Below are 288,358 nucleotides of genomic sequence, written 5' to 3' on the forward strand. Positions count from 1 at the left end.
CTCTCTTTCTTTCCTTCTTTTCCACCCCTTTTCTCCCACTCTGTCTCTGTCTCTTTCACTCTCTGTGTCTCTCTTTTTCTCTTCCTCTGTTGCTCTTTCTCTCTTTCTCTCTGTGTCTTTTAACCTCTTTTGCTCTAACTTCTTTTTTTCCTTTTCTCTCTTTTCTCTTTCTCTCTTGATACCCTTCACGCTTTCTTTTCTCTCCTTCTGTCTTTCCATTTCTCTTTGGATTTCTTTCTTCGTCTCCCTTTCTTTTCCCCCTCTCTCACGACTTTTTATCTTTTGTTTCTCATGCTCTCTCCCTCTCTCTTTTTCTTTCTTTGTCCCGCCCTCTCTCCTTGTCCCTCCCTCTTTCTCTTATTTCTTTATCTCTCTTTTTCTTTCTCTTTAATCCACTAGTCCGGCCCACGACAGAATTTTCCAACCTCTTTTTGTCCCCGACTATGTCTGACTTTTCTGGCTTACGACTCGCTTACGACCCCAACCACGTTTTTGCTCTCCTGTCCCGGCTACCGACCCGCTTTTCCGTCCCTGAATCTCTCGCCACGTAAGATCCGTTCGGAGCACAATCCGAGTACCAGAGCGCCCAGCAATCACCGGATCTTGAACGCAACCCTTTCTCTTCCTTCCAATAAAAACCTGTGCGAAACGCAACGCAAGTGGGTTCTGTCTCCGTTCTGGTCTTGACATTATCAAACCGGTAGCCCTTTGCGCCAATCAGTAACGAAAAAAAACGAGTCCTCAGTTTTAAAAAGCCGGTGACCCCTGAATTACAGACTCTCGCCCTTCAACACCATCGAATAATCACTTTTGGATTAGAGTAGTGGAGTTAGAGTGTAAACACGCCGGTTTCAAAAACAAAACATTGCACACTAGTAATTTGCTTACACATTTGCACACTCCCACACTCGTGCACTTGCTAGCGCGTTATTCGCACCATAGTGTCGATGGACTCCAGTCAAATGTGGATGCATTTGATAATGAGTCACAAGCAGAGATGGGTAGTAACAGAGTACATTTACTTGAGTAAGTTTGGGGGAATTTTGGCAGCACGGCGACGCAGTGGTTAGCGCGAGTGCGGCACAGTTCATGTCATGGGAACCTGTCGTGGGTTCAAATCCAGCTCTAGACTTCCTGTGCGGAGTTTGTATGTTCTCCCCGTGCTTGCGTGGGTTTCCTCCGGGCACTCCGGTTTCCTCCCACGTTCCAAAAACATGCATTTCAGGTGAATTGGCAGGTCCAAATTGTCCCTAGGTGTGAATGAGCAAATGAGTTGTCTGTCCCTGTGTGCCCTGCGATTGGCTGGCAACCAGTTCAGGGTGTCCCCTGCCCGGTGATGGCTGGGATGGGCTCCAGCCCCCCCGCGACCCTAATGAGGATAAGCGGTACGGCTAATGAGATGAGATGAGATGAAGTTTGGGGGAATTTTGTACTTCTAGGAGTATTTTTAAATCCTTATACTTTCCCTTTTACTTGAGTAAATCTGTGAAGAAAAAAACCACTTGTACTCCGTTACATTAGGCAACATAGAAGTCGTTACTTCGTTTCTTAATCCAGACGCTGACCTACTCACGAACATTTTAGTTACGAATAAAGATACATACAAGCAGTGTTCCCTCTGCTGCGCGCGTGCGCAATTGCACACTGCTCGCACATTCTCAGCGCACAAGAAAATCTAGCCAGTGCACAAAAATGAGGGCTCAAAATTACTCAAGTCAAAGTTACAGTGCATGAAGGTAAAAATACACGGATTCCCCCGACGTTGTGTCCTTAATGCGGTATTTTGAAGTCAATGTCGAACGAAGTTGAAAAGTAAAGTCAGTAGAGTTTGTCGAGAACTGGCTTCTTCGGCTCGGCTCACTAAAAGGAAACGGCTCTTTCGGGTCCTAAACGGCTCTTCGGGTTGTTTTTCCTTCTTTAATCCCAAAAATTCTGCACAAAATGACTTAAAAGAAGGGGGGAATAGAACAAAAAAGACAAAAATATCAAAATTAAAAAGTAGTGAAAAGCTGAGAAAAAAAAAAAAACAAAAGGAAGAGAAAAAAGAAGGAAAAATTTAGAAAAAAGCCAGAAAAAAAGAAAAGAAAGAAATGTAGGAAAAAAAGGAAATAGAGAACCAAAGGAAAAAGGTAACAGCTCGGAAAAACTAAACACAATGAGATTTTTTTTAAAGGAATTAAAAAAAAAAAAGGAAAAAAAACACGGAAAAAAGAATAAAAAGTTTGTGTTGCATTCAAATCATTTCCAATGATATCAAGTGAACTGCCATTACTGTAGTGCTTCTTTCCGCCGCTAAGTAGTATTTTGTAATATAGTATTACTGTAGAAGTATTTTTGTCACTTTTCTTTAGTATTTTTTGTAATATTACTGAAGTTGTCTTTTTGTATTATTTTAGGAGTTAATGATTCTGTAATAGTATTTTGTAATACAGTATTAGTGTAGTAGTGTTTTTGTAGTTATTCTATACAATTGTTTTTTTTCAGAATGAAAGGAAAATAATATATGAGTTCTCTGTTTAAAAGAAATATATTTGATATTTGGTTTTGTAGTTATTCTGTAGTATTTTTTTGTTGTATTTCTGTAGAAGTATTTTGAAGTGGACACACAAAGTGACAGCGGGGACAACGTTGGCACCCAAAAAGTGAACCACTCTTGGGGGCCCCCTAGTGGTTGGGGGGCCCTAAGCAGCCGCTTAGCTCACTTATGCAGAAATGAGAAACATTTTAGCATCCTTGGTGAACGCAGTGAGTTTTCACGATGCTATGGTGAACCTGATTCTGCTTCTTCTTCTTCTGTTTATTATTATTATTATTATTATTATTATTATTATTATTATTATTATTATTATGCGTTGTAGAAATGTATTCTAGTTACAGATATTGTTCAGTTATTTCAACAGTCACTACTATGGTTTGAACCGAGAGAGGGAGGGTGATTGTTGTTTATACAATACTGCCATCTGTCGGTAAAACAGCGTTACTGATGTCAGAGTCTGATATGGTACGTAGGCACGTTTAATTTGGTACCGAGTAATAAACAAAAACAGTAATCCTTCAAAACTAGTATCATTATTTTTTCCCCTTTTTTTGACAAAGATTGGTAGAGGAAGAAATCTTGTTGAAACGGATTTGATTGTTTTGTTAGGGAAGAAACTAGAAATAATAGTCCTCTCTCTTTTCTGTTCTCTCTTTCCGTCCTATTTTCTGTCTGCCTTTCTTTTTTCACACTTTTATCTCTAGCTGTCTCTCTCTTTCTCTCTATTTCTATATCCCTCTCTCTCTCTTTCTTTTCTCTGTCTTTTTCATGCTCCCATTTTCTTTCTCCCTCTCTCTTTTTTGTACTTATCTATCACAATCTCTGTGTCTCTCTTCTTCTATTCTTTTTTCTCTTTCGCTCTCTCCCTTCACTCTTTCACTCTTTTTTCCTCTCATTTTATTTTTTTTCTTTATTTTTCTCCGTGTCAACCTTTCTTTTCGCTCTCTCTTACTCTTTTCTTCCCGTTTCTCCCTCAAGCCCTTTCTTTCCCTCTAGCACTCTTTTTCCTCTCTCACTTTATTTTTACCTATTTTTCTCTCTCGCAATCTTTCTTTGTTTCTCTCTCTCCTACTCTTTTTCTTTCTGTTTCTCTCTCACTCTCTCTTTCAAGCTGTCTCTTTCTTACTCTGTTCTTTCTTTCACTCTCTTGTTATCTCTCTCTCTCTTGTTCTCTCTCCTCCCTTTTTCTTTCTCTATTTTCTCTCTCTGTCTTACTTTTCCTCTCTCTTTCTCTCTCTCTGCCTTTCTTTCTGTCTCTCTGTCTCTGTTTTACTTTCTTTCTGTCACTCTCTCTCTCCCTGTTTTACTTTCTTTCTGTCTCTCTCCCGCTCTGTTTTACTTTCTTTCTGTCTCTCTCTCTCTGTTTTACTTTCTATCTCTCTCCCTCCCTCCCTCTCTCCCCCCTTCTCTCTCTCCCTCTTACTCTCTCTCTCTTTCTTTCTTTGCTTAATCTATTAGTCCGGCCCTGGTGAGAATTTTTTCTTACCATGTGGCCCCGTGAAAGCTAAAATGAGTTAAACACACCTGATCTAATGGCACTAAACCAGCCCTCAGCAGACCTCCGTATATTGCTCCTACAACAATAAGTATGGATTTAGTTACCTTGACGACCGGGTCCAACAGTGCACCTATTTGAGCACTGCGAATATAAAAGCACGAGATGAAAAAGCAAACAGGATCTTGGTGTATAATGAAAACCAAACTCAATTCATTAACAAGCCAAAATACGGATCATTTGTGATCGTCGTGTTGTCGGGGCCACTCAGGGTGGTGTTGAAGCATAATACAGAATCACAGATAGGTACAGTGAATTTTATTTCAGGTAGGGTTTAACCCACAGGGGATGAGGTAGCATGGCAACAGTATCTTGATCACCAGAGGCTGCAGCCGTGGTCCAAGAGAAAGGCGAGGGGTGGGTGATCCTGTAAACTAGCCAGCGAAGGCAACATTCCAAATGTTGGACAGCCGTACTCGTGGTTTAGGTAAGGAGGCAAGGGTTCTGTACACTTGAAACGAGTAGTGATGGCAAAATGAAGCCCCGTGATACAGCGAAGCCCGCAGGGAAATACTCGGTACACATGTAGGGCCTTCAAGATGATTCATTTCCCCGCCCATGTCATCATGTGCACAGAAAAATGAATAACACGCTTGGTGCATGGAATAAAATGGTGGGGTGTATATCATGCTCTGAATCCAAGAAATACATTGTCATAATTACTGATGTGACTCGGGCTCTGATTGGCTTGTACTTGTACCCACTCCTGTCTGTCCCCTTTTGTCAGTCCATCTGCGAACCTCAGTTAACACTAGGCAAGCCTTTTTTGACCCCGACTCCCACCTGTCCCGTCTTTTGCTCCCGTCTGTCGACCCGTTTTTGATCCTGGCCACGTCTAATCTCCCGTCATGGCTTTCGGCCTCTTTTTGTCCCCGACCACGTCCACTGTCCTTTCCTGGCTTACGACTCGCTTACGACCCCGACCACATTTTTGCTCTCCTGTCCCGGCTACTGACCTGTTTTTCCATCCCCGATACCGCCATCGCTCGCCACGGAGGATCCACTTCCGCGTTCAGCGCGACCTGCTTCCCGCGTCCAGCAATCACCGTATTCGTGGGTGCAACCCTTTCTCTTTCTTTCAATAAAACATGTGAGAAACGCAACGCAAGTGGGTCCTGTCTCCGTTCTGGTCTTGACATATATTTATTTGAAGAGTGTTTTAACATGACTTCTGTGTTACTTTGTTCACGCTTAAGTGAAAATGTGAAATAAGAAAGTAAAAAAAAAACAAAACGCTTATTTTGTTTTAGTTAAAAACATTTTTTTTTTCCAATTTTTTGGGCTCAAGCTGTTTCTTTTACTACAATATCTTTTACTTTTGAAAAAAACTTGTTTCACATGGTACTGATGAAGCATGGGTACATATATATGAGATAGCAACTTTATATACTACATTCAAATCGATCAAATCATTTACTGAATCAGTCATGTGATACAACCGCTTCGCGGGGCTTCACACGTCACCACATACATCTTCAACACGCGCATTGAACGGTTCATGAACCACACGTCTAATTACTCGACACACGCTTCGGGGATTCGACCCGAGAACCATGTCACTACAAAACGAGACTGCGACGCAAATTTTTGGGACGTGACAAAAGAGTGAACGAACTAGCACAGAACCCAGAAAACAGTGTTTAAAGCAAGGGTCTCAACTCAATTGAGTTGGGGGCCGCTGCAGCTAGGGTCTAGGTAAGATTAGGCCAAATAGGGTTTTCTACAAAAACAGCGCCGATTAAAACATCACGCCGTTTCTTAAAGGGACAGTGTTTTAGATCTCTCCACTAGATGTCGCTGTCATGAGTCCAAGGTAGACCATTAACTACAGAGACTGAAAGTGAGCAAAAACAACCCTTTTTATTCCAATTTTTACCCAACCTTTCACAAAGAAAGACAAAAAGAAGGAAACGGTATTTAAAAAGGAATACAAACTCGGAAAGAAGGAATAAGAAAAAGAGCCAAAAAAGGAAAATGGGATCAAAAACAAAAGTGGGGGAAAATAAAGAAAAAAAGGAAAATGGAGAAAACGAAAGAAATGTCATGATTACTGATTTGACTCAGCTCTGCCCGCTCATTTGGCGTCACCCGCCGCGGGTTCCGATTGGCTCCCTGTCACTATTTGAACTCAGCCCTGTCTGTCCCCAGTTGTCAGTCCGTCTGTGAACATCTGTTTATACAAGGCAAGCCTTTTTCGAACCTGACTCACGCCTGTCCCGTTTTTTAGTCCTGTGTTCGTATCCCGCTACGACCTGTTTTGATCCCGACCACGTCCTCTCTCCCATCTCCACTCACGACTCGTTTCCGACCCCGACCACGTCTTGCTCTCCCAGTCCCGGCTACCGACCAGTTTTCTGCCCCTGACACCGCCATCCACTTCCGTGTTCGGATCACAATCCGAGTACGAGAGCGATCTTCTTCCCGCCTCCAGCAAACACCGCAGCCCTTCCTCCTTCCTTCAATAAAACTTGTGGTAAACGTCACGCAAGTGGGTCCTGTTTCCGTTTGGGTCCTGACAAGAAAAAAACAAAAGAAAGAAAAGATTTAAGGAGAATCAAGACAAAAACGTGAGAAATAATGCAATTTTGATCTCTCCTCTCTTTTCATTCTTTTTACCTTTCTTTTTTAAATTTTTCTTTACGTTTTTTAAAGTTTTCCTTTGTTCCTTTTTCTCTTTTCTTTTTTGTCGTTTTTTTAATTTCATTTGTCTTTACTCTTTTTTATCTTTAAAAAAAGATATAATAAGGTAAGTTTTGGTCCCTCTGAGTCAGCTTATTTTGTCTTCTTCTATTGTGCTTTTAGCACTCGTCTTCGTAGGCACGACAGAATACAGTGACATATGGGGAGCAAATAATACACACTGTTCCTTTATCTTTCATATTGAGGCTGGGGCAGTGTTCATTTGACCTGTGAAAAGTGATGGGTCCCGGGGACTCGCATTTTCAAAAATCTATGGGTCCCAACAGAGATCTATAGGTCCCCAAAATTTAGCGTTATCGAGGTTTAAATTGTAAATCGGTGACAAATATGTAATAAAAATCTATATATTCATTCAGTTTTACTCATCAAATTATTAATTCATTTTCTGCATCAAATTATTGTCGGTAATATACCAATTAAAGGGATAACCACAAACCTGTCTTTTTTTATTTTCTCCTTCCTTTTTTTCTTAACTTCTTTATACAATATAATAATTCGTAATATAATGCATCAAAGCAAGTGAGCCGTTTGAGAGCCGGCTCTCTTGAACGATTTGAGCCGAAAAAGCCGGTTTTCTAAAAAGAGACGGACTTTTCACTACACAACTCGAGATCGGCGTGCAGACGAAAACTCGAACCGCGAGACCAAAACAACAATGGCCTGACGAAAAGTTTGGAGTGCGGTAACTCTTTGTTTGAAAAAAAAATGTAATGGGGTAATAATGACAATTTTGTGTCAAAAAAGTTGCTTCCCGGGGACGCACGTTGATTTGAGACGATGCGTCCCCAGCAAAAATGATGCGTCTAGGACGCAGGGACGCGAGCAAACCAGAACACTGCTGGGGCCTCAAACTATCACCCCGCGGGCCATATTATGCGCACCCAATCCAACATCATTAAGAGTGATATTTACTCTGGATATCAAACTTGAGACTAGGAAAAATGCAGCTGCCTGTTGGCTCACAAATAAGTAGACAGGATGAAAAAAGATGAAAAAAATTGATCATGTTAAATCCTGCCGGGATTGAGAAAAAGTTCAACAGCAAATTTGATGATGAATGGTTTTATACTTAGGTTATGGCATTGGTTCTCAATTATTTTTTGTCCCGTCCCCCTCGGAATAAAAAAATCGTCCCGCGTCCCCCAAGAAGTCTGTCTCCCTATCCGGGGTAACTATGTTTCCATGCAATCACTTGAGGGTTTGCTATACTTTCTATCTACACTTCATACTCGAGCAATCTTCCCAGTCCCTGCTGAAGAAACGCAACTCAAGAACGTGATGCTGCCACCACTATGTTTGACAGTGGGGATAATGTTTTCAGGGTGATGTGCAGGGTTACTCTTGCGCCGCTTTGCATTCATCCCAAAAAGTTTAATTTTAGTCTCATCTGACCAGAGCACCTTGTTTTACGTGTTATGTATCTCTCCCATGTGGCTTCTTGCAAAAGCCAAATCTGTCATGATTACTTATTAGTATGACCTGTGCCCGCTCATTTGGCGCCAGCCGCTGCGGGCTACCTGATTAGTTCCCTGTCCCTTCTTAAGCCCAGTCCTTTCACTCTCCGGTTGTCAGTCCGTCAACAAACCTCTGTTGTTACACGGCAAGCATTTTGACCCTGACTCCCGCCTGTCCCGTTTTTGTACCCGTTTTTCCACCTGTCTGTTTCTGATCTCCCCATTTGTTGCCGGCTCCAACCTATTTTTGATTCCAACCATGATTGCTCTCCCGTCCCAGCTTACGACCTGTTTTTGTTCCCGACCACGTTTTTTGTTCACCAGTCCCGGCTATTGACCTGTTTTTCCGTCCTTGACACCGGTCCGGCCATCGACCTGTGGATTTCTTCTTGGCTCCTGGGATCACTAGTAGACCAGCATTTTCAGAGCAAAAGCTCCAGGCAGGAACATAGGGGGATATTAAATCTGAAAGATGTGAAGGAGCAAGTCCATGCATGATTTTGTAGACCATCACATCTTAAGCCAACAGGGAGCCAATGCAGGTTAGCTAAAATCGGGGTCATGTGATCTTAGTAATCTCTCTTAGTTAAAAGCCTTTTGTACCAGCTGAAGGCTCTTGATTTTGGACTTCCGGAGAGTAGAGTTTGGAGACCGGAGAGTAGTGTATTACAGTCACCGAGACGGGAGGTAACAAACGTGTGAATTACTATCTCTCCACATGGGACTGAGACTGTCACGGATGCCATGGTGCCTATTTGGCCCCGCCCGTAGGCGCTAGCTGAAGCTCGTTGACGGATTGGCTCCCTGTCAATATTTAAACTCTGTCCTGTCAGTAGCCGTTTGTTGGTCCATCTGCGAATCTCCGTGTTTTGGCTCTTGTTTTTCTCCCGCCACCATCTGTTTGATTTCGACTCTTTTGTTCCTTCCCGACACCGTCATCGCTCGCCACGGAAGTCCCACTTCCGCAGCTGAGCAACCTACTCCCCGCGACCAACGTTCTCCGGATCGGATCTTTTTTCCCCAATAAAACTGTGAGTAACGTTACGCGAGTGGGTCCTGTTTCCTGTTCTGGTTCTGACCGAGACAGCTTAGGGCGAACTTTAGCAATGTTGCAAAAATGGAAAAAAGATGTTCTAGTTATATTCTTTGACGTGTGTTTGGAAAGACAAATATGCCACCTAAATTTATGACTGAGTCACTCTGGGTGATACTATATTTGTCAATATCCAGAACAGGTTTTGAGAAAAAGTCACTGCATTTACATAGATAGATAGATAGATAGATAGATAGATAGATAGATAGATAGATAGATAGATAGATAGATAGATAGATAGATAGATAGATAGATAGATAGATAGATAGATAGATAGATAGATAGATAGATAGATAGATAGATAGATAGATAGATAGATAGATAGATAGATAGATAGATAGATAGATAGATAGATAGATAGATAGATAGATAGGTAGATACTTTATTCATCCCCGAAGGGTTGGGCTTGCAAACTGAAATTGCCGTCAAGCGGGGTTTAGAAGCCTTTGGTGGATTAAAAACGAACCCGATTTGAAAACTTCTACTTGAAAGGATTGTCACGACCTTTGTGTTTTTACTTCTCCCTTTCACATTACTGCAGATTTTAGGACTCTTAAACAAATTCATCTTTGTTACATGAGATTCTAATATGAACGAATAGAGAAAGGCATTGTGGGAAGTAGTTCAGCCAATAGCATAATTCTATGATACCGTATTGCTAACCAATAGCAGACCTGCATCGTGTATGAAGTCCACCAATAGCACACAGGCATCTTAGAGACGTAGCACCACATACACACAATATTTTTTGAGCACACAACCGTTCTGATGTTAGGTATGCAAAGTAATATTGCTTTATAACGGAGGATTAAAAAAAACCTATTGTGGATTGAAAATTAAACTGATTTTTTTTAAAGGTTTTACCCGCAAAGATTGTCACGACCCTTATGTTTTTACTTCTCCCTTTATCATCAGTGTAAGTTGTGCCACCCATAATAGAACAAATTCAAGTTGGATACACAAGATTCTGGACTCAACAAAGAGAAGGGCATTGTGGGAAGTAGTATAGCCAATAGCATATTTTTATGATTATGTGATGGACCAATAATTAACATTTCAACATAAAAAAACAATCATGTTTTTGCATGAAAATATCAGATCAATACCCAATCTTGGCAACCCACTAAACGTCAGTGAGTGACTTGAAGAATACCTCCCATACTTGCCCCTAATAGCAGCCTTCAAGTAATAATCAGCTGTCACATAGGAACTGACAGCTTAATGCATTGAGCGAGCATGCTGCAACTGTGTGTGGGCGGCGGAAAAAATAGCAAATTTCCTTTATCTTTTGTCTGGATGGGTAATAAGGAAGTGAACCAGAATATAATGGACACCCTCACATGTTCTAAAACGTGAATTCATGTATGATTGGTCTTTTTGTTGTATTATCTGACAAGAAATTTCTATATAATGTGCAGAAAGTGGCTTGAGAAATATCCTAGCTCTTTCCACTGATCCGTGTTCTTTTCAGTGCACCTTTTTTAAAAGGACTGTAATTTAATGCACACACAGTTTAATATCCTTATATTCTTTTTGAAAGTATTTTATGGCATATATATCCTGGAGTTCAACGTTTAATCTCGACGTACTGCAACATTGCGGTTGTTTTTGTATGTATCGACATTTCGTTCCGTGTGCATTGTTACGAAGAATGACAATAAAAGTAAATTCTATTCTATTAAAAAAATTCTACTCTAATCAATGAAAATAGTGGCTATACTATATATACTATTCTGTTCTATTATTTTCTCTTCTCATGTCTTGTCTTGTCTTCTATTCTATTCCATTCTATTCTATTTTCTCCTCTTCTCTTTTCTTCTGTTTTATTTTATTTTATCGTATTTTATTCTATTCTATTCTATTCTGTTTTTTTTCTTCTCTTCTCTTCTCTTGCCTTTTCTTCTATTCTATTTCTCCTCTTCTCTTCTCTTTTATCTTTTTCTATTCTGTTATTGTCTCTTTATCTTCTCTTCTCTTCTTTTCTATTCTGTTATTGTCTCTTCTCTTGTATTCTATTTTATTCTGTTATTGTCTCTTCTCTTCTATTCTGTTAACTTCTCTTCTCTTCTATTCATTTTCTCCTCTTCTCTTCTCTTCTATTTTATTTTCTCCTCTTGTCTTCTCTTCTCTTCTCTTCTCTTCTATTTTATTTTCTCCTCTTCTCTTCTCTTGTCTTCTATATTCTTCTCTTCTATTTTCTCCTCTCCTCTTCACTTCTCATCTATTTCTTCTATTCTATTCTTTTTTCTCCTCTCCTCTTCACTTCTCATCTATTTCTTCTATTCTATTCTTTTTTCTTCTCTTCTCTTCTCTTCTCTTCTCTTCTCTTCTCTTCTCTTCTCTTCTCTTCTCTTCTCTTCTCTTCTCTTCTCTTCTCTTCTCTTCTCTTCTCTTCTCTTCTCTTCTCTTCTCTTCTCTTCTCTTCTCTTCTCTTCTATTCTATATCTCAAACACGGAATAAGATCTTACCTGTACAGTATTTTTATTACATGTCTACAAGCAGTAGAACAACTTAGGGTAAGTTCCCTCATTTATCAAATTAATATTACCGTATAAACCACAACCAGGCGAGAAGGAAATATAATAGTCAGGTTACCAGATGGGTGCGTTTCATTGATTTGAACGCTAGAGGGTGTTGTCGCCTCGTTAAATTGTTTCCTGCAAGGTTTTAAAAGAAACATGAATGTGGGAAAAACATAAAACATGTGGGAACATCATCCATTTTCAGTGTTGGGCACGTTACTTTAAGTACTTAGTTATAGTTACTCACTAATTCTTCCAAAAAAGTTACTAGTTACCAGGGAAATAACATTTTCCGTTACTTTAAAAAAGAGTTGTTGTTTGTGAAAGAATTTGAAATTTTATGAGGAGAATGGTAGTTATGATATAGACCTTGTAATATTTATTGCACCTCACGGCAACAAATTCATCCTACAATTAAAGTGCAAAATAAATACACACAAATACAAACAGTAAACAATATAGTAAAATAACAATCAGCATGAACATAAACATGCACAAAAACGTACAAAAGCAAGCACTAAAACGTACGTAAACATGCACAAAAATGTACGTAAAAATGCACAAGAGCATATGGAAACACGCACAAAAACGTACGTAAACATGCACAAAAATGTACTTAAACGCGCATACAGAAAAAACACGCACAGAAAAGCACACAAAAACGAACGTAACTTGCACAAAAACGGAAGTAAACACACACAAAAACGCACATAAATACAAAACGTACAGAATCACACACAAAAATGCACATAAACATAAAAAACATACGTAAAATTACACAAAAACGTAAGTAAACACGCGCAAAACGTACGTAAACGCATGCACGAAAACGTATGTAAAAACATAGAAAAACATATGTAAACAAGCACAAAAATGTCTGTAAGCACGCACAAAAACATACAAAAAAAAACACGCACAGAAAACGCACCTAAACACACACAAAAACATACGTAAAAAGACACAAAAAAGTAAGTAAACACGCACAAAACATACGTAAACGCATGCACGAAAACCTATGTAAAAACATAGAAAAACATATGTAAACAAGCACAAAAATGTCTGTAAGCACGCACAAAAACATACAAAAAAACCACGCACAGAAAACGCACCTAAACACACACAAAAGCATGCGTAAAAAGACCAAAAAGGTAAGTAAATACGCGCAAAACGTACGTAAATGCATGCACAAAATCGTACGTAAAAACACAGAAAAACTTGCGTAAACAAGCACAAAAAGGTACCTGAATACACACTAAAACATACAATAAACAACGCACTGAAAACGTATGTAAACGCATGCACCAAAACGCATGCACCAAAACGCATGCACCAAATTGCATGCACAAAAACGTACGTAAAAACACAGAAAAACTTGCGTGAACAAGCACAAAGAGGTACCTGAACACGCACTAAAACATACAAAAAACAACGCACTGAAAACGTATGTAAACGCATACACGTAAACGCATGCACAAAAACGTACGTCAAAACACACCAAAACGAACATAAACACGCACAAATATGCACGTAAACGCACCGCTTTTGGCTGTCAATAACCACGAAGAAATCTCGAGTTCATTTACCCTGGAGAATAACAATAATAATAATTGTAAACGAATGTTCTTTGCAACAGGACCTTGTTTCATGTTTATTGCAGGAATTAAGAAAGCAATTAGGTACTTTATGTCATGATTCAAGTCAAGTCAAGTCAAGTCTCGCCTGTGGTCAGTCCATCAGTGAACCTCCGTTTCTACAAGGCAAGCGCTTTGACTCTGACTCCCGTCGGTCCCGCTTTTTGCACCCGTTTTCCACCCGTCCGTTCCTGATTTACCCGTTAGTCTCCAGCTCCGACCTGTTTTTGATCCTGACCACGTTTTTCTCTCTGTCCCGGCTTACGAACCATTTTTGACCCCGACCGCGTTTTGCTCTCCGGTCCTGGCTATCGACCTGTTTTTCCGTTCTTGACACCACGATCTCCCGCTCCGGAAGATCCACACGTTCCGATTCTGTGAGCGCCTTGCTTCCCGCGTCCAGCGAGCACCGGATCTCGGCCGCTGCCTTTCCTCTAAATATCAATAAACTTGTGATTAGTAGCCTAGATGGTAGTGTGCCCGCTTTGAGACTGGGAGGTCGCTGGTTCGCGCCTCGGCCGAGTCATACCTAATTGGTAAAATGGCAGCGCCCTCTGTTGGCTGCGGCTGCATCGGCTCGCTACAACGGGTCAGGTGTATCGACATTTCGTTCTGTGTACATTGTTACAAAGAATGACAATACAAAGGATATTATTATTATTATTATTATTAACGTTACGCATCTGGGTCCTACTTCCGTTCTGGTCGTGACAAGAAAGGGCTTTCTTCTTGCCACTCTCCCGTAACAGGCAGATTTAGGCAGAGTATGACAAGTAGTCATCTTATCTCCAGATTGTCGCACCTCAGATGTGTATGCCCGCAGGTCTTCCAATGCGATTTTTGGTCTCCTGCAGTGTTCCCTCTAAGCTGCGCGCGTGCGCAATTGCGCACTGCTCGCACATTCTCTGCACACAAGAAAATCTAGCCGGCTCACAAAAATCAGGGCTCAAAATTACTAATTAAGAAGCGACTTAAGTCAAAGTTACAGTGCATGAAGGTAAAAATACAAGGGTTCCCCCTGACGTTGTGTCCTAGATGCGGTATTTTGAAGTTGAGTCAGAGTAGAACGAAGTTGAGCAAAGTTAGTAGAGTTGGTCGAGAACCGGCTTCTTCGGCTCGGCTCACTAAAAGGAACCGGCTCTTTCGGGTCCGAAACGGCTCTTCAGGTTGTTTTTGTTTCTGTAAATCCCAACATGACCAAATATTATGTAAAACTATGCACAGAATGACTTAAAAGAAGGGGGGAATAGAACAAAAAAGAAAAAAATACCAAAATGAAAAAGTAGTGAAAAGCTGAGGAAAAAAAGAAACAAAAGGAAGAGAAAAAAAGAAGGAAAAGAAAAGAAAGAAATGTAGGAAAAAAAGTAAACAGAGAACAAAAAGAAAAAAAGTAACACAATGACATTTTTTTTAAAGGAATTTTAAAAAAAAGTAGAAAAAAATACGGAAAAAATAAGAAAAAGTTTGTGTTGCATTCAAAACATTTCCAATTATATCAAGTGAATCTTGTTACCAACATTGTACAGTTCTGTATCTTGCAACCGACTAAATAAACCCCCAAAAATGTTAATATTATGCGACAAAATATATCAGGAAATAAAAAGAAATGGATATCTTGTGAAAGAATTGTAAGAACAAACGACGTTTGTAGGCCGTACAACCTTTGCAATAGTACATTAGTCAATTCGTTCAAAAGAGAAAAACTCGGCAAAATGTAACTTGATGTCAAGTTTTGGACATGTTTGATAATGAATTATCTTGCCACACTTGGGATTATGGTTGCTCACTGTTGTTTCAAGCGTTGCTCACCGACTTTGTGTGAACGCTCAGACCCGTAAGGAAAATTACAGGGAACATTGGTCTCCTGGTTGCTTCTCAATTGAGTTTTCTCCTTGTTTGGACAGAAAGTTTAGCGGGCCGGACAGTTGCTTTGGTTTTAGGACGTCGCTAATTCCGTTCTGTCTGGTCGTGACACTTCAGTTCACATTAGTTCGTTAACTAGCTTCCATGTTGTAGCTTCAGGTCTGAATTGAGCAATTCATCAAACTGATTCATAATCAGTCGAAACAAGTTACTTGCGGTTAAGCAAATTGCATTTGAATAGTGCAGTGTTCTCGTTTGCCCGAGTCCCCGCGTCCTAGACGCATCATTTTTGCTGGGAACGCATTGGGTCAAATCAACGTGAGTATTTATCTCATTATCTCATTAGCTGCACAGCTTCTCCTCAGTAGGGTCGCGGGGGTGCTGGAGCCCATCCCAGCAATCATCGGGCAGTGGGCAGGGGACACCCTGAACTGGTTGACACACAGGGACAGACAACTCGCTCGCCCACTCACACCTAGGGACAATTTGGACCGTCCAATTCACCTGAAATGCATGTCTTTGGAATGTGGGAGGAAACCGGTGTGCCTTGAAGAAAACCACGCAAGCACGGGGAGAACATACAAACTCCACACAGGAAGTCCGGTAGCTGGATTTGAACCCACACAGGAGGTTCCCAAGACCTTAGAACCCGTGAGTAGTTATATATATATCTCATCTCATCTCATCTTATTAGCTACACCGCTTATCCTCAGTAGGGTCGCGGGGGTGCTGGAGCCCATCCGCGCAATCATCGGACAGTGGGCAGGGGACACCCTGAACTGGTTGCCAGCCAATCGCAGGGCACAGGGGACAGACAACTCGCTCGCTCATTCACACCTAGGGGCAATTTGGACCGTCCAATTAACCTGAAACGCATGTCTTTGGAATGTGGGACGAAACCGGAGTGCCCGGAAGAAAACCACGCAAGCACGGGGAGAACATACAAACTCCGCACAGGAAGTCCGGTAGCTGGATTTGAACCCACACAGGAGGTTCCCAAGACCTTAGAACTGTGCCTGCACACGCGCAAACCACTGTGCTGCCCGAGAGTATTTATATATATATATTTATTATTTATATTTTTTATTTAAGCAATTGACGAATATATCTAACTCTTAAATTTGTGGTAAATATGTGTCGTGGCATTTTTGGGGTGGGGAGGTGACGTTTGGAGGGGGTCTCGCCCAGGGAGTAAATTAGTGTCGAACCGCCACTGTTTTCGACTCCCGACCCCTCCTACCTCGAAATGCCAACCGCCCTCCCCCCTTTTACGTCTCCTCGAATGAATTCTTGATCCCGGTAGAGTGCAAGCATCCCGGCAGACGTCCACTCCGAGCTACCGGGCCACGGCACTCGCGTCCAGACGATCGCGTGAACGCGCACGCAGATAGACGCACGCGTGCACGAAGACGCGGACGGAGGAGGAGGAAGGGAGGAAGACGTGCTGAATATAATGTGACAGGATGTGCTTTCCCTGAGCTGGCGGAACATCCGAGCGGGGACTTGGAGAGTCTTTACACCGATTTTGGGGGGGGACTAACCGCGGCCGAGGAGGAGAGCTTGGAACCGATACCGTTTTTCATACGGCCAAGTCGTCCACGCGTGGGATGCTCATCTCCGCGTGACGTTTACGCGCTCTCTACTTTGATCCACGGCAGGAGGTAAGTTCGCTTGGATGCTTTTTCGGCAACATGTGATCGCTTCAATATTTTCTTCTTGACGTGGAATTTTCGGGGATGTTTTTTTTGCGTAGTTTGCTGCTGACACGCATTCACAAGTTTGGCGCTTGTTCACGGCAACGTCACGTGGTTTCGAACCTACTGACATTTGGGCACGTATCTAAAAATAGAATCATAATCCATAAATCAAAACCTAAATTCTTCAATTCCATGATCTTCTTTTTATATATTTCTATTAATCAAAGTTATTCGATATTGGATGATCTGAAGCTTATTTGCAGTGTTTGGCAAGTAATCAGCTGTAGTTACTCACTACTTGTTCCAAAAAGTAACTGAGTTAGTAACTGAATTACTCTAAAATAATAGTAACTAGTTAAGAGGGTAAGTAACTATTTCCGTGACTGTAAAAAGAAGTTGTATGTCAAAGAATTTCCGAGCAAATACAAAACACAGTGGTGTGAAGCTAAATATGAATAACATGATGACTCACAACACGTGGTAAGCTTTCTCTCCTGGCTTTGATCTCTTTGATCTCCGTTAAAACTAAAATGCGACAGAAACAAAATGAAAAGAAATCCAAACAGCTTCCCAACATCATTTTTGCCGTTCCATGTGTTCTGTTACTCCCCGAGCCTGCACAAAATTTAGTAAGTTTATTCACATTTAGTTTCTTTTGTCTTTTATTAGCATATTTCGTATTGGTGTAATCCAAAAGTAATTGAAAGTAATCCAGTTGAAGCAACCCTACCCAACCCTGCAGGATGGGAATCCCGACTATATTTAAAAAGCATTTTTGTGTGTGTCTCAACTCACAAAAAAAGCGGCACTTTCGGGTCCCAAACGGCTCTTCAAGTTGTTTGGGTTGCTTTTTCCCCTGTATTACCAATTACTATTTAACGTTATGCACAGAAGACTTAAAAAGGAAGAAAATAAGGAAAAACACATAAAACATAAAAATGGAAAGAAAAGAAACAAAGGGAAAAATACTATAACAAAAAAAAAGAGAGATAAAGGAAGAAAAAAATATGTAACTGTCATGATTACTGATGTGAAGCACCTGTGCCCACTCTGATTGGCTCCCTGTCACTATTTAAACCCACGTCAGTCCGTCTGCGAACCTCAGTTTACTCTAGGCAAGCTTTTTCGACCCTTACTCCCACTTCCTTTTGCACCCGTCTGTTTCCCGGCTTCGACCCGTTTTTTTGATCCTGACTACGTCTACTCTCCTCTCCTGGCTTCTGACCCGTTTCTGATCCCGACCACGTTTTCTGCTCTACTGCCCCGGCTACTGACCCGTTTTTTCCCGTTCCCGACACCGCCCGCCGCGTTCAGAGCGACCTGCTTCCCGCGTGCAGCGATCACTGGATCGTGGGTGCAACCCTTTCCTTTTCTCTAATAAAACTGAGAGAAACGTAAGTGGGTCCTGTATCCGTTCTGGTCCTGACAGTAACTTATAAAAACACAATTAACATTGCAAAACAAAGCTAATTGTAGGCGTAGACAATCCATGTCTCGCTGCGTGTTCAATTCCTGGAATTTAGACCGACTATTCGGACCCAGAAAAAATAAGGCTGGAGAAAACAGTTCAGTTGAGGATATTTATTACAGAATTACAAACTCAAGGAAACGGAATGATCTCCGGACCAATTGACAGGAGAGCATTCCCCCACCGAAATGCAAAGACAAATGGTTGACCACAGTTTTCATAGGAAAGGGTTTAGATTTGCAAAATGGAACATCAAACAATAACAGACTCTTCTGGAAACTCACTTTACAAGGCCAAAAGAAGAACTCCATGTATAAGACATTAGAACTGCACATGGCTGAATCTTCAATGCTGTATGATAAGGCTAAGACTATCGCAGGGAAATTACAATGATATCAAATAATACATTCTTATGAATAATTCATTGAAATATGTGCATGAATATGATGTGCATTTATAACAACTAAATGAAATATGTGATTATCAAAGTAATAATGTTATGATTATTGTCAAGAACCGGAAAAGGATCAGGACCCAAACGCGTGGCGTTTTCACCCAAGCCTTTTATTTTATGGGAAATGGGGAGTCATGCACGTTATGCAACAGTCTGGCGTGAAATGAAAGGAAGCCAGAAGCTGACGAGATCGATATCAATTGCCCGAGTTGATATCAGACAGATGGGGTCGATACCGGACAGTATGGACAGACAGTATTGATAGTGAAACAGGATAACGAAAGTAAAGGACAAACTAGATGGGAAGAAAACTGGAGATAATAATAAAAAGGACAAAAATACACGGGAACGAAACTGGAAACCAATATTAAACAGGACAAAAATAAACGGGAACAATACCGGACAGGGAATACCAACAGGAAACCGGACTGAGTCAAAACCCACGTCTGGGGTCGATACCGGACAGGATGGGACAGACAGGATTGATAAAGAAACAGGATATTGAAAATAAACAGGACAAACTAGATGGAACGAAAATTGGAGGGAATAATAAACAGGACAAAAATAGACGGGAACAAAACTGGAAACTGAATAGGACAAAAATAAACGGGAACAACGTTTATTTTTGTCCTGTTGGTATTTAGGGAATACCAACTAAAAAACAGGACCGAGTCAAAACCCACGTCTTGCGGGGCAGAGGTTCGCTGACAAACTGACAAAGGAAAAATGAGAGCACAGAACTTAAATAGACAGAAAGCCAATCTGTGAATGAACCGCAGCTGGCGCCACACAGGCGGGGCCAATTGGGGGCCATGGCAACCGTGACATGCGAGGGAGAAAGCAAAATGTGTTACAACTCTACCCGGTCTCCCTTACACCAATTTCAAAAAATTCCGAGTGAACATTTAAGTCCTATTGTGTCAAATCTGACCACTGGAGGGCACTGCTGTCTAATGCGTACAAAAAACAATGCTAAATGATAACAGCGTAGCAGCAAGATGGCAAAAACATGGTAGCAACCAATAGATAGGGATTCCACTGTGTAAAAAATAAACATTTTTCGACATAAATAGATAGATAGATGGATAGATGGATAGATAGATGTCTAGATGTCTAGATTGATAAATGTCTAGATGTCTAAATAGATAGATCTCTAGATAAATAGATAGATGGATAGAGGTCTAGGTATATGTCTAGATCGATAGATATCTAGAAGTCCAGATATATGTATAGATAGATAGATGGATAGATAGATGTCTAGATAGATGGATAGATGTCTAGATAGATGGATAGATAGATGTCTAGATAGATGTCTAGATAGATGTCTAGATAGACAGATGTCTAGATAGATGTCTAGATAGATAGATGTCTAGATGTCTAAATAGATAGATATATGTCTAGATGTCTGAATAGATAGATCTTTAGATAAATAGATAGATGGATAGAAGCCCAGGTATATGTCTAGACAGATAGATATCTAGATGTCTACATATATGTATAGATAGATGGATAGATAGATGTCTAGATAGATGGATTTCTAGATGTCTAGATAGATAGATGTCTGAATAGATAGATCTCTAGATAAATAGATAGATGGATAGATGTCTAGGTATATGTCTAGATAGATAGATATCTAGATGTCTAGATATATGTATAGATAGATAGATGGATAGATAGATGTCTAGATAGATGGATAGATGTCTAGATAGATGGATAGATGTCTAGATAGATGTCTAGATAGTTGTCTAGATAGATGTCTAGATAGATGTCTAGATAGATAGATGTCTAGATAGATGTCTAGATAGATAGATGTCTAGATAGATGTCTAGATAGATAGATATATGTCTAGATAGATAGATTTCTAGATGTCTAAATAGATATATGTCTAGATGTCTGAATAGATAGATCTCTAGATAAATAGATAGATGGATAGATGTCTAGGTATATGTCTAGATAGATAGATATCTAGATGTCTAGATATATGTATAGATAGATAGATGGATAGATAGATGTCTAGATAGATGGATAGATGTCTAGATAGATGGATAGATGTCTAGATAGATGTCTAGATAGTTGTCTAGATAGATGTCTAGATAGATGTATAGATAGATAGATGTCTAGATAGATGTCTAGATAGATAGATGTCTAGATAGATGTCTGGTTAGATGTCTAGATAGATGTCTAGATAGATGTCTAGATAGATGTCTAGATAGATGTCTAGATGGATAGATACTTTATTCATCTCTCTAGGATTTTTTTAAAATAAATATTAACATTGATATGATAGTCTAGTGGGTCAGGGCATAAAGCACTTGGGATCAGGGGGTCACAGGTTAGACTCCTGGCTCCTCCGTGTTATATGTTGACGTGTCCTTGGCATGGCTGATGCTGCTATCGGTGTGTGAGTGTGTGCGTCAATGGGTAAGTGTGAAGCACATTGTAAAGCGCTCTGGGAGTTCTTAAGTGTCTTGAAAAGTGCTATATCAATGCAGACTATTTTTGGATTCTAAACCCTAGTTCCTAACCCTTGGTCTAATCCAATTTTGGAACTCTTATTTGAAACCCAAACCCTAGCTCCTAACCTTAGCCTAACACCTAACCTAAGAAACATGGCAGGAACCAAACCCTGTACGTATTTGAAAGTAACAAGCCCAACACTGGTCCCCAACAGTGTCCTCAGGCATCACGTTGCTCACCCCTGTTCTACGTGACGTCGGCGTAAATGTGAAAAACAAACTCGGGGATGTCCGTGAGAAGGAAATAAGTCGGCATGAGAGGAAAAGGCGTGTACGTGTTTGTGTCTCCCGGAGTTTTTGTGCGAGAGTGAGAGTTCAGATAATGAGTTCCAGCCGGTGGAGCTAACGTTACGCCGTTTTAGCAGACACACAGTTAGCATGTACACCAACTCGCACGACAGTTGAGAATGTGGAAGTCAGTCACAGGATAGAGGTCAAAGTTAAGCTAATGGTAGCGCTAACGCTAAAGTTTTGCTTTCCTTTCTGTTATTGTTTAGCGCTCCAGATGTTTTGCGTTCCCGATAGCGCGTGACATCGCGCTAGCGCTCTTCGACCCGGGTCGGAGGCTTAAGTCTGCAAGTGCATTCGGTTTCTTCTTCGGAGTTTCGACGATTACGTCATTTTCGAGAAGTGCTCTCAGCGGGGCCTCTTCAAGAATCTCTTTTTATTTATTTTTTACGCTTGAATGACTTTAGAGAAGGTTTAAAAGGGGATGTGTTCACAGTAAACACAGGTATTTATTTCCTCCCCTAGGAAATACTTAGGTTAGGGTTTCCGCACTAGAGTGACGTATTGGCTGCCTGTCAGTATTTCAACTCTGTCCCTTCAGTCCGCTTTTGTCGGTCCGTCTGAGAATCTCCGTTTTACACGGCAAGCCATTTTTCGCCTGTCCTGTGTTTTTGCTCCCGTTTTTCTCCCGCTACAATGTATTTGATCTCGACCATGTCTGCTCTTCCGTCCCGAATTACGACCTGTTTTGATCTCGACCACGTCTGTTCTCCCGTCCCGAATAACGACCCGTTTTCTGTTATCGACCACGTTTTTGCTCTTCTATCCTGGCAACTGACCCGTTTTTACCGTTCCCGACACCGCCATCGCTCGTCACGGAAGTCCCACTTTAGCGTTAGTTAGGGTTAGGGTTTCCGCACTAGAGTTAGGGTCTCTTATCTGAGATAGAACATTAAAACCTCAGTTTGACAGATGTTCCTATCGGTAGGGTTTTGAAAACCTAGTTTTTAAACATTTTTAACATGAGAGCTTTGAAGAAGAGGTAGTTTTAAAAAAATAGGGTTTGAAGAGGGGTGGCATTTAAGGTTTTACACACAGGTCAGGTTTTGAAGAAGGGGTTCGGGTTATGAAGTCAGTTTTCAAGCCTGTTTTTTTGTCATGAACCAGAACAGGATCAGGACCCAAACGCGTGACGTTCTCACACAAGCTTTTTATTTTACGGAAAATGGGGAGTCATGCACGTTAGGCAGCAATCTGGCGTGGAATGATAGGAAGCCAGAGACCGACGAGATCGATTCCAATTGCCCGAGTTGATATTGGACAGATGGGGTCGATACCGGACAGGACGGAACAGACAGGATAGATAATGAATCAGGATATCGAAAAGAAACAGGACAAACTAGACGGGAACCAAACTGGAGAAAATAATAAACAGGGCAAAAATAGACGGAAACTAAACTGAACACCCATATTAAACAGGCCAAAATAAACGAGAACAATACTGTACAGGAAATACCAACAGGGACAGACTGGACCGAGTCGAAACCAACGTCTTGCGGGGCAGAAGTTCATTGACGGACTGACAAAGAAAGAGAGAGCGCACTGAGCTTATAAATACGGAAAGCCAATATGTTAATGAGCCGCAGCTGGTGCCACACGGGCGGGGCCAATTGGGCGCCATGGCAACCGTCACAGTTTTAGCAATTTTACGACTTTAAATTCATTTAAAATGTGTTTCAAAGTCAGTTTACAACTAGAGTTGAGGTGGCAATTTTGGTTTTCATGATCGAATTTAAAGTTTGGGGTTGAAAAATAAGTATTTTGAGGGACAGTATATTATTTGACCACCAGATGTCACCGTTTTGTGTAATGCAACCGAAAATAAGTTCAGACGCTGCCCTACTTACAAACAAGAAGATGCATTTGTTCGTAAGTTGCTTCCGAGAGATAATTTGTATGTCTAAGGTTTATATAAATATGTTTAAGGCTTTTATAAGTAACCTGTATTGTTTTTTAAAAAAAATCATGAAATAGTATGCTCTGTTAAGATAAATTAAGTTAAGTTTAACTTACTTTTAGAAGATGAGCTTCAAGAGTTAGGCGACTTCCTCCTTCGTGGTAAAAAGTGGCTGAAAAAATAGCGATCCAACTATTTTCTCAACCGCATCAATCTTTCTTATTCCACTTTTCACCTCTTGATATTTCTTCTTCGGGATGGATGCTGGGTGAGCTTTCACAGTGCCACCACATGCTGGTAGCAGTGGAAAGAAGCACTAGAGTAATGTCCTGTACTCTGAAAAAGGTCCACACAATACAGAATCCAACTTACAGCAATGTCCGGATATTATTCAACTTCCCCAAAAAAATATTCGTATCTACCGGTTCATGTTACTCGAATGTTTGTAAGTAGTGGAGCGTCTGTACTGTCATGATTACCGATTTGAATCCCCTGTGCCCGCTCATTCGGTGCCAGCTGCTGCGGGCTATCTGATTGGCTTCCTGTCCCCATTTAAACCCAGTCCTATCAATCCCCTGTTATCAGTCCGTCTGCGAACCTCTGTTGATACAAGGCAAGCCTTTTTTGACCCTGACTCCCGCCCGTCCCGTTTTTGCTCCCGTTTGTCTCCGGCTACGACCCGTTTTTATCCTGACCATGTCTGTTCTCCTGTCCCGACTTACGACCCGTTTTTGACCCCGACCCTGTTTTGCTCCCCTGTCCCAGCTATGGACTTGTTTTTCTGTCCCTGACACCGCCATTGCCCATTACGGAAGACCCACTTCCAATTGCGAGAGAGACTTGCTTTCCGCGTCCTTAATGCGGTATTTTGAAGTCGAGTCGAAGTAGTACGAAGTTGAGTAAAGTTAGTAGAGTATGTCGAGAACCGGCTTCTTCGGCTCGGCTCACTAAAAAGGAACCGGCTCTTTCGGGTCCCAAACGGCTCTTCAGGTTGTTTTTGCTTCTTTAATCCCAACATGACCAAAATATTATATAAAATTATGCACAAAATGACTTAAAAAAAGGGGGGAATAGAACAAAAATGAGAAAAATACCAAAATAAAAAAGTAGTGAAAAGCTGAGAACAAAAGAAACAAAAGGAAGAGAAAAAAGAAGGAAAGATTTTGAAAAAAGCCAGAAAAAAAGTAAGAAAGAAATGTAGGAAAAAAGTTAATAGAGAACAAAAAGAAAAAAGTGACAGCTCGGAAAAAATAAACATAATGAGATTTTTTCAAGCCTGGGTCATGGTTTCAATTGAAGTTTTTTTTTCAGCCATGATTGGCACATCAATTTTCCCTTTTCTCTCTTTGATCCAACACTCTTGGAACGGACGGACCCAAAACTCCCACAGCAATTCCTACATTTACAACAACAACTCATGCATAACTAAGTCACAAGCTAAGCACATGTTTTCCAATCACACCTACGGCTCAGCAGCGCCCCCTGGGGAAGTGCCCCCCCCCCCCCCTCCTTAGAAAACCTCATTAACGCTGAGTTTGTCACGGGTACGAGTGTATGTTGGCACGTCCCTCGACACGTCGGGGACGTCCCCTGATTGTCTGTCTCCGCTGTGTGTCACTGTCGCTTTAACAACTTGATGTATGAGCGTTTGCGTCTCCCGCGTGAGCTGTTCAAAGTCATCAAGGTAAATTGAGTTGCTGACTCAAATGGTTTCCTTTCACAAAGAGACCGACGGGTTCGGGAGATTTCAAAGGCGCAGCAACGCAAACGCGAAGCCACCGAAATTTAGAGCAGCTTTGTCCAAGATACGGACTGCGGGTCAAACCTGGCCCGTTGAATGATTGAATCTGGCCCGCCATCAATTTCTGAGTATGTGAGAAAACGAGTCGATGGGTCAGGGGTCTCCAACCTTTTTCAAGCTGTGAGTTACTTTTTGAAAAGGGGACCCAGTTTGATATGATTTTCTAATGTAGCAACCTAGCTAGGTAGCTTGCAAAATTGCTAAGAAAGTAGCTTGATAGTTAGCTAGAAAGGCAAACAGGTAAAAAAACTAAAAGGGAGATAGCTAGCTAGCTAGAATAATTAAAACTAATCCAAATAGCCGGATGGAGCTTTAAATACGAAGATAGATCGTTAGCTAAAAAGAAGCACAAAACGTAGCTTGATATTTAGCAAAAAAGGTTAAATGTTAGCTAGATAACATGAAAAGAAATGTAAAAAGCTAGTTGGATAGCGTGCAAAATAGCTAAAGAAGTAGCTTGGTAGTTAGCTAGAAAGATACACTGGTAAAAAAAAAACTAAAAGGGAGCTTGATAGCTAGCTAAACTAATTGAAATGCATCTAAATAGCCAGATAGAGCTCTAAATACAAAGATAGATCGTTAGCTAAAAATAAGCCCAAAATGTAGCTTGATATTCAGTAAAAAAGGTAAAATGTTAGCTAGATAGCATGCAAAAAATGTAAAAAGCTAGTTGGATAGTGTGCAAAATCACTAAAGAAATAGCTTGATAGTTCGCTATAAAGATACACAGGTAAAAAAAACTAAAAGGGAGCTAGATAGCTAGCTAAAATAATCGAATTAATCTAAATAGCCTGACAGAGCTCTAAATACGAAGCTAGATTGCTAGCTAAAAACAAGCCCAATATTTTGCTTGATATTTATCAAAAATGGTAGAATGTTACCTAGATAGCATGCAAAGAAATGTGAAAAAGCTAGTTGGATAGCGTGCAAAATAGCTAAAGAAGTAGCTTGATAGTTAGCTAGAAAGGTACACAGGTAAAAAAACTAAAAGGGAGATAGATAGCTAGCTAAAATAATTGAAATTCATCTAAATAGCCAGATAGAGCTCTAAATACAAAGCTAGATCGCTAGCTAAAAACAAGCCCCAAAATTCGCTTGATATTCAGCAGAAAAGGTAAAATGTTAGCTAGATAGCATGCAAAAAATGTAAAAAGCTAGTTGGATAGTGTGCAAAATCACTAAAGAAATAGCTTGATAGTTCCCTATAAAGATACACAGGTAAAAAAAACTAAAAGGGAGCTAGATAGCTAGCTAAAATAATCAAATTAATCTGAATAGCCTGATAGAGCTCTAAATACGAAGCTAGATTGCTAGCTAAAAACAAGCCCAATATTTTGCTTGATATTCCTCAAAAATGGTATAATGTTAGCTAGATAGCATGCAAAGAAATGTAAAAAAGCTAGTTGGATAGTGCGCAAAATAGCTAAAGAAATAACCTGATAGTTAGCTAGAAAGATACACAGGTAAAAACAAACAAAAGGGAGCTAGATAGCTAGCTAAAATAATTGAAATTAATCTAAATAGCCAGATAGAGCTCTAAATACCAAGCTAGATTGCTAGCTAAAAACAAGCCCCAAATTTCGCTTGATATTCAGCAAAAAAGGTAAAATGTTAGCTAGATAGCATGCAAAGAAATTTAAAAAGCTGGTTGGATAGTGTGAAAAATAGCTAAAGAAGTAGCTTGATGGTTAGCTGGAAAGATAAACAGGTAAAAGCACAGCACTTTTTCAAGACAGTAATATGTATTTGAAACCCTATCCAAGTTATCAAACCTAAATGTACAATCTTTTCTCGATTTAAACTTGCCAAACTGTTTTGATATGAAACCCCAAATTCTATTTTGAAATTGTAATATCAAACTCAAATTCTCTAATGTTTTACCTACAATCAAGCAAGATTTCTGTTGGTCAAACAAGTCTAACATCTTCTAATAAAGTCTAATGAGGCTTCTTCACTTGTAAGCTGTATTAATTGTTAGCTAATTTGACTCATTTTTGGTATAAAAGACCCCTGTCCACAAACCAAGTCAGTCACATTCCAAACTCCACTATGGCCAAGACCAAAGAGCTGTTGATCCAGATCCAGACGAGGATTGAGGGAATGTGTTATGGTCAGGTGAAACACTGGTTCTCGTGTTTGGAGGAGAAGAACGCATACTCACTGTGAAACATGGGGGTGGAAACATCATGTGTTGGGCGGTTTTTCTGCAAAGGGACTGTATTGTGTAGAGGAAAGAATGAATGAGGCTATGTATCGAGAGATTTTAAGTGAAATAGTCCTTCCATCAGCAAGGGCAATGAAAGTGAAACGTGGCTGGGTCTTTGACAATGATCCCATTGATCCCAAACACACAGCCAGGACAACAAAGGAATGGCTGCGTAAGAAGTATTTCAAAGTCCTGGAGTGGCCTAGTGAGTTTCCAGATCTCAACCCCGTAAAAAAATCTGTGGTGGGTGCCCAACGACAGCCCCAAAACATCACTGCTCTAGAGGAGATTAGCATGGAGGAATGGGCCAAAATACCAGCAAAAAGCTTGTGAACATTTGCAGAGAACGTTTGGCTTCTGTTGTTGCCAAAAACTGGTACATAATGAAGTATTGAGAGGAACTTTTGGTATTGATTAAATACTTTTTTTCCACTATGATTTGCAAATACAATATTTAAATATCAAACAATGTGATTTTTGTTTTTTTTTCCCCACATTGTGTCTCTCTGTCATGATTACCGATGTGATGCACCTGTGCCCGCTTCTTTGGGGCCAACTGCCTGATTGGCTCCCTGTCACTATTTAAACCCACGTCTATCTGTCACCTGTTGTCAGTCCGTCTGCGAACCTCGGTTACTCTAGGTAAGCTCTTTTTGACCCTGAGTCCCACCTGTTTTTCTCCCATCCATTCTCCGGCTTCGACCCGTTTTTTTGATCCCGACCACGTTTTTTGCTCCCCTGTCTTGGCTACTGACCCATTTTTTCCGTTCCCGACACCGAGCAACCTGCTTCCCGCGTCCAGCGATCACCAGATCTTGGGTGCAACCCTTTCATTTCTTCTAATAAAACTGAGAGAAACGTAACGCAAGTGGGTCCTGTCTCCGTTCTGGTCTTGACACTCTCTTGGCTGAGGTTTACCCATGATGACAATTACAGGCAATTACAAGTAGGAAAACTTGCACAAATGGTGCCTGACTAAATACTTATTTGCCCTACTGTACTAAGCAGTCTTTTTGCTGCTGTTGCAAAAAGCTTGACCCCCCCTTCTGCCATCCCCCATGCTTTTGCTACATTGTGTAGTCGTTAATATCATGCAAGAATCACTGACTTGTCTCGTAATGATCTCGTAGGAAAATTGCAGCGCTTATTGATCCCATAATGCGCGCATGTCAATAAACGCCTAAGGGCCTAACAACTTCAGCTCCAGGATGGTTGATATTTTTTCATGAATGGTCGTAGCAATCTTGTGTGATTGGACCATCTTTGAGTTCCCAGAACCGGGGTCAATAAAAACATCAATAAACTGTCAATAATGTTATACGATACCACGTATGGTAAGATAGACCGGATGCCTTGAAGTTTTATGAATTAGACTACTTGCGATATAATTCATAATGGCGTCATGTATTGATTTTCGATACAATGAAAATTGTTGTTTCACAATGTAATCCCATAAAATTCTGTCAGATTAGAAAATAACTAGCTTTAATAAGATATAATGAATAGGACCAGGTAGGCTTGCAAATGGAGAAAATCAGTATTGATGTCCATTAGAAAAACTGGAATTGATTTGAAAAAAATCTTTGAATATGAAAATATGTGCCATACTGAATTGTCACAACCAGCATACAGGGTAAACCCAATCGCATAACGTTTTCTCACAATTTTATTGAAAGAATGAGGAAGGGCAGCGCCCGCGATCCGATGCTCACTGGACACAGGAAGCAAGTCGCCCTTGTACTCGGATTGTGATCCGAACACGGAAGTGGATCTTCCGTAGTAAACGATGGCGGTGTCAGGGACCGAAAAACTGGTCGGTAGCCGGTAGACTGGGAGAGCAGACGTAGTCAGGATCAAAAACGGGTTGAAGACGGGGACAGACGGGGGCATAAAACAGGACAGGTGGGAGTCAGGGACGAAAAAGGCTTGCCTAGTGTTCACTGAGGTTCGCAGACAGACTGACAACAGGGGATAGACAGGACTGAGTTCATATAGTGACAGGAAGCCAATCAGAACCCGCGGTAGTTGGCGCCAAATGAGCGGGCACAGGTGATTCACATCGGTAATCATAACATGAAAAGACTTACCGAGATTCTTCTGGTTCCCCTCCTATTTAAACACGTCTTTCTCATTCTCTCCTGGTCAGTCCATCAGGGAACCTCCGCACATGCAAGGCAAGCACTTTTTGACTCTGACTCCCGGCTGTACCGTCCTTACCTGTATTCCGCTCGTCTGTCCCTCGCTTCCCGATCATCTCCGGTTACCTGACTTGATTCGGTCCTCCAACTCCGCTCCGATCTTTCGTCCCCGGCTGCCGGACTTGTTTCCATCCTCCGACCACGCTCCGATCTCCCGTTCCGTCTGCCCGACTTGTTTCCATCCTCCGACCACGCTCCGATCTCCCATCTCGGCTGCCCGACCTGTTTCCATCCTCCGACCACGCTCCAAACTCCTGTCCCGGTTGCCTGACGTGTTTCCATCCTCCGACCACGCTCTGATCTCCCGTGCCGGCTGCCTGACTTGTTTCCACCCTCCGACCATGCTCCGATCTCCCGTCCCGTCTGCCCGACTTGTTTCCACCCTCCGACCACGCTCCGATCTTGTCTGTCTGTCCCTGGCTTCCCGATCGTCTCCGGTTACCCAACTTGTTTCCGTCCTCTGACCCCGCTCCAATCTCCCGTCCTGGCTGCCCGATTTCTTTCTGTCCTCCGACCACGCTCCGATCTCCCGTCCCGTCTGCCCGACTTGTTTCCGTCCTCCGACCACGCTCCGATTTCCCATCTCGGCTGCCCAACTTGTTTCCATCCTCCGACCACGCTCCGATCTCCTGTCCCGGCTACCCGACTTCTTTCCATCCTCCGACCACGCTCCGATCTTGTCTGCTCTGATCTCCCGTGCCGGTTGCCTGACGTGTTTCCATCCTCCGACCACGCTCTGATCTCCCGTGCCGGCTGCCTGACTTGTTTCCACCCTCCGACCATGCTCCGATCTCCCGTCCCGTCTGCCCGACTTGTTTCCACCCTCCGACCACGCTCCGATCTTGTCTGTCTGTCCCTGGCTTCCCGATCGTCTCCGGTTACCCAACTTGTGTCCGTCCTTCGACCCCGCTCCGATCTCCCGTCCCAGCTGCCTGACTTGTTTCCGTCCTCCGACCACGCTCCGATTTCCCATCTCGGCTGCCCAACTTGTTTCCATCCTCCGACCACGCTCCGATCTCCTGTCCCGGCTGCCCGACTTCTTTCCATCCTCCGACCACGCTCCGATCTTGTCCGTCTGTCCCTGGCTTCCCGATCGTCTCCGGTTACCCAACTTGTGTCCGTCCTTCGACCCCGCTCCGATCTCCCGTCCCAGCTGCCTGACTTGTTTCCATCCTCCGACCACGCTCCGATCTCCTGTCCCGGCTGCCCGACTTCTTTCCATCCTCCGACCACGCACCGATCCTGTCCGTCTGTCCCTGGCTTCCCGGTCGTCTCCGGTTACCCAACTTGTGTCCGTCCTTCGACCCCGCTCCGATCTCCCGTCCCAGCTGCCTGACTTGTTTCCGTCCTCCGACCACGCTCCGATCTCCCGTCCCGGCTGCCCGACTTGTTTCCATCCTCCAACCACGCTCCGATCTTGTCCGCCTGTCCCTGGCTTTCCGATCGTCTCCGGTTACCCAACTTGTTTCCATCCTCCGACCACGCTCGGATCCCCCGTCCCAGCTGCTCGACTTGTTTCCTTCCACCGACCACGCTCCGATCTCGAGGGCTTCCTGCTTCTCCTGCCCAGCGAGCAATAGATCGCTGTCGTTTGTTTTCCCACGCCTGACTTCCCCGATTCCTCAATAAAGCTTGGTGTGAAACGTTATGCGTTTGGGTCTACTGTCTGTTCTGGTTCTGACAGTAACATGTAGTTGTCTGAATGTTTATATATATATTCATGCATGAAAAAAACGGGATAGTTTTCCAGGATCAGCCCCTCGTCTAAACTTTATAACCCCAGGCGGCCTCTGCCCACCCCCCGGTTTAGACGGATGGCATTACTGCAAAGGCAAGAATGAGATGCCACGTGTTTGTTTTTTTTCTTTGTTTTCGCCTGAAAAAAAATTCCGTCCTGGGCGGATTACGGGCCGAAATTCAAACCTGTGGGAGTCCTCAAGAGAGTCGGAAAGAGAAAATGACAATGAAAGAAGGGAAGAGGCTGAGAGAGATTGCTGCCTATTATTCTCCCGAGGAGACGGGAGTCGGCGAGGGGCCGGTTCCCATGGCGATAGCTGCCTTCATCCGTCTGTGTAGGTAGCATTCTAGTGGTTGTGCGATTGGACGGCACTGGAATGGTGTCCGGTTTTGGCCGGGGTCCGCTTTCTTCCGCTTGCCCGCATCCTGAAATTGCCGGCATGTTGGCTGGCATTGATATTGTCGGGGAACATCGTCTTCATCCTCTTCTGCATCATCATTCCATCATAGCGTCTGGGGGCTGTTTTTTTCAAATATTTTACAAAAAAATGGTATTTCCTGGTCCATAAATCACTTTGAAATACAGAAAAATGAATAAATAGGTCCGAAAAAAGCATTCATAAGTCACATTTTTGACTGTTTATGTAACGTTCCAAGACTGGGCTATTGAAGAAACCTATGCTATATATCAGGGGCCGGGAACCTATGGCTCACGAGCCAAATATGGCTCCTTTCATGAGTACATATGGCTCGGAAATAAACTAGAGCTTGTGCAATAACTCAAATAAATTTAAGCATACATGTACTACGCAGGCGCTCCCCAACTTACGAAAAATCCGTACGATGGTTCGTAAGTTGAATTTTTGGAGTTTGTATGTTCTCCCCGTGCTTTCGTGGGTTTCCTCCGGGCACTCCGGTTTCCTCCCACATTCCAAAAACATGCATTTCAGGTGAATTGGCCGGTCCAAATTGTCCCTAGGTGTGACTGAGCGAGTGAGTTGTCTGTCACCGTGTGCCCTGCAATTGGCTGGCAACCAGTTCAGGGTGTCCCCTGCCCACTGCCCGATGATTGCTGGGATGGGCTCCAGCATCCCCGCGACCCTACTGAGGATAAGCGGTGCAGCTGATGAGATGAGATGAGAAGTAACTGATCGTTACGAAACTGAGTTCACACTTCCTGCCTCCCGGTCCGGCTATAAAGATAAATAAAGTGAAGTTCAACATACTTTTGGAAGATGAGCTCCAAAAGTTAGGCAACTTCCTCCTCCGTGGTAAAAAGTGGCCCAGAAAAGCGATCCAACCATTTTCTCAACCTCATCAAGCTTTCTAGAATCAAATATCTCTATCTCTCTCTCTGTGTCTCTCTCTGTTGCTCTCTGACGCTCTCTGTCCCTCTCTGTCGCTCTCTCTCTATTGGTAAGTCAGCATGTCCGCTCTAAAGAAAGTCGGCGAAAAAAAAAATAGGTGCGAGACTATTTTGTGGATTTTGGCTTTTCCCGGGCGGTTCTGGTCCCCAATAACCGCAAAAAGGGAGAGATCTCGCTACGGCTTAAACCTAAAACCCCGTAGCACACATGAACCGAACCCTCCGAGATAATGATTCCATGTCGTAAGTTTTTTCAGGCTGTGGCGATATGAATCACCAACTCACTCAAATCTGTCTTGCGTTTGGTTAGCCAAAAGACTTCCTGTTTACCCGTTTGACTCTGATGCGCTCCGACATTCACAAATTAATCTAAGGCGTCCTGTCCCCCGGCTCCTTTTCTTCGCTGTTCTTCATTTCACGCTCCCCGGTCCCGCGTTAACTCGTCCTCTCCCTTGATTGGCTTTCACCTTTCCTCCGTTCTCGCCGTTCACCTCATTAACGTCTGCTCATTTCCGCTTTTTGGCCGGCTACCAACCGCCAACTGTGCGCGCTTCCTGTGGTCCCAAAACCCCCAATACTCCCCCCAGCGCACAATGCCCTAGCCCCCGCACTTCCCGTGTTGGCGTTTCATTGTGTCAGGGTGAAACCATGTGATGCTCCTGAAATAGACCTGTCCTCGATTTGGAAGAACAAGGCCTCACATCCGCTATGATCCATTTAAAAAAATGGAATGAAATGATCTGCATTTATATATCGCTTTTCAAGTCAAGACTTCCCAAAGCGCTTTACAGTGTGCTTCACATTTCCCAATAGCGGTCGTGCAGCCATGTAAGGCGCTAACCTGCTTATTGGGGGCATGAGGGGTTCAGTGTCTTACCCAAGGACACTTCGACATGTAACACGGAGGAGCCGGGATTCGAACTGCGATCTCTTGATCCCAAGACGAGCGCTCTACCTCCTGAGCCACTGCCGCCCCATTCTTCTGAAAAAGGAAAAAGAACAAGAATACATTATGGTAAAACTTGAAATTGATTGATTGATTGATTATTGCTCCAGCGAAGGTCGGGGGGTCCCGTCCCTGTGCGTTGAGCCGACCAGATGAACCAGGTTTTTCCAATGCTGGCGGTCTTGTGCCAGCTGTTCTGCATCCTCTACAGCAACTCCGTGTTGTTGGAGGTCGCCCGCAACGACGTCGAGCCATCGAGTGCACGGTTTCCCTCGTGGTCGTCTCCAGCCTGCTGCCTTTGGGTCAAACTGGAGAATGGCTCGTGTCGGATGGTCTGGTGGTAGACGAAGGACATGGCCAAACCAGCGGGTGCGGCGTTGTGCGATAAAGGAAGATGCTCAGGGCTGGCACGTGCGGGCTCTGAGCTCTTTATTGGAGACTCGCTGGGGCCACCTGATGTTCTCGACGGTTCTGAGAGCCCTGCTATCAAAACCGTCGATTCTTGTGGCCAGGGTGTCGTTCAGGGGCCATGTTTCTGAGCCATAAAGCAGGATAGAGAGTACGGCGAGGTTGTAAATGCGGAGCTTCGTCTTGCGTGCGATGGTCTGGTGCCGCCAGAGTGGTTTCCAGAGAGACTGCAGAGCAGATGCTGCCAGGGCTCTTCTGCGGAGAATCTCTGGTTTTAGGTCCCCCATTGTGTGTCACCATGGACCCCAAAACTTGAAAACAGGTTAAAAATCTGGTATAATCCTATATTACAGTCAAGTCATGATTATTTCTATCGACCTTTGTTTTTCAATAGTATACATTGCCTACCTACCTATGTGCCTATGTGAATTTCCCTACGGGGATGAATAAAGTATCTATCTATCTATCTATCTATCTATCTATCTATCTATCTATCTATCTATCTATCTATCTATCTATCTATCTATCTATCTATCTATCTATCTATCTATCTATCTATCTATCTATCTATCTATCTATCTATTTAGATTAATTGTAATTATTTTACCTATCTATTGAGCTCCCTTTTAGTGTTTTACCTGTTTACCTTTCTAGCTAACTATCAAGCTACTTTTTTTAGTTATTTCGCAAGCCATCTAACGAGCTTTTTACATTGATTTGCATGCTATTCAGCTAACATTTTACCGTTTTTGCTAAATATCAAGCTACATTTGGGGCTTGTTTTTAGCTAGCAATCTAGCTTTGTATTTAGAGCTCTATCTGGCTATTTATCTATCCACCGTACAAATTATAATGATGGGATTTTTTCCCCTAACTGCAGGGCTTTTATTCACAAAAACTGGGAAAAGGAGTGATTTTCTTGTTTGGCATTGGTAATGTTACAATTGGTTTCTTTTAACTGTTGCGTTAATGCAGCATTACATCCGAACCAACTCACCGCAAACATCACAAATAAACAAACTCAAGCGGGAGCTATGAAAAAAAGACGAGCGCTCTAACTCCTGAGCCACTGCCGCCCATATCCACCTTTCAACTTTGAAAATTTAAATAGGCAATGAAACACCTAGATTTAACTGGCAAAACATTTACAGGATTGAAGTTCTATTAATCATTAGTGTAAAAGTCAAACTGGTGGAAGGGCCAAACTTAAAATGAAGCTACAAGCTAGGGACAGACTGATTGAATGTTGAAAAATGTTAAAGTGGCGCATATAGTCTGGTGAACTTAGTGAATAGCTAACAAATATATTCCGACATTCAAGTAACTACAATAAAATGATGTGCAAGGTGAAGAATCGTACAGTAAAAACAAATACACAATTCCTGGTCTATGATAGAATACAGTAATGAGTAGATCATCTCAGCATCTTCTTGGAGGCCAGATATGGGACTTGGGCTTTAGCATTTATTAATCTATTCGTCTTCCCAGTGTAGCAGAGATTTGGAACAAACCTAAAATTCTAGACATCCTGTGTGAAGACATCCAGCAGGGGTCTACAACGTGGCGCCCCCTATGGAAACTTAAGGTGTCCGTGGACCTGTTCTGACAGTAGCTCACCAGGGCTGTGTCATTTTCTTGTAAAATCATTATTTTATTGGTTGACTGAGTCTAACACTGTTTTAATCATTAACCGAGTCAGAAACAAAGACAAAAACTGGAACTGGAAAATATAGGGAGTAATGTAACAAAGAAACCAGAAACAAACAAACCTGACCTGGAAGTGAAAATTATAACCAAGAGGGCAATGGCAGACGAACTGAAAAATGACAATGACTCAATGAACGTGTGCAGATCAAAATGTCTGGTGCAGAAGGTAGCAGTAGCTCAGGAGGTAGAGTGGTCATCTTGGGACCTAAGAGGTCGCAAGCTCAATTCCTGGCTCCCCCGAGGTAAATGTGGAAGTGTCACTGGGCAAGACACTGAACCCAATGCCCTATAAGTGTCATGATTACCGATGTGAATCACCTGTGCCTGCTCCTTTGGCGCCAACTCCCTCGGACTCTGATTGGCTCCCTGTTGCTATTTTTACCTACTCCTATCTGTCCCCTCTTGTCAGTCCGTCTGCGAACTTCAGTTAACACTAGGCAAGCCTTTCCAACCCTGACTCCCACCAATTTTTGCTCCTGTCTGTCCCCCGGTTTCGACCTGTTTTTTTGATACTGACCACTTCTACTCTCCCGTCCCGGCTTTCGACCTCTTTTGTCCCCGACCACGTCTACTCTCCTTTCCTGGCTTACGACTCGCTTACGACCCCTACCACGTTCTTGCTCGCCTGTCCCGGCTACTGACCCATTTTTCCGTTCACGACATCGCCATCGCCCGCCGCGGAAGATCCACTTCCGCGTTCAGAGCGACCTGCTTCCCGTGTCCAGCAATCCACGGATCGTGGGCTTAACCCTTTCTCTTTCTTCCTATAAAACTTATGAGAAACACAACGCAAGTGGGTCCTATCTCCGTTCCGTTCCTGACAATAAGCAAGTAGACGCCTTGCATGGATGACAATGCTATCGGTGTGTGAGTGTGTGTGCGAACGGGTAAAGTGTGAAGTACATTGTAAAGCTTCGTAGGTCCTCTGTGACTGGAAAAGCTTTATAAATGCAGTCCATTTACCATTCTCCCTCTTTCTCCTTCACGCTTGTTTGCATTTTATTCGCTGTCTAGCAGAAACATGGAGGAGCAAGGGCGTGAAAAATCAACCATATTTACTCCCCGGTTATTTATTTATTCAAAGAAGGCTTATCCAGCTTGTACTCCCTCATATTTGAATGTTGAATTCTCTCCACGTTTAACGCTTTGTAAATTTCTACCTTTCAACGGTACCGGCAGTCACAGAGATTATGACAAAGGATTTGGCTATAGCGAGTTGTGGAGCATCCGCAACTGTTAATATTGTTTTAATGCACTTTCTTTATTCATAGGTTTTTCCCTCATGTCTTTGAACCTAGCATTAAAATTAATGAGCCGCTCTGCCTTTACACGTTTAACAATACTAACACGATGAAAGGGAAAACTATTACAAATAGGGTGCGTTGTTCTAATATTAAAACTTTGCAGTGCAACAATCCATTGTAGGCTTTTTTTTATTTATATAATAAAACAGTGTTTTTGCTGGGGACGCATAGTGTCAAATCAACGTGCGTCCCCGGGACGCAACGTTTTTGACACCAAATTGTCATTATTACTCGATTACTTTTTTTTTTTTAACAAAGATTTACCGCACTCTAAACTTTTCGTCAGGCAGATCCGCCATTGTTGTTTTGGTCTCGCGCCGATCTCGGCAAACGAGATCTCGTTGCTTCGAGATGACGTCATTGTTGTGGCAGTTGTCGAGTGAAAGAGAATTATACCACCGAAAAAACAGTTGGTATTAGGTGCAAATCAACAAAAAATTGGTAATTTCTTCAGTGTCGGTAATAAGTCGAAACAAAACACAGAAAGTGGTAACAACGGCAATAATTCCGGCACGAAAAAACGGCGGAGAAATTCTTGAGAAGACCGCGAAGGCAAGGAAAACACGTGTTTTGAAGCGAACGATTCGACTAAAGACAATAAACAAAAGAATACTCCTAGCAAGAAAAGGACTTTTCTGCCAAAATGGACTAAAGTATATTCCTGGTGATGCTATAAGGAGGATAATGGATTGGACCTTGAAAAGGCATTACAACTATGGCGGGACAGCAAACCACAAAGAATATATGAACTGAAAAATTTGAAGTGATCACTGCTCTGTATTACCAATTACCTGTGATGATTAAAACGGAATGAATATATGGATTTATATTATGTATTCATCGCCGATTTACAATTTCAACCGCGATAACACTAAATTTTGGGGAGCCATAGATCTCTGTTGGGACCCATAGATTTTTGAGCATGCCAGTCCCTGGGACCCATCACTTTTCACAGGTAAAATGAACACAGATAAAAGCAAAGTTATTAAACAGTCCGAACTAAAGAATGCACAATATTGAAATAAAGCTTATTGTTGTTTTTACAGGAAAGCTCATTAATCTGCCGGCTCATCTTTCGCTCCATCGGTTCTGTTGTTTTTATTCCTCCCCCGTCTAATTCCGAGAGACTTCCACCCACCCTGAAGCCTAGCGGTGAAAAAACAAATGTTTAGTCTGTGAAGTGGTTGATTTTGCAAGAGAATGAAAGGGGAAAGTCTTGAAAATTGGAGTAAAGGTACAGTCAGTGTGTAAAAGCCATTTCTGTAGGTCAGGAGTGTCCATCTCAAATGAACAAAGGGCCATTTCAGAAATTGGGAAAAAAGCCGAGTGCCGGATTGATGGAATGGTAATAACTTTTCAAATGCCGCGTATAGTGCAGTGTATTTCAACCAGTGTGCCGGTGCACACTACCGAGAGAAAATACCTAGTTTTTTCATTTGTGTCAGAACCAGGACAGACAGTAGACCCAAAAACGGTTTCAGACAAAGCTTTATTGAGGAATCGGGGAAGTCAGGCGCGTGGGCCAAACAACAGCGATTCGGTGTTCGCTGGGCAGGAGAAGCAAGAAGCCCTCGAGATCAGAGCGTGGTCAGAGGACGGAAACAAGTCGGGCAGCCGGGACGGGAGATTGGAGCGTGGTCGGAGGACGGAAACAAGCCGGGCAGCCGGGACGGGAGATCGGAGTGTGGTCGGAGGATGGAATCAAGTCACGTAACAGGAGACGATCTGAAAGCCAGGGACGGACGAGCAGGAAACAGGACAGGACGGAACTGCCGGGAGCCAGAGTCCAAAAGTGCTTGCCTTGCATGTGCGGAGGTTCGCTGATGGACTGACAAGGGGTGAATGAGAGTGATATGTTTAAATAGGTGGGGAACCAATCAGGAAATAAGCAGCACCTCCTGTATCGACCTTTGTTTTTCAATAGTATACATTATCATTCAGCCTACATTTGTTGCCTACCTATGTGCTTATGTGAATTTCCCTACGGGGATGAATAAAGTATCTATCTATCTATCTATCTATCTATCTATCTATCTATCTATCTATCTATCTATCTATCTATCTATCTATCTATCTATCTATCTATCTATCTATCTATCTATCTATCTATCTATCTATCTATCTATCTATCTATCTATCTGTCTATCTATCTATCTATCTATCTATCTATCTATCTATCTATCTATCTATCTATCTATCTAGACATCTATCTATCTATCTATCTATCTATCTATCTATCTATCTATCTATCTATCTATCCAGACATCTATCTATCTATCTATCTATCTATCTATCTATCTATCTATCTATCTATCTATCTATCTATCTATCTATCTATCTATCTATCTATCTATCTATCTATCTATCTATCTATCTATCTATCTATCTATCTATCTATCTATCTATCTATCTATCTATCTATCTATCTATCCAGACATATATCTAGACATCTATCTATCTATCTATCCAGACATCTATCTATCTATCTATCTATCTATCTATCTATCTATCTATCTATCTATCTATCTATCTATCTATCTATCTATCTATCTATCTATCTATCTATCTATCTATCTATCTATCTATCTATCTATCTATCTATCTATCTATCTATCTATCTATCTATCTATCTATCCAGACATCTATCTAGACATCTATCTAGACATCTATCTATCTATCTAGACATCTATCTAGACCTCTATCTATCTATCTATCTATCTATCTATCTATCTATCTATCTATCTATCTATCTATCTATCTATCTATCTATCTATCTATCTATCTATCTATCTATCTATCTACCGTACAAATTATAATGATGGGATTTGTTTCCCTAACCGCAAGGCTTTTATTCACAAACACTTGGAAAAGGAATGCTTTTCTTGTTTGGCATTGATCATGTAACAATTGGTTTCTTTTAACAGTTGAGTTTATGCAGCTTTACATCTGAACCAACTCACTGCAAATATCACAAATAAACAAACTCAAGTGGGAGCTATGAAAAATGTGCTTGCCTCAATTGTCATAATGCTTTAATAAACAAAATGAAAAAAGGAAAACAAAAGAAGAGTTTTAGAAGTGAACCGTCAATGACAATGGATCAAACTACTTGGCTGGGCCGAGTGAAGCTGAGAAACCTCTTGTCACGATCAGAACGGAATCAGGACCCAGATGCGTAATGTTAACCAAGAGGAAGGCCAGCGCCCTCGATCCGGTGCTCGTTGGACGCGGGAAGCAAGCCGCTCACAGAATCGGATCGTGTTCCGAATGCGGAAATGGATCTTCCGAAGCGGGAGATGGTGGTGCAGAAGACGGAAAAAACAGATCGATAGCTGGGACAGGAGAGCAAAAACGTGGTCGGGATAAAAAAACAGGTCGTAGCTGGAGACAAACGGGGAAATCAGGAACGGACGGGTGGAAAAACGGGTGCAAAAAGCGGGAGCGACAGGAGTCAGAGTCAAAAGAGCATGCCTTGTAGAAACAGAGGTTCGCTGACGGACTGACAACTGGCGAGTGAAAGGACTGAACTTAAAAAAGGACGAGCGGGCACAGGTGATACTAATCGGTCATCATGACACCTCTGCATAATATTGTCTTTAACATGAAACCAGACCGAACATCAGCTCTTTTACACCTTTACTACCCTCTAGCGCACATGTGTCAAACAGGCGACCCGCGGGTCAGATCAGGCCCGCTAAGGGATTGAATCCGGCCCGCGAGACAACACTCAGAGAAGCGCAAGAGAAAAACAAGCTGCAGGTTGAAATATGTCAACTTGATGTTGCCAAAGAAAGGTGCCTCGAACAATGACACTGTACTTGTATTTCTTTCTCTCTCTCCCCACTCTCTATCTCTGTCACTTTCACTCTCTGTGTCTTTCTTTTTCTCTTCCTTTGTTACTCTTTGTCTCTTTCTCTCTCTGTGTCTTTTTGACTTCTTTTGCTCTAACTTCCTTTTTTCCTTTTCTCTCTTTTCTCTTTCTCTCTTCCTACCCTTCGCGCTTTCTTTTCTCTTTGCTCTCCTTCTGTCTTTCTATTTCTCTTTGGATTTTTTTCTTCCGCTCCCTTTCTTTTCCCCCTCTCGCACGACTTTTTATCACTTTTTGTTTCTCACGCTCTCTCCCTCTCTCTCCTTTTCTTTCTTTGTCCCGCCCTCTCTCCTTTTCCCTCCCTCTTTCTCTTATTTCTTTATCTCTATTTTTCTTTCTCTTTAATCTACTAGTCCGGCCCCCGGCAGAATGTTTGTTCTATGGTGTGGCCCCCGAGTTAAAATGAGTTTGACACCCCTGCTCTAGCGGCAGGGAGGAGCATTTAGTCTGTATTCAATAAAAATGAGGTCGAGATTTGTTTTTGTTTTTCGGACATACTCATAAATTTACACTAGGAGAGATTCAGTCACCCAACAGGCCGGATTTGGCCCGCAGGTCGTATGTTCGACACGCCTGACCTAAACAATTTCGTGTATGTCCACACACAAGATCAGACTGGCAACAAAAGATAACAAAATGGAAAAAAATAACTAAATTCAGCAGAAAGCAGTCGAAGTGGAAAATCAAACTTTTGTTGAAGCCTGGAATTTTAAAATGTGTCTGTCGGTCCAACAGTGTTGCTGGTAAAGTGACGCCATGGGCTGCGGAATGCGAAAAATGAAAACCGCGTCGGGGGAGAAGGCACCGGGCAAGATTTTCTCAACTCTGAAGAGACCTCAGGTGGAGACCAAGGTGGGCGTGGCCTACACGTACCGATACCTGGACTTCCTCATCGGGAAGGACGGTAAGACTTGGCGAATTTATTCAAAGGTGGTGCATGTCATTTCAAAATTTCCTACTTGCTGACGCCATCTTCAGGCTGAAATTATCCTTTTGTTATGCATGAAAGTTCGTGAAATTCTCAGATGCTTTTGCTTTTTTTTTTATCTTGTTGGGGTGTCGGTTGCCGTTTGGATTGTATTTGAAACAATCCTTTTCTTACTTTCACCATTTTCATCCTGGAATAGAAGATACACTGTGATACTACCAGAACAAGGCATGCCAAATTCCGTTTGGCTCGGGGGGCCGCATCCAGACTTTCTTTTCTTTCTTTTTCTGAAACAATCCTTTTCTTACTTTCACCATTTTCATCGTGGAATAGAAGATAAGCCCGACCAAGCGCATGAAATCACTCTCCTCCCCCCCCATTCCCCCGCCCTCTTTCATCCAGCGTGATGCGCTCTGTGGCTGGGACACTGATGATAAAAGTATGATAAAAGCAGAAAAGGCACGTTGGAGAAAGAAAATGAGGGCTCTTTGAACTCAGACGGGCATTTTCTAGGAGAATGATCGTACAGTGAAAAAACAACGATTTCTGCTGTATGAAACAATTAAGTATTAAAAATTTCTAAGGAGCATTAAAAAACCCTTTTCACGGGCCACATCCAGCCCACGGGCCTTGACTTTGACATGAGTGCTTAAGGTCATTTAATTACCACAACTCTTTTATTTATTTATTTCATTTTTATTTTGGTTTTATCATTCATTTATTCTTGTATTTACAGTTTATTTATGTATTAATTGACTCCATTTATTTGTGTTTTCGTCACGTGACTCCATTTTCAAATTAATTTCTGGCACGGTTACAGGTACACTGTGATACTACCAGAACAAGGCATGCCAAATTTCGTTTGGCTCAGGGGGCCGGATTCAGACTTTCTTTTCTTTCTTTTCTGAAACAATCCTTTTCTTACTTTCACCATTTTCATCCTGGAATAGAAGACAAGCGCGACCAAGCGCATGAAATCACTCTCCTCCCCCCATCCCCCTGCCCTCTTTCCTCCAGCATTGTGCGCTCTGTGCCTGTGATACAGATGATAAAAGTAAGGTAAAAGCAGATCGGCGCAGTGGGGAAAAAATATGAAGGCTCTTTGAACTCAGTCGGGCATTGTTAACACATACTTAATGGAGGAGAATATTTTATTTAAATCTTTTTAAGGACACATCAAAATATGTATTTTTTGTCTTTATATTAAGAAATCTTACCGTAAATTCCGGACTATGAGAGGCTACTTTTTGTTACATTTAACACTGCGGCTTTAAATATGGTGCGGCTGATTCTTTTTTGTTTGTTTGTGGAGGTAACGAGGAAAACGGGGAACTGCTATTTCCATGACGCATGCGTTCTAAACACAGAATACCGTATTTTCCGCACTATAGGGCGCACCGGGTTATAGGGCGCACCCCGAAAAAATAGTTTTTGGTCCTATATCTTCCATACATAAGGCGCACCGGATTATAAGGCACTACAATGGGAACGTGGACAAAACAGTCAGATAGTTCAGTCAAACTTATTACCCCCTTAACATTCCCAAAGCTTGCAAAGAAGTAAATACGTGTCGAGAACACGTGCGGATGCGGTGTCCGTATGATGTCACTCAAATGCACCGTACCAAATATCATTCGAAAGGTTAAAGTCTTGGGATTCAAGAAATGCCAACCATTCCTTAGTTTCAATTTTCTTTTTCGCTCGCAACTTTACTGTGCATATGACAATAAACACTTGGAATTGAGTTTAATTTAAAAACAGACACTCCATTCCATCCATTATCTGCACCGCTTATCACAGAAACATCGAGTTCAGTCTGAAACAAGATACAGAGAAAATATATAGCCGGAGTAGCTCACCGAAGTCGTTGTGTTCAATAATAATGTGCAACCATGGTCCTCTTATATCCGTGAGTGTAGTAAATCCAGGAGAATAAAATATTTACAAATACAGAATAGTAAAAAAATGCTTTCTCTATGCCGTCAACCCAAAATTCTATTCACATTCATCTTTTTCGGCCAATTGCAGGCTTTGTTTTGCCGCTTAAGCCTATGCGAGCCTGTAAATGATAACAAGGATCCGCCCCTTGACCTCCGAATAACTTTAGCCAATAGTGATCGATTCAAATGATGATTGACACATTGGTCAGCCAATGAAACGCCGGTAAATAAATCCCAGCATACACCGCGGACTAATTGGCGTTCGGGCGAAAATCTAGTCGGCGGCTGCAACTTAATATTGATCCATAAAAAAGGCGCACTGTGTTATAAGGCGCATGGTCAGCTTTTGAAAAAAAAAAAAGGCTTTTAGGTGCGCCTTATAGTGCGGAAAATACAGTACTTTCAAAATGTCTGGAAACCTTTAAAAATTTATTTGTGTGATACAGCTGCAAATAAGTATTTGAACACCTGTGAATCATCTATATTTCTGACCCTGAAAGACCTGTTCGTGTGTGCATATAGAATGGGTGCCACCAGGCTTACTTGCCCAAGACACACCACAGAAATTATCTATATCTATATATATACAGTGGAACCTCGGTTTTCGAACGCCTCTCAGTTTGGGCAAATCGGTGTTCGACTAAAAATATCGAGAAATTCTTGCTTCGCTGTTCGGTCAAAAAATCGGAGTTCGAACGCCGGTACGCTAGGGTGCGATGCTGAGCGGCGTACGAGTGTTTTAGCCCCTAATTATGCCTCCGAAGAAGGTCGGTGCAAGCAGGACAGGTGAAAAAAGACAAGTTGTTAGTACAACTATTGCCTTTAAGAAAGACATAATAGCTAAATCTGAAAGAGGTGTACGAATTTCCGATCTTGCTAGCGAATACAGCATGGCTAAATCTACTATCAGTACGATAGTAAAGAATAAGGAGGCTGTGAAATCGAGTGATGCGGCTAAGGAAGTTAGCGCTATAAGCAAGCAACTGCCGCAAGTTTTGGAAGAGCTTGAAAAACATTTGATGGTTTTTCTTTCCCCACCGTCCACCACAAAGGTAAGAAATCCTATTCATAATCCTTTTCTTATTTTTACACGTTCGTGTTAGCGTAATCTTTCGTACGGAAGATTACGATAACGGGAACGTACGATTAGCCTGGGTTAGCTTTGTTTACGTAAAACATTCAGGGTGTTGGAACGGAGCTAGCTTTCCAATGAAGCGCTAGCCACTTTTTATAGAGACCCGGGTGCTAAATGACGTGTAAATGTTAGCGTAATCTTTCGTACGGAAGATTACGCTAACGCGAACGTACGATTAGCCTGGGTTAGCTTCATGTTTACGTTCATGGTAAACATTCAGGGTGTTGGAACGGATTAAAACGATTTTACATTACTTTTAATGGGAAAAACGATTTCGGTGATGGAACAAATCGGTTTTCGAACAGGGTTCTGGAACGGATTATGGTCGAGAACCGAGTATCAGTCATTCTACTCATAATGATTGCCGTGACAATTTCAGGGGAAAAAACTGAAGGCTAAACTGATTGTTCCGCTCTGCGATTGCAACTTTCCAGTCACATTGTCTCAGTGACGCTTTCACACAAAAACTCCTTAGCGAGTCTGCCGGTTTTGTCACAAGCGTTTAGCGCCTAAATTCATCTGCATGCGGCTTTTGGGGCGATAAAACAAATGAGACTTGATGTCTTTTAATTAGTTTTGCGCCGCTGCTCTCTAAGCACTTTCTCTTTCCGGTGACAACACATCGGAGCTGGTTACCCGTCCTTGCTGGGAATTTTACCCGTTTGAAGATAGTTGATTGATGCAACGGTTTATTATTTCGGATTATTTCAAACAGATTTAAAGTTGGATCTCTGAGTTTTGACCATTATTATTTCCGTAGTTTTCCGGACTATAAGTCACACCAGCTTAAAAGAATGTCAGGACCAGAACGGAGACAGGACCCACTTGCGTTACATGTCTCTCAGTTTTATTAGAAGAAAGGGTTGCACCCACGATCCGGTGATCGCTGGACGCGGGAAGCAGGTCGCTGTGAACGCGGAAGTGGGACTTCCGTGGCGAGCAATGGCGGTGTCGGGAACGGAAAAAAAACAGTCAGTAGCCACGAGACAAAAAACGTGGTCGAGATCAAAAAACAAGTCGAAGCCGGGTAACAGACTGGAGCAGAAACAGGTGGGAGTCAGGGTCGAAAAGAGCTTGCCTAGAGTAAACCGAGGTTCGCAGACGGACTGACAACAGGTGATAGATAGACGTGGGTATAAATAGTGACAGGGAGCCAATCAGAGACCGAGGCAGTTGGCGCCAGGTGCATCACATTGGTAATCATGACAAAGAATGCATAGTTAAGAAGGAAAAAACACTCGCACTCGGAGTATAAGTCGCATTTTGGGAGGAAATGTATTAGATAACTAGCAGCTTCACTCCAAATCAATAAAACCAAACGCATTTTGTCACTTCTTTGTCACTATTAGATAAATGAAATGAAATGATCTGCATTTATATAGCGCTTTTCAAGTCAAGACTTCCCAAAGCGCTTTACAGTGTGCTTCACATTTCCCAATAGCGGCCGTGTAGCCATGTAAGGCGCTAACCTGCTTATTGGGGCTATTAGGGATTCAGTGTCTTACCCAAGGACACTTCGACATGTAACAGGGAGTAGCCGGGATTCGAACTGCGATGTTTTGATCCCAAGACGACACTCTACCTCCTGAACCACTGCCGCCCAGTAGATGAAAACAACTCTTCCAAGAAGATTAGCCGCTTTGCTTCCTCTTTCCGAACTGTCGACCCATTGGCCGCCCTCTTGTGGTTTAGTGTGAAAATAACATGTGAAGTGATATACAGTACCGGTCATAAAAGTGTTAAACCCAATGAGAGAATAATGTGGTAATGATTTCACTCATAAGTCTCATTTGAGTCGCACCCACGGCCAAACTATGAAAAATAAATGCGACTTATAGTCTGGAAAATGCGACAGTTCCTTAAGTTCCATGGTCTAATTCTTCTCTGTTGTCTTCGTCTTCTTATCATCATTATCATTGTCCTCTTTAGTATTATTACAATGCCTATTCAGCTTTTTTTAAACCCTTAACATATCTCAAAGAAACTTATACAATTAGTCAGTGATTGTATCAAGTGTATGTGAAGGGTTCAGATGGAGATCCGAAGTTTTAAATACTCGGAGTTAACCACGACCATTTCAGGCAAACTTGAAGTCTTTCTCCATGTGGCAATCTGCCCAAATGATCTCCATTCAGAGCAGAGACTCTGGAGAGATGACCTACGTTAAATTGCCAAGGCTCTTTTCCGGCCTATACGGTGTAATTGTGTGGAAACGGCTAAATCGTTACAAGAACTCTTAAAAGGTAAAATTAGCCCCCTGACGCTAGTTTCACTGATCAATACCAGCAATTCTCAAGAATATCATGAACAATAATCACGTCTGCTGTGACCATATCCAAACGTGAACTCGGAATCAGCTAAACATCATTGGTTAATAATTTCGATGAGTCTCTGAAAGTTTCTCTTAACTTAGCTGTTTTGTTCATTGATAAATAGATCGATAGATCAATATAGTTTGATAGATGGGTAGATAGGTAGGAAGGTAGGGAGGGTTAAGGTCTGATAGGTCGGTAGGGTTTTAGGTTGGGTAGGTAGGGAGGTATAGTTTAAGTTGGGTAGGGAGGTAGGTCTGGTTAGGTTGGTAAATTCAAGTTTAGGTAACTAGGTAAAGTTAGGTAGGTAAGGTTAGGGTTAGGTAGGAACGTAGGTAGAGAGGGTTAGGTAAGTAAGAACCGAAAGCGCTCCGGTACACATAGTAAAGCGTCTGCATTTATCGGCTAAAAACAGGTTTTGTTTTCTTAAATAGATCGACATAGTTCGATAGATGGGTAGATAGGTAGGAAGGAAGGTAGGGAGGGTAAGTGTTGGATAGGTCGGTAGGGTGTAGGTTGGGTAGGTAGGGAGGTAAGGTTTAAGTTGGGTAGGGAGGTAGGTAAGGTTAGGGTTAGGTAGGGACGTAGGTAGAGAGGGTTAGGTAAGTAAGAACCGAAAGCGCTCCGGTACACATAGTGAAGCGTCTGCATTTATCGGCTATACACAGGTTTTGTTTTCTTAAAAAGATCGGTAGATCGATATAGTTCAATTGATGGGTAGATTACTGGCTGCTCCTCACCTATCATAAAGGATATATACCTTTAAAAACATAATAAACGGTTAAAAGGTTTTATTTAATGTTAAAGTACGCTCTAGTTTAACTACGTGTTTTTTTAAATTGCTGATCTTTTTTACATTTTGTTATATGAATATTATTAGGACAATATTACCGTGCTGAGTGTATGCAGATGCAGAGTGAGGCACACAATTCTCTTGACTTGTGCTAGAGGGCGATAATGAGACTAGGGATTCTTATTTGGTGCAGATAGAAAGAAATAGATAGACGATAGAAATAGTGATACTATTAGCAAGCCGAGTTACAATAAGACATTGGTTCTTAAATAGTGGTACGGACCCCACTGGGGGGCACTAGGCTCTATCAAGGGGGGTGCAATCTCATCTGATTTCTGAAAGAAAGAAATTAATCTGGCACTTAAAATCATTACAACCAAATCACACTAATTGAGTGTTTAATTAACTGAAAAGTGCCGAAAGGGGTATATATATATATATATATATATATATATATATATATATATATATATATATATATATATATATATATATATATATATATATATATATATATATATATATATATATATATATATATATATATATATATAAAACCACTGCGCCACTGTGCTGCCTGTCTTGTCCTTCATTTTAATCATAAAAAATAAGAACTGAAAGCGCTCCGGTACACATAGTAAAGTCTGCATTTATCGGCTATAAACAGGTTTTGTTTTCTTCTTTGTGGGCGGGATAATGGGCCGGCTGAATCTGCAGGGACATATGGAGAGGAAGAACGAAGCGCTGACCTTGCATGCTTCTGCTGAGCGAAGACAAACTCGCTCGATTGTTTCCACTGTGGAAGTTTTGCGTCTGCTGACTGAGAAGGAAAAAAAAAACAAAAAAACTGGAAAAATAAAACCCCAGCATGACGCCACCCACTTGGGAAGTGAGGTGAAGGCCGAGTTCACTTCCTTGTTTATTCCTCTGGGTGGGGGCTTTTTTGGGTTCAATTTAGACACTGCTCTTCTGCTGCTGCTGCAGACTGATTGCATTTCAGTGCAGTCAATGGCGAGGTATTGATCTCAGCGAGAGTCCAATCACAACCAATGAAGCTTTGCTTTGATGCCGCTTGAAAGGAAGAGACCCAGCATGCTGGGGAAACACAAGCAGATGCTGTTCGTCTTAAAGGGGTTACATTTACAAAAGGCATTGAAAAAAAAAAACTATTCAAAGTTTGAAAAACTAGAGTGGCTGTGCGCCATTACAGTATCACCCGCGTTGCTAATTCAGCGAAAACATAATTGCAAAGTCAGCTTTTTGGGGAGTTTTCACATCTGGGGTAACCTACTCTGGGGTAAATACGTATTCAGATACAGACGCTCCCCTACTTATGAACATTCGACTTACGAAAAACGGCAGATATGAACTTATTTTTTCGGGATGTCGAAAAATATCCGGACATTCCTGTAAGTTAGATTTTGTATTGTGTTCACCTTTTACTGTAATGCTTTTTTCCGCCGCTTCCGGCGCGTGGTGGCGCTGTTTGAGCTCACCCAAAATCCACCCCGAAGAAGAAATCCGCTTCCTCTTCCTAGTTCATGAGTGAACATTCTATCCTGTATCTCCAGCACGCTAAGAACTCAATATGGGTGGTGTAAAGTGTAAAGAAGAGGCGAGCAAGTAGAATAAGAAAGCTTGATGCGGTTGAGAAAATGGTTGGATTGCTTTTTTCTCATCCACTCTTTACCACAAAGGAGGACCTTTTGAAGCCCATCTTCCAAAAGTAAGTTAAACTAAATTTTATTTGATATGATATGATAAAGTCTCCTCCTCCAACATGACTGAATTGTTTGCAATAAAATGGTCAGATGAGAAACAGGCTTTGGCCGTGACACATCTCCTCATATTAGCAAAATCATTGTGTCCTCTCTCTTATTGTGTGTTTTGCTCAGATAAGGTAATAGACCTAACAGGTATAAAAGACATCCGTCTAAAACCTCACTTGGTCATACTCCAAACTTTACCATGGACCAAAGACACCAGTGACAAAATTGTAGACCAGCAACAGACTGGGAAGACTGAATCTGCAATAGGTAAAACTCTTGGTGTAAAAAATCAGCTGTTGGAGCAATTATTAGAAATTGGAAGACATACAAGCCAATCTCCCTTGATCTGGGGCTCCATGCAAGACCTCACCCTGTGGCATCAAAACAATAACAAGAACGGCAAGCAAAAATCCCAGAACCAAGTAGGGGGACCTAGTGAATGACCTACAGAGACCTAGGACCACAGTAACAAAGGCTACTATAAGTAACACGATAAGCCGCCAGGGACTCAAATCCTGAACTGCCAGACGTGTTCCCCCTGCTGAAGCCAGCAAATGTTCTAGCCCGGTTTGCTATAGAGCATTAGGATGACCCAAAAGAGGGATGGGGGATTGTGTTATGGTCAGATTAAACCAAAACATAACTTTTTGGTGGAAACACAGGTTCTCATAAATGGATGGGAAAGAATACTGAATTGTATATGAAGAACACTATATCCACTGTGAGGCTTAGGGGTGGCAACATCATGCTTTGTGGCTGTTTTTTTTTCAGCAAATGGACCATGACGACTGATTTGTGTGAAGGAAAGAATGAATGGGACCATGTATCGAGAGAATTTTGAGGGAGAACCTCCTTTTATTAGCAAGGGCATTAAAAATCAAATGAGGCTGGGTCTTTAAGCACGGCAATGATTCCAAACACACAACCAGGGCAGCGAAGGAGAAGCTCCGTAAAAAGCAAACAAGGTCCTGGAGTGGCCTAGCCTTTCTCCAGATCTCAAACAAATAGAAAATCTGTGGAGGGAGTTAAATGTCAGTGTTGCTCAATAACAGCCTCCAAACCATCACTGCTGTAGAGGAGAGATGCATGAAGTAATGAGCCAAAATACCAGCAACAGTAATGGCGGATAAACTAATGAGGTAGATTACCCCGTTACTGAATGGCATAATGGCGTTATTTATAATGCAGTCATTCCCTACAGTGGTACTAATGTATCAATAAATTCACATATAAGTCTCACCTGAGTATAAGTCACACCCCCGACCAAAACTATGAAAAAACCTGCAACCTATACAGTGTTCATTTTACCTCTGAAAAGTGATGGGTCCGGGGACTCGCATGCTCAAAAATCTATGGGTCCCAACAGAGATCTATGGGTTCCTAAAATTTAGTGTGCTCCATGCCTTTACAAACTGTCGTATTTTCCCTTACAAAATACAAAAAAAATCTTTTTTTTTTTCATTTATGTAGTTTAACATGTTATATTGTACATGTGTTTCCTTATATCATATATATTGTTAATGAACATTTTGTTGTGAGGCACTGAGTTGCTCGACATGATTGAGGTTTATTATAAAAAAAGTTCAAAAATGAAGTCGCTTGGGCGTTCACTGTAGAAGGAAAAAATACATACAAATATAATTAAGTAGAATAATATATTTTCTTATTCAAATTATTCATTTTCTGCATTAAATTATTGTTGGTAATATACTGATTAAAAGGGATCACCACAAACCTGTCTTTTTTCATTTTCTCCTTTTATACCTTCTTTTTTCTTAACTTCTTTATACAACATCATCATTTGTAATATAATGCATCAAAGCAAGTGAGCCGTTTGAGAGACGGCTCTTTAATGAGTTGAGCCGAAAAAGCCGGTTCTCTAAAAAGAGACGGACTTTCACTACACAACTCGAAATTCGAGATCGTCGTGCAGACGAAAACTCGAACCGCGAGACCAAAACAACAATGGCGGATCTGCCTGACGAAAAGTTTGGAGTGCGGTAAATCTTTGTTAAAAAATGATAATGACAATTTCGTGTCAAAAAAGTTGCGTCCCGGGGACGCACGTTGATTTGACACGACGCGTCCCCAGCTTCAAAACACGTGTTTACCCTGCCTTAGCGGTCTTCTGAAGAATTTCTCCGCCGTTTTTTTTCGTGCCGGAATTATTGCCGTTGTTACCACTTTCTGTATTATGTTTCGACTTATTACAGACACTGAAGAAATTACCAATTTTTTTGTTGATTTTTACCTAATACTAACTGCTTTTTCGGACCTTCCCTCGACAACAAGCACCACAACAATGACGTAATCTCGAAGCAACGAGATCTCGTTTGCCGAGATCGGCGTGCAGACGAAAACTCGAACCGCGAGACCAAAACAACAATGGCGGATCTGCCTGACGAAAAGTTTGGAGTGCGGTAAATCTTTGTTAAAAAATGATAATGACAATTTCGTGTCAAAAAAGTTGCGTCCCGGGGACGCACGTTGATTTGACACGATGCGTCCCCAGCAAAAATAATGCGTCTAGGACGCAGGGACGCGGGCAAACCAGAACACTGCCTATAGTTTAGAAAATACGGTATATTCAAAGTCGCACACAGTACCCGAACCCATTCACCGGAAAAATGTTGAAAGCGTTTTTCGCGGGACAACAGGGCCGCAATAAGGCGGCCAATCCCCGACTCAATGTCACGCTGGCCTTCAGCGAGATGGATTCAATTCCGGCTCTCCAGCCGCTGAGCCGCGGGGATAAATCCCGGCTCCCCCACCGTCCCGCCGCTAATCTCCCTCCGGAAAGACACTCTGGCGAGACGCTTTCCCGCTGACCTCTCCCGCGGCGGCGACTCGGCTCTGAAAGCCTCCCGTGCAAAAAAATGGCAGGAAGTGAAAGGAGGGAGAATTTTTTCCCGCATCCCTCACCTGATGGCGTGATGACTGCTCATGTCAATCGAGAGGGGACGGGGGGGCTTCGAGGTAGCTTTTTTCATTTCGAAAGGTGATTGGAAACGTGTTTGATGGATCCTTTCCTGGCATTTGGAGGACAGGAGTTTGTGATATGGGTTTGTGAGGTGATACCGAAGGTACAAAGAGTTTAAGTTCATGTAACATCGACTTGGCTTTGACACTTAAGCCTGAAACTGGATATTTTTGCTGTGTTGCTTCTATGACTATGAGGGTGTGTCATAACTATAACAATTTGAAGTGAAAAATTACTGAGTTTGTTTACATCGGTGGGGCAGGGTGTCAAGAACCAGAACAGGATCAGGACCCAAACGCGTTCAATGCAATTGGCCTGCACCTCTTGACTTGATACTTCATACTGTACTATGATTGGACACCTGCTCTGCGTTGCCTCTGCATCTCGCTTATGTAATGCCGCCGAAACTTGCATCTCTTTCTTTCGCTCTTAAGTCGGCAAGGCTTTTAGTGCCCCCCCTAAAAACATAGACAAATTTAAAATACCTACTGGGTTCAATTTGATGTCTCTTTCCATGTCAGTCGGTAAGTCCCTTTAATGAAGAACCGCCCTTTAAAAAACAAAAACGTCATGGGTTGTCCTTGGAAATGCAAATGATTTGGTCGGATTGCTCCAAGAATCCAAATATTGTCATGATTACTGGTGTGTCTCAGCTGTGCCCGCTCTTTTGGCGCCAACTGCCGCGGGTTCTGATTGGCTCCCTGTCACTATTTGTACCCAGTCCTGTCAGTCCCCTGCTGTCAGTCCATCTGCGAACCTCAGAGTATTCTAGGCAAGCTTTTTTCGACCCTGCCTACCACCTGTCCTGTTTTTTGCTCCCGTCTGTCTCCTGCTACAACCCGTTTTGATCCCGACCACGTCTGCTCTCCTGCCCCGTCTTACGACCCGTTTTTGATCCCGACCACGTCTGCTCTCCCGTCCCGGCTTACGACCCGTTTCTTATCCCGACCAGTTTTTCCGTCCCTGACACTGCCATCGCTCGCTGAAGATCTACTTCCGTGTTCGGATCACAAGCCGAGTACAAGAGTGACTCGCCTCCCGCGTCCAGTGAACACCAGATCGTGAGCACAGCCCTTCCGCTCTCTTTCAATAAAACTTGTGGTAAACGTCACGCAAGTAGGTCCTGTTTCCGTTCTGGTCCTGACAAATATTCTATTTCCTTTTGGGTTACTGCCTGGGTGTAAACGTAGTCATTGTTTGAATGATAAAGATGCACGTTTATTGGAGGGAACTAAAACTAATTTTTACACTCGGAAACTTATCCTGATGCATATTTAATTAAATTATTTGTAGTGATTTATTTTAGAGGGGTAATGACACAAATATCACATCCACTACACAGCATCATCTCCAAAGAGCAGCTTCAGCGACAGACTGCTGTCACAGTCTTGTTCCACGGACAGACTGAGGAGATCATTTCTTCCTCATGCCATGAGGCTCTTTAACTCCACCCGGGGGAGTAAAAGCCCACATTAAACCCCACCCCCACATTTTTTACCCTATTTTTATTACAGTGTGTATTTTATGTAGCACTATTTAAATACTCTATATCAACACATTATATTGAGTATTTCTGCATTCTATTTCTTTTATTTTATTGTTATTTTATTTTCAACACAAGGATACTGCTGGAAGTGTAAATTTCCCTACGGGAATGAATAAAGTATCTATCTCTCTATATTTGTGTTAGTCAAATGGAAATCTTAATCTAACTGAATAAATTCAAACCATATTCTACCTCTTCCCAATCAAAATCATTTTACGTCATACATTTTGGAAACTAAATCAAAATCTTTTGCTGCTGTGATTATAAATTCTTCATATGCAGGTATTAAATCAATAAAGCATAAAAATAATACCAAAGCAATAACTGGATTTGAAATGAAACTGGTTAGAATGAAAATTCAAAAGACATATCCCTGACACAAACACACACACAATTGCATTTTGGGTAAACCAGATTTGTAGGATTTCCAGAGGCAGCGGCGGTCATATCAACATCAACAGCGCTCTCTCTCATCCCTGCGGCGTCTTGGTCCCAATATCAGACGCTTGTTTTTGTGCTGCTGCGGAATAAAAGCAGATGACAAGCTTTATTACTTACAGCTCTCCTCTAATTTACACTGGCTTTCATCAGCCAATGCTTATTTTCCTACATTTGGAATCACTTTCGTGGCCTGTCCGGGCATAACTCTCGTTTTCTCCCAAACTAGCTTTTTCACTTACATGTATTGGCTGTGAACTGTGATTCCAGGATGGCAACAGAACAAAAAAAAATTATACTGAAGTCATGTTCATTTGGGGGCCCCCTGATCACAGAGAGTCTCAAAAGGGTGCACAGACCACAGATTATTGCAAACCACAGACTACTATGACACCCTCTCCTGATCTAAAACCTACATGAGAGCAAAGAAAAACTCAAAAACCTCAAGTCAAGTCAAGTCATGTTTATTTGTGACGCCCTTGATCGCGAGGAGTCTCAAAGGGCTGCACAGACCACAGATTATTGCAAACCACAGACTATTATGACACCATCCCCTGATCTAAAACCTACATGAGGGCAAGGAAAAACTCAAAAACCTCAAGTTAAGTCAAGTCATGTTTATTTGTATAGCCCGTAATCACAAAGAGTCTCGAAGGGCTGCACAGACCACAGATTATTGCAAACCACGGACTATTATGACACCATCCACTGATCTCAAACCTACATGAGGGCAGGGAAAAACTCAAAAACCTCAAGTCAAGTCAAGTCATGCTTATTTGTATAGCCCGTAATCACAAAAAGTCTCAAAGGGCTGCACAGAACACATATTATTGCAAACCACGGACTATTATGACACCATCCACTGATCTCAAACCTACATAAAGGCAAGGAAAAACTCAAAAACCTCAAGTCAAGTCAAGACATGTTTATTTGTGACACCCTTGATCACCAAAAGTCTCAAAGAGCTGCAAAGACCACAGATTATTGCAAACCACGGACTATTATGACACCATCCACTGATCTCAAACCTACATAAAGACAAGGAAAAACTCAAAAACCTCAAGTCAAGTCAAGACATGTTTATTTGTGACACCCTTGATCACCAAAAGTCTCAAAGGGCTGCACAGACCACAGATTATTGCAAACCACGGACTACTATGACACCCTCTCCTGATCTAAAACCTACATGAGGGCAAGGGAAAACTCAAAAACCTCAAGTCAAGTCAAGTCATGTTAATTTGTATAGCCCCTAATCACAAAGAGTCTCAAAGGGCTCCACAGACCACAGATAATTGTAAACCACAGACTATTAAGACACAATCCTATGATCTGAAACCTACATGAGGGCAATTGAAAACTCAAAAACCTCAAGTCAAGTCAAGTCATGTTTATTTGTATAGCCCGTGATCACAAAGAGTCTCAAAGGGCTGCACAGACCACAGATTATTGCAAACCACGGACTACTATGACACCCTCTCCTGATCTAAAACCTACATGAGGGCAAGGGAAAACTCAAAAACCTCAAGTCAAGTCAAGTCATGTTAATTTGTATAGCCCGTAATCACAAAGAGTCTCGAAGGGCTGCACAGACCACAGATTATTGCAAACCACAGACTATTATGACACCATCCCCCGATCTAAAACCTACAGGAGGGCAAGGATAAACTCAAAAACCTCAAGTCAAGTCATGTTTATTTGTGACGCCCTTGATCGCGAGGAGTCTCAAAGGGTCTGCACAGACCACGGATTATTGCAAACTATAGACTATTTTGACACCATCCCCTGATCTAAAACCTACATGAGAGCAAGGAAAAACTCAAAAACCTCAAGTCAAGTTAAGTCAAGTCATGTTTATTTGTATAGCCCGTAATCACAAAGAATCTCAAATGGCTGCACAGACCACAGATAATTGTAAACCACAGACTATTAAGACACAATCCTATGATCTGAAACCTACATGAGGGCAATTGAAAACTCAAAAACCTCAAGTCAAGTCAAATCATGTTAATTTGTATAGCCCGTAATCACAAAGAGTCTCAAAGGGCTGCACAGACCACAGATTATTGCAAACTATAGACTATTTTGACACCATCCCCTGATCTAAAACCTACATGAGAGCAAGGAAAAACTCAAAAACCTCAAGTCAAGTCAAATCATGTTAATTTGTATAGCCCGTAATCACAAAGAGTCTCAAAGGGCTGCACAGACCACAGATAATTGTAAACCACAGACTATTAAGACACAATCCTATGATCTGAAACCTACATGAGGGCAATTGAAAACTCAAAAACCTCAAGTCAAGTCAAGTCATGTTTATTTGTATAGCCCGTGGTCACAAAGAGTCTCAAAGGGCTGCACAGACCACAGATTATTGCAAACCACGGACTACTATGACACCCTCCCCTGATCTAAAACCTACATGAGGGCAAGGAAAAACTCAAAAACCTCAAGTCAAGTCAAGTCATGTTTATTTGTGACGCCCTTGATCACGAAGAGTCTCAAAGAGCTGCACAGACCACAGATAATTGTAAACCACAGACTATTATGACACCATCCCCTGATGTAAAACCTACACGAGGGCAAGGAAAAACTCAAAAACCTCAAGTCAAGTCAAGTCATGTTTATTTGTGACGCCCTTGATCACGAAGAGTCTCAAAGAGCTGCACAGACCACAGATAATTGTAAACCACAGACTATTATGACACCATCCCCTGATGTAAAACCTACACGAGGGCAAGGAAAAACTCAAAAACCTCAAGTCAAGTCAAGTCATGTTTATTTGTATAGCCCGTAATCACAAAGAGTCTCGAAGGGCTGCACAGACCACAGATTATTGCAAACCACAGACTATTATGACACCATTCCCTGATCATGAAGGCAAGGAAAAATACAAAAACTTCGACATTAGGAAAATGAAGAAATCTTGAGAAGGGACCGCACATGAGGTAATCCCACTGAGGTTGCAGATCAAATCTCAGAGGGCAGAGCATTCCACAACATCAGGGCCTGAATGGAGAAAGCTCTCGAACCTGCAGTTTTCTTCTTGGCTCTTGGGATCAGTCGTAGAAAAAGCGCCAGGGAGCCACATGGCTGAATGTACCTCCAGGACAGGGCCGTTTGTACACAATTGGGCACCTGGAGAATCGTGGTTTGACAAAATGGATATGGAGTGTCTCGGCTACATGTTTATTTTAAAGCTCTCAAGATTGCACAAGCGAAGAAATATGAAAGTTACACTGCTTCCACAGATTAATGTACTGTATATGTTTTCTTGCTTTTTTTAAAATTCGGTGGCCATCTTAAAGCAGTTTTAGAGTGTCGGCTTCCATACAAGTGTATACGGTAATTTGTGCCTAGTTAGTAGTAACACGCTACTTTTTGATGTCAGTAATGTGGAGAAGGTGGTTAGATGCTTATTAATTTAAGTAACTAGTATATGTAACCTATTGTTAATGTTTGGTAACACCCAGTAGTGCAGTAGTTAGCACATTTGTCTAGCACACGGGTGTCCAACAGGCGGCCCGTGGGCCAGATCAGGCCCGCTAAGGGATCGAATCCGGCCCGCGAGACAACACTCAGAGAAGCGCAAGAGAAAAACAAGCTGCAGGTTGAAATATGTCAATTTGATGTTGCCAAAGAAAGGTGCCTCAAACAAAGACACTGTACTTGTATTTCTTTTCTCTCTCTCTCTCTCTCTTCCTCTTTTCCACACCTTTTCTCCCACTCTCTGTCTCTTTATTCTCTGTGTCTCTCTTTTTCTCTTCTTTTGTTTCTCTTTGTCTCTTTCTCTCTCTGTGTCTTTTTAACTTCTTTTGCTCTAACTTCCCTTTTTCCCTTTCTCTCTTTTTTCTTTCTCTCTTCCTACCCTTCGCATTTTCTTTTCTCTTTTCTCTCCTTCTGTCCTTCTATTTCTCTTTGGATTTCTTTCTTCCACTCCCTTTCTTTTCCCCCTCTCTCACGACTTTTTATCTTTTTTTTCTCACGCTCTCTCTCTCTCTCTCTCTCTATCGATCTTTTCCACCCCTTTTCTCCCACTCTCTATCTCTGTCTCTTTCACTCTCTGTGTCTTTCTTTTTCTCTTCCTTTGTTACTCTTTGTCTCTTTCTCTCTCTGTGTCTTTTTAACTTCTTTTACTCTAACTTCCCTTTATCCTTTCTCTCTTTTTTCTTCCTCTCTTCCTACCCGTTGTGCTTTCTTCTCTCTTTTCTCTTCTTCTGTCTTTCTATTTCTCTGTGGATTTCTTTCTTCCGCTCCCTTTCTTTTCCCCCCCTCTCACGACTTTTTATCTTTTGTTTCTCACGCTCTCTCCCTCTCTCTCTTTTTCTTTCTTTGTCCCGCCCTCTCTCCTTTTCCCTCCCTCTTTCTCTTATTTCTTTATCTCTCTTTTTCTTTCTCTTTAATCTACTCGTCCGGCCTCTGACAGAATGTTTGTTCTATCGTGTGGCCCCCGAGTTAAAATGAGTTTGACACCCCTGGTCTAGCATGAGAAAGGTCCCCGGTGGTGGAAACATATGTTGGCCTGGGGAGGGATGGGTGCCACCAGGCTGTACTTGCCCAAGACACACTACAGCAATCGTGCCCCTATTACCGGTTTAGTTAAGGGATCCAAACTAACTTTCCCAACATTTTTTGTCAATACCCAAAACGCTTCCGCCATTTTCTCGCCAGAAGCTGCCAATCAAATTCTCGGAGCCAAACGGTTGACTAGGGGAAAATCCTCATCGCCAGACGCTTATCTCATAAAGCATCTTTAATTATGTCATGAAGGGTTGTGAGCGGCTACCTGGGATTATTCACGTCTTTAATCAAGCCTGGAAAAAGAAAAAGTTGGAGAAGAGGAACAAGGTCGACGCGGGCGCGCGGGGGAAGCGAAATGTGCTGATGCAGTGAACTCTTTCAGCCACCGGGGCGGCGCCGGCTGGCGGACTTTCAGAGCAGGCATACGTGCGCTCCCTCGAGGAAGACTATACCTACACACAAACACACTCATTGATAGAAAGAGCTCAGTGAAGAAGCAAACAGATCACAGGCAATGTTCCCGGTAATTTTCCACGGGTCTGAGCGTTCACACAGTCGGTGAGCAACGCTTGAAACAACAGTGAGCAACCATAATCCCAAGTGTGGCAAGATAATTAATCATCAAGCATGACCAAAACTTGACATCAAGTTACATTTTGCTGAGTTTCCGGCAATGCAAAATTATTTTTCTCTTTTGAATGAATTGACTAGTGTACTATTGCAAAGGTTGTACAATTCTTTCACAAGATATCCATTTCTTTTTATTTCCTGATATATTTTGTCGCATATTAACATTTTTGGGGGCTTATTGAGTCAGTTGTAAGATACAGAACTGCACTTAATCACATTTTTTAGTGGAAGTACAATGTTGGCAACAAGATTCACTTGATATCATTGGAAATGATTTGAATGCAACACAAACTTCTTCTTTTTCCGTGTTTTTTTGAATTCCTTTAAAAAAATCTCATTGTGTTTATTTTTTCCGAGCTGTTACATTTTTCTTTTTGTTCTCTATTTACTTTTTTCCTACATTTCTTTCTTTTCTTTTTTTTCTGGCTTTTTCTAATTTTTTCTTTCTTTTTTTCTCTTCCTTGTTTCTTTTTTTTCTCAGCTTTTCACTACTTTTTCATTTTGGTATTTTTTTCTTTTTTGTTCTATTACCCCATTCCTTTAGGTCATTCTGTGCATAATTTTACATAATATTTGGTCATGTTGGCATTAAAGAAGCAAAAACAACCTGAAGAGTCGTTTAGGACCCGAAAGAGCCGGTTCCTTTTCGTGAGCCGAGCCGAAGAAGCCGGTTCTCGACAAACTCTACTGACTTTACTCAACTTCGTTCGACTTCGACTCGACTTCAAAATACCGCATTTAGGACACAACGTCGGGGGAACCCGTGTATTTTTACCCTCATGCACTATAACTTTGACTTAAGTGGCTTCTTAATTAGTAATTTTGAGCCCTCATTTTTGTGCGCTGGCTAGTTTTTCTTGTGCGTTGAGAATGTGCGAGCAGTGCGCAATTGCCCTCTACAATAACCTGTAGCCCAGGACTGGGCAAAGTTTTTGAGTTGCTGGCCGCATTGGGTTGAACAAATGTGTATAGGGACCAGGCTGAAGAGAAAAAGGCTGATTGATGTATTTGATTTTTTTATATATTTCGGTCAAGTTCATAGATCGCCAGGTCTTAGGGGTACGACTGAGGACGAGACTCTGGACCCCTATCTCCACTGTTGACGGTTCTTGGCCTGCGTTTTGGGTCTTGCCGAAGGCTGTCTTTTGGCTGTGCCTGGGAGAATTATCTTGGTCAGTCCTGATGATCTTATGACTGTCACGACCAGAAAGAACAGTGGACCCAAATGCATAACGTTTCACACAATACTTTATTAAGGGATCGGGGGGATCAGAGGGAGAGGAAACAACAGCGATCTGGTGCTCGGTGGGCAGGTGGAACAGGAAGCCCTCACAGCCGGTGACAGGTTGCGAGGAGGACAGCCGGAGCCGGAGAGCAGAGCGTGATCATGGATCGGAGCAAGTCGGCTAGCCGGGACAGGAGAACGAAGCGTGGTCGTGGATCGGAACAAGTCGGGTAGCTGGGAGAGGAGATTGAAGCGTGGTCGGGGATCGGAAGCATGTCAGGGAACCGGAGACGATCGGGAAGCCAGGGGCAGGGGACCGATAGCAGGAATCAGGGTAAGGAAACAGGCAGGAAGACGAGGTGGGCAGGAAGGATGCAGGAACAGGTGGGAATCAAACTGGGAGCCAGAATCAAAAGTGCTTGCCTTGCATGTGTTGAGGTTCGCTGACAGACTGACCAAGAGTGACCAGAAAGGAAGCGCTTAAATAGGGAGAGGGATAATTAGGAAACGAGTGGCTGCTGGGATTGAAGGAGTGAGCGCAGGTGAGGGCAATTAGCGGGCAACTGACAGGATCGTGACAATGACATGACATTTTCACTAGGGCCTCACGATTTTTGGAAAAACATTCTATTTGCGATTTTTCAGAGGGACGCTTGACCAGGTCATGCCTCTTTGGGCGTGGTCTCAGATATCTGAGACCAGCAGGATCTGATGACGGTGTTTGAAATAGCTAAACTTGTTGAAAGCCAAAGAAGTGAGAAATTTGCGTAATGTTATGTACTTGAGAATGCCCCTACAATTGACTTAATTACGTACGGGGAGAGTATTATTTTATCAATATATAGCGTTGGATGTTTTAATTACATTCAAAACTTTGTTATCAGATTTCATTATGGTACATAGAGAATTGGTACGTTCGGGAACTGTCCAAAAGGGGACGCCGTCGTTACAAAGCAAGTCATTTGAAGTAAAAAATGTGGGAGTCAATTTTGTGCTTGGCTTATTTGCTCTACACCTGTGATACATTTTGGGAAGTTGCTGCCACTTTGAGGGAGTTTTTTTAATATTGCCGCAAAGCTGGTTTCCAATTCTTCCCAAAAACGTTTGAATCTTCTCGGTTGCGGGGTCATGTTAATTTAAATAGATCGTGTAAAATAGAATAGAATAGAATAGAATATACCTTTATTGTCATTGTTACAAAATGGGTTAACACATTGTGACAACGAAATTGGGCATGACACTCCAGTTTTACACATTCACAGTGAGGTATGAGCCAAGAAGATAAAGGAACAGTGAGGATAAGGTTATAAAACAAGGGGGATAAGGCTATAGTTATAATTTATATGGTATTTACACAAGAAATGTCGGCATGTGGGATGTTACATACAGTATTGTCGTGATACCGTTGTTATCGTAAGGGTTGTGCAATATTGCATTTGGTGCAAAGTCAGCATAGTGCAAAAAAATAGTCAGCATATGCATTGGTGCAAACATAGGCATCATAGTGCAGAAAAAAGGAAATGGTCAGACATTGTGCAAGGTGAGCAGTAAACGTAGTGCAGTCGACATGTGCAAGAAGATAGACATGAGTACCATTATATTCGTATGAGGTAGTGTTGGCACAAGTTTTCAGTTTTTTTTTTGTGCGGTGTCTGTTTTGAGCAGTGAACAAACATAGTGCAGACAGCATGTACGTGAGTACCATTTTACATTCGTGTGAGGTAGTTTTTTGCAAAAGTTTTCAGTTTTTTTGTGCTGTGTCTGTTTAGGGTGGTAATGGCTGTGGGGAAGAAACTGGGCCGGCGCCCCGATGGTAATAAGCGTTAGTGTGTTTGCTTTGTGAGTACTGTTGGTCTTTGGCGACATCAGGTGGACGTATTTAAAACTACAGGTCATTGTTTTAGGTGATATGGCTAATTCTTCTCTTAGCATTGTCTCACGGGCTAGATTAAATGTATCGGCGGGCCAGCGGGCTGTAGTTTGCCCAACCTTGCTTTGAAACCACAAACATGAACGCACACTGCCCTCTTCTATCCTCTTCATGTCAAGTCAAGTCAAGTCAAATTTATTTATGTAGCCCTTAATCACAAGAATGTCTCTAAGGACTGCACAGGATTACAATGACACAATGACCTGATCTTGAACCAACATGCGGGCAAGTAACAACTCAAAAACCTCAGCGTGAGGAAAAAGAGAAACCTTGAGAAGGGACCTCACAAGTGGTATCCCCCTTTCAGGATGACCAGGGTGAATTACATTTAGCACTAGGCAATTCCCGCGGCAATTGTAAGAGTTGTGATTGATCTGGAAGATGATCCCGGTATGTATATATAGCCCCGGTTGTTAGCATTAGGAGTTAGCATAAAGTTTCTAGCTCAGAGAGATGTTTCTGTCATTTTTTACTTGGTTCTGTGGGGGGACTCTGCCCCCCCCCCCCCCCCACCCCCCCCGGTACTGGCAAGTTCATTTGAGATGGGCCCACAACCGTTAGCAACAAGGATATGCCTTGTGGAGGTCTAAAAAACACATTCATGGTAAAACCATAGTAATAACACTGTTATTACACATTAAAAACTTTTAAAATATACATGTTTAAATAGAATGGGCAGTTCGATTTGAATTGGCCCATCCGGAATGCATTGAGCCCATTCAATTTGCTGAGTCGTTAGCATGTTAGCATTAGAATAATTTTTCAGCATGAAGAAGTGAGCATCTAGCCATTAGCATCACTTTTAAGCATGCATCCGTTAGCATAACTCATCAACATGAGGCCATTAGCGTAATTTGTAAATATGAAGTCGTTAAAATATTGCCTTTACCAAAAATTTTTTAGCATGAAGAAGTTAGCATTTAGCCGTTAGCATCACTTTTTAGAACGTACCTGTTAGCATAACTCATTAACATGACTCCATTAGCATAATTTGTAAATATGAAGTCGTTAAAATATAGCCGTTACCAAAATTTTTTACTATGAAGAAGTTAGCATTGCCGACAGTGTTACAGCTAGCTTGCGCAAATACTAGGGCTGGCTGTGCCAGCCCAACTAATCACCAACAGTGTTTACAGCTAGCTTGCGCTAATGTTTGGGCTGGCTAATGGTAATGTGGGTCGGGCCCCCTCAAGCCACCCTGGACAGTCCCTGCTTACTATGACTACACTCTGGAAAGGCCCTCGTTTCCATGACTACCCATAGAAATGAATGGGCCCATGTATTTTGGATAGGAGAATCTCAAAACCCATTATTCCGGATTGGGACTTTTTTGGGTCTCCGGGGCCCTGTGCTTACAGCACTTGGCAATGTAGTTGTGCCTTGCTGAAGCAATCACAACTAATTACAGTACACAAACATAGTAAACACTAGGTAACATGTTGACGCCCCAAGCCTGTAAACTAGTCTAGAAAGTCTATGACGGCCACGACGCAGCTTCCCATCTCTGCCAGCTAGTCCATGCAGACGTTCACATGCATCAGGTCAAACGCTGGTCCGCTGACTCATCTCCAATCGTCCTTCTCCTTCGTATCACCACCAGGCAGGCGGTCGGAAAAAGACAGGACAATACAGAATATGAGGTGGGCATCAATCATAAGCTTTGGAATAGAAGTGTGTCTTAAGATAGATAGATAGCTAGATACTTTATTCATCCCCGTAGGGAAATTCACACTTCCAGCAGTCTACCCCGTTGTTTATTAACAGATGAACATGATGCCCTAGGGGTGCTTGTAGCGGAGTGGATGACGTCACACGCCAGTCCAAAAGTTCGACATCCCTGCGGCAGATGGAAAACTTTTTTTTGTGAAAATCCAGGGATACACCACCTCGTGTTAGCAAGTCCGCCTCCTCTCCGATTCCCCCCGGCTTTCGTGTCTCTGTTTAGCGGCGTTGAAGCCGGATTGCTCCGGGTAGCTCCGGGTGGCTACACGTTAGCCACGTTTCTGCAAAACACAGCAACCGAGCTCCCTGTGCGCTTCGATGTTTTCCACCAGCACTCGATGATCTTATTTGGTCGTGAGTTCGCATTTACCATGATTACGGATGGTACCGAAGACTTATAACGCCGCTAACCGCTTCGCTAGCTCAGGCTCTTCTTCCACGATAGGCCCCTTCATCACGCCGGCACGAGAATTCTTCAGGGCAAGGAGTTGATTCCTTGAATACACGCATTTTTGTGTGCTAAAACCCATGTCCATAGGATAGAAGTAATCCATAGTGTAGTTGTCAAAACGGGAAGAAAAAACACCGAAGATAGGAGCAGACAATAAAACAATAGGGCAGCTGCTGGAAAAGGCAGCCTCGATTTCAAAACTTCCATTGAGGTTGCAGATCTTATCTCCGGAGGCAGGGCATTCATCCATCTTTTCCGACCCTTCTTGTCATACCGACGCACTAATGGAGACTAATCAAGTGCCAGGGGGAGCACAATGGCCGCTTCATCTGAAATTTTCCCGGACCAACCGCGTCCCCTCCCTCCACGTCATGTTTAAAGTGATTTATGGCCACCTCTAACGACGCGGACACGTACTGACCACTTTATTTGGTGGACCTGCCCGAGTTAACTGTATTATAATGTAGTTAGAGAAAATTGTTTTGGTATCGAACAAAAGCTTTTTGTAACGAGAGTTTAATCATGTCGAAATTAGCGCATAAATCGTATCGAGACTGATGGTACATTTAGTGGAATTAAAGTGAATTGCGTTATATCGTAATTGCGGGAAATGACATTGGGATCAATGTTCCCTGTCATTTTCCTTACGGGTCTGAGCGTTCACACAAAGTCGGTGAGCAACGCTTGAAACAACAGTGGGCAACCATAATCCCAAGTGTGGCAAGATAATTCATTATCAAACATGTCCAACACTTGACATCAAGTTACATTTTGCTGAGTTTCCGGCGATGCAAAATGATTTTTCTCTTTTGAATGAATTGACTCATGTACTATTGGAAAGCTTGTACGGCCTACAAACGTCGTTTGTTCTTACAATTCTTTCACAAGATATCCATTTCTTTTTATTTCCTGATATATTTTGTCGCATAATATTAACATTTTTGGGGGCTTATTGAGTCGGTTGTAAGATACAGAACTGTACTTAGTCACGTTTTTTAGTGGAAGTACAATGTTGGCAACAAGATTCACCTGATAGAATTGGAAATGATTTGAATGCAACACAAACTTTTTCTTCTTTTTTCCGTGTTTTTTCTACTTTTTTCAAAATTCCTTTAAAAAAAAGTCTCATTGTGTTTATTTTTTCCAGGCTGTTACTTTTTCTTTTTGGTCTCCATTTACTTTTTTCCTACGTTTCTTTCTTTTCTTTTTTTCTGGCTTTTTTTCTAAATTTTTCCTTCTTTTTTTCTTTTCCTTTTGTTTATTTTTTTCCCAGCTTTTCACTACTTTTTCATTTTGGTATATTTTTTCTTTTTTGTTCTATTCCCCCCTTCTTTTAAGTCATTCTGTGCATAGTTTTACATAATAGTTGGTCATTTTGGGATTAAAGAAGCAAAAACAACCTGAAGAGCCGTTTAGGACCCGAAAGAGCCGGTTCCTTTTAGTGAGCCGAGCCGAAGAAGCCGGTTCTCGACAAACTCTACTAACTTTACTCCACTTCGTTCTACTTCGACTCGACTTCAAAATACCGCATTTAGGACACAACGTCAGGGGAACTCGTGTATTTTTACTTTCATGCACTGTAACTTTGACTTGAGTCGCTTCTTAATTAGTAATTTTGAGCCCTGATTTTTGTTCGCTGGCTAGATTTTCTTGTGCGCTGAGAATGTTTGAGCAGGCACAGCTTAGGGGGAACACTGATTGGGATCGAAGTGAAATGTATTTTTTTTTTTTTTAATCAGAGTGAGTTGCACTCGAAAAGAAGAAATATTCTGGTACGTCATTGTGAAAAAGAAAAGAATAACCCGCATTCATTGTTATAATTGGATCAAGTTTTATAATAATAATAAAATTGGACTGAATTGAAAACGGTATTTTCCCATATCATATAAAAACTCTGGCAAGTTCTCCAGGGTTTATTTATCTAATTATCCATTATCTGCACCGCTTATCCTCAGAAGGGTCACGGGGGTACTGGAGCCCGTCTTTGGGCAGTTGCAAGGCAAGTCAGACAACTCACTCGCTCATTCACACTTAGGGACAATCTGGACCGACCATGCAGGCACAGGGAGAACATGCAAACTCCACAGGGGAGGCTGCAGTGGCTGGACTTGAACCCTAAACTTTCCTACTGTGGGGCTGTGTGCTAACCACCCAGTCGTCGCCGTGCCGTCACCACCCCAGACACCCCCCAAGACTGTCCAACAACTGGGGTCTCACAAAATTCTATGGGAAACACGAAAATAGTAATAAGAGCAATTGTCCTCAAAATTTTCTGTTCCACAGGTCGATTTAATTTCTAGCAATATAATAACGATAACAATAATAATATTAATAAGCCTATTTCTAATGTGTAATCACTAGTTGCACGATGATAAGATACAATGTAATGCCTTTTCTTAGGTCATCTACATTCCTATTACAGGTAGTCTTTTGGATGTAATTCATTGCTCTCACTGCAGCAGTCCAGGTCCGATTTCTTGTGAATCCAATGCTGGGCAAATGTGGTCAACGGTATTTGTCGACTGACCAATCGTTGTTCAAAAGCTGAATAGGCGAGCCTTTAGGCGAGAAAGTGGAATAAGAAAGCTTGATGCGGTTGAGAAAATGGTTGGATCGCTTTTTTTTTTGTCCACTTTCTACCACGGAGGAGGACCTCTTGAAGCCCATCTTTCAAAAGTAGGTTAAACTGTAATTTATTTATCTTTGTAGAGCATATTATTTTATTAAGTGTTTAATTTTTAGTACAAAACAATACAGGTTACATATACAAGTCTTAAACATACTTAAATAAACCTTAAACCGTCACAGATGCCATGGCGCCCAATTGGCGCCAGCTGCGGCTCGTCGACAGATTGGCTTCCCTTCTATTTAAGCTCAGTACTCTCACTCACCTTTTGTCAGTCCGTCAACGAAACTTTGCACCCGCAAGACGTGGGTTTTGACTCTGTCCGGTATCCCATTTATGTATCCTGTCCGGTATTGATCCCGTCTGTTTCGTCCTGTTTTGATTTCGGTCTCCGGTCTCTAGTGTCTGGTATCGTGCCCGTCATTCTCGTCCTGTCTGATCTCCTGTCTCCTATATCTGTTATCAATCCTTTCAATCTCGTTCTGTCCGCTATCGACATCATCTGTCCGGTATCGGCTCGTGTAACTGGAATCGATCTCGTTGGTTTCTTGCTTTCTGTTGTTCCGTGCTAGACTTCTTCTTTCGCCCGGTGATCGCCAAATCACTGGAGTTTTGTGTTAACGTGCATGACTGCCCCATTTCCCGTAAAATAAAAATCTTTTGTGAGAAACGTCACGCATTTGGGTTCTCTTCCTATTCCGGTTCTTGACATAAACATACAAAATATAGCACTGAAGCAACTTACAAACGAATTCAACTTAAGAATGATCGTTTGTAAGTAGGGCAGCGTCTGTATACAGTATTAACGAAAAGATACAGTGTAGGCAATTTTTTTTTCTTATTTGGAGCACATTCCTTCCACCTAGCTGTAAATTAAAATAAACATAATATAACTGGAGGAAATCACGATTGAAGGCATTGTAACATTATTAGAGCACGCTATTCGGAAAGAATCGAGTTTATTTGATTGTTGTCACGGTTGCCATGGCGCCCAATTGGCCGCGCCCGTGTGTCACGGTTGCCATGGTGCTCAATTGGCCCCACCCGTGTATCATGGTTGCCATGGTGCCCCACAAGACGTGGGTTCTGACTCAGTCCTGTTTTCCTGTGATATCTCCAGTCCAGTATTGTTCCCGTTTATTGTTGTCCTGTTTAATTTCGGGTTCCAGTTAAGTTTCCGTCTGTTTTTGTCCTTTCTATTATTTTCTCCAGTTTTCCTTCCTGTCTAGGTTCTCCTGTTAATTTTCGATATTCTGATCCGTTATCTATCCTGTCTGTCACTTCCTGTCCGGTATCGACCCCATCTGTCCGATATCAACTCGGGCAATTGGAATCGGTCTCGTCGGTCTCTGGTTTCCGGTCTTTCCACGCCAGACCGGCTACCTAACGTGCATGACTCCACATTTCCCGTGAAATAAAGGCTTGTGTGAGAACGTCACGCGATTGGGTCCTTTTTCTGTTCTGGTTCTGAAAATTGTGTTTGGAAGGAATCAATGATTGCAACAAATGATCTCGTATATATATTGTAAATTGAGTAAACATGTTGCTATTCTAACCGGGGTCAATTTATTGTAATTGAAGGGAAATTATATCATGTTTTCTACGTTTACCCTATCATAACCGAAGGTAATCAGGTAGTTAACCTTATGGCTTTGCAATCGCAGTAACATTCTATATGTAATTGAGAATTCTCGGCTGGTAATTGTCGAAAATCATACCACTTTGGAAATTACCTAAAAATAGAGCTAGATCAATAAGTTACATCGGGAGGTGTCATATTAGCATAACTGGAGTCGGTTTCGTGCGTTGCAACTCAATTATTGGCAGTCTATCGTGATCACGTCCTCTCTATAAACTACTAATTATAGCAATAATGGGACAATCAGGCCTGACTAATCAAGCAAAGATCCTAAATGAAAGCAAGAGCGCATGACCTTGAAGAGCAGGTTGTCACGAGCTCCCTCGTACATAATGGATGGAAGTTGCATTTCATGACGGCGACTTGAAAGTAAGACTGATGTAATTGGCCAGATGTTTGCATATGGCCGCCGCATGCTAATTCACCGCTTGCCGATGGAAACTGCGGAGCGCCTTGGATTTCCGTTACGTTTACACAGGAGACTTTTGCTTCGAGCGTTCAGTTCGTAAACATTTTTCAGAAGTTTGAATTAAAAAATATATATATTATGTCACGGTTGCCATGGCGCCCAATTGGCCAGCTGCAGCTCATTCACAGATTCATCTCATCTCATCTCATCAGCTGCACCGCTTATCCTCAGTAGGGTCGCGGGGGTGCTGGAGCCCATCCCAGCAATCATCGGGCAGTGGGCAGGGGACACCCTGAACTGGTTGCCAGCCAATCGCAGGGCACACGGGGACAGACAACTCATTCGCTCATTCACACCTATGGACAATTTGGACCGGCCAATTCACCTGAAATGCATGTTTTGGGAATGTGGGAGGAAACCGGAGTGCCCGGAGGAAACCCACGCAAGCACGGGGAGAACATACAAACTCCGCACAGGAAGTCTGGAGCTGGATTTGAACCCACGCAGGAGGTTCCCATGACTTGAACTGTGCCGCACATGCGCTAACCACTGTGCCGCCGTGCTGCCCAACATTCACAGATTGGCTTTCTATCTATTTAAGCTCAGTGCTCTCATTCTTCCTTTGTCAGCCCGTCAACAACCTCTGCCCTGGTCTTGTTTCCTGTTGGTATTCCCTGTCCAGTATTGTTCCCGTTTATTTGTGTCCTGTTTAATATCGGTTTCCAGTTTTGTTCCAGTCTATTTTTGTCCTGTTTATCATTCCCTCCAGTTTTCGATTCCGTCTAGTTTGTCCTGTTTATTTTCGATATCCTGTTTCATTATCAATCCTGTCTGTCCCTTCCTGTCCGGTATCGACCCCATCTGCCCGATATCTACTCGGGCAATTGGTATCGACCTCGTCGGCCTCTGGCTTCCTATCATTTCACGCCAGACTGCGGCCTAACGTGCATGACTCCCCGTTTCCCGTAAAATAAAAGGCTTGAGTGTGAAACGTCACACGTTTGGGTCCTGAGCCTGTTCTGGTTCCTGACATAATAATATTAATTATTAAGTTTTCCAGCATGACATTTTTAGGTTATTTGTTGAGTCCTTCAACTCTTAGTCAAAGTCTACTTTAAATTAGTATAGAGACCAGAGACGTGCAATTATTGAATTATATATTTAAGAATATATCAAATGGTTACTTTTGGTCAGTATTAAAGTTCTTTCTCCTTTAACTACACAATTCTTGGATTTCCTTTATCAAAGATTCTCGATTTTCATATTTCATCTTAAACAATATGAATACAATTATTACATAACCGGCGGCATGGCGGATAAGTGGTTAGCAAGTATGCGGCACAGTTCTAAGGTCATGGGATTAAATCCAGCTAGCAAGCCTCTCCATGTGGAGTTTGCATATTCTCCCTGTGCCTGCAGGGGTTTCCTTTACTGCTGCACTGTTTAGGCACAGAAGGGCAGAGAATTTTTCTTTCCCTTCCAGACACTGGCACTTCTTACAAATCCGCCTGTAATGCGCTAAAAACTTTCTTTGTACCGAAGATGAATGTCGTGGCTGAGCGTAGCACGTTCCGTCGGCGTGCTCAGAGACCGGGCGAGACCACTGCTCAGTTTATTGCCGCATTGAGGGAATTAATTACTAACTGTGACTTTGGCACGATTGCTGATGATATGATTAGGGATCAATTCATTGAGAAGATCAGAGAACGCTTGCTGTTGGAAACGGACTTAAAACTTGACAAAGCGATCACTATTGCTACACAGATCGAATCCGCTATGACAGAAGCTAATGCTATTGCTCCTGTGCACGTGCCCGACGTCCCTGTGAAGCTCGTGCAACAAAGAGATAAAAGGAATCGGAGCAGCACGCATACACTTATTGAATCATGAATATTTTGTTTGTTTGTTTGTTTGTACATGATTCAAATTGAATCTTTTCTTCCGGCGCCGTCACGAATGGCAGCCACTCCAGCAGCTCCCGTGTTATTTTCGATTGTTCTCGATTGTTCTCAGCTCAGGGATGCTGCTGGAAATGTGAATTTCCCTTCGGGGATGAACAAAGTATCTATCTATCTATCTATCTATCTATCTTTGGGTATTCCAGTTTCCTTCCACATTCCCAAAAACATGCATGTCGGTCCAAATTGTCCCTAGGTATGAATGAGTTGCCTGTCCCTGTGGCCCTGCAACTGGCTGGCAACCTGCCCACTGCCCGAAGATAGCTTGGAATGGGCTCCAGGACCCCCACGACCCTACTGAGGATAAGCAGTGCAGATAACGGATGCATATTACGTAACCTATTACTGTGCTGAGCGTCTGTAGATGCACAGTGAGGCACACTGTTCTCTTGCCTCATTGTAGAGGGCGGCAGTGAGACTAAGAATTCTGATTTGGCGCAAAACTCTGTCCCAAACAATTGTAATGGAATACATTTAACTGTGTTACGTAATTTGGATACCCAAAAATAGACATTGTATTTTGTTACTGTTATAGAGATATCAATTACAGGCAGATTTAGATAAAATAAAGATTCTTTTGCAGGATTAATTTTGATCTAGAACTATATTTACATCCAAATAATGTGGCGATGGACGAAGTGTGTATGTCATTTCAATCATTGACACGAGAGACACAGAAAAATATAATTTACACACGGGGTACGCGAGCCAGCCCATTGAATTTAATTTTCAATGTATTTTCCTCAAAATACCTGCCCCCAAGTGGCAACGGGAGGCTACTGCTTTTCCCATTGGGAATGAATGGGCCATCGCGACATGGATTTTCGCTGTACTGCAGCTACCTTTGGAAATACATTGTGCCCATTGAAATCAATGGGCGCTCCGTTCACTTCAATGTGTGCACAGATTTCACAGGTTGCATGTTTGTTGCACTGTGTTGCAGGTAAAAGCACCGTTTTGGTCTGTATTTTACTTCTCCTTCATGAATCACTCATTCTGTTGAATTGGCGTGAGCCTGCAGTTTCCTGAGGCTGCTTGGTATTGATGCGCTAGTGATGCGTTTAAAGACATTAAGTCAAGTCAAGTCAAGTTTATTTTTAATCACAAAGAGTCTCAAAGAGCTGCAAAGATCAAAGACTTTTGCAAACTAGAGACTATTATGACACCATCCCCTTATATTGTCAACATAAAATATAGGTTATTCATATGCTATAGAATAGAAGTGTGTTTTAAGCTTAGATTTAAACAGTTCCACTGAGGTTGCAGATAGAATCTCAGAGGGAAGGGCATTCCACAGCACCGGGGCCCGGATGGAGAACGCTCTCCAACCTGCAGATTTCTTCTTGGCTCTTGGGATCACTAGTAGACCAGCGTTTTCAGAGCGACAGCTCCAGACCGGAACATAGGGCGAAATTAAATCTGAAGGATTTTGTATACTACCAACAGAACCTTAAAATCATATCTTAAGCTAACAGGGAGCCAATGCAGGTTAGCTAAAAATCGGGGTCATGTGATCAAAACTTTCCTGTCTTAGTTAAAAGCCTCACTGCAGCATTTTGTACCAGCTGAAGGCTCTTGATGTTGGACTTCGGGAGACCGGAGAGTAGTGCATTACAGTAATCAGGACGGGAAGTAACAAACGCGTGAATTATAATGTCCGCATCTGACTGAGACAGCATAGGGCGATGTTTAGCAATGTTGCGAAGATGGAAGAAAGCTTTTCCATCGGAAGATATAGTTGAGTGTCATCTGCGTAGCAATGAAAACTGATATTATACTCGCAAATAAATTTACCTAATGGAAGCATGTAAATGCTGAAAAGAAGGGGTCCAAGTACTGAACCCTGCGGAACACCACAGGTAAATGTGATCGGTTTGATCTTCTTTAAGTATTTTGCAGGTTAGCTGTTTTCAAAATCCACCATTTGATCACCGTATTGTTATGCTGTTGGAATGTTTTGTGAGGTTTTCTTCTTCCGAGGGGGCAGAAAATGATTTAGAAGTACTGGTGTAGGCGATGTTCCTATTCAAATGTACTGTTTCACAATCCCTGGCCTTGCAGTCAGTCTTATTCACTAGGCTTTTTATTGTTTTTGCCGTCTCCCGTCAGATTTGGTATAAAAGGCGACGTACCGAAGGCAAGCGGTAACGCCAGTGCCGCGTATTCTCCCGCCGTTCTCTTATTCGGTGACGGGTCGGCTGATTGAGACGCTTTTGCATGCTCACCGCTCTTTGATTGCGGCCATTTGTCGGCGTGATGAATTTGCCGACGTGCAAGCGAGACCGGGACGGAAAAAGCAATCACAGTTCACCTTGCAGCGGCTTGCCGCGTGGACGGATTTTCGCAGTTTGACGCCGTAATGTTCCGACACGCTGAGCCCGGTCCCGCTCGCCCGGATGACTTGTACGACACGGCTCGCTTTATATTGCTGCCGTGTTTTCTTTCAGCATCTGCATTACGCGCTCTCGGTCTGGCCAAGCGCTCTTCAAACTGTTGTCTCAAAAACTAAACCGAGCTTGAAACCTATATTACGGCTTGAGAATGCAATTTAAAAACTCATTTTTCTTTAAACCACAAATTGAAATCGTAATCTTAGGTTTAAATTCTGGAATGAAACGATAAGCCATCCTGGAAAACTTGTTCGTCGCTCCAATTCTTTTGTTTTTGACATCCTGGAGTTCAGGCCCTCATTTGAAACCTAGGAAAAAATGTTATAGTACAGACGCTTCAGTGATAGATTTTGTATGTTTAAGGTTTGTATAAGTAACCTATATTGTTTTGTACTATAAAATAAACATTTCATCAAATAATATACTCTATAAAGATATATAAAGTTGAGTTTAACTTACTTTTAGAAGATGGGCTTCAAGTGGTCCTCCTTCGTGGTAAAAAAAGTGGCCAAAAAAGCGATCCGACCATGTTCTCAACCGCATCAAGCTTTCTTATTCCACTTTCATTTCAAAAGAAACAGCTTGCCTCTTCTCTACACTTTCAGCTAACCATATTGAATGGATGCACGAGATATTAAATAAAAATGTCAAAGTTCCTGGCGCGCAGGAGATACAGCATAGTATGTCTACACACGAACTAGGAAGAGGAAGCGTATTTCTCCTTCACTGTGGATGCTGGGTGACCTCTTACAGCGCCACGTGGCAGAAAGCACTACAGTAATGTCTTGTACATTGCAAATAGTATTTTTGCAGTATTTCTGTAATATTTTTGTTCCACTACTGTAATAGAATTTTTGTAGTATTTCTTTAAGGATTTTGTAGTATTGGTGTGGGATTTTTGTAGCACTACAGTAGTTGTATTTCTGCAGTATTTTGGGAGTGCGCGCTGGAGATACAGTATGTTTACACATAAACTGGGAAGAAGAAGACGGATTTCTTCTTCGGGGTGGATGCCGGGTGACCTCTCACAGCGCCACACGCCGGTAGTGGCAGAAAGAAGCACTACAGTACTGTCCTGTACTTGGAAAAAGGTGCACAATACCAAATCTAACTTACAAGAATGTCCGGATATTTCTCGACAGCTCGAAAAAAAATGTTCGTATCTACCGTTTTTCGTAAATCGAATGGTCCCAAGTAGGTTCCCAGACTGATCTCTGATGGGTACATTTTGAAATGGTTCTCATATTTTGAATCCCAAGAGTTTGTAGTTACCAATGAAATGTGGCAGGACACATTTCAGTATCTGGTGACATCGTACAGACACGTGTTTATCGAAAGTCCAGTGGGCCGCCGGCAGAGTTTCAGTACATTAAGGGGTTAAGGTTCCTAGTATTAAAACTCTTTCTGTGTACCATCTTTCTCTGCGGCATATAGTCAGGTGTGGCTTATGTATGTACAAAATAGTTTTTTCCTGTAAAAATGTACTGGGTGCGGGTGTCACAATTGCCATGGCGCCCAATTAGCCCCGTCTGTGTGGCGCCAGCTGCAGCTCATTGACAGATTGGCTTTTCTTCTATTTAAGCTCAGTGCTCTCACTCTTCCTTTGTCAGTCCGTCAACGAACCTCTGCCACGCAAGACGTGGGTTTTGACTCTGTCCTGTTTCCTGTTGGTATTTCCTGTCTAGTATTATTCCCGTTTATTTTGTCTTGTTTAATATCGGTTTCCAGTTTCGTTCCCGTCTAGTTTGTCCTGTTTAATTTCGATATCCTTTTTTGATATCAATCCTGTCTGTCCCGTCCTGTCCGGTATCGACCCCATCTGTCCGATATCTGCTCGGGCAATAGGTATCGATCTCGTTGGCCTATCATTCCACGCCAGACTGTTGCCTAACTGCATGACTCCCCATTTCCCGCAAAATAAAAGGCTTATGTGAGAGACGTCACGCATTTGGGTCCTGATCTTTGTGATTAAGGGCTATACAAATCAACATGACTTAGATTAACTTGACTTGATCCTGTTGCGGTTCATGACAGCAGGCTACTCTCCTTGCCTCATAGTCTGATTTTTATGGTAATTATAAAACTTTGTGTCTTCTTAAAAACAAGAAATTTTGTAATTTTGTAAGAAGCTTTGGATTGTGTTAATAAACAATTACTTCAACTGTCCCCAAATAAATCCCATCCATTGTCAGGACCAGAACGGAGACAGGAACCACTTGCGTGCTTTTCTCTCAGTTTTATTTGGAAGAAGGGAAAGGATAGTACACACGATCCGTAGATCGTTGGTTGCGGGGAACAGGTTGCTCGGACGCGGAAGTGGTACTTCCGTGGCGAGCGATAGCAGTATCGAGTGCGGACAAAAACAGTACAGTAGCCGGGACGGGGGAGCAAAAATCGTGGTGGCGTTCAGAAAAGGGGTCGGAGCCGGGAAACAGACAAGAATCAGAACAGGAGAGAGTCAGGGTCGAAAGGCTTACCTAGCGTAAGCTGAGGTTCGCAGACGGACTGACAACGGGTGACAGGAAGACGGGGGTATAAAACTTGACCAGGAGCCAATCAGTGTCTGTGGCAGTGCCTCGCATCAGTAATCATGACATCCATACTCACTTAGGTGAGTCAATTTAACAATACTCTATGAAGTTCTCCCACTATCGTTTAAAAAACCTGTCAAAGGAACTTAACAATGAAGTGTAATAAATCAGGACCGGGACCAGATGGATCTGCATGCAGTAAGACAATGAACCAATCCATCACAAAGACACCAACCTCTCAAATTCCTCTCATCTGAGTCGCTTTTGTTTGCGTTGATGCCTCAGAGGCGAGTGTCAGGTTTTCACCAGGAAAGACCACCTGTCGCTCAACGGGGGAGGTTCAGGACCGTCTATAATTGGACCTAATTACTTCTCATGATGCCCGGTGATGGATTGGCCACGTTTCCCGATTAGCATACGCTCGATCTCGCCTTTCGTTCCCGAGACGACGCCTCGTTAACTCGATCGTTTCACGAAAAATAACTGAATAAAAAATACCGCTATGATGATGTAACCCCCGATAAAAAACAATTTTGAAAGAAATAAAAAAAGGGATAATATTAAAATGAAACATTAAAATGTGATAGGAAACACATAGTAGTAGATATTTATAAATGATTTTAATAAGCAAACAATGATGTTGTTCCCTGTTTCAACTAAGTTTTGGAATACAGTGGAACCTCGGTTCTCGACCATAATCCGTTCCAGAACCCTGTTCGAAAACCGATTTGGTCAAACACCGAAATCGTTTTTGCCATTAAAAGTAAAGTAAATCGTTTTAATCCGTTCCAGCACCCTGAATGTTTACCAAGAACGTAGACATGAAGCTAACCCAGGCTAATCGTACGTTCGCGTTAGCGTAAACTTTCGTACGAAAGATTACGCTAACATGAACGTGTAAAAATAAGAAAAGGATAAAGAAAAGAATTATGAAAAGGATTTCTTACCTTTGTGGTGGACGGTGGGGAGAGAAAAATCCTCAAAAGTTTTTCAAGCTCTTCCAAAACTTGCGGCAGTTGCTTGCTTATAGCGCTAACTTCCTTAGCCGCATCACTCGATTTCACAGCCTCCTTATTCCTTACTATTGTACTGATAGTAGATTTAGCCATGCTGTATTCACTAGCAAGATCGGAAATTCGTACACCTCTTTCATATTTAGCTATTATGTCTTTCTTGAAGGCAATAGTTGGACGAACAACTTGTCTTTTTTCACCTGTCCTGCTTGCACCGACCTTCTTCGGAAGCATAGTTAGGGGCTAAAACACCCGTACGCCGCTCAGCATCGCACCCTAGCGTACCAGCGTTCGAACTCCGATTTTTTTGACCGAACAGCGAAGCAAGAATTTCTCGAAATTTTTGGTCGAACACCGATTTGTCCGAACTGAGAGGCGTTCGAAAACCGAGGTTCCACTGTATATCAAAGACATCAAAGACAACATCTTATGTCATTACTCACTGCGAGGAAACGGAGTAGGTAGGTAGGTAGATATAGATTTAGATGGATATAGATAGAGATAGATAAATAAATAGATACTTCATTCATCCCCAAAGGGAAATTCACACTTCCAGCAGTATCCTTGTGTTTAAAAATAAAATAATAAAAATAAAAGATATAGAATACAAAAATACCCAATATAACATATAATATAGAGCAAGGGTGTTAAACAGGCGGCCCGCGGGCCAAATCGGACCCGCTAAGGGATTGAATCCGGCCCGCGAGACAACACTCAGAGAAGCGCAAGAGAAAAACAAGCTGCAGGTTGAAATATGTCAACTTGATGTTGCCAAAGCCAGGTGCCTCCAACAAAGACACTGTACTTGTATTTCTCTCTCTCTCTCTCTCTCTCTCTCTCTCTCTCTCTCTCTCTCTCTCTCTCTCTCTCTCTCTCTCTCTCTCTCTCTCTCTCTCTCTCTCTCTCTCTCTCTCTCTCTCTCTCTCTCTCTCTCTCTCTCTCTCTCTCTCTCTTTTCCACCTCTTTTCTCCCACTCTCTGTCTCTTTCACTCTCTGTCTCTCTTTTTCTCTTCTATTGTTGCTCTTTGTTTCTTTCTCTCTCTGTGTCTTTTTAACTTCTTTTGCTCTAAATTCCTTTTTTCCTTTTCTCTCTTTTCTCTTCCTCTCTTCCTATCCTTCGTGCTTTCTTTTCTCTTTTCTCTCCTTCTGTCTTTCTATTTCTCATTGGATTTCTTTCTTCCTCTCCCTTTCTTTCCCCCTCTCTCACAACTTCTCTTTTTATCTCTTTTGTTCCTCACGCTCTCTCCCTCTCTCTCTTTCTTTGTCCCGCCCTCCCTCCTTTTCCCTCCCTCTTTCTCCTATTTCTTTATCTCTCTTTTTCTTTCTCTTTAATCTACTAGTCCGGCCACCGACAGAATGTTTGTTCTATCGTGCGGCCCCCGAGTTAAAATGAGTTTGACACCCCTGATATAGAGTATTTAAATAGTGCTACGGAAAATACACACTGTAATAAAAATAGGGTAATATTCAAATGTGGGTTTGGGGTTTTAATGTGGGCTTTTACTCCCCCGGGTGGAGTTAAAGAGCCTCATGGCATGAGGAAGAAATGATCTCCTCAGTTTGTCAATATTCACCAGGCTTTAGTTTATTGATTTTGCTTGTCTGTTTTTTGGTGAGGTGGTGAGGGGTTCTTGTTTAAAATCGGATGTATTGGACTCTAAGGTATTCATTTATTCACTTGACAAGTCAAAAAGGGCCACGAGCAGTGTTCCCTCTAAGCTGCGCGCGTGCGCAATTGCGCACTGCTCGCACATTCTCAGCGCACGAGAAAATCCAGCCAGCGCACAAAAATCAGGGCTGAAAATTACTAATTAAGAAGCGTCTTGAGTCAAAGTTATAGTGCATGAAGGTAAAAATACAAAGGTTCCCCTGACACTGTTGTTGAAGTCAATGTCGAACGAAGTTGAAAAGTAAAGTCAGTAGAGTTTTTCGAGAACCGGCTTCTTCGGCTCGGCTCACTAAAAGCAACCGGCTCTTTCTGGTCCTAAACGGCTCTTTGGGTTGTTTTTGCTTCTTTATTCCCAACATGACCAAATATTATGTAAAATTATGCACAAAATGACTTAAAGGAAGGGGGGAATTGAACAAAAAAGAAAAAAATACCAAAATGAAAAAGTAACAAAAGGAAGAGAAAAAAGAAGGAAGAATTTAGAAAAAATCAAGGAAAAAAGAAAAGAAAGAAATGTAGGAAAAAAGTAAATAGAGAACAAAAAAAAGTAACAGCTCGGAAAAAAATAAACACAATGAGATTTTTTTTTCAAAAGAATTAAAAAAAAAGTAGAAAAAAAACAAAAAAAAGAAGAAAAAGTTTGTGTTGCATTCAAAACATTTCCAATTATATATTATAATCATTTTGCCTTGCCGGAAACTCAGCAAAATGTAACTTGATGTCAAGTTTTGGACATGTTTGATAATCAATTATCTTGCCACACTTGGGATTATGGTGGCTCACTGTTGTTTCAAGCGTTGCTCACCGACTCTGTGTGAAGGCTCAGACCCGTGGAAAATTACAGGGAACATTGGCCACGAGTACAGTGTGTTCCCAGACTGGAGAACTTAAGGTGGAAGATTCGTCGGTAGCAGCACTCCCAAATGTACGATTAAGACACTTTGTTATCCGAGCGAGAGACAATTGGATTGTGTTAAATAGCTCGCTAGATGGATAACAGTGAGGGTTGACTACAGACCCGAGGCAGTAATACACTCGATCCAACACGCTGACTTCAAGCTTCTGCAAACGGCTCACTGGAGGCTTGGTTCCGTTCCGCAATTTGCAAGCCCAGAAAAGTAGCATGGAAGCTGTTGTGGAAAATAGACTTGCATTTGTAGAATAGAGTTGCATACATTTAGAAAGAAATGTAGAAAGACTTGCTTACAGTGTGACAGAATGTTGACATCATTTCGGGAAGGTCCTTGGGACCTTCAAGGACTCTCTGAGCAAACTGAGGCGAAGAACATGTCCTATTAAGGGTACGACAGCATCTTCCTTGTTGTTACTGAGGACTAGGGCCGCCTTTTGGGTTGTACTCAAACTGAAGCTATAAAAGCGTTGTTATGTCTGGAGTTCTCTGAGTTCTTTGGGATGACAAAATAAAGAGCTCCCCCTCATGGCAAGCCTCGGTGTACTTTATTAAAGCACGTAAGAAGACTTAAAAGATATCGAACCTGCATTTTCTCCTACAAAGCTTCGGCCTTCTTCAAAGAGACTTCAGTTGCTACTCATTGAGGAAAACGATTGAATGACATCACCTTTTGGGAAAAGGTTTTTGGGAAACGTTCCCCCCATGCAGAAGATGACCAAGACCTAAAAACAGCTTGAACCATTGCCGGGGGGTCTATTTTCCTGGGAGTACCGTAAATTCCGGACTATAGAGCGCACCTGATTATGAGCCGCACCCACCACCTTTTAGGTGATTTGCCACCTTTGTACTTACACAAGCCGCACCTATGTATAAGTCGCGTGCGCCCGTATTAACACTTGTGACACAATCACAAGCTTAACCCAGACCAGGGGGGATTTTGTAAGGGTTATTTTTCTATATTCGTTATCAATTATCCATTATCGGTCAATTTATAATTCACTACAAAGCCACGGGCCGAGACATTTGTTCTCAGCCAATAGGCCGAGTCAAGGTCCTAGCCATTGGATGCAACGGGAATTGAGCCCGGATTGCAGTGTGTCGGGGGGAGAGATTTTTAAGGGTTATTGTTCTATCTTCGTTATTCATTATCCATTATCCGTTATCGGTCAGTTCATACAAAGCCTAGGAGCCGGGACAGCCAATAGGCCAAGCTAAGGTCCTAGCCCTGTCCTGAATGTTGACAAAACTAAAGAGATCATTGTCGACTTTAGGAAAAACCAGCCCAACCATGCCCCACTTTGCATCAACAACAAGGCTGTGGAGGTTGTCAGCAGTATCAAGTTCCTAGGGGTGCACATTACAAACAAACTCACCTGGTCCGTGAACACTGCATCACTGGTTAAGAGGGCACAGCAGCGTCTGTACTTCCTGCGGAGGATGAGGAGAGCCCACCTGCCCCCACCCTCCCTCATCACATTCTACAGGGGCACCATAGAGAGTATCCTGACCAGCTGTATCTCTGTGTGGTGTGGAGGCTGCAGCGCTACGACTGGGGTAGTGTGAGGAGGGTAACGAGGACAGCAGAGAAAGTAATCGGGACTACACTTCCCTCCATTCAGGACATTGGCCAGAAGCGCTGCCTATCCCATGCTAAGAACATTACCGGGGACCCCTCTCACCCCCATCATGGACTGTTCACTCTGCTAGCCTCTGGGAAGAGGTTCTGCAGTGTGCGGTGCAGGACCACCAGGCTCCGCAATAGTCTAGTCCCCCTGGCCATTAGACTGTTAAATGGTCAATCTAACATATAGTTAACTTAAATCTAAACGGCTGCTAAATCTGACTTTTTGCACTACTGGCAGTTTTTTTATAGCTTGCCACTCATTGCACATTGCTCTCTGCACTATGGTAATTACAGCGTTATTGTTACAGTGTTAATGTTACTGTGTACCTGACTTGTTAACCTGACTGCCCATTTTGCACATCTGGTTAGCTACTCTTCTTGCACTATCGGCCCTATGGTAAAATACTATACGTAGCCAATTACAATACAACTTTATTTATATCTGTACATTCAAGGAAACTGTGGGGGTCAGATGCATCGACATTTCGTTCTGTATACACGTGTACTAGAATGACAATAAAGTAGATCTGAATCTGAATCTGAATCTGAATCTAAAGCCTTGCTGCGATCACAGTAACATGCAGACACATCTGGAATCTCACATTGCAGTGTGTCGAGTCCAGGCTGTAAGTAAGTAACTACATAGATAGTACACAATTCCAAAACCACAATGATACCTGTAATTAAAGTATGATGCAGACTTGTAAAGTCCGGGTCCCGTTGAAAGTAATCCAAGGAAACAAAATGTATATTTCCAAAGTTAAGGGTGGGAAAAATATATATCCACTATTGTCCGCTGCGACAACAGACAGATCTACCGGTAACTCAGCTTTACCCCAATTCCCATCAGCCCGCGTTTGCTCCGCCCCTTCTTTTTGATTCGTTCGTAGAACACATAACAGAATAAATCTCTAAAATAAATACATTACAAAAATTCCATAAATTGGCCGCTTCACTGAATAAGCCGCAGGGCTGAACATTTGGGAAAAAAGTAGCGGCTTATAGTCTGGAATTTACGGTACATATGTGCCGCCGAATAAGAGCAATGGTTCGATTCCTGGAACCTCCAAGTGAAATGTCGGAGTGTCCTTGGGCAAGAAACAGACACTGCCCTACTGACAAACGAGATCCAGACAATGGTTCGTAAATTAAATTTGTTCATAAGTTGCTTCAGTGCTATATTTTGTATGTTTAAGGTTTATATAACTATATTTAAGGCTTGTATAAGAAACATGTATTGTTTTGTACTAAAAAAACAAATATTTCATAAAATAATATGCTCTATTCGTCAAGAACCGGAACAGGATCAGGACCCAAACGTGTGACGTTCTCACACAAGCCTTTTAGTTTACGGGAAATGGGGAGTCAAGCACGTTAGGCAATAGTCTGGCGTGGAAAGACAGGAAGCCAAAGACCGACGAGTTTGATTCCAATTGCCCGAGTAGATATCGGACGGATGGGGTCGATAACGGACAGGACGGGACAGACAGGATTGAAAACAGGATATCTAAATAAACAGGGAAAACGAGACGGGAACAAAATCTGGAGATAATAAACAGGACAAAAATAGACGGGAACAAAACAGGAAACCGATATTTAACAGGACAAAATCAACGGGAACAATACCGGACAGGAAATACCAACAGGAAAAGGACCCTAACCCTAACCCTAACCCTAACCCACATCTTGCTGGGGAGAGGTTCGTTGACAGACTGACAAAGGAAAAAATGAGGGCACTAAGCTTAAAAAGACGTAAAGCCAATCTGTCAATGAGCCGCGGGTGGCGCCAATTAGGCGCCATGGAAACCGTGACACTATAAAGATAACTAAAGTTACGTTTAACTTACTTTTGAAAGATGAGCCTCAAGAGTCAGGCGACTTCCTCTTCCGTGGTAGAAAGTGGCTGAAAAAAAGCGATGCAGCCATTTTCTCAACCGCATCAAGCTTTCTTATTCCACTTTCATTTCAAATAAATTGGCTTGCCTTTTCCTATATTTTACACCGACCATCATGAATGGATGCACGAGATATCAAACATTATAAATGTCAAAGTTCTTAGCGTGCTAGAGATACAGTGCAGTGTGTTTACACACAAATTAACAACACAGCACCCTGAGGCCATCCTGTTAATCTGTTAATAAACAACAAAAGGATACTGCTGGACAGGGTTGGGTAGGGTTACTTTAACTTGATTACTTTCAATTACTTTTGGGTTACTCCAATACCAAATATGCTAATAAAAGACAAAAGAAACTAAATAGGAATCAAATTATGACTCACAACAGGTGGTAAGCTTTCTCTCCTGGCTTTGATCTCTTTGAACTCCGGCAAAACGAACATCAAATGCGACAGAAACAAAATGAAAATGAATCCAAACAGCTTGCCAACATCATTTTTGCCTTTCCGTGTATTCCGTTACTCCCCAAGCCTGCACAAAATGGAGTCATTTTATTCATATTTAGTTTCTTTTGTCTTTTATTAGCATATTTGGTATTGGAGTAATCCAAAAGTAATTGAAAGTAATCAAGTTAAAGTAACCCTATCCAACCCTGCCCGGAGCTATCCGGAGTTTGTTAGGGACAAGGACACAAAAGCCTGCGGGAAGCGGAAAGGAGGTGAACTCGCTATCTACGTGAACACGAGGTGGTGTAACCCTGAGCACAAAGATTTCCATTTGCTGCAGGGACGTCGAACTTTTGGCCTAGCGTGTGACGTCATCCACTCCGCTGTTGCTAACTACAACACAGCACCCCGAGGCCATCCTGTTAATCTGTTAATAAACAACAAAAGGATACTGCTGGAAGTGTGATTTTCCCTACGGGGATGAATAACGTATCTATCTATCTATGAGTAGTGTAATTTCAAAAACGTGAATTATGACAATGCATGCTTAAAATCCCAGAAGAGACGAGGATAAATCAAGTCTGCAAAAAGCACATAAAGCTCTTTTTTTTTTCGCCCGGTCAACAATTTGCAGTGTCCTTGAGGTACTTAGCTTAGCCGCATCCCGGCCAGAGACGCGATGCTAAATAAGAACAGAGGTTCTCGGGGTAAACAAGGCATCTAAATGCTAATCAGGCCAGGTTTTTTTTTTGAACGGGCACTGTCGAAGACACCTCGAGGCAGCCAGGAGACGGCTAAGACGTCCTCCGGGCTGAATGTCAGCTAATTTCCTCTTTGCTCGAGAACTCAAACGTCATCTTTTGAAGGCACCTAAGTGCCGAGGCGGACTGAACTACCTATAATTTGTTCGGCAAAAAGCTTTTTAAAGAGAAACATGTTCGGGGATTAAAGTGGACCCGCATCACAGGAAGCCAGCGCGTTTTCTTTCGTCTTTTTCGCGGTAAGACGGTTGCCAAGAGACGACGGGAGAGGAGTAAACGGGTTCGACACGGACTTTTTTTTCTTTGTGTGTTGTTCCGAGCCGGCTGCGTTGTATAGTAGCTACGCGGAAGTAGCTAGTTGTCAAGAGGGCCGGCGTGATTCTAAGATCAGGTTTTCTGCTTAAAAGGCAGGGCTTTGCTGCCATCAGCATACGGGTAGCCGGGACAGGAGAGCAGAGCTTGGATCGGGGATCGATACGGAAACGGAATCAGGATACGGGTAGCCGGGACAGGAGAACGGAGCTTGGATCGGGGATCGATACAGGAAACACAATCAGGATAAGGGTAGCCGGGACAGGAGAGCAGAGCTTGGATCGGGGATCGATACGGAAACGGAATCAGGATACGGGTAGCCGGGACAGGAGAACGGAGCTTGGATCGGGGATCGATACGGAAACGGAATCAGGATACGGGTAGCCGGGGCAGGAGAACGGAGCTTGGATCGGGGATCGATACAGGAAACACAATCAGGATAAGGGTAGCCGGGACAGGAGAGCAGAGCTTGGATCGGGGATCGATACGGAAACGGAATCAGGATACGGGTAGCCGGGACAGGAGAACGGTGCTTGGATCGGGGATCGATACGGAAACGGAATCAGGATACGGGTAGCCGGGACAGGAGAACGGAGCTTGGATCGGGGATCGATACAGGAAACACAATCAGGATAAGGGTAGCCGGGACAGGAGAGCAGAGCTTGGATCGGGGATCGATACGGAAACGGAATCAGGATACGGGTAGCCGGGACAGGAGAACGGAGCTTGGATCGGGGATCGATACGGAAACGGAATCAGGATACGGGTAGCCGGGGCAGGAGAACGGAGCTTGGATCGGGGATCGATACAGGAAACACAATCAGGATAAGGGTAGCCGGGACAGGAGAGCAGAGCTTGGATCGGGGATCGATACGGAAACGGAATCAGGATACGGGTAGCCGGGACAGGAGAACGGTGCTTGGATCGGGGATCGATACGGAAACGGAATCAGGATACGGGTAGCCGGGACAGGAGAACGGAGCTTGGATCGGGGATCGATACAGGAAACGCAATCAGGATAAGGGTAGCCGGGACAGGAGAACGGAGCTTGGATCGGGGATCGATACAGGAAACACAATCAGGATAAGGGTAGCCGGGACAGGAGAGCAGAGCTTGGATCGGGGATCGATACGGAAACGGAATCAGGATACGGGTAGCCGGGACAGGAGAACGGAGCTTGGATCGGGGATCGATACAGGAAACACAATCAGGATAAGGGTAGCCGGGACAGGAGAACGGAGCTTGGATCGGGGATCGATACAGGAAACGCAATCAGGATACGGGTAGCCGGGACAGGGGAACGGAGCTTGGATCGGGGATCGATACAGGAAACAGGTCGGCATCAAAACGGGAGCCAGAGTCAAATGTGCTTGCCTTGCATGTTCGGGGATTAAAGTGGACCCGCATCACAGGAAGCCAGCGCGTTTCTTTCGTCTTTTTCGCGGTAAGACGGTTGCCAAGAGACGACGGGAGAGGAGTAAACGGGTTCGACACGGACTTTTTTTTCTTTGTGTGTCGTTCCGAGCCGGCTGCGTTGTAGAGTAGCTACGCGGAACTAGCTAGTTGTCAAGAGGGCCGGCGTGATTCTAAGATCGGGTTTTCTGCTTAAAAGGCAGGGCTTTGCTGCCATCAGCATACGGGTAGCCGGGACAGGAGAGCAGAGCTTGGATCGGGGATCGATACGGAAACGGAATCAGGATACGGGTAGCCGGGACAGGAGAACGGAGCTTGGATCGGGGATCGATACAGGAAACACAATCAGGATAAGGGTAGCCGGGACAGGAGAGCAGAGCTTGGATCGGGGATCGATACGGAAACGGAATCAGGATACGGGTAGCCGGGACAGGAGAACGGAGCTTGGATCGGGGATCGATACGGAAACGGAATCAGGATACGGGTAGCCGGGGCAGGAGAACGGAGCTTGGATCGGGGATCGATACAGGAAACACAATCAGGATAAGGGTAGCCGGGACAGGAGAGCAGAGCTTGGATCGGGGATCGATACGGAAACGGAATCAGGATACGGGTAGCCGGGACAGGAGAACGGTGCTTGGATCGGGGATCGATACGGAAACGGAATCAGGATACGGGTAGCCGGGACAGGAGAACGGAGCTTGGATCGGGGATCGATACAGGAAACACAATCAGGATAAGGGTAGCCGGGACAGGAGAGCAGAGCTTGGATCGGGGATCGATACGGAAACGGAATCAGGATACGGGTAGCCGGGACAGGAGAACGGAGCTTGGATCGGGGATCGATACGGAAACGGAATCAGGATACGGGTAGCCGGGGCAGGAGAACGGAGCTTGGATCGGGGATCGATACAGGAAACACAATCAGGATAAGGGTAGCCGGGACAGGAGAGCAGAGCTTGGATCGGGGATCGATACGGAAACGGAATCAGGATACGGGTAGCCGGGACAGGAGAACGGTGCTTGGATCGGGGATCGATACGGAAACGGAATCAGGATACGGGTAGCCGGGACAGGAGAACGGAGCTTGGATCGGGGATCGATACAGGAAACGCAATCAGGATAAGGGTAGCCGGGACAGGAGAACGGAGCTTGGATCGGGGATCGATACAGGAAACACAATCAGGATAAGGGTAGCCGGGACAGGAGAGCAGAGCTTGGATCGGGGATCGATACGGAAACGGAATCAGGATACGGGTAGCCGGGACAGGAGAACGGAGCTTGGATCGGGGATCGATACAGGAAACACAATCAGGATAAGGGTAGCCGGGACAGGAGAACGGAGCTTGGATCGGGGATCGATACAGGAAACGCAATCAGGATACGGGTAGCCGGGACAGGGGAACGGAGCTTGGATCGGGGATCGATACAGGAAACAGGTCGGCATCAAAACGGGAGCCAGAGTCAAATGTGCTTGCCTTGCATGTTCGGGGATTAAAGTGGACCCGCATCACAGGAAGCCAGCGCGTTTCTTTCGTCTTTTTCGCGGTAAGACGGTTGCCAAGAGACGACGGGAGAGGAGTAAACGGGTTCGACACGGACTTTTTTTTCTTTGTGTGTCGTTCCGAGCCGGCTGCGTTGTAGAGTAGCTACGCGGAACTAGCTAGTTGTCAAGAGGGCCGGCGTGATTCTAAGATCGGGTTTTCTGCTTAAAAGGCAGGGCTTTGCTGCCATCAGCATACGGGTAGCCGGGACAGGAGAGCAGAGCTTGGATCGGGGATCGATACGGAAACGGAATCAGGATACGGGTAGCCGGGACAGGAGAACGGAGCTTGGATCGGGGATCGATACAGGAAACACAATCAGGATAAGGGTAGCCGGGACAGGAGAGCAGAGCTTGGATCGGGGATCGATACGGAAACGGAATCAGGATACGGGTAGCCGGGACAGGAGAACGGAGCTTGGATCGGGGATCGATACGGAAACGGAATCAGGATACGGGTAGCCGGGGCAGGAGAACGGAGCTTGGATCGGGGATCGATACAGGAAACACAATCAGGATAAGGGTAGCCGGGACAGGAGAGCAGAGCTTGGATCGGGGATCGATACGGAAACGGAATCAGGATACGGGTAGCCGGGACAGGAGAACGGTGCTTGGATCGGGGATCGATACGGAAACGGAATCAGGATACGGGTAGCCGGGACAGGAGAACGGAGCTTGGATCGGGGATCGATACAGGAAACACAATCAGGATAAGGGTAGCCGGGACAGGAGAACGGAGCTTGGATCGGGGATCGATACAGGAAACACAATCAGGATAAGGGTAGCCGGGACAGGAGAGCAGAGCTTGGATCGGGGATCGATACGGAAACGGAATCAGGATACGGGTAGCCGGGACAGGAGAACGGAGCTTGGATCGGGGATCGATACAGGAAACACAATCAGGATAAGGGTAGCCGGGACAGGAGAACGGAGCTTGGATCGGGGATCGATACAGGAAACGCAATCAGGATACGGGTAGCCGGGACAGGGGAACGGAGCTTGGATCGGGGATCGATACAGGAAACAGGTCGGCATCAAAACGGGAGCCAGAGTCAAATGTGCTTGCCTTGCATGTTCGGGGATTAAAGTGGACCCGCATCACAGGAAGCCAGCGCGTTTCTTTCGTCTTTTTCGCGGTAAGACGGTTGCCAAGAGACGACGGGAGAGGAGTAAACGGGTTCGACACGGACTTTTTTTTCTTTGTGTGTCGTTCCGAGCCGACTGCGTTGTATAGTAGCTACGCGGAACTAGCTAGTTGTCAAGAGGGCCGGCGTGATTCAAAGATCGGGTTTTCTGCTTAAAAGGCAGGGCTTTGCTGCCATTAGAATAATTTGCTCGCCGAAACGCGACAATTACGCTCTCAGGGTGCCGAGGCGACGCCGTGGGTTGTCCATTAGGTGAACTGGATGCTGGGTAATTACCTCGTCATCCTTAAAGACAGCGACGAGGCACCATCTTTTTTGTATAGTACAAAAATTAGCATTCAGGAAATGTTATTAGGAAAGCATCAGGAGTTTTTAGGGGTCCTCACTGATCATTCTGTCGTGCTCTCTAAGGTTAAACCATGTTTTTTCTCCGAACGCTTTGTACAAAAACTGACGGAAACACAACCAAAAGCAACCGCTAAAAGTCTGTGTTGCAATATGGCACTCCTTTCAGCTTTTAATCAAGATTCAGATTCAGATATACTTTCTTGTCATTCTTTTACACGTGTGTACAGAACGAAATGTCGATACATCTGACCCGCACAGTTTCCTTGAATGTACAGATATAAATAAATTGAGTTTGAGTATTTAAGTACTAATAATATACTAAATTATAGCTATGTATAGTATTATACAGTAGTGCAAAGAGTGCAAGAGGAGCAGCTAACCAGATGTGCAAAATGGGCAGTCAGGTAAACAAGTCACTATACAATAACAATAACACTGGAGTACGATAGTGCAGAGGAGAACAGATGTGCAAAGGAGTGGCTAGGTATAAGAGAACTACCAGTAGTGCAAAAAATCAAGACACTGAACCGCTAATTGTCATGATTACTGATTGGAATAACCTGTGCCCGCTCATTTGGCGCCAACCGCTGCGGGTTCTGATTGGCTCCCTGTCCCAATTTAAACCCTGTTACTCCCCTGTTGTCAGTCCATCTGCAAACCTCTGTTTGTACAAGGCAAGCCTTTTTTGACCCTGACTCCCGCCTGTCCCGTTTTTGCTCCCGTCTGTTTTTGATCCCGACCACGTCTGCTTCCCCGTCCCGGCTTACGACCCATTATTGATCCCGACTATGTGTACTCTCCCGTCCTGGCCTACGACTCGTTTCCAACCCCGACCACGTTCTTGCTCCCTCTGTCCGGGCTACCGACCTGTTTTTCTGTCCCTGACACCGCCATCGCTCGCTACAGAAGATCCACTTCCGTATTCGGATCACAATCCGAGTGCGAGAGTGACTTGCTTCCCGCGTCTAGCGAGCACCGGATCGCGGGCGTTGCCCTTTCTCTCTCTACCTCAATAAACTTGTGAGAAACGTTACGCGATTGGGTCTACCCTTTGTTCTGGACGTGACACTAATGTTGTAATTGTTTTCTGTTTCTGTTTTTTTTTGGGGGACATTTTGTTGGTAGTTTAGTGCCCACTTGTTTGTCACTTTGTTCCTTGCATTTCCATTTCCAGTTTCCGTCTTTGTTTCAGGTTTAAATATTGTCAGTGTTGATTTTGTTTGAATATATATATATATATATATATATATATATGTGTTTTGTGACCCCCTTGTTTGTTACTTTGTTTTTTGCTTTGCTATTAAATACTGTCCCTATTTTGAGCACCACTGCTTCGGTTCCTGCTTCCCTCTTTTGGGTCCACCCGCAAAACCTAAAAGTATTCAGCAATTTTAGAATAGAATACAATCGTATTATCTTTATTGTCATTGATATCAACGTTTTGAATATATTGTATGCAACGAGATTAGATTTGACACTCCAGGGTACTCTAATTTTAAACCATATATAGCAGGGTGTCACGACCGGAACAGGCAGGGGACCCAAATACGTAACATTTCCCACAATGCTTTATTATGGAATGGGGAAGTCAAGGCAAGGGGAAAAAGACACTAATCTGGTGCTCGCTGGGCAGGAGGAGCGGGAAGCCCTCGCGAACGAAGCGTGGTCAGACAAGTTGGGCAGCCGGGACGAGCGGGAAGCCAGGGATCGATACAGGAAACAGAATCAGCATACGGGTAGCCGTGACAGGAGAACGGAGCTTGGATCGGGGATCGATACGGAAACAGAATCAGGATACGGGTAGCTGGGACAAGGGAACAGAGCTTGGATCGGGGATCGATACAGAAACAGAATCAGGATACGGGTAGCCGGGACAGGAGAGCAGAGCTTGGATCGGGGATCGATATAGGAAACAGAATCAGGATAAGGGTAGCTGGGACAGGGGAGCAGAGCTTGGATCGGGGATCGATACAGGAAACAGAATCAGGATAAGGGTAGCCGGGAGAGGGGAACAGAGCTTGGATCGGGAATCGATACAGGAAACAAAATCAGGATACAGGTAGCCGGGACAGGAGAGCAGAGCTTGGATCGGGGATCGATACAGGAAACAGAATCAGGATACGGGTAGCTGGGACAGGGGAGCAGAGCTTGGATCGGGGATCGATACAGGAAACACAATCAGGATACGGGTAGCCGGGACAGGAGAACGGAGCTTGGATCGGGGATCGATACAGGAAACACAATCAGGATAAGGGTAGCCAGGAGAGGGGAACAGAGCTTGGACCGGGGACTGATACAGGAAACAGGTCGGCATCAAAACGGGAGCCAGAGTCAAAAGTGCTTGCCTTGCATGTGCTGAGGTTCGCAGATGGACTAAGAAAGACGTGTTTAAATAGGAAGGGAACTAATTAGGAAACGAATGGCAGTGGGGCTAAACAAGTGAGCGCAGGTCAGAGCAAACAAAATATAATAATAATTATAATAATAATAATTGGGCCAACTCTAAATTTCAGAGCGTTTTTATGAAGTGATTTAAAAGATCCGGCTCCTTTCTGAAGAGCGGGATAACGTTTTACACCGAAAAACAACAGTGACCGGAGAATGAAGGTGCTGCATCCGAGTCATATCAGGAAGCCTGCTACTGCTAACCATGGAAACCAGTACTATCAGTTTCATGTGGGTGAGCAAACCCTTTCCCCCCAAAACTGACCTCGAGAGAAATGGTATAAAGCATTTAGATCACAGGTGTCAAAAAGGCGGCCCGTGGGCCGGATCAGGCTCGCTCAGGGATTGAATCCGGCCCGCGAGACAACACTCAGAGAAGCGCAAGAGACAAACAAGCTGCAGGTTGAAATATGTCGACTTGATGTTGCCAAAGAAAGGTGCCTCGAACAAAGACACTGTACTTGTATTTATTTTTCTCTCTCTCTCTCTCTCTCTCTCTCTCTCTCTCTCTCTCTCTCTCTCTCTCTCTCTCTCTCTCTCTCTCTCTCTCTCTCTCTCTCTCTCTCTCTCTCTCTCTCTCTTTAACTTCTTTTGCTCTAGCTTCTTTTTTTCCTTTTTCTCTCTTTCTCTCTTCCTACCCTTCGCGCTTTCTTTTCCATTCCCCCTCTTTCACAACTTTTTCTCTTTTGTTTCTCACGCTCTCTCCCTCTCTCTCTCTTTTTTTTTCTTTGTCCCTCCCTCTTTCTCTTATTTCTATATCTCTCTTTTTCTCTCTCTTTAATTTACTAGTCTGGCGCTACAATGGGAATGTGGGCAAAACAGTCAGATGGTTCAGTCCAACTGATTACCCCCTTAACATTCCCAAAGCTTGAAAAGAAGCAAATACGTGTCGTAGACACGTGCGGATGCGGTGTCCGTACGATGTCACTCAAATGCATCGTTCCATCATTCGGAAGGTTAAAGTCTTGGGATTCAAGAAATGCCAACCATTCCTTAGTTTCTATTTTCTTTTTCGTTCGCAACTTTACTGTACATATGACAATAAACACTTGGAATTGAGTTTAATTTAAAAATAGACACTCCATTCCATCCATTATCTGCACCGCTTATCACAGAAACATTGAGTTCAGTCTGAAACAAGATACAGGGATTATATATATAGCCGGAGTAGCTCACCGAAGTCGTTGTGTTCATAATAATGTGCGGCCGTGGTCCTCTTATATCCATGGGTGTAGTAAATCCAGGAGAATAAAATATTTACAAATGCAGAATGATAAAACATGTTTGCTCTATGCCGTAGGCAACCAAACATGCTATTCAAATTCATCTTTTTCGGCCAATTGCAGGCTTTGTTTTGCCGTTTAAGCCTATGGCAGCCTGTAAATGATAAAAAGGATCCGCCCCTTGACCTCCGAATAACTTTAGCCAATAGTGATCGATTCAAATGATGATTGACACATTGGTTAGCCAATGAAACGCCGGTAAATAAATCCCAGCATACACTGCAGACTACTTGGCGTTCGGGGGAAAATCGAGTCGGCGGCTGCAAGTTAGTTGGAAAACTTTGCGAATTAATATTGATCCATAAATAAGGCGCACTGTATTATAAGGCGCATGGTCAGCTTTTGAAAAAAATAAAGGCTTTTAGGTGTGCCTTATAGTGCGGAAAACACGGTAGTTGGAAATTATTTGAATGTAACACAAACTTTTTCTTCTTTTTTCCGTTCTTTTTTTTTTCTACTTTTTTTTAGATTCCTTTAAAAAAAATCTCGTTGTGTTAATGTTTTTCCAACTGTTACTTTTTTCTTTTTGTTCTTTATTTACATTTTTCCTTTGTTTCTTTCTTTTCTTTTTCTTTTTTCTCTTCCTTTTGTTTTTTTTTTATTCGGCTTTTTTACTACTTTTTCATTTTGTTCTATTCCCCCCTTCCTTTAAGTCATTTTGTGCATAATTTGGCATAATATTTGGTCATGTTGGGATTAAAGAAGCAAAAACAACCCGAAGAGCCGTTTAGGACCCAAAAGAGCCGGTTCCTTTTAGTGAGCCGAGCCGAAGAAGCCGGTTCTCGACAAACTCTACTAACTTTACTCAACTTCGTTCTCCTTCGACTCGACTTCAAAATACCGCATTTAGGACACAACGTAAGGGGAACCCGTGTATTTTGACCTTCATGCACTGTAACTTTGACTTGAGTCGCTTCTTAATTGGTAATTTCGAGCCCTGATTTTTGTGCGCTGGCTAGATTTTCTCGTGCGCTGAGAATGTGCGAGCAAAAGTTTGAGTTTTTGAAAGGTATCTCATATCCGGGGTAAATATCTCAGGGCTTGTGCAGCACAGTTCATGTTCATGGGAACCTGTCGTGGGTTCAAATCCAGCTCCAGACTTACTGTGCGGAGTTTGTATGTTCTCCCCGTGTTTGCGTGGGTTTCCTCCGGGCACTCCGGTTTCCTCCCACATTCCAAAAACATGCATTTCAGGTGAATTGGCCGGTCCAAATTGTCCCTAAGTGTGAATGAGCGAATGAGTTGTCTGTCCCTGTGTGCCCTGCGATTGGCTGGCAACCAGTTCAGGGTGTCCCCTGCCCACTGCCCGGAGATGGCTGGGATGGGCTCCAGACCCCCCGCGACCCTAATGAGGATAAGCGGTACGGCTGATGAGATGAGATGAGATATCTCAGGGCATTTCAGGATATACAGTCCGTCCAACCACTGCTTTGCTCCTTCAGGACCTGGACGACTTGCTGTGATTGATGGAACCAAGAAATTCGCTTTTTATTCGGAAAATCCTGAGGGGGAATGTTCAGTGACACTTAGCGACCTTAAGCTAGAGCACACTTGGACTTTAAAGGTGAACTTGAAATGCTTTGGTCTTCATGCTTGAAAACCCTCCATTGTTGCTGAACATGTTCTCCAAGGAATAATGGCTTTTTTTTTCTTCAAGAAATATCTGAAAGCATCACAGCAAGTTCCCCCAAAACAATAGAACATTCCGATGTATGTTGTTTGTTTGGACTACGAATTTTTTTGGAACCGCCCACATAATCTAAGCCACAGGTGTCAAAGAGGCGGCCTGCGGGCCAGATCAGGCCCGCTAAGGGATTGAATCCGGCCCGCGAGATATCACTCAGAGAAGCGCAAGAGAAAAACAAGCTGCAGGTGGAAATATGTCAACTTGATGTCGCCAAAGACAGCTGCCTCTCACAAAGACACTGTACTTGCATTTCTTTCTCTCTCTCTCTCTCTCTCTCTCTCTCTCTCTCTTTTCCACTCCTTTTCTCCTACTCCTTCTCTGTCTCTTTCACTCTCTGTGTCTCTCTTTTTCTCTTCCTTTGTTGCTCTTTGTCTCTTTCGCTTTCTGTGTCTTTTAACCTCTTTAGCTCTAACTTCCTTTTTTCCTTTTCTCTTTCTCTCTTCATACCCTTTGCACTTTCTTTTCTCTTTTCTCTCCTTCTGTCTTTCTATTTCTCTTTGGATTTCTTTCTTCCTCTCCCTTTCTTTCCCCCCTCTCATGACTTTTTATCTTTTGTTTCTCACACTCTCTCCCTCTCTCTCTTTTCCTTTCTTTGTCCCGCCCTCTCTCATTTTACCTCCCTCTTTCTCTTATTTCTTATTCTCTCTTTTTCTTTCTCTTTAATCTACTTGTCCACCCCCCGACAGAATGTTTGTTCTATCGTGTGGCCCCCGAGTTAAAATGAGGTTGACACCCCTGATCTAAGCCAACCTTTTTCAAGCGCTGCTACTTATTAGTGAAGGGGGCATGCAGTTTCTAAAATAACAAATTATCTTGATTGACTTACTAAGTAGAAAAAAGAAAAAAAAGGAAAAAAAAAAGACAGAAAGCAAGAGAGAGAAAAAAGGGATGGAAAGAGAGATAGAGAAAAGGAAGAGAAAATAAGAGAAAAACAGAGAGAGAGAGCGATAATACGGTGAAAAAGAGAAAGAGAAAAAAAGAATGTGAGAAAGAGAGAGAAAAAGAAAACAAAGGAAAAAGAGAAAAAAGAGAATGAGCAAAAGAGATGGATAGAGAGAGAGAAAGAATGGGGTGAAAAGAGAAAAAAGAAAGGAAAAGGAAAGAGACAAAAAGGAGAGAAAGAGCAAAATAGTGAAAGCGACATTGAGAGAAAGAGAGAGACATAGAAAATTAGAGAATGAAAGAAAGAGAAAGAGAAAAAAGCAAAAGGAGAAAGAAAGACAAAAAGGAGAGAAAGAGTAAAATAGTAAAAGAGACATAGAAAGAAAGAGAGATATAGAAAATTATAGGAAGAAAGAAAGAGAAAGAATAAAATAGAGGAAGAAAGAAAGCAAGCGATAGAGAAAGAAAAAGGAGAAATAGGAAATAGGGTTGATTCTAAAAATCCTTTTACGAGAAAATCACAAAGACCCAGCCATGGTCGGGTCTTTTTCGAGCAGGTCAGCTGTCCTTAGGGGGCACTCGGGTTTTTCCTTGCCCTCATTTGGGTTTTAGATCGGGATGGTGTCATAATAGTTTGTAGTTTGCAATAATCTGTGGTCTCTGCAGCCCTTTGAGACTCCTTGTGATTAAGGGCCAAACAAATAAACTTGACTTGAGGTTTTTGAGTTTTTCCTTGCCCTCATGCAGGTTTTAGATCAGGGGATGGTGTCATAATAGTCTGTGGTCTCTGCAGCCCTTTGAGACTCCTTGTGATTAAGGGCGTCACAAATAAACAAGACTCGACTAGATATTCCGAGGGTACGATACGGTTCTTTACGGTGTCAGGCCGGACTTTGAAGATGAGTGGCGTATAGTCTACCGTGTGACAAAGCATCATGGGAAGTGTTTTGACTTCCACTTGACATTCCTCTTGTGCCGAACTTGAAATGTCAGAGCTTGAGTGACTGCAGCGACTGCCTGTCTGTCTGCCTGCTTCGCTGCTTCTTAGGCGAAGGGAGACAAATGGGACGCGTCACCCGGAAAGACCTCGCCGAGAGTCTCACAGAGACTAAGAAGGAATATCAGAATGTAGTTAGTTCTAGTTACTCACTACTTCTTCCAAAAAGTAACTGAGTGAGTAACTGAATTACTCTATAGCAAAATTAATGAGTTACTAGGAAAAGTAATGTAGGGATTTTTCTACCTTTTCTAATTTTAATTGTGCCTCACGGTCAATGTTCCCTGTCATTTTCCTTACGGGTCTGAGCGTTCACACAAAGTCAGTGAGCAACGCTTGAAACAAACAGTGAGCAACCATAATCCCAAGTGTGGCAAGATAATTCATTATCAAACATGTCCAAAACTTGACATCAAGGTACATTTTGCTGAGTTTCCGGCAAATCAAAAATTATTTTTCTCTCTTTTCTTTTTTTTCTGGCTTTTTTCTAATTTTTTTCTTTTTTTTTCTCTTCCTTTTGTTTCTTTTTCTCTCAGCTTTTCACGACTTTTTCATTTTGGTATTTTTTTTCTTTTTTGTTCTATTCCCCCCTTCCTTTAAGTCATTTTGTGCATCATTTTACTTAATATTTGGTCATGTTGGGATTAAAGAAGCAAAAACAACCCGAAGAGCCGTTTAGGACCCGAAAGAGCCGGTTCCTTTTAGTGAGCCGAGCCGAAGAAGCCGGTTCTCGACAAACTCTACTAACTTTACTCAACTTCGTTCTACTTCGACTCGACTTCAAAATACCACATTAAGGACACAACGTTAGGGGAACCCGTGTATTTTTTTTGTGGAAGTACAATGTTGGCAACACGATTCACTTGATATCATTGGAAATTATTTGAATGCAACACAAAACTTTTTATTCTTTTTCCGGTGGTTTTTTCTACTTTTTTTTTTTGATTCCTTTAAAAAAATCTCATTGTGTTTATTTTTTCCAGAGCTGTTACTTTTTTCTTTTTGTTCTCTATTTACTTTTTTCCTACATTTCTTTCTTTTCTTTTTTTCTTGATTTTTTTCTAAATTTTTCCATCTTTTTTCTCTTCCTTTTGTTTCTTTTTCTCTCAGCTTTTCACGACTTTTTCATTTTGGTATTTTTTTCTTTTTTGTTCTATTCCCCCTTTCTTTAAGTCATTTTGTGCATCATTTTACTTAATATTTGGTCATGTTGGGATTAAAGAAGCAAAAACAACCCGAAGAGCCGTTTAGGACCCGAAAAAGCCGGTTCCTTTTAGTGAGCCGAGCCGAAGAAGCCGGTTCCCGACAAACTCTACTAACTTTACTCAACCTCGTTCTACTTCGACTCGACTTCTAAATACCACATTAAGGACACAACGTTAGGGGAACCCGTGTATTTTTTTTTGTGGAAGTACAATGTTGGCAACACGATTCACTTGATATCATTGGAAATTATTTGAATGCAACACAAAACTTTTTATTCTTTTTTCGGTGTTTTTTTTCTACTTTTTTTTTCAAATTCCTTTAAAAAAATCTCATTGTGTTTATTTTTTCCGAGCTGTTACTTTTTTCTTTTTGTTCTCAATTTACTTTTTTCCTACATTTCTTTCTTTTCTTTTTTTCTGGCTTTTTTTCTAAATTTTTCCATCTTTTTTCTCTTCCTTTTCTTTTTCTCTCAGCTTTTCACTACTTTTTCAATTTTTTATTTTTTGTTCCATTCTCCCCTTCCTTTAAGTCATTTTGTGCATACTTTTACTTAATATTTGGTCAGGTTGGGATTAAAGAAGCAAAAACAACCTGAATAGCCGTTTAGGACCCGAAAGAGCCGAGCCGGAGAAGCCGGTTCCCGACATACTCTACTAACTTTACTCAACTTTGTTCGACTTCAAAATACCGCATTTATGACACAATCTCAGGGGAACCCGTGTATTTTGACCTTCATGCACTGTAACTTTGACTTAAGTCGCTTCTTAATTAGTAATTTTAAGCCCTCATTTTTGTGCGCTGGCTAGATTTTCTTGTGCGCCGAGAATGTGCAAGCAGTGCGCGATTGTGCACGTGCGCAACTTCGAGGGAACACTGCTCACAAATCTTTTCTTTTTCTCTCTGAAGGATGCTAAAATGTCCTACAATGATAAAATTTCAAATTATGACTCTCTGAAACTTAACTTTGAAAGCCAGATAAGTTTTCCCAAACGGCTAATCAAAGTCTTCCAGACCCAAAGTTTTGAATCCTCCACAGGCTTCATAACCCTAGCGGGTTCCTTAAGAGCGGTAGTTGAGAGGGTCCACGGGTGGTCTTCTGAGTGGCGGAGAAACAAGCTGTGAGTCTCCTGCAGTGAGTAAAGGAGCAAAGATGTGGGCGAAGGAAGGGGCGATACTTAAGGCGATCTAAGGGGACCGGAGGGCGAGGGCGGCGTCCGCGTTTTGGGGGCTAATGAAGGCAAAGATGGCCACCCGCGGGGGTCTCTGCGGGTTTGAACTCATTGGACGCCTAACAACAAGACAGCGACATCATGGGGAGAAAAGTCGAGAGTGAAAGGCCAATTACGGCCGTGATTAGATGCGGGGTGCACGCAATCTATCATTTAGGTTTATGGTGCTTATGTAAGGATTATGATTAAGATGGCTAAATATTGAATTCATTTGTTTTTTGTAACCTAGGGTTGCCATCAATGTTCACTCTTATTTTCCACGGGTCTGAACATTCGCTCAGGAGGTAGAGCGCTCGTCTTGGGATCAAGGGATCCCAGTTCGAATCCCGGCTCGTCCGTGTTACATGTCGAAGTGTCCTTGGGTAAGACACTGAACCCCTAATACCCCCAATAAGCAGGTTAGCGCCTTACATGGCTGCAGGGCCGCTATTGGGAAATGTGGAGCACATTGTAAAGCGCTTTGGGAAGTCATTGACTTGAAAAGTGCTATAGAAATGCAGATCATTTCATTTTCATTTCACACAAAGTCGGTGAGCAACGCTTGAAACAACAGTGAGCAACGGCAATCCCAAGTGTGGCAACTAAATCATTAGCAAACATGTCCAAAAATTGACATCAAGTTACATTTTGCTGAGTTTCCGGCAACGCAAAAAAAAATCACTTTTGAATGAATTGACTAATGTATTATTGCAAAGGTTTTACGGCCTACAAACGACATTTGTTTTTACAACAATTCTTTCACAAGATTTTCATTTTTTTCTGATGTCTTTTGACGCAAAAAACTAACATTTTTGGGGGCTTATATAGTCGGTTGCAGGATACAGAACTGTATTTAATCACATTTTTGAGTGGAAGTACAATGTTGGCAACAAGATTCAATTGATATAATTGGAAGTTAGTTGAATGCAACACAAACGTTTTATTCTTTTTTCCGTGTTTTTTTTTCTACTTTTTTAAAATTCCTTTAAAAAAATCTCATTGTGTTTATTTTTTCCGAGCTGTTACTTTTTTCTTTTTGTTCTCTATTTACTTTTTTCCCTTTGTTTCTTTCTTTTCCTTTTTTCTGGATTTTTTTCCCAATTTTTTCTCTTCCTTTTGTTTCTTTTTTCTCAGCTTTTCACTACTTTTTCATTCTGGTATTTTTTTCTTTTTGTTCTATTTCCCCCCTTCCTTTAAGTCATTTTGAGCACGATTTTACATAATATTTGGTCGTGTAGGGATTAAAGAAGCAAAAACAACCTGAAGAGTCGTTTAGGACCCGAAAGAGCCGGTTCCTTTCAGTGAGCCGAGCCGAAGAAGCCGGTTCTCGACAAACTCTACTAACTTTACTCAACTTCCTTCGACTTCGACTCGACTTCAAAATACCGCATTTAGGACACAACGTCGGGGGAACCCGTTTATTTTTACCTTCATGCACTGTAACTTAGTTGCTTCTTAATTAGTAATTTCGAGCCGTTTGGGACCCAAAGAGCCGGTACTTTTTAGTGAGCCGAGCCGAAGAAGCCGGTTCTCGAAAAACTCTACTGACTTTACTTTTCAACTTCGTTCGACATTGACATTGACTTCAACAACCTGTGTATTTTGACCTTCATGCACTGTAACTTTGACATAATTCGCTTCTTAATTAGCAATTTCGAGCCCTGATTTTTGTGCGCTGGCTAGATTTTCTTGTGCGCTGAGAATGTGGGAGCAGTGCATGATTGTGCACGCGCGCAGCTTAGAGGGAACATTGGTTGCCACTAATTTCACAATATAAGTGGAAAAACAACAGCGACCAGATGATGAAGGTCCAGTACCTGAATCAGTTTAGGAGGCTTTTCCTGCTACTGGTAACCATGGAAATATATTTCATGTGGGGGAGCAAACCCCTACCCCTAAGACGGCCTGCAGAGGCCGAATTTGCCCAGGAAACACCACAGGAAGTGGTTCCCCTATGACCCTAACACCGCTTTAGAGAGCACACTTATCTGCAACCTGAGTGGAAATGTTTACATTTAAGCTTAAAACACACTTCTACTCTAAAACATATGAATAACCTATACTTTTTATGGACAATATCTCTGTATTATTTGTAATTGCAACATCCTTTGCCTGGTAATCCTGAAAGGGGGATACCACATGGTAGTTGTGTAGTGAAAGAAGTCCGTCTCTTTTTAGAGAACCGGCTTTTTCGGCTCAACTCATTAAAGAAAGTCGGCTCTCAAACGACTCACTTGCGGTCCCTTCTCAAGGTTTCTTCATTTTCCTCATGTTGAGGTTTTTGAGTTTTTCCTTGCCCTCATGTTGTTTTCAGATCAGGGGATGGTGTCATAATAGTCTGAAATAAAAGACTGAAATAATAGTCTGTGCAATAACCTGTGCAGCCCTTTGAGACTCTTTGTGATTAAGGGCCATACAAATAAAAATGACTTGACTTAGGAAACCAAATATTGTGATGTATTTCTTAAAACCACACTTCAGCACCCAAACTCACACTGTCAGTTAAGTTACACAACATCCTTGTGTGGTTCGGAAATCCTACTTTTAAATCCTATACCAGAATATCAAACTTAAATAACATGATTTGAATAAGTCACTATTTTTAAATTTTAACACAGATTGGAAGCCCTAATTTTGGAAGCTGAATAAGTGTCAAGAACCGGAACAGGATCAGGACCCAATCGCGTGACGTTCTCACCCAAGCTTTTAATTTTACGGGAAATGGGGAGTCATGCACGTTAGGCAGCAGTCTGGCGTGGAAAGACAAGAAGCCAGAGACCGACAAGATCGATTCCAATTGCCCGAGCAGATATCGGACCGATGGGGTTGATACCGGACAGGACAGGACAGACAGGATTGATAATGAAACAGGATATTGAAATAAACAGGACAAACTAGACGGGAACGAAAAACTGGAGAGAATAATGAACAGGACAAAAATAGAAGGGAACGAAACAGGACACCAATATTCAACAGTACAAAATAAACGGGAACAATACTGGACAGGAAATACCAACAGGAAACAGGACAAAGTCAGAACCCACGTCTTGCGGGGCAGAGGTTCGTTGACAGACTGACAAAGGAAAAATAAGGGGCACTGAGCTTAAAAAGACAGAAAGCCAATCCGTCAATGATCCGCAGCTGGCGCCACACGGGCGGGGCCAGTTGTGCGCCATGGCAACCGTGACAATAAGTCTAAATTGGTTTTACCTGTCTGAAGCCCAAAATCTGAACACCAAACCATGTTTTGGAATCTTCAAACTGTTTTAAAACTTGAAAACATTTACAGTGAATTTGAAGTTTTCACAAGTTTTTACAAAACTATTGCCTTTCTATGAATGTATTATCTCATTTAAAACCCGAATTGAAAATATGCATTTACCATGACTTGAAAATCAATCTGGTTTTAGAAAATATATTTTGAAATCTTAATCATCAGTCTAAAATACTCATGAAACAACACTTAATTGGATTTTAAAACCTCTCCTGAAATCCTATGCCAGACTTTTAAACATATCTAAAAGCCACACCTGTGTATTAAATGACCCATTATTTGGAAATTTTACTACAGATTGGAAGCCCTAATTAGAAACTGCAATTTGAGTAAGAAAGAATTTGTTCTGAATTGGTTTAGCATTTCTTTATCGAGTCTGACATAAAAAATCTGAAATCCAAATTGAATTTTTGGAATCCTAAAACTTACTTTAAAACAATCACAGTGGATTTGAATTTTTCACTTGAATATTTAACCTTAATAGGGATCTAATATCTGCGTTGAAACCCAAATTTGGTCCCACCTGTGTTGATAACAAACAAGGCAGACGTGCAGTAGACTTGAATCTTTCACTTGAATCTATAACCTTCAAAGGAACCTAATATACAAGTTGAAACCTTAATTGAAAATACACCATAATCCTTGGTTTAAAATTCTGGTGGTGAAAGTTTACATTGAAACCTTAATCCCCTGTCTAAAATACTGATCTGAATACTTTACCGGATTAGAAAACCCAAGAAACAACCTTAGACACTTAGTCAAACACAGTCTAAAAACCAAACTTCAATTTAAAGCCCTATTATAGTTAAAAACCCTAACCTTTGTTAAAAAGCCAATCCTTGTCTTGAAACCCAAATTGTGTCCCACGTGTGCCTTAAACAAGACAGACATGCAGTAGAGTTGAATCTTTCACTTGAATCTATAACCTTCAAAGGAACCTAATATACAAGTTTAAACCTTAATCGAAAACGCACCTTATCCTTAAAATTCTGGTGTTGAAAGTTTACATTGAAACCTTAATCCCCTGTCTAAAATACTAATCTGAATACTTTACCAGATTAGAAAACCCAAGAAATAACCTTAGACACCTACTCAAACACAGTCTAAAAACCAAACTACAATTTAAAGCCCAATTATAGTTAAAATCCCTAACCTTTGTTAAAAACCCAATTTCCGTCTTGAAACCCAAATTGTGTCCCACGTGCAGGGTTGGGTAGGGTTACTTTAACTTGATTACTTTCAATTACTTTTGGATGACTCCAATACCAAATCTGCTAATAAAAGACAAAAGAAACTAAATATGAATAAAATGATGACTCACAACACGTGGTAAGCTTTCTCTCCTGGCTTTGATCTCTTTGATCTCCGGCAAAACTAACATTCATGCAATGTTTGCGTTGCGTCGTCTGCTACAAGCCACGTGAACTCTTTCCACGATGCTTTTAATGTATGTTTACGTTTTGTAGCGTCATAGATTTTGTTAACTTCTTTTGAATATTTTTTCTGGGGCTGAGGTTTTGGCTTGATTCCTAAGCACTTCTCCATTTTTCTTGTGTCCTCTCTGCGTCTGATCAGGGTTGGGTAGGGTTACTTTAACTGGATTACTTTCAATGACTTTTGGATTACTCCAATACTAAATATGCTAATAAAAGACAAAAGAAACTAAATATGTATAAAACTATGACTCACAACACGTGGTAAGCTTTCTCTCCTGGCTTTGATCTCCGGCAAAACGAACATAAAATGCGACAGAAACTAAATGAAAATAAATCCAAACAGCTTGCCAACATCATTTTTGCCGTTCCATGTGTTCCGTTACTCCCCAAGCCAAGTAATCCAAAAGTAATTGAAAGTAATCAAGTTAAAGTAACCCTAACCAACCCTACCCACGTGTTTCCAAAACAAACAAGGCAGACGTGCAGACGGTCCTTATCATTGATAGCAACGGTGCGGCTAATGGATGCCGGCCCAATTCTCCCCGCTCATGCAAATTTCCCCCCCGGAGGTGACGTGCCCGTGAATATTAATTTCATATTCACGCGTCTATTTTTAAAGCTGCTGAGTGAGGGCGTCAAAGACGATTTGATCGCACCTTGATTGTGTGACGCTCTTGTTTTTGAGGATGAAGCGTGCTTCTTTGTGTTACGTTGCTAGTTATAATGCTTTCATTTCTCCCCAGAGTTTGATAGAACGATAAAGATACTAACCGACCAAAGCTTTACATTTTTTCTTTTTAAATATTTCCCTTTATTTTTTTTTGTTGACTTTTTTCCCTTCAGATAGTTTCAATATTTTTTATAGCACGTCAAGTCAAGTCAAGTCAATTTATATAGCCCTTAATCACAAAAATGTCTCAGAGGACTGCACAGGATTACAACGACACAATGACCTGATCTTAAAGCAACACGCGGGCAAGGAAAAACTCAAAACCTCAGCGTGAGGAAAAAGAGAAACCTTGAGAAGGGACCTCACAAGTGGTAATCCCCCCTTTACATTTAGCATTACACACGTCCGTTGGTTTTAGTGTCAGGACCAGGACAAAGACAGGACCCACTCGCGTAACGTTTCTTACAGTTTTATTGGGAAGAAGGGAAAGGATTGCACACACGATCCGGTGATCAATGGTCGCGGGGAGTGGGTCGCTCTGAACGCGGAAGGGGGACTTCCGTGGCAAAAGATGGCAGTGTCGGGAACGGAAAAAAAGGGCCAGTAGCCGGGATAGAAGAGCAAAAAACGTGATCGGGATCGGAAACAAGTCGAAAGCCAGGAGAGGAGAGTAGAAGTGGTCGAGATCAAAAAACGGATCGTTATTCGGGGCGGGAGAACAGATGAGGTCGACATCAAAACATGTCGTATTTCGGGATGGGCGACCAGACGAGGTCTGGATCAAAACAGATCGTAATAGGAGACAAACAGGAGCACAAAACAGGACAGGCGAAAAATGGCCTGCCGTGTAAAACGAGATTCGCAGACGGACCGACAAAAGGGGACAGACAGGACCGAGTTTAAATACTGACAGGCAGCCTAACTGTCAACAAGCTGCAGCTGGCGCCACATGGGCGGGGCCTATTGGGCGCCATGGCAACCGGAACATTTAGTTTGACTATACTTTGTTTTGTGTAGGCATTTGTTAGTTTTGCTATTATTCTTTTTATTTTTCAGTTCATTTTTATTCTTTGAAAATAAAGTAATTTTGTTCTTGTTTTTCGTCACCACACTTTTGATCCGTCATTGTGTTTGATCTGTTGCCAACAGAATGGCAATACTAAGTAATACTGACTTGGAAAGAGGTAGTAGGGTTTTAAAGCAATCATTTCTATGTATCCATCTACCCTGGTCATATCGCTCGAGAATGTGACCGACAGCAAGACAAACATTTACACAAAAATAAAGAAAAGAAAAAAGGAAAAAGTAGCAAAAAACACAAACAATTTGACCATGGCCAACTCAAATGCCCAAACACCTCAGCACACAAGTTCATGCTTTGGTCCCTCCAGAAGAAACGGGACACAAGAAAGCGGCCATGTCACTCGGGTCAGGGTGACACAACACACTCTTTTGTTCAACAGCAGGGCCCGACAGCTTTCACTGGTTTACCCCTGCCGTATCATAGAACATGTCCAAACATCCCACTATCCTTTCACAACACCTCTCTACTCATTCCTATCACCAACAAGAGCCCTAGTTTCCACTAGATTTAGACCTCTTTCCTGCAGTGCACTCATCACACCATCCATCCACGTCAATGGCGGCCTTCCTCTTGGGCTCCTTCCATTGACTTTCTGCTCTGTAGATCCTCTTCAACATTGGCTCCTCATCCATCCTCTCCATGTGTCCAAACCAACCGAGTACTCTCTTATCCACACACTTGCTCAGTTCCACGATTAAATAAATGTGTTATTTCCATCAGCCTGGTTCATTGATTCCATTTTCTTGGGATTAGTAATTCATATCAGAACTCAAAGAGCTCCAGTAATAACGTTTTTTTTTTTTTTTTTTTAATCAGTGTAGGGAATTCTAGCATCCTTCAGAGAAAAAAAAGACAAGCAACACCTAGAGGCAAATTCGTTTACTGGTTGCAGTAAAGAATAATTTGCTTCAATTCTAACGAGTTTTGAAATTAAAGCTGGAAAAATCCCTACAGCGTCATGAGTCTTACCATTTCAAACTGAGGTTTAATGAAAAGTTAGGGCTTTAATTGACAGCGTTTGGGATATGACTTTGGCTTGTGGCTTCAAGTGTAGCTTTAAAGTTTTTCTTAAGGAAGACCAGATTTAATTAAGAGAGATTAGAAGTTTTAAAGACCTTCAGTGATACGCGAAGCTACCTGATAAGATTCCTGATCAATAAAAGTCTAATTCAGGACAAGAGTGACAAAATCGATGCGATGCTTGCTCTGACACGATAGAACAATCCGGGAGACTTAATTAAAGCCGAGCGTTCGCGACCCTTGATTGAGTGGAATCCATCCCCAGGGGCCAGAAAAGAAATTAGGATTTCCCCCCCCTGCTAATAGAGCTTCACATATTGTTTTTTAATCCATTCTTTTTAAGGATTACTGTTTAAAATTAGAGTTTGGAATCTGGTTGGAGACCCTAGTTGAGGTTTTTAAAGATTGCGGTTTTAAATTAAGGTGTTAAACAAGGCGGACATTTAAATTCAAAGTATTAATCGTTTCTCTGGCTTTTAAACAAGAGTTTATGGTTTTCGAATTAAGGAAAGTGTTAAGTACCGTATTTTCCGCACTATAAGGCGCACCTAAAAGCCTTTATTTTTTTCAAAAGCTGACCATGCGCCTTATAATACAGTGCGCCTTATATATGGATCAATATTAAGTCGCAAAGTCTTCCGACTAGATTTTCCCCCGATGGCGAAGTCGTCCGCGGTGTATGCTGGGATTTATATACCGGCGTTTCATTGGCTAACCAATGTGTCAATCATCATTTGAATCAGTCACTATTGGCTAAAGTTATTCGGAGGTAAAGGGGGCGGATCCTTTTTATCATTTACAGGCTCGCATAGGCTAAAGGGGCGAAACAAAGCCTGCGATTGGCCGAAAAAGATGAATGTGAATCACACGTTGGGTTGCACTACGGCATAGAGAAAACATTTTTTACTATTCTGTATTTGTAAAAAATTGACTCTCCTGGATTTACTACACTCGCGGTTGTAAGAAGACCATGGTTACGTATCACTATTGAACGTGATGGCTGCAAGAGAACTTAGGTGAGCTATGCGGATTTATATTTTCCCGATATCTCGTTTTAGAACGATCTCGATGTTTCTGTGATGAGTGTATTTTTAACTCAATTCAATTCAAAGTGTTTATTGTCATATGCACAGTAAAGAACCCCGTTTCCCTGCACAATAAAATTCTTACTTTGCTGTCCACACAGTTGCCAGCAAAAAATAAAACGGAAACTAAGAAATGTTTGTTTGGTGACATCGTACAGACACTGTTTCTGTACATGTCTGAGACACATATTTGCTTCTTTGCAAGCTTTCGGAAGCTTTAAGGGGGTAATAAGTTGGACTGAACTATCTGACTGTTTTGTCCACATTCCCATTGTAGCGCCTTATAATCCGGTGCGCCTTATGTATGGAAAATATAGGACCAAAAACTATTTTTTGGGGGTGCGCCCTATAACCCGGTGCGCCTTATAGTGCGGAAAATACGATATTTAAAAAAAAGTCAAACCTGGGTTCCATTTTTCAAATGATGCTATAAATACTGTTGGGCTTATACAAATAACAGGGTACATCCTTTTCATGGCCAAATTCAAGTACTTTCAAAACCAATTTTTAAATTCCTCTAGTACAACTTCGCCTGTTCATCTGTTATCTATGGAGCTTCCAATGACAATGCCATACAAAGTAATGCCAGCTGCCGTAGGTCGTGAGGAAAGAAAAAAATGCAACAGCGTAACGAAGCCATCAGAGCAAGTGTGTCGGCATCATTTTTAAGCAGACTTGAGTTTTTTGAATCTTTTTCTCTATTTGTTGAGTTGTCTATTAGGTGGAAACAATTTCAAGCATTTACAAAGCACTTTTAAAACCTTGAAAACAACCATAAATTTCAAGCATTTTCAAGGATTTCAAGCACCAAGTAATGACTTCAATTTTCGCCCTACTTGACATAAGTCAGCCGGGAAATTATTTTTAATGAATTGTTTCGCAACAGGGCGGCACGGCGGGTGAGTGGTTAGCGCGTCCGTGGTACAGTTCTGAGGACAAGGGATCAAATCCTCCTGTGGGGAGTTTGCATGTTCTCCCCGTGTTTGCGTGGGTTTCCTTCGAGCGCTCCGTTTTCCTCCCACATTCCAAAAACATGCATGTCAGGTTAACTGACCAGTTCAAATAGTCCCTGGGTGTGAATGTGTGGTATTTGACCACCAGATGCAACAGAAAACGAGTGCTACAAAGGAAAAATATAAACTATGGGGACTCAAACTGACCAAACCAACTTTTTTTTTCTGCCCAGCAGAGGTTTTTGGTTTTGGGGGGTACACTTAGCAGCAAGATTGCAATCATGTCAGTTCCATTTAGATGAGCCTCATCTTATGTCAGATATATACACATTTCCAGGCCTTAATGCATACTTGAATGACAGTTTATGTATTTTACAGTCTATTATTCAAATCAATATTCCTTTTTCTTTTTTATGATCAAAGGATTTTCTTTACCAGTAGGAGGCGCTAAATAAGACACAATGTCCTTTTAAGTCACTCATAGTTAGCCCATTTAAAATAAAATGCAAATTTGACCATTATAATGATTATCAATGGCAGTTGATGAATACATGTAATTAATTAACTATTGAAATTAACTAGTGGCAGCTTGGCGGCGCAGTGGTTAGCGCGTGTGCGGCACAGTTCTGAGGTCATGGGATCGAATCCTCCTGTGCGGAGTTTGCATGTTCTCCCCGTGCCTACGTGGGTTTCCTCCGGGCACGCCGGTTACTTCCCACTTTCCGAAGTCATGCATGTCAGGTTGATTGGCCGGTCCAAATTGTCCCTAGGTGTGAATGAGCGAGTGATTGGTTGTTAGTCTCTGTGTGCCCTGCGATTGGCTGGCAACCAGTTCAGGGTGTCCCCTGCCCACTGCCTGGAGGTAGCTGGGATGGGCTCCAGCACACCCGTGACCCTACTGAGGATAAGTGGTGCAGATAATGGATGGATGTTTAGCACCAAAGCACATAGCGCAGCCTGCTGGCAACCCAGCATTTCACACAGCAATCTACTATTACACTCAACAACTTGATACCGTTTTGGCATAAGCCATTGTAACGTATTTCGATTCAGTTCCGATTTAATTCACGACGGTCGGTCTGAACTGTAACTAGTAAGTAGGATGTAACTAGTAAACTGATCTTAGCTTTCAAACCAGATCAATAATTTCAAAGTTTGACTTCAAATTAGGCAGCACGGCGGCACAGTGGTTAGCGCATGTGCAGCACAGTTCAAGTCATGGGAACCTCCTGCGTGGGTTCAAATCCAGCTCCAGACTTCCTGTGCGGAGTTTGTATGTTCTCCCCGTGCTTGCGTGGGTTTCCTCCCACATTCCAAAAAAAACATGCATTTTAGGTGAATTGGCCGGTCCAATTTGTCCCTAGGTGTGAATGAGCGAGTGAGTTGTCTGTCCCCATGTGCCCTGCGATTGGCTGGCAACCAGTTCAGGGTGTCCCCTGCCCACTGCCCGATGATTGCTGGGATGGGCCCCAGCACCCCCGCGACCCTGCTGAGGATAAGCGGTGCAGCTAATGAGATGAGACTTCAAATTAGCCTCTGGGTTTGTTTATGAAATAGGGTTTACATCTTGTTCTGGTTTCAGACCTCTGTTAGAATTGTAAATTGGAGTTGAGTTTCTGGTTTCGATTAGGAGTTACAACCGCTGGCTGCGCCGATTTTCAGTAGGTTATGGCTTTGGGGCGGCATTAGCTCAAGGGGGTGGGATCAAGAGATCGCAGGTTCGATTCCCGGCTCCTCCGTGTTATATGTCAAAGTGTCCTTGGGCAAGACACTGAATCCCTAATGCCCCCAATCAGCAGGTAGGCACCTTGCATGGCTGACTCACAATTGGTGTGTGAGTGTGTGGGTGTGTGTGTGTGAATGGCTAAGTGTGAAGCACATTGTAAAGCGCTTTGGGAGGTCTTCATTGAAAAGCGGTATAGAAAAGAATAACCTATACTTTTCGTGGACAATATCTCTGTATTATTTGTAATTGCAACATCCTTTGCCTGGTATCCTGAAAGGGGGATACCACATGGTAGTTGTATAGTGAAAGGAAGTCGGTCTCTTTTTAGAGAAGCGGCTTTTTCGGCTCAACTCATTAAAGAAAGTCTGCTCTCAAACGACTCACTTGCGGTCCCTTCTCAAGGTTTCTTCATTTTCCTCATGTTGAGGTTTTTGAGTTTTTCCTTGCCCTCATGTTGTTTCCAGATCAGGGGATGGTGTCATAATAGTCTGAAATAATAGTCTGTGCAATAACCTGTTTAGCCCTTTGAGACTCTTTGTGATTAAGGGCGTCACAGATAAAAATGACTTGACTCTACTTGACTTGACGACCATTTACTATTTACTTCCCATCCATCCCTATTGCACCACGTGTTTCGAAAATTGGAGTAGGGAAGAATTTTGAGCTCCCGATCGCCTCAGGGTGTTCAGAGCGGAAGTGTGTTTGCATACGTACAGTTGCCGATTGGCACGGTAGCAGACCACCGAGACTCCCGTGTGCCTCTGCCGCCAGACACACGCAGCAGATGTTCTTTTTATGCATTTGCATAATATTTATTTCTGAACTCTGGCAGCATGAATATTCACGCTGCATGTATTGTTCATTGTTTTCACAATGTTTTTATCATCAACATGGTTACGGGGTGTTTGTTTCTTCCCGACGCAGTCGTGACCAAAGTTTCAATATTGCTTTGTAGCTAGCTAGCTAGCGTCATGAAACAGAACGGGACTGTCTTGAAACGGGTCGGGAGGCAGGAAGTTGGAACTCATTTGCGTAGACGATCCGTCACTTTAATTGAGAAAGAAAAGTTGTCCAACACACAAACGGACCAAAAACAAAACAGACTATGCATTTAACGGGATTAAACAGAACTTGCCGGATTCTCTCAGAATGTTACACCGAAGTGCAACAAGGTCCAACACGCACAACAAGAATAAACAGGTATCAAACAGGCATGAACGGGTTTTCAACAAGGGTAAACAACGATCTGCCAAAGGGCAGTTCCAAAAGGCAAGTTTAAGCACCTATAGGAGTAATCAGGAAATGCAGGTCAGCCGGTGTCAAGGGGCGGGGCCAGGTGGGCGCCATGACAACCGTGCAGGACATGACAGCTAGCTAGCAATGGTAGTACCTAATGCATATCTTTTTTATGTTTCTGTTCCAAGGTGCTATATGTATTGTGGGTAGATATAAGACACGAGTTTTCTCTGAAAGGCCTGACTGAAACCACATCAAACCGATTTGATAGTTTCGTTATTTTGGTCACGCAACACTGCCACCAAAATAAATCGGTGAATTATTAAAAAAGATAATTGGTAAATGTTACTAAATCTTTTTAATTCCAACAAATATAATTCTTATTAATACTTTAACATTTTCATGACTTTTGAAAATTAGAATAAAGACATTCCAATGCCAATTAAGGCCTTATGTTCAGAATAACGAATTCAATGCCTTTTAAGAATTTTCAAGGATCCACGGTAATCTAAAAATGTTTTTTTCTTTAAAAATGTACTGGGGGCGGCTTATAATCAGGTGCACTCTATAGTCTGGAAATTACATTAATAGTCTAGATCAGGGGTGGGCAAACTAGACTCTAGATCTAGATAGATGGATAGATATTTGGAGTGAAGAGTATTAACGGAGTACATTTACTCCGTTACATTTACCTGAGTATGTTTTGGGAAATGTACTTCTAGGACTATTTTTGAATCCCAATACTTTTACTTTTACTCGAGTAAATTACTGAAGAAAAACCGTTATTTTACTCAACTACATTAAATGAAATGAAATGATCTGCATTTATATAGCGCTTTTCAAGTCAATGACTTCCCAAAGCGCTTTACAGTGTGCTTCACATTTCCCAATAGCGGCCTTGGTATTAGGGGTTCAGTGTCTTACCCAAGGACACTTCGACATGTAACACGGACGAGCCGGGATTCGAACTGGGATCCCTTGAGCCCAAGACGAGCGCTCTACCTCCTGAGCTACTGCCGCCCCACTTAGTACTTTTTTATTTTCACTCAAGTAATGATTTGGATGACTACTTTTACTTCTACTTGAGTAATATTATTTTGAAGTAACAGTACTTTTACTTGAGTAACATTCTTGGCTACTCTACCCACTTCTGGATATTTGCATATTCAGAGTGGCAGTTGTACAGTACATTGTGTTCATGGATGCTGTAGATAGGACTTCTGGGTGGTAATAGCTCTTGTGAGAAAGCTGTTCCTCATTTTGTGAGTCTTGTTGAGATGATAATTAAAAAACAATTGACTTGAGAACGTTTACGGCGTCTCATACCTGTCAACCTGTACGTTTTTGCCGTGCAAAGTACGTTTATTATGCATATTAAGACGTGTACGATGTACAAGAAAATCTGTATGGAAATTTGCAAATTTGCCAATTACAGTGGAACCTCGGTTCTCGACCATAATCCGTTCCAGAACCCTGTTCGAAAACCGATTTGTTCCATCACCGAAATCATTTTTCCCATTCAAAATAATGTAAATCGTTTTAATCCGTTCCAACACCCTGAATGTTTACCTTGAATGTTTAACGTAAACATAAAGCTAACCCAGGCTAATCGTACGTTCGCGTTATCGTAATCTTCCGTACGAAAGATTACGCTAACATGAAGGTATAAAAATAAAAAAATCAGGTCGTTTACTAGTCATTTAGCACCCGGGTCTCCACAACAAGTGGTGAGCGGTTCATTGGAAAGGGGGCTGCGTTCCAACACCCTGAAAGTTGGGCTCCGTTCCAACACCCTGAATGTGTACCTTGAATGTTCAACGTAAACATAAAGCTAACCCAGGCTAATCTTCCGTACGAAAGATTACGCTAACATGAACGTGTAAAAATTTAAAAAAAGGATAAAGAAAAGAATTATGAATAGGATTTCTTACCTTTGTGGTGGTCAGCAGAAGGCGCAGGTGGACAGTTGGGTATTCCCTAGCAAGATCAGACACTCGCACACCTCCTTCATATTTTGCTATTAATTCTTTCTTAAATGCAATAGTCGTACGCACTACTTTTCTTTTTTCACCTGTAGCAACTTTGCTGCTTGCACTCACTTTCTTCGGAGGCAAAATTAGGGGCTAAAACACCCGTACTCCGCTCAGCATCGCACCCTAGCGTACGCACTCACGCATTACCGGCATTCGAACTCCAATTTTTTGACCGAACAGCGAAGCAAGAATTTTTCGAAATTTTTGGTCGGACTCCGATTTGTTCGAACTGAGAGGCGTTCGAAAACCGAGGTTCCACTGTATAGGTACCATCCCGTATACACTATCACGAAACGGCAAATCAGTCGAGTCAAACGAGTTCGCCGCGGTAGCCTCTATCTCGATATCGTTTTTTTCATTATAAACGAAGCGAGCGGTTTGATGCTACTGTGCGCATGCGTCTGCCGCCTGGGGATTTCCCATCATGCATCATTCCTTGGTAGTTGTGTAGTGAAAGGAAGTCAGTCTCTTTTTAGAGAACCGGCTTTTTCGGCTCAACTCATTCAAGAGAGCCGGCTCTCAAACGGCTCACTTGCTTTGCTGCATTATATTACGAATGATTATGTTTTATGAAGAAGTTAAGAAAAAAAGGAAGTATAAAAGGAGAAAATGAAAAAAAAGACAGGTTTGTGGTTATCCCTTTAATGGGTTATTACCAACAATAGGAATTCATAATTTGAATAAGAAAATGTATAATTCTATTTAATTATATTTTCATGTATTTTTTTCCTTCTATAGTGAACGTCCAAGCGACTTCATTTTTGAACTTTTTTTTAAGAATAAACATCATTCATGTCGAGCAACTCAGGATCTCACAACAAAATGTTAATTAACAATATATATGATATAAGGAAACATGTTTACACAGGGTTGGGTCGGGTTACTTTAACTGGATTACTTTCAATGACTTTTGGATGACTCCAATACCAAATATGCTAATAAAAGACAAAAGAAACTAAATATGAATAAAATGACTACATTTTGTGCAGGCTTAGGGAGTAACGGAATACATGGAACGGCAAAAATGATGTTGGCAAGCTGTTTGGATTGATTTTCATTTTGTTTCTGTCGCATTTTATGTTCGTTTTGCTGGAGATTAAAGAGATCAAAGCCAGGAGAGAAAGCTTACCACGTGTTGAGAGTCATCATTTTATTCATATTTAGTTTATTTTGTCTTAAGACTGCCAACAAAGCATATCAAAGAGCTTTCTTTTCACTTTACATAGAATACATTTTAGAATATCACAATACATTTTTACATCTTTACATTTTAACAAGATACTTTTAACAAGAGATCGTATAGTGGATTTTTAACATTTACAATGAATTCAACATATTTTTCTTTAGTCTGAATTTTAACCAACATCATCCTTTTTAATGTATATGAGAAACTAGAAATAAAAACAATAATGAGTGTCAAAACGGGTACAATTTACCTGCAAATGGATGAGTCACAACATTAGCTTTTCTGCTGGCTTTGATCTCTTTGATCTCTACAAGGGGAATTAATATTTAGTAAAACAGAAACAAAACAAAAATAAACCTAAACAGCTTGACAATATCGATCACATTACTGTGCATGTTGAGAGATTTGTCAGCTGGGGTTATAATGTTTAAAATTAACTTCTTTTGTGGAGCACAGTTGTGTGGTTCCGGTGTTTGCCCTACTATACGACGCTGACAGGATTTGACATAGTTCACAACATCACGTTCCATGCCATTCCAGAAGAATCGTTGCCTCACCAGAGACAAAGTACGGTTCTGGCCTTGGTGACCTGCTGAGTCATGTAAACCGTGGAGGACTTTCTGTTTCAATGAGTCAGGCACCCCAAACTGGAAGATTTTCTTGGCCATGTGAGGATCTTTCCTTATTTTGTAGAGCATGCCATCCTGTATGGTGAGTCTGCTCCAATGCTTCAGTAGGTTTATCACATTTGGCGACTCGACAGCTCTCTCACGCCTGGTAGGTCTCTTGTGTCTATGCACAAGGCTTCACAGATTATTACGCTATATTATTATATAAATATTAGCATATTTGGTATTGGAGTATTCCAAAAGTCATTGGAAGTAATCAAGTTAGAGTAACCCTACCCAACCCTGCATGTACAATATGACATGTTAAACAACATAAATAAACACGTTTGAAAAAAAAAATATGGTGTAAGATTAGTAAGATTATTTTGTATTTTGTATGGGAAAATACGTCAGTTTGTAAGGGCATGGAGCCCTGGAGCGCGACAGGTATGGAGTCTGAGTTAGGATTTCAGTTTTTGGGCAGTGTTCCCTCTAACCTGCGCGCGGCTCGCACATTCTCAGCGCACAAGAAAATCTAGCCAGCGCACAAAAATCAGGGCTCGAAATTACTAATTAAGAAGCGACTCAAGTCAAAGTTACAGCGCATGAAGGTCAAAATACACGGGTTCCCCTGACGTTGTGTCCTGAATGCGGTATTTTGAAGTCGAGTCGAAGTACAGTAGAACGAAGTTGAGTAAAGTTAGTAGAGTTTGTCGGGGAACCGGCTTCTTCGGCTCGGCTCACTAAAAGGAACCGCTCTATTGGGTCCTAAACGGCTCTTCGGGTTGTTTTGTTTTCTTTAATCCCAACATGACCAAAAATTATGTAAAATTATGCACAAAATGATTTAAAGGGAGGGGGGAATAGAAAAAATGAAAAAGTAGAAAAAAAAAAACACGGAAAAAAGAAGAAAAAGTTTGTGTTACATTCAAATAATTTTCCATTATATCAAGTGAATCGTGTTGTCGACATTGTACTTCCACTAAAAAATGTGATTAAGTACAGTTGTGTATCTTACAACCTACTAAATAAGCCCCCAAAAATGTTAATATTGTGCGACAAAATATATCAGGAAATAAAAAGAAATAGAAATCTTGTGGAAGAATTGTAAGAACAAACGACGTTTGTAGGCCGTACAACCTTTGCAATAGTACATGAGTCAATTCGTTCAAAAGAGAAAAATAATTTTGCATTGCCGGAAACTCGGCAAAATGTAACTTGATGTCAAGTTTTGGACATGTTTGATCATTAATTATCTTGCCACACTTGGGATTACGGTTGCTCACTGTTGTTTCAAGCGCTGCTCACCGACTGTGTGTGAACGCTCAGATCCGCGGAAAATTACAGGGAACATTGGTTATGAAAACTAATGGACGACAATGACCCAGTTATTGCAGTTCTCACTGTGCATTTCCTTAGACCACAGGTGTCAAACAGGCGGCCCGCGGGCCAGGTCAGGCCCGCTAAGGGATTGAATCCGGCCCGCGAGACAACACTCAGAGAAGCGCAAGAGAGAAACAAGCTGCAGGTTGAAACATGTCAACTTGATGTTGCCAAAGAAAGGTGCCTCGAACAAAGACACTGTACTTGCATTTATTTCTCTCTCACTCTCTCTCAATCTCTTTCTTTCTTTCTTTTTCTCTCTCTGTGTCTTTTTAACTTCTTTTGCTCTAACTTCCTTTTTTCCTTTTCTCTTTCTCTTCCTACCCTTAGCGCTTTCTTTTCTCTTTTCTCTCCTTTTGTCTTTCTATTTCTCTTTGGATTTCTTTCTTCCTCTCCCTTTCTTTCCCCCCCCTCTCACGACTTTTTATCTCTTTTTGTTTCTCACGCTCTCTCCCTCTCTTTCTTTTTCTTTCTTTGTCACACCCTCTCTTCTTTTCCCTTCCTCTTTCTCTTATCTCTTTTCCTTTCTCTTTAATCTACTAGTCCGGCCCCCGACAGAATGTTTGTTCTATCGTGTGGCCCCCGAGTTAAAATGAGTTTGACACCCCTGCCTTAGACTATTGATTCATAGACAAAGCGATGGTGTCATGGTTGTCAACTTTTGGACATGTTTGATCATTAATTATCTTGCCACACTTGGGATTATGGTTGCTCACTGTTGTTTCAAGCGCTGCTCACCGACTGTGTGTGAACGCTCAGACCCGTGGAAAATTACAGGGAACATTGGTCATGAAAACTAATGAACGACAATGACCCAGTTATTGCAGTTCTCACTGTGCATTTCCTTAGACTATTGATTCATAGACAAAGCGATGGTGTCATGGTTGTCAAGTTTTGGACATGTTTGATCATTAATTATCTTGCCACACTTGGGATTATGGTTGCTCACTGTTGTTTCAAGCGCTGCTCACCGACTGTGTGTGAACGCTCAGACCCGTGGAAAATTACAGGGAACATTGGTCATGAAAACTAATGAACGACAATGACCCAGTTATTGCAGTTCTCACTGTGCATTTCCTTAGACTATTGATTCATAGACAAAGCGATGGTGTCATGGTTGTCAAGTTTTGGACATGTTTGATCATTAATTATCTTGCCACACTTGGGATTATGGTTGCTCACTGTTGTTTCAAGCGCTGCTCACCGACTGTGTGTGAACGCTCAGACCCGTGGAAAATTACAGGGAACATTGGTCATGAAAACTAATGAACGACATGACCCAGTTATTGCAGTTCTCACTGTGCATTTCCTTAGACTATTGATTCATAGACAAAGCGATGGTGTCATGGTTGTCAAGTTTTGGACATGTTTGATCATTAATTATCTTGCCACACTTGGGATTGCTGTTGCTCACTGTTGTTTCAAGTGCTGCTCACCGACTGTGTGTGAACGCTCAGACCCGTGGAAAATTAGAGGGAACATTGGTTTCGGGTTACGTTTGAGAGCGAAACCCAGGACAGAAAAAGCAGCAGTTATGACAACAAACAGCCTACAGCAAAGGTCAATATACACAACAATGTCACAACGGGTAATATCAGTGCAGACAAACACGGCGGGTGGCGTCACGCCACCCCTAGGTCCAATTTCCCCCTCAGATTGTTTGCTGCCATCTTTGATTAGGAGCCCTCACTCCATCAGTCCTTGGGAGTCCAGACCCCGGGGCTGGCGACGGAGTCCTCTTGCTGCATCCATATAAACAACCCCCCCCCCCAGCCTCGCTGTGTTTAATGCTCCTGTCTGACTCTGCGCTAACACAATTTCACGGAAAACCAATTTGTTTCCTGTCAGACGGAAAAGCCTCTATTTTTGCTGTTTTGCCATCAGGTTTGGGTAGGGTTACTTTAACTGGATTACTTTCAATGTCTTTTGGATTACTCCAATACCAAATATGCTAATAAAAAGACAAAATAAATTAACAAACAAGGGAGACGTGCGGGGGTTTTTTAAGGGTTATTGTTCTATCTTCGTTATTCATTATCCATTATCCGTTATCGGTCAGTTCATTAAACGCTACAAAGCCTAGGAGCCGGGACACTTACTCTCAGCCAAAAGGCTAAGCTAAGGTCCTAGCCCTAAAGCCTTGCTGCGATCATTGCGAATGCACCGTTCCCGGAGGTACTGCAATACCAGGCCGATGCGTGGAGTGGACAGAGCAAGCTCTTATTCCATCTCCGGAATGCAAAAATCAAAAGGCCAAGATGGCCAAGCTAAGGACTTAGCATCAGGCCAAGCTAAGGACATAGCATCAGGCCAAGCTAAGGACATAGCATCAAAGCCAAAGGCCAAGCTAAGGACTTAGCATCAAAGCCTTGCTGCCAAGCTAAGGACCTAGCATCAAAGCCTTGCTACAGGCCAAGCTAAGGACCTTCTCAGATGGCCAAGCTAGCATCAAAGCATCAAGGTCAAGCTAAGGACCTAGCACCAAAGTAGACTTGAATCTTTCACTTGAATCTATAACCTTCAAAGGAACCTAATACACAAGTTGAAACCTTAATTGAAAATACACCGGTTTAAAATTCTGGTGTTGAAAGATTACATTGAAACCTTAATCCCCAGTCTAAAATACTGATCTGAATACTTTACCGGATTAGAAAACCCAAGAAACAACCTTAGACACCTAGTCAAACACAGTCTAAAAACCAAACTACAATTTAAAGCCCTATTATAGTTAAAAACCCTAACCTTTGTAAAAAACCCAATCCCTGTCTTGAAACCCAAATTTGGTCCCACGCGTATCTATAACAAACAAGGGAGACGTGCAGTAGACTTGAATCTTTCACTTGAATCTATAACCTTCAAAGGAACCTAATATACAAGTTGAAACCTTAATTGAAAATACACCGGTTTAAAATTCTGGTGTTGAAAGTTTACATTGAAACCTTAATCCCCTGTCTAAAATACTGATCTGAATACTTTACCGGATTAGAAAACCCAAGAAACAACCTTAGACACCTAGTCAAACACAGTCTAAAAACCAAACTACAATTTAAAGCCCTATTATAGTTAAAAACCCTAACCTTTGGTAAAAAAACCCAATCCCTGCCTTGAAACCCAAATTTGGTCCCACGCGTGTCTATAACAAACAAGGGAGACGTGCAGTAGACTAGAATTTTTCACTTGAATCTATAATCTTCAAAGGAATCTATTATACAAGTTGAAACCTTAATTGAAAATATACCCTTGGTTTAAAATTCTGGTGTTGAAAGTTTACATTGAAACCTTAACCCAAACCCTACTTTGAGTCCCGCGATTTTGATTGAACATAAACACACAGTTCAAAAACCACAGCCGGCAAAATGAACGGAAAATGATACCGGTACTTAACATTTGATGCAGACCTGCAGAATCCAGGTCCCGATAAAAGTAATCCAAAGAAAAAAAGTGTATATTTCCAAAGGTAAGGGTGGGAAAAATATATATCCATTATTGTCTGCCGTGTCCACAAACACTCACCTTTACCGGTCCCCACTTCCCGTCATCCCCCGCGTCTGTTACGCCCCTTCTTTTTAATTGGTCAGTGCAAGACTTATCAGAATAAGGGTCCAAAATAAATACAAATAAATACCTTACAAAAATATACAGTTGCAAATACATATTATACCCCAATTGCCATCAGCCCGCGTTTGCTCCGCCCCTTCTTTTTGATTCGTCCGTAGAACACATAACAGAGCGCACCTGATTATAAGCCGCACCCACCACATTTCAGTAGGAAAACCGATTTTGTACATACACAAACAGCACCTGCATGCACCCACACTGAAAAAATGCAACACAAACACAAAATCAACCCATACCCGACACAGTCCAAAAACACAGCCGGCAAAATACTGGTACTTAAAGTTTGATGCGGACCTGCAGAGTCCGGGTGCCCGTTGAAAGTAATCCAAGGAAAAAAGTGTATATTTCCAAAGGTAAGGGTAGGAAAAATATATAACCACTATTGTCGGCCGCGTCCAAAAACAAGTCTCACCTTTACTCCATTTCCCGTCAGCCCGCGTTTGCCCCGCCCCTTCTTTCTCATTTGCTTACATTACAAAAATATATAGTTGCAAATACATATTATACACGGTTACACATATTTACAAAGAAAGACGGTACACCGAGAGAGTTTTCAAAGCTTTAATAATAATATTATAACTTTCATCCCAAACCGTGCCTGTGAAGGGTAGCAAAACGCTACTAGCAACACGCTCGCAACACAGTAAACAGCTCTGTTAAGAAATCATATCGTACTTGTTCAAACCACGGTACACCGTCCTCATCTTCCTCCTTATAACAACGTCATCAATGTCGTCTTCCCCAGTAGAAGAAAGAGACTTTGTCCTATAGACCACGCTCCCTTATTCAAAAACACGCTAGCAACACGCTTGCAAAGATAGATAGATAGATAGATAGATACTTTATTCATCCCCGTAGGGAAATTCACACTTCCAGCAGTCTACCCCGTTGTTTATTAACAGATGAACATGATGCCCGTGGGGTGCTTGTAGCGAAGTGGATGACGTCAGGCCAGTCCAAAAATTCGACATCCCTGCGGCAGATGGAAATTTTTTCTTTGTGAAAATCCAGGGATACACCACCTCGTGTTAGCAAGTCCGCCTCCTCTCCGATTCCCCCCCGGCTTTTGTGTATAGCGGCGTTGAAACCGGATAGCTCCGGGTAGCTCCGGGTGGCTACACGTTAGCGTCCGGAATGCTAAACGTGAGCCCCGTTTCCGCAAAACACAGCAACTGCGCTCCCTGTGCGCTTCGACGTTTTCCACCAGCACTCGATGATCTTATTTGGTCGTGAGTTCGCATTTACCATGATTACGGATGGTACCGAAGACTTATAACGCCGCTAACCGCTTCGCTAGCTCAGGCTCTTCTTCCACGATAGGCCCCTTCATCACGCCGGCACGAGAATTCTTCAGGGCAAGGAGTTGATTACTTGAATACACGCATTTTTGTGTGCTAAAACCCATGTCCATAGGATAGAAGTAATCCATAGTGTAGTTGTCAAAACGAGAAGAAAAAACACCGAAGATAGGAGCAGACAATAAAAGAATAGGGCAGCTGCTGGAAAAGGCAGCCGCTCGTGGCAGCGCCGCTTTGATCTTTCAAAATAAAATTTACGTGCAGTATCTCTGTTTCCTTCTTTATCGGACTGCTCGATTGCTTTTAGCTTGAAAGCTGCGTCATGTGCCTTTCTTTTTGCAATTGGCATGATGAGGGTATGTGGTTGCAGTCTTCCTCGGCGCATATATTCCGCCGGTCTAAATCTTACCTTTTGCACTGAAAAATGACATAAATTGGCCGCAGGGTTGAAAGTTTGGGGGAAAAGTGGCGGTTTATAGTACGGAATTTATGGTAATTCATTTTTTTAAAGTAACGTGCCCAACACTGATGATGAGAACAGCAAGAATAACATTCAGGATGATTAAGTCTTGGTTGTCATGGTTGCCTCCTTTTCATCTATTGCGGTTTGATGTCGAACTAGAAAATTTCACACTAGAGGTGTTACAAGTAACACCTGGCACGGTGTCAATTTGGTATACTGTATCATGGTTCCTACAGCTTAAGGCATAGGTTTCCAACAAGCAGCCCTCGGGCCGGATCAGGCCCGCCAAGGGTTTTAATCCGGCCCGCAAGACAACACAGAGAGTTTGGAATATGTCCACTAGATGTCCAGGGACCACTCGCAAAGCAAATGTAGTATTTCTTTCTTTTTTCTCTCTTTTTATATTTTCTTTTTCTCTCAATTTCTCTTTACTCTCTCTCTTTCTTGCTCTCTTTCCTTTCCCTCTCTTTTTCTCCCTTTTGCTCTCTCTATCTTTCTCTACTTATCTTCCTTTTTTTCTCTCTTTTTCTCTCTCTAACTTTTTCTGTCTTTTTTCTCTTACTTTCTCCCCTTGTCTCTTTCTTTCCCTTTTTTATATCTCGTTTTCTTTTCACTGCCGTTTTCTTTCAAATTTGGAATATGTCCCCTTGATGTCCAGGGACCACTCGCAAAGCAAATGTAGTATTTCTTTCTTTCTCTCTTTTTTTGTATTTTCTTTTACTCTCTATTTTTCTTTACTGTCGTCCTCACTCTCTTTTTCTTTCACTGTCTTTCTTGCTCTTTTCCTTTTCACTGCCTCTCTCTTTCTCTGTCCAATCCTCTCACTTTCTTGCTCTCTTTCCTTTCCCTCTGTTATTCTCCCCTTTGCTCTCTATCTTTCTCTACTTCTCTCTTCCTTTTTTCTTTTTTTCTCTCTTACTTTATCCCCTGTCTCTTTCTTTCCCTTTTTTATATCTCCTTTTCTCATTTTTCTCTTTCTCACTCCCTTTATTTATCTCTCTCTTTCTCATGCTCCCTCTTGTTCTCTCTCTATCTCTCTCCGTCTTTCTTTGATCTTTCTCTTTCTCACTTTCTTTTTTTCAGTTTTCTATGACAGTTCAACAAAAGTGGCAAGAATTTTAATTTAAATAGCTTTAAGTTTTGTATATCAGAGAAAAGGGGGTGGGATTTAATCAGTTTTCCTTGTCCCACTCCCTTTCAGGCCTTCTGTTATGATTTAGGTTATATTTACATGTGTACACAAAATATTTAACTTTCTGAAATGAAGTTAATTACCGTAAATTCCGGACTATAAGCGACTACTTTTTTCCCTAACTTTCAACCCTGCGGCTTATACAGTGATGCGGCCAATTTATTTAATTTTTCTAACGGCCGCCAGCGGCGCTCGAGGGTTGCTACCATTAACTGCCCTGTCAAAGCTATAATATTATTATTAAAGCTTTGAAAACTCTCTCGGTGTACCGTCTTTCTTTGTAAATATGTGCATGTATAATATGTATTTGCAACTGTATATTTTTGTAATGTATTTATTTGTATTTATTTTAGACACTTATTCTGATATGTTTTGCACGGGTGAATGAAAAAGGAGGGGCGGAACAAACGCGGGGTCCCGAGTTTAAGTGGGGACCGCTAAAGGTGAGGGACAGACAAGGAAAGAAGAGGGGGTAAAAAGTGGGCTAAAGAAAAAGGAGTTGCGTGAGTAAATGTGTTCATCTGATATATTTTTCCCACCCTTACCTTTGGAAATATACACTTTTTTTCCTTGGATTACTTTCAACGGGACCCGGACTCTGCAGGTCTGCATCAAATCTTAAGCACCGGTATCATTTTCCGTTCATTTTGCCGTCTGTGATTTTTGGACTGTGGACTTTAACGAAGGACATTTAGTTTCAATCGCGGGACTTGAAGTCGGGTTTGGGTTAATTTTGTGTTTGTGTTACACGTTTAAATGTGGGCGCATGCGGCTTATATACAGGTGCGGCTTGTGTATGTACAAAATCGGTTTTCCTCTTAAAATGTGGTGGGTGCGGCTCGTAATCAGGTGCGCTCTATAGTCCGGAATTTACAGTAATCAAAATCTATAATAACTGGAGGGGATCATGTTGTCAATCTGATGGTATCAAAACATTTTTTAGATCAGTGGTTTGTCAACTGGTCTGACCTGAGGACACCCAACAAGGACAGACAAGGAAAGAAGAGGGGGGTAAAAAGTTGGTTAAAGAAAAAGGAGTTGCGTGAGTAAATGTGTTCATCTGATATATTTTTCCCACCCTTCCCATTGGAAATATACACTTTTTTCCTTGGATTACTTTCAACGGGACCCGGACTCTGCAGGTCTGCATCAAATCTTAAGCACCGGTATCATTTTCCGTTCATTTCGCCGTCTGTGATTTTTGGACTGTGGACTTTAACGAAGGACATTTAGTTTCAATCGCGGGACTTGAAGTCGGGTTTGGGTTAATTTTGTCTTTGTGGGCGCATGCGGCTTATATACAGGTGCGGCTTGTGTATGTACAAAATTGGTTTTCCTCTTAAAATGTGGTGGCTGCGGCTTATAATCAGGTGCGCTCTATAGTCTGGAATTTATGGTATTGCCTTTTGCCCTGTGTATATTAAGAGCCGTCATTCGTACATCGAGTCCGCATCTTGGCTGACACCGACACTGCAAAAATTGCTCTCCCGCTTCGCACCTATGACGGACGATGATGAAATATGGCGACTGTGTGTTTTCCAAAGACGAGATTAATAGCGACTCCCAGAGTGATTAGCGCCCACTCGGGAAAAGAAGCGTCCCGCGGCTATGTTTTCACGGCTAATTGAAAGCGCCGCGTATTTACTCTTCCCTGCTTTTTCGCTTCCTGCTCTGATCCTCGCCGCGCCGCCATGGCTCCCCGTCCACCAGGGGTTCTTCTCGCACCGAAGGCAAGAAAACCAAATTAGGGATCACGGAAGGATTAATGCGCCGGCGGTGCGGGAAGATGGAAACGGAGGAGGGGGAGTCGGTTTCAGTCATTTTCCACGGCGGCCTATTTCTTTGTGTTAATTCCTTCACGCCTGTTAGCTTCTGAAGCGACAGCATTGTGGTGCAGTAGGACACTCTGATTGAGAAATTGGGGGTCGGGAGGAGGGGGGGTGGATTATTTATAGACAGGCGCTGGCTTACGTCCCCCGAGGACATCGTTTTTCTTCTTCTTATGTTACTTCGGTCGGAGATTTGCTTCCTGAGAGGACGTGCGGGGATGGAAGCTTGTCTCTTGCCTGCTGGAGACAATTATCCTTTTTTAGAAGTTTGGAGGTTGTTCGTTGTCATTAAATGAAACCTCAAAAGTCACTTTTTTATCAATTTAAAGAGTTTTAGAATACAGACGCTGCCTTACTTACGAACGAGTTAGGTTCCGGACGATCGTTCATACTTTGAATTTGTAAATTGCTTTAGTGCTATAATTTGTATGATTAAGGTTTATATGAGTGTAACCGCAGTGTACCTGTCCCACCAAAGATCCACATTTACGCTGGACTGGATGATGAGGTTTTTATTACAGTTGCTGCAGATGAAATGAGTCACAACATTAGCTTCTCTGCTGGCTTTGATCTATTTGATCTCGTTGGCAGCTCGCTCTGTAGACTGCCCAAAGCATATCAAAGAGCTTTCTTTTCGATTTACAAAAAATACATTTTAGAATATCACAATATATTTTACATCCATTTTAACAAGAGATCGTATAGTGTTTTTTTAACGTTTACAATGCATTCAACATATTTTTCTTTAGTCTGAATTTTAACCAAAATCATCCTTTTTATATATATGAGAAAATATAAATAAGAACAATAATGAGTATAAAAACGGATACAATTTACCTGCAGATGAAATGAGTCACAACATTAGCTTCTCTGCTGGCTTTGATCTCTATAAGGGGAATTAACATTTTTGCACAACAGAAACAAAATGAAAATAAATACAAACAGCTTGACAACATCAATCACAATACTGTGCATGTTGAGAGATTTGTCAGCTGTGGTTATAATGTTTAAAATTAACTTTTTTTGTGGAGCACCAAAAGATGTGTCTTACCGTTGGCAGCTCGCTCTGTAGACTGCCAACAAAACCCCGCCTTCCGGTCACATGTCAAAAGCCAAAACAAACCCTACCCCATACCAGCAGGTGGCACTGTTGGATTCATCATTCCAGGACACTTACCAAAAACTATACACATATTTCAGCAGGAATTTCAATAAAACAAAAGTTATTATTACACTCGTTACACAAGTATGTCTAAGACTTGTATGAGTAACCTGTATTGTTTTGTACTAGAAAAATAAATTATTTAAAATAAAATATTTCATCGAATAATATGCTCTACAAAGATAAATAAAGTTAAGTTTAACTTACTTTAGGAAGATGAACTTCAAACGGGCCTCCACCTTGGAAAAGAGTGGCCGAAAAAAAAACAATCCAACCATTTTCTCAACCGCATCAAGCTTTCTTATTCCACTTTAGTTTCAAATGAAACGGCTCGCCTCTTCTCGATACTTTACACCAACCATATTGAATAGATGCAGGAGATATTTAACAATAAAAATGTCAACGTTCTTACCGCGCTAGAAATACAGTATAGTATGTTTACGCATGAACAATGAACGGGAATTCGGATTTCTTCTTCAGGGTGGATGCTGGGTAAGCTCTCACAGCGCCACACGCCGGTAGCGGCGGAAAGAAGCACTACAGTACTGTCCTCTACTCAGAAAATGGTGCACACAATACAAAATCTAATTCACAGCAATGTCTGGACATTTTTCCACGCCCCGAAAAAGTCTTTGTATCTACCAGTTTTCCGTAAGTCGAATGGTCGGTAGCGTCTGTACACAAAATGACACTAGATTTAGAATCCAGTTTCAGTATTGTCACACACATGGAGCTACCTAGCATTGCAAAGCGAGATGACGTGAAAGATTGTACTAAATCATCTAATTTTGAGAATTTGGACAGCAGGAATAAAATATGAGTATGATCTCGATATCCTACCCTGTGTATGGTTCTGATTGCACATTTTTGGGGTATAAAAAGGGTCTGTAGTGAACTTCTGTAATTATTGCCCCAGACTTCTGCACAATATGTTTAGTATGGCAGAACTAGAGAACAATATAGTAACTACAATGCATTATAGTTTAAAATGAATTTGGCTTTATTAAGTTAGTGTATACATTAATTTATTATTGGATTGTGATGTTTATATTACTATATTTTTAGTGTACCGTAAATTCCGGACTATAGGCCGCTACTTTTTTCCCAAATGTTCAGCCCTGCGGCTTATTCAGCGAAGCGGCCAATCGATGTCATTTTTCTAACGGCCGCCAGCCGCGCTCGAGTACAAAAGGTAAGATTTAGAGCGCTGGAATATATGCGTGGAGGAAGACTGCAACTTCTTGGCTTGACTAGCGGCAAGAAATCTTTCACGAAAACTGGCTGCATGCAAAAGGCAACTTTTTCGCAAGTCTGCGAGTGGATCCTGACAGCGTGGGGCAGCATAAAAAAAACCACCATCACCAACGGGTTCCGAAAAGCTGGTCTGCTGCGTGACGGGGAGGAGGACACAGAATCAGGAGTGGATGGGAGCGTGGGACGACGTCTATATGACTCTGTTTCTTTCCGACACTGAGGAAGACGACTTTGATGGCTTCAGTTGTAGAGGACGGTTTACCGTGATTTTTACAAGTACGGAATGTTTTTTAACAGACCCGTTTACTTGTGAGCGTGTTGCTAGCGTGTTGCTACCTGTCACAGGCACCGTTTGGGATGAAAGTTATATTATCATTATTAAAGCTTTGAAAACTCTCTCGGTGTACCGTCTTTTTTTGTAAATATGTGTAACCATGTATAAGATGTATCTGCAACTGTGTATTTTTGTAATGTATTTATTTGTATTCATATTGAACACTTATTCTGATATGTTTTGGACGGGCGAATTAAAAAGAAAGGGTGTATCAAACGCGGGCTGACGGGAAGTGGGGACCGGTAAAGGTGAGTGTTTGTGGACACGGTGGACAATAGTGGATATATATTTTTCCCACCCTTACCTTTGGAAATATACACTTTTTTCTTTGGATTATTTTCAACGGGACCTGGACTCTGCTGGTCTGCATCAAACCTCAAGTACCGCTATCATTTTACGTTCATTTAGCCGGCTGTGATTTTTGGACTGTGTACATTAATGAAGGATATTCAGTTACAATCGCGAGACTTAAAGTCGGGTCCGGGTTGATTTTGTGTTACCATTTTTCAATGTGGGCGCCATGTGGCTTATATACAGGTGCGGCTTGTGTAGGTACATAATCTGCTTTCCTCTTGAAATGTGGTGTGTTCGGCTTATAATCAGGTGCGCTCTATAGTCCGGAATTTACGGTAATTTTAGTTACGTGATCCGTACACGCTAAGTTGATTTTGACCTTCAACTTTCCGATGATACGCATGTGACTCCATGCAAAAGTCATTTCCAACCCAATTAAGAGGACTTGGCTTTCTTAAGCTGGTGCAGCAGATAAGCTGTCATGGTGCAGTGGTCGAAAATCACTGCCGGTAAATGCTACCCGCATTAGCTATGGCACAGGTGTCAAACAGGCGGCCCGCGGGCCAGATCAGGCCCGCTAAGGGATTGAATCCGGCCCGCGGGACAACACTCAGAGAAGCACAAGAGAAAAACAAGCTGCAGGTTGAAATATGTCAACTTGATGTTGCCAAAGCCAGGTACCTCTCACAAAGACACTGTACTTGTATTTATTTCTCTCTATCTCTCTCTTTCTTTCTCTCTTTTTTCTTTTTTGTTTCTGTCTTTCTTTGTTTCTGTCGTTCTTTCTTTCCTTCTTGCTTTCTTTCTTTCTTTGTTTCTGTCTTTCTATCTTTCTTTGTTTCTGTCTTTCTTTCTTTCCTTCTTTCTATATGTCTTTCTTTCCTTCTTTCTTTCTCTTTCTTTCTTTCTTTTTTCTCTTTTCCACCCCTTTTCTCCCACTCTGTCTCTGTCTCTTTCACTTTTTGTGTCTCTCTTTATCTCTTCCTTTGTTGCCATTTGTCTCTTTCTGTGTCTTTTAACCTCTTTTGCTCTAACGTCCTTTTTTCCTTTTCTCTCTTTTCTTTTTCTCTCTTCCTACTCTTCGCGCTTTCTTTTCTCTCCTTCTATTTTTCTAGTTCTCTTTGGATTTCTTTCTTCCTCTCCCTTTCTTTTCCCCCTCTCTCATGACTTTTTATCTTTTGTTTCTCACGCTCTCTCCTTCTCTCTTTTTCTTTCTTTGTCCCGCCCTCTCTCCTTTTCCCTCCCTCTTTCTCTTATTTCTTTATCTCTTTTTCTTTCTCTTTAATCTACTCGTCCGGCCCCCGACAGAATGTTTGTTCTATCGTGCGGCCCCCGAGTTCAAATGAGTGACGCCCTTGAGCTATGGCCTCTCTACGCCTTTAATTTGACACGAGGCGTTAGCTTAACCGCGCAAAGAGTTCTGAATTTGGGCTCTAGAGTCCTATCTCTGAGAAGGAGCAGCTATCATGTTTTCATCCGACGTCATTAACGGATCGCGGCTCGTTAGCCGCCGCTAACGCTAGCGCCCTCGGACCGCCGAGCGCACGTGCGGCGTCAGCAATCAGCGCTGATTGGATTTTGATCTCCTCCGATTAGGTCTGGAGCGCCGAGGCTAATTTAGCAAAACCAACCTGAAGTGAATTCTTAATCACTTTGCGATCTGAATTGCAAATCGGGCGGATCTTTTATTTGTCCTATTTGAGTAGGACGCTTTTAATTACAGTTAACTGCTGCTCCAGCTGCAGATCCGTGCTCAAGAATGTCAGCCAAAGACATTTAAGCATTTCGGCAGTCCTTCAGTAATGGGAATGCTTTTTATTTCAATGTCGTGAACAGTGTTCCCTCTAAGCAATTGCGCACTGCTCGCACATTCTCTGCGCACAAGAAAATCTAGCCAGTGCACAAAAATCAGGGCTCGAAATTACTAATTAAGAAGCGACTCAAGTTAAAGTTACAGTGCATGAAGGTAAAAATACACGAGTTCCCCTGACGTTGTGTCCTTAATGCGGTATTTTGAAGTCGAGTCGAAGGAAGTTGAGTAAAGTTAGTAGAGTTTGTCGGGGAACCGGCTTCTCCGGCTCGGTTCACTAAAAGGAACCGGCTCTTTCGGGTCCTAAACGGCTCTTCGGGTTGTTTTTGCTTCTTTAATCCCAACATGACCAAATATTATGTAAAATGATGCACAAAATGACTTAAAAGAAGGGGGGAATAGAACAAAAAAGAAAAAAAATATGAAAAAGTAGTGAAAAGCTGAGAAAAAAAGAAACAAAAGTGAAAAAAGAAGGAAAAATTTAGAAAAAAGACAGAAAAAAAGAAAAGAAAGAAATGTAGGAAAAAAGTAAATAGAGAACAAAAAGAAAAAAGTAACAGCTCGGAAAAAATATTTTTTTTTTTTAAAGGAATTTCAAAAAAGGTAGGAAAAAAACTACGGAAAAAAACGGCTTCTTCGGCTCGGCTCACTAAAAGGAACCGGCTCTATTGGGTCCTAAACGGCTCTTTGGGTTGTTTTTGCTTCTTTAATCCCAACATGACCAAATGTTATGTAAAACTATGCACAAAATGACTTAAAGGAAGGGGGGAATAGAAAAAATGAAAAAGTAGAAAAAGTTTGTGTTGTATTCAAATAATTTCCAATGATATCAAGTGAATCTTGTTGCCAACATTGTACTTCCACTCAAAAATGTGATTAAGTACAATTCTGTATCTTACAACCGACTAAATAAGCCCCCAAAAATGTTAATATTATGCGACAAAATATATCAGGAAAAAAAAAGAAATGGATATCTTGTGAAAGAATTGTAAGAACAAACGACGTTTGTAGGCCGTACAACCTTTGCAATAGTACATGAGTCAATTCATTCAAAAGAGAAAAATAATTTTGCATTGCCGGAAACTCAGCAAAATGTAACGTGATGTCAAGTTTTGGACATGTTTGATAATGACTTAGTTGCCATACTTGGGATTGCTGTTGCTCACTGTTGTTTCAAGCGCTGCTCACCGACTTTGTGCGAACGCTCAGACCCGCGGAAAATTACAAAGAACATTGGTTATGAATACCAATGAACGACAATGACCCAGTTATTGCAGTTCTCACTGTGCATTTCCTTAGACTATTGATTCATAGACAAAGCGATGGTGTCATGGTTGGCTCTGACTGATTCCCTGTTTTTGTTTTAAAGGAGGGACTTCCACGCTGCGTTTATCGTCGGTTAGAGAGCTCCCGGAACAGCTGCAAGATCTTTACCAGCAGGGCTTCCTGCTGGCCGCCATCCACCCTTTCATACACCCTTGTGGCCCGGAGTCCGACACCCCGCAACATCAACTCTACCGCGCCATCCTGGTCCAGATCAATGATGGGTAAGGGCTCAGTGCAGTCTAGACGAGTCATGAATGTATATTAACTACAGTAGAACCCTCATGTACGAGCATCTCTAAGCACGAGAATTTCAATATACAGCGGAACCTCGGTTCTGGACCATAATCCGTTCCAGAACCCTGTTCGAAAACCGATTTGTTCGATCACCGAAATCATTTTTCCCATTAAGAATAATGTAAATCGTTTTAATCCGTTCCAACACCCTGAATGTTTACCTTGAATGTTTAACGTAAATATAAAGCTAACCCAGGCTAATCGTACGTTCGCGTTATCGTAATCTTCCGTACGAAAGATTACGCTAACATGAACGTGTAAAAATGAAAAAAATCAGGTCGTTTACAAGTCATTTAGCACCCGGGTCTCCACAACAAGTGGTGAGCGGTTCATTGGAAAGGGGGCTCCGTTCCAACACCCTCAATGTTGGGCTCCGTTCCAACACCCTGAATGTTTAACGTAAACTTAAAGCTAACCCAGGCTAATCGTACGTTCGCGTTAACGTAATCTTATGAATAGGATTTTTTACCTTTGTGGTGGTCAGCAGAAGGCGCTCGCACACCTCCTTCATATTTGGCTATTATTTCTTTCTTAAATGCAATAGTTGTACGCACTACTTTTCTTTTTTCACCTATAGCAACTTTGCTGCTTGTACTGACTTTCTTCGGAGGCATAATAAGGGGCTAAAACACCCGTACGCCGCTCAGCATCGCACCCTAGCGTACGCACTCACGCATTACCTGCGTTCGAACTCCGAATTTTTGACCGAACAGCGAAGCGTGAATTTCCCGAAATGTTTGGTCGGACTCCGATTTGTACGAACTGAGAGGCGTTCGAAAACCGAGGTTCCACTGTACGAGTTTTTGTCAGAACGAGCACAAATGGTAACCCAATCGCGCAACGTTTACTCATAAATTTATTGAAGTGTAGAGGAAAGTCAGCGCCAGCGATCCGGTGCTCGCTGGACACAGGAAGCAAGCTGCTCACAGGATCGGAACGTGTTCCGAATGCGGAAACGTAGACGGAAAACAGGCCGATAGCCGGGACAGGAGAGCAAAACGTGGTCGGAGTCAAAAAACAGGTCGTAGCCGGAGACAAACGGGGAAATCAGGAACGGACGGGTGGAAAACAGGTAAAAAAACGGGACAGACAAGAGTCAGAGTCAAAAATGCTTGCCTTGTGAAAACAGAAATTCGCTGACGGACTGACAACCGGCGAGTGAAAGGACTAAGCTTAAGTAGGACGGGGAACCAATCAGGAAACCAGCAGCGGCTGGCGCCAAACGAGCTGGCACAGGTGAAATTAATCAGTCATCATGACAGTTTTATCTGTAACAAAAATCTTGCTCGCTATATGAAGGAAAATCAGAGTCATGAGCAGTTCCGGGGGCTACCACTAGGGACAGCTTGAGACTGCTCTCCGATCACGACGAACGGGTCGGTAGCCGGAACTGGGAGAGCAAGGCCTGATCGAGGTCGGAAGCGAGTGGTAAGCCAGAACAGGAGAGTAGACGTAGTTGGGGGATAAAAAAAAGGTCATAAGCCGGGACGGGAGAACAGACGTGGTCAGGGACAAAACAGGTCGTAGCCGGAGACAGACGGGAGCAAAATCGGGACAGATGGGAGTCAGGGTCAAAAAAGACTTGCCTAGTGTTTACTGAGGTTCGCAGACGGACTGACAACAGGGGATTGACAGGAGTGGGTTCAAATAGTGACAGTGAATAGTGAAGGGGGATGTGACTTCTTCAATGGTCTTGCTTTCACAGATATGATGGACTTTTTGACCTGTTGAAATGAATCAGGGGGTGCCCGACTGAATAACTTTAGCCGGATCGATTTTGTAAAGCTTTAAATAAATCTTTTCATCAGGAAAAAGGATAACAGAGAAATCTTTAAGTTCCCATTCGGGAGTTGAAGAGCGGAATCATATTAAAGATTAATTACAACTCATGCATAAAACATTTTTGAGAGTTGTGAGATCTGTCACTCGAAAAGCTAATTGAAGTATTTTGTTATGTATTATTGATTCCGATTAAGTAAACCTTTGATGCATTTTGTAAACAAAATGGCTGATGAAAATATAATTTGCCATTAGTGGCTCCGAGGGATAATTGTGACTTACAACCTTGAATATAATCAATATGTAAGAAAAAAGGTGACCTTTATACTCAAGTGCTAAATAAACATGTAGCCAATTAAATGACATTAAAATAATTGTATTAATACAATAGTGTCAGGACCAGAACGGAAACAGGACCCAATTGCGTAACGTTTTTCACAAGTTTTATTGAAGGAAAAGAAAGGGTTGCCCCCACGATCCGGTGATTGCTGGACGCGGGAAGCAGGTCGCGCTCTGAACGCGGAAGTTGGTCTTCCACGGCGAGCGCTGGCGGTGTCGGGAATGGAAAAACGGGTCTGTGTCTGGGACAGGAGAGCAAAAATGTGGTCGGGGTCGGAAGCGAGTCGTAAGCCAGAAAAAGAGAGTAGACGCAGTCGGGATCAAAAACAGGTCGAAGCCGGGGGACAGACCGGATCAAAAAACAGGTGGGAGTCAGGGACGTAAAAGGCTTGCCTAGTGTTAACTGAGGTTCGCAGACGGACTGACAAAAGGAGACAGGTAGGAGTGGGTTTGAATAGGGAAAGGGAGCCAATCTGAGTCCGAGGCATTTGGCGCCAACGGAGCGGGCACAGGTGATTCACATCGGTAAACTTGACAAATAGTCACCAAAAATAAAATAATTTTCCCTCGAAAGTCACATTTAAAAAAAAAACATTTACAATTTAACCAACGTTGTTTTTCCTAGAATAAATTATGAATATTTAATTCTAATTTATTTATATTTTTTTCTGAGACAAATAATCAATCAACTGCTTATACAAACACTGCCTTGTTTTTCTAAATGGAGGAAAATATACAAATTTAACATTACTTTACGTACATATGATCTCACATTGATAAAAAGATCAAGGTAGTAATATTAAAATTAAAATTACCATCTTATTGTGGAACACAGCGGCAGAATGGGTTTGAATCCATATACTGCAGCCTCCTTGGGCTGAGTTTGCATGTTCTCCCAGTGCCTGCCTAGGTTTTCCCCGGGCACTCCGGTTTCCTCTTGTCATGATTACTGATGTGACTCACTTGTGCCTGCTCATTTGGCCCCAACCGCCGCGGGTTCTGATTGGCTCCCAGTCACTATTTGAACCCAGTCCTGTCAGTCCCCTGTTGTCAGTCCATCTGCGAACCTCAGTGTATACTAGGCAAGCCTTTTCAACCCTGACTCCCATCGATCTCGTTTTTTCTCCCGTCTGTCTCCGGCTACAACCCGTTATGATCCTGACCACGTCTACTCCCACGTCCCGGCATACGACTTATTTTTGTCCCAGACTACGTCTACTCTCCCGTTCTGGCTTACGGCTCATTTTTTACCCCGATCACGCCTTGCTCTCCCAGTCCCGGCTGCCGACCAGTTTTTCCCGTCCCTGACAACGCCATCGTTTGCTATGGAGTACAAGAGCGACTTGCTTCCCGTGTCCAGCGAACACCGGGTCGTAGGCGTAGCCCTTCCTCTTTCCTTCAATAAAACTTGGTGGTAAACGCTACGCAATTGGGTTCTGTTTACATTCTGGTCCTGACATGCGCCTTATAATCCTTTGCACTTATAGTGCTGAAATACAGTAATCCCTCGATTTTCGCAGTTAATGGGGACCAAGACTACCCGCGAAAACTGAAAATCCGCAAAGTAGCGGCGCCCCTTTAAAAATGCTTAAAAAAACGTATACAGGTATACAGTATACCCCCCTGTATACAGTACACCATATAGAATACGGGTAGAGAGAGAGAGAGAGATTGAAATGTATTCGTTATAACAATTAAAAAAAAACTGTAAAATATGTTGTATGTACACGGAATAGGACTGCGGCGAAACCACTACGAACCATTCAGTATGATTGTATTAACCACTCTCAACCACATGCAGCCATCGTAGCTTATTTCGCTTGTTAACACTACCGGTTACATATTGACAATAAAAACATTGAAAATGTGATATTTGATGAGTGTTTGTGAAGCGTTTTGGGAAACAACAGTTAAAAAAATGGTCTGTGTTCATTTGAATGAAAGTGAAAGAGCTACCTTCTGACAATAACAACATACTTTAGCTAGCGGCATCGAACGGCTTTTACAACAAATACACGAAACCACACACAACTAGCCGTGTTTAGGTAGCACAAACAACCGCTCGCTTTTGGTATAATAAAGTCAAACTTGAGATGAAATGTGACAGAAGAGTTCCTCCTTGATAAACTGAGCGCCACATAAGAAGGGGGTGAGGTGGGAGGAGTTGAAGGATGGGGGGTGAGCGAAGCGGCAATGACTAAAGGCCCGGTCACACAGCCTTTCACGGGCGTATCGAGGCTGAATCACGGCCAGAAGTTTCTGCCCGTGAAGCAGACGCGGTGGAAAATGTGCAAAATTGGCTAAACCCGCTGTTTACCCGTGGTATGCCCGCGAAACAGACGCTGGCGACTCTTCCGCGTCCTTATCGCGGGTAACCGCGGCTGCATCGCGTTTACACGCGGTACACACGCTAATGCACGTGATAACACCGCGATACAGGCGCAGAACAAACGTGCTATGACCGTGCTCCACCCACGATTACCCGCTAAAATTTCGCGTCCTACCCGCGTGTAACCACGTCTTGGCCGCGGCCGTAGCACGTTCGTACCGCTTCTTTACCTGGTGTGTACCACGAGTGCCGCCCGCGGTTACCCGTGGTCTAAAGTTTTGAGCAGTGCAACACTTTTTCGTGCGACCAACCTCGTGTGAATTTCTTACCGCGTGTAAAGCACGGCTGTATCTCGTCTGTATCGCGATCTTAAAGCGTCCAACAGCGTCTGCTTATACGGGCAGAAATTTCTGGCCGTGATTCAGCCTCGATACGCCCGTTAAAGGCTGTGTGACCGGGCCTTAAGCATTGTGTCAGGGCCTCCCCCTCCCCTTCACAATAAGAGTGTCCACACCGTGTCCTCAGTTGACATAAGCTCGCGCTCAATGGCGTCAAGTCAATAAATGCTTTTATTGAGAAGGTAAGGTGTCACGAGGCGTGGTGGGGTCGAAGGAGTGATCGGACCAGAACGGGGGCAGGAGGCAGGAAGGGAGAACTCAATTGCGTGACGATCCATAAGTTTTATTTAACAAAATAAAAGTTGTCCAAAAGTCAGGGACAAGACAAACAAAAACATTCTTACAATCAGAACAGAACGGTACAGAGTTCCTCCGGCACGAACTCAATAGGACAAGGCATAACAGACGGAAAATGTTTAAACCTAAAAACAGGACAAGGCATAACAGACCTGGGATTGTGTAATGAGCCAGCGCCCGCCAAACCCAAAATCCAGCCTTAAATAGCAGACCAGCAATCAGCTGATCTGCTTCAGCTTGAGTTCGGGGGCGTGGCATACTGGTCGTCATGGCGACCGTGACAGTAAGGTATATTTTTTAGACCCGCGAAGCTCTGAACCCGCAAAAGTGGAATCGCGAACTAGCGAGCTTCCACTGTATGCTAATGACACATCCCAAATACTGAAAATGCGGCACAGAGATTCAGTTTTGTTTGTAGCAAATAGAAGCAGTTTAGACATCAGTTTGCAACCCAGACCAGGAAGAAGTACCTCTCACTCGAATAGGGAAACCGGTTACAGTTGGGCAGGCAATGGCCGACAGGGCGTCTTCATCATTACCGGCTGATTGTGGGAGAACTCGTAGAAGTAGAGTGGGGGTAACGACGGGGTTGGGGGGTTCTAATGAGGTCCCCACGAAAGAGCAATCGAGGTGCGCGACCGGCATGAAATGACACGCTAACAGGTGAAAATGTGAAGAAATGTTCTGTGGCACGCTGTGTTGTCATAGCAATGGATGGAGGCCATGCATGAACGGGTGGAAGGAAGGAAGGAAGGAGAGGGAGTGTGCGAGGAGAGAGAAAAAAAAAAGAAAAACTCCAGAAAAGCACCGAAGGGAGTCGACTCCTCCGTCGGGAGTCTTTTTATAGCCTGTTGCACGAGAGAAAGACTTTTATGTCGTGCGCTAGTAAAAGTCCACTTATCCTACAGGAAGTGATGTCACAAAGCGAACGGGGCTCGAGTTGAACTTCCATAAATGGCATGCCGTCTTTAGATATTCCAAAACGAATACGGTTCTTGCTCGGGATTTCGTTTGAAGCTCTAAAATAGGGGTGTCAAACTCATTTTAACTCGGGGGCCACACGGTAGAACAAACATTCTGTCGGGGGCCAGACTAGAAGATTAAAGAGAAAGAAAAAGAGAGATAAAGAAATAAGAGAAAGAGGGAGGGAAAAGGAGAGAGGGCGGGACAAAGAAAGAAAAAAAGAGAGGGAGAGAGCGTGAGAAACAAAAGAGGGAAAAAGTCATGAGAGGGGGGGGGGAATAAAGGGAGAGGAGAAATCCAGAGAGAAATAGAAAGACAGAGGAGAGAAATGAGAAAAGAAAGCGCAAAGGTTAGGAAGAGAGAAAGAGAAAAAAGGAAAAAAGGAAGTCAGAGCAAAAGAAGTTAAAAAAGACACACAGAGAGAAAGAGACAAAGAGCAACAAAGGAAGAGAAAAAGAGAGACACAGAGAGTGAAAGAGACAGCGACAAAGAGTGGGAGAAAAGGGGTGGAAAAGAGAGAGAGAGAGAAAAATAAATACAAGTACAGTGTCTTTGTTCGAGGCACCTGGCTTTGGCAACATCAAGTTGACATATTTCAACCTGCAGCTCGATTTTCTCTTGCGCTTCTCTAAGTGTTGTCTCGCGGGCCAGATTCAATCCCTTAGAGGGCCTGATCTGGCCCGCGGGCCGCCTGTTTTACACCTGTGCTCTAAAACAACAAACACTGTGGGTGCCAGGCAGCCATTAAAGACCTCAATCCTCCCCGCCACGCCTTCCCGCAATCCCCTTCTTCTCCACTCCCCAAATTTCCCTCGACTCCCTTGCCTCCGACTCCACCAGCTACTTTCCTCAAATGTAATCCCTCTCTCAACTTTAATTTATAGCTCCCTTTTAACCACCAATTCCTACGGCACTGGCTTAGCTTCCGAGACCCCCGCCCTGAACTCCGAATGGATGATTTATTCTGAACTGAACCCCCCAAAAATGCATGTTATTGGGATGAAGAAAAGAAACCAGAGGAACCCAGAGAAAGCACAGGGGTCAGCAACCCAGAATGTTGAAAGTGCCACACTGGAAAAAAAAAAGAAAAAAAAAGAAAATGCCTGAAGCTGCAAAAACATAAAAGCCTTCTATGAACCTTATAATCAATGCAAGACATCCTGTATGCATCTATATTAGCTATACTTGTCATGATTACCGTATTTTCCGCACTATAGGGCGCACCTAAAAGCCTTTATTTTTTTCAAAAGCTGACCATGCGCCTTATAATACAGTGCGCCTTATATCTCATCTCATCTCATCAGCTGCACCGCTTATCCTCAGTAGGGTCGCGGGGGTGCTGGAGCCCATCCCAGCAATCTTCGGGCAGTGGGCAGGGGACACCCTGAACTGGTTGCCAGCCAATCGCAGGGCACACAGGGACAGACAACTCACTCGCTCGCTCACACCTAGGGACAATTTGGACCGGCCAATACACCTGAAATGCATGTTTTTGGAATGTGGGAGGAAACCGGAGTGCCCGGATGAAACCCACGCAAGCACAGGGAGAACATACAAACTCCGCACAGGAAGTCTGGAGCTGGATTTGAACCCACGCAGGAGGTTCCCATGACTTGAACTGTGCCGCACATGCGCTAACCACTGCGCTGCCGTGCTGCCCCCTGCGCCTTATATGTGGATCCATATTAAGTCGCAAAGTCTTGCAACTAAGGCAAGCAGCCGCCGACTAGATTCTCCCCCGAAGGCGAAGTCGTCCGCGGCGTATGCTGGGATTTATATACCGGCGTTTCATTTCCTAACCAATGTGTCAATCATCATTTGAATCAGTCACTATTGGCTAAAGTTATTCGGAGGTAAAGGGGGCGGATCCTTTTTATCATTTACAGGCTCGCATAGGCTAAAGGGGCGAAACAAAGCCTGCGATTGGCCGAAAAAGATGAACGTGAATCACACGTTGGGTTGCACTACGGCATAGAGAAAGCATTTTTTACTATTCTGTATTTGTAAATATTTGACTCTCCTGGTTTTACTACACTCACGGTTGTAAGAAGACCATGGTTACGTATCATTATTGAACGTGATGGCTGCAAGAGAACTTAGGTGAGCCAAGCGGCTTTATACTTTCCCGGTATCTTGTTTTAGAACGATCTTGATGTTTCTGTGACGAGTCTATTTTTAAACTCAATTCAATTCAAAGTGTTTATTGTCACATGCACAGTAAAGAACCCCGTTTCCCTGCACAATAAAATTCTTACTTTGCTGTCCACACAGTTACCAGCAAAAAAGAAAATACAAACTAAGGAATGGTTGGCATTTCTTGAATCCCAAGACTTTAACCTTCCGAATGATATTTGGAACGATGCATTTGAGTGATTGGTGACATCGTACAGACACTGTTTCCGAAGGCTAGGACCTTGACTCAGCCTCTTGGCTGGGAGCAAATGTCTCGGCCTATTGGCTTTGTAATGTATTAAGATTTGACGAATAATGGACAATTGATAGAATATAAAACAATTGATCTCTACAAAATCACAATCGTGGAGCTCACACCCTGATCTAGGTTAAACTTGCGATTGTAAGAACAAAAGTGGAAAATCACTTAAGAAGTGGTGGGTGCAGCTTATAATCAGGTGCGCCCTATAGTCTGGAATTTACGGTACATACTGATGGCAGATGGAAAACAGCGATGTCATATACATGCAATGAATTTTATGAGTAGATTTCTAATAAACCTTATTTTAAAGTGTTGTTCTTTTATATATTCTAATGATCATTCCTTAATACTTTGCACCAATGTTTTTTGTGATTCGTAGCGAAACCTTTTTGTCAGCGTACGTTTCCCGATGTTTTACTGTCCCCGGGTTTCACAAACCAGACGCGGCGGTTTGTCAATCCCCGATGTCGGATACACTGTCGGATGCGGGCTCGACCTTTTCCCGTCCAAATCAAATTACGCCGCATTAGCGCTCTCGATGCCGAGATTGTCTCTAAGGAACCATTTTCAGGAACGACAAAATGGACTTATTTCTTCCTCATCCGGTGGCGTGTTCATGCTAAAAGCTTTTCATTTCATCATCCTTTGCTTCTTTTGCCCGGTAACGCGAGAGTCGATTTTAAAAAGCTCCATAATGTTCAGGGCCGCTCCTGTGTGTAAACTATAGCTCGTATCGCTCCCTCGATGGTCGCAAACAAAGAGCGACGGTGTAAAAATAGATGAAGTGGAATGAAAGGAAGATAAATTCAGTCTTTCTAGTCATTTATAGCAAAAAGTAAAAAATAAATGGGATTAGACAAATTCGGCAATTGAAACTATCCAACAAGTGAAAACATCCAAGCCACTAATATTTTTCCCTATTATGCATTTCTTTCTAATTCATAACAGTTCCCAAGGCTTTTCATGAATACCGGCAATTCCGGACTATAAGCCGCTACTTTTTTCCCAAACTTTCAACCCTGCGGCTTATTCAGTGATGCGGCCAATTTATGTCATTTTTATAACGGCCGCCAGCGGCGCTCGAGTACAAAAGGTAAGATTTAGACCGGTGGAATATATGCGCCGAGGAAGACAGCAACTTCTTAGCTTGTGCACAAATTCAATTAGCGTAGACATATCTTCATCATGCAAATTGCAAAAAGAAAGGCGACTTTCAAGCTAAACGCAAACGATCAGTCCGATATAGAAGGAAACAGAGCTACTGCACGTAAACTTTATTTAGCTAGCGTGACGCTAGCGTATTTTTGATAATAGGGAGAGCGTGGGACAACGTCCATATGACAAAGTCTCTTTCCTATACTGAAGGACAACAACTTCGATGACTTCAGTTATAAGGTGGAAGATGAGGACGGTTTACCGTGATTACTACAAGCAGGGTTTCTTTTTTAACATAGCTATTTACTGTGTTGCGAGCGTGTTGCTAGTAGCGTTTTGCTACCCTTCGCAGGCACAGTTTGGGATGAAAGTTATAATATTATTATTAAAGCTTTGAAAACTCTCTCTGTGTACCATCTTTCTTTGTAAATATGTGTAACCATGTATAATATGTATTTGCAACTGTATATTTTTGTCATGTATTTATTTTGGACATTTATTTTGATAAGTCTTGCACTGACCAATTAAAAAGAAGGGGTGTAACAGACGCGGGGGACTATGGGAAGTAAAGACCAGTAAAGGTGAGTGTTTGTGGACACGGCAGACAAAGGTGGATATATATTTTCCCATCCGTACCTTTGGAAATATACACTCTTTTAACCTTGAATTACTTTCAACAGGTACCCGGACTTTGCAGGTTCGCATTAAATGATAACCATCATTATCATTTTCCGTCTAGGGTGGTAGCAGAGGGACTCAAACAATGACGACAAGTGACGACAAGTGACGACATGTGACGTCATGTGACGACATATAGCGATCATGATGGGACCCTGACTTAGACTCTTCGCTGAAAACAAACTTATTCTGATATGTTTTTAACGAGCAAATGAGAAAGAAGGGGCAGGGCAAACGCGGGCTGACGGGAAGTGGAGTAAAGGTGAGACGTGTTTGTGGACGCGGCCGATAATAGTGGATATATATTTTTCCCACCCTTACCTTTGGAAGTATACACTTTTTTCCTTGGATAACTTTCAACGGGCACTTGGACTCTGCAGGTCTGCATTAAATCTTAAGTACCGGTAACATTTTCCGTTCATTTTGCCGGCTGTGTTTTTTGGGCTGTATCGGGTATGGGTCAATTTCGTGTTTGTGTTGCGTATTTTCGTTGTGGGCGCATGCGGCTAATATACAGGTGCGGCTTGTGTATGTACAAAATCGGTTTTCCGCCCGAAATGTGGTGGGTGCGGCTTATAATCAGGTGCGCTCTATAGTCCGTAATTTACGGTATCTCTTTGACTGACAGAATGCTGATAAAAATACACAAAGGATGAACAATAAAGTGCCACTTGTGATCCATTACAAAGCATACATTTGTTTACAAAATGATTCACTATTTTATCCATTGTTAGTATGGTTCAATTCATCGAGACACGATTCACTGTACTAACTCAATGATTCACTTAGATTTCAGTAAGATTCGTCTCAATTTAAGATTCATTTGAAGACTCCCTGCATTGATGATACACTCCATTACAATACAGACGCTGCCCTACTTATGAACAATATAGGTTCCGGACAATCGTTCTTAAGTTGAATTTGTTCGTAAGTTGCTCCAGTGCTGTAGTTTGTATGTTTAGGGCTTTTAGAAGTAGCCTGTATTGTTTTGTACTAAAAAATAAACATTGAATAAAACTATATACTCCATAAAGATAAATACGGTTAAGTTAAACTTACTTTTGGAAGATGGGCTTCAAGAGGACCTCCTTTGTGGCAGAGAAAGGCCAAAAATAAGTGATCCAACCGTTTCTCAACCGTATCAAGCTTTCTTATTCCACTTTTATTTTAAAAGAAACGGCTCGCCTCTTCTTTACACTTTACACCAACCATATTAAATGGATGCACGAGATATTAAACGATAAAAACGAGAAACTACTTAGCGCGCTGGAGATACAGTACTATATGTTAATACGCAAACTAGGACTGGAAGAGGAAGCCGGATTTCTTCTTTGGGGTGGATGCTGGTTAGGGTTAGGGTCTCACCACACGCCGGGAGCGGCGGAAATAAGCACTACAGTAAGTTTTGCCGGGGATCAAAGCCAGGAGAGAAAGCTTACCACGTGTTGTGAGTCATCAATTTATTCCTATTTAGTTTCTTTTGTCTTTTATTAGCATATTTGGTATTGGAGTAATCCAAAAGTAATTGAAAGTAATCAAGTTAAAGTAACCCTCCCCAACCCTGATCGGATGACACACAAACACACACTAAATCAGGCACGCAGTAAGGAAAAGGCCGTCCGGGGCTTCTTGTCAACAGGATGAGCAGTGTGGAGATAGAATTGGCGCTATTCTCCTCCTGAGGGCCGACGCAGGAGCAAATCGGAGGTGGAAACGTCTTCTTATAAATAGAAAGCAGCCTGGTGCATGAGGGGAGGTGTGTGTGTGTTATGTGTTGAGAGATCTGCATGGAAACTCCTGACTTTCTTCCTCCTGCCTTTCATCTCCGACAGTCTTTAAGTTTGCGCGATTGTTCTCGTCGCCCCCCCGCAGGTTAACAATCCCCGCGGCAAGTGTTTACATGCTTGCCACGCACAACAACACGTTGGCAACTCTTTTGGGGAGCGAGTGAAATCTCGGTTGGAACTTCTTATCAGCTAATGTTGCGCTTTGCCTACAGGGTGGACAGGAGACAGACGGCGAGCTCGCCGTGCAGGTTACAGTTGGAGCAGTGCGTGCCCTCGGAACAGGTGCCAACCCCGGAGCTCATCCAGGGATACGTGAAGAAGGTAAACATTTATAAAAGAATCCATAACAAGAACTGCCCGCGAAAAGTGAGAATCCGCAAAGTAACGTCGCACCTGCATTAAACTAACATCGAGATGAGGTCTTACCGACTGAAAGTACACGACTGTAACAAAATAACGATTATTACAGGACAGTATTGTAATGCTTCTTTCTGCCGCTACTGGCGTGTGGCGCTGTGAGTGCTCACCCAGCATCCACCCCGAAGAAGAAATCTGGCTTCTACTTTCTAGATCATATGTAATGTAAACACACTGCACTGAATCCTAGTTCGTGTGTAAACATACCTTATACTGTAACTCCAGCGCGAACTTTGACGTTTTTATTGTTTAGTATCTCGTGCATCCGTTCAATATGGATGGTGTAAAGTGTAAAGAAGAGGCAAGCCGTTTCTTGTGAAACAAAAATGGAATAAGAAAGCTTGATGCGGTTGAGAAAATGGTCGGATCGCTTTTTTTCGGCCACTTTTTACCAGGGTGGAGGAAAACGCCTAACTCTTGAGACCCATCTTCCAAAAGTAGATTAAACTCAACTTTATTTAACTTTGTGAAGCATATTATTTGATGAATGGTTTATTTTTTAGTACAAAACTATATAGGTTACTTATACAAGCCTTAAACATACTTATATAAACCTTAAACATATAAAATATAGCACTGAAGCAAGGGCAGCGTCTACAGGAAAGAATATATGATATATAGATTTAATTTTTTAGAAGAGTGTGCAGCTCAAGTGATAGATTTGGGATTTCATTAAAAATGCTGCTAATTGCGCAATATCGGGAATATGACTACTTGAAGTCGTTATGTCCTATCTTTGGTTCAAACTGCGCTATCCGATACTTTTGAGAAGTCCAATTTTCTTTCTTGATTTGGGCCACGGCTCGTAAATCGGGCGGGATGGTGGGTGTCCTCAGGTCAGACCAGTTGACAAACCACTGATCTAAAAAATGTTTTGATACCATCAGATTGGCAACATGATCCCCTCCAGTTATTATAGATTTTGATTACCATAAATTCCGGACTATAGAGCGTACCTGATTTTAAGCCGCACCCACCACAATTCAAGAGGAAAACTGATTTTGTACATACACAAGCCGCACCTGTATATAAGCCGCATACGCCCACATTTAGGTAACACAAACACTAAATGAACCCAAACCCGACTTCAAGTCCCGCACTGGAAACTAAATGTCCTTCATTAAAGTCCACATTCCAAAAATCACAGCCGACAAAATGAACGGAAAATGATACCTTAAGGTTTGATGCAGACCTGCAGAGTCCGGGTCCCGTTGAAAGTAATCCAAGGAAAAAAGCTTATATTTCCAAAGGTAAGGGTGGGAAAAATATATCAGATGAACACATTTACTCACGCAACTCCTTTTTCTTCACCAACTTTTTGCCCCCTCTTCTATCGTCTGTCCCTCACCTTTAGCGGTCCCGACTTAAACCCGGCACCCCGCGTTTGTTCCGCCCCTCATTTTTCGTTTACCCGTGCAAAACATATCAGAATAAGTGTCTAAAATAAATACAAATAAATACATTACAAAAATATACAGTTGCAAATACATATTATACATGGGTTACACATATTTACAAAGAAAGACGGTACACCGAGAGAGTTTTCAAAGCTTTAATAATAATAATATAGCTTTGACAGGGCAGTTAATGGTAGCAACACTCGAGCGCCGCTGGCGGCCGTTAGAAAAATGACATAAATTGGCCGCATCACTGAATAAGCCGCAGGGTTGAAAGTTAGGGGAAAAAGTAGCGGTTTATAGTCCGGAATTTACGGTAGTTTAAAATATAGTCAGATTAAGGCAATTTATGATTCGATTTAGAAATAGTACAACTCCCTGTATCAACAATGGTAAATAATTAAAGTGGTTTTCATCCATGTGTTAACTACGTGTACTATAATACCGTAAATTCCGGACTATAAGCCGCTACTTTTTTCCCAAATGTTCAGCCCTGCGGCTTATTCAGTGAAGCGGCTTATTTAAGTAATTTTTCTAACGAGTGCCGACCACCAGCGTCTCTCGAGTACAAAAGGTCAAATTTAGACCGGTGGAATTGTGCGCCGAGGTGAACTGCATCCTCTCGGGCAATGATGGAATTGTCCGTGTGACAGGGGATAGAGATTTGATTCAAATGTGAGGGAGACACCCTTGAAGACGTCAATAATGAGGAGAAAAACGAGGACGGCTTCCCGTGAATTTCATAAATGCGGCAAAGTCTCTTTTAACAGCTATGCTTGAAGTCCTGCGAGCGTGTTATCAGTAGCGTGGTGGTACCTTTCACAGGCACATTTTGGGATGAAAGTTATATTATTATTATTAAAGCTTTGAAAACTCTCTCGGTGTACCGTCTTTCTTTGTAAATATGTGTAACCATGTATGATATGTATTTGCAACTGCATATTTTTGTCATGTATTTATTTGTATTTATTTTGGACATTTATTTTGATAAGTCTTGCACTGACCGATTAAAAATAAGGGGCGTAACAGACGCGGGGGACTATGGGAAGTAAAGACCAGTAAAGGTGAGTGTTTGTGGACACGGCAGACAAAGGTGGATAGATATTTTCCCACCCTTACCTTTGGAAATATACACTCTTTTAACCTTGGATTACTTTCAACGGGTACCCGGACTTTGCAGGTCCGCATTAAATGATAACCACCGGTATCATTTTCCGTATAGGGTGGTAGCAGCGGGACTCAAACAGTGACGGCAAGTGACGACATGTAACGTCATGTGACGTCATGTGACGACATGAGACAACATGTGACGACATGTAGCGATCATGACGGGACCCTGACTTAGACTCTTCGCTGAAAACAATTGTTCTAGCCCAGAGGCTTGGAGGTGTATCATGTCATGTCTAATAATGAATAATTGACAGCGAAACAATAAATCTATACTTGTTCTCCCCATTAAATTTCCTCAATTTTAAAGGACTTCGTAGTTACTGAGGGTGCATGCGGCTAATATACCGGTGCGGCTTGTATATGTAATAAATCGGTTTTCCTTCCGAAATATGGGGGGTGCGGCTTATAATCAGGTGCGCCTTATAGTCCGGAATTTATGGTAGTTATGATAGTATAAAGCAGGGGTGTCAAACTCATTTTAACTCGGGGGCCACACGGTAGAACAAACATTCTGTCGGGGGCCGGACTAGTAGATTAAAGAGAAAGAAAAAGAGAGATAAAGAAATAAGAGAAAGAGGGAGGGAAATAGAGAGAGGGCGGGATAAAGAAAGAAAAAGAGAGAAAGGGAGCGAGCGTGAGAAACAAAAGATGAAAACTCGTGAGAGAGGGGGAAAAGAAAGCCAAAGAGAAATAGAAAGACAGCAGGAGGGAAAAGAGAAAAGAAAGCGCGAAGGGTTTGAAGAGAGAAAAAGAAAAGAGAGAAATGGAAAAAAGGAAGAGAAAGAGACACAGAGGGAAAGAGACAGAGAAGGAGAAAACGAGAGAGAGAGAGACAGAGAAGGAGAAAACGAGAGAGAGAGAGAGAGAGAGAGAGAGAGAGACAGAGAAGGAGAAAACGAGAGACAGAGAGAGTGACAGAGAGACAGAGAGAGAGACAGAGAGACAGACAGAGAGACACAGAGAGACAGAGAGAGAGAGAGAGAGAAATACAAGTACACTGTCTTTGTCAGAGGCACCTGGCTTTGACTTGTTTTTCTCTTGCGCTTCTCTGAGTGTTGTCTCGCGGGCCGGATTCAATCCCTTAGCGGGCCTGATTTGGCCCGCGGGCCGCCTGTTTGACACCTGTGGTATAAAGCAAGGGTAGGGAACCTATGGCTCGGGAGCCATATATGGCTCTTTTCATGAGTACATATGGCTCCGAAATAAAATGTAACTATTGCAGATCTCTCTGTGGCGTTCCAAAGTCAAGTGATTTCATCCCGATTTCGGTCCATATAAAGCCGAAGCAACTTAATGCAGAAGTTCGATAAGAAACCATTTCAAATGATGAATAAAAACGCTGACTTTGATTGGGTGAGCAGTACAGGTGGGCGGATCCCTGCACACAGCGCAAGGCACTTCCTTCTCTCACTCTCTCTCGCTCAGTGCAGTCTACACCCAAAGTTAATATGACAATATGCTTATCGTTTGCAGTCATTGGTGACATTTTTACAAAAGAACTTTGCATGCACATTGTTTTGAAACCGTTATTAAGGACAAATTTCATGAAAAGAAATTGCCTCCACACTCTTAACTGAAGGTGGAAGACAAATTGTAAATGGCATATTTACCGTATTTTCCACACTATAAGGCGCACCGGGTTATAGGGCGCACCCCCAAAAAATAGTTTTTGGTCCTATATTTTCCATACATAAGGCGCACCGGATTACAAGGCGCTACAATGGGAACGTCGACAAAACAGTCAGATAGTTCAGTCAAACTTATTACCCCCTTAACATTCCGAAACCTTGCAAAGAAGCGAATACGTGTCGTAGACACGTGCAGATGCGGTGTCCGTACGATGTCACCAAACAAACACTTCTTAGTTTCCATTTTATTTTTTGCTGGCAACTGTGTGGACGGCAAAGTAAAAATTTTATTCTGCAGGGAAACATGGTTCTTTACTGTGCATATGACAATAAACACTTTGAATTGAATTTAGTTTAAAAATAGACTCATCACAGAAACATCAAGATCGTTCTAAAACAAGATACCAGGAAAATATAAATCCGCATAGCTCACCTAAGTTCTCTTGCAGCCATCACGTTCAATAATGATACGTAACCATGGTCTTCTTACAGCCGTGAGTGTAGTAAATCCAGGAGAGTCAAATATTTACAAATACAGAATAGTAAAACATGTTTTCTCTATGCCGTAGTGCAACCCAACGTGTGATTCACATTCATCTTTTTCGGCCAATCGCAGGCTTTGTTTCGCCCCTTTAGCCTATGCGAGCCTGTAAATGATAAAAAGGATCCTCCCCCTTTACCTCCAAACAACTTTAGCCGATAGTGACTGATTCAAATGATGATTGACACATTGGTTAGGAAATGAAACGCCGGTATATAAATCCCAGCATACACTGCGGACGACTTCGCCTTTGGGGGAAAATCGAGTCGGCGGCTGCTTGGCTTAGATGCAAGACTTTGCGACTTAATATTATCCATATATAAGGCGCGCTGTATTATAAGGCGCATGGTCAGCTTTTGAAAAAAATAAAGGCTTTTGGGTGCGCCTTATAGTGCGGAAAATACGGTACATTGATTTGGGAGACGGGATTTGGCATTATTATCACTCATACATTTGATGAAATCATCAAATGGCACACAGTGAAATCAAATGTGCTGAAGAATTAGCTTTTGTCTAGAGAGTGTGTTTGGCAGTTTTTTCAATTTAGTCTGAAAATAGAGCACGGCGGCGCAGTGGTTAGCGTGTGTGCGGCACAGTTCTGAGGTCGTGGGAACCTCCTGCGTGGGTTCAAATCCAGCTACCGGCCTTACTGTGCGGAGTTTGTATGTTCTCCCCGTGCTTGCGTGGGTTTCCTCCGGGCACTCCGGTTTCCTCCCACATTCCAAAAAAAACATGCATTTCAGGTGAATTGGCTGGTCCAAATTGTCCCTAGGTGTGAATGAGCGAGCGAGTTGTCTGTCCCCGTGTGCCCTGCGATTGGCTGGCAACCAGTTCGGGGTGTCCCCTGCCCACTGCCCGGAGATGGCGGGGATGGGCTCCAGCACCCCCGCGACCCTAATGAGGATAAGCGGTACAGCTAATGGATGGATGGATGAAAATAGATGATGGGGCTCTCTCAATTTCTTTTTAAAACATTTTTTGCTTTTATGGCTCTTTGGGTCAAAAAGGTTCCTGACCCCTGGTATAAAGGGATAAGGAAAATAAATTGGATCGCTAGATGGATGGTTTGAATTCAATATCAATCATTTCATAATTCACATTTAATCTGCCAGACACAAACATCCAAATTTTCATCTCCTCTGTGTAGCCTAGATGGTAAGGCGCCCGCTTTGAGACTGGGAGGTTCGGGTTCGCGCCCCGGCCGAGTCATTCCTAAGACTTAAAAAGTGGTCGGCGGCGCCCTCTCTTGGCTGCGGCTGCATCGGGTCAGATGCAATCGACATTTCGTTCTGTGTACATTGTTACACAGAATGACAATACAAGGAAATTATTATTATTATATTATTATTGTATATTCTATGCATGAAACCACTGCCATGATGTTCCCCCCCTAGAGCCCTCTTTACCCTTCCATTAGCCATGCCTTTTCCGTCCTTTGGACCTCATTACCACGGCTTATCATTTTCATCTGCTAAACCGAGCGGGAATGCCAGAATTCAATTCCAAGTGAGGACAACAGGGACGATTTCTTCCTTCTCTATCATTATTTCGGCTTTCTCTCAATTTCTGCCATCATCCTCCAGCTGCCATCTTGACCTTCGGATGCCTTGTCTCTAATACTTTCACCCGGAGAAAATGGGAAGAATTCAAAAATGTTGTTCATTGGGCGGCAGTGGCTCAGGAGGTAGAGCGCTCGTCTTGGGATCAAGAGATGGCAGTTCGAATCCCGGCTCCTCCGTGTTACATGTCGAAGTGTCCTTGGGTAAGACACTGAACCCCTGATACCCCCAATAAGCAGGTTAGCGCCTTACATGGCTGCACGGCCACTATTGTTTTTTGGGCGGCAGTGGCTCAGGAGGTAGAGCGCTCGTCTTGGGATCAATAGATCGCAGTTCGAATCCCGGCTCCTCCGTGTTACATGTCGAAGTGTCCTTGGGTAAGACACTGAACCCCTAATACCCCCAATAAGCAAGTTAGCGCCTTACATGGCTGCACGGCCAGTATTGTTTTTTGGGCGGCAGTGGCTCAGGAGGTAGAGCGCTCGTCTTGGGATCAATAGATCGCAGTTCGAATCCCGGCTCCTCCGTGTTACATGTCGAAGTGTCCTTGGGTAAGACACTGAACCCCTAATACCCCCAATAAGCAGGTTAGCGCCTTACATGGCTGCACGGCCACTATTATTTTTTGGGCGGCAGTGGCTCAGGAGGTAGAGCGCTCGTCTTAGGATCAAGAGATGGCAGTTCGAATCCCGGCTCCTCCGTGTTACATGTCGAAGTGTCCTTGGGTAAGACACTGAACCCCTAATACCCCCAATCAGCAGGTTAGCGCCTTACATGGCTGCACGGCCACTATTGTTTTTTGGGCGGCAGTGGCTCAGGAGGTAGAGCGCTCGTCTTGGGATCAAGAGATCGCAGTTCGAATCCCAGCTCCTCCGTGTTACATGTCGAAGTGTCCTTGGGTAAGACACTGAACCCCTAATACCCCCAATAAGCAGGTTAGCGCCTTACATGGCTGCACGGCCACTATTATTTTTTGGGCGGCAGTGGCTCAGGAGGTAGAGCGCTCGTCTTGGGATCAAGAGATGGCAGTTCGAATCCCGGCTCCTCCGTGTTACATGTCGAAGTGTCCTTGGGTAAGACACTGAACCCCTGATACCCCCAATAAGCAGGTTAGCGCCTTACACGGCTGCACGGCCACTATTGTTTTTTGGGCGGCAGTGGCTCAGGAGGTAGAGCGCTCGTCTTGGGATCAAGAGATGGCAGTTCGAATCCCGGCTCCTCCGTGATACATGTCGAAGTGTCCTTGGGTAAGACACTGAACCCCTAATACCCCCAATCAGCAGGTTAGCGCCTTACATGGCTGCACGTCCACTATTGTTTTTTGGGCGGCAGTGGCTCAGGAGGTAGAGCGCTCGTCTTGGGATCAATAGATCGCAGTTCGAATCCCGGCTCCTCCGTGTTACATGTCGAAGTGTCCTTGGGTAAGACACTGAACCCCTAATACCCCCAATCAGCAGGTTAGCGCCTTACATGGCTGCACGGCCACTATTATTTTTTGGGCGGCAGTGGCTCAGGAGGTAGAGCGCTCGTCTTGGGATCAAGAGATGGCAGTTCGAATCCCGGCTCCTCCGTGTTACATGTCGAAGTGTCCTTGGGTAAGACACTGAACCCCTGATACCCCCAATAAGCAGGTTAGCGCCTTACACGGCTGCACGGCCACTATTGTTTTTTGGGCGGCAGTGGCTCAGGAGGTAGAGCGCTCGTCTTGGGATCAAGAGATGGCAGTTCGAATCCCGGCTCCTCCGTGATACATGTCGAAGTGTCCTTGGGTAAGACACTGAACCCCTAATACCCCCAATCAGCAGGTTAGCGCCTTACATGGCTGCACGTCCACTATTGTTTTTTGGGCGGCAGTGGCTCAGGAGGTAGAGCGCTCGTCTTGGGATCAAGAGATCGCAGTTCGAATTCCGGCTCCTCCGTGTTACAAGTCGAAGTGTCCTTGGGTAAGACACTGAACCCCTAATACCCCCAATCAGCAGGTTAGCGCCTTACATGGCTGCACGGCCAGTATTGTTTTTTGGGCGGCAGTGGCTCAGGAGGTAGAGCGCTCGTCTTGGGATCAATAGATCGCAGTTCGAATCCCAGCTCCTCCGTGTTACAAGTCGAAGTGTCCTTGGGTAAGACACTGAACCCCCAATAAGGAGGTTAGGGCCTTACATGGCTGCACGGCCGCTATTGGGAAATGCGAAGCACACTGTTAAGCGCTTTGGGAAGTCTTGACTTGAAAATCGCTATATAAATGCAGATCATTTCATTTCACCCCACCGGCAAGATGCTGCCGTAATCGTCTGGGCTAACGAAGGGGAAATCAGGCGGCACAAAAAGCTTTGACCCAAAAGGCGTCTGGCTCACCTCGTTGCTACCTCATCGATGTTTACGCCGCAGGAAGCGGTTGTGCCCCAGGCCTCGTCTGACGGGTGCATCTGTTTCGCAGACAGAAATATCTCAGCTGCGTCATGAATATATCACCGTGACACCCGGAGCAATCAGTCCCGATCCCAGGAGTTCTTCGCGGAGGACTTTTTGTGTCACGAGGCAACGGATCACACGCCACGCGCAAAAAGTTACGGTCGAAGACTGTCGGGGGCAATTTCCCGAGGAACTTTTGACTCTTTCACAACAAGTCAACTTCGTTTGACTCGCTTTCAACTTTTGAATGCACGTCGAATTGATGAAACCTGGGCTTGATCAATGGGAACGGGTGAGTGCTGGATCAAACAGCTGATGTTATGCAACAGTTTGCTGTTTTGACGATGGCGTGCGTCATTTGAAGTGTCCTCCAAAAGTTGAAAGTTGAATACAGTAATCCCTCGGTTTGCGCGGTTAATGGGGACCAAGACCACCCGCGAAAACTGAAAATCTGCGAAGTAGCGGCCCCCCCTTTAAAAATGCTTAAAAAACGTATAAATTGCATTTCTATAGCGCTTTTCAAGTCAATGACTTCCCAAAGCGCTTTACAATGTGCTCCACATTTCCCAATAGCGGCCTTGCAGCCATGTAAGGCGCTAACCTGCTCATTGGGGGTATTAGGCGTTCAGTGTCTTACCCAAGGACACTTCGACATGTAACACGGACAAGATGAGATTCGAACTGGGATCCCTTGATCCCAAGACAAGCGCTCTACCTCCTGAGCTACTGCCGCCTTCCCAAAGCGCTTTTCAATGTGTTCCACATTTCCAAATAGCGGCCTTGCAGCCATGTAAGGCGCTAACCTGCATATTGGGGGTATTAAGGGTTCAGTGTCTTACCCAAGGACACTTCGACATGTAACACGGACGAGCTGGGATTCGAACTGGGATCCCTTGATCCCAAGACGAGCGCTCTACCTCCTGAGCTACTGCCGCCTTCCCAAAGCGCTTTACAATGTGCTCCACATTTCCCAATAGCGGCCTTGCAGCCATGTAAGGCGCTAACCAGCTTATTGGGGGTATTAGGGGTTCAGTGTCTTACCCAAGGACACTTCGACATGTAACACGGACGAGCTGGGATTCGAACTGGGATCCCTTGATCCCAAGACGAGCGCTCTACCTCCTGAGCTACTGCCGCCTTCCCAAAGCGCTTTACAATGTGCTCCACATTTCCCAATAGCGGCCTTGCAGCCATGTAAGGCGCTAACCAGCTTATTGGGGGTATTAGGGGTTCAGTGTCTTACCCAAGGACACTTCGACATGTAACACGGACAAGCTGGGATCCCTTGATCCCAAGACGAGCGCTCTACCTCCTGAGCTACTGCCGCCTTCCCAAAGCGCTTTACAATGTGTTCCACATTTCCAAATAGCGGCCTTGCAGCCATGTAAGGCGCTAACCTGCATATTGGGGGTATTAATGGTTCAGTGTCTTACCCAAGGACACTTCGACATGTAACACGGACGAGCCGGGATGTATATATATATATATCTCACACAAATAATAGTTAAAAAAGCATGCGTTATGATTTATGTATTTTTCTTTTTAGTTTATCTCTCTCACAGTGGACATGCACCTACGATGAAAATTTGTGATTTCAAAGTGGGAGAAATAGCAAAATAACAGGGTGTTCAAATACTTCACAGTATATGAGTTAAAAGGGCTCAAAGTGGGGATTTTAGATCAGGTTGGATTTTCTTATCTGAGATTTGGGTCTTTTCCTGTATTTCTTGTAATTTCAAAATCCATTGATGCCTTCTCTCCTTATTTTAAAGTATTTTTACTTTCAAACGATGAACTTGTCAATGATGTCAAGTCTAGGGCAAACTATTTAAAATCTAAATTCTCAGCGAGTAGCTCAAGATGTACAGCGAGGGGGAAAAAAAACAAGCTGACAAGAGAAATGCTGTACACGCTTTTTGTTTATGGATTACTTGAAGCCCAGCGCACGCTCCAATGTTTATGTACTGCTTTTGTTCGTGCAGTATACAGGTATACAGTATACCCCCCCTGTATACAGTACACCATATAGAATACGGGTGGAGAGAGAGAGAGAGGGAAATTCATGTTATAACATAAAACAAAAACAAAAACTGTAAAATATGTTGTATGCAAATCCATGAAATAGCGTAAATGGAAAAGTAATCCTCATTATTGCGAGGGATTACCGTACTCTAAGTCAAACTGATGGAAGGCCCAAGTGTCATGATTACTGATGTGACTCAGCTGTGCCCGCTCATTTGGCGCCAACCGCCGCGGGTTCTGATTGGCTCCCTGTCACTATTTGAACCCAGTCCTGTCAATCCCCTGTTGTAAGTCCGTCTGCGAATCTCCGTGTATACAAGGCAAGCCGTCTTTCGATCCTGACTCCTGCCTGACCCGTTCTTGCTCCCGTTTGTCTCCGGCTACGACCTGTTTTGATACCGACCCTTTTCTGTCCCTGACCACGTTTTTGCTCTCCTGACCCGGCAATTGACCTGTTTTTCCGTCCCTGACACCGCCATTTCCCGCTACGGAAGATCCACTTCCGTATTCGGATCATGATCCGATTGCGAGAGCGACTTGCTTCCTAAACTATCGAGCACCAGATCGTGGGCGCTGCCCTTCCTCCATGTCAATAAACTTGTGAGAAAAGTTACGCGATTGGGTCTACCCTTTGTTCTGGATGTATAACATTATCTTACTTTTAGCAACTCTCTTCAAAGACATTAGGAAGCATGAAAGGGGGAAGGAGAGTGATTTTTATGTTTGTTAGTGAAGCATGAAAGTCAGAAAAGGCCTGTTTCAAATACAGACCAAACACCAACCCAAACCCCATAGAGATGAACAAAGAAGAGTTCATTTGAGCATGTCGAAGAAATGCACGTACATCATTTTAAACCAGGAGATGGCAGCAGAGTGTTTCAACTTCCGGGCAGAACATTTAAAATACCAATTCCTCACTAAAACAGATACCGTAAATTCTGAACTGATAAGTCGCACCCACCACATTTCGGGGGGGAAAACCGATTTTGTACATACACAAGCTGCACCTGTATATTAGCCGCATGCACCCACGTTGAAAAACGCAATACAAACACGAAATTAACCCATACAGTCCAAAAAACACAAAAATGTACGGAAAATGATACCGGTACTTATAATTTAATGCAGACCTGCAGAGTCCTGGTCCCCGTTGAAAGTAATCCAAGGAAAAAAGTGTATATTTCCAAAGGTAAGGGTGGGAAAAATATACATCCACTATTGTCGGCCGCATCCACAAACACGTCTCACCTTTACTCCACTTCCGTCAGCCCGCGTTTGCCCCGCCCCTTCTTTCTCATTTGCTCGTCCAAAACATATCAGAATAAGTTTCTAAAATAAATACATTACAAAAATAAACAGTTGCAAATAAATATTATACATGGTTACACATATTTACAAAGAAAGAGAGTTTTCAAAGCTTTAATAATAATATTATAACTTTCATCCCAGACCGTGCCTGTGAAGGGTAGCAAAACGCTACTACCAACACGCTCGCAACACAGTGAACAGCTCTGTTAAAAAAACATACTGTGCTTGTAGTAAGCACGGTAATCCGTACACACCTTCCTCCTTATAACTGACGTCATCAAAGTCGGTTAAAAAAGAAAAAAGTAGCGGCTTATAGTCCGGAATTTACGGTACATTTTTAATGAAAATACTTTTGCTCCGAAAACCCATTTTTATCAGTACAATCTGGGGATTCTTAATGGCGAGTTTGTTTTTGCAGCCCTGTTTGCAGTCTAAAATCATATATCAAGTGAAGCTCATTTGAATAACTTTTTTTTAAAAAAGTACTTTGACGTGGTTAGCACATTCGCCTAACACGCGTTGGCCGCCCCATTTTTCACAACTTGAAACACAATAAGACGACTCATCGCAAAAAAAAACATTGGTGCAAAGTTTTAAGGATTGATAATCAGAATATATAGCAGAACAACACTTTAAAATTAAGTTTATTATAAATCTACTTATAACATTCATTGCATGTAAATTATATCCCTGTTTTCCGTCTGCCATCAGTATGTACCTTTATTTTCTCATCTTCTACAAGCCACGTGAACTCCTCTTTCCACGTTGCTTTTAATGTACGTTTACGTTTTGTAGCGTCATCAATTTGTTAGCTTCTTTTGAATAATTCTTCTGGGGCTGAGGTTTTGCCTCGATTCCTAACCACCTATCCATTTTTCTTGTCTTCTCTGTTTGTCTACTTTGGAAAATGATATGCAAATGCACGACCTTATAACGCTCTGGAGAGTCCGGAAGCACGCAGTTATACGATGCAGGCTTCTGATTGGCTGCCGAGTATGAAAATTGTCTAACGAACCGAAATTCCAAAATGTCCAAACCGAAAGAAGATTTTCGAAATCGGAATAAAGCAACGTTTGATTTGAAAAAATATATAAAAACAAAAACAAAAGATGTTTTTTTTTCTATCTTAAAAAAGTTGCCGCCTATCCGGGCGGAGACGTTTTGTAAGTCGTACGCTCGACGTAAAAGATGCACGCCACAGGCGTCAGGGCAGTTGTTATTTCAGACACTGCTGAGCTAATACTACTTTTTGTCCCAAGTAAAAATGATCTATCCATCTACCTTGGTCATATCCCTCAAGAGGGGTGACCGACAGCAAGACAAACACATACAATAACAGAAAAAATAAAAAGGGAAAAAATAGCAAAAACACACACAAACATTTTTGGACCATGGCCAACCCAAATGCCCGAACGGCCAAACAAGTTAGGCACCTCGGCACCCAAGTCGGTCATGCTTTCGTCCCTCCAGATAAAACGGGACACAAGAAAGCGGCCATGTCACTTGGGTGAGGGTGACACATCAGACTCTTTTGTTCAACAGCAGGGCCCGACAGTTTTCACTGGTTTACCCCTGCCGCATCATACAGGTCCCCTGCCCATCCCTTAGAACGCGTCCACACATCCCACTATCCTTTTACAACACTTCTCCACTCATTCCTATCACCTGTCAATCCCCTGTTGTAAGTCCGTCTGCGAATCTCCGTGTATACAAGGCAAGCCGTCTTTCGATCCTGACTCCCGCCTGACCCGTTTATGCTCCAGTTTCTCTCCGGCTACGACCTGTTTTGATACCGACCACGTCTGCTCTCCCGTCCTGGCTTACGACCCGTTTCTCTCCCTGACCACCTGTTTTTCCTTCCCTGACACCGCCATCGGTCCACAGAGCTCTAGCTTCCACACAAACAAATACCAATAAAAATTCACATAAGTAGTCCAACACAAATATAATCAACAGAAATAACCTTGGGTAGAAAGCTTAATTAACAAACTCACTCGCCACAATCTCATGGTCACATTCGGTGAACGCATTTCCTGCTGAACCTGCCGACACTATCATCCGAGAGTGAGCATTATTATTTCTCAGATGTTTTGCTAGCAGATCTCATTAGAAAGCCAACGTCATACCGTGGTTGTGCATCGTATAAGATTATTCTAATTAACGTGTGTGTTCTACGCGGTCAAACGAGGCCTTGAACCGCACGATGCTAATGACGATAGTGTTGCTGAAAATGAATTCATCCAAATGCGCCATTCATTCTCCACACCCCTCACCCAAGACCCCCCGAGCCTTCCTCCCATCACCTCGTCCATCTCCCAGGCAGCCCGCGTTAGCCTTAAATCAGGGGTGTCAAACTCATTTTACCTCTGGGGCCACAAGATAGAACAAACATTCTCTCGGGGGCCGGACTAGTGTACTAGAGGGAAAGAAAAATAGAGAAAGAAATAAGACAAAGCAAAGGAGAGAAAAAGAGAGAGGGTGGGACAATAAAAAAGACAAAGGGAGAAAGAGAGAGAGAGAGAGAGAGAGAGAGAAGAGAGAAAGAAGAGCGAGGGAGAGAGAATTTGAGAAACAAAAAAGATATAAAGACAAATATTGAGAGAGGGGGAAAGAAAGAGAGAGAAAGAATAATATAGAGAGAGACAAAGAGGGAAGGAGAGAAAAGAGAAGGAGAGAAATAGAGATTGGGAGAAGGAGAGAAGGGGAAAGCAGGAGAGAGCAAAAGAGAGAAAAGGAAAAATGGAAGAGAGACCAAAAGAAGGTAAAAAGACGCAGATGAGAAAGAGGCAAAGAGAAACAAAGAAAGAGAAAGAGACAGAGAGTGAAAGAGAGAGAGATACATAAAGAGAGAGAGAGAGAGAGAGATAAAGATAGAGAGAGATAAAGATACAGAGAAATAAAGAGAGAGATAAAGATAGCGAGAGATAAAGAGAGAGAGAGAGATAAAGAGAGAGAGAGATAAAGAGAGAGAGAGAGATAGAGAGATAAAGAAAGAGAGAGATAAAGAAAGAAATACAAGTACACCGTCTTTGTGAGAGGCACCTGGCTTTAGCAACATCAAGTGGACGTATTTAGACCTGCAGCTCGTTTTTCTCTTGCGCTTCTCTGAGCGTTGTCTCGCGGGCCGGATTCAATCCCTTAGCGGGCCTGATCTGGCCCCCGGGCCGCATGTTCGACACCCCTGCCTTAAATGAAAAACAACCTTTTTATCTGCGTGATTCCATTTGGACGCATGGCAAGGAGCAGTGTGGCGTGGCAGTCGTCGCCTCGCATGAAGCAATAGGCCCGGGAAACCATTTGACTGTTTTCCAATTTAATTTCATAGTGAATAACCTGCAATTTGATTTTTATTCTCTTCCATCACGGAGATGAGGACGGGGGAGAGGACGGCTGTCGTATTTTTGAGGGAAAGCGAGCGCCGGGGCGCGTTTGTGTGTTTGTTATATTTTCATGCTGAGAACGATGCCCATTATCATTCTTTGACGGCAAACGGCTCAATTTGTCTCCGCAGCACAATCGACATGACATGGCATGCGATGGTAAGGCGTGTGTTTGAGAGCGTTAGGGGACTGGATTTTGTCTTCCTGTAAAAATATTTTACAAAATAGATTCTGTAAAAAATATCAATTCTATTTTACTTTATTTATATGTATTATAATACACAATTACAGGGGTTTGTCGTTTGTGGTGTCCTTAAAAAGTTGAAAATTAAATAATTTCTCAATTAACAGTGTTCAAAACTCAAGACAAAACGTTACCGGACACCAGGACAGACAACTCTGAAAAGTTGCCTGCCCAGCCATAAATTGCCTGCCCCATTTTTCACGACTTGAAACACAATAAGACGACTCATCGCAAAAAAACTATTGTTGCAAAGTATTAAGGATTGATAATAAGAATATATAACAGAACAACACTTTAAAATTAAGTTTATTATAAATCTACTTATAACATTTATTGCATGGATATGACATCACTGTTTTCCATCTGCCATCATTATGTACCTGTAATTACTCATCTTCATTAATGCAATGTTTGCGTTGCGTCGTCTGCTACAAGCAACGTGAACTCCTCTTTCCGTAATGCCTTTATGTATGTTTACGTTTTGTAGCGTCATACATTTTGTTAGCTTCTTTTGAATCTTTCTTCTGGGGCTGAGGGTTTGGCTTAATTCTTAACCACCACTTATCCATTTTTCTTGTGTTCTCTGTGCATCTACTTTGGAAAGTGATATGCAAATGGACGACCTTATAACGCTCGGGAAAGTCCGGAAGCATGGAGTTATTCAATGCAGGCTTCTGATTGGCTGCAAAGTATGCAAATTGCCAAACAAACCGAAATTCCGAAATTCCTAAACCGAACGAAGATTTTCGAAATTGGAATAAAGCAAACGGTTGATTTAAAAAAAAATCTTTTGGGTTTTTTTTTCTTGAAAAACTTGTCGGCCACCCGAGTGGAGACGTTTTCTAAATTGTACGGCCGACTTCAAAGATGCACGTCCTTGGCGTCCGGGTAGTCGTTATTTCAGACACTGCTATTAAGTATGTGTTAACAATGCCAAACTGGGCGGCACGGCGGATGGGTGGTTAGCGCACAGCCTCACGATGCAGAGGTCCAGCTACCTCCCTGTGTGGAGTTTGCATATTCTCCCCGTGCCTGCACCCCGGTTTCCTCACACATTCCAAACACAAGCTTGTCAGGTTAATTGGCCAGTCCAAATTGTCCCTGGGTGTGGATGAGCAGGTGAATGGTTGTCTGTCTCATGACACTAATTAAGAAAAGGACTGTTTCAAATACAGTCCAAATACCAACCCAAACCCCCAAAAAGATGAAAAAAGAAGAATTAATTTGAGCGAGTACGCGGCAGACAGTTTTGGTTTGAACAATTTGATTGACACTTTTAACAGCATTTAAACACATTCACAATTTCATTATATCATATTCTAACGATACAGTTAACTTGACATAGGCTGCAATGATGATTTTAGCTAGAATACGGTATTAGTAAGGAGAACATTTTTAAAGTTCCGTATTTTCTGCACTATAAGGCGCACCTAAAAGTCTTAATTTTCTTCAAAAGCTGACCATGCGCCTTATAATACAGAGCGCCTTATATATGTATCAATATTAAGTCGCAAAGTCTTGCAACTAAGGCAAGCAGCCGCCGACTAGATTTTCCCCCGAAGGCGAAGTAGTCCGCGGTGTATGCTGGGATTTATATACCGGCGTTTCATTGGCTAACCAATGTGTCAGTCATCATTTGAATCGATCACTATTGGCTAAAGTTATTCGGAGGTAAAGGGGGCGGATCCTTTTTATAATTTACAGGCTCGCATAGGCTAAAGGGGCAAAACAAACCCTGCGATTGGCCGAAAAAGATGTGTCAATCATCAGTTGAATCGATCACTATTGGCTAAAGTTATTCGGAGGTAAAGGGGGCGGATCCTTTTTTATCAATTACAGGCTTGCATAGGCTAAAGGGACAAAACAAAGCCTGCAATTGGCCGAAAAAGATGAATGTGAAAAACATGTTGGGTAGAACTACGGCATAGAGTAAACAGTATTTTACTATTCTGTACTGTATTTGTAAATATTTTACTCTCCTGGATTTACTACACTCACGGATATAAGAGGACCATGGTTGCACATTATTATTGAATACAACGACTTCGGTGAGCTACTCCGGCTATATATTTTCCCAGTATCTTGTTTCAGAGTGATATCGATGTTTCTGTGATAGGTCTTTTTTTAAATTAAACTCAATTCCAAGAGTTTATTGTCATATGCACTGTAAAGTTGCGAGCAAAAAAGAAAATATAAACTATGGAATGGTTGGCATTTCTTGAATCCCAAGACTTTAACCTTCCGAATGATATTTGGAACGATGCATTTCAGTGACATCGTACGGACACCGCATCCGCTTGTGTCTACGACACGTATTTGCTTCTTTGCAAGCTTTCGGATAATAAGTTGGACTGAACTGAACTATCTGTTTTGTCGACGTTCCCATTGTAGCGCCTTATAATCCGGTGCGCCTTATGTATGGAAGATATAGGACCAAAAACTATTTTTAGGGGTGCGCCCTATAACCCGGTGCGCCCTATAGTTCAGAAAATACGGTAACAGACACCAGCTTTAAGTAGAAGTCACTTCAAAATGTTCAGATATGATATTATTTGAAGATTTAAAGTATTAAATCTTCAAATAATATCATATCTTACCATTACTGTTTTCTATAACTACCAACAACAACAAGGTAAGTAAGTAAAGCTATGCTTATTTTTTGTATCATATTTCTTTAAAGAGCATTGTGGGAAAAATGTGTGACCAGTCGTTGCATGAGCGATAATAGCCACATTAGCCACTTCTGCTTTTGATGAATAGTAATAATTACTCACTAAAAACGGGTTCATGCTGATTACACATTTAACTGACACCACTAATTCGGGCGTCTTCTTTCAACAGCAGATCCAGGACGCGGCTGAGCAGGGTGTGACGTTTGTGGGCTTCGTTCAGGAACCCTACGGGGCACCCTGCACCTTGATCCGAGAACCAGAAACCCCCTCGCTGTCCCTGCACTCCAGTCCCAGCTCTGTTCTCGGCTCTCTCGGCAGCCGCAGCCTATCGGACCCCTCGAGTCCCACCTACCAGAGACCTCCGGGAAAGGAGACGGACGCGTGCGAAAACTCTGGGAATCGCTTGGTGGGTTCGGGGGTAGCGTCGGTTGCCTCATTGCCGATTTCAGAGGAGCTGACAGAGGAGTCCCCATGCCGGAACAACAACAAGGACAGCGCTCCAGAGAGAAAGCAGAGGAGCAGATACCAGCATAGAACCTATGGTGAGTGGTAACCATGGCTACTGTCTTTCAATAACATTCCCTCTGCAAAAGAAATCAATAGTTGGAATTTGGAGGCAGTTTCAGTTTTCACAAACCGGGATTTCAGGCTAGGGCTTTTCACAGAGACACCAGCAAGGGAAGATACTTACCAGGACCAGATAATTGGTTATCATTATGAACCAGAGGCATTCTTATCACACGTTAATGGGTCTAAATCTTCTCACACTGGTCCCGGTTTTCGTATGTTTAAGTTGAAATGAGGCAGGACGCCAACAATAACCGTCTGTGTTGTTTGGGTTGCCTGCAAGTCTCTCAGACCCCCCCCTTCACTAATTGGTCCGTGGAGGGGCGACAAAGGTCATCATTCCATTCTACCCGCAGCTTGTCGAGCCCCAAAGACAAGGCGGACATTTTTATCCTGGCCTACAAATGCAAACAATTACGATAAGGATGTCACACAAAGCGTTAACGAGCTGTAATTAAGACAGCAAAAGGTCAATATGTCCAATCGGGGAAAAAAACTTGACTGCTAGGTTTAAATGCTGTTTGTTTGTGGATGATTCCAGTCACTCTGGTAATCGAGGTGCCAGTCTTCGGCTGCCTTTCCAGCAGCTCCCCTGTTATCTCTCACTTTTTGTGATTTTTTGTTTTATTGTCTGCTTCTATCTTCGGTGTTTTTCTTCCCGTTTTGACAACTACACTATGGATTACTTCTATCCTATGGACATGGGTTTTAGCGCACAAAAATGCGTTAATTCAAGGAATCAACTCCTTGCCCTGAAGAATTCTCGTGCCGGCGTGATGAAGGGGCCTATCGTGGAGGAAGAACCGGAGCTAGCTAAGTGGCTAGCGGCGTTATAAGTCTTCGGTACCATCCGCAGTCATGGTAAATGCGAACTCACTACCAAATGAGATCAACGAGTGCTGGTGGAAAACATCGAAGCGCACAGGGAGCGCAGTTGCTGTGTTTTGCGGAAACGTGGCTCACGTTTAGCATTCCAGACGCTAACGTGTAGCCACCCGGAGCTACCCGGAGCAATCCGGCTTCAGCCTCGCTATACAGAGACACGAAAGCCTACGGGAATCGGAGGAGACGGACTCGCTAACACGAGGTGGTGTATCCCTGGACACAAAAAAAAAGATTTCCATCTGCCGCAGGGATGTCGAACTTTTGGACTGGCGTGTGACGTCATCCACTCCGCTACAAGCACCCCTAGGGCATCATGTTAATCTGTTAATAAACAACGGGGTAGACTGCCGGAAGTGTGAATTTCCCTACGGGGATGAATAAAGTATCTATCTATCTATCTATCTACAATACTTTTTTTTTTTTAATGGTTAAAAATCCTGAGCCAATTTCCTTATTTTAACATGTTTGACCTTTTGCATGGTCCTATACTAGACCCCTCGGATACAGCCTGCCTATCTGCTATTGACCAACATCATATCATAATACTTGTCTGCTATTGGCTTGCACCATGGCATTGTTAAAATGCCATTATGCAATTTGCTGAACTACCTCCTACAATGCTTTCCTCTTTGCGAGTAGCTGATAAAACATTGTAGTTTTGGTACTGTCATAACGGTGACCGTCTTTCATATGGGTCGAGTCAAGTCATGTTTATGAGTATACCCCTTAATCACAAAGAGTCTCAAAGGGCTGCACAGACCACATATTATTGCAAACCACAGACTATCCCCTGATCTAAAACCTACATGAGGGCAAATAATATACAGATACACAGATATTCTCAAGATAACATATAGGTTATTCATATGCTATAGAATAGAAGTGTGTTTCAAGCTTAGATTTAAACATTTCAACTGAAGTTGCAGATCCAATCGGGGCCCGAATGGAGAATGCTCTCGAACCTGCGTATTTCTTCTTGGCTCTTGGGATCACGAGTAGACCAGCATTTTCAAAGCAAAGGCACCGGATCGGAACATAGGGGGAAATTAAATCTTAAAGATATGAGGCCATGCATGATTTTGTATACTACCAACAGAACCTTGAAATCACATCTTAAGCCAATGCAGGTTAGCTAAAATCAGGGTAATGTGATCAAACTTTCTTGTCTTCGTTAAAAACCTCGCTACCAACTGAAGGCTCTTCATGGACTGACTTTAAATATCCATTCAGTACTTCTCTTTTAATAAACGTCAGTTCGGTCTTAAATTGGCACAGACTGTCAGCCTTCAACTTTTCTTGACTTGTCTTTAGGCTGTGGACATATGAGGGGCAGTATGGTTTTCCGCTGTTACCTCAATATTACACAATCAAATTCTGCCTGGGGATGTAATCCCGTTTCTCAGAAAGAGAAAAAAAAAAAGAAACACAAGCCCAATTAGCACGACGGCGCCTGTGAAATCCTCCGCAACTGTTTCATTAGGTTCCTTGCAGGACACACATGAATTACGCCTACCGTCTATCCAGAAATGCCAAGTATGAGTTTGAACAGATGGAGACGCCTACTACTTTTCCACCCCTATGTAGAACCAATCATGTATACTGCGTTCCTGACGTGTATGTAACATGGGATAACAGTGCCTCCGTCTGGCCCTAGCCTCGAGATCTTCTTGTTTCCGTCGTCCTTGGTTCATCCAGGCACACGGTAGCCCAGACGGTGTGTGAAAGGGAGGCCCGTGCCAAGCTCCCGTGTTCCTATGTTCTCACTCTCAAACACCCCGAGGTTCCTCAGTTTGGCGCCGCTAATCCCGAGCGTGACTGCCAGCGTTGGCACACTAAAAGATACGTGACTAGGAAAGCTCGAATGGCCGAGATCGAACTGTCCCAGAAGAGCTCTTTCCAAGATAGCCAAATGTCATTAATAGGTTGGAGCGTACAGTCCTTTGCTTTGTGTCCAATTGTGTCTGCCAAGAACTTGTTTCTGTGTTTCATGAGGAATGGACTACAGCAGAGGTCAGGAACCTATATCGCATGAGACAAATACGGCTCTTTTTATGAGTACCGTATTTTCCGCACTATAAGGCGCACCTAAAAGTCTAATTTTTTTTCAAAAGCTGACCATGCGCCTTATAATACAGTGCACCTTATGTATGGATCAATATTAAGTCGCAAAGTCTTGCAACTAACTTGCAGCCGCCGACTCGATTTTCCCCCGAACGCCAAGTAGTCCGCGGTGTATGCTGGGATTTATTTACCGGCGTTCATTGGCTAACCAATGTGTCAATCATCATTTGAATCGATCACTATTGGCGAAAGTTATTCGGAGGTAAAGGAGCGGATCCTTTTTATCATTTACAGGCTCGCATAGGCTAAAGGCGCAAAACAAAGCCTGCGATTGGCCGAAAAAGATGTGTCAATCATCAGTTGAATCGATCACTATTGGCTAAAGTTAATCGGAGGTAAAGGGGGCGGATCCTTTTTATCATTTACAGGCTGGCATAGGCTAAAGGGGCAAAACAAAGCCAGCAATTGGCCGAAAAAGATGAATGTGAATAGCAAGTTGGGTTGACGGCATAGAGAAAACAGTATTTTACTATTCTGTACTGTATTTGTAAATATTTTACCCTCCTAGATTTACTACACTCATTGATTGCACATTATTATTGAACACAACGACTTCGGTGAGCTACTCCGGCTACATATTTTCCCTGTATCTTGTTTCAGACTGAACTCGATGTTTCTGTGATAGGCGGTGCAGATAATGGATGGAATGGAGTGTCTATTTTTAAATTAAACTCAATTCCAAGTGTTTATTGTCATATGCACAGTAAAGTTGCGAGCGAAAAAGAAAATAGAAACTAAGGAATGTTTGGCATTTCTTGAATCCCAAGACTTCCGAATGATGGAACGATGCATTTGAGTGACATCGTACGGACACCGCATCCGCACGTGTTATCGACACGTATTTGCGTCTTTGCAAGCTTTGGGAATGTTAAGGGGGTAATAAGTTGGACTGAACTATCTGACTGTTTTGTCCACGTTCCCATTGTAGCGCCTTATAATCCGGTGCGTCTTATGTATGTCAAAAATAGGACCAAAAACTATTTTTTCGGGGTGCGCCCTATAACCTGCTGCGCCTTATAGTGCGGAAAATACGGTAAGTGGAAAAAAACAAGAGTGGATGAGAGCATGCAGCATGGATAGGAAAATCCAAAGGGTGGAGGAATAGAACAGAATGGAATGGAGCAAAAAAAGTCCAGCAAATTAGATGTAAATGTATTAGAGGCTGGTCGGGGAAGAGTGAGTCAACACAAGAGTAGAGGATTTAAATGTAGGAAAAAAGTAAATAGAGAACAAAAAGAAAAAAGTAACAGTTCGGAAAAAATAAACACGATGAGATTTTTTTTTAAAGCAATTAAAAAAAAAAAGTAGAAAAAAAAACACGAAAAAAAGAATAAAAAGTTTGTGTTGCATTCAAATAATTTCCAATTACTGTATATCAAGTGAATCTTGTTGCCAACATTGTACTTCCCCTAAAAAATGTGATTAAGTACAGTTCTGTATCTTACAACCGACTAAATAAGCCCCCAAAAATGTTAATATTGTGCGACAAAATATATCAGGAAAAAAGAAATGGATATCTTATAATAATAATAATAATAATTTCCTTGTATTGTCATTCTGTGTAACAATGTACACAGAACGAAATGTCGCTTGCACCTGACCCGTTGTAGCGAGCCGATGCAGCCGCAGCCAACAGAGGGCGCCGCCGACCACTTTTTAAGTCTTAGGAATGACTCGGCCGGGGCGCGAACCACCGACCTCCCAGTCTCAAAGCGGGCGCCTTACCATCTAGGCTACAAAAGAATTGCAAGAACAAACGACGTTTGTAGGCCGTACAAGCTTTCCAATAGTACATGAGTCGATTTGTTCAAAAGAGAAAAATAATTTTGCATCGCCGGAAACTCAGCAAAATGTAACTTGAAGTCAAGTTTTGGACATGTTTGATCATTAATTATCTTGCCACACTTGGGATTATGGTTGCTCACTGTTGTTTCAAGCGTTGCTCACCGACTTTGTGTGAACGCTCAGACCCGTGGAAAATTACAAGGAACATTGGCTTCGAGCACTCGTCACCAGACCTGTTTGCGTGGGGATCGTTTGTGGAGAACGGCCCGGTTCCCAATGTTGTGCTCAGAGTCTCATGAGGATTGCGGAGTGATAGGATGAAATGTCAACATTTAGGGGGCGAAGTTTGGCGTCCGGCAGCCGCGTCCGTCACACCAGCCTGACAGGGAGTGCTCATGAATGATTCATTTTGCCGGCGCGCTGACACCGGAACCGAGTTCTGACTCCCACATCCAAGTGTGTACGTGTGTGTTAAGTGTTTTTCTTTAGTGTTTGTTGTACATCATCTTATTTTGTTAAAAAATATTTCTGTCAACACATATTTTTTACCAGCCGAATACTAGACCAAAGTACAGCCCAATAAAAAAAAAGAAAACGTTAATATGTCAGGACCAGAACGGAGACAGGACCCATTTGCGTTATGTTTCTCTCAGTTTCATTGGAGGACAGGAAAGGGTTGCTCCCACGATCCAGTGATCGCTGGGCGCGGGAAGCAGGTCGCTCTGATAATGGGACTTTTGTGGCGAGCGATGGCGGAACGGAAAAACGGGTCAGTAGCCGGGACAGAGGAGCAAAAATGTGGTCAGGGTCAGAAACGAGTCATAAGCCAGGAGGCGGCAGTAGCTCAGGAGGTAGAGCGCTCGTCTTGGGATCAAGGGATCCCAGTTTGAATCCCGGCTCGTCCGTGTTACATGTCGAAGTGTCCTTGGGTAAGACACTGAACCCCTAATACCCCCAATAAGCAGGTTAGCGTCTTACATGGCTGCAATACAAGGCCGCTATTGGGAAATGTGAAGCACACTGTAAAGCGCTTTGGGAAGTCATTGAATTGAAAAGCGCTATAGAAATGCAGATCATCATTTCATTTCATAGGAGAGGAGAGTAGACGTGCTCAGGATCAAAGACGGGTCAAAGCCGGGGAACAGACGGGAGCAAAAAACAGGTGGGAGTCAGGGTCGAAAAAGGCTTGCCTAGTGTAAACTGAGGTTCCCTGACGGACTGACAACAGGTGACAGAAAGGAGTGGGTTTGAATAGGAACAGGGAGCCAATCAGAGTACGAAAGGAGCAGGCACAGGTGCATCACATCGATAATCATGACATAATAAACAATGACTAGAACCTGTGTGCATTATCAACTAATAAAGACAAAATTAAATTGGAGCTCATTAAATAAGGACTGAACTAAAATATCTGCAGTTTCAATTTGCAAATAAAGATAAAAACTTCTTAATTATTTTAATGCGTTCTTCTTTCTTTGAGGTATTCAATGCTTTTCTGGCATACGGTGCCGCGTCGCGGTATCCTGGGAGCACGGCAGCGGACAGGAAAAACTCACATAAAATAATCAACATAGCCCAAAAGATCATTGGCTGCATTGCAGGCTTGCCGTCAACATTAAAAGGGACTATTCTCACCCCGGCCACCACCTCTCTGACCTGTTGCCCTCTGGTAGGCGCTAAAAGTCCCCTAAAAAAGGACATACAGGCTCAGGTTTCTTCCACCCGAAACAAGCGCGTAAAACTGTAAGAATATATAATTGAATCTAATATATAATCTCGTTGCAAACAATGTTTCACCACGTTGATATAAATGACAAAGACAATTCAAACTATTCAAAATAGGATATAGGATTACTGTATTTTCCAAACTACAAGTCTCCCTGGTGTTTAAGTCGCTCAAGCCAATAATTAAGCATCATTAAAAAGGAAAAACATGTATAAATTGCACTCTGAGTGTAAGTCATAATTTGAGGAAATTGATTTATTTCCTTTTATGAAATGAAATGATCTGCATTTATATAGCGCTTTTCAAGTCAAGACTTCCCAAAGCGCTTTACAGTGTGCTTCACATTTCCCAATAGCGGCCTTGCAGCCATGTAAGGCGCTAACTTGCTTATTGGGAGCATTAGGGGTTCAGTGTCTTACCCAAGGACACGTCAACATGTAACACGGAGGAGCCGGGATTCGAACTGCGATCTCTTGATCCCAAAACGAGCGCTCTACCTCCTGAGCCACTTTTATGTAAAATCCAACACCAAAAACATACATGTCATCTTATGAGGCAATTTAAAATTAAAATAAAACAGAGAAATACGTATATGCTCTACTTACAAACGTGATAAGTTACGGACAATCGTTCGTAAGGTGAATTTGTTCGTAAGTTGCTCTAGTGCTATATTTTGTATGTTTAAGGTTTATATATGTATGTTTAAGGCTTGTATTGGTAACATGTATTCGTTTGGACTAAAAAAAAAAATCATAAAATGATATGCTCTATAAAGATTTATAGTGAAGTTTAACTTACGTTTAGAAGATGAGCTTCGAGAGTAAGGCGCCTTCCTCCTCTGTGGTAGAAAGTGGCCAAAAAAAGCAATCCAACCATTCTCTCAACCGCATCAAGCTTTCCTATTCCATGTTCATTTCAAATGAAATGGCTCGCCTCTCCTTTACACTTTACACCAACCGTATTGAATGGAAGCACGGGATATTAAACAATAAAAATGTCAAATTTCATAGCGCGCTGGAGATACAGTATAGAATGTTTACACACGAACTAGGAAGAGGCAGTGGATTTCTTCTTCGGGGTAGATACTGGGTGAGCTCTCACAGCGCCACCACACGGTGGTAGTGGCAGAAAAAAGCACTACAGCACTCTCTTATACTCGGGAAAAGGTTCACAATACTAACTTACAGCAATGCCCGGATATTTTTCGACACCCCGAAAAAAATGATGGTATCTATCATTTTTCGGAACTTGAATGTTCATAAGTAGCGAAGCGTCATAATGTGTTAAAACTTTCAAAGATAAGTCTTACCAGAGTATAAGTTTCACCCCCAACCAAAGTATGAAGAAAGATAAGATTTATAATCAAGAAAATATGATATTTGCTGACAAATTATCCATAAGTGTGAAATGATTGTCCTGACCAAAACAAAACTAAAATGTGTTATTTAACTTACCGTAAATTCCGGACTAGAAGCCGCTACTTTTTTCCCAAACGTTCAACCCTGCGGCTTATTCAGTCATGCAGCCAATTTATGTAATTTTTCTAACAGCCGCCATCGGCGCTCGAGTGCAAAAGGTAAGATTTAGACCGGTGGAATATATGAACCGAGGAAGACTGCAACTTCTTAGCTTGTGCACAATTTAAATTAGCGTAGGCATATCCCCACCATGTAAATTGCAATAAGAAAGGCACATGACGCAGCTTTCAAGCTCAAAGCAATCTAGCAGTCCGATAAAGAAAGAAACAGAGCTGCTGCACGTAAACTTTACTTTGCGAGTGTGCTGCTAGCGTGTTTTCGAATAAGGGAGCGTGGGACGACGTCTATATGACAAAATCTCTTTCCCATACTGGGGAAGACGACTTTGATAACGTCAGTTACAAGGAGGAAGATAAGGACGGTTTACCATGATTTCTACAAGTGCCGTATATTTTTTTAACTGACCCGTTTACTGTGTTGCGAGCGTGTTCCTAGTAGCGTTTTGCTACCCTTCACAGGCACGGTTTGAAAGTGATGAAAGCTTTTAAAACTCTCTCGGTGTACCGTCTTTCTTTGTAAATATGTGTAACCATGTATAATATGTATTTGCAACTGTATATTTTTGTAATGTATTTATTTTAAAAACGTATTCTGATATGTTTTCCACGGGCGAATTGAAAAGAAGGGGCGAAAACAACGGGGGCTAATGCAGGGATCAGAATGGAGATTTTCATTTTCAGCTGAAATAGCCAGCGTCCAGGAATAAACCAGGGCGGAGCAACCTTTGCAATAGTACATGAGTCAATTCGTTCAAAAGAGAAAAATCATTTTGCATTGCCGGAAACTCAGCAAAATGTAACTTGAAGTCAAGTTTTGGACATGTTTGATAATTAATTATCTTGCCACACTTGGTATTATGGTTGCTCACTGTTGTTTCAAGTGTTGCTCACCGACTTTGTGTGAACGCTCAGACCCGTGGAAAATTACAGGGAACATTGGTGACGAGCGCTCGAAGCCAGACCTGTTTTGAATTTGAATTTGTTTGCTACGCAAGAGAAAAAGTGAAAAAGTCGGAATGCCTTTGGGGTTCAAAAACAGCGGAAATCCGCGGATCCGCGGAAAATTCTGAACCCTGCTAATGGGAAGTGGAGTAAAGGTGAGACGTGTTCGTGGACGCAGCGGACAATAGTGGATATATATTTTTCCCACCCTTACCTTTGGAAATATACATTTTTTTTCCTTGGATTATTTTCAACGGGACCCGGACTCTGCAGGTCTGCATCGAACCTTAAGTACCAGTATCATTTTCCATTCATTTTGCCGGCCGTGGTTTTTGGACTGTGTACTTTATATTCAGTTACAATCGTGAGACTCAAAGTCGGGTTTGGGTTGATTTTGTGATTGTGTTATATGTCTTAATGTGGGCGCATTGCGGCTTATGTACAGGTGCGGCTTGTGTAAGTACAAAATCGGTTATCCTCTTAAAATGTGGTGGGTGCGGCTTATAATCAGCTGCGCTCTATAGTCTGGAATTTACGGTAACATAGAAGGAATAAGTTTGGGAAGACTGGACAACGTTTTGACGCAATAATGTGATAAAAACTGAAGTGTAGCTGATAAAATTTTTCTTTTAACTTTGTCACAGCAAATGTTTCAATTGTGCTTTTTTCTGACAAGTGTGCTTTAAGATTGTGTCCATTTTGCAGGGCCAGTCGACAGTTGTCTCCCGTCTAGTCGACCGGGTCAGGTGCACTCGCTAACCGCGTCCTTCATCTCTTCGGCGCTCAGCTTTCCCTGCTGTTGTCTTTTTTTCTCCCCTTTCTTTGAGCGACGAGCAGAAATATTTCCAGAAATACGTGACAAAAAAGCCTCGCTTGGCTCGTCTTTGATACCGGGACGCGTGCGTTCTTTTCTCTTCTCCCTCCCGAGGCCGTCTGCATTATGTATACGCTTGCTCTTGATGTAAACAGCGAGCTAGCGGCAGAGCCTTTAATGCATTATTCACTCAGTCTGGCCGCAAATTAACTTACAGTGCAAACGCTCCCTCTTCACTTGGTGCATTCCTGAAAAAAAAAATAAAAAAACAATGGCAGGAAATTCCGAGCAGCTTTCAATTCGCTGCACGTTTAGGTCAGATGAGGGGAAGTGACAAAGTGGAGGAATCGGATTTTTGCTGATCAGCGTATATTGCTCCAGTGGAGTCTATGCTAGTCATACCAAACCGACGGAGCAAAGAGTCACTTGCCATACAATATGACTTTGTTTTAACTTGTGGAACTTAATAGTCCTAAAATGATCCTGAAAGCTCAATCCACTACATTCTATTCTGTAAAGTCTCATTAGCTGCACCACTTATCCTCAGTAGGGTCACGGGGGTGCTGGAGCCCATCCCAGCAATCATCGGGCAGTGGGCAGGGGACACCCTGAACTGGTTGCCAGCCAATCGCAGGGCACACAGGGACAGACAACTCGCTCGCCCTAAAATTATCCTGAAAGCTCAATCCACTACATTATATTCTGTAAAGTCTCATTAGCTGCACCGCTTATCCTCAGTAGGGTCACGGGCGTGCTGGAGCCCATCCCAGCAATCATCGGGCAGTGGGCAGGGGACACCCTGAACTGGTTGCCAGCCAATCGCAGGGCACACAGGGACAGACAACTCGCTCGCCCTAAAATTATCCTGAAAGCTCAATCCACTACATTATATTCTGTAAAGTCTCATTAGCTGCACCGCTTATCCTCAGTAGGGTCACGGGGGTGCTGGAGCCCATCCCAGCCATCTCCGGGCAGTGGGCAGGGGACACCCTGAACTGGTTACCAGCCAATCGCAGGGCACACAGAGACAGACAACTCGCTCGCCCATTCACACCTAGGGACAATTTGGACCGGCCAATCCACCTGAAATGCATGTTTCTGGAATGTGGGAGGAAACCGGAGTGCCCGGAGGAAACCCACGCAAGCACGGGAAGAACATACAAACTCCGCACAGGAAGTCCGATAGCTGGATTTGAACCCACACAGGAGGTTCCCAAGACCTTAGAACTGTGCCTGCACAAGCGCTAACCACTGCGCCGCTGTGCTGCCCTTATTCTGTAAAGTAACATAGCAAATTATGCAAGCACTAATCCTCCAGGGCAGTGTTTTTCAACCAGTGTGCCAGGGCACACTAGTGTGTCGTAAAACCTTGTCTCTTGTGCCACAGGAAATTGCCCAATTTTATTATTTTATTAGTATTTAAATAATGCATTAGATTACCCTATTAATGAAAAACTAACGGCGTTATGCAGGGTTGGGTAGGGTTACTTTACCTTGATTACTTTCAATTACTTTTGGATTACTCCAATACCAAATATGCTAATAAAAGACAAAAGAAACTAAAAAAGAATAAAATGATGACTCACAACACGTGGTAAGCTTTCTCTCCTGGCTTTGATCTCTTTGATCTCCGGCAAAACGAACATAAAATGCGACAGAAACAAAATGAAAATCAATCCAAACAGCTTGCCAACATCATTTTTGCCGTTCCATGTATTCCGTTACTCCCCAAGCCTGCACAAAATTGAGTCATTTTATTCATATTTAGTTTCTTTTGTCTTTTATTAGCATATTTGGTATTGGAGTAATCCAAAAGTAATTGAAAGTAATCAAGTTAAAGTAACCATACCCAACCCTGCCGTTGTGTCCCAACACTGCTTAGTGAGCAGGAGACGACTTCCCCTTTCAAGCCAATAGAATATACTGCACAACCTTCTGAAAACAAGGGAAATGGTGCAATCAATCCCACTCTAGAGCACTCAAAACTGGTCCGCTTGGATGCACACCAGCAAAAATTTCCCAATACATTTTGAAATATGCACCAATATGGCGCAACACTAAAGTAAAAATCAGAGGACACAGTTTACTGGTATTAGTGGTTCAGAAAGGATACCAGGATGTTGAGTGAGTTATTTGAAAATGGACATATTGTTTTGGATGACTTAAAGAAAAAATCCACCTGGATGGTTGCAGTCGTGTTTGGTAATATTTGTAAATTAGTCACTGCCTGGTGACTATACCCTTCTCTGGTCAACATCAAAATAAAATTGAACTTTATTTCCATTTACCTGTTTGGGATGGGAAACACTAATCTCTGGGCTACCTGGGAGCTTCCAGTGTCTCGAAATTGTCTTAGAGCAAGTCATGAGTCCAGTCTTTAGTATTTTGAAAGAATATACAGTAATCCCTCGGTTATCACGGTTAATGGGGACCAAAACCACCCGCGAAAAGTGAAAATCCGCGAAATAGCGACGCCCCTTCAAAAAAAAAAAAAATATATATATATATATATATATATATATATACCACAGCCATATCCCGCTAGTGGTAGGTGGCTAGAGTCATTTCTGACTCTTTTTGGGAGATTGATTCAGAGGAGGGGATTCCCAGCCCCCTCGCTCAACCCAACTGAGATGTTGGGAGTCATTAAGTGACCAGACCCCCCAATTCCAACCCCTAATGCTGAACGCCAAGCAGGAAGGCAACGGGTACCAATGTTTAAGTCTTAGGTATGACTCGGGCGAGGCTTGAACCACAACCTCCCAGTCTCGGGGCGGGCGCCATACCCCCAAGGCCACAGAGCTTCAAAAATGCTTAATTTTTTTTTTTAGCATTTTATTTCATTATTATTATTTTTTAGACCTGCGAAGCTCTGAACCCGTGAACCTGGAACCACGAAATAGCGACGCCCCTTCAAAAATGCTTTAAAAAAAAAAAAAAAAAATATCTTTTTATTTATTTATAATTATTTTATTTTATTATTATTATTTTTTTAGACCCGCGAAGCTCTAAACCCGCGAACGTGGAACCGCCAAGTAGCGAGGTCCCACTGTATGTCCAAGAGGTGCACCACAGTTATGTCTCAAAGAAGACACAGTCTCACTGATTTTGGGAGAGTACATTTAAACTATTTTCCCATGCAGTCAACATTTTCCCATTTGGGAGCAATTTAGGGACATTCCCACAAAGCATGTATCGGCATACCCCTCTCATTGCTACACTTCCCACATAAGTCAGCCTTGAGTAGTCCCATTTTTGTCACGACCAGCACACAGGGTAGACCCAATCGCCTAACGTTTTCTCACAATTTTATTGAGATATAGGAAGAGGAAGGGCAGCGCCCGCGATCCGGTGCTCACTGGACGCGGGAAGCAAGTCGTTCTCGCATTCGGATTGTGATCCGAAAACGGAAGCGGATCTTCCGTAGCGGGCGATAGCGGTGTCAGGGAGGGAAAAACAGGTCGATAGCCGGGACAGGAGAGCAAAAACGTGGTCGGGTTCAGAAACGAGTCGTAAGCCGGGACGGGAGAGCACAAGTCGTCGTGATCAAAAACGGATCGTAAGACGGGACGGGAGAGCAGAGGTGGTCGGGATCAAAACAGGTCATAGCCGGAGACAAATGGGGAGATCCGGGATGGGCAGGTGGAAAACGGGTGCAAAAACAGGACAGGCGGGAGTCGGGGTCAAAAAGGCTTGCCTTGTATCAACAGAGGTTCACAGACGGACTGACAAACGGAGAGTGACAGGACAGGGTTTAAATAGGGAAAGGCAGCCTATCAGCGGGCGTAGGTGATTCCAATCGGTAATCATGCCAATTTTGAAAGGTTTTGAAGGATAGATGGACGATTGTAAATTTAAAAGAAAAGAAAAGGAGGACTATAGCTGTTACCACTCCAAAAATCAGCCTGCTAATCGATTGGATGACATTAGCATTAATAGTGGTGATTTTTTAATGCATATTGCACAAACCCTGCGATACCAAACTGTATGTAACATCCTATATGCCGACATTTCTTGGGTAAATTTTGTGTAAATTACAACTATAACCTTATCCTCCTTGTTCTATAACCTTATCTTCTCTGTTCCTTTATCTTCTTGGATTTTTTACCTCACTGTGAGAGTGTGAAACTGGAGTGTCATGCCCAATTTCGTTGTCACAATATGTTAACCCATTTTGTAACAATGACAATAAAGGTATATTCTATTCTATTCTATTTTTTTCATCTTATCGTGTTTGACCAGGCAGCACGGCGGCGCAGTGGTTAGCGCTTGTGCGGCACAGTTCATGTCATGGGAGCCTGTCGTGGGTTCAAATCCAGCTCCAGACTTCTTGTGCGGAGTTTGTATGATCTCCCCGTGCTTGCGTGGGTTTCCTCCGGGCACTCCAGTTTCCTCCCACGTTCCAAAAACATGCATTTCAGGTGAATTGGCCGGTCCAAATTGTCCCTAGGTGTGAATGAGCGAATGAGTTGTCTGTCCCTGTGTGCCCTGCGATTGGCTGGCAACCAGTTCAGGGTGTCCCCTGCCCACTGCCCGGAGATGGCTGGGATGGGCTCCAGTCCCCCCGCGACCCTAATGAGGATAAGCGGTGTAGCTGATGAGATGAGATGAGAGATGTTTGACTATTAATATGATAAGGACATCTCCTACTTTTGTCCCCACAGGAGCTGAACTTCTGGCTCTGTACAACCACCCGGTGGTGCGTGAGGGAGGCACGGCCAAGTACTACACGGTCAAGGTGCCCCTGAAGGTGCAAGTCGGGGTAAATAGCGGCGGCGACGATGTGCGAGAGGTGCAGGCCAACTGGCTGGATCACATGACGCAGCACTTTAACAACGGAGCCTCCCTTGTGGACGGACATTTCCACTTGGGAAATGCTGACGGTAATTATTAAGCAGTCGGAATTTAACAGGCTGTCTCGCCAGTGTGTGGGGCAGGTTGTCTACGTGTTGTTTGGATTTCTCCCACTGGCATTTAAACTATTTCCTCTTTGGTGGGTTTTGGGGGGGCGGCAAGAAAGCGGGAGTTAACATTTGGAATCACAGATGGTGGAGATAACAGAGTGAGTGTGTTGGCAAAATAGCCAGTACATTAAAAAGTAGCGATTAGTCCCTTAAAGCAGGAATTTTTCAGGGTACTTGGTTCCACCTTACAGGGTTGGCATCAGTGTTCCCTCTAAGCTGCGCGTGTGCGCAATTGCGCACTGCTCGCACATTCTCAGCGCACAAGAAAATCGAGCCAGCGCACAAAAATGAGGGCTCAAAATGACTAATTAAGAAGCGACTTAAGTCAAAGTTACAGTGCATGACGGTAAAAATACACGGGATCCCCTGACATTGTGTCCTAAATGCGGTGATTTGAAGTCGAGTCGAAGTTGAACGAAGTGGAGTAAAGTTTAGTAGAGTTTGTCGGGAACCGGCTTCTTCGGCTCGGCTCACTAAAAGGAACCGACTCTTTCGGGTCCTAAACGGCTCGTCAGGTTGTTTTTGCTTCTTTAATCCCAACATGACCAAATATTATGTAAAATTATGCACAAAAAGACTTAAAGGAATGGGGGAATAGAACAAAAAAGAAAAAAATACCAAAATGAAAAAGAAGTGAAAAGCTGAGAAAAAAAAGAAACAAAAGGAAGAGAAAAAAAGAAGGAAAAATTTAGAAAAAAAACCAGAAAAAAAGAAAAGAAAGAAATGTAGGTAAAAAGTAAATAGAGAACAAAAAGAAAAAAGTAACAGCTCGGAAAAAAATAAACACAATGAGATTTTTTTTAAAGGAATTTAAAAAAAGTAGAAAAAAAACACGGAAAAAAGAATAAAACGTTTGTGTTGCATTCAAATAATTTCCCATTATATCAAGTGAATCTTGTTGCCAACATTGTACTTCCACTAAAAAATGTGATTAAGTACAGTTCTGTATCTTACAACCGACGAAATAAGCCCCCAAAAATGTTAGTATTATGCGACAAAAGATACCAGGAAAAAAAAAGAAATGGAAATCTAGTGAAAGAATTGTTGTAAAAACAAACGAGGTTTGTAGGCCGTACAACCTTTGCAATAGTACACTAGTCAATTCATTCAAAAGAGAAAAATCATTTTGCATTGCCGGAAACTCAGCAAAATGTAACTCAATGTCAAGTGTTGGACATGTTTGATAATGACTGAGTTGCCACACTTGGGATTGCCGTTGCTCACTGTTGTTTCAAGCGTTGCTCACCGACTTTGTGTGAACGCTCAGACCCCTGCAAAATTACAGGGAACATTGGTTGGCATTGCATTGAGTTTGTGCATGAATGGCACATGATGGAATAGTCCAACCGATTTAAGGTCAATCACCACAAAAAGCATCACGCATAGTTATAAGAGTGCACAAATGAATGAAAAAACAAACTACAATGAATTTGAATATTAAAAAAAAGTTCTAGGTATTCTGTTGCACACTCGTTTAGAGTAGGAGGCGCTTAAACACTTGAGGAAAAATTAGGGACCTTAGTGGTATTTTGTAGTCAACAACTACTCTAGATATGAACAAACTAAAATAATACTAATGCTTGTGAGAAGAGAATTGAAACAAAACAATCAGGTTACAAAGTACCTGAACGGGAAAATATTGCCTCCAGTTAAAAACACGTTTCAGGGTGAAAAGTCATTAACACAATACAGCATGCACTGCAATTCACATTTTCCAGATTTCTACTTGGCAAATCATGCTCTTCGCGTCCCCTTTCCCGGCATGCCCTTCGTGTCCCCTTCCCGGTCTGGAAACAGTCTACTGTATGGTACCGCTACAAAAAGCTTTCATTCACAATGGACCCCCCTACAAAATACATGCAGAAAAGTGGACAAGGAGAAAAGAAAAGAAAGACTTATTCTGGCCATGGAAACAAAACAAGAGATAATTGGGATGAAATCACACACCGTTGTGCAGGAGGAGTTCAGAAATGACATAACTTCATCAGCCCAAATTAAAGACATTTTGGCAAAATTATTCAAAGGAATTTGTGGAAAGGAATCACCGGGAAAAGGTGTTTATAAGTCGGGCTATCGCCTATTAACTGCTCCGATGTGGCAAAAGCAGACGTCATTGAATCAGTTTTTTTTATGAAACATGAGGCAAAAATCACTGATGAGGACCAGTAAAAAAGAGGCCAGTTAAAAGGTAAATTGATTTATTATTATTATTATTATTATTATTTTACATTAGGTGCCTCTCTTATTGTTTATTGTGCTGTAATCTAATTTTCTTCGGTGTTTTTTTCATGTTCTGATGCTCTTTTATGATTTAAAAAAAAACAAAAACAAAAAAACATACTTTTGCGGGACTTGGAACGGATTAGCACATTTATATCCAAAAGGTGTCTCTACTTACAAATGTTTCCGGTTACAAAGCTACCCCTAGAACGAATTAAATTTATAAGTACAGTGGAACCTCGCCAGTTCGCGGTTCCACTTTCGCAGGTTTAGAGCTTCGCGAGTCTAAAAAATATTCAAAAATTAAAAATATCAAAAAATATTAAAAAATGAATAATAAAAAAAAATATTAAATTAAAATTAGAAATTACATTATTTTGCAAAATTTGAAGACAAAATATTAATTACAATTAGTATTTGCATCATTTTACAAAATTTTAAAACACACAAAGAAATGCACGTTCAGTAATAATGAAAAATATTAAAATCAAATGAGAAATTACATTATTTTACAAAATTTGAAGACAACATATTCAATTAGAATTAGTAATTGCATCATTTTACAACATTTTAAAACACAAATATTTTTTTTTGTCATAACATGAATTTCCCTCTCTCTCTCTCTACCCGTATTCTATATGGTGTACTGTATACAGGGGGCGGGTATACTGTATACCTGTATACGTTTTTTTAAGCATTTTTGAAGGGGCGCCGCTACTTCGCGGATTTTCAGGGTCTCGGTCCCCGTTAACCGCGATAACCGAGACTTCACTGTAGATGTATCACTGTACTAGAATTATTTTATTTAGCATATTATTAGTACTTCAATACTCTAACTCAGTACAACATTTATTTATATCCGTACATTCAAGAAAACTGTGCGGGTCAGATGTATCGACATTTCGTTCTGTACACACGTGTACAAGAATGACAAAAAAGTAGATCTGAATCTGAAATATGAAAATAGAAAGTAAGTTCTCCAAATAAATTAGTAATACTTCCATTTACAGACCCAAAAGCCAAACAAAAGTTAAAATGCACTGAAAATGAAACACAATTTAAGAACTTTTGAGGAATGATAACCAAACAACAACAAAACCTCTTCAACTTCAGGAATAAAGCATGCCAGTTTGTGTATTCATATTTAAGTCGCATCTGTTTTCGCTTATACGACAAAAATTTTATATCAAAAATTTGAGTGTCCAATGTTGAATTGATGATGAATTGCTTTGGTGTTGCTGTTCTGGCTGGCAAGATTCAAGATTGCATTTATTCTCATTAACATAAAAAGACAACGACATTTTATTTGCCTCTTTGTACAACAGAGTGTAAAATATTATTATCTTTCATCCATGTTTGATCATTAGTATTCATTGATTAAAAAAAGATAGACTTTATAACCTAAATGAGTAAAATGATTTACACCCACTTCCGAAATCGAGGAGTTTGATGGTGAACCATGAAGTCATGGTATTAGTACAGGTACAAGCAGATGTAGGTAGTAACAGAGTACATTTACTTCGTTACATTTTCTTGAGTATGTTTTGGGATTCTAGGAGTGTTTTTAAATCCCTATACTTTTACTTTTTATACATTTGTGAAGAAAAAAACAGTACTTTTACTCCGCTAAATTAGGCAACGTAGAAGTCGTTATTTCGTTACTTAATAAATCCCCTCCACTGTCGGGACCAGAACGGAAACAGGACCCAATTGCATAGCGTTTACAACCAGTTTTATTGAAGGAAAGAGGAAGGGCTGCGCCCACGATCTGGTGTTCGCTGGACGCGGGAAGCAAGTCGCTCTCGTACTCGGAATGTGATCCGAACACGGAAGTGGATCTTCCGTAGCGAGCGATGGCGGTGTCAGGGACGGAAAAACTGGTCGGTCGCCGGGACTGGGGGAGCAAGGCGTGGTCGGGGTCGGAAACGAGTCGTAAGCCAGAACAGGAGAGTAGATGCAGTCGGGGACAAAAAGAGGTCGTAAGCCAGGACGGGAGAGTAGAAGTGGTCAGGATCAAAACAGATCGTAGCCGGAGACAGACAGGAGCAATCACGGGACAGGTGGGAGTCAGGGTCGAAAAAGGCTTGCCTAGCAAACACTGAGGTTCGCAGACGGACTTAAAACAGGGCATTGACAGGACTGAGTTCAAATAGTGAAAGGGAGCCAATCAGAACCCGCGGCGGTTGGCACCAAATGAACAGGCACAGAGGAGTCACATCAGTAATCATGACATCCACATAAGTATGCATCTGTCTGTCTCTGCTAAGGCGCATATATTATGACGCAGAACTTGGCAGGCTTTAACCTTTTTAACCAATCAAACGTAACCGCCTCGTCACTTGACCATCTTCAACTTTACCGGGAGGGAAAGTTGTTTACGGATGAAACAGATCAAAAATGTTGCATTTTATTTTATTGTTTAAAAAAGCACTGGAATTGACATTGATTACCGTATTTTCCGCACTATAAGGCGCACCTAAAAGCCTTTATTTTTATCAAAAGCTGACCATGCGCCTTAGATTTTCCCCCGAAGGCGGAGTAGTCCGCGGTGTATGCTGGGATTTCTATACCGGCGTTTCATTTCCTAACCAATGTGTCAATCATCATTTGAATCAGTCACTATTGGCTAAAGTTATTTGGAGGTAAAGGGGCGGATCCTTTTGATCATTTACAGGCTCGCATAGGCTAAAGGGGCGAAACAAAGCCTGCAATTGGCCGAATGGTATTCTGTATTTGTAAATATTTTACTCTCCTGGATTTACTACAATCACGGTAGTAAGAAGACCATGGTTACGTATCATTATTGAACGTGAAGGCTGCAAGAGAACTTAGGTGAGCTATGCGGCTTTATATTTTCCCGGTATCTTGTTTTAGAGCGATTTTGATGTTTCTGTGATGAGTCTATTTTTAAACTAAATTCAGTTCAAAGTGTTTTTTGTCATATGCACAGTAAAGAACCCCGTTTCCCTGCACAATAAAATTCTTACTTTGCTGTCCACACAGTTGCCAGCAAAAATAAAATGGAAACTAAGAAATGTTTGGCATTTTTTGAATCCAAAGACTTTAACCTTCCGAATGATATTTGGAACGATGCATTTGAGTGATTGGTGACATCGTACAGACACTGTTTCCATACATGTCTGAGACACGTATTTGCCTCTTTGCAAGCTTTTGGAATGTTAAGGGGGTATAAGTTTGACTGAACTATCTGACTGTTTTGTCCACGTTCCCATTGTAGCGCCTTATAATCCGGTGCGCCTTATGTATGGAAAATATAGGACCAAAAACTCTTTTTTGGGGGTGCGCCCTATAACCCGGTGCGCCTTATAGTGCGGAAAATACGGTACTTTAATCTACTTTTAAATTAAATGTATTTTTTGTTGATTGGGTAGACTTTGACCATTGGATGATCTGATCAAAATCAAAATCAAGAAATACGACGTCGCTACAGTACTTGAGTCATTTTTTCACTTTTACTCAAGTAAGTATTTGGATGACGACTTTTACTTCGACTTGAGTAATATTATTTTGAAGTAACATTCCTTTGACTACTCTACCCACCTCTGGGAACAAGTTAGCATACTCTTAGCAAACAAACATCGGTGTCATGTTCCCTTGATGTGACCTTTTCCAGCAAATGTTCAGGCACCTCCTAGCACCCATCTGATCCGCTTTGTTCCATAGACACATCATTGTGAGTGCACCGCATCTCCCTGTGCTCCTTGTACACGTGTGTTGTCATGGTGATGTGGCATCATGAGGGGAGAGCATTAAGGCCATTGTTTGCATACACATGTACGCGTCGTGCCTAGTGCGCGTGCGAGTATGTGTGTATTTGTTCCGTGTGCCAGTGTTTAAAAGTGTTTGTGATTGTGTACCTTGTGTGTGGGTTGGCGTGTATATTGTATGTTGCCTGCTGCTTGCAGGTATTGAAAACATTGGATTTACAGACAGCATTTAGCATTTACACGTACACGCACGGACGCCAACAGCCTCCCCAGAGCCGAATTTCTTCAGCGAGGGACAGATATGTGTGCAACGGGACGGTTTCTTTTGTCAGCCGAATAGCTTAATCTCTCTCCGGAGCCGCTGTGAGGATTTTCAGCCTATTACTTTCCTTCCTTTTTTATGTCACACACACGCCTGAGCCCCTATTCAACATGCAACACACCCGGCCCACCGCACGTTCTAAATTTGGGAAAAGACGACAAACACGTTGCCACTGAAGTCGGCCTACTTGATTTTCTTTTAAGTAAATTGCGTTTTTTGATATGTTTAAAACACACTTCTACTCTATAGCATATGAATAATCTATGTTTTATGTTGATATGTATATTATTTGCCCTCATGTAGGTTTTAGATCAGGGGATGGTGTCATAATAGTCTGTGATAATAGTTTGCAATAGTCTTTGATCTGTGCAGCCCTTTGAGACTAAGAGATTAAATAAACATGACTTGACTTAAATTAATCATAGAAAACATTTGCATATCCTCAAAAGCCTTTTCAAAATAATAAATGGATTTAAATTTAATAAAACGTATTAGAATAACATTCAGGCAGCACGGCGGCGCAGTGGTTAGCGCATGTGCGGCACAGTTCATGTCATGGGAACCTCCTGCGTGGGTTCATATCCAGCTCCAGACTTCCTGTGCGGAGTTTGTATGTTCTCCCCGTGCTTGCGTGGGTTTCCTCCGGGCACTCCGGTTTCCTCCCACATTCCAAAAACATGCATTTCAGGTGAATTGGCCGGTCCAAATTGTCCCTAGGTGTGACTGAGCGAGCGAGTTGTCTGTCCCCGTGTGCCCTGCGATTGGCTGGCAACTAGTTCAGGGTGTCCCCTGCCCACTGCCCGATGATTGCTGGGATGGGCTCCAGCACCCCCGCGACCCTACTGAGGATAAGCGGTACAGCTGATGAGATGAGATGAGATGTTTTTGATGTTTAACTCAATCAATAATAGAAAACATTTGCATCTCCTCAAAAGCGTTTTGAAAATAATAAATGGATTCAAATTTAATAAAACGGATTAGATTAACATTCATTTAGACATTTATTCATCTTAAGTTACTTAATTATTAAAATGAACGTATCAAATTAAGACTTAGTGAAAACATTAACATTAAATACACTTTTCCAATTGAATTAAAATATATTACATTTTGAATCTTTTTAATACATTTTTTTGCATAGTTTCACTTACAAATTGGACGAATTTTAAAGCCGGTGTTTATAATAAACATATGTTTTTGGCACAAATTCAAGGGACATTGTGTAGTTTTTTGATCTCTAGATGTCAGGACCGGAATGGAGACAGGACCCACTCGCATAACGTTTCTCACAAGTTTTATTGGGAAGAAGGGAAAGGATGGTACACACGATCCGGAGATCACTTGTCGCGGGGAGCAGGTTGCTCAGACGCGGAAGAGGTATTTTTGTGGCGAGCGATGGCAGTGTCAAGAGCGAAAAAAAAAACAGTTCAGTAGCCGGGACAGAAGAGCAAAAATTGTGGTCGAGATCAGTAAATGGGTCGAAGTGGGGAAACAGACGGGAGCCAGAACAGGAGAGAGTCAAAAAGCTTGCCTAGCGTAAGCTGATGTTCGCAGACGGACTGACAAAATGTGACAGAAAGACGGGGGTTTAAATAGTGACAGGGGGCCAATCAGAGTCTGAGGCAGTTGGCGCCAAAGGATCAGTAATCATGACACTAGATGCAATAGAAAACGAGTGCTACCATGGAAGAATAAAAACTACGGGGACTCAAAGTAACCAAACCAACTATTTTTTATTCTTTATTTTTTGCCCAGCAAAGGTTTTTGGTTTTGGGGGCTACACTTAGCAGCAAGATCACAGATGATCATGTCAGTTCATGTTAGGTGAGCCTCATGTTATGTAAGATAATTACAAATTTCCTGACCTATTAATATTTAAAAAATATATACTTGAATGACAGTTTATGTATTTTTCAGTCTATAATTCAAATCAATATTCCTATATTTAATGATCAAAGTATTTTTTTACTAGTAGGAAGCGCTAAAAAATAGACACTGTCATTTTAAGTCACTCATAGTGTCACGATTACTGATGTGAATCAGCTGTGCCCGCTCTTTTGGCGCCAACTGCCTCGGACTCTGATAGGCTCTCTGTCCCTATCTATACCCACTCCTGTCACTTGTCGTCAGTCCGTCTGCGAACCTCAGATTACTCTAGGCAAGCCTTTTTCGACCCTGACTCCCACCTGTTTTTTCTACCGTCTGTTCCCCGGCTTCGACCCGTTTTTTGATCCTGACCTCGTCCACTCTCCTCTCCTGGCTTTCGACTCGTTTCTGATCCCGACCACGTTTTTGATCTCCTGTCCCGGCTACTGACCTTTTTTTTCCCGTTCCCGACACCGCCATCGCTCGCCACGAAAGTCCCGCTTCCGCATTCAGAGCGACCTGCTTCCCGCAACCAGCGGTCACTGGATCGTGGGTGCGATCCTTTCCTTTCTTCTAATAAACCTGAGAGAAACGGAATGTAAGTGGGTCCTGTCTCCGTTCTGGACACATAGTCAGCCCGGTTAAAATAAAATGCAAATGTGACCATTATAATGATTATCAATGGCAGTTAATTAGTTAATGTAATTAACTAACTATTGAAATTATCTAGTGGCAACACGTGGAGCAGTGGTTAGCGCGTGTGCGGCACAGTTCGGAGGTCATGAGATCGAACCTTCCTGTGTGGAGTTTGCATGTTCTCCCCGTGCTTGCGTGGGTTTTCTCCGGGGACTCCGGTTCCCTCCCACATTCCAAAAACATGCATGTCAGGTTTATTGGCCGGTCCAAATTGTCCCTAGGTATGAATGAGCGAGTGAGTTGTCTGTCTCTATGAACTGGCAACCAGTTCAGGGTGTCCCCTGCCCACTGCCTGGAGATAGCTGGGATGGGCTCCAGCACCCCCGCGACCCTACTGAGGATAAGCGGTGCAGATAATGGATGGATGAAATTAACTATAGATGAACTAAATATGATAAAAAATTCACCATAGATATTTAAATCAAATTATCATTCAGTTCATGTTCTTACTCATGTTTTCAAAAGTTAAACGTTGACCACCAGACAAAGACAATTTACAGGTGACGTTTAGTGCTGCTGGGTTCTTGCAGTTTCTTGGTTCCTGATAGCCCAAGTCTCTCCCTTCTGCATACTTAGTTGATGTCCAAAAGCGGACGTGTTTAGTCCTGGCAAGCGAGGTAAAATAAAAAAAAAATAAAAAATATGCCAACATTATCTTAGCAACAAGGCAAGCAGCACTGAGTTAATCTCTCTGTCACACATCTTAAGCTGTGTGGGACTAACAAAGGATTTGCCGTCATCCACAAACATTACTGTCTCACATTTTATTATCATCTACGATACAAAATTGTCATTATGCCAATGTGTTAATTTCTGTTTACTTTCTTTGGATTGCTTGAGCTCATGATCGCTCAAATCTTCAATGACAACTAACTCAAGGTTGGCGTTCATTGTAAACCTCATGTTTTCTTCTTGGTCGGTCTCCATGTGGTGTTGTTATTGTTATACAGTGGAACCTCGGTTCTCGACCATTATCCGTTCCATTTCTTTGTACGAAAACCAATTTGTACGATCACCGAAGCCGTTTTTTCCCATTAAAAGTAATGAAAATTGTTTTAATAGGATCGAAATCCTTGAAGGCTTACCATGAACGTAAACATGAAGCTAACCCAGGCTAATCGTAGGTTCGCCTTAGCGTAATCTTTCGTATAGCATAGTGCTGGTTAGCTCTAGCGTTACAGGTTCACTAATCACCTGTGACCTGGCCTGCACATGAACGTGTAAAAATAAAAAAATCAGGTCGTTTACACGTCATTTAGCACCCGGGTCTCCACAACAAGTGGTGAGCGGTTAAAGGATAAAGAAAAGAATTATGAATAGGATTTCTTACCGGTCGGCAGAAGCCATGCTGTATTCCCGAAAGAAGGGAAACTCGCACACCTTCTTCATATTTTGCTATTATTTCTTTTTTAAATGCAATAGTTGTACGCACTACTCTTCTTTTTTCACCTGTAGCAACTGCTGCTTGCACCAACCTTCTTCCGAGGCATAATTAGGGGTTAAAACACTCCCTTCACCACTTTTGAAAAACGAAAACAGAAAAGGAGTGCGCGTTGCCGTGACAACAGTTCTTCACGAGGGGTGGGGGCAATCTACACCCGTACGCCGCTCAGCATCGCCCCTAGCGTACCGGCGTTCGAACTCCGATTTTTTTGAACGAAAAGCGAAGCAAGAATTTCTCGAAATTTTTGGTCGAGAACCGATTTGTTCGAACTGAGAGGCGTTCGAAAACCGAGGTTCCACTGTATAATTAATGTGTTTGTGAGTGTGGAGGAATCTACAATACGATTAGATACTGTAACTCAAGAATTCACTCGTTTTTAATCCACTCCCCAAATAATTGCTTCTAAGGTGTTTCTCCAAAACTAAACTCAACCGTAGCAATGTCTATAGAGTCGTTTTGATCCAACTCCTGTCTTTGATGTTGTCTGAAAAAACTCGCTTTAAGCAAAAATCCCCAAAACGTTTATTTATTTTCACCATTGTCAGCATTTCACCATTCTGCCATTCACTGCCGTGTGGAATCTGCCCAGCAACTGGGTTACCAGCCAAACCAGCAGCTGAACACAAATTCACCACATCCGTCCAGTCCACTGCTTTAAATATGAATGAGCTGTCAGTGCCGGTCCTGGCAATCTTTTTGAAATAGGCAGGCATGACCTGGTCACACGCCGTCTCCGAGCCTTAAATTTGCACGGGCTAATGAGCGCAAAATGATGTATATTTCATGTTTCACTTCAAACTGTCATTAATTGATGATTAACCACTCATAATGCATCGCTCTGACATCAAACGTCAGCATTCAGGCAGCGGTGCGGCTTTCCTTCCTTAAATTCGTGTCACTCAGAGGGCACAACGATATTAAAACACTTTTTCACTATGTCAGGAACAGTTTATTGTGAAACGGAACCCCACGCTTCAATAAATCCGCTACAATAACAGCCGAATCATTGACACACACTGCTCACTCGATATAGAGTTTCTAGCAATATCGTGCAGACCCTTCTATCTACCGAGAGAGCTAACTGTGGTCATTGTGCTTGCTGTTTACGTTCCACCGGATGCTAACGTTAGCATAGCGCTAAATCTCCTGCCCGCTGCTATCAATAAACAGCAGCTTGCACACCCCACCGGAGCTTTTATCGTCGCCGGCGACTTTAATCGGGCATGTTTATGGACTGTACTTCCCAAATCCATTCAATACGTGGACTGAGAAATTAGGGAAAAAAACACTGGACCGTGTGTACGGTAAGATCAAACATCTAGTCGGATCCGCCCATCTCTGTCTGTCCCTCACCCCCTTATTCACCCCCCTCCGGAGGAAAACAAAGCCTATACAACAAGGACAGTACAAACATCTTCTTTGTTCCTTTATATCTTTGTTTTCCTTATATCTTCACTGGAAAATGTGGAACTGGAGTGCCACGTCCGATTTCGTTGTCACAATATATCCCATGTTGTAACAATGACAATAAAGGTATATTCTATTCTCTTCTATTCTATTCTATATATATCTGATTTTCATCCGAGCAAGTCTGCTAGTTTCGTGCTAGCATACAGGTAGCATTTGCTAACGTTAGCTCACAAACAGAACTTAGGTCTTCGGCAAGGGAATGTACAATATAAGCACTTCTATAATCAGAGAAAAATACATAGCAAATTGTATTTTTCAGCAGATTCCCCTTTTTTGTAACTAAATATCTGCTCAATATGTCCCCATCCCTTTTGTCAGAGCACCAATTCCCAGCGGTAAGGTATATGAAGGACACGCTTCAGTTTGTTGATTGGTTGACACACAATGGTCACTTTCAAAACGGGTAGAGGACCTTAAAAAAAGAAAATCTAGAGGCTTGAATGATATTTTAACGGTGGGGGAGGAAGGGGTTGTCTTGGAGGTCTGGAGTGAACAATGTCTGCATTAGAGCTAGCCAGCAGATGTCTGAGACGTCTTCAATTGAGAGTGCTCCGGCTCTAATTGGGTTTTTTGGAGGAAGGGGGGCATCCATATGAATTCTCTTTCACTGTCTGTCTGCTTTTCTGTCCTCCTTCCTGTCGCTTCAGCCACTGGCACCTTGTGCAACCCCCCCCCCCGAACACTATTATTGAGGTCTGGTAATGAAATGTGGAGTGTCTTGTGTTGCGTCTGGGCTCGGGCAAACTGTATTAGCGTGGAAATGGCAGGGCTGTAATGAGAAAGCACTCAGGGCCAGCCCGGATGACCGTGTGTGTATTATGAAGGAATAACAAGAGATGGAGGGGGTGTGGGTAGGGTTCAACGGGAGAGATCTATGGGGGTCACAAAGGCTACTCTGTCTGGGATGTGATGGAGAGGAAATATATCAGCGTTTGAGCATGATTGAGCTCTTGTGACTCAGTCACACTTTACGTCCAAGTCGGTAAAGTGAAGTCCTAAAATGTATCGCTGATCCGAGGTCGCTCTCTGTCATGTTCCTGTGATTTACTCGGGTGAGATTTGCGATTTATAAAAGCTCAGATGGCCTAAAAACTCCACTCATTAACCATGTCTCTGTTCTTGCATTACTGCAAACTGATTTCTACTATTAAACTGTCAGAGTACTGAAGAATCAGAAAGTAAAACTTTCACACTTGTACTTATAAATCTTTCTTTAACAATAGATAGATAGATAGATACTTTATTCATCCCCGCAGGAAAATTCACATTTCCAATAGCATCCCTGCGCCAATGTGACGTGCTAATACCCACTGTAGCGTGTTATATAGAGTATCTAGATCAGGGGTGTCAAACTCATTTGAACTCGGGGGCCACACGATAGAACAAACATTCTCTCGGGGGCCGGACTAATGAGGATGGAAGAATGAAATGGAGAGATGGACGGAAAGAAAGAAAAAAGAATAAAGGAAGAATGAAAATGAAAGATGGGGGAAAGAAAGAATGAAATAACAAAATAAAGAAAAAAGGAAGAATGAAAAGGAAAGATGGAGAAAAAGAAAGAAAGAAAGAAAGAAAAAATGAATGAAAAGGAACGATGGAGAGAAAGAAATAAAGAAAGAAAGACTAGTAGATTGAGGAGAAAGAAAAAATAAGAGAAAGAGGGAGAGAAAAAGAGAAAGGCTGGGACAAGAAAGAGAGAAAGAAAGAGAGATAAAAGAGAGCAAGAGAGAGAGAATGTGAGAAACAAAAGAGATAAAAAGAGAAATAGTGAGAGAGGGGGAAAGAAAGAGAAAAAAAGAAATCCAAACAGAAATAAAGAGAGAGAAAGAGAGAAGGAGAGAAAGAGAGGGGGACACAAGAAAGAGGGAGAAAATACAAAGAAAAGGTAAAAAGGAAGAGAGAGCAAAAGAAGGTAAAAAGTCACAGATGGAGAAAGAGACAAAGAGGAACAAAGAAAGAAAAAGAGAGACGGAGCGAGTGAAAGAGAGAGGGATAGAAAGTGAGAGAAAAATGGAGGAAGAGACAGAGAGTGGGAGAGAGAGAGAGAGAAAGAAAGAAAGAAATACTAGTACAGTACTTGTGAGGGGCGCCTGCCTTTGGCAAAATCACGTGGCCATATTTCTAACTGCAGCTCGCTTTTCTCTTGCGCTTCCTTCAGCGTTGTCTCGCGGGCCGGATTCAATCCCTTAGCGGGCCTAATCCGGCTCGCGGGCCGCCTGTTTGACACCTGTGATCTAGATAGTGCTACACAGAATACATATTGCAATAAAATTCGGTAATATGCAATGTAGAGGGTGTGGTTTACTGTGGGCCTTTACTCTGCCGGGTGGAGTTAAGGAGCCTCATGGCATGAGGAAGAAAAGATCTCTTCAGTCTGTCCGTGGTACAAGACAGTGACAGCAGTCTGTCGCTGAAGCTGCTCTTCTGTCTGGAGATAATGCTGTGTAGTGGATGTGATGAATTGTCCATGATTGACCGCAGCTTTTTCAGTGCCCGTCTCTCAGCTACTGTTGTCAGGCTGTCCAGCTCTGTGCCCACAACAGAGCTCGCTTTCCTCGCCAGTTTATTGAGACGAGAGGCATCCTTCTTCATGACGCTGCCTCCCCAACACGATGCCGCATAGAAGAGGGCGCTTGCCACAACTGTCTCATAGAATTTTTTCAGGAGCTTTCTGCAGATGTTGAAGGAGGCCAGCCTTCTGAGGAAGTAAAGTCTGCTTTGACCTTTCCTACATATAAGCTTCTGTGTTGGCAGTCCAGTCCAGTTTTTTGTCCAGCTGCACACCCAGGTATTTGTAGGTCTGGACAAGTTCTACACATTCTCCTTTGATGGTTACAGGAACCGGGTGAGTTCTAGTTCTCCTAAAGTCCACCACCATCTCCCTGGTCTTGGTGGTGTTCAGGTGCAGGTGGTTAGCGTCGTTCTATTGGACAAAGTCCAGAATCAATTTCCTGTACTCCTCCTCCTGCCCACTTCTGATACATCCCACGATCGCAGTGTCATCAGCAAAGTTTTGCAGGTAGCAGGACTCAGAGTTGTACTGAAAGTCCGATGTATACAGAGTGAATAGGAGCGGAGAGAGCACGGTCCCCTGCGGAGATCCTGTGCTGCTAACCACAGTGTCCGCAATATTAGATGTTCAAAATGTCCTTCTTTTTCGATGCAGATTTGCTGCCCAAGATGGTGGAAAGTGTCTTCGTGTTCCAGGAAGCCAGCGAAGGTGAGGCCAACACCACCTACGATGCCATTGTGGTGGAGCAGTGGACCGTCATTGATGTAAGTGAACTTTTAGCATTCTTTTTTTTAGGTTTTTACCAACATGGGTTGATGCATACTTTCTCGAGAAAGATTTGTGCATTTTCATGATAAATGTGTATCTGTGAGGGCATTTCTCAAATGAGATTCCTGATTAGTTAGAACAATATTGAGGCATAGTACAGCCAAATGTGAAACTAAACTCTATTTCCAAGGGGATAAAAAAAAAGACTGACTAAGAACACTTGATGAAATTAAAATCCAACAGTTTCTTTTGAAAACCCTGATTAAAAAAAAAATGTTTTAAGATTGTTTTTTTTATATACATCACCTGTGCCCGCTCCTTTGGCGCCAACTGCCTCGGACTCTGATTGGCTCTCTGTCCATTATTAAACCCACTCTTATCTGTCCCCTGTTGTCAGTCCGTCTGCGAACCTCAGTTTACACTAAGCAAGCCTCTTTTTTCGACTCTGACTCCAACCCGTTTTTTGCTCCTGTCTTTCCCCTGGCTTCGACCCATTTTTGATCCTGATCACGTCTACCCTCCCGTCCCGGCTTTCGACCTCTTTTGTCCCCGACCCCGTCTACTGTCCTTTACTGGCTTACGACTCTCTTGCGACTCCGACCACGTTTTTGCTCTCCTGTCCCGGCTACTGACCCGTTTTTCCATTCCCGACACTGCCGTCACACGCCACGGAAGTCCCACTTCCGCGTTCAGAGCGACCTGCTTCCCGCGCCCAGCGATCACCGGGCTTTCTTTTCCTTTCTTCCAATAAAACTGAGAGAAACGCACTGCAAGTGGGTCCTGTCTCCGTTCTGGTCCTGACAGAATAAAACATTAAAGCACGGAATACATTTTCCGGACATTGACTGTGTGTGTGTATGCATGTGTGTCAGTCACAGTAAACAAGCTCTTATCAGCTTCTGATAAGATCTTCCACCAGCAAAGGTTTGGTGTTAAAATGGATTTCTGTCCGTTGTGTTTAAAAGGTGTGTGCTTGCTTGCTTGTCCATGTGTTCGCTATATACTGTACGTGTGTGAGAGTGTGTATACACTGATGCTATCTAGCTAATGGAATTTAGACTTTTCTAAGTGTAAAAGGACGTTTCCTTTTCCCACCAAGTGGAGTTTGGATTGTCCTTTGCAGAACAAATGGATACAAAAAGGACGCTCAGGTAAAAGTTCAGACAATCACAAGACAGGTCTAAAAGATTCATTCGTTCATTGTCTTCACCCACAAAAATTGTGCAGTGAATATCACCTCTTTAGTTGGATTGTCATTTTTACAGCTCATCTATTTGGACACAATTCATTAATATATGTAAATACTATAATAACACAACCCATTGTTAGTGTCTGAAACTCATGGCAAAAAGTTACCGGGCACCAGGGCAGACAATTCTGAAAAGTTGCCTCCCCAGCCATAAAGTTGCCTGCCCCATTTTTCACAACTTGAAAGACAACTAATCACAAAAAAACCCACTGTTGCAAAGTATTGAGGATTGATAATCAGAATATATAACAGAACAACACTTTAAAATGAAAAAAATATTATAAATATATTTATAACATTCATTGCATGTTTTCCATCTGCCATCAGTATGTACCTGTATTTACTCATCTTCATTCATGCAATGTTTGCGTTGCGTCGTCTACTACAAGCCACGTGAACTCCTCTTTTCACGATGCTTTGAATGTACGTTTACGTTTTGTAGCGTCATCAATTTTGTTAGCTTCTTTTGAATCTTTCTTCTAGGGCTGAGGTGTTGGCTTGATTCCTAACCACTTTTCCGTTTTTCTTGTGTTCTCTGTGCGTCAACTTTGGAAAACGATGGGCAAATGCACGACCTAATAACGCTGCGGAAAGTCCGCAAGCACGATGCAGGCTTCTGATTGGCTGCCGAGTATGCAAATTGCCAAACGAATCGAAATTCTGAAATTTCCAACCCGAACGAAGATTTCAAAATCGGAATAAAGCAAACGTTTGATTTATCGAAAGCTTTTTTTTTTTTTCCTTGAAAAAGTTGTCGGACACCCGGGCGGAGACGTTTTGTAAGTTGTGTGCTCGACGTAAAAGATCCGGGCAGGCGTTATTTCAGACACTGACACTGTACTGAATGTAGTTAAAATCTGAGGCTACGAGCAGTGTTCCCTTTAAGCTGCGCACGTACGCAATCGCGCACTGCCAGCACATTCTCAGCGCACAAGAAAATCTATCCAGCGCAATGTTCCATCTAAGCTGCGTGTGTGAATTTTTAGAGTTTTTCGAGAAGCGGCTTCTTCGGCTCGGCTCACTAAAAGGAACCGGCTCTTTCGGGTCCTAAACGACTCTTCAGGTTGTTTTTGCTTCTTTCAACCCTATATGACCAAATATTATGTAAAGTGATGCACAAATGACTTAAAGGAAGGGGGAATAGAACAAAAAAGAAAAATAATACCAAAACTAGAAAGTAGTGAAAAGCTGAGAAAAAAAGAAACTAAAGGAAAAGAAAAAAGAAGGAAAAATTCAGAAAAAAGCCAGAAAAAAAGAAAAGAAATAAACAAAGGAAAAAAAGGAAACAGAAAACAAAAAGAAAAAAGTAACAGCTAGGATTAAAATAAACACAAGGGGATTTTTTTAAAAAGGATTAAAAAAATAGAAAAAAACGGGGAAAAAGAAGAAAAAGTTTGTGTTGCACTCAAATAATTTCCAATTATACCAAGTCAATCGTGTTGCCAACACAAAATGTGATTTAATACAGTTGTGTATTGTGAAACCGACTCAATAAGCCCCCAAAAATGTTAGTGTTATGCGACAAAAAATACCAGGTAAAAAAAAAAAAGGAAATCTTGTGAAAGAATTGTTGTAAAAACAAATGACGTTTGTAGGCCGTACAGCCTTTGCAATAGTACATTAGTCAATTTATTCAAAAGTGAAAAAATATTTTGCATTGCCGGAATTTCAGCAAAATGTAAAGTGATGTCAAGTTTTGGACATGTTTGATAATGACTTAGTTGCCACACTTGGGATTGCCGTTGCTCACTGTTGTTTCAAGCGTTGCTCACCGACTTTGTGGGAACGCTCAGACCCGTAAGGAAAATTACAGGGAACATTGGCTAAGAGGGATATCTCCAGGGCATTTGACATTCAATGAAGATGACTGCTAAAGACATCAATCTGCCATTTTACATCCAAATAGGCTCACAGTTAATAAGTCCATTAGTCATTCACAATTGATGTTTATAATAAAGCTGTTCTAAAAAAAAAGGGGGGGGGGGGACGATTCAATGAAAACAATTAAGACCCTATACATTCATTGACCAATAGTCTACCACAGGGGTCGGGAACCTTTTGGACTCAAAGAGCCATAAAAGCAAAAAATATTAATTTTATTTTGGGAAAGAGTCACACCATATATTATGAGACAAATTGACTAAATTGCTAAACCGGCGCCCCAGACAAAAGCTTAGTCTTCAGCACATTTATTTTTGATGATTTGATCAAAATTATGAAAAGAGAATAATGCCAGAGCCCCTGTCCCAAATTCAACAAACAGACCACTTTAAACTTGTCTCTTTCTTGCAATTACTCAAGATCGGTTAAACTCCTTTTGACCCTTTTTTTCATACATATTGGTTTCAAAACCAGATGCAAGCATTTATTTTGTAAAAACGTCACAACATATCGAGAATAGGGAGCCTTATGTGCTTACCTTTGGCGAGAGATGGGAGGGAATGCTTGTACTTTTTGCATAGCTCCACCAATCCCTCCCACTCACCCAATCAAATGACTAAGTTCTCTTCCGGTGTTTTGGCGTATTTACAGTTCTGTGGATTCATCATGAAGTATCTGAACACTGAACACAGATTGAATAGTGAACTTTTAAATAGAGGATTCTTTAGCGTTGTACAGCCAAAACGAGTTTTTTTTTCCCCCCTTTTTTGTGTGACACCTTCACTGTAAATTGTAGTGAAAAATGTGCCCTATATATACTGCGAAGTGTTACTCTTGCAATTAGCTTTGTTTGGCTTTACGTGTACCTGAATAGGATTGACAACTCCGGTTTTGAACAAGATGAAGACATTTTGCATGCAATCAAATTGGTCTCTGAGCCACAGATACTCATAGAAAGAGCCATAGGTTCCCGACCCCTGGTCTACCAGCTGGAAACAAAACAATTCCTAAGCAAACCTCATTGGGTTAATCCCCATATTATGAGCATTTAACAAGCTAAATCCATAGATTTAGCTTTACACGAGATCTTTAGTGGTTGCTGGTGTGCTTTTTTCCTTCTTATCGAACCAGCAGGACCTGACAGGCCCTGCACGACCGCTCACACTGAGCGCTGGTGCAAATTAGACCCGCTTCTATCTGGGTCGACGCTTTGCTCACCTCGGCCAGGGAGAACTGAGACATCACACACTGCGAGGCATGTGTGACATGCAAGATGGTGACGCGTTTGTGTTCTATCTGCGAGCAATGGAAAAAATACGCTAGAGTATGGAATGGATTTTATGGTGGCTCTCAAAATTTGACTCACATTATAGTCTCTCTAATACTTGAGGTGTAACGTTTTTGTGGTTTGTAAATGTTTTTACTACAGCGTGTTTGGCTCTGTATACTGTACTCGCGAATGGTGAAGTACTTAGCTTGAGCTTCTGGAACAAAATATTAGGTATTCTGGTTCTACACTGTCTAGGAATGTCCTGGCTTTAACATTACAGATGAATAGATGATTGTGCCATTACAGGCAAAATGGCCCCAGCGTTGCCAGGCGATTGGATTCAGCTGCTTGGAGTGGTCGGTGGTCATTAGGGGCTGTACGCAATTTGGCTGCCATAGGGTGTTGTAGACCCCCATGAAAGCAGACCACATGAAAACAGATGTTTATCAAAGTTGTTGGTATTTATTGGTGGTGCCTTGACACAAAATCTAGCAAAACACACGCGAGGCCTTAAGCATACGAAAATCCCTTCAGCCTTTTTGGAACCTTTAAGTCACATTCAAACACACACACACAAATCAAGATCTTTATTGTAGTTTAGCCCGGTTCTTACAGCTGAAGGCTAGTAAAATTGAAAAATTAAAAAAAATTGTTTTAATGCCTTTTTAAATAAAAGACCAAAACAAACCTGACAGGCGGAACACGACCGCTAACACTGAGCGCTGGTGCAAAAAGAGAATGAGTGAGAGGGGCAAAGAAACAGAGAGAGAGAGAGAGAGAGAGAGAGAGAGAGAGAGAGAGAGAGAGAGAGAGAGAGAGAGAGAGAGAGAGAGAGAGAGAGAAATAGAAAGAGAGGAGAGAAAAGAGAATGAGAAAAAGAGAGAAGGGGAGAAAGAAAGAATGAGAAAGCAAGAGAGAGAAAAAGAGAAGAGAGAAAAGGAAAAAAGGAAGAGAGCAGAAAGGTAAAAATACAGAGAAAGAGACAAAAAGGAACAAAGAAAGAGAAAAGGAGAGAGTGTAAAAGAGAGTGATAGAAAAGGAACAAAGAAAAAGGGAGAAAGAGAGATAGGAAATACAAATACAGCGTTTATGAGAGGCACCTGGCTTTTGCAACATCAAGTGGACATATTTTAAACTGCAGCTTGTTTTTCTCTTGCGCTTCCCTCAGCGTTGTCTTGCGGCAGGATTCAATCCCTTAGCGGGCCTGATACGAATCTGTTTTATAAAACAAATTATTGTTTGGTAAAATACACACACACACATTACATATATATAATTTTTGGGGAGGCTGGGTGGTTAGCGCAAAGTCTGACAGTGCGGGGGTCAAGGGATTTATTCCAGCCAAGGCGGCCTCTCCGTGCGGAGTTTGCATGTTCTCCCGTGCTTGCGTGGGCATCTTCCTGGCATTCTGGTTTCCGTCCACATTTCAAATACACGCATGTCAAGTTAATTGACCGGTCCAAATTGTCCCAAGCTCTGAATAAGCAAGCGAGTGAGTGTTCTGTCTCAGTGTCCCCTACGGCTGGCTGGCAACCAGTTCAGAGTGTCCCCTGCCCACTGCCCGAAGATGCCTGGGATGGTCTCCAACACCCCAGCGATAATGGATGGATGATTTTTATTTCCCACTGTACCAAAAACATACTGTCTCCACAACACTTTGACATTTTCCCAATTAATTTTTATTCAAATAATGCTGCAGATTTTCCACAAGGATGTTTTTGTTGATGGGGGCGGCAGTAGCTCAGGAGGTAGAGCGCTCGTCTTGGGATCAAGGGATCCGAGTTCGAATCCCGGCTCGTCCGTGTTACATGTCAAAGTGTCCTTGGGTAAGACACTGAACCCCTAATACCCCCAATATGCAGGTTAGCGCCTTACATGGCTGCAAGGCCGCTATTGGGACTTGTGGAGCACATTGTAAAGCACTTTGGGAAGGCGGCAGAAGCTCAGGAGGTAGAGCGCTCGTCTTGGGATCAAGGGATCCCAGTTCGAATCCCAGCTCCTCCGTGTTACATGTCAAAGTGTCCCTGGGTAAGACACTGAACCCCTAATACCCCCAATAAGCAGGTTAGCGCCTTACATGGCTGCAAGGCCGCTATTGGGAAATGTGGAGCACATTGTAAAGCACTTTGGGAAGGCGGCAGTAGCTCAGGAGGTAGAGCGCTCGTCTTGGGATCAAGGGATCCCAGTTTGAATCCCGGCTCCTCCGTGTTACATGTCAAAGTGTCCTTGGGTAGAACACTGAACCGCTAATACCCCCAATAAGCAGGTTAGCGCCTTACATGGCTGCAAGGCCGCTATTGGGAAATGTGGAGCACATTGTAAAGCGCTTTGGGAAGTCATAGACTTGAAAAGCGCTATATAAATGCACATCATTTCATTCATTTCATTTCATTGATCTTGAAAAAATTCTCCGCAGATGTGTCATCTTTTAACCCAACGCAATTCGACCCGCGCCGCATAAAAAAAAATGAATTAGCAGAGGGTGAATGCAAAAACAAGCTGAACTTTGACGCGGCTCACGACCACGAGGACTTTTTACGATTTGAGGCGAGGGGTTTAACGCCATTTGACATTCGAATGCAGGATGCGCGCAGTTGTTTACTTGCCGAACACTGCTGCTTATCACTTTCTCTTGCCTGACATTTTTATGTTTATTTTTTCCGCTTTCCCCCTTCAGGCTGCGTTTGCCTCGCAAGTCACTGAATGAGTTGGAATTGCGTTTAAATGCTTGTGAGGTTTGACATTTATGATGTGTTCCTGTTTGTGGGCCTCATTACCTTCTTCCATTTATTTGTCTTATCAAAGTGCATTAATTCAGACTTCATTTCCTCACTTTCCCGTTTGAGGCTACGCGTTTATTTTATGACGCATCGGTACGAGCATCTCAACGTTAGCAATTTACGTGACAAATGTCAGCGTTTGATTTTTATTTCACACGCACTTGCTCGCTCCGAATTTGTTTTCAAATCCTAAAGTCCGAAGAGCTGACGAGAAAGGTTTTGCCTAAAAGCAATCGGGGAAGCAAACAGCACACATTTGATTTTAGGTTACTTAATGCACTTTTGCCAGCTAAGAACTCATATCAAAGGTGATGTATAATCAAAATTTTGAAATCAATCTTTGTTCTCGTTTGCCCGCGTCCCTGCGTCCTAAACGCATCATTTTTGCTGGGGACGCATAGTCTCAAATCAACGTGCGTCCCCGGGACGCAACTTTTTTCACAAAAAATTGTCATTATTACCCGATTACATTTTTTTAAACAAAGATTTACCGCACCCCAAACTTTTAGTCAGGCAGATCCAGCAGATGTTGTTTTGGTCTCGCGGTTCGAGTTTTCGTCTGCACGCCGATCTCGAGTTGTGTGGTGAAAAGTCCGTCTCTTTTTAGAGAACCGGCTTTTTTGGCTCAAATCGTTCAAGAGAGCCGGCTCTCAAACGGCTCACTTGCTTTGATGCATTATATTACGAATTATTATTTTGTATAAAGAAGTTAAGAAAGAAAGGAAGTATAAAAGGAGAAAATGAAAAAAAAAAGACAGGTTTGTGGTTATCCCTTTAATCCGTATATTACCAACAATAACTTGATGCAGAAAATGAATTACTAATTTGATGATTAAAACTGAATGAATATATAGATTTGTATTATATATTTGTCACCGATTTACAATTTCAACCTCGATAACACTAAATTTTGGGGACCCATAGATCTCTGTTGGAACCCATGGATTTTTGAGCATGCGAGTCCCCGGGACTCATCACTTTTCAGAGGTAAAATGAACACTGAATCGATACACAGATTTTTGAATAGCATGTTCACTGCATCACTGGTTAAGAGGGCACAGCAGCGCCTGTAGTTCCTGCGGAGGATGAGGAGAGCCCGCCTGCCCCCACCCTCCCTCATCACATTCTACAGGGGCACCATAGAGAGTATCCTGACCAGCTGTATCTCTGTGTGGTGTGGAGGCTGCAGCGCTACAGACTGGGGTAGTGTGAGGAGGGTGACGAGGACAGCAGAGAAAATCATCGGGACTTCTCTTCCCTCCATTCAGGACATTGGCCAGAAGCGCTGCCTATCCCAAGCTAAGCACATTATCAGGGACCCCTCTCACCCCATCATGGACTGTTCACTCTGCTAGCCTCTGGGAAGAGGTACTGCAGTGTGCGGTGCAGGACCACCAGGTTCCACAATAGTCTTGTCCCCCTGGCCATTAGACTGTTAAATGGTCACTCAAACACATAGTAAATCTAAACTGCTGCTAATCTGTACATCTGTGGGTTCTGTTTGACTTTTTGCACTACTGGCAGTTCTTTATAGCTAGCCACTCCTTGCACATCTGTTTCTCTGCACTATTGTACTTACAGCGTTATTGTTACAGTGTTATTGTTCTGTTTACCTGACTGGTTTACCTGACTGCCCATTTTGCACATCTGGTTGGCTACTCCTCTTGCACTATTTGCGCTACTGTAAAATACAATACATAGCCATAATTATTTAGTATATTATTAGCACTCAATACAACATTTTATTTATATCTGTACATTCAAACAAACTGTGCGGGTCAGACGTATCGACATTTCGTTCTGTATACACGTGTACTAGAATGACAATAAAGTAGATCTGAATCTGAATCTGAATCTGATATCTAAAGCTTAAGTATTTTGGCTGTATGCAAAAATGATTCTGTGTGCAGGACATTCAATCATCACATGACCTCTACTAAGTTGCACTAACAAGTCTTAAATCGTATAAAATATCACATCTTCCAAAACATTTTTTTTTTTTCGATAACAACCGTAGACATCAGGATACCCTCACCTTGCAATGTTTTCATTTTACAATGTGAAATAGGATCTCTTCCGGCTCCTCTAAACGACATTTTCCTCACCGTACAACATTGACAAGAAATTTTTAAGTGTGTCTTATCATCAACTTGATGTGCTGTGATTCATCACAACCAAGGATTTTACTACCGTGCTTGATTTTTTTCTGCCCGCCATTGTTACAACTCCAACATGACACAAAAGCACTCAATGAAAAGCGCTTTTCAAGTCAGGACTTCCCAAAGCGCTTTACAGTGTGCTTCACTTTTCCCAATAGCGGCCGTGCAGCCATGTAAGGCGCTAACCTGCTTATTTGGGGACATTAGGGGTTCAGTGTCTTACCCAAGGACACTTTGACATGTAACACGGAGGAGCCAGGAATCGAACCTGCGATCTCTTGATCCCAAGACGAGCTCTCTACCTCTTAATCCACTGCCGCCCTCAACAGAAGCACCTAGTCGGATAATTGTTTGAAAGACTAGCTGTTCTCCAGAAAGGCACAGTAGATGGTTGATTGTACTAATCTGTGTGTGTCTCTTCCAAACAGGGTTTGCAGGTGAAGGCTGATTATGTTCCCTTGCTGCAGTCCTTGGCCACATACGGCTGGAGGCTCACCTGTGTGTTACCAACACCTGTCATCAAGACCAATAGGTAATTGCCTATTTGGCAGCAGACACACCATCTGCGATTTTTGGACATTTATTACCCGGAGCTAATTTCATTAAGAAACAACAAATTCGGCAGCTGTGTCCGACAGAGGAATTCTCTCAACAAGGAGGGGCTTGTACAACGTTCGACGGAACTTTTATTTTATGTGTACTGAGCATAGATGTGACAATCAGGGTTGGGTAGGGTTACTTTAACTGGATTACTTTCAATGACTTTTGGATTACTCCAATACCAAATATGCTTATAAAAGACAAAAGAAACTAAATATGAATAAAATGGTGACTCACAACACGTGGTTAGCTTTCTCTCCTGGCTTAATTCTCTTTGATCTCCTGCAAAACTAACACAAAACTAGCACATATTCTACTGGTCTTAATCTTACCTTTTATACTCCAACGCCGCTGGTGGCCGTTAGAAAAATTACATAAATTGGCCGCTTCACTGAATAAGCCGCGGGGCTGAACATTTGGGAAAAAAGTAGCGGCTTATAGTCCAGAATTTACGGTACCTGTATTTACTCTTTTCATTCATGCAATGTTTGCGTTGCGTCGTCTGCTACAAGCCACATGAACTCTTTCCACGATGCTTTTAATGTATGTTTACGTTTTGTAGCGTCATAGATTTTGTTAACTTCTTTTGAATATTTCTTCTGGGGCTGAGGTTTTGGCTTGATTCCTAGGATTCCACTTATCCATTTTTCTTGTGTCTTCTGTGCGTCTGATCAGGGTTGGGTAGGGTTACTTTAACTTGATTACTTTCAATTACTTTTGGATTTCTCCAATACCAAATATGCTAATAAAAGACCAAAAAACTAAATATGAATAAAATGATGACTCACAACACGTGGTAAGCTTTCTCTCCTGGCTTTGATCTCTTTGATCTCCGGCAAAACGAACATCAAATGCGACAGAAACAAAATGAAAAGAAATCCAAACAGCTTGCCAACATCAATTTTGCCGTTCCATGTATTCCGTTACTCCCCAAGCCTGCACAAAATGTAGTCATTTTAATCATATTTAGTTTCCATTGTCTTTTATTAGCATATTTGGTATTGGAGTCATCCAAAAGTAATTGAAAGTAATCCAGTTAAAGTAACCCTACGCAACCCTGGTGACAATAGAAAGCTCTTAATATGTCATCTCCTTTGATGCTTGTGGATGTACTGGTTTTTCTCTCCACCATCTTTTGGCCTACATTCTATGAAGTGGGACAGAGACAACATGCACACCTTGTCTTGAGTTGCGGTTCAAAGAAACTTCCTGCTCTAAGACGTTGACCTAAATCTGCTTCTCAGCAACTTCTGAAGCAGAGCAGCTGCCCCCCGTCACAAGAAAATCTCTTCGCAGAAACACTTTTTATGCCTAAACCCACGTTCATGCGTCGCCCGTGGCAGTGACCGCGACAACATCCGTTTTTGGTTAGGACGAGAGGCGGGGTGATTCGTCTTAAACCGGCTACACTTGAATGAAAAGCTTTTCTTTATATTCTGCTTCTCAAAAAAGCTATAAAACTGTACTTGTGTATTTATTGCTTTGTGGAAAGCCCGTTGAGATGGAGCGTGTCACTTTAAAAGGGGGCCTTCCATTTCATGCAATATAGCATAGAATAACTAGTAACTTTAATGTCACGATTTTTTTAGATGCAATCAAACAATAAATCTACAGCATTTTTTTTAAAATCACAAACCGTTTTTTTTTTTTTTAGATTTAGTGACTATTTCCACCTCATCCATCTACGATCTGCACCACTTATCCTCAGTAGGGTTTGGGGAGCCCATCCCAGCTGTCTTCGGGCAGTGGGCAGGGGACACCCTGAACTGGTTGCCAGCCAGTCGCAGGGCACACAGAAAACTCACTTGCTCATTCACACCTAGGGACAATTTGGTCTGGCCAATTAACCTGACATGCATGTTTTTGGAATGTGGAAGGAAACCGGAGTGCCCGGAGGAAACCAACGCATGGACAGGGAGAACATGCAAACTCCACACAGGAAGGCTGGTAGCTGGACTAGAACCCATGACCTCAGAACTGTGCCCAGGACCTGCTGACCACTCAGTCGCCATGCTGCTCTATTTCCAACAGTTGAATACTTTTAACTTCCCTGACACAACCCTGGTTTGCATTTAGCTTAAAGATTACTGCAGAGTAACAGACAAGTGTGCTAGACATTTATATAAATAATTGCTTCCGTATCGATGGGCTTGTACAGGAAGGTGGTTAGTTTTGACTAATTTTTCTTTAAAATCCAAATGAGAAATAGGATTGTGACATACAAATTCTACCAGTAGAAATTGGTTTGGTTAAAAAAATAAAAAAAAATACCGATGCCAGATTAATGATGAGCGGAAACCCCAGTGATAGGCAAAAATCGGCAAAATTGAACCCTCCATCCCCCGCCAACACCGTTTTTAATTTGGGGTCAATGGCTCGGGGTGCACGGGCGCCATCCATTTTAGGCAGAAAAACAGAAAAAAGAGGTACCACACATGACACAAATTTGCTCACTCTCACCAATAGTTGATTGGGGATGATGGATCGCAGCCATAACAGTTCATTTTAAGCCCGCAACAATGGCAGGCTACAGCAGCCCAAACCAACAAAAGGCTATTGGCTACCAGGGATCAAGGATTGCGGCCACAACAGTGCATTTGATTTAAGGTGGGCACAAACAGCACACTTCCCAATAAAAGTGCCTTCTGCCGCTCCCCACTCTCAGCAATAGTTGACTTGGGATAATGGATCGCAGCCAAAACAGTTCACTTTAGGTGCGCCACAATGTCAGGCTTCAGCGGCCCAACCAGATAAAAAGCAATTGGCTACCAGGGATCAAGGATTGCGGCCACAACAGTGCATTTGATTTAAGGTGGGCACAAACAGCACACTTCCCAATAAAAGTGCCTTCTGCCGCTCCCCACTCTCAGCAATAGTTGACTTGGGATAATGGATCGCAGCCAAAACAGTTCACTTTAGGTGCGCCACAATGTCAGGCTTCAGCGGCCCAACCAGATAAAAAGCAATTGGCTACCAGGGATCAAGGATTGCGGCCACAACAGTGCATTTGATTTAAGGTGGGCACAAACAGCACACTTCCCAATAAAAGTGCCTGGGGATAATGGATCACGGCCGCACAAGTGCATTTGATTTTAAGTGGAAATACAAGGATACCCTCTGCCAGTCCCCGCTCGCAGCGATATGCAATCAGGGATAATGTATGGCATGAGTGCAGTTCACTTCTTGGTGGAGAAAACTGCAAAAAAGCCAGGCCTAAAAAAATTGCTCGTCGGGATATGTGATAGGGGATAATTGATCACGGAATATTTCGTACAAAACACCAAGTAGCGAGGAGTTACAGAATATTAATGCATAACCACAAATAGATGGCATTACATGTCGATTTTAAATATACCGGTAACTACTATGTACAAGAGTCTATGGGAGAATGGGCTTGATTTCAAAATGTCCTTGAATATTATCAAATTCCAAAATCATTTTCAGGAAAAGCAGCACAGCGGCGCAGTGGTTAGTGCATGTGCGGCACAGTTCATGTCTTGGGAAGCTCCTGCGTGGGTTCAAATCCAGCTCCAGACTTCCTGTGCGGAGTTTGTATGTTCTCCTTGTGCTTGCGTGGGTTTCTTCCCACATTCCAAAAACATGCATTTCAGGCGAATTGGCCGGTCCTAATTGTCCCTAGGTGTGAATGAGCGAGTGAGTTGTCTGTCCCCGTGTGCCCTGCGATTGGCTGGCAACCAGTTCAGAGTGTCCCCTGCCCACTGTCCGATGATTGCTGGGATGGGCTCCAGCACCCCCGCGACCCTACTGAGGATAAGCGGTGTAGCTAATAAGATGAGATGAGATTTTCAGGAAAATATTTAGTAGCATAAAGGATAATACCACAACTGAAATAATTCACGATCAGCCTGCTTACAGCAAGCAACTTGAACTCAATTTGTCATAAATGCTACCATTCAATCGGTCCACATTTCTATTGACAAAAAGATGTGAGGCCTGCCACTAATGGAAAGAAGTATTGCATGTTTTCATCACCGCACTGGCCATTATTCTTCCCTCTTTCACAACTAATTCATGATCTCACATAGCAAACCCTCCGCCCCGCCTCGTCCCTCCGTCTTGCCCCCTTCTCACGCAAAGTGCCTCCACGCCACAACAGGGCTAATTAATCAAGCCGGCCTAGATAGAGTACAACAAGCAGCTTATTTCTCACAGAGCCTGCAAACGGTTTGATGATACATTTCACTCTGATACTCATTAGGCTTGTTTGTGCGGCGCTTCCCGCTCACTTGTTGAAGGAACATGCCTGCAAACGAGTTGTTTTGTTGTTTTCCTCTGAAATGAATGCTAGCGGACGCTCGGCTGGCGTCTGCGCGCAACATTAACTCTGGTGATCGTCTTGCCTTGGCTACATTCAATTAGTGTAGCAGATGATTACATTTTGCCGCCATTAAGTCATTTCTCATTGTTGCGAGAAAAAAAAACAAACGAAGCATAAAAGACCAAACACACAAATGTCTTCTTCGATTGATGAGCACACCGGCGGAAAAAAAACTCATTAACAACAAGAAAGATCAAGTACACTGTCAGAAATACTGTCAGTTAATACCAATGAGTGTTTTTGAATTGATAAATAATACCATTGATTGAGATTTTGGTAATCACTAATGAGCAGTTACGCGTGCCAAACCTGGTATTGTCAATGTTCATTGCATTGGACTAAAAAACACATTGTCAGGACCAGAACGGAGACAGGATCCACTTGTGTTGGGTTTCTCACAAGTTTTATTGGAAGAAAGCGAAAGGGTTGTGCCCACGATCCGGTGATTGCTGGACGCGGGAAGCAGGTCGCTCTGAATGCGGAAGTGGATCTTCCGTGGCGAGCGATGGCGGTGTCGGGAATGGAAAAACGGGTCAGTAACCGGGACAGGAGAGCAAAAACGTAGTCGGGGTCAGAAACCAGTCGTAAGCCAGGAAAGGAGAGTGGACGTGGTTGGGGACAAAAGAGGTTGAAAACCGGGACGGGAGAGAAGACGTGGTTAGGATCAAAAACGGGTCGAAGCCGGGGGACAGACCGGAGCAAAAACAGGTGGGAGTCAGGGTCGAAGAAGGCTTGCCTAGTGTTGAAATGAAATGAAATGATCTGCATTTATATAGCGCTTTTCAAGTCAAGACTTCCCATAGCGCTTTACATTGTGCTTCACATTTCCCAATAGCGGACGTGCAGCAACGTGAGGCGCTAACCTGCTTATTGGGTGTATTAGGGGTTCAGTGTCTTACCCAAGGACACTTTGACATGTAACACGGAGGAGCCAGGATTCGAACTGCGATCTCTTGATCCCAAGATGAGCGCTCTACCTCCTGAGCCACGGTGTTAACTGAGGTTCGCAGACAGACTGACCAAAGGGGACTGATAGGAGTGGGTATGAATAGGGAAAGGGAGCCAATCAGAGTTGGCGCCAAAGGAGCAGGCACAGGTGATTCACATCGGTAATCATAACACATATTCTGGCCAACATCAACTTAATTTTGAGATCAGTTTTCTTCAAAGAATACAGTTCTTTAAATGTTTATTTTCATTTCCCAGCATCCCGAGCAATAATTTATAGTTTAAGTGTATTACAGTTAGTGATTTGGAAACATTTGGCGCATTTTTCTCAAAACTAGAGATTTCAACAATTTATAAGACTCAGAATTTTTGACATGAATCCATGTTTTATTGTTTTAAAGAGATGGAATACAAGAACATTTGTTGCATTTGTCCACACGTTTTGCCAGAACCAGTCACATTTGATAGGGAGTTAAAAATCAAATCTTAATGACCGGAAAGAAACAAGTCTCGTTTCACTTTGCAACCGTGTGTGGTATTCCTTGAAAATTAACCAGCTTTATAACATCTTCAATTTGGAAAAAGATAAGTTATGATGTGCCACGCTTAAGTACAGATTAGAAAATGCTCAAGGACAAATCCTAACAGTGTCGATATCCACTCTCTGTTTTCAGTGCAGTGTCTGAAATCTGCTTTTTTGGAGAGCCTTTATCCATGTTGCCTTAGTAGGCTACCACTTTCAGGCCCATTTGCGAGCAGTTGTAAAGTCTTACTAGTGGCACAAAGGCTTGTCATTTCCGCAACAAGCCGGACTGAGGTTTCTGCTGGGAAATTGCGCTCGCCTTTTTTGCCTTTGATGCCAGAGGAAGTCATTCAGAAACTCTGACAGCCCAGAAATATAGCTCACAGAGACACCACAAGAAAGCTGCTATTGGAAAAAAGACGTTTTCAGGAATTTATATAACAACGCTTGCATCGCTAATGTTGTGAAATAGAAGATTTGTATTGGGGCTTTTAATGTTGCAGAGCCGTCATCGAGCAGCCATAGCTCTTATTTGAGTCACAATGCGGGTGGCTCCGTTTTAGCCTGAAACATCAGGATAGAACATGAAAGCTCTAAAAGAGAAGCAAACAAGGCTGTCACCATCAGCCTGTAGCAGACAATTTATCAAAAAAACAAAGCAGAGCAGACGGCTTGTTAATTAGCGGAGCATCAATAAAGAATGAAGAGGTGCAGGATCATAGACGCGTGCCGACCCAAAACCTGACACAGCCCGTGTGGAGGCAATAGCTCTTGTTAAGTGGGAAAAAAATACGCTCAAAGACAAACTACAAAGTGAGTCTCCAGCGTGAAAGTGGCAATGACGAATGAAGGCACTTAAGAAGGCTTCGGTTCCGTGAAAGGGTGGATGAGAGCGGCCGGGAAACTGCGTCCTTATCAAGAGTCTCCATCTTGAAAACAGACAGGACCCACGTTTATCTTGCTATTAACTGACCAGATGAATATCATACAGAATAGAACAGTAACGTCTGTTTTTACGGGGGGTTTTTTGGCCGGGCCTTCTTTAGGTGTTGGTTGGTTGGATCCCTTAACCACATGGGGACACTATTTTTTGTGGTGTGTCTTGGGCAGGTACAGCCTGGTGGTACCGATCCATCTCCAGGTCAATATATGTTTCCACCCGGTTGTCAAGCTTGATATCAGCTTTTCTCTAGTATTTTTTATTGTGTATTTAGAATTCATACAGGGTTCCTACAGGTTAAGGCAAGTTAAATGTAAGACTTTTTAATGCCCTTTGAAAAGAAATATAGACAACAACAAAAGAAACACACAATTAAAACAAACACCAAAAAAAATGTCTTGCACACGAGGCACCCTGCTTCGTACACATTACGCGGCACAACTTTTAGCATTTGTCGGACACCCATCTCATCTCATCTCATTAGCTGCACCGCTTATCCTCGGTAGGGTCGCGGGGGTACTGGAGCCCATCCCAGCAATCATCGGGCAGTGGACAGGGGACACCCTGAACTGGTTGCCAGACAATCACAGGGCACAGAGGGACAGACAACTCGCTCGCTCATTCGCACCTAGGGACAATTTGGACCGGCCTATCCACCTGAAATGCATGTCTTTGGAATGTGGGAGGAAACCGGAGTCCCCAGAGGAAACCCACACAAGCACGGGGAGAACATACAAACGCTGCACAGGAAGTCTGGTAGCTGGATTTGAACCCACACAGGAGGTTCCCAAGACCTTAGAACTGTGCCGCACACGCGCTAACCACTGCGCCGCCGTGCTGCCCTATCGGACAGCCACTTCTCATTAAATTTACACCTGAGTTTTTAGCTTTCTCATTGCCTTCATTCAAAAATTAAGTAGCAATGCTTGCTTTCTGGCAAGGTTTAGTTGCTTTATTTAGAAGCCTGTCACGACATATTTCACAGATTGGGCTTAGAACGCTACAATTACTTGCACACTGAACAAGCTTTTTAAGTAGGACTGCTGATGTCATCGCTTAAATTCTGCTTTTCCTGAACCCTCTGTCTTACTTAATTCTGTCCCTAATTTAGCATTTCACATCATGCGATACAGAGCGCCCTGGTATTAAATGGTCTGAGTACCAGCAGAATGCTGCAAAGCCATACAAAAGTAAAGGGCATCAATCATATTTTTAAACTTTTATCAGAGAATTAATAAATGGCAACGGGATCTTCCCTTTTTAAAAATGTTTTATTTTGCAGCTTCAACCAATTCATTCCAAAGCTGCATAGAGTACTAATGGAAATTGTTTTCAAGCTAGTATGGATTTGGGACTTTTTTGTCTTAAAGGGTTATTTTGTCCTGAATAGAACGACTCCAGACTCGAAACCTGCCAAGAAACGTTTATTTTCTTTCAATGTATTGATGGTGTCATTGCCTGTTTTCATGATTTTAGCGATGGCAGTCTGGCGACCAAACAGATTGTATTCCTGCAACGACCCGTCTTGAACCGAAAGAGAAAGGAATCCAAGGTACACAACCTCTTGTTCATTGTTGGCTTGGTTAGTCTTGTAGCTTTTTGCCTTTTCAATACAGATGGTTTCACTTTGACTCCAAACACAATATTTTCTCTGTGAAGACTATGGTAGACCATTTATCATTAAGTAAATGTTGACGAAAGCAGAGCTTCACATTATTTTGTAGATGACCTGAAATTGTAAATGACCCCCAAAACGGCTCCCTACTGACAACCAGATTTGTTTAAATATAACAGTTGTATTTAATTAAGGTCTGTGTTATGTCAACTGCTGCCAAGCTAATGCAAACTTCACTTGTTGCAGAAACTGATCTTCAAACCGCGTGGCAAATCCAACAAAAATGGCATTAAACAGAAAAATAGGAAGACCCAACCGAATCCTGACAATGATATGAATATATTTAATCACATGGAAAATGGTGAAAATGAAGAAGATGAGGGCAGAACTGGAGACAATTGGAAACCAAGTGAGCCAGATGGTAAAATTGAAGACACCAGTGCTGTCAACATAGAAAATGTCCAAACAAAAGAAGAAGTAGCTCAAGTGGGAGAAGAAATACAAAGGGAAACGTTGGCACTTGACAAGGAGAGCTTGACAGAATCTTTGGAGAGGATACAATTCCAGGAAGACAAAGAAAGTACTACTGCCAAAGAGGAGGGTGAGACCGTAGAGGAACAGGAAGCTAAAGCGGTGATGGAAAATGGCCTAGAAGTCTATGGAAAAAAAGATGAGGACAACCCAGAACCGAACCAATGCGAGAATGAAGAATCAGTTGGCCTCAATGTAAAGGAGAAGCTGGTGGAGTCACACAATTCAATGATAAACGAAACTGTACAAGAGTAGCCTAGAACTGTGGGAACCCTACCTCTAAAACCTTAAACTCAAGACAGGGTTAAGATGACACCGTTTTTGGACTCGGAGGCACATCACAAGCTACATTGGCCTCCAGAACTGCCATCTGTCATCCACTGACTGCTGTATAACCACACGTTGTGAATGTACCATGCATCATTGGGGGACCTGAAGGAACCAGATGAAGATGTTCAGATGTGACTTTGTCCTGATCTTTCAGTCTGTTAGCTGGCCAAAACACCTTCTGCCTTTAAAAGGGGACAGGAACTGTTGCGTTAATGATGTGCACAGGAAACCTATTTTTGGACTCTATCCACTTGCTTTTGGAAAAACATTCAAAAAGATGGCAAACGACACACTAGCCACCCTCCATTGTACTACTGACTGGCTAGCGACAGAAAAGTTCTTGGATTTGTTCAGTTCTGCATGCCTTGAATGGAAGGCTAACACTGGAGGAGAGCTTCGTTTGCGACAGGCAATCCAAAGTAGCGTCGACCGACAGAACATTGACGACTACACTCACCTTGCATACAGAATGTTCTGAAAAGCATATATAAAATTTATGGGAATTTTAAGTAGCTTTTAACTTTTGGGATGCATTCTCACTTAATGTCCCTCATCAAGTTGGCAGCCATCTGCCAAACACATTTCTCATGCACACCATTAGACGCAAACCTTGCATTATTTGCATTTGTAGTGTCTTAGTTTTAGAGTGAATTCAAATGCAAAAAAATGTCTGTTTACATCTGCATAATCTTATTCATATAACATGCCAAAATCGAAGCGTAATAAATCTTTTGTACCATGAAAATGTATACAATTTGTATGAAAACATACAGTGGTACCTTTTTATACGAGCACCTCTTAACACGAGAATTTTTGGTTACTGCTTACCGCCGGCATCATCTACGTCCAACTATTCAGGCAAAAAATAAATTCTGCTGTTAAAATGTTTTAGCTGTACTTTAATTTAAAGTCATAGTAACTTTAATTTTAAAGGGTCTTTCGTTTAGTAAAAAAAATAATACGAGGCAAAAATATATGTACTATCACACCAATGTAAATTTGTATAAAGAAAAATCATAGGTTGAGACATTTGTATTTATTTTACGTAGCGGAAACCCTACCTTTTTTGTTTTTTCGGGGGGCTTGGTGTATCTGATCCGAGATCATACATTTTACCATCATTACTCCCTTTTTTATGTGTGTGCCTGTATTTAAGCTCTTTGGTATATTTATTCATAATACTCTGGCCATTCCCGCGGATCTTTGACGCCTAGCTGGTTCAAGCAGACAGGAAACTCACAGAGGTGAATAATAGATACAGCATTGTGAAACCAGACTTTATCCTCGTCATTCAGCATTCTGAAACAGGAAGCGCAATATAATTGGGGGGTGGTGGATCTGACAAGCACATGGTATTCCCTTTATTTGCCAGCTCAATTTCCTTCACCAGTTGTAGTTTCACAGAGGCTAGTGCTTATCTTCCGAGGCAAATAAAGGAGGAATAAGAATGAAATTAGCATAGGCAGATGGTTAGCCACAGATAACAGTAACAGCTGAATAATCTTAAAGGGGATTATTCTCTCAACTCATGGTAAGCGAAATTATATATATATATATATATATATATATATATATCTCATCTCATTAGCCGTACCGCTTATCCTCATTAGGGTCGCGGGGGGCTGGAGTCCATCCCAGCCATCTCCGGGCAGTGGGCAGGGGACACCCTGAACTGGTTGCCAGCCAATTGCAGGGCACACGGGGACAGACAACTCACTCGCTCATTCACACCTAGGGACAATTTGGACCTGCCAATTCACCCGAAATGCATGTTTTTGGAATGTGGGAGGAAACCGGAGTGCCCGGAGGAAACCCACGCAAGCACGGGGAGAACATACAGACTCCGCACAGGAAGTCTGGAGCTGGATTTGAACCCACGCAGGAGGTTCCCATGACATGAACTGTGCCGCACACGCGCTAACCACTGTGCCGCCGTGCTGCCTATATATTATATATATATATATATATATATATATATATATATGTACACATATACAAGTATATAAACATACATATATACGTACATATATACATACATATACATACATATATACATACATAAATTACACACATTATATATGTATATATATATATATACACAGGGTTGGGTAGGGTTACTTTAACTGGATTACTTCCAATTACTTTTGGATTACTCCAATACCAAATATGCTAATAAAAGACAAAAGAAACTAAATATGAATAAAATTATGACTCACAACACGTGGTAAGCTTTCTCTCCTGGCTTTGATCTCTTTGATTTCCGGCAAAACGAACATAAAATGCGACAGAAATAAAATGAAAATGAATCCAAACGGCTTGCCAATATCATTTTTGCCGTTCCATGTATTCCGTTACTCCCCAATCCTGCACAAAATGTAGTCATTTTATTCATATTTATTCAATTGTTATACGGGTTGGGTACACAATATGAAATGATCCAAAAAAATTACATAACATTCCCTTTTCTCTGCAGGACTCACACACATTTGTTACGAGCACAAATGTGTATTTGATTTTGTTAAAGCCCTAGTGTGTCATATTTGACAGCTAGATGGCAGTGTTTTGTCTAATGTCAATGAAAACCAGAGGCCAAGAGCACAGTGTAGCAGTAAGATGCCAGACAAACATGGCTTTGACTTCTAGGTGGGGATTCCACTTCGTAAAAGAAATACTCATTTTTCGACCCATGAATTTTCTAAAAAAAAAAAAAAAACATTGCAATGAGTTCATTTTTGCCTAGTATTCAAATCAGTTTTATTTTAACTTCATGAAAGTTTTTTCCACCTCAAGGAGGCGCACTGTCCCTTTAATATTTGATTCATCCTATTACTGAATATTTTATTTTTAATTACTATTTGAGTGCGTTTTAGTGACCAGGAAGATGTGTTTTAAAGCTATTTAGGATTCACCTGTATGCTTTTGGGAGACTGGCAGCAGACCAATTCGTTTTTAAAGATTTCACATCGGGAATTTTTGGTCGTTACACGAGCAATTCGAGCTACAAGCACAATCCTGGAATTAAGTTCGTAGAAAGAGGTACCTCTGTATAGAACATATTGTGTAAAGAAAATAGAATATGATGTATTTTCACGTGACTGCACAAACTCATTTGCGTCATTTCAAAATCTTGTGTGAAGATTTAAACCACGGATATTTTGGACCAAATTTTATTTCGCCGTTTAAAGTGATCTAAATAACTCAAAGGCAAGGTGACTTGGCTGATTTGAACACAATGTTAGACATGATTTGGCTAGTTCTGAAGTAACAGCTATCTAAGCACTCCTCGGTGGGCATTGTTTGGAAAAATAAGTGCTTGGCAGTGGCGAGGAGTCACATGCCAGACAGTGGGAGGATCGCCAAGGTGAGAGGTGGCTAAGTCCACGACACAAATGTTTCATTAGGTCGATAATGACTTTTGGCAGTCGGACCTCGGTCAGGAATCAGGCAGAGACGGAATGTAAACACCTCCCGTCAGCAAATCGCTTTCAGATTCCAGACAGTTCATTTTGATCGTGAGCCGAATGATTTTAACCGCTTGATTGTTTTGCTGTTTAAATATAACGATTCCACTAAGCGAGATGCTTTGTGTTTGCTCTGGTGATGTCCTGGTGTTGCAATGATTTGTCTGGTGTTTTTTGTGTTGACAGGGGAAAAAAAAATAACATGCAAGACCAACTTAGCCTTAACGAGTTGAACCGTTTTGATTTTTGTTTAAGTACATTTGTTTTTGGAGTACATTTCCGTATTTCGAACACTAAAATAAAAACAGAAAAAAAACAATAACTCAACAACAAAATAATGTTACATAATATGTTCGGAAAGGGGTAGTAAGAAGCAGATGCTTATATTCCCTACCCTGTCATCTTCCCTATTAAATATACCAATGATAATAACAACAATAGTAATAATATTAATAATTACAGTTATGATATAACAATAGCAACAATAACAACAAAGTTAACCATAGTTCTAGACGCACTATTCCCAATCTCTCGAATCACTCATACCCCATTTTCTTTATCTCTGTATTCCGCCAGTAATGTTATTTTTGTATTTAAATTTGAACACGTGAATAGTTGGCCATTGTTTGATCTCGTCTTGTAAATTGTTCCAAAGTTTGACTCCACACACAGACACACACATACTTTTCCTGGTGGTTTTCACCTTTGGGATTATTAATTTACTACTACTGTAAGTTATAATTTCCCTCTTTCCGAATGAGTAATTTTTGGATGTTTTTGCTGACCTTAAATAGCAGTTGTGAAGTGAAAATTTTTACTAAGTCATCAAATTTTAATAATTTGGACTGCAGGAATAAAATGTGAGTATGATCTCGATATCCTACCCTGTGTATGGTTCTAATTGCACGTTTTTGGAGTATAAAAAGGGGCTGTAGTGAACTTTTGTAATTATTGCCCCAGACTTCTGCACAATATGTTAAGTATGGCTGAACTAGAGAACAGTATAATAAATACAATGCATTATAGTCTAAAATGAATTTGCCTTTATTAATTATTGAAATGCTTTTAGATACTTTAGTTTGTACACTAAAGTACCATAATTACTTTTGCATAAATTAGCTTACTTATGCAAAATGTCATGTTTTAGCAGAAAAATCAATCATAGTCATAGCAATCTGAAATGGCATAGTCACATCGAGGCATGGACCAATAGTAGACTCTGCCTGTATAAATTTCCAGCTGTAATAGTTGATTATTTAAAACATTTGAATGAAATGAAACAAGTTTATTGTGTTTTTATTGTATTTATTTTCTTAAATATATAGTTGCTACCTTGCGACATGGACCATTTTATATAAAGTAATGAATCGTAATATTTTAGATTACTTAGAAAACCAATAAAAAAAATCATAAGAGTTAACCGGGCTACTCATGTAATTCTTGGGGCTAACAAGTATAAGCTAACAGCTCCACACTTTTTCAAGACAATGCCGTTATTATGAGTGTCTAAAACACGGGTGTCAAACAGGCGGCCCGCGGGCCAAATCAGGCCCGCTAAGGGATTGAATCCGGCCCGCGAGACAATACTCAGAGAAGCGCAAGAGAAAAACAAGCCGCAGGTTGAAATATGTCAACTTGATGTTGCCAAAGCCAGGTGCCTCTCACAAAGACACTGTACTTGTATTTATTTATCTCTGTTTCTCTTTCTCTCTCTCCATACCCTTCGCTCTTTCTCTCTCTCTCTCTCGCTCTCTCCATACCCTTCGTTCTTTCTCTCTCTCTCTTTCTCCCGCTCCATACCCTTCGTGCTTTCTCTCTCTCTCTCTCTCTTTCTCTCTCTCTCCATACCCTTCATGCTTTCTCTTTCTCTCTTTCTCTCCTTCTGTCTTTCTATTTCTCTTTGGATTTCTTTCTTTTCCCCATCTCTCACAACTTTTTATCTTTTGTTTCTCACTCTCTCTCCTTTTACCTCCCTCTTTTTCTTTCTCTCTATTCTACTAGTCCGGCCCCCGACAGAATGTTTGTCCCATCGTCTGGCCCCCGAGTTAAATTGAGTTTGACACCCCTGGTCTAAAATGATAGCATTTTTGAGACAGTTTCTAAATTCTGGACAGACAAAATGATATGCACGGTATATCCAGTTTTTTTTTCCCAATTAGCCGAGCCAGGCAATTCCAGTTATGAACAAAACCTTTTTTTTGATCACCAAGAATGCCGGCACATTCATGATGCATCTTTTCAATGTTTTAAAAGTGACTTTCCTGATAATTGGGAAATAGTTTACCAATTTTTCTGCTTTTATTATAGCGAGTTGCCTTCCAGCCATGTTGATCAACCGATGCTTCAGGCTACCTCCCGAGGGTTTTGTGCTTAATAACGGAAGGTCTGAGGCCTTCCTGCCGGCAAAGTGTGAGGTCATACTTAATGGCTACCTGAGTTCAAGGGTCATATTTTGCTGTTGGATTGATTTTTGTTCCTGTGGGGAGAACCACTAATTGCGTTCCAAGATGTGAAGGACATTCTGTCACTGGTGGAGTTGTTTTTGGGGAGAGTTTGTGGCTGCTCTCGGGCTTTAATTGAATGTTTTATTATGTGTTTTACAAATATTCATGAAAATGGTGTCAAGCTTAAGAGGCACAGAGGTCATGTCATCTCTTAAAGCAGGGGTGTCAAACATGCGGCCCGGGGGCCAGATCAGGCCCGCTAAGGGATTGAATCTGGCCCGCCAGACAACGCTCAGAGAAGCGCAAGAGTAAAACGAGCTGCAGGTTTAAATATGTCCGCTTGATGTTGTCAAAGCCAGGTGCCTCTCACAAAGACGGTGTAACGGTACTTGAATTTATTTGTTTTGCTCTCTCTCTCGTGCTCTCTCTCTCTCTCTTTTCCTCTCACTCTCTGTGTCTCTCTCTCTCTTTCACCTTCTGTGTCTCTTTCTTTGTTTCTCTTTCTCTCTCTGTGTCTTTTTACCTTCTTTTGCTCTCTCTTCCATTTTTCCTTTTCTCTCTTTCGCTCTCTCCTGCTTTCCCCTTCTCTCCTTCTCCCCTTCTCTCTTTCTCTCCTTCTCTTTTCTCTCCTTCCCTCTTTCTCTCTTTCTATTTATCTTTGGATATCATTCTTTCTCTCTCTTTCTTCCCCCCTCTCTCATCATTTGTCTTTATCTCTCTCTCCCTTTCTCTATTTCTATTTATCTTTGGATATCATTCTTTCTCTCTCTTTCTTCCCCCCTCTCTCACTATTTATCTTTATATCTTTTTTTTCTCACATTCTCTCACCCTCTCTCTCCTCTCTCTCTCTTTCTTTCCCCCTTTCTCGTCATTTGTCTTTATATCTTTTTTTTCTCACATTCTCTCTCCCTCTCTCTTGTCTCTCTCTCTTTCTCCCTTTCTCTCTTTCTATTTATCTTTGGATATCATTCTTTCTCTCTCTTTCTTCCCCCCTCTCTCACTATTTATCTTTATATCTTTTTTTTCTCACATTCTCTCACCCTCTCTCTCCTCTCTCTTTCTTTCTCCCTTTCTCTCTTTCATTGTCCCACCCTCTCTCTTTTTCTCTCCTTCACTTTGTCTTATTTCTTTCTCTCTTTTTCTCTCTCTCTAATATTCTAGTCCGGCCCCCGAAAGAATGTTTGTTCTATCGTGTGGCCCCCGAGGTAAAATGAGTTTGACACCCCTGTCTTAAAGTATAAAGAAGGAATTCTTTGTTCACAATGAAAAACATTTTGCTAGGGCTTTAAAGCTAAAATTGATATATTAGTAGAACAAATGCATGTTCAAGTGAAACTCTATAAATTTATCTCTAAAAAGCTTAGAAAATAATTGCCCTACCACCGCTGAGGTAGAAAACATTGTGATGTCTGAGCGAAAATGTCATTTTAAACTGACTTGCTATTGAAAATGTATTGTGACGATGCTCATCATGCGTAGCCATGTCAACCATGAAAATATGCTAGTGTTATTATGTTATTGTGCTTCGTTCTGTTTCGCTCGAGAACATTTGGCTTCATCAGATAGCAACAATCAAAACCGTGTTGTAATACTATTCTGCTATTGTTACATTTTTATGTTGTCAATTTATATATATAAAGTTGTCTATTTTGCCAAAAATCAATTGTAATTTTACATATTTTCCTTTTTGTTGTGTTGAAAATGTGAAGAAGCAACATTTTCATCTGTTTGACCCTTAGTGAAATCATAGGGGTCACATGGTTGCAACTTGTCTAGACATTCATTGTAACCTTGACAACTGTGCCCATCACAAGATCAGTAAAATTACATATTTTCCCGAAAAAGAGACCTCTGAGACCTGGCCCACTCTAGCAATTGTGGGTAATTGTGTTTTGTTTATCAAGTTTTCAATCAAAGAGATTTTTCTTAATTCCAGCTGCCTGTTTGTGTTTAAAAAAAAGCTAATACGCCTGAGATGGTGATGTATTCTTTTTATCAGTTTGCTGTCCAGTCTGTCTATGTGGTTGTTATCCGCCGCCTTTGCATCTGTACAATTTGTACATTATAAAAGTATTTATATTTAATGTCCACATGTGTTCTTCTTCATTGGGTTTTAAAACAATGGCATAGAGTCGATAGTTAAGTCAAGTCACGTTTATTTGTATCGCCCTTAATCACAAAGAGTCTCAAAGGGCTGCACAGATCAAAGACTATTGCAAACCACAGACTATTAGGATACCATCCCCTCATTTAAAACCTACATGAGGGGAAATAATACACATATTATCAACATAAAATATAGGTTATTCATATGCTATAGAGTAGAAGTTTGTTTTTAGTTTAGATTTAAAGATTTCGACTGAGGTTGCAGACCGAATCTCAGGGGGAAGAGCATTCCACAGCACCAGGACCCAGATGGAGAACGCTCTCGAACCTGCGGATCTCTTCTTGGCTCTTGGGATCACTAGTAGACCAGCATTTTCAGAGCGAAGACTCCGGACAGGAACATAGGGGGATATTAAATCTGAGAGATACGATGTTATACTTGCGAATAATATCAACTACATGTAAATGCTGAAAAGGGGGCCAAGCACTGAACCCTGCGGAACACCACAGGTAACACTAATGGGCTCTGATGTCATTTCAACATATTTAACGCAGTGCGTCCTGAGAGGTAGGATCTGAACCATAAGAGGATGGTTCCTGAGAGACCAATCCATTTTTCCAACCATTCTAGAAAGATATTATGGTTCACAGTGTTAAAGGCAGCACTAAGGTCCAGCAGCAGCAGGAGCAGGACAAAGACTAGGAACCTTCCCGTGGTGTCCTGCGAAGGGCTCTCTCCCGGGGGAGCCTTACGAATCCTACTCAATCCACTCAGACTCGCTCTCTCTTTCTTTCTTGGTCCTCTCTCCTTCTTTGTCTCTCCTTTTCTCTCTTTCCCCTTTACACTCTTGTCCCTCATTTTCTCTATCCATTCTCTTTCCTACTCTCTCCCCACCTCTCTCACTCTCTTTTCCCCCTTTTTGCGTTTTACTCTGTCTGTCTTTCTCTCTTTCTATCTGTCCCTCTTTCTCTCTCTTCTGCTCTCCTCTCTCTATTCTTCTTAGGGCACGCGACCCTGGCCCCCCAGTCCAAATGCCAGTGGTGCTTTCGAACCATTCGCTGCGACCACACCCCAATCACCTGTACTACCTGCCCACGGGGCTTCCATAAATCATGCACCGGCCTGTCCGAACGTACTAAAGACTTTAGAGGCTTCGTCTGCTTGGTTTGCTTGGGTCACACCCCGTCAGGCCTGGCGGCACAGGACGGTCGCAGCCCCCTCTACTTCGGAGAACTACGGAGCCTCCCACGAGCGAGTCTGGCGCTACTATGGATTACCTTAGGCGCCTTGAGTGACTCAACGACGACGACGACGACGGCAGCAGCAGGAGTGATGAAGTGCCGGAGTCCGTTGCCAGTAGAAGATCATTGTTGTATTTAGTTATTGTACAATAAAATGATAAAAGTGGTATACTTCATACATATACACATGTGTATTAAAACAGTTGGATGGACGTTAGTCACTCAAGGATATCACATTAGATTCCCAAACAAATGTTCTGCTCATGTGTCTGAAAGAAATAATTAAATTACCGTATTTTCCGCACTATAAGGCGCACCTAAAAGTCTTAATTTTTTTCAAAAGCTGACCATGCGCCTTATAACACAGTGCGCCTTATATATGGCTCAATATTAAATTTGCAAGGTCTCGCAACTTACTCAACAGCCGCCGACTAGATTCTCCCCCGAGCGCGAAGTCGTCCGCGGTGTATGCTGGGATTTATATACCGGCGTTTCATTGGCTAACCAATGTGTCAATTATCATTTGAATCGATCACTATTGGCTGAAGTTATTCGGAGCCTCGGATTGGCTAGATGCCCAAAACAAACCCTCCAATCGGCCGAGTTTAACAATGGCGTAGCAAGTCCGCGGTGTATGCTGGGATTTATATACCGGCGTTTCATTGGCTAACCAATGTGTCAATCATCATTTGAATCGATCACTATTGGCTGAAGTTATTCGGAGCCAAAACAAACCCTCCAATCGGCCGAGTTTAACAATGGCCTAGCAAGTCCGCGGTGTATGCTGGGATTTATATACCGGCGTTTCATTGGCTAACCAATGTGTCAATCATCATTTGAATCGATCACTATTGGCTGAAGTTATTCGGAGCCTCGGATTGGCTAGATGCCCAAAACAAACCCTCCAATCGGCCGAGTTTAACAATGGCGTAGCAAGTCCGCGGTGTATGCTGGGATTTATATACCGGCGTTTCATTGGCTAACCAATGTGTCAATCATCATTTGAATCGATCACTATTGGCTGAAGTTATTCGGAGCCTCGGATTGGCTAGATGGCCAAACCAAACCCTGCAATTGGCCGAAAAAGATGTGTCAATCATCAGTTAAATCGATCACTATTGGCTGAAATTATTCAGAGCCTCCAATAGGCTAGATGACCAAAACAAATCTTGCAATTGGCCGAGTTTAGCAATGGCGTAGCAAGCTTAGCAAGCTTGCTAAAGTACACCATAGAGAAACATGTTTTATCAGTCTGTATTTGCAAGTAATTTACTCTCCTGGATTTACTTCACTAACGGTTGTAAGAAGACCATGATTGCGTATCATTATTGAACGTGAGAACTTAGGTGAGTTATGCGGCTTTATGTTTTCCCGGTATCTTGTTTTAGAACGATCTTGATGTTGCTGTGATGAGTTGAGTGAATTAAACTCAATTCCAAGTGTTTATTGTCATATGCACAGTAAAGTTGCGAGTGAAAAAGAAAATAGAAACATAGAAATGTTTGGCATTTCTTGAATCCCAAGACTTTAACCTCCCGAATGATATTTGAAACGATGCATTTGAGTGACATCGTACGGACACCGCATCCGCACGTGTCTACGACACGTATTTGCTTCTTTGCAAGCTTTGGGAATGTTAAGGGGGTAATAAGTTGGACTGAACTATCTGACTGTTTTGTCGACGTTCCCATTGTAGCGCCTTATAATCCGGTGCGCCTTATCTATGGAAGATATAGGACCAAAAACTATTTTTTGGGGGTGCGCCCTATAACCCGGTGCGTCCTATAGTGCGGAAAATACGGTATGACTCTCGCCTATGTTTTGTTGATGGCATCATTAAAGCAAAATGCCAAGAAGTGTACATTCGGGCCTTGATTTTGCTCACAGTGGTAAAAGGTCAAAAGTTTGTATCTAACGCTGATGGGATATTTGCGCTTTTGTTGTACCACAGCACGGCACCCAAGGGCCGCATTACCTGCCCACACACATTCAGTTTATAAACACACAATTGAGGCTTATAAAAGTAAAGCAAAGAAGAAAAATGAAGGCATGAAAAGTACATTCCCTTTTTTCCCCAAACAGAAAAAAATCCTAATAATGCCACACGGCCCTAGCGAGGACCTCTCAGGTCAATATTTCAGGCCCCATAATAACACGGCTCGTCGTTATGAAGGGCCCGCAAGGCCGACTCGATCCATATTGCTCTCGAACTAAAAGATCATTAAGAGCAAAAGCAAAAGCACTTTGCTACCTGCATTGATTGATTGCGAACTGAAGAGTCTATCACACACACACAGATACAGATACATCATGAAAGGTTTGCATGTCTACTAGGTATTATCCACTGGCAGGGTTGGGTAGGGTTACATTAACTTAATTACTTTCAATTACTTTTGGATTACTCCAATACCAAATATGCTAATAAAAGACAAAAGAAACTAAGTATGAATAAAATTACAAAATTTTGTGCAGGCTTGGGGAGTAACGGAATACATGGAACAGCAAAATGATGTTGGCAAGCTGTTTGGATTTATTTTCATTTTGTTTCTGTCGCATTTTGTTAGTTTTACCGGAGATCAAAGAGATCAAAGCCAGGAGAGAAAGCTTACCACGTGTCATTTTATTTTATTCATATTTAGTTTATTTTGTCTTTTATTAGCATATTTGGTATTGGAGTAATCCAAAAGTAATTGAAAGTAATCCAGTTAAAGTAACCCTACCCAACCCTGTCCACTGGATCTCATTGAGTCACAGCATACAGCTATAATACTCGCAATTGACAGTTTTCCAAAAAGTTTATAAATTCTAAAATAGATCTACAAATAGTATAATAGACAGAAATTTAAATAAAAGAGTACAAGAGGTCGATTTTTCACTCACAAATGCAAAATAAGCGTTTGAACACGGCATTTTTTGCCTTGGTTGCAGAACTTTTGTAATGCTACACTGCACTCTAGTGGAAAAAGGAAGTACAGCAATTTAAAAAAAATCCTAGCTCTTCTTTTAGAGAACAAGGTCGAATTGAAACGTCACTTTATCTATTGTTTTATAAAAAGAAAAATGTTTTGACCCCAAAAGCAATTTCATACTGATATCTGGTGCTAAAATCAATTCATTTCCTGTGCCGCTTATCCTCACTAGGAGGCGCTGGAGCCCATCCAAGATATTTTCAAGCAGTGGGCAGGGGACACCCTGAACTGGTTGCCAGCCAGTCACAGGACACACAGAGAAAGACAACCCACTCGTTCATTGACACCTAGGGACAATTTGGACCGGCCAATTAACCTGACATGCATGTTTTTGGAAAGTGGGAGGAAACCTGAGCGCTCAGAGAACATGCAAACTCTGCTGCGGCAGCTGGATTTGAACCCTGGACTTCTGCAACGTGGGGGTGCTGACCACCAACACCACCGTCCTTGCCACTAAAACAAAATACACCACTATCTAATAAAGTCAAATTCAGTTTTTCAGCTTTGGAGGTCACCACACTTGCTGTTAGCTTCTACAGTTTGCCAAAATTCTTACCTCCACAAAATCAGTAGTTCAGATTTTTTTTGGTTTGAACAATTTTATTGACACTATTAACAGCAAGGGATCAAAATCTCTTCCAGGCCCTTCCTGATTAATATGTGTTTTTGGAGTGACAGTTGCCTTTTCTATTTGTTTGTCTTGTCCAAATTCAGGTATTTGATGAAAAATCGAATTAGAATTCCCAGTTCCTTCCTGACTCAAATTTGATGGCGGCGCGTGTTTACGTTGCGGCTGATTGTTACCCGGTTATCCTACTACTTACAACTGTCCTCCTGCTTTCCTTTTTGGATACATGCGTGGCCAATAAGACCTACAGTCGGGAGGAGCTCATCCGACTAGGTGGGTGTCTAAATTTCGACTTTTCGGGCACTTTTTATACCACCCACGACATCCCAAATGAGCTCCAAAGGGACTCGGGTTCGCCCTGCTTTCCCGCTCCACCGAAGAAAAAGAAGAAAAATCGGAGACGAAGACGGCGAAAAGATAGAAAACAGAAGCGAGGATGTCGTGCAGGGAAGCGTGTGAAGTTGATGGAGCAACGACATGAAGATCTGTCTAATCCAACCATCATTTCTTCGTCGATTCTACGAGTAAACCGACAACCGAAGCCCAACGCACACAACCGGCATCTCGTGACGATCTCTACAAAGGCTACAGCTAAGTCAAATGATTCAAAGCTAAAATTTGGTCTTTTGAATGTTAGATCGCTCGCTCCTAAAGCTTTACTTGTAGATAATATTATTCGTGATTATAAACTTAACTGTATTGGTCTCTGTGAAACGTGGTTACGCCCGGATGAGTATTTAGCTCTAAATTATGCTTCTCCCCCAGATTACGAGAGCAGCCATATAGCACGCACGTTGAAAAAGGGTGGCGGTGTCGCGCTAATCTCTGAAAAATCGCTTAAATTTAATCCACGTACCTCTAATAATTACAAAATGTTTGAGGCTCTTGTGATGCGGTCCCCCCTATTGTCAATTGACGTAATAACTATCTATCGCGCACCAGGACCATACACAACTTTCTTAGACGAATTCGCCGAACTTCTGTCTAAACTAGTAACCTACGCAGACAAAATTATTATTATGGGGGACTTTAACATTCATATGAACTCTCCACTCAGTTCACTCACTGTTGCGTTTCAGTCTATAATTGATGCTTTTGGTTTTAATCAACTGGTTGATTTGCCAACCCATAAAGATGGAAACACGCTCGACTTGGTTCTGACTCGAGGAGTTTCAACCTCAAACATGGCGGTGCTATCGTGTACTACAGTTATCTCGGATCATTATTTAGTTACATTTGAGGTGCTAGCTAAATGTAGTACCAAAAAAACTGAAGGATTCACCGGACGCAATATAAGCACAGGCACAGTTTCTGAGCTCTCCGATATTCTTCCAGGAGCAGTTGCGTCCTTTCCTTCCTACATAGGCTCCATAGAACCACTCCTAAATGAATTTAACGCTACCCTGGCCAATGCCCTGGATTTAGTTGCGCCCATCCGGCATAAATTACGACCTAAAAGACGCACACCTTGGTTTAATGATGAAACTAGATCCCTTAAACGAGAATGCAGGAAATCTGAAAGAAAATGGCGCGCTACCAAGCTTGAAGTTTTCCATCAAATCTGGTGTGATAGTTTGTTGAAGTATAAAGCGGCCCTGGCCTCTGCAAAATCAGCCTACCTTTCGAAAGTGATTGCGTCACAAAAGAACAATCCCAAGGCCCTTTTTGACACTGTAGCATCACTTACAAGGCAACAGACTATCCCAGATAGCTCCACCCATTCTGCTCACGACATAATGGTCTTCTTTACTAAGAAGATCCAGAGCATACAGGAAGAAATTGCTAAAGACAATATTAATTCAACACATACTAAAGCACTCAAATCCCTAGATGCACGACATGGTGGCTGTCCAGGGACTTGGTCCCGTTTTAGTGAACTGTCACTCGAAAATCTTAAACAGATGGTGAATACTGCCAAACCGACGACTTGCCAGTTCGACCCACTTCCAGGTTCACTTATTAAAGGTCTCTTTGGCGTTCTTGCACCTTCAGTTCTAAATATTTTAAACATATCACTCGCCTCTGGTGTAGTTCCAGCTGCTTTTAAGTCCGCTGTCATTAAACCCACACTGAAACGACCCAACCTAGATCCAGAAAACTTATGTAATTATAGACCTGTGTCAAACCTACCGTTTCTTTCTAAAATACTTGAAAAAGTAGTGGCACAGCAGCTGAATGATTTCATGTCCGATAACAATCTCTTTGAATCGATGCAATCAGGATTCAGGGCTAACCACTCTACTGAGACAGCTCTGATAAAGGTAACCAATGATCTCCTACGGGCAATGGACTCGGGCGCATCATCACTTTTGCTGCTGCTGGACATTAGTGCTGCATTTGACACAGTGGACCATATTATCTTGCTAGAACGGTTGGAAAAATGGATTGGTCTCTCAGGAAACGTCCTATTATGGTTCAGATCTTACCTCTCAGATAGGACACACTGCGTTAAATATGGCGAATTGACATCTGAGCCATTTAGTGTAACTTGTGGTGTTCCGCGGGGTTCAGTGCTTGGCCCCCTTCTCTTCAGCATTTATATGCTTCCACTAGGTGATATTATTCGCAAGTATAACATCAGTTTCCATTGTTACGCAGATGACACTCAACTCTATTTCCCGATGGAGGAATCTACCACACTAAACTGTGGAACTTTGGAGGCCTGCCTCACTGAGATAAAAGAGTGGATGTCACTCAATTTCCTGCGTCTTAACCCTGAAAAGACTGAAATGTTAGTAATTGGTCCTTCTAAGTCCCGTGACTTATTCTCTAAAACCGCAGTGAACTTGGACAATTGCCACATCACACAGAGTGACTCACTTAAAAATTTAGGTGTCATTTTCGACCCTGATCTGTCCTTTCAAACACACGTGAAGAAAATTACTAGAACCGCTTTCTTCCATCTCCGTAACATTGCTAAAATTCGTCCTATACTTTCTCAGTCGGATGCGGAAATCATAATTCATGCGTTTGTTACCTCCCGTCTCGACTACTGTAATGCACTACTTTCCGGTCTTCCGATGACCAGACTCAAGAGTCTTCAGCTGGTACAAAATGCTGCAGCGAGGCTTTTAACAAGGACAAAAAAGTATGATCACATCACCCCAATTTTGGCTAACCTGCATTGGCTCCCTGTTAGCCTAAGATGCGATTTTAAGGTTCTCCTACTACTATACAAAATCATACATGGACTTTCCCCCTCGTATCTTTCAGATCTGATCTGCCCTTATGTCCCGGCCCGAAGCCTTCGTTCCGAGAGCGCCGGTCTCCTGGTGATCCCAAGAGCCAAGAAGTGTTCCGCTGGTTCGAGAGCGTTCTCCATCCGGGCACCGGTGTTGTGGAATGCTCTTCCCCCTGATATCCGATCTGCAACCTCGGTGGAAATGTTTAAATCTAGGCTTAAAACTCACTTCTACTCTATAGCATACGAGTAACCTAATCTTCTTATATGTAATAACTTGTGAAGCCCTTAGAGACTAATTGTGATTAAGGGCTATACAAATAAAAATGACTTGACTTGACTTGACTTGACTTGGTCTCTCCTCCAGAGGTTTGGGGTGTATTTTCAATTTGTTTGTCTTGTTCATTTTCTTTGTGCATTTCTTGTTCATCTTCATTGGGTATTTCCATAATTTTATTCATTTCCTGTTTGAGACTGGGAGGTCGGTGGTTCGCGCCCCGGCCGAGTCATTCCTAAGACTTAAATAGTGGTCGGCGGCGCCCTCTGTTGGCTGCGGCTGCATCGGCTCGCTACAACGGGTCAGGTGCATTCGACATTTCGTTCTGTGTACATTGTTACACAGAATGACAATACAAGGAAATTATTATATTATTATTATTCATCTTCATTGGGTATTTCCATAACTTTATTCATTTCTTGTTCATTTTCATTTTGTATTTTTTTTTGGTTTGAACAAATTTATTGACACTAAAAACAGAAAACAATCATGACAATCTCAACAGCAATTAAGCACATTCACAATATTATATTCCAATATTACGTTTTAAACAGCAAACACAAAGTGAGGTTTGAACAAACCTTCTCGAAAATCAAACATATTCACAATTTCATTATATAACATCTTTGTTAGTGTCAATAGATCCGTCCAGGCCAAAGTCGATTGTCCTCGGTCTGAACAAATCCGACACCAACAGCAGCAAAAAACAGCCATCAAGCATATTCACAATTTTTTTATATCTGACAATATGACGTGACGATATGACGTTTTAACATTTTTTCCTGACATTTTCAACATCAATTAAACAATTTCAGAGTTATTTTCTTTTAACAGTAGTTAACCAGCGTGTAAAATGCAATACTATTGTGCAAGGGCATAGCTCTGCCATCCCACCCTCCCAAGCAGCATTCTTCCAGTCCTCTGTGTGGGTCCTCTCCCTTCTGCGTGGGTCCTCTCCCTTCTGGGTTCCACAACCCAGGCCGTCGCTGCCGGGACTTCCACAGTGTAGCTTCGGCTCCCCCCTCCGGGTGGGTGCAGACGAGTCTTCTTTATGGCTGCGTCCTAGGCCCGCCGCTCGCAGATTGTATGGTATCTGCAGCCATTTGGAGCACAGCCACGGGGGGGGATCTGCCTGCACCTCCATACCAGCAGGTTTCTGGAGGTCCAGATAGCGTCCTTGATGGCGGCGAGAGTGAGCCAGTCCCTGGCAAAGTCGTTCTGAGGCCTCCTCGACCGACTCACGCCGTAAAGCACGTACTGTGCATCAGGGACCTCTCCTGCTGGCAAGTCCGGGAACTTTCCCAGTTGTTCGGCCATTGTCCACAAGACCTGGGCAGCTCTGCACTCACAAAAAAGGTGCCTCACCGACTCCTGGGCGCCATAACTTTATTCATTCCATTGTTTTAGAGGCGAATGCTACCGGTTGTATTTGAAAATAATTACCATTACTTATCGACCAAACTGTGAGTAAGGAGGTCACGAGCCATGTAATAAAAATGTGATGTCACAATAAAGACGTGACACAGCTGTGTGACATCATCACTGCATTTACTGCTAAAAACGATAATACCTCTAGCAATATTTCATTTTAAGAAAGTGACTGAAATATATGATTAGTACTTTGCAAAAATTTTTTAATGCTGCCTAAGGTGGATGTGTCCTATTCATTTGTGTCTGCCATGAAAGGACCATGGCTGCAGATCAGGTTAGTGAAGTATCAATTGGTAACGGAGATGTTTTGACACATTCTTACTTCCTGAGGTTGGCTATATTGCAAAGAACCCAAGTTTGGAACATTTACACTGATTAAGTCAAAATTTCAAAGTGTTTTAATCTTTTTGGGACCAAATTTAACAAAACCATTTTTTCGCTGTGTGACATTGGATGATTTAATGAAATCTATGAAATAATAATAATGCCAGAAGCCGTGTCCCGTATCAACAAATAAACCTTTTGGCTATCATTTTTGTCATAAGAATATAGATGTATTCAGGGAAGGGCAATATGTGAGCAGAGACCCACCCAACCCTACAGTTTATCCAATCAAATTCAGATTCAGATTCTTTGATGGCACTTTCAGGTGTTTACAGTTTGTTCTGGGGGTTTTCATCGGAAAGTTTTTCAACAGTGACACATTGTTTAATCAGCTTCTACATACAGGTCTTCATAGAGACGTACAGCCAAAACGGGGTATGTGAGTGTAATGCCGCAACTGTGAACTGAAGTCGAAACTCTCAAGGATGTCGCTTCGTTTTTGCATACACTAAAACTGGGAAGATGATGAGAAGAAAATGGCCTCACTTTATCTCCGAGCCAGATGGAAAAAGCCATATCTGGCCCGCGAGCCATATGTTCCCGACAACTGTTTTAAAAAAAGTACAACGAAATCGGAGGGCTACTCCTTTCAGTGCAAGAAAACTATTTAGGGAGCACCTTGAAAGCTACATTCTAGCATCGGGTCATTGCGACTTCTGCAAAGTCTTTGTGATAAAATACAAAAGTCACAAATGGATCGGTTTTCCACGAGTAGTAGTTCCAAGTCGACCATTTCGTGGGTAATAGATCTGGCGTTGGTGACTAGCCACATTTGGCAGTGGTGGCTTAAGAGTTATAAGCCTATATGTTAGCTTTCCCTTCTGAAGCCGCCTCAGTCAATTCCCGGTCGTGGGGAAAATCCAGGCAGCACCCACTGGTAATCAGCTTTTCTCTGGGCTTTTCTGACTTTCCTCAGAGTTTCAATTACCATATTTTTGGCAATAAAAGCCTTTATTTTTTTTTAAAAAGCTCACAATGCACTTCATAATACAGTGCGCCTTAGATATGGATAAATATTAAGGCAAGCAGCTACCGACTAGATTTTCCCCTGTAGGATAAGTAGTCCGCGGTGTATGCTGGGATATATATATATATATATATATATATATATACACCGGCATTTCTGTCACAATCACCCGGATCTAGACCTGTGCTCAGGATTTGGCGCCCACAGCCAGGACAGTTGATTGGCGCACCTTGTCCATTTAAATCCTCAGCTTCCGGAAACAAGCTGTCTGATAGTACTATGCTACCTGTTGCCATCTGCTCAGAAAGCCCGTACCTCCGACTCTTTGCCTGCCTCCTGTTTTTCTACTTGATCTCCGTTACCGACCCGTTTCCGAATTTGCCTACGACCTGCCCTGCCCGCCTGATTCCTGATCACATTTCCGAACACGACGACGCCCTTCTTCTCCAGCCCCGACCAACAACCCGGCGATTACGCCTGTCCACGACCATTCCTGCCAAGCCTTCGCCCGCCTGTCAAACTTCGTCAATCTGTCAAACAACGGATCGAAGGATCACGCCTTGTCATTCCTTCCAATAAAAACCAATGTGTCAATCATCATTTGAACCGGTCACTATTGGTTAAAGTCATTCGGAGGTAAAGGAGGCTGGTTCCTTTTAGCATTTTCAGGCTCGCATAGGCTAAAGCGGCGCAAAACAAAGCCTGCAATTGGCCGAAAATAGATCACATATTTGGCTGCTCTACGACCTGGAGAAAACATTTTTTTACTACTGTAGTCTGTATTTGTAAACGGGAATTATGGGGCTAAACAGACAGCTAGCAATAAGCAACGTCCATCAATGCAGATGCTTCATGGCGGATTTTTTTCTTTTATTTGTCGGCATTATTTCGTGTTTTGGAGTGTGTAAATATTTGACACGGTTGGATTTACTACACACGGATGTAAGAGGACCATGGTTGCATATTATTATTGAATGTGATGGCTGCAAAACGACTTTGGTGAGCAACCCCGGCTTCATATTTTCCCAGTAGCTTGTTTCAGACTGATCTTGATGTTCTGTGATGAGTCTTTTCATAAATTCAATTCAATTAAGTGTTTATTGTCATATGCACAGTGAAGAACCACATTTCCATGCACAATTAAATTCTTACTTTGCTGTCTACACAATTACCAGTGTAAAAAAACAACAACTAGGAAATGGTTGCCATTTCTTGAATCCCAAGAGTTTAACCTTCCTAATGATATGTGAAATGACGCATTTAAGTGATTGGTGACCCCGTACGTGTCTGAGACACTCATTTGCTTCTTTGCGAGCCGTCGGAATGTTAAGGGGTTAATAAGTTTGACTGAACCGTCTGACTGTTTTGTTGACGTTCTTACTGTAGTGCCTTATAGTCCGGTGTGCCTTATGTATGGAAAATATAGGACAAAAAACGTTTTGGGGGTACGCCCTATAACCTGTTGCACCTTATACTGCAAAAAATATGGTAATATTTTTTTTTCAATGTAAAGAGCCACTAAAGCTACGAGCTGTGGCGTTTGTTTTGGTGGCCATTTGTGAAAGGGCTGTTTGACTGATTGGCAGCTTAGACGAGCCTATCAAAGTCGCGCACAAATGTAAATGTTGCCTCGCTTTTATAGTCGGGTGCCAATAAACCCTGCTTCTGATTGGCCAGCGCTGTAAAACCCCGAAATTCGACAATTTTGTTGGCCGAACACTCTGTCACTCAAATAATAAACTGGAACTATAAATTCTTGAAAAAAACCACCATGGTTTGCGGTGACAATATCGTCACATCGCAATATCGATTCGATTTTGGTTAATCGTGCAGCACTATTTTGCACCATAGCTTTTACAGTAGAAGGAAATCTTTAACACAGCTTCAGAGTTTCTCCTGAAACTTACACAAAAAGGCACTGAAATTTGAAACTGTTGTAATACCAAATGTTTCAACTTGATTTGAAACCATTATATAGAATAGAATAGAATAGAATAGAATATACCTTTATGGTCATCGTTACAAAATGGGTTAACATATTGTCTCATCTCATCTCATCTCATTAGCTGCACCGCTTATCTTCAGTAGGGTCGCGGGGGTGCTGGAGCCCATCCCAGCAATCATCGGGCAGTGGGCAGGGGACACCCTGAACTGGTTGCCAGCCAATCGCAGGGCACACAGGGACAGACAACTCGCTCGCTCATTCACACCTAGGGACAATTTGGACCAGCCAATCCACCTGAATTCCATGTCTTTGGAATGTGGGAGGAAACCGGAGTGCCCGGAGGAAACCCACGCAAGCACGGGGAGAACATACAAACTCCGCACAGTAAGTCCAGTAGCTGGATTTGAACCCACACACGAGGTTCCCAAGACCTTAGAACTGTGCCGCACACGCGCTAACCACTGCGCCGCCGTGCTGCCCGGGTTAACATAATGTGACAAGGAAATTGGGCATGGCACTCCAGTTTCACATATTCACAGTGAGGATAAAAGAAACCAAGAATATAAAGGAACAGAGAAGATAAGGTTATAAAAACAAGGAGGATAAGGTTATAGTTATAATTTACACAATATGAGAGGCTTTTTCTGCTTTGAAACCCTAATATGAAATCCAGATAAATGGTTTCAAACTCAGATGTTTGTTTGTAAATAAACCAATGACTGATTCTGTTCTATGATGAATAGCAGAACCCCACTTATAGGGTCCAAGACAAAGCCGTCACGTCCTCAGAAGAGGAGGCTAAGGCCATTTGCACCTCACTGTACGAAACTGACAAATACGTATGGGTCCTGCACTCGCCCGCCTCCGACTACCACATACTAACCTTTCTGGGTGAGGGAACCTACGGTGACGTGGTCAAGTGCTTAAAAATGGCTACCAGGGAGGAAGTGGCCGTGAAGATATTCAAGCACATCAACGATCCTGAAATGTTTCACAAAGAGGTACTCAACCCAGAGGTGTTTTACTATTTATTTCACAGCTCAATTTGATTTGAATATCTTTCTCAGGCCAGCACTCTGAAAACCTTGATGGATTTTGACACAGACAAAGTAAACTTGGTGCGATGCAAAAGTATCTTTGTGGATAGAGTGTACATGTGCCTGGAGTTTGAAATGTTGGACATCAACTTGTGGGACTTCATGAACACAAGACCCACCAAATGCCTTCTAGTCAAGGAGATCCGACCCATTCTGCATCAGGTATTTTTGCCCTTATCTTAAGTTACCGTAAATTCCGGACTATAAGCCGCTACTTTTTTCCCAAACCTTCAACCCTGCGGCTTATTCAGTGATGCGGCCAATTTATGTACTTTTTCTAACAGTCGCCAGCGGCGCTCGAGTACAAAAGGTAAGATTTAGACCGGTGGAATATATGCGCCGAGGAAGACTGCAACTTCTTAGCTTGGGCACAAATTAAATCAGCGTAGACATATCCTCATCATGCAAATTGCAAAAAGAAAGGCACATGACGTAGCTTTCAAGCTAAAAGCAATCGAGCAGTCCGATAAAGCAGGAAACAGAGCTACTGCACGTAAACTTCACTTTGCGAGCGTGTTGCTAGCGTGTTTTTGAATATGGGAGCGTGGGACGACGTCTACATGACAAAGTCTCTTTCCCATACTGGGGAAGATGACTTTGATGACGTCAGTTATAAGGAGGAAGATGAGGACGGTTTACCGTGGTTTCTACAAGTACGGTAAAACAATTTTAACAGACCCGTTCACTGTGTTGCGAGCGTGTTGCTAGTAGCGTTTTGCTACCCTTCACAGGCACGGTTTGGGATGAAAGTTATAATATTATAATTAAAGCTTTGAAAACTCTCTCGGTGTACCGTCTTTCTTTGTAAATATGTGTAACCCATGTATAATATGTATTTGCACCTGTATATTTCTGTAATGTATATTGGGGCGGCAGTAGCTCAGGAGGTAGAGCGATCGTTTTAGGATTAAGGGATCCCAGTTCGAATCCCGGCTTGTCCGTGTTACATGCCGAAGTGTCCTTGGGTAAGACACTGAATCCCCAATACCCCCAATAAGCAGGTTAGCGCCTTACATGGCTGCACAGATCACGGCCGCTATTGGGAAATGTGAAGCACAATGTAAAGCGCTTTGGGAAGTCATTGACTTGAAAAGCGCTATATAAATGCAGATCATTTCATTTCGATCATTTCATTTCATTTCATTTCATATTTATTTGAGACACTTATTCTGATATGTTTTGCGAATTAAAAAAGAGGGGCGGAGCAAACGCGGGCTGACGGGAAGTGGGGTAAAGGTGAGTGAGACCTGTTGTCGCGGCGGACAATAGTGGATATATATTTTTCCCACCCTTACTTTTGGAAATATAGACTTTTTTTCCTTGGATTAGTTTCAACGGGCAGCCGGACTCTGCAGGTGTGCATCAAACTTTAAGTACCGGTATCATTTTCTGTCCATTTTGCTGGCTTTGGTTTTTGGACTGTGTACTTTATATTCAGTTACAATCGCCAATGAGGTTCATTACCTGGCAGAGGAGATAAAATGATTTTAGCCATGATCATTGATTTTTGCAATCCGGAGATGGAATAAGAGCTTGCTCTGTCCACTCCACGCATCGGCCCGGTATTGCAGGACCTCCGGGAACGGTGCATTCGCAATGATCGCAGCAAGGCTTTAGGGCTAGGACCTTAGCTTGGCCTTTTGGCTGAGAGTAAGTGTGCCGGCTCCTAGGCTTTGTAGCGTATTATGAACTGACCGATAACGGATAATGGATAATGAATAACGAAGATAGAACAATAACCCTTAAAAATCCCTCCATCCCTTCAGTTACAATCGCGGGACTCAAAGCCGGGTTTGGGCTAATTTTGTGATAGTGTGACATGTTTTAATGTGGGCGCGTGCGGCTTATATACAGGTACGGCTTGTGTAAGTATAAAATCGTTTTTTCTCCTAAAATGTGGTGGGTGCGGCTTATAATCAGGTGCGCTCTATAGTCCGGAATTTACGGTACATCTTGTACAAGATTTAACAGGTAAATCATGTAGTTAAAAGGCATTTATCTATGTGTCCCGACGGATCACCACCTTATCGTGGTGGGGCACTTTGCGCGTCTCCATGACCCCTAGAGCTATGTCGGCGGGAGTCTTGTACTCCTGGTAGGGTTACCCAAGCCGAACAGGTTGAAGGGTAGAGTCCAGACTAAGAGTGATCCCAAAAGCTGGTGGCGGCACGCTTTGAGGCGGTTTCCTACAGATCTGGATCCCGTTAGCCGCCTGCAGTTGTAGAAAATGCCGGTCGTCTAGGGTCTCCCTTGCCACTGGAACCATCTTCTTTACAATCAAGATAGTGGCGTTTGGGAAAGCGCACCCCTTACGCCACTTTAAAAACCATCATTGCGCAGGTATCCTCTTTTACCTGAGTCTCCGACCACAATCCAGGATCGGACTGTTCAAACATCAGCAGACTCACAAATAAAAGAAGATGGTCATCATCGAATCGATGGACAACCCCAACATCTATAATGAATACATGTACTTTTGTTCATCATTAGAGCCAACTAGTGTTGGTATGTCATAAAACGCTAACAAGCTGAGCTGATTGAATACTATGTACTCGTGTCTTCAGCTGGCCGTGGGGCTGCATTTTCTGAACAGTATTGGACTCATCCACGCAGACCTGAAACCCAACAACATCATGATGGTGGAGCATGTCAACCGACCCTACAAAATTAAAATCATCGACTTTGGCTTAGTCCAACACGTCTCAGAGACCAACCAGGGCCAACTTTTTCAGAACCGCCGCTACAGGTACGCATTTTGCATTTCTGTCAAAATCTTGTTGATAGTCTAATGAATATACATGATCTATTATCTCTTGCTCTGTTAAGGGCTCCAGAGATTGTCCTCGGTTGTCCTTACTCGAAACCCATTGATGTGTGGTCACTCGGTTGTATTATCGCTGAGTTGTTTCTGGGCTCCGCACTTTTCTACAGCACTTGTGAATACGACATGGCAAGATTCACCTTCCAGTAATATTACGCAGTACTGGTTTCATCTCGGGTTGCTTTAATCTTTCAACTCTCTTCCACAGTTGAGAAAGGTCGAGCACATATTGGGTCGCATTCCCCAAAGACTACTCAGCATTGGGCTAAACACTCTTTACTTCTATGAGATGAAGAAAGTCTCAAAGTCAATTTATTGGAGACTAAAGGTATAGAGCAGGGGTCGGGAACCTTTTTGACTCAAAGAGCCATAAAAGCAAAAAATATTAATTTTATTTTGGGAAAGAGCCACACCATATATTATGAGACAAATTTACTCAATTGCTAAACCCGCGCCCCAGACAAAAGCTTAGGCCCAATCCCATTCCTTTCACTTAGCCCTGAGAACCCTCCAGTGAGGTCTCTCCATAGGGAAGTCCCCTCAGTAAGTGAAGTGAAGATTGTCCCCTAAGAAATTGGACGGGACTTGCAAGGCTGAACCGTGATTTTCTGCACACTTATCCTACTCTACGGTTTGGAGTGTGAAGATGTTTTTTTTGCGGCTCCCTCGGTAGATTCGTGCACTTCGTAAAGTAGCGATTTTGCAATGTTCATGTTTTAACGCCAAAATGCGATTTTCTATTGCGTTTATGTCTAACCAAGATATCTCAATATATTTCTTGCAAATACATGCGTCGTTGTGGAAAACGACTTACATTTGTGCGGTTCCTTTCCAGCCATGTTTGTTGATATTGAGAATTTGCAAAGCCTTCTGGGTAGTCACTTCGCTCCAAGTGAGGTAGCGACCCCCCTCGATCTGAAGTGGTTATGTCATGGGTTGAGGGCACTTCTCCCTCGGTCTTGAGAGTATTGGGACACATCCTATTTTCACGTGAACGCTCAAAACCGAGTGACTAGGGCAAATAGCGAAAGTGAGAAGAATGGGACGCAGCCTTAGTCTTCAGCACATTTATTTTTGATGATTTGATAAAAACTATGAAAAGAGAATAATGCCAGAGCCCCTGTCCCAAAATCAACAAACATACCACTTTAAACTTGCCTCTTTCTTGCAATTACTCAAGATCGGTTAAACTCCTTTTGACCCTTTTTTTTCATACATATTGGTTTCAAAACCAGATGCAAGCATTTATTTTGTAAAAAGGTCACAACTTTCTGAGAACAGGGAGCCTGATGTGCTTACTTTTGGCGCAGACGGAGTAGGGCGAGAGATGGGAGGGAGTGCTTGCACTTTTTGCATAGCTCCACCCATCCCTCCCACTCACCCAATCAAATGACGAAGTTCTCTTCCGGTGTTTTGGCGTATTTACAGTTCTGTGGATTCATCATAAGGTATCTGAACACTGAACACAGATTATATAGTGAACTTTTATATAAAGGATTCTTTAGCGTTGTACAGCCAAAACGAGTTTTTTTTCCCCCTTTTTTTGTGTGACACCTTGACTGTAAATTGTAGTGAAAAACATGCCCTATATATACTGCGAAGTAATACCGTGTTATATAGCTTTGGTTTGGCTTTGCGTGTACCTGAATAGTATAGAAAACTCAAGTTTTGAACAAGATGGAGAAATTTTGCATGCAATCAAATTTGTCTCTGAGGCCACAGATACCCATAGAAAGAGCCATATATGGCTCGCGAGCCATAGGTTCCCGACCCCTGGTATAGAGCATCTTCAGAGTGTATTTTAACTCCCAATAAATGTGAGATATTAAGAGACTCATATCTCTAAATGCTAAATGGCTTGTTTAAGTCAGGAGGTTATAAACTTATTTAAGGTTTCACTGTGTTTCCAACAGTTTTGTTTCACTTTTCCCTAGACACCCAGCGAGTGCGGCAATGTGGCCTGCACCGACAGTTTCATTAACTCGCTGGATGACCTTTGCAAGGTATCAAGCTTTGATCTTTATTGTAATAGCGTACCTATGAAGAGCAAACAATAAGAAATGTCATTTTCCTGCTAATCCTGTGCGAATACTGCTGTAAAGGTGAAAATGCCAAACCGGGAAAAAAAAATCAATTCTGAAAGATTAATCCAGACTCACTATGACAGTAGAATGCTAATCTGGTGCGCTGAATTTTCTATCATCGGCTCGAACGTAATAACTAGAGATTGCACAAAGGATTCCGAGTTATATGAATCCGAAAAAAACTAGGACTCATGTCGTGTACGCGTGTCTCTCAGTATTAAAGTTTGCTTGTGTTCTGGTTCAGGTCAGACAAGTGGCCCACCTGTCAAATGAAGACACCACAGCAGAAGCCCTAGACCAGGAAGTCTTTGTGGATTTACTTAAAAAACTCCTGAGGCCGGATGCTGGTCAGAGACTGATCCCCAGTCAGATTCTCCAAGATCCATTCATCACCATGGCTGACCTTGCAACACGCCACGGCAACAGTTTCTAGTAGGTTTGTAACAAGAAGTGTAAAGACCTCATAACTTGAATAAACATTGGATTATTTTCTTATTTCTTAAAGCATGAAACTGAGCTGTGAGATGATGCAGTCCTGTCAGAATCCCGGCTGTGGGACTCCGGTCTTCGTGTCGCCGCCCTTACCCCAGGAAACCGTCTGCGGCCACCCTACTTGGCAGACCCAGCAGGAACATCCTGACATTGTGGGGATTGCGTCACACATCCAAAGAGGACTAAATCTGGACAACCTTGACTCGGATCCAGATATGACTCTCATGCATCGGTTGCGTTCGGTCCGCCTCCGAGGGTTGTCATCCCATGATAACGTGCAACAAATGGCAGGGTAAACTGACAAAGATATGTAGAAGGGCCAGACCAAAGTGAATTACCGCAAATTCCGGACGATAGAGCGCACCTGATTATAAGCCGCACCCCACCACATTTTAAGAGGAAAACCGATTTTGTACTTACACAGGCCACACCTGTATATAAGCCGCATGCAAACCCAAACCCGACTTTAAGTCCCGTGATCGAAACTAAATGTCCTTCCTTAAAGTACACAGTCCAAAAATCACAACCGGCAAAATGAACGGAAAATGATACCAGTACTTAAGGTTTGATGCAGACCTGCAGAGTCCGGGTCCCGTTGAAAGTAATCCAAGGAAAAAAGTGTATATTTCCAAAGGTAAGGGTGGGAAAAAATATATAACTACTATTGTCTGCCGCGTCCATAAAATCGTCTGTTTGTTCCTCACCTTTACCCCACTTCCCGTCACCCCGTGTTTGTTCCGCCCCTCCTTTTTCATTCGCCCGTGCAAAACATATCAGAATAAGTGTCTAAAATAAATACAAATTAATACATTACAAAAATATACAGTTGCAAATACATATTATACATGGGTCACACATATTTACAAAGAAAGACGGTACACAGAGAGAGTTTTCAAAGCTTTAATAATAATATAACTTTCATCCCAAACGGTGCCTGTGACAGGGCAGTTAATGGTTAACGGGCCTGTTAAAAAAAAAAAAAAAACTGTACTTGTAAAAATCACGGTAAACCGTCCTCATCTTCCTCCTTAGAACTGAAGCCATCAAAGTCGTCTTCCTCAGTGTCGGAAAGAAACTTTGTCATATAGACGTCGTCCCACGCTCCCTTATTCCAAAACACACTAGCAACACGCTCGCAACACAGTAAACGGGTCTGGTAAAAAAAAAACATTCCGTACTTGTAAAAATCACGGTAAACCGTCCGGACTGCTCGATTGCTTTTAGCTTGAAAGCTGCATCATGTGCCTTTCTTTTTGCATTTTGCATGCAGAGGGTATGTATACGCTAATTTAATTTATGCACAAGCCAAGAAGTTGCAGTCTTCCTCGGAGCATATATTTACCGGTCTAAATCTTACCTTTTGTACTCGAGCGCCGCTGGCGGCCGTTAGAAAAATTACATAAATTGGCCGCATTACTGAATAATAATAATAATAATAATAATAATTTCCTTTGTATTGTCATTCTTTGTAACAATGTACACAGAACGAATGTCGATACATAGCCGCAGGGTTGAAAGTTTGGGAAAAAAGTAGCGGCTTATAGTCCGGAATTTACGGTAGTCTGATTTTCAGCAACAACTAAATCAATAACAGATAATTTCATTATTTAATTTTGACGAATACATAAAACATTAGCTATTTTAAGCAAAACAAGTTGGTCTATATCAGTAACACTCACGCAGGGTAGTACCGTATTTTCCGCACTATAAGGCGCACCTAAGAGCCTTTATTTTTTTCAAAAGCTGACCATGCGCCTTATAATACAATGCGCCTTATTTATGGATCAACATTAAGTTTTCCAACTAACTTGCAGCCGCCGACTCGATTTTCCCCCGAACGCCAAGTAGTACGCGGTGGATGGTGGGATTTATTTACCGGCGTTTCATTGGCTAACCAATGTGTCAATCATCAGTTGAATCGATCACTATTGGCTAAAGTTATTCGGAGGTCAAGAGGCGGATCCTTCTTATCATTTACAGACTGCCATTGGCTCAAACGGCAAACAAAGCCTGCAATTGGCCGAAAAAGATGTGTCAATCATCAGTTGAATCGATCACTATTGGCTAAAGTTATTCGGAGGTCAAGAGGCGGATCCTTTTTATAATGTACAGGCTGCCATTGGCTTAAACAGCGAAACAAAGCCTGCAATTGGCCGAAAAAGATGAATGCGTATAGCATGTGGCCGATGGCATAGAGAAAGCATTTTTTTCTATTCTGTATTTGTAAATATTGTATTCTCCTGGATTTACTACCCTCACGGATATAAGAGGACATTGCCTGCACATTATTATGAACACAATGACTTCGGTGAGCTATTCCCGGTTTTATATTGTCTTGTTTCAGACTGAACTCGATGTTTCTGTGATAAGCGGTGCAGATAATGGATGGAATGGAGTGTCTGTTTTTAAATTAAACTCAATTCCAAGTGTTTATTGTCATATGCACAGTAAAGTTGCGAGCGAAAAAGAAAATAGATACGAAGGAATGGTTATCATTTCTTGAATCCCAAGACTTTAACCTTCCGAATGATGGACCGATGCATTTGAGTGACATCTTACGGACACCGCATTCGCACGTGTTCTCGACACGTATTTGCGTCTTTGCAAGCTTTGGGAATGTTAAGGGGGTAATAAGTTGGACTGAACTATCTGACTGTTTTGTCCACGTTCCCATTGTAGCGCCTTATAATCCGGTGCGTCTTATATATGTCAAAAATAGGACCAAAAACTATTTTTTCGGGGTGCGCCCTATAACCCGGTGCGCCTTATAGTGCGGAAAATACGGTAAATACAAATAATATTTTGAAAGCAGAAGAAAACTGCCATCATTAGTCAGGTCCCACTTATTTTTTGACCATTTCCTTGTTCGGCTTTATTGATAATTGTATTTTATTTTTTTTACAGAAAGCCACAACAGAAGGATGCTCAGGAGCAAAGAGGTACATTTGGTTCACTGTTTAAATCAATATATATTTACATAATTCATGATGTTCCAAACAGGACCGACTGCCATGATTAACACTAACGCAACAAAATCACCACACCGCATGCAAAATGGCAACCGGTAAGTTATTGTCTTTTTCTTTTCATTTTGACCACGTTTAATTTGAAAATATTCATGCTAAACCGTAATTTCTTTGTTTTTAGAGGGCCAAAAAGTACCACACACGACAGGAAATTGTCAACTACTTGCAACGGTGAATAGACACAAACCCCTAAGTGACATTGAGTTAATTATCTCATCTCATCTCATTAGCTGCAAAGCTTATCCTCAGTAGGGTCGCGGGGGTGCTGGAGCCCATCCCAGCAATCATCGGGCAGTGGGCAGGGGACACCCTGAACTGGTTGCCAGCCAATCGCAGGACACACAGGGACAGACAACTCGCTCGCTCATTCATACCAAGGGACAATTTGGACCGGCCAATTCACCTGAAATGCATGTTTTTGGTATGTGGGAGGAAACCGGAGTGCCCGGGAGAAACCCACGCAAGCACGGGGAGATCATACAAACTCCGCACAGGAAGTCCGGTAGCTGGATTTGAACATTAAAACTGTGCCGCACACGCGCTAACCACTGCGCCGTTTAAGAATATTTTCCAAATGCAGTGTTAGATGCTCTTTTCTGTTTTTTCTTCCAAGCCATGTTTTTCTCATTGCCAAAAATCTTGACCTCTAATGTTAACACAACACACCAGCGATGATGTTACAGTGCACGTGGTTCTTCAGCTTGCCTACATTATCTGACCAGATATGGACTGCTTTAAACCATCTCATCTCATTAGCTGAACCGCTTATCCTCAGTAGGGTCGCGGGGGTGCTGGAGCCCATCCCAGCAATCTTCGGGCAGTGGGCAGGGGACACCCTGAACTGGTTGCCAGCCAATCCCAGGCTTTAAACCAAGGGCGTCAAACTCATTTGAACTCGGGGGCCGCACGATAGAACAAACATTCTGTCGGGGGCCGGACGAGTAGATTAAAGAGAAAGAAAAAGAGATAAAGAAATAAGAGAAAGAGGGAGGGAAAAGGAGAGAGGGCGGGACAAAGAAAGAAAAAGAGAGGAGAGAGCGTGAGAAACAAAAGATAAAAAGTCATGAGAGAGGGGGAAAAGAAAGGGGGAGGAAAAAAGAAATCCAAAGAGAACTAGAAAAATAGAAGGAGAGAAAAGAGAAAAGAAAGCGCGAAGGGTAGGAAGAGAGAAAAAGAAAAGAGAGAAAAGGAAAAAAGGACGTTAGAGCAAAAGAGGTTAAAAGACACAGAAAGAGAAAGAGACAAAGAGCAACAAAGGAAGAGAAAAAGAGAGACACAGAAAGTGAAAGAGACAGAGACAGAGTGGGAGAAAAGGGGTGGAAAAGAGAAAAAGAAAGAAAGAAAGAGAAAGAAAGAAAGAAGGAAAGAAAGACATATAGAAAGAAGGAAAGAAAGAAAGACAGAAACAAAGAAAGATAGAAAGACAGAAACAAAGAAAGAAAGAAAGCAAGAAGGAAAGAAAGACATAGAGAAAGAAGGAAAGAAAGAAAGATAGAAACAAAGAAAGATAGAAAGACAGAAACAAAGAAAGAAAGAAAGCAAGAAGGAAAGAAAGAACGACAAACACAGAAAGACAGAAACAAAAAAGAAAAAAGAGATAAAGAAAGAGAGAGAGAGAAAAGAGAGAGAGAGAAATAAATACAAGTACAGTGTCTTTGTGAGAGGCACCTGGCTTTTGGCAACATCAAGTTGACATATTTCAACCTGCAGTTTGTTTTTCTCTTGCGCTTCTCTGAGTGTTGTCCCGCGGGCCGGATTCAATCCCTTAGCGGGCCTGATCTGGCCCGCGGGCCGCCTGTTTGACACCTGTGCTTTAAACCATCTTGAACAATTTTTTCTCCTTCAGGAACCGGCAACATATTTACGGGATCTGGAGTTGACAGTATGGCCACCGCCAAGTCTTCAACACCGAGGAATGTCAAGTAAGCGATTGTGTTCCAAACCATACTGTTTTGAACCATGTCTGATTGCCATTCACCATCAATGATGTGTTCACTGTTTTAGTAAAATAAGTGCAAAATTCAACGCCAGCCAACCAAGCGGTATGTCTTAATATCTTAATATGAAATGCAATTATTGAAAATGACAATGTATGTTTGGATTTTGGTGTTTTTACATGTTTTTCCTAGAAACAGAAAACCGGAAACGGATTTGGCACAGTTGTAGCAGTACAAGGTCAGTTCAGACTACCACAATCTAGTCCAGGGGTGTCAAACATGCGGCCCGGGGGCCAGATCAGGCCCGCTAAGGGATTGAATCCGGCCCGCGAGACAACGCTCAGAGAAGCGCAAGAGAAAAACGAGCTGCAGATCTAAATATGTCCACTTGATGTTGCCAAAGCCAGGTGCCTCTCACAAAGACGGTGTACTTGTATTTCCTCTCTCTCTCTCTCTCTCTCTCTCTCTCTCTCTCTCTCTCTCTCTCTCTCTCTCTCTCTCTCTTTCTCTCTCTCTCCCTCCCTTTTTCTCTCACGCTCCGTGTCTCTCTCTTTCACTTTCTGTGTCTCTCTCTCTTTCTTTGTTTCTCTTTGTCTCTTTCTCTCTCTGTGTCTTTTTACCTTCTTTTGCTCTCTCTTCCATTTTTCCTTTTCTCTCTTTCGCTCTCTCCTGCTTTCCCCTTCCCTCCTTCTCTCATTATCTCCTTCTCTCCTTCTCTTTTTTCTCCTTCCCCCTTTCTCTCTTTCTATTTCTCTTTGGATATCATTCTTTCTCTATTTCTTTCTCCCTCTCTCACTATTTGTCTTTATATCTTTTTTGTTTCTCACATTCTCTCTCCCTCTCTCTTCTCTCTCTTTCTCCCTTCCTCTCTTTCATTGTCCCACCCTCTCTCTTTTCTCTCCTTCGCTTTGTCTTATTTCTTTCTCTCTTTTTCTTTCTCTCTAATCTACTAGTCCGGCCCCCGAGAGAATGTTTGTTCTATCGTGTGGCCCCCGAGGTAAAATGAGTTTGACACCCCTGATCTAGTCAGTTGGTAGTTTTAACGGAGTCCCTTTTGGTTTCAAATGTCTAAAATTTCACAAGTCAAATCAAGAAATAGTACAAAACATTGCTCTTATCAAAGAAATAAAAATAAAAAAATGGAGCTGGGTCATTCATATATATACATATATATATACCACAGCCATATCCCCCTAGTGCACAGGTGTCAAACAGGCGGCCCGCGGGCCAGATCAGGCCCGCTAAGGGATTGAATCCGGCCCGCGAGACAACACTCAGAGAAGCGCAAGAGAAAAACAGGCTGCAGGTTGAAATATGTCAATTTGATGTTGCCAAAGAGAGGTGCCTCGGACAAAGACACTACTTGTATTTCTTTTTCTCTCTCTCTCTTCCTCTTTTCCACCCCTTTCTCCCACTCTCTCTCTCTCTCTCTCTCTCTCTCGATCTTTTCCACCCCTTTTCTCCCACTATCTCTGTCTCTGTCACTCTCTGTGTCTTTCTTTTTCTCTTCCTTTGTTACTCTTTGTCTCTTTCTCTCTCTGTGTCTTTTTAACTTCTTTTGCTCTAACTTCCCTTTATCATTTCTCTCTTTTTTCTTCCTCTGTCTTTCTGTTTCTCTTTGGATTTCTTTCTTCCGCTCCCTTTCTTTTCCCCCTTTCTCACGACTTTTTATCTTTTGTTTCTCACGCTCTCTCCCTCTCTCTCTTTTTCTTTCTTTGTCCCGCCCTCTCTCCTTTTCCCTACCTCTTTCTCTTATTTCTTTATCTCTCTTTTTCTTTCTCTTTGATCTACTAGTCCGGCCCCTGACAGAATGTTTGTTTTATCGTGTGGCCCCCGAGTTTAAATGAGTTTGACACCCCTGCCCTAGTGGGAGGTGGCTAGAGTCATTTCTGACTCTTTTTGGGATATTGATTCAGAGGAGGGGATTCCCAGCCCCCTCGCTCAACCCAACTGAGGTGTTGGTGGTCATTAGGTGACCAGACCCCCCAATTCCAACCCCTAATGCTGAACGCCAAGCAGGGAGGCAACGGGTACCAATATTTAAGTCTTAGGTATGACTCGGCCGAGGCTTGAACCACAACCTCCCAGTCTCGGGGCGGGCGCCATACCCCCAAGGCCACCGAGCTGGTCATTCATATTCTAACAAAATGCGAAAATCTGATTTCCTGACGTGCTTCAACCTGATCACAGGGCAATTGCAGGGTCATTATGTTTTATCTTGACAGGGATTCCCCAAAAACAAAGAAGAGAAAACTAAATCCGAAAGATTTCCTAACAATGGAAACTGGTATCTTCCCTGGTACCTCAGCGGGCACAGGGCCTAGTGTGTAAGTATGAAAGACGAACATCCAATGTATTTTATTTTACAGTGAAACCTCGGTTTTCGAACGCCTCTCAGTTCGATCAAATCGGATCTCGACCAAAAATTTCGAGAAATTCTTGCTTCGCTTTTTGTTCAAAAAAAATCGGAGTTCGAACGCCGGTACGCTAGGGGCGATGCTGAGCGGCGTACGGGTGTAGATTGCCCCCACCCCTCGTGAAGAACTGTTGTCACGGCAACGCGCACTCCTTTTCTGTTTTCGTTTTTCAAAAGCGGTGAAGGGAGTGTTTTAACTCCTAATTATGCCTCGGAAGAAGGTTGGTGCAAGCAGCAAAGTTGCTACAGGTGAAAAAAGAGGAGTAGTGTGTACAACTATTGCATTTAAGAAAGAAATAATAGCAAAATATGGAGAAGGTGTGCGAGTTTCCCTTCTTTCAGGAATACAGCATGGCTTCTGCAGACAACCGCCAAGGTAAGAAATCCTACTCATAATTCTTTTCTTTATCCTTTAACCGCTCACCACTTGTTGTGGAGACCCGGGTGCTAAATGACATGTAAACGACCTGATTTTTTTATTTTTACACGTTCGTGTTAGCGTAATCTTTCGTACGGAAGATTACGCTAACGCGAACGTACGATTAGCCTGGGTTAGCTTCATGTTTACTTTCGTGGTAATCATTTAGGGCACAGGTGTCAAACAGGCGGCCCGGGGGCCAGATCAGGCCCGCTAAGGGATTGAATCCGGCCCACGAGACAGAGAAGCGCAAGAGAAAAACAAGATGCAGGTTGAAATGTGTCAACTTGATGTTGCCAAAGCCAGGTGCCTCGAACAAAGACACTGTACTTGTATTTCTTTTCCTCTCTTTCTCTCTCTCTCTCTCTCTTTTCCACCCCTTTTCTCCCACTCTCTGTCTCTTTCACTCTATGTGTCTCTCTTTTTCCTCTTCCTTTGTTGCTCTTTGTTTCTTTCTCTCAAGGCACTTTTGCTCTAACTTCCTTTTTTCCTTTTCTCTCTTTTCTCTTTCTCTCTTCCTACCCTTCACACTTTCTTTTCTCTTTTCTCTCCTGTCTTTCTATTTCTCTTTGGATTTCTTTCTTCCTCTCCCTTTCTTTTTCCCCTATCTCACGACTTTTTATCTCTTGTTTCTCACGCTCTCTCCCTCTCTTTCTTTTTCTTCCTTTGCCCTGCCCTCTCTCATTTTCCCTCCCTCTTTTTCTTATTTCTTTATCTCTCTTTTTCTTTCTCTTTTATCTCCTAGTCCGGCCCCCGACAGAATGTTTGTTCTATCGCGTGGCCCCCGAGTTAAAATGAGTTTGACACCCCTGATTTAGGGTGTTGGAACGGATTAAAAAATTTGACATTACTTTTAATGGGAAAAAACGACATCGGTGATCGTACAAATTGGTTTTCGTACAAAGAAACGGATTATGGTCGAGAACCGAGGTTCCACTGTATATCATTTGATTCCAATCAAAGATAATTTCACTTGTGTTATATCTTTGCAGAGAAACAAAAGATTGTGCCAGGCCAACAAAAAGTAAGTCGGTCGATTTCAACTCACCTTGGCAGATCACTGAAGTGCAAAATTGGCCTGTAGGGTCTTGGAAGCGCTTCATTAGTCAGCATAACAGCAATTCACTTCTCTTATCGTCTTTTCCCGAGAAACTACAAGGAACAAAAAGACACGAGACAGTTACTCAAGCCGGAGAAGGAGGAATAAAGACAGGAGTAAACGGAAGTCAAAAAACAGGAAAAAAATAAAGGATACAACAACAACCCAGCCCCCTTCTTGAATTCCAAGCGACAGTGGGTAAGTTTGATGTGCACTCCTTATATGAAGTACTTTTGGCAAAATTATTGCAGTAAATGTTTTTATCAAAGACTAAATACCAATGTTCCCTGTAATTTTCCTTACGGGTCTGAGCGTTCACACAAAGTCGGTGAGCAGCGCTTGAAACAACAGTGAGCAACCATAATCCCAAGTGTGGCAAGATAATTAATGATCAAACATGTCCAAAACTTGACATTAAGTTACATTTTGCTGAGTTTCCGGCAATGCAAAATGATTTTTCTCTTTTGAATGAATTGACTCATGTACGATTGCAAAGGTTGTACGGCCGACAAACGTCGTTTGTTCTTACAATTCTTTCACAAGATATCCATTTCTTTTTATTTCCTGATATATTTTGTCGCGTAATATTAACATTTTTGGGGGATTATTGAGTCGGTTGCACGATACACAACTGTATTTAATCACATTTTTTTAGTGGAAGTACAGTGTTGGCAACAAGATTCACTTGATATAATGGGAAATTATTTGAATGCAACACAAACTTTGTATTCTTTTTTCCGTGTTTTTTTTTCTACTTTTTTTTTAAATTGCTTTAAAAAAATCTCATTGTGTTTATTTTTTCCGAACTGTTACCTTTTTCTTTTTGTTCTCTATTTACTTTTTTTCCTACATTTCTTTCTTTTCTTTTTTTGGCTTTTTTCTAAATGTTTCCTTCTTTTTTCTCTTTCTATCGTTTCTTTTTTTCTCAGCTTTTCACTACTTTGTCATTTTGGTATCTTTTTCTTTTTTGTTCTATTCCCCCCTTCCTTTAAGTCATTTTGTGTATAATTTTACATAATATTTGGTCATGTTGGGATTAAAGAAGCAAAAACAACCCGAAGAGCCGTTTAGGACCCGAAAGAGTCGGTTCCTTTTAGTGAGCCGAGCCGAAGAAGCCGATTCTCGACAAACTCTACTAACTTTACTCAACTTCGTTCTCCTTCGACTCGACTTCAAAATACCGCATTTAGGACACAACGTCAGGGGAACCCGTGTATTTTTACCTTCATGCACTGTAACTTTTACCTGAGTCGCTTCTTAATTAGTAATTTTGAGCCCTCATTTTTGTCCGCTGGCTAGATTTTCTTGTGCGCTAAGAATGTGCGAGTAGTGCGCAATTGCGCACGCGTGCAGCTTAGAGGGTGCACTGCTAAATACCAAACATTATGTGTTCCTAAAACAGTGTTGACACTGACAACGCCCCCCAACCAACCCAAAAAATGAGAACGACAAGACGTGAAGGTCTCGATGACACTTTGGTGTAAGTAGAACAATGAAAATTATAGCATATCTCATCTCATTAGCTGCACCGCTTATCCTTATTAGGGTCACGGGGGGGCTGGAGCCCATCCCAGCCATCTCCGGGCAGTGGGCAGGGGACACCCTGAACTGGTTGCCAGCCAATCGCAAATTATAGCATATGTAATATTATTTTTTGTTTTGCTTATCTGATTTTGGTTTGTAGTGATTTTTTTACATCCAGCCTTCCATTATCTGCAATGCTTATCCTCAGTAGGGTCGCGGGTGTGCTGGAGCCCATCCAAGTAATCTTCAGGCAGCTGGTTGCCAGTCGGTTGCAGGGCACAGACAATTCGCTCGCTCATTCACACCTAGGGACAATTTGGACCGGCCAATTGATCTAACATGCATGTTTTTGGAATGTGGGAGTGCCCTGGAGGAAACCCACACAAGCACAGGGAGAACATGCAAACTTCACAGAGGGAGGTTGGTCGCTGGATTTGATCCCATGACCTCAGAACGACTCTTACAATGTCACCTTGATACTGGCGTTAAATACCTTTAGTAGGTTCCCTTATCTTATTCAAAATTATCACCAGTAAAAATCCTTCAGATTAATTTGATTCGTTTCTTCACCAAGCATTTTTTCTTATAGTGCAGATTTTCTTACCAAAGAGGTGGAGAACATGTTTAACTGCATATAACCGTGGTCCGGTCTGGCCGAAACTCAGATATACGACAGCTACCAAAGCTGAACCTCCCTGGCCAGAGAGCATGGTATGTATGCACAAACTACCATAAAGTATGGCATAACATTTTCTTTTCATACTATATTTTGTTTCTTTCAGATCAGTTGCCAGAAAAAGAAACATTGAGTTCTCAGAAGGTCTCCAGGTATGAAGAACTCAAAAGTATCCTCTTAAGCAATGAAATCCACTTACCGTAAATTCCAGACTATAGAGCGCACCTGATTATAAGCCGCACCCACCACATTTTGAGCGGAAAACCGATTTTGTACATACACAAGCCGCACCTGTGTATAAGCCGCACGCGCCCACATTTAAACATGTAACACATACACAAAATTAACCCAAACCCGACTTCAAGTCCCGCGATTGAAACTAAATGTCCTTCATCAAAGTTCACAGCCGGCAAAATGAATGGAAAATTATACCGGTACTTAAGGTTTTATGCAGACCTGCAGAGTCCAAGTCCCGTTGAAAGTAATCCAAGGAAAAAAGTGTATATTTCCAAAGGTAAGGGTGGGAAAAATATATCAGATGAACACATTTACTCACGCAACTCCTTTTTCTTTAACCAACTTTTTACCCCCTCTTCTTTCCTTGTCTGTCCCTCACCTTTAGTGGTCCCCACTTAAACTCGGCACCCCGCGTTTGTTCCGCCCCTCATTTTTCGTTCACCTGTGCAAATCAGAATAAGTGTCTAAAATAAATACAAATAAATACATTACAAAAATATACAGTTGCAAATACATATTTTACATGGTTACACATATTTACAAAGAAAGACGGTACACCGAGAGAGTTTTCAAAGCTTTAATAATAATATTATAGCTTTGACAGGGCAGTTAATGGTAGCAACACTCGAGCGCCGCTAGCGGCCGTTAGAAAAATGACATAAATTGGCCGCATCACTGAATAAGCCGCAGGGTTGAAAGTTAGGGAAAAAAAGTAGCAACTTATAGTCCGGAATTTACGGTAATTACAAATCAACTTATATACTATGTTTAGGATAAGAGGCGGCACTTGAATGCAAGGAGTCTTCACTGATACTGATGCTCCAAAGGTACGGAAACCTCAAGTTACATGATTTAGACATGTTTGTGTGACAAATTATTTCGAAAACTAATAAACACAAACAGTAAACTCGGAAATGTAGACATAGATTTAAAGGCGATTCGCTCATCCTAAGACGAATTGTTTCATGCAATGCTTCGGAATAGATAGATTAAAAAAAATGATGATTTCAGAAGATTCTGGCTTTTGGACAGCTCCACAACTCCAATATCTGTGGTAAGCAGTGTTGAGCACATAGAGTTCTTTTTTCATTTTAAGGATCTGAGAGCCAATAATGTAAGATATTGGTATTTATTAGAACTGGTGATAATTTCATACCACCTGTCTTGTACGGCCATTTAACAGTAAGCAATTCTATTCTATCCATCTACCTTGGTCATATCCAATGTTCCCTCTAATTTTCCACAGGTCTGAGCGTTCACACAAAGTCGGTGAGCAACGCTTGAAACAACAGTGAGCCACCATAATCCCAAGTGTGGCAAGATAATTATCAAACATGTCCAAAACTTGACATCTAGTTACATTTTGCTGAGTTTCCGGCAATGCAAAATTATTTTTCTCTTTTGAATGAATTGACTCATGTACTATTACACGTCGTTTGTTCTTACAATTCTTTCACTAGATATCCATTTCTTTTTATTTCCTGATATATTTTGTCGCATAATATTAACATTTTTGGGGGCTTATTTAGTCGGTTGTAAGATACAGAACTGTACTTAATCACATTTTTGAGTGGAAATACAATGTTATCAACAAGATTCACTTGATATACAGTAGTTGGAAATTATTTGAATGCAACACAAACTTTTTTTACTTTTTTTCGGTGTTTTTTTTCTACTTTTTTTTTCAAATTTCTTTAAAAAAAATCTCATTGTGTTTATTTTTTCCGAGCTGTAACGTTTTTCTTTTTGTTCTCTATTTACTTTTTTCCTACATTTCTTTTTCTTTTTTTCTGGCTTTTTTCTAAATTTTTCCTTCTTTTTTTTCTCTTCCTTTTGTTTCTTTTTTTCTCAGCTTTTCACTACTTTTTCATTTTGGTATTTTCTTCTTTTTTGTTCTATTCCCCCCTTCCTTTAAGTCATTTTGTGCATAATTTTACATAATATTTGGTCATGTTGGGATTAAAGAAGCAAAAACAACCTGAAGAGCCGTTTAGGAACCGAAAGAGCCGGTTCCTTTTAGTGAGCCGATCCGAAGAAGCCGGTTCTCGACATACTCTACTAACTTTACTCAACTTCGTTCTACTTTGACTCGACTTCAAAATACCGCATTAAGGACACAACGTTAGGGGAACCCGTGTATTTTGACCTTCATGCACTGTAACTTTGACTTGAGTCGCTTCTTAATAAGTAATTTTGAGCCCTGATTTTTGTGCGCTGGCAAGATTTTCTTGTCCGCTGAGAATGTGCGAGCAGTGCGCAATTGCGCACGCGCGCAGCTTAGAGGGAACACTGGTCATATCCCTCAAGAGGGGTGACCGACAGCAAGACAAACACATACAATAACAAATAAATAAAAAAGGGGAAAAAATATACCAACCCAAATGCTTAAACACCCAAACAAGTTAAGCACCTCGATATCCAAGTCGGTCATGCTTTCGTCCCTCCAGATGAAACGGGACACAAGAAAGCGGCCATGTCGCTCGGGTCAGGGTGACACAACACACTCTTCTGTTCAACAGCAGGGCCCGACAGCTTTTGCTGGTTTACCCCTGCCGCATCATACAAGAGCCCTACCCATCCCTTAGAACGCATCCAAACATCCCACTATCCTTTTACAACACTTCTCCACTCATTCCTATCACCAACAAGAGCTTTGAGTAGTCGACTAAAGTAGAGGGAGCGAGGGGACTGGGGATCCTCTCCTCTCTATCTCTCCTCCCTAAGAGACAACAAGGCAAAGAAAGGGGGGCGGGAGACCGATAGGTCTCGCAAACCCTAGTTACAGGGTCACTAAATGTGAGAGGATGTGGAAGTTAGCAATTCAAAAGTTGCCATTAAAATGCATTTTAATTCATTAGTTACAAGAAAAAAGAAAGGGTTGTGATGGTGTAACGGGACCAGGGTTGGGTAGGGTTACTTTAACTGGATTACTTTCAATTACTTTTGGATTACTCCAATACCAAATATGCTAATAAAAGACAAAAGAAACTAAATATGAATAAAATGACTAAATTTTGTGCAGGCTTGGGGAGTAACGGAATACATCCAACGGCAAAAATGATGTTGGCAAGATGTTCGGATTTATTTTCACTTTGTTTCTGTCGCATTTTATGTTAGTTTTGCCGGAGATCAAAGAGATTAAAGCCAGGAGAGAAAGCTTACCACGTGTTGTGAGTCATAATTGTATTCATATTTAGTTTCTTTTGTCTTCTCATCTCATTAGCTGCACCACTTATCCTCAGTAGGGTCGCGTGGGTGCTGGAGCCCATCCCAGCAATCATCGGGCAGTGGGCAAGGGACACCCTGAACTGGTCGCCAGCCAATCGCAGGGCACACGGGGACAGACAACTCACTCGCTCATTCACACCTAGGGAAAATTTGGACCGGCCAATTCACCTGAAAAGCATGTCTTTGGAATGTGGGAGGAAACCGGAGTGCCCGGAGGAAACCCACGCAAGCACGGGGAGAACATACAAACTCCGCACAGGAAGTCTGGAGCTGGATTTGAACCCACGCAGGAGGTTCCCATGACTTGAACTGTGCCGCACATGCGCTAACCTCTGCGCCGCCGTGCTGCTTTCTTTTGTCTTTTATTAGCATATTTGGTATTGGAGTAATCCAAAAGTCATTGAAAGTAATCAAGTTAAAGTAACCCTACCAAACCCTGAACGGGACCCAGGTGAATGGGGAGCTCCAGCTGGTGTTACACATTTGTTTTATATATTTTTGTTTTTTGTGGTTGTTGTTTTACCTCGTCTGCAAAATAGATGATAAATGTCAGTCTCACACGACACAATTTAATTGTTGGCACTAAGGATCGTTCATTGAGCTAGTCTCATTAAATAACGCGAGATCCCTTTAACATTCCAATACAAAATAACATTGCCATCAATTGGTACTTTTCAAGAATCAATTAACAGATCAGGCCCCCTAAGGGATTGAATTCGGCCCGTGAGACAACACTCAGAGAAGCGCATGAGAAAAACAAACTGCTGGCTGAAATATGTCAACTTGATGTTGCCAAAGCCAGGTGCCTCCAACAACGATACTGTACTTGTATTTATTTCTTCTCTCTCTCACTCTCTGTCTCTCTCTCTCTTCCACCCCTTTTCTTCCACTCTGTCTCTGTCTCTATCACTCTCTGTGTCTCTTTTTCTCTTCCTTTGTTGCTCTTTGTCTTTTTCTCTCTCTGTGTCTTTTAACCTCTTTTGCTTTCATTTCCTTTTTCCTTTTTTCTCTTTTCTTTTACTCTCGTCATACCCTTCGTGCTTTCTTTTCTCTTTTCTCTCCTTCTGTCTTTCTATTTCTCTTTGGATTTCTTTCTTCCTCTACCTTTCTTTTCCCCCTCTCTCACGAATTTTTATCTTTTGTTTCTCACGCTCTCTCCCTCTCTCTCTCTCTCGCTCTCTGTCTCTCTCTCTCTCTCTCTTCCACCCCTTTTCTTCCACTCTGTCTGTCTCTTTCACTCTGTGCGTCTCTTTTTCTCTTCCTTTGTTGCTTTCTTTTCTCTTTTTCTGTCTTTCTATTTCTCTTTGGATTTTTTTTCTTCCTCTCCCTTTCTTTTCCCCCTCTCACGAATTTTTATCTTGTTTCTCACGCTCTCTCCCTCTCTCTCTCTTTCTTTTTTTGTCCCGCCCTCTCTCTCTTATTTCTTTATCTCTCTTTTTCTTTCTCTTTAATCTACTAGTCCGACCCCGACAGAATGTTTGTTCTATCGTGCGGCCCCCGAGTTCAAATGAGTTTGACACCCCTGACATAGCATACCTCACCAAAGGCCCTATTTGTTGCTACTGCTAATGGCTAACTCACTCTTAATGTCATTTTTTTGTAAACTTTACAGACATCACAAACAACCTTTACACACATATTTTCACATATTATCATCCTCACAGTAAGTGTGTTCCCAGTATTTATATCTTACCTGCAAAATAGATGATAAATGTAAGTCTCACACGACACCATTTAATTGTTGTCATTTATTGAGCAAGTATCACTAAATCACGTGAGGTCACGTGAGACTTGGCCCAAGCACCATTCTCTCACCTGTGAGACTTTGCCATCTAGTGGTGATATATGGTACTACTCTCACCATTTTTGCTATACAAAACGCAATACCTTGAAAAATAATAATACACTTTCCCAAACAGTCAAATGTGGATTACACAACATAAATCCCAAAATATAACATTTTAACTAGTCAGAAACCCTTGTTGGGCCACAATTGCATTTTAAAGTATTTCGTTAACTATTTGATTAGTATCAGTATGTGGTGACGACTGCTCAAGATTAGAGCGTCGAAAATCCCTATTTCATTCTATATCAAACTATATAATTTATGAGTAGTTCCTATGGTATGTCAAAAGAAATAATATATATAATTAGGTGTATTTTTGGGTTGGAGTATTAATAAAAATTATATTAAAAAAAGTACAACTAGCTTGCAGCTAATATGCTAATTAACACGCTAGCACTTGTCAATTATCTGTTATGGTTCATTAATCACTCTAATTCTTACGAAACTGACCACTTCATAATTGAAAAATAATAACTTAAAAGCATATTTTGATTTCTTAATTTAGTTTGTTTGAGGTGGTTACTTACTTGAAGACTTCGAATTCTCGCCTTTGATTTGCTAGCAAGCTAAGGGGCAAATAAGCTAACCACTGAATCAGAAGTCTCGGTCGTTTTCCAAGATTTAAAATTTAAAATAAAAAAGTTTTACTCACTTTTTGTGTCAATAGTAACAACACCTTAACAATGACAAAATTATGTGTTATGTTTCAAAGGAAAGTATAAATTGTAATATCAAAAATGCTTTGCATATTTCCATTTCAGGACGTTCAATGAGCAAGGAGTAGAGACGCCGGGTGACCACCTAGGCGTAGTACCAACGATTGCCGCAGGACGGCGCTAAAAGACCACAATTTTATACTCGCATCTCCGGGGCGCTTGTAAATGATGCATTATGAAATAAACCTCTTATGGTTTTATTTAGGAGTATTTGAGTTTATACTTGTAGAAATTATATTTTTCATGTCCAGACCTTTTGAAGTGTGTATTTTTTATTTTTATTTTTTATTTTTTTATTTTTTGTGACGGACATTAACAGGAACGAAAACAAGGAAATGGAGAATAAGTGGATGACTTTGGTGCTAGGGAAGGAAAAAAAAATATTTGAGGCTATTTTTTCTCTTTAAATCAAAATAATAGGTCCCTAAAAATAAAGACTAACATGGACTGTCCTGCGACTGTTGTAGAAATTGGAGGTCCGATAATCGAGAGAAAGTCTTCTCATAAGTGGATAAAAGAAATAGACAGGAGCCAGTCTCGTTACGGAGGGAGATTGTCACTTTATTGATGCGTCAATAAAGATCTCACAGAGCTAGGAACATGACAATGTATTTAAAGCTGGTAGTGACGATTAGGCTTCGATTGAGTACACCCCAAAAGGCGGTCCTGTATCACGTATGAGTACGTGACCAGTCCCGTGTACGCCGTATGAGTACGTGACCGTTCCTTGCACGCCGTCTGGCAACGGTATCTTCAAGGTAAACTCTAATCGTCTGGTAACGGTATCTTCAACCGAGGTCACCCCGACCTTTTCCCACAAGCAAGTAATGTATTGTAAGTTAATGTAGACATGTATGCAAATCTATTTCTATATATGCAAGTGCAAATGCTTTTGAGGATTTGCCACAACATAATCCCCCCTTTTTTTTTTTTTTTTTTCCTTTGAATGGAAATTAAAATTGAAAAGGAATACAGAGTAGTGGCAAATTATTACCAATCATAGATATCAATACAGGACAGAGTTTACGCGAATCGAAAATAAAATAAAATTCTGGCGGTCAGCCTGCTGTGATTACTCTAACTTTCATTGTTCATGTTTCATTAAATAAAAAAGAAAAAACCCCTAACACTCCAAACATCTGACCTATGCACTAACCCCCCCTTCATTTATCTTTATCCGTACATACTGTATTATACACGTGGACCGTCGACGGTTGATCGGTACGTGATAAAGGTAAATGAATAATTAAACTGATAAGTGATAACAAATTTTGGTAACAGCCGTCGATACATTTCAAGATGAGTGGATAGTGATACAGCATATACATCGGCCTTTGGCCTGACCCCTGTGCATAATTTGAAGACCATGCACTGTCGTATTCGTCAACGGGTGGCGTGAAGTCAGATGTTGGAGTGAGTGTTATCCCAGCAGGCATCACGCTCAGTTTCCATGCAGCCAAAAACCCGGAAGCGACGATGACCATCCCAGGCAGCAGCTTGTTCCCCGGCAGTGTGACATACCAACAAAAGAATCACAAGTAGAAACCAATATATTTGTTGCTGTTATTCCTAGTGCTACTTGATATTGTTATTAGTGTAGATTATCATTTGTGTCTCTTTCCGCAGATGCTCCATTATTTAATGTAATGTAGACTGACTATTAACGTTGCCAAATAAAATTCAAGGTTTTGAATTTAGTTGAGTCATCTGTCCTCCCTCAGGAATAGGCTTCGATATTTAATCACTAACTGCTCATTGAGCTTCTTGCCACCCTAGTATTAGCCACTACTGTCATTTGTTCTCCAAAAGTCTTAAGAATTCCTCTTTTAAGAATAGGTATGGCACAGAAACACAACAAATACATAATTATTACGATAGTTAGTACGAAAATTTCCCCCCTTCGCTAACATACTACCCCAGTACCCAAATGTAGACGAGAACCAATCAAAAGAGATACTGTTCTTTTCAGTATTTACTGTCACTTCATTGCTCAACTCACGAATCTTTGACAGTGCTTCTGTGAAGCTTCCTGCTTCGGATGTATTTAAAGGTATATACATACAGCCTTCCTCCTTTATCATATGACACACGCCTCCTTTACTGGCCAAGAGAAAATCGAGGGCCTGATGATTCTGCCAGGCCATCCTAGATGTCTCATGTAATTGCTCTCCTACTGCACTAAAGGCCTCGTTAATGTAATTAATAAACGTTGTTGGTTGTAATAAATGTAGTTAATCCATTTTGCGTTCTTATTCTGAGTTATCCAGATAAACACCGATTCTAATCCAGACTTAATTTCATTGCTAGCTATAAATTACTCTGGAATTACCCTCGGTTGTCCGATGTTATTTAGCCATACCCGTCCACATACATATGCTTTCTCTACTCCGGCCAATTGTCAACAAAAATATTTCATTTAATTACTTTTTCCCCTTTTCATTTCTTCCTTTTTTTCACTTGTATATCCCTCTCTTCTCTTTTCCTCAACGCCTACTTTCTTTTCGCCTTTTTATTTCTTCCTTTGCTAACTCTTATCTTTCTGTATTTGTAACTTCCTTACTTGCTCTGCCAACAATCCATTTTCCACATAACTCTCCCTTCTTCTACGCCCTCTAACACGTGCTTTTTAGCCCACTTGTTTAATGGGAAATTGACATATAACCATCTCACTTAATCTTCCAATTTATTTATTTATTTTTCCCAAACCAATTAAATCTACTATTCTAGCTCCACCTACTTCATTTGAAAACGACGTGCATTGATCTACAACGATTCATCTTACTCATTTGTATTCCATTCAATGAATATTTCCTCCATATTCAATGAAAAAAAAGTATTAACTCACGCTCTTCCACTATTCTCGTACAACAATGCTTTACATTCTCAAATTACTCCATTTAATTCACTCAATTGGATTTTTCCTCATCTTCACATTCCTTTATTTTCCAATTTTTAACTGAAAACGAAACATTTTTATTCATTTTCTGTCACTATTCCATCTTTCTATGGTGTGGTTCTGGCATTACCTCTATGAATCTGAAATAACTCAACATAATTTTTCCAAACTTACCACTCCTAAATTTATCGTTTTCCAATTGAAAAAACAGAAAAAATTTGGACCGTAAAAAATATTTATTGGAACCCCTTAGGCCCCTATGCGTTATGTTGTACACCCTTAGCGTCAAACACTGATTACCCAAAAAACGAACATTTTCGATTCCTGACGCGATGTGCTCTCGGTTCCACCCAAAAACAACATTTTTAAACGGTCCTACTGTTGATAACAAAACGTTTCTGTCGTTGCATTGTGCACTTAAATTCGCTTCCTTTTTCTCCTTTGTTAAAAAACGCACGCGCTCTCGTCCGCGGCGTTTTTCCTTCGTATTTTTCTACTTTTTTCTTTTCAGTTACGTGGGCCGCTTAAACGCTAGTACAAACAAACATATAAGACGAGAAAAAAGAGAATATAGGACAGGATACAAACATTTACACATTGAACAAACATAAAACATATGACAAGACAAATGGCCCACAAAAATTTAAGTTGTTTAGTCAAATTAAGTCAGTGCACATTGAGACCATGCGCCTACACAACTACCGAGTTAGGGTTACGGTTTTCCTCTTCTACACAATTTCCCGAATTTTACGTACTGGCCGTGCACTCATTTTTGGCTGTCGGCGTTGTAACCTCACTCTTTAGTGCTGTCGCCGTGGGTGTAGGTTTCTCTGGACTTTGGTGTGTCGGAACCTTTCTTGCCTGTATCGTCACATTAAGGTTTAGCCTATCATTATTATTTAGTATTATTATTTAGTATATTATTAACTTTAGTCTGTACTGTCGTTAACATATTTGGTTTCTGGTAGTCCGTCGGCACTCCGACTGGTTGCACGTTTCTCTGACTCATCCCATGATACCCGGAATTTCAGTAATTCAAACTTGTCTTCTATCGCAAATTGCACTATTTATACACGTCCTTCTACTCAATCAAGGAAGCAAGGCTTAGGGCGCTCTGAGAAGAGGGATGACTGAGAATGGGCGCCAAGAGTGGACTGAGAGTGTGATCGTGGCTACTGTGTTGTGCTGCGCAGAGACGATTCAGTTTTATTAAGACGACAGCAGTATGTGTGTGTGTGTGTGTGTGTCGTCGTATCGATACTAATAACTACAAGGAGTGGAATGGAACTATGACGACTATAACATGAAACCAAACGAGACGTCACGCTCTATAGAGAATTTACCAACCTATTTCATCATCGCCTACAATCAGCTTAAAATTTTTCCAACATTCTGCTTCTTAAAAGAACCTAAAAAAAAATCAGTCATTAAAAGCGCAATTAACCACCAGTCTATCGTCCCAAAAACAATTGTTTTAAGTCAATGGTGGGCAAACTTTTGTCGTCACGGCCTAGGGACACATCCAGTTTTTCTCATTTACAATTATGATGTTGTATTTCATTATATTTAATTCCTGTTTATTTACTTTGTGTAAGCTTTGCACATCAAACTGAAATATTAGCCCTTTGTTCCTTGTTATTTTTTCCATTGTTCCTTACAAAACCGCTCCCCAGTTCCCAAACGTACGACGGTGATCGCTTGGATACACCATTTTTCAGATCTTTCCCCAAACACTATTTATGTCTGGACTTGGGCTTGGCTATTCTAACACATTTATATTGTTAGTTTTAAAACATATTATTTTAGATTTTGTTTATGTACGAACCTCTACTGAACATCAGTATACCTTCAGGGCAATTGCAGTTGACTCAACAAGGTTCGTTTGCTTTCGGAACGGACTAATCCCGTTTCAATCCAATTGATTCAAATCGATAATGTGTTTCGATTTACAATAGTTTCATCATTTCATATTTACTGCTAGAACCAATTAAACGTATAAGTAGAGGTACAACTGTGTACAACTTTCTTTTGCACTATATTGACTATTTTTCACCAAATGCATATTTACACAAACCTCAACCGTATGTAACATTTTAAATGCACATTCTTGTGTACATATTGTATTAATTATAACTATAACCTTATCTTTTCCGTTCCTTTACCTAACTCTGAAGATGGAGTGTCATGCCAAATGTAATTGTCAGTTACAATGTGTGCACCCGTTTTGTAACTATGTCCGTAAAGTTATATTCCTTCTTATCATAAATGATGCGTATATATGTAGTGCTTCCAATACCCTGAGGAACTCCAAAAACACTACCTAATGTGTTGTTTTTCATACTTTTGTCGCAAGTTTTTCATACCCAATTTTCAGCAAATTATCCTTATTTAAATAATTTATGTTGTATGTTTGTCTTAGTGTTTCTTTTTCTTTTCTTTCAGAATTAAAGCAAAACAATATACTAGGTTAACTTTCTGTGGAATTCAGGGGCACTTAGAGTCTCGTTAAGTTTTATCGTGCTTACGTACTGAGATGTTTTAGTGCACAGGTGTCAAACAAGCGGCCCGCTAAGGGATTGAATCCGCGACCTTGGCGTTATCAGCACCAGGGGGGGTTGAATCCGGCCTGCGACAACACTTAGTGAAGCGCAAGAGAAAAACAAGCTGTAGGCTGACATTCTTTCTCTCTCTTCCTCCCTTTTTCTCTCAACCATTATCTCTCTTCCACTCCCCTCGTCTCTCTTTTTCTCTCAGTCTTTTTACTTTATTCTCTTTTACTCTTTCTATTTTTCCATGGATTTCTGTCTTTCTCTTTCTCCTTCTCTCTCTCTTTTGCACTTTCTCATTTTCTTTCTCTCTAATGTACTAGTCCGGCCTCCGTGAGAATGTTTGTTCTTTAGTGTGGCCCCTGAGTTAAAATGAGTTTGACACCCCTGTTTTAGTGAATTAGCCAGGTTATTCAATTTCTAAACTTTTCCCAAAATTTAAGTACTAGTAGACATTGTCTTAGTTTAATTATTTTCCATTCATTTTCTATGCAGTTATATTTTAAATCACCACGATATGTCTCGAAATCCATTCTGTCGTTATTTTTAATTCCTTTAATCCTTTCCAGGATTGATCAATCTTTTTCTCATTGTTTTCATAAAAAAAATGCTCTTTTCCATAGACAATGTTTCATTTTAACTTATTCAACCATAAGTCAGCTATTGTTTCACATTCATTTATCATTTGTCGAACGTAACACTCATTCTAAAAAACTCAGTGTGGAATCAATTGTCCTAAAAAACCTGCCAACTCGAACTCAATGTCAAAAATTTCTAATTGTCTTTTCATCCCTCTGTAATCATAATCTCTTATTGTTGATTCGATATAAAGCAATACCTACTTGTCACCTATGAATTATCTTGTTGAATCGTATCTATTTTACATTACTATCTTAATCTTTTATTCCGCGCAACAATCTTCGTTTTTTACCCAATTGTCTTAGTTCCCTTTGTTTTTCTTTTCCTTTTCTTTCAGAAGAAATATTTCATTCAGTGACTGGAATAACTTAAGTTACGTTATTAATGATTTCTAGTTTCCAATTTTCTTCCCTGTGATACTATATCATCATCTTCAAACTTCTTTTCAATTTTTGATAATTCGAAATCATTCATACCACTAGTAATCTATCTACAACCTTTTTATGTATTACGCCTCTTTTGAATATGTCCGTTTATAACCAACGAAAAGATGGACACTAAAATTATGGACGGTTTCCAGTCTTCTTCTTTGTTTTACTTGCCTCTGCTCTAGCAAAACTACACGTCTTAAAAGTTCTTACCCTTTTTACATTCGCATATTCAACGAGAGATGATTAGTTTTGTTACTTAAACATTCTTTCTTTTTAAACTATTCTGTATAATTACCTAGTATACACTCAGTGTTCACAGTTCACCCTGTTCCTGTGTCCCAGACGCATCATCTATGTTGGGGACGCAACCTTTTCCTGTAAATTTTCATTATCATTTAATTCCTCTTTAACAAAGATTCTTGGTTTTGCTGTATGAGATTTTATTTTTCTGCACGCCGATCTTAGCTAACGAGATCTCGTCGCTCCGAGATTACGTCATTGTTGTTGGTAATTGGTTAAGTCCGTCTTTTTCATTGGACAAAACGGCTTTTTCCTCAATTTATTGAAGAGAGCCCTCTCATAAATGCTTTTCTTGCACTTAACTTGGTATTTAGTTCTGTAGTTACTTATTTTTAATTGATGTAGTGTACTATGTCTTTGTTTTAAAGTACTATATTGAATCGTTAGTTTTGTGATACTGTTTAGTATACCTCTAGGGGCATTTCTCTATTACCGTATTACTGTCGTAGTATTTCTACGGTACTTTCCTTCAGCGATTTTAATTTTTACCGTGTAACGTTTTGAGTGTTGAGTGACTTAAAATTCGACTGACTCCTGCCGTCACTTATGAGTGCTAAGGGTCATTTTGTCTGTCATTTTGTCCCAAAATGAAAATGTTAAAAATCCCTACAACTGAAGATATTTACGTATTTACTTTTAGCACGGGCGCTGTGCAATGGAGCAAAATGCGCATGTCCTGTTTATAGTCCTTAACACTTACCTAATCAAAACTTTTGAGTTTCTTTGCTACAGCTTCTGGATAAAACTTTCGTTGTCGGTTAAGGTTTTTTCCTGCGAGTTTTTATTAGAAATGTCTTGATAGTGAACCTAAATCGTTTAATTAGCTTTCTTATAAAGTATTTAGCAATTTATATCCAAAACAGGGATTGCTGGTGTGACTACGCGATTGCAAACTGGAGTTACTGGAGTTTTCCATAACATAACATGAGCATCACCTAGAGGCAGTGAAAAATAGTGCTTATGTGGGTGCTGTGACCCCCCTTTATTATCCTGTTAAGCACTTTTATTTTGGTTGCACTCCACAGTGCAAAGACTTCTTGCGGTCAATTTATACACACTGTCCCTTTAAAAAATTTCGAGTGCATGTCTCTTATGAAACCATATTCTAAAAATTATATTTTACACATTTTCGTCACATCTCACATTTTTCTTTTTTCCTGTAATGTTTTTGATTTTGGTACTTTAGAGCTTATCTACCTCAGGGCCAGTGAGCCCTTCATGAGGTAAAGTGTACTTGTACTTTCCAAATCACCAACCGTTTTGGCATGTTATACAGTAGTGTCACACTTAACCGGGCCGCTGTCTCTAGGATGCGTCATGGTCTGCAGCGTCGCTTTTTGGATCTCCGGCTGCACTTTCGGAACCGCAATTTCCATTCGCCGCTGCGATTTCTCGAGCTCTGCTCCTAGTAACAATCATATCAGACAATTTATTATCACACACAGCTTTGTTATCCACATCTTGTTTTCCTAATTTGAACGTTACTGCCCTGTTGATCTTGCTTGGTCTCGTTGACGGTGGCAGCAGGGGTCAGCAATAAATGATTGGTGAAAAATTAATGCCATTAATTGCGAAAAATTAATGGAATGGTTGCTTAAATTCATAAATCCATTTATTGCAAAATTTAAATAATTAGCAACTATTGCGAGTTTGCGACCCATTAATTGCGAAATTATCCGGGTTTTTTGTTAGTCGATTGCGTCAACAAACGTGCAAATTTTTTCGCCGCGCGAGCATTTCGTATGCGGTCAAGGGCACATACACGCACAATCGGGACAGTGCATGTATACGCGTAAGCTACCGTGTTTCCCCCATTATAAGGCCCAGCTTTTTATGAGAAATGAAATTCAACCTTGTCAACAAATTGCCTAGAAGCCCAACTTTTTTGTTTTATAACAACCGCTTCTGGGACAGCGAATTTGTTTCCCACATCGTTTCATCTAATGAAAATCTCTAACATTTTCACTATATCCGATGTTTCTATGTTGTACACATTTTGTTCAAAAATGAATGTGTAATAAATAGCAACATCTCTTATTACTAAGGTGTCTTACTGCGCATGATAATGTTGGCGTGAATGTTCCATCATTCACTGTTCATCCAACCTCAGTTAGTGTTCCGACAATTCGCATATTAATTTAGGAGGAATCGACAAATTATAATTATAAAACAAGCCCCAACATGCCGGTAGCTGATGTGATCACCAATAACTCAGAAGATATTTTTTGTACTAAAAGTAAAGATTAAAGGACCAGTTTGTTCGACCATATTGACACGGCTAGCACACCATTAAATTACCAATTAATGGCTAGAAATCCAATAAATACCCATCAATTGGCCTTGCCGCAAAAAAAAATTAATTTTAATTTTTTCGCACTTAAATATTATTTTTTTTCCAAAAATCAATTAATGATGACCCCTGGGTGGCAGCGTGAGCCCTCGACCTGGACTGCGGCCAGCGTTGCCCTCACGACGGTGTACGGTCCCTCACGCCTCTGATGGTTCCTCTTTCGTCGACCTTGATGTACACGAGATCCCCTGGGACGTCTTTTCAAATGGTTGTTCGACCTTGGACTCCTGTCTCTTAACCAGCTAGTAGATGACAGCCGTCAATTGTCACATTCAGTCTCTCAGTTCAGTTTGTAGTGTTTTGTAGTTGCTCAAGTGGCCCAGATGCGGTGCTGGTCTGCCTGTTACACGGATATGATTTGACCAAAGTGAAATTATCTGAAAATTAGGTGGGGGTCTGGGGGGTGCGGGCCCCCAACTGGGTCCAGGGCAGTGCCCCGGTGGGGGGACTAGTGGGGCGAAGTCCCCCCCGAAGCTCATGGGTTTTCCGTGTTTTTAAAGTACTTTCAATGCATTCAGATGACAAAGAAATAGACAAAACAACAGCATCAATTTTCAATGTATCTTCCCATATAAAATTACAGTTTAAGTCAAAATCAGCCACATTAAAAAACATTGGACTACCTTTGCTTTTAAAAACTATCACTGAGAATACCATCATATCTAACTCATGTGATTACTAAGTTAACACATAAATCATGTTGAAGAGTTCAAATTTCATGAACAAATAATTGTATCATGACCAAATGAAAAGTAACTCATTAGAACATACCTCTAATGTCTTTGTTATGGCAGAAGAGTTTATCTATAAATGAAAGTACTGTAGTGGGTTGTACCTAATTCACCCACGGAACCATTGTTTAATGTGTTGTTTTTGTAAGATGCCCTTCACGACCTTTAGAACAAACAAATTTATCTGATATAAAGTCAAAGGTATTTCCCTGTTACCTATTCTCCCTGCCTCTGGAGACACAATCACCGATTTCCTGGAATGCAGATTCAAAATACAATTTTAGCAGTATTTCTGTGTTAAAATAAAATAATTCACAATCCAAACGTATCAATATTCCTCAGATTTGTAAACACTACGTCAATCAACAAGATTCTAGCGTGATTCAAAGCAGACGTGTGTTGTTAGTTATCACCGCCCTGTCGACGGCCTTGGCCGTCTGGCTCAGTCCATTGTGACGTTCACTCGCAGTCTGCCGCCGGAATGTTTTCGTGAGCTTATCAGTACCAAACTGACCTTGGTGTCCAGCTGTCTACCTTTTTCTCCTCGTAACTGGCTGCAACCAGCACTGTTTGAGAACAGCCTGGATGTGCTCCAGTGTCCCCACAACCCTTCTGTAGACAAGCGGCCAGACAATGGATTAGTGAACGTCTTTGTTTGCTCTTTGCTCGTTTTTCTGTCCATCTTCGGCCCTTTTCAACGATCGTCTGACTTCTGAATCCTGTTAAATCGGTCATGTTTACAAACCCGGATGTTTAGTCTAGGTTAAATGACTGAATGAATGAATGAAGACATCACCTTAGCAAGTAATCTGCTCTTCATTGTATTTTGAAAAAGCCTGCCAAATTGTCCTCAATTTACCCAAACTATGCTTATTACGTTTATCGGAACAAGATCTCACAAATCAAAAGGCCACACGCAAACGGAGCACTTGACTTGACGAATTAAGTAATCCCTCCATTTTTTTATTTTTATGACACCACTTAACATAACGTTACATAAAGTAAAGGGAAAACAATACACACGGTCGAGCTCAACTTACACACGGAGAAAGACAGAGTGGTGGGGGTAAGGGGGGGTAAAAAACAAAAAACAAAAAAGACAAAAAGAACCAACGGTTTGCGCTAATAACCCACAAAAACCAAGAAGCAGTCACTCCATCATTCATCCATGCCTCCATAACTCCACACCCAACGCCAAACAAAACAAAAACAAAAAAGACAAAAACACAACACGCCAAATGTTGTAGAAATTGGTCGAGCCCCACGTTGGGCGCCAAATGTTGTAGAAATTGGAGGTCCGATAATCGAGAGAAAGTCTTCTCATAAGTGGATAAAAGAAATAGACAGGAGCCAGTCTCGTTACGGAGGGAGATTGTCACTTTATTGATGCGTCAATAAAGATCTCACAGAGCTAGGAACATGACAATGTATTTAAAGCTGGTAGTGACGATTAGGCTTCGATTGAGTACACCCCAAAAGGCGGTCCTGTATCACGTATGAGTACGTGACCAGTCCCGTGTACGCCGTATGAGTACGTGACCGTTCCTTGCACGCCGTCTGGCAACGGTATCTTCAAGGTAAACTCTAATCGTCTGGTAACGGTATCTTCAACCGAGGTCACCCCGACCTTTTCCCACAAGCAAGTAATGTATTGTAAGTTAATGTAGACATGTATGCAAATCTATTTCTATATATGCAAGTGCAAATGCTTTTGAGGATTTGCCACAACACGACTTCAAGGGGCCCTAAGCAAAATTGGATTTGGGGCCCCTTTTACTTGATAATTTCCATACCTACTTGAACTCATTCCGAGTTCTACTCCAGGGGTGGGCCACACAAAATAGGATATTGGGTCCCTGTTTAAGTAATTTATTGTTTAGTTTTGAAGTATTACTGTTGGGGTTTTTTTCCCGTTTTTTTTTTGTATTCCTGGAGTCGGATTTCTGTGTTTATTTGTTGTTACTGTAGTTTTACGTTTGTACTATTTTCGTAGTATTTCTTTGTTGTATATCCTCAGTATTTTCGTATTATGACAGTAGTTTTATGATTGCAGTATTTTTGTAGTACAGTAGTATTTTTTCAGTAATTCTGAAGTTGGATTTTATTAAAGTTCTGTAGTTTTTTTGTAGTTTTACTCTAGTTTTATTTTTATACTATTTTTGTTGTATTTCTGAAGTTTTTTATGTAGTATTTCCATATTAGTATATTTTTAATTCTATAGTACTTTTGTATTTCGAAAGTAGATTTTTTGTTCTGCGTCTGTAGTATTTTTGTCGTATTTTTGTATTACTACAGTGGTTTTATGATTATAGTATTTTTGTAGTATTGCCGTAGTATTTTTTTTAGTATTTTTATACTCTCTCTGTTGTATTTTGTAGTATTTTCATGGCAGAATGTTTGTTGTATATCTGTGGTATTTTTGTGTTACTTCCATCAGAGAATTTTTGTAGTATCGCTATCGGTGTAATTTGCAGTATTTCTGTTGAAAACCTCTTGTATAAGTATTTTTTGTCATAGTATTTCTCTAGTATTGTTTTTCTATATTATAGTATTATGTATTGGTATATTTTGAGTTATATTTTAGTATTTCAGTAGAAGTAGAATTGATGTATTTTCAAAGCAATGTTTTAGTAATATTTAGTAGAATTTTTGTAGTATTTCCATAGTAGTATTTTACTTCAATTCTATCGTACTTTTGTTGTATTTCGAAAGTAGATTTTTTTGTTCTATATCTGTAGTTTTTTAGTAATATTTTTGTATTATTACTATATTTTTATGATGATAGTATTTTTGTAATATTACAGTAGTATTATATTTTTTAGTATTTTTGTACTTTCTGTTGTATTTTGTAGTATTTTTGTATAAGAATGTTTGTTGTATATCTAGTATTTCTGTCGTACTTTTGTAGTACACTGTTACTGTAGTTTTATTTTTGTAATATTTTTGTGATACTTCCATAGGATAATTTTTGTAGTATCACTATGAGTGTATCTTTCAGTATTAGTGTTGTAAAACTCTTGTAGAAGTATTTTTGTAGTCATATTTTTCTAGTATTTTTTTCATATTATCTCATTAGCTACACCGCTTATCCTTAGTATATTATATGTATTGGTATTTTTTAGTATTTCAGTAGAAGTAGAATTTATGTATTTCCAAAGCAATGTTTTAGAAGTATTTAGTAGATTTTTTGTAGTATTTCCATAGTAGTATATTGTAATCTTACGGTAGGTTTTTTTTGTAGTATTTTGTCGTAAATAATTCTGTAATAGTATTTCGTAATATAGTATGACTGTAGTAGTATTTTTGTAGGAATTCCATTTATTTATTTATTTGTTTCAGAATGAAAGCAAAATAATATATGAGGTCCTGGTTAATTCAGCACTATAATTGATATTAAGTTTGGTAGTTCTTGAGTAGTATTTTTGTTGTATTTTGTTGAAGTATTTTGGAGTTGAACCATAAGTGAACCACTCTTTGAGGCCCCCTAGTGGTCGCGGGGCCCTAACCAGTCGCTTAGCTCTCTTGTGCCTTGGTTGGCTGTGATAAAACGTATATTCTTTATTCTTTATTCGTTATCCTTTATCCTTTGTTCTCCCAGTGCTTGCGTGGGTTTCCCCCGGGCACTCCGGTTTCCTCCCACATTCCATTTCAGGTGAATTGGCCGGTCCAAATTGTCCCGAGGTGTGAATGAGCGAGCGAGTTGTCTGTCCCTGTGTGCCCTGCGATTGGCTGGCAACCAGTTCAGGGTGTCCCCTGCCCACTGCCCGATGATTGCTGGGATGGGCTCCAGCACCCCCGCGACCCTACTGAAGATAAGCCGTGTGGCTGATGAGATAAATTCAATATATAGTGAACACAAAATAATGTAGTAGGGTGTCTAATCAAAATAGAGTAAGATTTCAAATGCTGGTTTGGTCCTAAAAAGCATTCTCGGTCTACAAATCTTTCATCCAGCTCAATTATTATTCCTGCTGACGCTGCACTTTTCCGTATGGTCTTGTTTTCATCCACCTTTGCTTCTCGGCGCCTGACCTCTGCAACAACAAGTCACCATAGCAACGATTGACAAGCTATTGAAAAGTTGCCAGTAAACGAGGAATGTTTTGAGAGCAAACATTTGAATGCACTTTGTGTGTATTACAACGCGGCTCGTGAACATGTGTGACATTGACGTGTTTATGAGCAGAAACATGTGCTGTCGATGAGAAGTCTTTTAAATAACTACGGAGGCTGCCCTACTTACGAACGAGGTTTCGGACTATTGTTTGTAAGTTGAATTTGTTCGTAAGTTGCTTCAGTGCTATATTTTGTATGTTTAAGCTTTATAGAAGTATGTTTAAGGGTTGTAAAAGTAACCTGTATTATTTTGTACTAAAAAATTTACATTTTATAAAATAATATGCTGTATAACCGGGGTGTCAAACTCATTTTATCTTGGGGGCCACACGATAGAATGAACATTATTTTGGGGGCCGGACTAGTGGATTGGAGAGAAGGAAAAAGAAATAGAGAAAGAGCTAGAGAAAAAGGGTGGGACAAAGAAAGGGAAAGGGAGAAAGAAAAAAACAGAGGAAAAGAGGAGAGAGAGAAATAGAGAGAGAGAGAGAGAGGGAGAGAGAGAGAGAGAGAGAGAAAGAGAGAGAGAGAGAGAGAGAGAGAGAGAGAGAGAGAGAGAGAGAAAACATGAGAGAGAAGAGATGAAAAGAGAAATAGTGAGGGGCAGAGGGGGATAGAAAGAATTAGAGAACTCCGAAGAGAAATAGAAAGAGAAAAGGAGAAGGAGATAAAAGAGAAGAGAAAGAGAAGTATAAAAAGAGAAACGGAAAGCAAAAGAGAGAGAGAGAGAGAGAGAGAGAGAGAGAGAGAGAGAGAGAGAGAGAGAGAGAGAAAAGGAAAAAAGGAAGAGGGAGCAAAATAAGGTAAAAAGACAGAGAAATAGAAACAAATAGGAACAAAGAAAGAGAGACAGCAAGAGTGAAAGAGAGGGATAGAGAGTCAGAGAAAAAGGGAGGAAGAGAGAGAGGGAGAGAGAGAGAGAGAGAGAGAGAGAGAGAGAGAGAGAGAGAGAGAGAGAGAGAGAGAGGAGAGAGAGAGAGAGAGAGAGAGAGAGAGAGAGAGAGAGAGAGAGAGAGAGAGAGAGAGAGAGAAATACAAGTACAGCATTTGTGAGAGGCGCCTGGCTTTGGCAACATCACGTAGACATATTTCAACCTGCAGCTCATTTTTCTCTTCCGCTTCTTTCAGCGTTGTCTCGTGGGCCGGATTAAATCCCAAAGCGGTCCTTATCCCGCCCGTGGGCCGCCCGTTTGACACCCCTGCTCCATAAGATGAATAAAGCAATTTTTTTTTTTATGAAACTATTTACCCGAATATGGGAACTTCGCGGTTAGATTTTAAATCCATTACAAAATGGAGCTAAAGCTACTCTAAATTTCTGCAAAGACACCCAGATGCTTCATTTTTATTTTTTTTATTTTTGTGTATTGCCTTAAACGGTGTGTCGTTGACTTTTTAATAAATAGATTATCTTATTAATAAAATAATAACTGGATGACTTTCCTCAATGTTCTCTGATTGATTAATAATAGTCAGCAAATACAGCTACAGTGGGAGCTTTGGGAGTGGCAATTAGCTCTGGCGACATCCAGTGGACATTTTTTGAACTGCAAGTCGTTGTTTGACGCGATGTCGCTTTTTTTTCTCTTGCGCTACTCTCAGCTTGGTCTCGTGGGCCCAGTAAATTGATGAGGCGGGCCACCTTTGGCCCGCGGGTAATGGTTTATGGTTGCGTGAAATTTTGCAATCGATCGGTAATTTTTATGTCGGCCATTTTGTATTTTATCTAGTAAATCGCAACCAAAATAAAACTCAACTTTGGTGTGTCACCCTATACTTACCGATATTTTACCTTTGTCATCTCCGTGGAAACGCGTGTTTTAGTTAGGCCCGATCTCCCAAACTAATCCCACCAACGCAGCTGCCCGGATTACCGGTGCGCCTTGACCTCCCGATTCAAAAAAAATCTCTTGCCACGGACAAAAGCCATCGATCGCCTCACCTGCCGCCGCGATGTCCAGATAAACGATCAACTGCCACAAGAACCAGGAAGGACAAAGGTCTGATAGCCATCGGGGATGGTTCCATTATACGACAGCAGTTTCAAAACTACCGTATTTTCCGCACTATAGGGCGCACCGGGTTATAGGGCGCACCCCCAAAAAATCGTTCCAAATATCATTCGGAAGGTTAAAGTCTTGGGATTCAAGAAATGCCAACCATTCCTTCGTTTCTATTTTCTTTTTCGCTCGCAACTTTACTGTGCATATGACAATAAACACTTGGAATTGAGTTTAATTTAAAAAAAAAAGACCCATCACAGAAACATCGATATCACTCTGAAACAAGATACTGGGAAAATATATAGCCCGAGTAGCTCACCGAAGTCATTGTGTTCAATAATAATGTGCAACCATGGTCCTCTTATATCCGTGAGTGTAGTGAATCCAAGGGAATAAAATATTTACAAATACAGAATAGTAAAACATGCTTTCTCTATGCCGTAGACAACCAACCAAACTTGCTATTCACATTCATCTTTTTCGGCCAATTGCAGGCTTTGTTTTGTCCCTTTAGTCTATGCAAGCCCATAAATGATAAAAAGGATCCGCCCCCTTTACCTCCGAATAACTTTAGCCAATAGTGATCGATTCAACTGATGACTGACACATCTTTTTCGGCCAATTGCAGGCTTTGTTTTGCGCCTTTAGCCTATGCGAGCCTGTAAATGATCAAAATGATCCGCCCCCTTTACCTCCGAATAACTTTATCCAATAGTGACTGATTCAAATGATGATTGACACATTGGTTAGCCAATGAAACGCTGGTATATAAATCCCACCATACACCGCGGACTACTTCACGTTCTGGGGAAAATCTAGTCGGCGGCTGTTGCATTAGTTGCAAGACTTTGCGACTTAATATTGATCCATATATAAGGCGCACTGTATTATAAGGCGCATGGTCAGCTTTTGAAAAAAAATAATACTTTTAGGTGCGCCTTATAGTGCGGAAAATACGGTATGTTGCGGTTTTAACAGGGTTTAAAGCCAAGGACCGATTTTCCCGATGGTGATGAATGGGAAATTTTACGTGCCATCGAATTTTTTTCCCTATAATGCCATTATATGAAGGCGTTATTTTTTTAGAGAAATCTAACTAATTTTTTTTACAACACCGTTACAACACCGTCACCGTTGCTGATGGTCAAAAGCGGTTACTCTGAATAAGCAAGTCTACTCATCTCATCTCATCTCATTAGCTGCACCGCTTATTCTCAGTAGGGTCGCGGGGGTGCTGGAGCCCATCCCAGCAATTATCGGGCAGTGGGCAGGGGACACCCTGAACTGGTTGCCAGCCAATCGCAGGGCACACAGGGACAGACCACTCGCTCGCTAAATCACACCTAGGGACAATTTGAACCGGCCAATCCACCTGAAATGGAATGCCCACGCAAGCATGGGGAGAACATACAAACTCCGCACAGGAAGTCCGGTAGCTGGATTTGAACCCACACAGGAGGTTCCCAAGACCTTTGAAGTGTGCCGCCCACCATTGCGCCACCGTGCTGCCCGCAAGTCTACCCGGTTCTGTTTATTCGTCATCCCTCTACATTCAGATTATAGACCTGCAGGAGCCAAGATGTATTTTTGTCATTTATTGTTATTCTTTTTTTGTCCATGGGGTGGCGCATGTTAATTGTATTGTAAGGTAGGTTCTGACCCGAAAGGGCAAAATGTTTTTGGACCGAAGTCAAATCTGGTTTGTTGTTTACCCTTTGTTCGAGTGTCTTTTGTGTCGAGGAACAAGCTATCTGACATGAAGTTTGAGAAGCTACAGATACAATTACTTGTTTGAGAAGGGGTAGGATATTCTGGTTGGCTGGATCCATGATGGAAGAAGTACAAGGTGTCTTATTTGTCTCAGGTTGTTAGATTTACGATGCAGTGTTAAACACACTTTATTGTTTATCAAATTGTTCAACAGTTTACTTTTGTTGTGAAAAAAATATTAGTACAGTAGCATACATCTACTTGACCAGTTGCCTGACTTAAAACAGTTTTATGCTACAGAATAAAACTCATGTCATATTGGTTTCTATCAACTTTTGTTGTGAGGAAAATAGTTTACTGTCAAGAACCAGAACAGAAGGTGAACCCAAATGCGTGACGTTTCTCACACAAGCTTTTATTTTATGGGAAATGGGGCAGTCATGCACGTTAACACAAAACGCCAGTGATTTGGCGATCGCTGGGCGAAAGGAGAACGACAGAAGTCTGGTGTGGAACAACAGAAAGCAAGAGGCGAACAAGATCGATACCAGTTTCGTGAGCCGATACCGGACATATGATGTTGATACCGGACAAAACGGGATTAAAAGGATGGATAACATATATGGGAGACTGGGGACAGATATCAGACAGGACGAGAATGACGGGCACGATACCAGACATTGGAGACCGGAGACCGAAATCAAAACAGGACGAAACAGACGGTATCGATACCGGGCAGGATACACAAACGGGATACCAGACAGAGTCAAAACCCACGTCTTGCGGGTGCAAAGGTTTGTTGACGGACTGACAAAGGGTGAGTGAGAGTACTGAGCTTATTTTTGGATCTGCAAAGTAAATCATTCACAGCGGATTTTTTTTATTTTAATGGTACTGTGGAAATTGGAAAATTAGCTTTGAAAGTCCTTAAAAAGTGCTTGAATTCGGCCATGAAAAAGGTGTACGAACCGGATTCAATCCGCATTATCAACATTGTTATACAAATGTGGCCAGTGAGAGAACTGAGCTTAAATAAAGGAAGCCAATCTGTCAACGAGCCGCAGCTGGCGCCAATTGGTCGCCCTGGCAACCGTGAAATTTACGTTTAGTTGCAAATGTCTACTTGACCAGTTGTCTCAGGTTGTGTCTAACACAACTACCAGTGTGTTCTTCTCTATTCAACTGACTCATATCCTGCTCAGGAAATTTAAAATTCTTTGACATGCAACGACTTCTTTTACAGGTTACAAAAATAGTTACTTTCCCTGGTCACTAGTTACTTTTACTCTTGAGTAATTCAGTTACTCACTCTGTTAAGTAATTCCTTTTGTAAAGTATCGTGCGAGCTAGCTAGCTAGTGAGCTAGCCTGTGTCGTAGTGGGGTTTTAAGCCCAGGTAAGGGTTTGAAAAAATTGAAGGCCAGACTTTGGTCTCAAGTAGGTGCGAAAAGTTTCTTCTTCTGCAGGTTTCTCTAGCGTGATTAGAGTCATGTTCTCAGCATGCAGTCATGTGACGCTTTCACGCTCGAGCGATGCTCGACGGGGATTAATGTCTGCCTGTCAGCTCGCTAAGTGGAAATTGAGAGCTGTTTGTCTGCCAATGAACTGAGTTGTCAGGACCAGAACGAAGACAGGACCCACTTGCGTTGTGATTGCTGGAAGCGGGAAGCAGGTCGCTCCGAATGCGGAAGTGGATCTTCCGTGGCGAGCGATGGCGGTGTTGGGAACGGTAAAACGGGTCAGTAGCCGAGACAGGAGAGCAAAAACGTGGTCGGGTCGTAAGCGAGTCGTAAGCCAGGAAAGGAGAGTAGACGTAGTCGGGGACAAAAAAAGGTCAAAAGCAGGGACGGGAGAATAGACGTGGTCAGGATCAAAAACGGGTCGAAGCCGGGGGACAGACAGGAGCAGAAAACAGGTTGGAGTCAGGTTAGAAAAAATGCTTGCCTAGTGTAAACTGAGGTTGACAACAGGGGACAGATAGCAGTGGGTTTAAATAGGGACAGGGAGCCAATCAGAGTCCGAGGCAGTTGGCACCAAAGGAGCGGGCACAGGTGAAGCATATCGGTAATCATGACACAAAGTAAGAAAAGGCCTTTTTCAAGTACAGTCCAAACAGCAACCCAAACCCCCAAAAAGATGAAAAAAATGATTTTAATCAAGTTCGTCTAACAAATGCACATACTTGCACTCGCAACATGAGCAGATTCACAGGGGCTCCAATAACGACACAAGCCAGGAGACAGCGGCTGTAAAGCAAGCAAGAGTTCCAAATTCCGTACAGCTCCCTTACGTTATTAAATCTAGATTATGGTTTCATGTTTTGGTGCACAAAATCAAAACAACGTTCACACTTTGTAAGATGGGTTTAAGGTTGGGCACAAGGTTTTGAATCAAGGTTTTAAGCCAAAGCTCTCTCAAATTACAACCAGGTTTACAGTATCTCATCTGCGGTTAAAGGTTTTAAAAGCAGGGTCTGCGGCCTGCGTTGCGGTTATCAAACAGATAAGTCAGCTGGCTAAGTGACGGTCCAAATATGTTAGCAAGGTTGTGAGTGTGGACTGTTTGCATTAAAACTGACAAATGTCCTCGGAATCAAATTAGCCGGAATTAGCGTCGTCCCTTTCACAGGACACAATAAGGGGTGTGTTGGTTCCAGTTGGTGGGGCCCCATCGCGTGGTCAGCCACCCAACTTGGATCTCCCCATGGGAGGCACCCAGCTGGGATTGTTTGGCTAATGGACTCATAAGGACATGATGAGACAACAGACATAGGGTAAGGCTTTCAGGACAAAAAGGGGGTTTCCATACAAGATTTAAGTCCAGAGTTGGGTTTAATTGAAAGCTCAAGGGCAGGACCCAATAGGAACAGGATTTGTGCTTGGAGTTGGGTTTTAAGTTCTGGATTCATGTTATAAGTGCAAACAAATTTTAGGGTTTTCAGGAAAGCAAAACGAGATTGTGGTTTCTAATCTGGGCAAGGGAATTAAAAAAAAGTTAGGGTGTGGTTTTTAAGTCAAGTCAAGTCAAGTCATTTTTATTTGTATAGCCCTAAACCACGAAGAGTCTCAAAGGGCTTCACAGATTATTACAACATATTACACAGACTATTTTTCAGAATATTATTGTCACGAGGTGTGTGACCGGACCAGAACGGAGGCAGGAGGCAGGAAGGGAGAACTCAATTGCGTGACGATCAAAACTTTTATTTACAAAAATAAAAGTCGTCCAAAAACTCCGGGACAAAACAGAACAAAATCATTCTTACACTCAGAATGGTCAGGTACAGGTTTCCTCCGACTCAAACTAAACGGGACAGTGCATAACAGAACGGAAAAGGTGTAATGAGCCAACACCCGCAATACTCACAACCCAACCTTAAGTAGCAGCCATGCAATTAGCTGATCTGCTTCAGCTGGTGCCCAGGGGGCGGGGCAGACCGGTCGCCACGGCGACCATGACAATTATTATACATTCCCCTGCTCTGGAGCGACGAGAAGAGTAGGTTATTCATATGCTATAGAGTAGAAGTGAAGCTAAGTTAAGCTTAGATTTAAACATTTCCACTGAGGTTGCAGATTGGATCTCAGGGGGCATTCCACAGCACCGGTGCCCGGATGGAGAACGCTCTCGAACCAGCAGAACACTTCTTTGCTCTTGGGATCACCAGAAGACCGGCACTCTCAGAACGAAGGCTTCGGACCGGGACATAGGGGCAAATCAGATCTGAAAGATAAGAGGGAGCAAGTCCATGTATGATTTTGTATAATACTAAGAGAACCTTGAAATCACATCTAAGGCTAACTGGGAGCCAATGCAGGTTAGCCTAAATCGGTGTGATGTGATCTGACTTTTTTGTCCTAGTTAAAAGCCTCGCTGCGGCATTTTGTACCAGCTGAAGAGACTTGATTCTAGACTTCGGGAGACCAGGGAGTAGTGCATTACAGCAATCGAGGAGGGAGGTAACAAACGCATGAATTATAATTTGTCTCCTATTGGGTTAGAGCAGAGGCTCACAAATAGTGGGGCTCCGTCAAAAGGGGTGCGGGCGTTTTTGATCTTGGGGACCATTTTTTTTTTTCAAACTTTTCCAGGATTTAGTGCAATTGCACCTCCACTACACTAGGGAGCAGTGGCGCTCTCATTGGAAGAGTGTTCCTAACGCTCAGTGCATATAGCACAGAGAATAAGTATTGTAGTATCCTTTCTGTCACAGTTAATAAAGCTATTCTTTATTGTAATTTACCTTAATCAGGATAGTAATGCAGAGGTGTACTTAAAACAAATTTATAGGCAAATTATACTCGAAGAAGGGGTTCTTGGAATACCAAAACGAGAAGATATCTTCTTTCGACGGGGGATCCGACCAACATTAATTGAGAAGCACTGGGTTAATGGGACACTGTGAAATATTTCACCACTGGATGTCTCTATACTGTGTTGTGCAACCAAAAACAAGTGCTAAAAAGCAAAAGGAAGAAAATAAACCAGGTAGAGTCAAAGTGACAGAACTCTATGTAACGGGTGTAGTAATAACTTTTGTTTTATTGAAATTCCTGCTGAAATATGTGTATAGTTTTTGGTAAATGTCCTGCAATGATGAGTCCAACAGTGCCATCTGCTGGTATGGGGTGGGGTTTGGTTTTGGCTTCTGACATGTGACCGGGAGGCGGGGTTTGTTGGCAGTCTTACCAGAGAGAACTGCAATGGTGCTCCACAAAAGAAGTTAATTTTAAACATTATAACCCCAGCTGACAAATCTCTCAACATGCACAGTAATGTGATTGATATTGTCAAGCTGTTTAGGTTTATTTTCGTTTTGTTTCTGTTTTACTAAATTATGAATTCCCCTTGTAGAGATCAAAGAGATCAAAGCCAGCAGAAAAGCTAATGTTGTGACTCATCCATTTGCAGGTAACTTGTACCAGTTTTTATACTTAATATTGTTTCTATTTCTATTTTCTCATATACATTAAAAAAGGATGATGTTGGTTAAAATTCAGACGAAAGAAAAATATGTTGAATCCATTGTAAATGTAAAAAATCCACTATACGATCTCTTGTTAAAAGTATCTTGTTAAAATGTAAAGATGTAAAAATGTATTGTGATATTCTAAAATGTATTTCATGTAAAGTGAAAAGAAAGCTCTTTGATATGCTTTGTTGGCATTCTTACCAGAGAGAACTGCAATGAGATCAAAGAGATCAAAGCCAGCAGAAAAGCTAATGTTGTGACTCATCCATTTGCAGAAACTGTAATAATAAAAACCTAATCATCCAGTCCAGCGTGAATGTGGATCTTTGGTGGGACACGTACACCGCGGTTACATCTATATATGATGTTTTTGCCCAGCCTTTCACAAGGTGTTTTTGGGGAGTATTTTTAGCAGCACGATGGCAGAAAATCATGTCAGCTCCCTCTAGGTGAGCCCCAAGTAATGTGAAATAAATACACATGTCTTGACCTAGGACTATTAAAAAATTGCATGTTTTTATGAAAGTTTTTTTGTATTTTGGCCTACTAAATAATCAATATTGTTTTTTAATGGATACGAAATTAAAAATATGCTGTTTTGGGGTCTCTTGCCAATTAGATTAATACAAAATCAAATAAAAACAAGACTTTGACTATTCATAATTCTGAATGTACCGTCAGTTTTAGGAACCTCTGTGTTAGTTTTTCTAAGTCAAGATAGATTTGAGACTCTTTGTGATTAAGGGCGTCACAAATAAACATGACTTGACTTGGCTTGACATGTTCCTGTACACCGATGTTGCAATAAAATATCATTGCCATCAATGTTCCCTCTAAGCTGCGCGCGTGCGCAATCGCGCACTGCCTGCACGTTCTCAGCGCACAAGAAAATCTAGCCAGCGCACAAAAATCAGGGCTCGAAATTGCTTATTAAGAAGCGAATTAAGTCAAAGTTACATGCACTGAAGGTCAAAATACACGGGTTCCCCTGACGTTGTGTCCTAAATGCGGTATTTTGAAGTCGAACGAAGTTGAGTAAAGTTAGTAGAGTTTTTCGAGAACCGGCTTCTTTGGCCCGGCTCACTCAAGAGAACCGGCTCTTTCGGGTCCCAAACGGCTCTTCAGGTTGTTTTTGCTTCTTTAATCCCTACACGACCAAATATGATGTAAAATTTTGCACAAAATGACTTAAAGTAAGGGGTGGAAATAGAAAAAAAAAGAAAAAAATACCAAAATGAAAGAAAAGAAAGAAAAAAAAAGAAAAAAGTAAATAGAGAACAAAAAGAAAAAAGTAACTGCAAGGAAAAAATAGACACAATGAGATTTGTTTTAAGGAATTTAAAAAAAATGGAAAAAAAAGCAGGGAAAAAGAAGAAAAAGTTTGTGTTGCATTCAAATAATTTCCGATTACACCAAGTCAATCTTGTTGCCAACATTGTACTTGCACTCAAAAAATGTGATTAAATACAGTTCTGTATCTTGCAACCGACTAAATACGTCCCCAAAAATGTTGGTATTATGCGTCAAAAGATACCAGAAAAAAAAATGGATATCATGTGAAAGAATTGTAAAAACAAATGATGTTTGTAGGCCGTACAACCTTTGCAATAGTACATGAGTCAATTCATTCAAAAGAGAAAAATAATTTTGCATTGCTGGAAACTCAGCAAAATGTAACTTGATGTCAAGTTTTAGACATGTTTGATAATGATTTAGTTGCCACACTTGGGATTGCCGTTGCTCACTGTTGTTTCAAGCGTTGCTCACCGACTTTGTGTGAACGCTCAGACCCTTAAGAAAAATTACTGGGAACATTGATTGCCATTATATGTCAATGACCATAAAGGAAAGCTTGAATCTCGAATCTCTTTCATCTTAACTTTGACCAAACCGAAAGACTTGTTGAGTCCATTCTCTTCTAGAGTACCGTATTTTCTGCACTATAAGGCGCACCGGATTACAGGGCGCACCCCCAAAAAATAGTTTTTGGTCCTATATTTTCCATACATAAGGCGCACCGGATTATAAGGCGGTACAATGGGAACGTCGACAAAACAGTCAGATGGTTCAGTCCAACGTATTACCCCCTTCACATTCCGAAAGCTTGCAAAGAAGCAAATACGTGTCTCAGACATGTACGGAAACAGTGTCTGTACGATGTCAGCAATCACTCAAATGCATCGTTCCAAATATCATTCGGAAGGTAAAAGTCTCGGGATTCAAGAAATGCCAACATTTCTTAGTTTCCATTTTATTTTTTGCTGGCAACTGTGTGGACGGCAAAGTAGGAATTTTATTGTGCAGGGAAACGGGGTTCTTTACTGTGCATATGACAATAAACACTTTGAATTGAATTGAGTTTAAAAATAGACTCATCACAGAAACATCAAAATCGTTCTAAAACAAGATACCGGGAAAATATAAAGCCGCATAGCTCACCTAAGTTCTCTTGCAGCCATCACGTTCAATAATGATACGTAACCAGGGTCTTCTTACAACCGTGAGTGTAGTAAATCCAGGAGAGTCAAATATTTACAAATACAGAATAATGAAACATGTTTCCTCTATGCCGTATTGCACATGTGTCAAACAGGCGGCCCGCGGGCCGGATTAGGCCCGCTAAGGGATTGAATCTGGCCCGCGAGACAACACTCAGAGAAGCACAAGAGAAAAACAAGCTGCAGGTTGAAAAATGTCAACTTGATGTTGCCAAAGCCAGGTGCCTCAAGCAAAGACACTGTACTTGTATTTCTTTCTCTCTCTTTTCCACCCCTTTTCTCCCACTCTCTGTCTCTGTCTCTTTCACTCTCTGTGTCTCTCCTTTTCTCTTCCTTTGTTGCTATTTGTCTCTTTCTCTCTCTCTCTGTCTTTTTAACTTCTTTTGCTCTAACTTCCTTTTTTCCTTTTCTCTCTTTTCTCTTTCTCTCTTCCTACCCTTCGTGCTTTATTTTCTCTTTTCTCTCCTTCTGTCTTTCTATTTCTCTTTGGATTTCTTTCTGCCTCTCCCTTTGTTTTCCCCCTCTCTCATGACTTTTCATCTTTTGTTTCTCCCTTTGTCTCCTGCTCTCTCTTTTTCTTTCTTTGTCCGGCCCTCTCTCCTTTCCCTCTCTCTTTCTCTTATTTCTTTATCTCTTTTTTTTTCTTTTTAATCTACTAGTCCGGCCCCCGACAGAATGTTTGTTCTATCGTGTGGCCCCCGAGTTAAAATGAGTTTGACACCCCTGCCGTAGTGCAACCCAACGTGTGATTCACATTCATCTTTTTTGGCCAATTGCGGCTTTGTTTTGCCCCTTTAGCCTATGCGAGCCTGTAAATGATAAAAAGGATCCGCCCCCTTTACCTCCGAATAACTTTAGCCAATAGTGACTGATTCAAATGATGATTGACACATTGGTTAGGAAATGAAACGCCGGTAAATAAATCCCAGCATACACCACGGACTACTTCGCCTTCAGGGGAAAATCGAGTCGGCGGCTGCTTGCCTTAGTTGCGAGACTTTGCGACTTAATATTGATCCATATATAAGGCGCACTGTATTATAAGGCGCATGGTCAGCTTTTGAAAAAAAATAAAGGCTTTTAGGTGCGCCTTATAGTGCGGAAAATACGGTACCTTTCTCTTTTTCCTTCATAGTTTCACGCACATGTAATGCGTCCAATTGAACCATCCGTCCGTGCGAGCGGATAACAGGTTAGTTGAATCCACCTCCTCTCTCCTTAGAAGGTCCTGGTGTGCATGAAGCAAAGACCCCTCCAGAATCAGCCCCTTATGCGGAGTAGGGGAAGCCATGCGCAACGCCGGCATGCATAATCTTTTAATACGTGTGCAGGCGTGACAGATTAAAGCGTCAGGGTGTTGACAAGTGACACAGGAGCCTTACCCCGAAATCCCCCCACCTCCTCGGACCCCCACACCTTCCCCCTTGCAGCCTGGCCTTTACCTTTATTAAAGTGATTGGCTTTCCAGATTGTTTCCCAACACCTGCTTGTTTATTTCTCCAGCACTAAGAAGCTTAGGTTAAATAGGCGCTAATGAGATGAGGAGGGGGCAGCACGGTGGCGCAGTGGTTAGCGTGTGTGCGGCACAGTTCTAAGGTCTTGGGAACCTCCTGTGTGGGTTCAAATCCAGCTACCGGACTTCCTGTGCGGAGTTTGTATGTTCTCCCCGTGCTTGCGTGGGTTTCCTCCGGGCACTCCGGTTTCCTCCCACATTCCAAAAACATGCTTGTCAGCTTAATTGGCCGGTCCAAATTGTCCCTAGGTGTGAATGAGCAAGTGAGTTGTCTGTCCCCGTGTGCCCTGCGATTGGCTGGCAACCAGTTCAGGGTGTCCCCTGCCCACTGCCCGATGATTGCTGGGATGGGCTCCAGCACCCCCGCGACCCTACTGAGGATAAGCGGTGCAGCTAATGAGATGAGATGAGATGAGATGAGGAGGAAGAAAAAAGGGGAGAAATGTGAGAGTTGGAGGGAGAGTTGATCATCGCTCAAGTTTCAACTAATTACGGCTAAAAAAAGGACCAACCCGAACTTGGGTCTCTGCGCTGAAGCTCAATTGAAACCGGAGTTTGTGTTTCACATCCTAAACCACAGGTGTCAAACAGGCGGCCCGGGGGCCAGATCAGGCCCGCTAAGGGATTGAATCCGGCCCACGAGACAGAGAAGCACAAGAGAAAAACAAGATGCAGGTTGAAATATGTCAACTTGATGTTGCCAAAGCCAGGTGCCTCGAACAAAGACACGGTACTTGTATTTCTTTTCCTCTCTCTTTCTCTCTCTCTCTCTCTGTCTTCCTCCCTTTTCTCTGTCTCTCCATCCCTCTCTTTCACTCTTCCTGTCTCTCTCTATCTTTGTTCCTTGTCTCTTTCTATCTATCTATCTATCTATCTATCTATCTATCTATCTATCTATCTATCTATCTATCTATCTATCTATCTATCTATCTATCTATCTATCTATCTATCTATCTATCTCTATGGTATCTATCTCTCTATGGTATCTATCAATCTATCTCTCTATGGTATCTATCTATCTCTCTATGGTATCTATCTATCTCTCTATGGTATCTATCTCTCTATGGTATCTATCTATCTATGGTATCTATGGTATCTATGGTATCTATGGTATCTATGGTATCTATGGTATCTATCTATCTATCTATCTATCTATCTATCTATCTATCTATCTATCTATCTATCTATCTATCTATCTATCTATCTATCTATCTATCTATCTATCTATCTATCTATCTATCTATCTATCTAGACATCTAGACATCTAGACATCTAGACATCTATCTATCTAGACATCTATCTAGACATCTATTTATCTAGACATCTATCTAGACATCTATCTATCTAGACATCTATCTATCCAGACATCTATCCAGACATCTATCTATCTAGACATCTATCTAGACATCTATCTAGACATCTATCTATTTATCTAGAATTAACTCAATCAAGTGTCACCTTGCTTTTAAACCCAGTACTGTCCAGAAACCTTCTCATTGACATTCCTTAAGACATTAAACAACTCAAAACCCAAATACAAACAGACACACTTATTCCTAAACTTGAATTTTAAATCCCTATCTGATTCAAACCTGATTGGAAACTGTTTTGTACATTGTTAAAAACCCGACTGAGGTTCAAACCATAACGTGCTGAAATGAGATGATGTATGAATTGATGAATATACTGCCGAAAGCTGTCTTTCTGCACTCGGACACTACCACGTTCTTTTAAGCAAACAAACAGCTCTCAGCACCTTGGGGGTGGGGGGCATAGGCTGGGTAAGGAAGACCCCCTCCTCTTGCCCTCACAATAATAAAGCGCTAATTGAAAAAGTGCAGTGAGCAGGAGGCGACCAAAGACGATGAAAGATCAGTGCAAGGTCAGCAAACCTTCGTACCGAGACCACTGGGAGACCTCCGGACAGCTCCCTTCTGTGTGGCCTGTGAGATAGTTTGTGGATAATGTATTACCCTTTATTATATATATTAGAAATGTTTTAATTGGAAAAAATTTTATAGCATACGGTCAAATCCAAATAATATGGAGAGACGCTGCCCTACTTCTGAACAAGTTTCGGATGATCGTTCGTAAGTTGAATTTGTTCGTAAGTCGCTTCAGTGCTATATGTTGTATGTTTAAGGTTTATATAGGTATGTTTAAGGCTTGTATGAGTAACCTTTACGGTTTTGAACTAAAAAGAAACAATTCATATAATTACAATACAATTGAGTTTAACTTACTTTTGGAAGATGGGCTTCAAGAGGTATCCCTTTGTGTCACGGTTGCCATGGCGCCCAATTGGCCCCCGTTCGTGGGCGCCAGTTGAAGCTCGTTGAAGGTTTGGCTCCCTCTCAGTATTTAAACGCTTTGTCGGTCCGTCTGCGAATCTCCGTTTTTACACAGCAAGCCCTTTTTTCGACTGTCCTGTGTTTTTGCTCTTGTTTTTCCCTCGCTACGATCTGTTCGATTTCGACTTTTTTCATTCCCGACACCGCCATCGCTCGCCACGGAAGTCTATGATCCATGCAAGAACTTCTCAGTCCCTGATGTTTACAGTGATCACATGATTCGGGTTGTCAAGCCGATCAGTGGAAGGCACCTGGAAGTGTTCTCTAATTTTGATCAGTGCATTTTTGGCAAAATACAGTTTTTTGTTGTTGGAATTGCCTTATCCATTTTGTGAGAGTTTTGTGTGTTCTCTAATTTTAGTCAGTACGGTTTCTGATCATTTTTATTTAGTCATTTGTAAAAAAAAAAAAAAAAAAGTATTGTAACAGCATAGTATAGACGCAACAAAATTTGCCTAAACTGTTGAGCAGTGAAGATGGCTCTTTTCAGCATTATTCCTTTTATGTCTTTTATTCAAGTTGTTTTCCAATTTTGATCTCCAGTATGGGTTTCAGTTGTAGTTTTTGTGTTTTTACACAAAATGTGTATTTATTTTCTTGTTTTACACCGAATATGTCAAGACCAGAACGGAGACAGGACCCACTCGCGTAACGTTCTTCACAGTATTATTGGGAAAAAGGGAAAGGAGCGCTCACACGATCCGGAGATCGCTAGTCGCGGGGAGTAGGTTGTGAGACTTCCATGGCAAACCATGGCGGTGTCGGGACGGAAAATAGTCGAAAGCCAGTAGACGTGATCGAGTTAAAAAAACGTATCGTTATTCGGGGTGGGAGAACAGACGAACTCTAGATCAAAACACTTTGTAATTCGGGACGGGAGAGCAGACGTGGTCTTGCTTGAAACAAATTGTAGTGGGAGAAAAACAGGAGCAAAAACACAGGTCAGGTGAAAAAGGGCTTGCCGTGTATAAACGGAGATTCGCAGACGGACCGACAAAAGGGGATTGTTAGGACAGGGTTTAAATAGTAACCGGGACCCAATCTGTCAACAAGCTTCAGCTGGCGCCCATGGGCAGGGCCAATTGGGCGCCATGGGCAACCGTGACAGAAGCTGGCGCCACATGGCGGGGGCCCATTGGGCGCCATGGCAACCGTGACAGAATGCATTTTTTTCCCCCAAGGATACTTGGTTTTGTATATTAGCAACAAATTCATTTGAAAAGATGACGATTTGGTTGATTTTTTTTTCTGATTACACACATATATAGATTTCATTTCATTTTACGAGAAATTAAATTCTAGACTTTTTCGAAACAGTTTTAGAGTGTTATTTGGTTATGTTATTTTTTCGAAATGCCTACAATGATTGACAGATTTTCATTCCCTGCAGATAAACAAACACACCCAGCGAGTACACAAAGGCACACGTAGTATTTGTTGCTATTCTATTTCACGTTTTGGATGCGCTCGTGACATCGGTGAGCAATGTCTGCTCTTATGGAAATGAAAGCAGGGTTACTGTAACCCTGTTAAAATCTAATGAGATTCTGATTAAATAGAACATCGGTATGACTAATTCCCCAGGCCCCCCGAACGCAGCGCGTTATTGATAGGCCGGGGCGTAAGTGGTCTCCGAGGGCCGGGTCCTAATGGCCCAATAATGCATTAGAGGGGCGGCGCTCATTGTGCCGCATTGAAAACACCTGTAGGGGGCATCCATCAAGGTGAACTCAGCGGGGGGCTTTAACTGGGCTGTCACTGGAGGTC

General features: G+C 42.1%; 2 protein-coding genes, 1 non-coding gene and 1 pseudogene across 10 annotated transcripts; 3 read left to right on the plus strand and 1 right to left on the minus strand.

Annotated features, from left to right (window-relative positions):
• Nucleotides 1-16,665: 16,665 nt before the first annotated feature.
• rftn1b (raftlin, lipid raft linker 1b) lies at nt 16,666-212,863 on the plus strand. 2 transcript variants are annotated; one of them, XM_088327529.1, is made up of 10 exons: nt 16,666-17,016; nt 41,952-42,120; nt 132,196-132,373; nt 144,818-144,926; nt 163,522-163,894; nt 178,394-178,612; nt 193,606-193,715; nt 203,487-203,590; nt 211,885-211,960; nt 212,270-212,863. In XM_088327529.1, the coding sequence occupies exons 2-10, from the start codon at nt 41,973-41,975 to the stop codon at nt 212,807-212,809; spliced, it is 1,857 nt and encodes a 618-aa protein (XP_088183655.1). In that variant the 5' UTR covers nt 16,666-17,016; nt 41,952-41,972; the 3' UTR covers nt 212,810-212,863. The 2 variants fall into 2 exon arrangements, with proteins under 2 accessions (XP_088183655.1, XP_088183656.1); XM_088327530.1 differs by having other exon boundaries at nt 163,525-163,894.
• On the minus strand, nt 119,726-119,923 carry LOC148373003 (U2 spliceosomal RNA). Its single transcript, XR_015849827.1, has one exon. It is a non-coding gene; the product is annotated as a U2 spliceosomal RNA (small nuclear RNA).
• A 17,910-nt stretch (nt 212,864-230,773) lies between the features above and the next one.
• LOC148373004 (homeodomain-interacting protein kinase 3-like) lies at nt 230,774-257,793 on the plus strand. 7 transcript variants are annotated; one of them, XM_088327524.1, is made up of 25 exons: nt 230,774-230,897; nt 234,663-234,920; nt 234,987-235,178; nt 237,581-237,762; nt 237,843-237,966; nt 238,046-238,165; nt 239,772-239,840; nt 240,166-240,353; nt 240,427-240,705; nt 243,318-243,352; nt 243,414-243,477; nt 243,561-243,610; nt 245,286-245,361; nt 245,444-245,481; nt 245,569-245,614; nt 247,602-247,703; nt 249,203-249,234; nt 249,360-249,507; nt 250,712-250,789; nt 250,855-250,950; nt 251,042-251,331; nt 251,423-251,544; nt 251,616-251,661; nt 252,519-252,573; nt 257,582-257,793. In XM_088327524.1, exons 1-18 carry the CDS (start codon nt 230,883-230,885, stop codon nt 249,488-249,490), a joined length of 2,001 nt encoding a protein of 666 aa, XP_088183650.1. In that variant the 5' UTR covers nt 230,774-230,882; the 3' UTR covers nt 249,491-249,507; nt 250,712-250,789; nt 250,855-250,950; nt 251,042-251,331; nt 251,423-251,544; nt 251,616-251,661; nt 252,519-252,573; nt 257,582-257,793. The 7 variants fall into 7 exon arrangements, with proteins under 7 accessions (XP_088183650.1, XP_088183651.1, XP_088183648.1 ...); XM_088327525.1 differs by having other exon boundaries at nt 251,045-251,331; XM_088327522.1 differs by having other exon boundaries at nt 250,855-251,331.
• On the plus strand, nt 236,516-236,605 carry LOC148373005 (U2 spliceosomal RNA; annotated as a pseudogene).
• Nucleotides 257,794-288,358: the final 30,565 nt, after the last annotated feature.

This window comes from Urocampus carinirostris, chromosome 2 (genome assembly GCF_059441175.1).
Source record: "Urocampus carinirostris isolate Australia breed hairy pipefish chromosome 2, RoL_Ucar_1.0, whole genome shotgun sequence".
NCBI lineage: Eukaryota > Metazoa > Chordata > Actinopteri > Syngnathiformes > Syngnathidae > Urocampus > Urocampus carinirostris.

Bases quoted from the DNA above. Each gene is read 5' to 3' on its own strand.
- rftn1b (XM_088327529.1), top strand. From the start codon at position 41,973: ATGGGCTGCGGAATGCGAAAAATGAAAACCGCGTCGGGGGAGAAGGCA. The intron at 42,121-132,195 runs GTAAGACTTGGC...TTTGTTTTAAAG, and splicing joins CTTCCTCATCGGGAAGGACG to GAGGGACTTCCACGCTGCGT. The intron at 211,961-212,269 runs GTACACAACCTC...CACTTGTTGCAG, and splicing joins GAAAGAGAAAGGAATCCAAG to AAACTGATCTTCAAACCGCG.
- LOC148373004 (XM_088327522.1), top strand. The intron at 235,179-237,580 runs GTATTTTTGCCC...TCGTGTCTTCAG, and splicing joins TCCGACCCATTCTGCATCAG to CTGGCCGTGGGGCTGCATTT. The intron at 243,611-245,285 runs GTGAATAGACAC...TTTCTCCTTCAG, and splicing joins ATTGTCAACTACTTGCAACG to GAACCGGCAACATATTTACG.